Source organism: Tiliqua scincoides, chromosome 5 (genome assembly GCF_035046505.1).
Source record: "Tiliqua scincoides isolate rTilSci1 chromosome 5, rTilSci1.hap2, whole genome shotgun sequence".
Taxonomy (NCBI): domain Eukaryota; kingdom Metazoa; phylum Chordata; class Lepidosauria; order Squamata; family Scincidae; genus Tiliqua; species Tiliqua scincoides.
In genome coordinates, this window is record NC_089825.1 from 59,720,998 (window position 1) to 60,009,355 (window position 288,358).

Genomic DNA, 288,358 nt, shown 5'->3' on the forward strand with positions numbered 1-288,358 from the left:
GTAACTAAACATACTGCATGTGAGTGTACTTACAAACATGTATAATGTAATATGGAAACATTCCCAGAAACATATAAGCATGTATTTTTTGTAAATACAGCATAGGTGTTATGAAGGTTGACTCGTGTAGCTGTGATGTCGTGATGAGTGGATGTTGTTTATTGCCCCTAGATGACACAAAGAGAGAGAGAGATTAGAAGTTGGACAATGATTCCTCCTATGGGATCTGTGAACCAAATTTCTCCCATTAGCTTTACTGCAAGGCCAAATTTGCATGAATAACTTTCAAAGGAAGGCTTAAAAGTGTGAAGTGAATTATTTGCTTTAGCCAGTTTGAGGAAAGAACGGTTACAAAGGGCAGCAACCATTGATGTGAAGCAAGGGTGGGGGAAATGCATAACCATTCGACATCTGAAAATAAGGTTTTACAACACATGGTAAAGGAGGATGGGCAGGAGTTTTCATGCGGCTGCCATTTTTGATGGCAGCTCTTTGTTTAAGGTACCCTTAGTTCACCCTGATAGAAAAGAATGTTCCCATCTTAAGGAGTTTCTGTGCAAGAAACTTAAGGAGTTTCTGCAAGAATTGAAGGCTGACTGAATTCCTGGCCTCATTGGATACCCAGCTATAACTCCATCACTAAGAAGTGGTTTCTGTATGCCTGATGAAACCAGTTGGGCGCTCCAGTGGGCTGCCACTCCTTTTCCCTTCCCTGCAGAGCCTTGGGAATTGGAGGAGGAATAAGGTGCTGGCTGAGCACTAGATGAGCGAGAGAGGCACCCATAACCCCTCTGGGGCTATATATATTGCATATATGCAACAGGGATCAAATGTGTACACCTGTGGGCTGAGCAGAAATGGGTTAAAGCTTGGTCACTGGTGCATATTTTATACATTGCCTTTTTTCTTAGACCCTCAACTGGCACCAATGGGGAAGGAAAGATGTGTTCACCTTTTGTTCCCACCCTGTATGGGAGAAAACAACCTGCAGAACATTGTCATGTTTTGTTGTCATTGTCAGAGTAAGTCATGTAGTGCAAGTAGCAACATGATGAAAAGTTATGGCGTTATCCTTCCCTCACTTTCTAATCCTACTAAACTTTTACTGCTTCCTTCGCCCATGCATCCTTCAGTGCTTTTCATAGAACTTTTCAGCATATTAAGCCTACACACAAGATATATAAAAAAATGACCTGGAAAATCCATGCCACGCAAAGTTGTTAGTGATGTCTATATTAGTCACTTGACTTTCTAAAAGTTATATCGTGCCAGTTGTTTGCAGTAACACTGGGACGTGCTTCTGCTTACTATACTTTCTCCTTTATTAATCTTAGTCATGTCTTAGTCAGACCACCCTCAAATGAAAAAGCTCTGCCTCCAGCATTCTCATTTCTGTTTTATGCAACCTCCAGGGTAAGCAGGGTTAGTTTATCTACCTTACAGCTCTTCATTAGTCAGAATCTGCAGAGAAATGTTATCTTTACTTAATCCTGTAGAACAGCAGTAAACCTTAGAGCCCAGTCCTGTGCAGATTTACCTGATATTAAGTCCCTTGGGACTCCATGGGGTTTACCTCCAAGGACTGTGGCCTTGGAATTACAATAATTATGTACACGATGTAATTTTGATTACCAGAATATACAAAGGAAAAAAATACATTCTAAGATTCTTCATCTTGTGAGTCAGTTGTATTTCTCAGAAATGTCAGGATTCCCACAAATGTCAGGATTATTTGAGGATTCTTCTTAACTATAATCTGGGACAAAGATATCCAAGGGGTTACTTACCAGCTTCCATATGAATCTGCTCAATTGCTTTGTTGGAGGTCCTGTAGGTGTCCCCCCACTGGAGGCGAGGAGAGTGGTTCCCAAGAATAGTTCTTAATAATCATCTCAATCTCATCTGTGGAATTATCTTCCCATATCTGATTGACCCCAAAACTGGTGGCTTATAGCAGTGGTTTTCAAACTTTCCAGCCTCATGACCCACGTGGAACTTGGCAATCCAGAAATTTTGATGGTGACATCATGGCATCATCATGTCACTACTAACACTTCCTGGTTGCCAAGCTTTTGCCATTTTTTTTAAACGTGAAAAACTTGCTCCTGGAGCTTCTGTGCAGCAGTCTTCAGCCTAGTCAGGCCTTGTCTCATCGTGTTCTTGCTGAAAAGTGTGTTTTTGTCAGCAAGAACACAATGTGGCAGGGCCTGAAGCAGGCTGAAGATCACCATGAATGTAAAATAAGTGAAAGCTCAGCAACCCAGAAGTTTTGGTGGAATGGAGAGCAACGTTATGCAGCCCACCAAAAATCAGGTTGCAACCCACTTGTGGGTTGTGATCCACAGTTTGAGAAGCACTTGCTTATAGTCAACAGGAAAAGAACTGTTTTGTTTTTCTTGACTTTCAATGACCTATACTGTGCCTTTGATTATACAGCTATGCTTAACTCCACCTGGCTGTGACTGATTGTATTTGTTATTTTATAAAGTGGGCTAGATTAGATTATATATGTCCCAGATCTTTTCCTATCCATAATGGAGATTGAGAGTATGTCTTCTCTCCCTGCCTACCCACCATGTTGCCTATCAACCACACCCACCCACCTTCACCATTCTTGAATGCCCATTTGAGAGCATAAAGTTCAAGTTTGGACTATGCATGTCAAATTCAGTGCCCAAAGGCCCTGAATGCATGATTAGTTCCTGTACTGGGAGGGGAAATTGATTAAGAGAGTACATGTTGTCCCTTTTTGAACAATAAGTCCCTGTATAGATGTCTGGATGTTGGAGGTAAGGCAGACATGATGGGTACCTATATATTTTGTCTTGCAGAATAAATAGGAATGTACTGGGGAATTATTCAGACTGGAAAAATGACAAGGAGAAAAGTTAAGCCCCTCCCCCAGTACCGTAATTCCAATGTGAATCCCCCACCACCACCTGTATTTGCCTTTAAAAAAAGCCACGGGAGATATGTTCACTGAGTGATCTCCTGTCTTTTCTAATTGCACCGCAAGACTTTTTTCCCCTCTTGTTTTTTCTCTCTAAATATGTCTGCTTAACTTTTACAGCCCCATCTCTTTGCTAAAAAATGTAATGTTCCTTGATTTGTAACAAAGATTCTCCACTTAGATGAAAGTTCAGTGTTTTGTAAACCACACATTCTGTTTACACATTCTAATATTTCATTCTGCCTCTCCTACTCTTCCTTCTTGCGTATGTAGCCCTTAATTTGTGTTGTGCAACGAATAACTCATAATAATACATTGTTTTAATGAGAGCTGCTTATGAGTAGATATGGTTAGGGTTGGGTAGTTATTCTGGACTTCCCTTAAGAATATTATTAATGTAAGACAGCCGTAAGAGACAGCCATTTTGTAAACAAAAAGTACATTCCAGCCAGTATAGGCTTTCCACATGCAATATTATTGTGGAAAATTGATACAACAATTTAAGGTGGGAATTCTATATACATTTGCTGAGAAATATTACACTGAATAACCTACTTCCACATAAATGTGCTTAGGATTGGACTGTAAGTGTTACTTGTGAAAATGAATTCTATCATTGTTTTTGTGTGAGTGTGTGTTCCACTGGAGACAACTAGTTTATATTCCCTTATGACAAAAGTGGAAGCTCATTAATGAAAATGTCATCACAGCAAACATTTGTAATTCTTTCAAAACCACAGAGAGTAGCATTTTCAAAATTTACTGACAAGCTTCTTGCACACTTGAACCTTTCAGCTGAGACACAATCCCAGTTGCACTCAGCAGCGTTACTAATGCAATGTCTCTTTTTCTCACCACTCAATATGTTCAATTTGTAATGTTTTGCTTGAAATGTGACCATTCATAATGCTCCCCATATCCCTTCAAAGGGAAGAGAAACCCTCAGCTACATCACAATAACAGAAGGCAGGCTGTGAATGCTTCAGTGCCCCTCTCCTTCCAAAACACATTCTGTGCCAGAAAATTCAGCATTAGATTAAGAAATCCAATGCAAATGTATTCAACTGTGCAGAAATTAATATGCAAGCTGTAATCCAAACACACACCCTGACACAGCAAGAAAGATATGTGCATGTAAACTGTTTTTGGCATGCAGTGAAGATACAGATATAGTAGTAGAAGGGAACAAAGTTGGGTGACAGTGGGTCTATTTATTACATTTACAATCTATTCCACTTCCATAATGGAATTCAAAGCACCATAGATATGGTTCTCAAAGTCACCTATCCAGGCAGTGACCAGTCTCAGACCTGCTTAACCTCAGATGAGTGGAGATATCACTAAAAGGGATGAATAGGGTAAACAAAAAATGTATGGGTAGGACAGAGGTAGAGCATCTGAAACATAGTGATTGGGGTCTTGGAAATCCTTGCAGAAACTGATGCAAGGAAGAGATTCATGGAGAATATTAAATGATACACTATTGGTGTGAGAAATTGTTCATACATTTGCTTCGTTTGTGCATCCGCAACTTGTTTAGAATATAAAGATTTAATATTTGCTGAATACTTGCTTTAATATTTGCTAAATATTTGCTGAATAGTGTTCTTAATTAACAGCACAATACCCATACAGCTTAAAACTGTCATCATATTTTCTCACCAGGCAGAATAAATCCATCCTCAAGTGCCTTTACTTTCTGCCCAAGTCAACTTAAGAAGGAAATGTTTCTCTGGTGGTTTATGTGTGTTTGTTAATAGTAGCTGCTTGAAGCTTCTCAAGGGACTGGAATGTTAGAAAGAATGTCTAGGGATGTAGTGGAGTGTGCAGAGGTCAAATGAGGAACTGAAAGGAGCAAGCTAAATACAGTTTATCACAGAGTCCAGCAGTTCATCACATATATAGCTCCCACATGTGAATGGTGCTGGTACAATCAGTGGATAGGTCAGAGAAAAGAACCTTAGCATGATGCCTATTGGAAGGGAGAAACTGTATGTAGAAAACTACAAGAGTTATGCTTGAAAAATGGTTTTGTTACCTAAATTCAGTAATATTTACTGTAATAAAATAACCTTGTTGGGTTGTTAGAAGGAGAGTTTTCTGCAATTTTTGTGCTAGCCCAAAATGGGGGGTGGGTGGATATATTTGGGCATCATCACCCTTCCCCTCCAAGTTGGGCTACATAATCTGTTTCACGCTAGGAATGTGTGTGCCTCAAAGGCATCTAATTCACATGTATTGTACTGGATTTTTTTTTTCTTCTACTAGCACTTTGCTAGCAGGGAGCTATTGTGCTATAGGAGATTGAACATGGTGGGAGCTATTGTGCTATAGGAGACTGAACATGGGGGGTGGACCTTTTCGATTTATTATTGATTTGAAGTTTGAATATTTGAATAAACAAATATCTATTATTTGATTTGAAGTTTTTGATGGGTGGCCTTGAGAGCAAAACATTATTTCATAGCAATACAAGATCCTTGTGAGGATAAAAATATAAACCAAATCCACTGTGGCTTGCAGGTAGGAATTCAAATTGCGTAAACTATCTAGCTCTGGTTAAAGGAATTAGATGCCTTATCTGGTGTGCTCCCTGGGGCATTTGGTGGGCCGCTGTGAGATACAGGAAGCTGGACTAGATGGGCCCATGGCCTAATCCAGCGGGGCTGTTCTTATGTTCTAATGTTCTTATGAAGAAACTATGAGCAGACCACAAAAAAAAAATACTTAAACATTGTAGTCTAATGCAGATGAAGTGATATTTCTTGATCCTTATAAAGGATTCTGGCTCAGTCTTCATGGTTGGAGCAAGTCAGAGACTCTATTCTTGCAGCTGGCTGGTAACCAGCCCCACCAGACTCTCATTTCACCTCTGCATTGCCTCAGCTTGACAACAGATAGACCACCTCTAAAAGAGGTTGCATACAGTCAACATGACTTCTTGTAATCTGTGTTAGACCTTTCCTCTATAATATATCCCCTTTTAAAAGGCATCTAGGCCAGGTGCAATCACTATATCCTGTGGCAAGGAGTTCCATATATTAATTACATGCTATTAATTACATGCATTACATTTCTTTTGTCCAGCTTTCTTTTATGTGTCAGAACTCCCAGTAGTCAATTTTAGTGGATGACACCTGTTCTAGTGCAAGGAGGGAAAAAGAATTTCCCTCTATCAACCCCAGTCACACAAATATTCATCACTTGATAACAGTAACCTTTGCTAATAATCAGCATGTGTAAACCAACCATCAGAAACCAAGCACACTCTGAAGGGCTTTTGTATCACCTGAAACATAATATTTTTTGCACAATCCAGGGTGAACCACTAAGTGATAAGACAGTAATCTATTATTAACATGCTACACATGCATGCATGAATCATTCTTAAGTAGGTTGATATTTGTACTGGACAAATATTTGCAGTCTGGACTCTGGAGGTATTTCTCACCATAGAATACTAGCAACTTCTTTGGATGAAATCATAACAGCATTGGATTCTTTGTTGCCAGAAAGGCTTAAATGAAGGGAATGTCAAAATTAACAAAATGTTTACAGATTCTCATGCAGCACGCATTTCTAATTTATACACAATCTAGAATCATGATTTAGATACATTTTAGCTAAAGTTAAATTTGGACAGAGACCAGTGTGAATTCCATATCCAGATCAGACTTGGGGTGATTGCAATGCACCACACAACAGATACTGAGAACTAGGATTTGCTTGAAAGTAAACCCCTCTGTATTCCATGGAGCCTATTTCAGAGAAGTATACATAGGGTTTTAGCCCTAGTTCTCAGTATCTGTTGTGTAGTGTATTGTTGACAAATGGGTGTTGCTTAAGGCTTAACCCCTTTGTAATTAAAATCATAGACTCTAATCCAGCAGGTCCCATGTTGGGCTGGCAGGTGTGAATTCCGGTGTTTCAGTAAGATCACAAAAAAGCATAAGAAGTTAGGATGGTGACAGCTGGAGGCATAACTGAAAGTCAGGCAACAAGTCAAAATGGGCAATCTGGAGCAGGCTGAGGCTGGAATGGGTACAATAGATGGGAGGGATAGGCAAGGAAGTCCACAAATAGTTAATCAAGCACTCTCCCCAGAGAAAGAGGTTCTCTCAATATGTGGAGGTGCTCAGACTAAAACGCAGGAACCTGTTCAAAGAGCTCACGGTATCATTTGTTTCCAATGTTACTGCTGTAACATAGCCACTAAAGAGTTAAATCTTTAGGCCTCCGCCTTTTAGAATGGGATGGCACTAGCTACCACCTTTAGACTTTTCTTCCTTATTCCTTTTACTAGTTGTTTCTAGCTTAGTTGGGCTCTGCCCTACAACAAACAAGCATGCTTGTTTGATTGCAATAGGCAGTGACTGCAGCTGTGCCAATGGGGTGTGTTCTGCATGGGGGGGTGTCAATCATATATTTAACTGCATGCAGTCAGCTCAATTAACAATACAAGGCAATGGAATTGGTGTTTTTATAGTTTGAATGTATTTTCCTATTTGCAGGACATTAACAGTCATCATGGAACAGCTGTAATATTTGTACAATATCATCATTTCACTACCAGCTTGCAGGGAGGTCTGAATCTCTAAGATGAGGCATTTCTGAAAGGTAAAAAGCAAGTGATCCTTAGTGTCTTTACTTGTTCTGATTTATTTTACAGTTTGGAGCAGAAAATTCATGGTTGATTCCTGAATGCAAAAGCAGATTGATTGCAGAAATTGATACTGAAAGGCCTGGCGCCTTTCAAGCTGCACTTGCCTCTCTGTCAGATAAAAATCAGTTGCAAATTGATATCAATCTGATATCAGATTTATTGATCAGATATCAATCAATCATAACTACTGCCAAAGAGATAAACCATTTTTATTGTGAAAAAGCTCAGACTGCTTAATCCAAACCCAAGTAAGCAAGTTTGAAACTATTCAGCTTCATGTACTTCATAGTTTCCTTCATACTTTCCTTCAAGTGAAAAGATTCTTCAGGATATCAGACTGTAACTGAGTTGTTTTCTGTTGAGAAGCTGGATGCAGCTCAAAACATGTTGGGTTGTTGACAGTGCGGTCCTATGCATTTTTACTTAGAATAAATTATGCAGATTATTCCCAAGTAAGTGTGGACAGTGTCAATGTCATTTGTATACAGTAGGGTTGCAATCCTAGAAACATTTGCTCAGGAGGAAACCCCACTGGACATTTTAGGAGGTACTTATGAGTAGAGGTGTAATTTTTATTTTTTTGTAGATGTCAGGTTTTTTTTACATAAATGAGAAGTGCAGAAGTCCTGTGTTTTTGTTTCATTATCATTGAAAAATTACACCTTTGGTTACAAGTGAACATGCTTAGGAATACACTGTAAATCTGCTTTTATGTTCAGTTCCCATCTGATGAGTTTCTGCACTGTGTTGCTTTAAAGTGACTCTAGATGGGCTACCTCTTTCAAATGTGTGCATGCTGCCTGCTTAAAACCTCACCCTCTGCATATTTATTCAGATACCTTTGAAATACTGGAGAAATTTTTCTCCGCTGCTGTTGTCTTATTGCACTGTCAATCAACAGAGATTTTCTGGTTCTGTGAAATGTTGTAAAGATACCCTCAATAGTAATTTTGTCCCATTTATTAAGCATTTAAGGGTAGAGTCATTTGCAACCCCCTTGACTTGAATGCCACTAGTTCTGCTGTTAAGCGAGCCCTGGTGTTTAAGAGCCAAATCCTGTGCTCAGCGGCACAGCTCTGTGCTGCTGAGCACTGTCGCAGATGTGCTGTAAGGCACATTTCTGAGCCTCACCGCTGGGCTCCCGCCCGTGCTAGCCTAGTGCCAGCCGGTGCTGGGCTAGCGTGGGGGGGTTGCCTAGCTTCCGTGGCTCAGTGTTCTCCTGGACCGCTGAGCCACGACACGGTAGGTGGGGGTGGGGACGGGGGCGGGGAGAAGGCGTGATGTGAGGAGGGGGACGGGCTGGAGGTGTGCCGGGGGAGGGACGCGGATCCAAAGAGCTATGCTCCGCAGGATCCAAGGCGCTCGGGGAGGGCTTGGCGCCCTACACGAGCGCCTTTACTCTCCCGCAGACCTTTTGGTTGGCGGTAAAGTGAGTAGCCCCATTGTGGGGCTGCTTACCTTACCTGGGAGAAGGGGTGAAAGCCCTTCTCCTGAGGTGCCTCCTGTGGTAGCCCGGGGCACGCGGTATCCAGTGGCAGCCATTCTCGGTGCCGCCGACCCTGGGCGCCCCGGGCAGCTCAGGATTGGGCTGTAAGGCACCATATGGCCTATTATTATTGGATGATAATAATAGCATCTCCCTCTTAGATGTGTGGTAGGAGCCCCAGATTCCTGGGGTTTTCCACAAAATGGCAGGAATAACATAGGGTTAATGGTCATGGCGATGAGGTGAGGCTTCTGCCAGTGTATCAGCTATACCAGGCAGGTTAAAGATCAAAATAAGAGGTAAGCTTTTGGAAATGGAGTAGCAGGACATGGAGAGCCTAGGCACAGTTTGCATGCATATATAAGGCAATCTCACATATGAAGACAGATTTCCAGCCACAAATCATGGAATGTTCCGGATTTCGGATAAGTCAGGGGTAAAACTTAGGGAATGATGCTTGTGAGGAGGAGTTGCATTTGCCCTGGAGCCTGACTAAAAGGGGGAAAAGAATCTGAGCCATGCCATTGTTTTTGAAGACATTAAAAGGTTATGTAGTACTACGTGCCATTTCCCCCTTAAAGCAACAGAATTGAACACTGCATTGAATTGCTAAAAACAAAAATCCATGTTTGAAATGGTAGAAAAGCATTTGCAGTTTTAAAAACTATCCAGAATAAATGCTGCACCAGTAAACAGCAGCATAAACAGCACAACACCCTGCTTCAATGGCCGCCAGACAATTTATACTGATCACTGTCTGTTTAAGAGGCACTCCTGGGTTTGGAGTTAAGGAGCATACTCAGAAGACTCTACAATAGAGCTCTGATGAATGTAAACAAAGCTGTGTTCCTCAGACACTTCTCAGACCCACCACAGGCCCTTCTAAAGCTCCTCAGGGCTTCCCCTGGCTGCTGCAACATGCCTGAACAGCCCTGACCCCTGAGTGACCTGCAGATAAAATGAGGTGTCAATCTATGCATGATTATTGGTAGAAATTTCTTGCCTTATAGGCAAATATCTATGGTATACACAAATACGTTGCAAATTTCTAAAACTAGGACCTAATCTTACCCAACTTTCCAGTGCCCATGCAACCGTGCCAATAGGGCACATGCTGCATCTTGCAGGAGGGGTAGTCATGGAGGCCTCCTCAAGGGAAGGGAATGTTTATTCCCTTACCTCAGGGATGCATTTTGGCTGCATTGGTGCTGGAAAGTTGGATAGGACTGGGCTTCTTGTCCCTGCTCTTACTTACATCAAGTGGAGGCTTTTAATATGCCATAGCACCTCTTTCCCTGAAAGGTGGGCAAGGTCTCAACAGTGCACTCATTACTCGGCCAAAGTCACAATGAAGAACCAAGAGACCCTTAAACTTAATCTTATATGCCCTTTGTTGTATGTCACCATCCCACCCTACTGGTCAGGTCTCCCCCTGCCCCCACTCACCCTTATTTCAAAATAAAATGGCAGTAATTTCACTAGGCGCCCTTATCTGCCTTTAAACCCTGGGCAGGGGTAGCTAATTTAAGTGTGTGTCAACTCCAGTCGAGGGCCATATTAAACTGATTCCTTACATAAGAACATAAGAACAGCCCCACTGGATCAGGCCATAGGCCCATCTAGTCCAGCTTCCTGTATCTCACAGCGGGTGTATCTCACACCTTCTGAGATGAAAGTGCTTAATCCCTGAATAGGAGACCACGTGTTGGCCCCTAATGGTACCAATCCTAAAGTATTCATTGGCCTATTTTGAGAGAGATAATGGGGAAATCTGCACAAGGGGCTTAATAGCTCTAGGCATATAGTCAATTCTTATTCTCTAGATCAGGGGTGGGCAAACTTTCAACTTTAGGGATCTTGGACCTTTAACAATTGTGTAGGAGAGATAATTTCAGCAGATACAGCTTGCCATCTGTAACCTGACAAGCTGCGCTTGCTGAAAATCCCTCTTCTATACAATTGTAAAAGGTCCAGGATCCCTAAATTTGAAAGTTTGCCCACCCCTGCTCTAGTTCAGTGGTACTCAAACTGGTGGGTCATGACTCACCAGCCCATGTAACACTGTGCCTTTCTTTTTAAGGGATGGGGCAGGGGAAAGCAGCAATGTGATCTCCAGGATCACGCTGCTTCAGTGGAAAGGGAGCTATTTTTAAACATGTACTGCCAGGGTTTGGGGGTATGGGGAGCCCCGTGGACCTCTCTGCAGGGCTCCCCATGGCTTGTAAAAAGTGAAAGTTGCAACCGTGACCCACTTCTGATATTGTGGCGATCGCAACTTTCTCTTCTTGAAGCTGTGTGGAGCCCTGCAGAGCACTCTGCATGGCTCTCCCCCCACCATGTTGGCAGCATGTAAGTTAGGTTTAAAAATAGCAGCACAATCCCGGGGATCACATGGCTACCTTCCCCCCCTCCCCTGCAAAGATTTATCTCAGGAGATTAACTCCTGAAAAGTTTGAATACAAGCGCTCTAGATTTGTTTCAGTCTGGTTTCATCCCTGTTTTGACTTCAAAACAACATTGGATAGCGTAATGCAGCAATTTTCAATCTTTTTCATCTCATGACACACTGATAAGCTGCTAAAACTGTCAAAGCACACCATTATTTTTCTGACAATTGACAAGGCACACTGCACTATAGCCTGGGGGCTCACATCCCCCAATGGTCCTACAAAGAAATGACCCTCCCCGCAAATTCACATGGCACACCTGCAGACTGTTTGTGGCACACTAGTATGCCATGGCACACTGTTTGAAATTTGCTGTCCTATTGGATGACTTCTGCTGAGGGAATTTCATCTTGTCCTCCATGTTATTTAACACTGCATTAAACTGTCAAATGAGGCTATTAGGGAATCAGTATGCTTCCCCACTCTATTTCATCAGATTCAGACAAGGCTGTAAAAGTGCTAAAGTGATGCCTGCCCTGGTGTCAGTAATAGAATGGATGCTATGTAATAAACCGAAGCCCAATTTTGACTGATAAGAATGACGTTGGTGGAATATACTTAGTATGTTTTCTAAAGTTTCTTGTTAGACCCACAGTACAGTACATACTACATTATATTTTTTATATGGCATAAACTGTGAATACAAGAAAAAGGAGCTGACACTGAGGGAGGGGCTGAATTTATTCTATAAAGATTTGATTCTGAAAATGGAAAAATAAACTTGATGTGGAAAGTAAAAGGGATGCCTGTAGAGGGATATGAAGAGAGAACTTATGAAAACAACAAGATGCTTTTTACAGTGGAAGTTGAGAGGGAAAAGAATCTAAAATAGTGTTTCTAAAACTGTGGGTTGGGACCCACTAGGTGGGTTGCAAGCCCATTTCAGGTGGGTCCCCATTCATTTAAATCATTTATTTTTAATATATTAGACTTGATGCTACCATGATATGTGATTGCATTTGGGGACATGTTACAGGCCTGTACTTTTAACAAGTTAATATGTATATTCTTTTAATGATGATAGTCAATGGGACTTTATCCTGGGTAAGTATGGGTAGGACCGCACCTAGGATTGCTAAAAATTTTCATAAAAATTTTTGATGATGAAATTTTTTTGATTTCTGGTCATGACATCACTTCTGGTGGGTCCTGAGAGATTCTCATTCTAAAAAGTGGGTCCCAGTGCTAAATGGGTGAGAACTGCTGATCTAGAAAATTAGGTGAATTTTATTCCCAAATTTGCAGATAGGGGGCAGCAGCTGAGTTTGAAAAATGAGAGGGTTTGCCTAAGGCTACTCAAAAGTGCATAGCTGAGGTCTGAAAAAGGACTTTTCTAGCTCATAGTTTAGCTCAGTGGTTCTCAAACTCCCAGGAAGACTGAGGACTGTTGTAAGTGTGTGCGGGGGAGTGGGGAAGGCAGCAGGGCAGGGGGAAGGCAGTGATGTGATCCCCAGGATGGCAAACTGGAAGTGGGGCACGATTGCTCCACTTTCTAAAGCTCAGGGAGCCCTGTGAAGAGTCGCGCAGGGTTCCCTGTACCCCCATGAGGCTGCTGCAGGGACTAGTAAGTGCATGCCAGCCCCTGCGCACCCCTTAGCGATGCAGTCCTGCCTGCTCCTGCCCCTTAAGGGGGCAGAGTCCAGGGCCCTTAGTCTGGTGTGTCGCGATGCCCTAGTTTGAAAACCATGGTTTAGCTGCTGTACTTCACCAGCTGTCAGGGGAGGGTGGCTGTGAAAACTGAAAGTGCAGTCACCTGTCTTCAGCTATCAAACACTGTTGTAACCAAATGTGATACTCTGGAGCCTCAACCAGGGCCTAGGAAATGGTGGTAAAAGGGGTAATTTGTACCCAGGTCCAGGGTCAAAAAGAGGGCCCAGGAACCAAAGGAGGGGCCCAGAAATTTCCTGGGATCTTACAATTTCCTATCTACTCAGACTTGTTGCCCACACAGGATGCTGGGGACACTACCACAAGTGTGCGGCTGGAGCTACTGTATCTACTGGCAAGCCATATATGGGTTGAGGAATGCATACATGACACTCCTTAACAGTGTCAAATCTTGGAGGAAACTAGATTGCTACAGTAGCTCTTTGGCTTGTGAATCTGCTTACCATGAAGGAGTGCATAGGGGCTCAGGGACACAGCTGCAGGTCTACAGCTGCTGCAGAAGCAAGTTTTGGTATGCACGGGACACTTTCCATGCTAGTATGCACCTAGATATGATGGTGCTAATTTTCTGCATAATTTTCTATATTTAAAAGATTTTAGAGAGACTTAGGAATGTGTTTGTTTTCCCATATTACTGTATCTAGCTGCTGATGCCACATAGGTGGGTAGACCTGAGCTCCAAAGACTTTTCCAGCTGTTTCCACCCTTCCCCACTCTGTTTTGTTCCTCCCTGCCCCCATTGTGCATGCCTGTCACACCCTTCCACGCTCTGTTTCACCCCTCCCCCTTTGCAAAGGGGCCCAAAAGAAACTTTGCACCTGATAAAATTCCTCTCGGAGGCCTTGGCCTCAGCCCTATATCAACAGGCAAGCAGCCACTAAGTTGTAATGTGGTACAGCTTGTAAAGAAGTCCCTCAGAACAAATTACCTATGCAAGCACTGCGGTTTGAGATTAACCTCAGTAATTAACCTTGAGATTAATTGACAGGTATCAGTGGAGAGAGAGGATGGGAGAAGACTTGAAATGTATAATGGCCTTAAAAGCATAACTGTGTTTTTAAACACCTTGGTGATATGCACAGTTTGTAAAGTATTTGCTTCTACATGATAAACAAAGATAATATGCCAAAGAAATTCTGTTTTTACTTTAAGGTAGTGGTTCCCAAACTTCTTGAAAGTTTGGGAAACACTAAGTCTTTGCGGGGGTGGGGCAAAGGCAGTGACATGATTCCCAGGATTGTGTTGCTGCTGGGCACAGAGGGTTCTTTTTTGTAACTTACTGTGGGACCTACAAGCATGGGGAGCCTGTGGAACCCTCTGCAAGGCTCCCTGGGCCTCCAAACTGTTGAAAATACTGAAAAATAGCAACTTCAAGTTTTTGTTGCAGAACCGGAAGTGACTATTTTTCGGTATTTTTGGTTTGGAGGTGTGGGGAGACTTGCAGAGGGTTCTCCAGGCTCCCCAAACTCCCTGGAGGGCCTGCATGACCCACAATAAATTTTAAAAAAACAACCCCTTTTGTCCCTGGCAGTGGTGCAATTCTGGGGATCGTGTTGCTGCCTTCCCCGCTCCTAAAATGGAAAGGGAGAGTGCTTCCCAGGCTGGTGGGTCGCAACCCACCAGTTTGGGAACTACGGCTTTAAGGGATTACATCTCAGATCTCAGCAGGAAAATTAAAACAGAAAGCTAATTCTATACATATGTAATACACATGCATACTATGTAAATGCATGCAATGGAATCAAATTTTTTTTAAAAAACTCTCATTCCAAGCAAAAACAATGTCTGTAACAGTGTCTGGAGACAGACAAAAGAATTTTCAGAGAGCAGAATATAAAATGAGAAATTTTTCCCATGGTGTACATGCGTACTTGTTTACTCTCACTGTTGCCTCTTTTCAAAAAGGTTTTGCAGGTTTTGGTAGGTTTACAAACATAGGAAACCTGTTTTACTAGAGCAAAAGAAATGGATTTGCATTGTGCAGGTACACACACACAGAGCTTGTGTGCATATAGTGTCTGTGTACAGAATCTACTAAATGTGTGTAGGTCGGGGGAGGGGGCAGCAGTAGGCAAGAAAGTACCTGTTCACCTTTCCTGATTGATTTGATTGGAAAAGGTTATTGTTGCCTCTGCTCTAATGGATTCTGAACAGCAGAACCTAAGCAATTATACTTTTAAACCATTTTCAGCTCTCAAAACTGTTGTCAGTCTTTAGACTGCAATTGTTCACCATCCTGCCTTATCTCTTACCCTCTATCTCTTATCTCAAACTCTCTATCAATATTTAAACTGTAAGTTCATTGGGGCAGGAGCTTGCCTTTTTTGTTATCGTCATCATTAGCATCAACATACCATGTGCATGGCAATTTGTAAAGTAATATTATTATTATTTATTTTTCACATTTTTACACTGCCCTTCCCCCAAAGAGTTCAGGGTGGTTTACACAGCTGCTCCTCCCCTCCTTCTTGTCCTCACATAATAATATAAGCATATAATAACAATATACTTTTGTAAAGTAATATAAACAACATCAACAGGACAGTGCCCTGTTAGTGCCATCTCATTGACAGAAGGACATAGGACCATAGTTTTGTAGTCATGATTTGAACAGGTTGGCATCCTTTGAAACAATCAGCATAGAGCAGGGGAGAATGACTTTGGCCAAAATATTCCTACTGATCAGAGAACAGCTGCATTTTCTCAAGACCTGCACTGTTCTTGAGAACCGGAAAAGTCCTTCTGAGCCCTGGGCTGCTATATTGTACCATCTTTCGTGCAGCTGTAATTTTGACACGGAGAGCCAGCTTGAACTTCTGTAATCCTCAGCCCCAGACACCTCCAACGCCTGAGACTATGTGTTTTTTCCAAAGGTTTTTCAGCTGTCCTGTTGAGAAACTCCATTCAAAGGGGGGGGGGGTGGAGTGAAAAGGAAAAAAAGGAAAAACATCTGTCCAACTTGGTCCAGGCAATTGTTTCTATAGCTGTAACGCTTATAAGAACACAGATTTAGGTTATTTTTCCAAGATCGTCTCCTTGTACTGTTTTGCATTCCTTCTTCTGATAGACATTGTTTCCTGCCCTTCCCTTTTTATTAACCACAAGATAATTTTTACAGACATCAAAAAAAAGACACAATTTAATGAAGAAAATGGAAAGAAGACTACAAATTGCACAATGCTCTTAAGCGTTCCCAAGGAATGAGATTTTCAGAGGGAGCTGTTTTTATGAATGGGTATAACTGACACACGAAGCGCGTGGGATCTGTCTGAGTGCCTTGTCTGGGTCAGCTGGGACATCTGGCTGTTATGAGTTTGGCATAATGTGACTCATTAACACAAATAGCAATCCTTGATAGTATCCACTTATGATTCCTTGTAGGTCTTGTCACAATGTCAAATGCCAATGAATGGCCTTTGCACTGAACTGCCTGCAACTTTTCCAGACTGTGGGCTCTCCTGTGCACAAAAGGATCTTGTGTCATCCAGACTGGTGTGCTTCAACATGCAGTCATGCAAGGTATGACACAGGAATTGACTGCTTAAATATGATGTAAACTAAGAAGTTCTTTGCTTTGAAATGCCTATATTTGATGTATTAGAGTTCACAGCTCATTTTACTGTCTTTCATCATTTGCTTCTCTTCCCTATTCTGAGATATCCAACATAGCTATGGAGAATCTTTCCAGCTGAGTGTTTGATCTGAATATTTGTTGGATCTGAGTGTGAGATTTGAAGTGGAAGCTTTATTAGTTGTTTCTTCCCCTTTGGAATTTAGAGCGAATAAACAATTTCCCATTCTATTAACTTTGTTGAAATAGGCTCCGGAACAGAATCCAGACCTCTAAAAAGCTCCAGCTGCCTTCCTTGTCAAACCAAGGCAAAAGGGTCGTATGGAGGTAACGCTGGCTGTGACAGTGGGGTACCAAAAGGCCCTTTGGAGATGGTACTGAAGCTTGTTTTACCAAACTCCTATCTCTTCAACATGACATTGCTGCTCTCTCCCCCTCCCCCCCCCCCACACACATGGAATGAGCTGCTTGCCTGTATATTGCCTCTCTGTGTTCAGGAAATTTGGAGGTCTTTAGCATAAATGTTATTTAGACAATTCATTTCCCAGTTGTCTATTGGAATTTTCAAAATGGGGCACAAAATAAATGTTAAAGCACAATGTAAAATAATAAAATACAACAGAGAAAGGGATATTACAAACTGTAAGACAGTGGTTCCCAAACTTAGTGTGGTCATGGCAGCCTTCTTTCACAGTGGCCTCTTCTTCCTGGCTCTCCCAGGAGCTACCATCTTGGTTGGCAACCTTCAGTCTCGAAAGACTATGGTATAAGCCTACAGCACCCAGTATTCCCAGGCGGTCTCCCATCCAAGTACTAACCAGGCCTGACCCTGCTTAGCTTCCAAGATCAGATGAGATTGGGCATGTGCAGGATTGTGCAAGATTCAAGATGGCAGTGCTCAGATGAGCTGGAAAGATGGGTGTAGCCATATTGGATTATGCAAAATCTTGCATGATTCTAATGTGATTCAGGATGGTGGTGCTTGGGAAAGCCGGGAAGAAGAGGCCACTGGGGACATCCCATGGTGCCCCTGTGAGTTCAAGGCATCTGAGGGTGTCATGGTGCATAGTTTGGGAACCACCACAGTAAGAAATAGCATTATTCATAAAACAACCCCAAACAAAACTTTGTCCAAAAAGAACAGTGTTAATTTCTTGCCTAAAAGGGGACAAACACCTAAATCTGTTGTACTGCAGGAGGAAGCTGAATCAATTCTGATGTATGAGAATCAGAATCTTTGCAGATGAATGATCAGTGATTAATAAAATGCTCTTTGATTGGGGAGAGGGGTACTACTAACATTCAACAACTGCAGTGATGGAAGCCTAATTCTTCAAAAGTACAAATAATGTAGAAACTGAATATTATGTTACAGAAGAGTTTCACCTTTTTTTTTTTGTTTAATCCTATGCCATTTAAAACGCTTATTCACATTCTTTCAGTCTTTCTAGCATTTAGTCCTTCTAGCATAAACTTTGGAAAAATGTTGTCTTTGTTCCTGTCCCACTTTGTGACCATAGTCTTGGAACCAAAGTACACATTATATTTGTGATTCTTTTTCCTGAAGATGTTTTGTTATTAAAAAGCACTCCTTCAAGGTGGCATGGAGGATGGCCTGGAATGGGGAGGAAATACTCAATTTGCCAACCATTTATCCTCTCAAAATCATCTTCCCCACAGCTGCTAAGATATGAGGATTCAACAGTTAAGCTGCCTATAGCTTCTCTTCACAGATTGGCTTTAAGCACAACATTGAAACCAGAAGTTAATAGGTGTTTGCAGTGACATGCTGAAAGCCAGTCTATCTGAGCTCAACTCGTGTGGTTACAGTCGCATAACCCACCCACCCCCCATATGTGGAGCTCAGCACGATCTGAGTATATTTTTCAGTATACGATGGGCCTTGGGTATCCGTGGGGAATCAGTTCCCGGACCCCCGCAGATGCCAATTTCCATAGATAATCAAATCTGCCGGACCTTAAAAACCAGAAGTGCATGTCAGCAGGCTCCATCAAGCTTTCTCATGTGCGAGGAAGCTACATGTGACCTCCCTGTGCCTCAAAAGGCCTGCTGTAGTTGTCTAAAAGGCACTTCTGGTTTGGGAAAAAACCAAAAGTGCCTTTCAGAAGGCTCCATCAGGCTTTCTGAGGCCTGGGGAGGCTGTGAGCAGCCTGCCTGCACCTCAGAATACCTCCCAGACATGACCAGAAGGCACTTCAGTTGCATCTGGGAGGTCATGTGAGTCAGCACCTGCCCTGGGTTAAATCTGCAGGTGCTGAACCTGTGGATGAGGAGGGCTGAGTAACTCAGCCCAATCGCCCTTGCTTTTGGAATGAGCCAAGCATTAAATGTATGCATTAAATGTATTAAATGTATGCACCATCACTCAAAAGGTGGAAGGTTAAACTGAAATTGTCAAATGGCAGAGGGAGTCATAAAGTGCTTTTGGGATTCTTATATTATGCTCTTTTAAACCTTAGACTAGTTACCTACTTAGGACCCATCTAGATGCTATGACCATCATTAGCACTGATGGGCTTAATTTCTCTTTCAAAAATAATAGCCACATTTGGATTAGAAATATAGTAGAGGGAAAGGGAATTTAGCCTTTTGTCTCTACTGCAGTCCTGTCTGGATCCAGCCCCTATGGCTGCTGTTTTTGAAGAAAAAATCTATCTTCTCTTGGCACATTGAGCTAGAAAGGAAAACCTGTTTTGTTTGTGAGTGTGTGAGTTTTCTATAGCAGTGGTTCCCAGCATTTGCTGCTGGGACCCACTTTTTAAAATTACACCCTATTGGTACCCACCTAGCTTTACAAAACTTTAAAACAAACAAACCAGTTTCACCTTACCAGCTGCTCGAGCCTCTCCTTTTGGCCTTTTCAGTATGGTGGGTGGGTGGCCACCTTCTCAGGGTTTGTTGAGCTCCACATTCATTGGATCTGGTGGCCTTGTGTTCCCCTTTGCCTGGTTTTCAATAGGAGCCCAGGCACGTTCACCTACTCATGAGTAAGTGCACATGTGCGGCTCAGTTTCACTTTCCCTAGAAGTCAAAACATTTTCCTCCTCTGCTATCAGCTTGTCAGCTTCAGGACTCGCCAACAATTAGGTTGTGATAAACTGGTGGGTCCTGACCCATATTTGGGGAAGCACTGTTCTATAGTATTCTCTGTGGTTTTATGTTTTTGCTGGTGCTCGTCTTTGCAAGGGTGTTTTATATATTTTTGTATTTTGCTGAAATTTTTAAAAATGATTGTAAATTGATTGATTCATTACGGTATTTTATGGAATTTTATAAGCTGCTAAAAGCCTCTGGATGCAAAGGGAGGCATTAAAATAATTTAATAAATAAACTCGTTTTCTGGATTGTGCCCTTAGTCTCCTTGGACTTATCACCAGCTAAATAGCTGACACAGGCCTGAGGAGACCAACTGGATGCCAGGCAGGCTATGGGGTGACAGACAGCCCTAATCATAATGTAAGTCACTTGTGTTGATGCAGTGGTGACAGTGTAGCTTGCACTGCAACTTGCTGAGGAATTTGCATGCTGGATGTCTCCATGAGATAAGGGGTCATTTGTCCCCTTTTCCTAAAGAAGGTCCCACAGCTGCAATTGGGCAACTCAGATTTGCACCTGCTAAATTGTTGGTGCAAATCCGCATTGCCTTATATTGGCGAATTGGGCCTGGGAAGGGGGATAGGATACAGCGTGCACTACTGCTGCGGATCCTGTCCCCCTCCTAGACCCAGTTTGCTCTGGCACACCATCTTCTCCTTGTCCCGTTACAGTCCCCTCCATCTTTCCTAGCGTAGAACTTGCCCTCTGCTTGGCACAAAACTTGCCGTGTCCAGTGCACACTGTTTCCTGCAGTTACTAACTGGTATGCTGTTGCAATGTGCTTTATAGCACGTTTGTGACAGCCTGTGCAGGCATAGGCTGCTCCACCTGCACAGAGGCACCATAGGATTTGTGCAACAATTTTAGTACTTGCCTCTCCTGGGCCATATGGCCATTTCCCCCCCCCCCCCCAATAGCATGCAGCACACACTCCATCAGCAGTGCTGTGGGCTGGTGGTGGATAGGAATGTGCCCGAAGTTTTTTACTCATAAAAAATAACAAATCTGTTGTGGATTAAGCTCTCTTAGGCAAGAACACATGCGTCTGAGGTAGGCTCCTACTTCAAAGTCTCATGCCACATTAAAAATATGAGAGCCAATCCTAAGTGCTCCTTTGGCTGGTCCCTTGCACTGACCTGGGAGTGGCATGTTTGTGCCTCTTTGTGAGTTCAGATGACTTTGCTCAAAGACCCATGCTGGCCTCCCTGTGTCGGAGCAAGCCCTGGGACCAATAAGTTTGTGCCTGCTGAGTCAGGATCTGGGACTTAGACTGGGTCCTTCCCTACTCTCAGGCAACCTGGCACAGCACTGGGCTGCTCAGATCTGTGCCACATCTTTAGGTGGCACAGGTCCAAGTAGTCCCATTGGGGCTGCTGCCACATTGCCCAGGGTAAGGGGAATCCTCTGGGGAACCCTAAGGGCAATTGATTCCCATTGCACAGGGCTGAGCTGCAGCCACCCCCAACCCTTTTATGGTTACAGGGCAGGCCAACTGGCCTACTTGTTCCAGCACAGGTTAGGATTGGTCCCATTGAACTCTTTGTTGATTTCTTGTTTTAGTGAAATCCCAAAAGCAAATGCTGACAGATTACCATCTCTTTATTTGGCAACTGAGGTGTAGCATAATATTAAAGAGTAGTGAATGATATGTTTTAATATCAAAGGAAAATTCTATTTCAAAAGCAATTTAAAATCCATCTTCTCACACAAAAACGCTTTACACATCTGTGATGGAAAACTACTATAAAGCAGCTTCTGGAAAGCTTAATGTGATTGTGATGTTGCAGGTGCCTGTGCCTGTAGCCTTGTTACATCACTGCCACATATGCTTGGACCACTTTCCTCACTCAGATATGCCATATGGAGAAATCAGATTTTGCAGAACAGTCCAGAATGCAGGAGTGTTTGAATGACCTTGTGCCAAAGAAGATTCCCTATGTCTCGCCCTTTTATCCTCACACGGGAGCATTAAAGAGCTAAACATCTCTCATTTCAACTTCCTCCCAACCCAAAATTTTTGGCTCAGGGAATATATATTTTTTTCTAGCAGCTGTTTTTTCAGCTGACATTTAAACTCTGCTCACATCCTTGCAGTTGGTTTTCTAATGTTCCTCTGGAAAAAAAGAAAAGAAGCTATCCTCCACTATATTGAGTTTTGAGTTGAATCCCAACATCTTAAAGCATATTGATGTTACTGGTTTAGAAGCAGAGATGGAATTACCAGCTCATATTTACATTGATTAGCACTTTGTCTCTAGAGGTTCTGGTGACAAAATATATAGTTTTCCATGTTTAAGATGTTGGTTCAACTGCAACGTAAACCTGTAGCGGCCAAGCTTATTCCATAGAACAGGTGTCTAGACAAAACATTGGAAAGAAGGGAGTTGTGGTTAAAAAAAAAAAGGCATTGAACTAGACCTTAGGACTGATTGGTTCTGTTCCCAGTTCTACTTCAGAATTGTGTCATTTTTGGCAAAGAACTTGCAAATGGGGTAATAATACTTTACTACCTCCTTGGGATGTTTGGAGGATGAACTTGCTACTGTAGTGAGAATCTCAGATTCTCTGGTAACTGGCCCACACAAGTATCAATGTTCCAAATTCCTTCTTATCAGCACCATAAGCTGTTGGTAGCATTTAACTGCACGTTCTGTGATGCTGCCAAATACTATCCATTTGTATTTTGGGGGTATCGGACTTTGGGTGGCAGCGGAGGTCTCCTCTCTGTGTAGGACGTGGCTGCAGGGGTCCCCTGATTCCAGGTGAGTCTCTCTCAGAGGTGCTCTAGAGGCCTCGGACTGGCTCAGGGGGAGGGGGTTGTGTCACCAATGTCCTCTTCCCTGACTTTGCGGCCTCTAGGGGGTCACCAGTAGGGGTTGTTGATGGCACAACCTTTCACCTCACCAGTCACCTCATCATGGGCCTCCCTTATGAAGCGCTGGCCCAGCTCCACCCTGCCCCACCCCTTCCCCTGGGGTGAAGTTCAAAGGTGCCGCTAGTGGCACCCCCAGCCCTTCCACCTGGTGTCCTCCTGGGGGTGCTGCTGGGGCCTGTCTTGCCTGGCTGCTCTCCATGTGAGCTTACTCCTGCACCCCTCACTGGGCGAATGGGCATTAACCAGCAGCCTGGATCCGCCCCCCTCTTGCGGGGCCTGGTCCCCGCTCGGCAAAGGCAGAGTCGGGGGAGGCACGTGCCGCGACTGCCAGAGATCCCTGCCCCTCTGGGCATGCTTTCTGGGTATACTGTTCCTCCACTGTCTCTGCGCACCCATCAGCCGGTGGCAGGGCATGGAGCAGTGTCGCCTTAGCTGTTGTCATGAGGCTGCAGGCCCCTTACCTTGGGGCTGCATTGTGGCTGCATCAGCGCTTGTAAGTTGGATAGGGCTGGGCCCTTTATCAGTTTTTGCTCCTGGAATAGCTTAAAGCTATTGCTTCAACCTGAACCATCTCCCTTTAGAAAGCATGCTGATTTTAATAGTAGGGTTGTAGCTGAATTACAGAAAATCCTAGCATTGTGCTGTGAATTTTATTGTCTGGTTGGGTTGAACTTGCCGTGCAATTTTTGGAGGAGGGATTTGCAGCAGCCAGCTATGGATATGTCAGCATCTGGAATGGTCTCTCATCATGCCATCTGCTAGAGGTGGGATTTTTTTGGTGATAAAATAAAAACATATAACACTGCTTTCTGCACTTCTCATTTTTGTAAAAAAAACAACAAACCCAAATCTGTAAAAAAAAAAAAAATTCTCTAATGCCTCTACATGTATGTGGCTGCATCTGTTAACACTATACCACCTAGCTAGTACTCTTTAAAAGGAATTATAATTTATAAATATGTTCCCTTGGAATAAAAACACATAACTTGACTTTCTGCAGTTCTAACTTTGGAAAACACAGAAATCCTAAGAAAAATAAACCATTTTCACCCACCTCTACAGATTGCACTCGGTCAATCCAACTGTTTCCAGACCCTGATGCATTCTGATGACAGCATTGGGACACATGAAGTCTTTAAAGCTTCTAACAGCACAATCCTCTGCATGTCTACTTAGAAGCAACTTATACTCAAAGAGGCTTACTCCTAGGAAAGAGTAGACTTAAAGATTGCAGCCTACGGGCCCAATCCTATCCAATTTTCCAGTGCCGGTGCTGCTGTGGCAATGGTGTATACACTGCTTCCTGTATTGGGGAGGCAGTCACAAAGGCCTCCTCAAGGTATGGGAACATTTGTTCCCTTACCTCGGGGCTGCATTGCAGCTGCACCAGTGCTGGAAAATTGGATAGGATTGGGACCTACATTTATATCACCTGCACAGCTTAGATCTTCCAGCCAACCAACAGAGTGAATCTAGCCATGACCTGATCTGTGTTTTGCAGGCTGCCAAATATTGCATAAGGCACAGAAATAGACACACAACAATTAAATTTGCATCACCCCAAGTTCACAGTAACATGTGATTAGTATTGTTCTCATACTGAAAAAGTCTCAGCAGTCCTGGCTGAGACTCAACCAGGTATAGAGAATCAAGAGGTTATATACTGTAAAGACCAGATCTGATGTTTAGGCATGACCTCATATAAATGATAAAGTTCTGTGGCACCTTAAAGATTTATTTCAGCATGCATTTTTGTTGTCTTTGTTGCTTGTATGGCTACGGACTAACATAGGTACCCCTTTGGATGTTGTTAATGGTAATGGGTGAAGTGGTTTGATTGTTCTGATAAGCCACAGTTCAGTATGTGCATCCAAATTGGTCCAAAATATATGCATGTACAGCTGTGACTTTGCCAAACAATGAATCCATTCCATGCATTACCAGAAAGTCCATCCCTTAATTCTGGACTATTTACCACAATCCCGCAATTCTTTATGGCGAGCTTTATGAGAGCTTTAATCTTCTCTGCCTGCAAGAGATTCATGTTAATTTCAGTCAATGGCCTTATCCATGCAAATAAATTATGTGCATGTGGATTTTAATAGTTCTCTTTGGAGCACCTGGATTGCTGAATCAAAGCACAGAATTCATATCCAATGTAGGTATCTAGATCAGGTCCAATCTGACTTTGGGCCCAATCCTATTCAACTTTCCAGCACTGATGGAGCTGCAACACAGCCCCAAGATAAGCAAATAACTATTCCCTTACCTTGAGGAGGCTTCTGTGACTGCCCCCCGCCCACTGCAGAATGCAGTGTATGCCTCATTGGTATGGCTGCATCTGTGCTGGAAAGTTGGATAGGATGGGACCGTCAAACAGGTAAAATGTTGCTTAATTGGCAAATAAAAATATAGCAGCTTTCCCCTCTTGTTTTTAACTGTAAGAATACTCTCTTGAAATTCAAGTTACCTTACGGGTATGGTGGGAAGGAGCACTGTTATTATTCTGAGAGCCTGCACCCAGCAAAATCATTAAACAAGCAAAACTGCTTTGAATTGAGAGATTTTTGCCAATCCAGAGGTATCTGAGTCAAAGTAATTCTATTGTAATTACTGTACAGAATAGGGAAGGAGTAGTAAAGAAAATATAAACAAAAACAAAACCAACTTGCAAGTTCTTCCTCTTGGGTTTTGTCTTCTTCCTCTTGGGTTTGTCTTGGGTTTTGTCTTCTATACAAGTTTGACCATATGAGGCTTCATTAATAGTACCATCTTCTGTATATACATTCTTTTCTGGAGTAAATATGTTTATTACTTGGTGACTTATTACATAACAAAGGCACTGAAATCCCCAGTCTGTAGGATGTATTCCATGTGATTATGTCTTCATGCACATTTTCTATCTCTCTCTCTCTCTTCATTTTCATGCTCTGCACAGGTTGAGAGGCCTCACCCACTGACCCATTGATGACCTCAGTCTGAGGCCAAGCTGGGTGGGGGTAGGAAATCACACCACAGGCTGGCTCTTACGTTATTTATTTTGCTCTATAACTTAATGACTTTCCGGGTTCCGCTCACATCCAAAATATCAAGCATGATCTATGCCAAAGATATAGAAAATAAATGAGAGCCAAAAAGTCATCCAAGAAGCATTACTAGACATAACAAAAATTCACTGGCTCTTAAAGAGGCCATGGTAATGCAGGAAATATCTGTGTCCAGAAAGAAGGAAAACACAAAGGTATTCATGCTTCATCTGGTCCGTTTAGCATATTCACAGGTGGCACATTACATTTTAGACATTTTAACTTCCTATCTTTCTATAGGTTCAAAAAAGATAATTGTCCTATGGCTACGTTTTTGTGTTACGGAAACTGCAAAATATTATGTCCAAGGCATTTTATTTTAGTGTTCACTGCTAAGTGTGTTCTGCTAATGGTTTAGCAGCTACTACTGTATTTTCCATTTGTTTAGAAGTCAGGCAACCAAGTCAGTGTCACAAGCACATTTGATTGCTTACATTGTAATTAATTATGGAGATGAATGAAGCCAGAAATCGAGTTCCAGTTACTTGGCAAAGCAAGGGATGGGGCGGGATTGTTTGTTTTAATGCTTCAATTTGAAAAGTCTTCTTTAGTTTTGGAGTTGTCTACAAAATTTTGAAAAGTTGAAGTTGCATCACAACTATCTCTGTGTGTGTGTATAATTAGAAGTCCCACTGTGTTCACTGAGGCTTACAGTGTACCCTCGGTATCCATGGATCCGGCATTCGCAGATTTGACTCGGTGTGGATGCCATGGATACTAGGGAAAGTCACTTTGGTTTGCATGTCAAAGGTTTTGCTCTGGTTTTGCTTGTCAAACTGGAAGTTGCTTTCTGAGGCCTCGGGGAGATCTTCTGAGGCCTGCAGAGACTTCTGCAGGCCTTACAAAGCTACTTCCAGTTTTTTCATCAAAATGGAAGTGGCTGTGGATTTGTTTATCCACAGTGGGTCCTGGAACAGATCTCCCGTGGATAAAAAGGGCGGACTGTACTCTCAAGTATGTGTGCATAGGATTGCAGCCTTTATTTACTGTCTTTCTGCTTAAAAGCATTGAAAGCAACTTTATTTTTATCGTGATCACATCAGAAAGCAATAAATATTCAACAATGCTAAAACTTTAGATGTAAAACACACATTTCAGGAGCAAAAAAGTGTCTGGTAAAGTTCTGATTAACACTTATCATCTATATCAGGGGTGTCAAACATAAGGCCCGGGGGCTGAATGCGGCCCGCGGAAGCTTTTTATATGGCCCTCAGGCTTTCAGCTGCTGAGTAGTGCTGAGGTGTTACTGCTGAAAGGGCAGCAGCCCACATGAAAATTGGGCTCTCCCACAACTTAAAATATGATCAAGATTCTTATATTTTCTCTTTTGTTATTTGCAGCTAATGAGTTCCTAACTGAGAAAGAGTGTTTATTTTTGGTTATGACCTGTTTAATGACATCACTTCTTGCCTAATGACATCACATCCGGCCCTCAGCAGGCATCATGAATGCTATGTGGCCCTCTGTATGAAATGAGTTTTGACACTCCTGATCTATATCTATGGAAGACTTTCTGAAAGAAAAATAGCATTCCCTGCTGCCAGAAAATACCCAAAGTTAGAGCATGGTGAATTATTCCATAATATATACATTACCACTGAAAAACCCTGCCCCATGACCAAGCTGGTCTAACTTCTGTAAAAGTTCTGTTTTACTTCTGTAAAACAAGGAACATATATTAGAGTAGCAAATTAGTAAGTAAGCTAATTAAGTAAGCTTAAGTAAGTAAGCTAACTGGGTAAGAGGCAATTGGGTAAGAGGCTAATTGGGTAAGAGGCACTTTTTCAAGTGGGTAAGAGGCTAATTGGGTAAGAGGCACTTTTTCAAGTGGGTGCTCCTTTTTTTAGCAGGGGGAGAGTAACTGGCCCACCTTCCCCCAGCAGTGTCTGTTCTAGTGGCTGTCTGCTGGTATTCATTTGCATCTTTTTAGATTGTGAGCCCTTTTGGGACAGGGAGCCATTTAGTTATTTGATTTTTCTCTGTAAACCGTTTTGTGAACTTTTAGTTGAAAAGCGGTATATAAATACTGTTAATAATAATTAATAATAAGTAAGATCTTAGCAAATGAAAGGACACATAGAGAAGAAGATGCTCCCCAAGATATGCAGGACCAAAGATTGGTCTCAAATTTGCCTTCTGGAAAATGGTTCCTCCCATACATTAAGAATGTAAGAGACTGCATAGGTAGGATTTGCAGAAGTTGACTTTGATCTTTAAGCCCACTCAGAAAATACAGCAGAAATTACAATCAGCAAAAGATGCAACGGACCCCTCTCCTTGGCTTATAGAATCCTAAGTAGTTGTGGTCAAGTATACACAGGCCAAGAGAAAGAGCATGAACACCATGGTAAAAGAATAGGAGAATAGGCACTATCAGTTGCTACAGGTTGACAAATCAGTTGTGGCTGAACACGTGGCAAAGACAGGCCGTAGGATGGATTTCCAACATGCACAAGCATTGTCTACGACTACCCAATAGCAAACTTAAATTTACAGGGAAGTGATAGAAATACAAAAACACTGTAACAATATGAACAGAAAGGGGGAGACTTTGAGCCTCAGCAATGCTTCGCTACAAGCCTTTAGAAATGCTAGGATCCAGGAATTTGGAACAGGAAAAGAACTGGGTTGTGAAAAGTATGTACATAGTCTGTTAAGGAACAGATGGTGAACAAGATGAGTGGACAGGTATTGTCAGTTGTTTGGGGTTGAAACAAACCATCTGTGGTTCTCACCTCTAGTCCTTTGAAAATGCCCACCATAGTCGTGGGTGAAACATTAGGAAATTAAAAACTTTGTAGACCATGACCATATGAATGAACAGTTCATACTACAACACTAATAGCACCACCTATGAAAGCCTTATATAAATTATTAATAAAACAAGGGAGCCACCATATTCATGCATCCTGTATCCGCAGATTCACTTACTTGCAGATCAGGTCCATGGTCCCCCCCCATGTGCCCCGCTGTGCTCGCCCCTTTGGAGGCGAGGAGAACTCTGCTCCTCTCACCTCCCGAGGGTCCTCTGAGCCCAGCAGGCATTAAAAATGTCACTTCCGGTTCCATGGAGAGACCAGGCGTTGCATTTTTTAAAAACTGTTTGGCTTAGTATGAGTCCAGCACAGGCCGCAGACAGAGCTCCCCTTGCTTTCGTAGGGTGGGGGGAGCATTTGCCACTATCTGCAGTTTCAGTTAACCATGGGGTGTTCCAGGACAGAACCTCCATGGATGCCAGGTACGCCTGTAATATAATATGAATGACTGTCGCAAAATATGGCTCATACAGCATGAGCTGTACAGTGGTGCCTCGCATAACGAATGCCTCGCGCACTGAAAAACTCGCAAAACGAAAGCGTTTTGCGATTTTTGGTGACTCGCACAATGAATTTTTATGACCCGTGCTTCGCAAGATGAATTTTTTTTTTAATGCTTCATGCCAGTTTATGCTCACATTCACCCTAAGGAAGGCGGGGGAACTTCTTGCCAGTTTATGCTCACATTCACCCTAAGGAAGGCGGGGGATCTTCATGCCAGTTTATGCTCACATTCACCCTAAGGAAGGCGGGGGATCTTCATGCCAGTTTATGCTCACATTCACCCTAAGGAAGGTGGGGGATCTTCATGCCAGTTTATGATCACATTCACCTTAAGGAAGGCGGGGGATCTTCATGCCAGTTTATGATCACATTCACCTTAAGGAAGGCGGGGGATCTTCATGCCAGTTTATGCTCACATTCACCCTAAGGAGCAGGGGATCTTCATGCCAGTTTATGCTCACATTCACCTTAAGGAAGGCGGGGGATCTTCATGCCAGTTTATGCTCACATTCACCCTAAGGAGCAGGGGATCTTCATGCCAGTTTATGCTCACATTCACCCTAAGGAAGGCGGGGGATCTTCATGCCAGTTTATGCTCACATTCACCCTAAGGAAGGCGGGGGATCTTCATGCCAGTTTATGCTCACATTCACCCTAAGAAAGGCGGGGGATCTTCATGCCAGTTTATGCTCACATTCACCCTAAGGAAGGTGGGGGATCTTCATGACAGTTTATGATCACATTCACCCTAAGGAAGGCGGGGGATCTTCATGCCAGTTTATGCTCACATTCACCTTAACGAAGGCGGGGGATCCATGCCAGTTTATGCTCACATTCACCCTAAGGAAGGCGGGGGATCTTCATGCCAGTTTATGCTCACATTCATCCTAAGGAAGGTGGGGGATCTTCATGCCAGTTTATGCTCACATTCACCCTAAGGAGCGGGGGATCTTCATGCCAGTTTATGCTCACATTCACCCTAAGGAAGGTGGGGGATCTTCATGCCAGTTTATGATCACATTCACCTTAAGGAAGGCGGGGGATCTTCATGCCAGTTTATGCTCACATTCACCCTAAGGAGCGGGGGATCTTCATGCCAGTTTATGCTCACATTCATCCTAAGGAAGGCGGGGGATCTTCATGCCAGTTTATGATCACATTCACCTTAAGGAAGGCGGGGGATCTTCATGCCAGTTTATGCTCACATTCACCCTAAGGAGCGGGGGATCTTCATGCCAGTTTATGCTCACATTCACCCTAAGGAAGGCGGGGGATCTTCATGCCAGTTTATGCTCACATTCATCCTAAGGAAGGTGGGGGATCTTCATGCCAGTTTATGCTCACATTCACCCTAAGGAGCGGGGGATCTTCATGCCAGTTTATGCTCACATTCATCCTAAGAAAGGCGGGGGATCTTCATGCCAGTTTATGCTCACATTCACCCTAAGGAGCGGGGGATCTTCATGCCAGTTTATGCTCACATTCACCCTAAGGAGCGGGGGATCTTCATGCCAGTTTATGCTCACATTCACCCTAAGGAGCGGGGGATCTTCATGCCAGTTTATGCTCACATTCACCCTAAGGAGCGGGGGATCTTCATGCCAGTTTATGATCACATTCACCTTAAGGAAGGCGGGGGATCTTCATGCCAGTTTATGCTCACATTCACCCTAAGGAAGGTGGGGGATCTTCATGCCAGTTTATGCTCACATTCACCCTAAGGAAGGCGGGGGATCTTCATGCCGGTTTATGATCACATTCACCCTAAGGAAGGCGGGGGATCTTCATGCCAGTTTATGCTCACATTCACCCTAAGGAAGGCGGGGGATCTTCATGCCAGTTTATGCTCACATTCACCCTAAGGAAGGTGGGGGATCTTCATGCCAGTTTATGATCACATTCACCCTAAGGAAGGGGGAGGAAGACAGCGAAGAAAGTGATGTCAGTGATTGTGAGCAAATGAGCTTCATAAATTCTGACTCTAGAGATGATGAGTTCTTGGGGTTTCCAGAAAACTATAGTACTCAAATCTTTAAGTTAATGACCATTTGTCAATGACAGTGATAATGGTTCTTAATGCCACTGTTGACTGCTGTTCACTTTACAAGGAGCAAAAAATACGGTATGCCTTTAAAGAGCACTTAATAAACGCTTTGTAAACCAAATTTGACTTTGTTCTGAATTTTTTTGCCCATAGGAACGCATTAATTAAATTTCAATGCATTCCTATGGGAAAACGTGCTTCGCAAAACGAAAAACTCGCAAGACGAAAGGACTTGCGGAACGAGTTAATTTCGTTATGCGAGGCACCACTGTATTTGGCTCATATATCAAATTCTGTAAAAGGGGCTTTTGGTCACACTTGCCAGTTCTGAGTTCAGGAGTAAAGCATGATTAAAGATCGTTTCCAGTTGTACCAATAATATTTTAATATTAATATTATATACTTTCAAAAGGTTAATATCTTAAATATATCAAAGTATTAGGCATAACATTATTATTATAGGTATAAGCATATGCTTTTATGGTACCAGTACAGTGCATGTTGATTATGTTAAGTGCTGGCATTTGAAAGATTGCAAGAAGTGAGGAGAGAATGATTGAAAAGGGCATTTCCCAAGAGACTCTGATATAAATTTTTTTAAAGGGGAAAAAAATACAGTATTCCTACAACTACCAGTAGTTAATTTTCATTGAACACTAAGCATGTGTTAATTGCTATACCAGACACAGAAGTAATAGTTCCCATTATGAGAAGAGACCATTTGTGAGCGAATTCATACATGCATGTTTATCACTAAATGACTGAATATCAAGTAATGACTTGCCTATGTGAAATGGTCATCACAGATTTTAAAAATGGCATACAGTATTCCTTGTTGGCATCCTTCAGTCTCAGAAGACTATGGTATCGTGCTCTGAATAGTGGTTCTGGAACAGAGTGTCCTCTCCAGTGGGCGAAGCCTGGGTAAAGTAGATATGGAGGATAGACTGTTACCCATGCAGCAAATCCCCCCTCTCCACGTCGCTGAAATGGTCCGATGGAAAGGCAGAAGCCAATATGGTTGGTTCCAGTGGTGTCACAGGAATTGCCAGAACGTGACTGTGTTCAGCCATGAACTGTCTCAGGACACTGGCTCCAGATTTTGCCTCGAGGTTGACTCCTGAAGCCTTTTCCATAACTGGATGTAGCCACAAGGCAGTGGAGGTTTGGGATCAGAGTTTTCCTTCTCTCAGATGAGCTGCCTTCCCAGGCTAAGGAGTCCCATCTACCCGGTGGCTGTTTAGTTGCCTCTTACGACAAGTACAGCCAAACTGAGGGCCTATTCTTATCCCCAGCCCCCAGGGTTTATTGTCTGTTATTATTAATACAGCATTACTGTCAGGTTATATTAAGCACCCATGCTGTTGGGCTTTATTTACATTTCCATGGCTAAATTCCATAGTACTCTGGTAATGCCTGTACGCAGCAATTTAAACAGAATCGGGCAGTTATACGGTTGCACCCTATACAGTGGGCCCTCAGCATCTGTGGGGAATCTGTTCCCAGACTCCCCATGGATACCTAATTCCATGAATAACTGAATCTGCATGGGGGGGACACTGGCAACTGGAAGTGATTCTCCAAAGCATCTGGGAGGCCTTCTGAGGTGCAGGGAAGCAGCATGTGACCTCCCTGCACTTCAGAATGTCTCCTGGATACGACCGGAAGGCACTTGGGCTGGGCACCTGTGTTGAGCGAAATCCATGGGTGCCAAAACCCATGAACAAAGAGGGCCAACTGTAATTAAATTGCCAGTTCCTAGGGGTAGTACAGGTTGATTACTTCATATCCAGAATGCCAAAATCTGGAATGCTTTTTAATGTTTTGCGCACCAGTGGGAGCCAGCTGGCTTAGTGCAATGCATATGGAGGCACTATCCAAATGAAATCTGAATATTTTTGGTGGGTGAACCCTTTCTTCAAACTGCTCTCCTTCTGGCTGATTTCTCCAACTAAAGCAACTGCAGTGGCAGCACAGCCTAATTGCAGGGCTAAGTGCAGGGTGGGGAGAGAGATGCAGCAGCTGGCAAGGTCAGCAAAAGCAGGAGCCAGTAGGCATTAACCACAGTCTCAGTGCAGAGCAAGCTGGAGGAGAAGTAGAAACATAGGCAGCATCAGCATCTCTATGGCTTTCCTGGAGGTGTCTAAGCTGCTGCCTCTGAAGGCATGGTGCTATTATAGCATGTTGCCCGGCTGCTTCACTGCACTGAGCCTTTGTAAAATATATTTCAAAATCTGGAAACATTTGAAATCCATAGCACTTCTGGTCCAAAACGGTCCAGATAAGGAATACTCAACCTGTAGTTGTCAGTTCTTCTCACATGATTTCTTGTATATAGATGTTACTAGAATGGCATGGAATGGAATCACATAGAAATAGCAACCATGCTGCTTTTTTAATGTAAGAACACACCCAGGTCTTGAGTAAGTTTAGTAGTGAGAAAAATCCACTGAAGCTTCTGGAATGAACATGCTTGTTCAAGCCCATATCCTATAGGTACTGGAGCTCTTTTATTACAATTCCTAACAGGGCCACTGGAAGGGAGCTCAGGATTTGACAGACCTAAGATAAACATTGCCAGGCAGTTGGGCCTTGGCTAAACAAGAAAGCCAATTCCTAGTGTGCTGTCCTAGCCATTTTCAATCTTTTTCAGCTCACGGCACACTGACAAGGCACTAAAAATGTGAAGGCACACTACCAGTTTTTTTACTTACATTAAATCACTACATTACAATTAATTGTTAATATAATTAATACAATTATATTATTACATGACAAAGAAACTCACAAGAAGCTTGGACAGGAAAGGATATGTGATTGTGAAAAGGATGAAAAATGTTATTAAAGTGTTATGCGAGAAAGTGCTGGCAAAGAGAGGTCAGGCTGAGCACATAGGAGAGCTGTGGGGTGGGGGCAATGAAGAGGCATGAGTGAAACAACTACAGGATTCAGCTGGAGTGGGGGGAAGAGAGAACTTGAAGCAAGTGATTCTGAACCTTTGGAAGGTGTGGAGGAGTGAAGGGAGGGACAGTAAGAGAGGTGCTGACTGCAATTATGAGATTTGGGGGCAAGTGCCTGTGGGAGGGAGTGGGGTGGGGAGAAGTGCCAATTGCCTGCTCCTGTATTTAAGAAAAAAAAAAGTGCAACCAAAAGCCCAATCCTAGGCATGTCTACTCAGAAGTAAGCCTCATCATAGTCAATGGGGCTTACTCCCAGGTAAGTATGAAGAGGATTGGGGCCCAATGCCCTTTCCCTAAAAAGCAATGCAGGGAGGGTCGCTTTGGGGAGTTGCAGGCAAACTGTGGCAAGGAAAAGGGACTATCCAGGACCCTTTGAGCCAGCCAGTTCTTAGGCTGGTGGCCTCAGGAGACTCACTTGCTTCATACCTGCTTGCCTGCTCCTCCCTCGTTCTCACTCACTCCACCCACCGGGACCTCCTCCTAGCTTCTCTGGTCGCCTAATCAGCACGCAGAGGAGGCAAGGACCTAATACCCAATCCTAGGCGTGTCTGCTCAGAAGTAAGCCCCATAATAGTCAATGAGGCTTACTCCCAGGTAAATCAGGATCGGGTTGCAGCCTTCGTCTGGCTCAGGAGCAAGTGACAGCAGGAGGTGCAAAGCAGCTGCGACCAACCCCTTCGCTGGCTGCCTGCCTGCTCCTTTTCCTTCTGCTGCACATAAGGCTCAAAGCAGAGGCTTCCCTCACATTCGTGGCTGCTGCCTGTCTGCTCTGATCTCGTGGCACACCTGAGACAGTCTCGCAGCACACTAGTGTGATGCAGCACAGCGGTTGAAAAACGCTGACTTAGCTTAGGATTGTCAGGCCTTAAACAGCCCTGTAGCCTTGAATAAGAATGTAGTCACCTGTTGCTACCTCCAGCTGAAACAAACCAGATATTCCTGGTGCCACACAGCAGGAGGCAGTGAATGAGAGGTAGGACCATGGAAGGAGTGGAGTGGAAGAATCCAGGACTTCATCCTCCTTTGCAGTTGTGTTTAAATTAACAAGAGGATTCTCCAAGATGGTGTCTGACCATTTTTTTATGACAGTTTTTTTCTTAGCACTAGTGTTGCATTACCAGGGTATAAGCAGTTCATCTCAGGGCTAGACAATAGATGGGGCTTTTGCTCATAAGAAGTACTGAACAGTCGGGCAGGGTGGATGTACTTTTCAATGACTCGTATTGGTGTGATATGTGTAATCATTGGCCTTACCCTAAACGGATTTTAGTCAGCTCATATGTACCTCAGCAAAGTCTGAGTTAAATACGACTCAGACTTTGGAATATTTTATTATCGACATCTGACTGCATTTGTTAAACATTTAGTCAGACAAAGACTGATATGTCTTAGCATGACATCAGGTTTTCCTACAGTGGATACCTCACAAGGTTACCTAGTACAACTAGATCATCCCAACTGATTGCTCTTTCCTTTTGCTCTGAATATGATTCAATGCTTGGTGTTCTTTGGGCTTCATGTCTCACTCTGCCCAAATTTTTTCTGCCTCTGCTGATCATAATGCTGCTTTGATCCCAACTTTGAATTTTGAAAATATTGGCCTCCTTCCATAACACCAGGAAAGTAGAGTCACTGCAGAGCGAACTGGGAAGAAACAGGCTGAAAAGGACAGAGGAACCTGGCAAGTCAGGAACCAGTAGTGACACCAGAAAAATATATTACTGTAGTCAAAGGTAACAACAAACAACAACAGGTATTTATATACCGCCTTTCTTGGTCTTTATTCAAGACTTTATTCAAGGCGGTTTACATAGGCAGGCTTTATTAAATCCCTTACAATTTCAAAGAAGGTTCTTTCTTTCAAGAACGACTACATTCAAGGTGCTTCAATTCCGATCTGGCTTCACATTCTGGCCTCCATCCTCCCACGCTCAGAGCAGATGGAATTGCTCGGCTTCAGCTTGTCAGCTGCTCCAAGGTCGCACGGTGCTGGTGGCCTCGAACTGGCGACCTTGTGGATGTTATCTTCAGGCAGACGGAGACTCTACCCTCTAGACCAGACCTCCTGCCCTGGTACTACCTTTGTGATTTAGACAGCACAGATTGTGAGGGAGCAAGCACTGTTTTACATTTTAAACCTTCCCAAAGAGAAGCATCCCCATTTCATATTAAAGTTTCAGTTCTCCTTTGTCACTAGAAAAGTGAATCTTTGAATACCTTTGAATAATTCCAAAGGTAAATTATTCAAAGGAATTATTTACAAAAAAATAATGAATTAAAGATGTCACAGCAACAAAAAGAAAGTTTAAATCAGTTAGTGAGATTTCAGAAGCAATCGCTAAACACAAAAATCAGAAATTGCTGGGTAGCGATGGATTACCAGCTGAATTTTATAAATGTTTTGAAGAAGAGTTGATGTTACGATTTAAAAAATTGATAGAAGAAATACAGCAAAAGGATAAAATTCCTGATACTTGGAAGGAAGCAATTATTACAGTTATACATAAAGTAGGGCTTGACCAAGAAGAGATTCAAAATTATAGACCAATTTCACTACTTAATGTGGATTATAAAATTTTTGCAACAGTATTAGCTTCAAGATTAAAAAGAATTTTGATAAACATTATTCATCAAGACCAAGCAGGGTTCTTACCAAGAAGACAAACCAGAAATAATATGAGAAAGATATAGAACTTTTTAGAATATTATGAAATGCACCCTGATAAGCAAATGGCGATGTTTTTTATAGATTTTCAAAAAGCATTTGATAATGTGAACTGGAATTTGATGTTTTACAATTTGAAATGATGGATGCAGGAACTCCGTTTATTGCTATGATTAAAGCTATATATAAGACTCAAACTGCTAGAATTAGAATAAATGGAGAGCTTTCAGAGGAGATAAAAATTGAAAAAGGAACGAGACAGGGATGTCTACTTTCTCCATTATTATTTATAGTGATTATGGAAATACTTTTGAATCAAGTGAGAAAGACAGAAGAGATTAAAGGATTAAAAATAAGAGGTGAAGAATTTAAAATCCAGGCATTTGCGGATGACCTTATGGCGATTATAGAAGAACCATTAGAATCTGCCAAAAATTTGTTAGACATGTTCCGAGAATATACTGAAGTGACAGGACTGAAAATAAATGTCAAGAAAACGAAAATCTTTATGAAGAATATGCAAAAAAAGAAAATACAGGAATTGGTGGAATTAACAAATTGCAAAGAAGAAGAAAAAATTAAATATTTAGGGATTCAATTAATTAAGAAAGCAAGCACATTAGTGCAAGATAATTATTTGAAATTGATAGAAGAAATAAAAAGAGCTTTAACCAAATGGAAAGAATTGCAACTTTCGTTGATGGGAAGAGTTGCTGCAGTGAAAATGAATGCTTTGCCTAAAATAAACTTTTTTTTCCAAACAATCCCTGTAATTTTGAAGTAAGATATATTTAAAGAAATTAATCAAATTATCTCAAAATTCATCTGGCAGGGAAAGAAACCAAGAATTAAAATGAAGGCCTTGCAAGATGCGAAACTAAGAGGAGGCACGGGGCTTCCTGATTGGTTTTTATATTATAAGGCTGCAGCACTACTATGGATTAAAGAGTGGATTATATTAGAAGATCAAAGAATACTTAAACTGAAAGGACATGATCTTGAATGGGGATGGCATGCATTTGTTTGGTATGGAAAAACAAACGAATATAAGCGATTCAATAATAATATATTAAGGAAATCTTTATTATGGATCTGGGCTAAAATACAGACAGATGTACACCAAAATCCCCCGATGGGTGGCGCCGCTAGAAGCATGTACCCGGCTGAATTTATTAGAGACAACAAAAATGCTTAATATGAAAGTTTATTGAAGAAAGATGGACAATTAAAGACAAAAGAAGAACTGTTGACAGGGTGTGGAGCTGGATTAGTGGACTCGCTTGCAACTTTATTCAAAATTTGGGAAAAATAAACAAGAAGGATTCTATTCAGAACAGATGCCATTTGATAGAATATTCTTAGAAACAAAAAGAAAATATATCAAAAGAATGTATATGTTCCTATTGGATTTTGAGATGCATGAAGAAACAATAAAAGAATGTATGATAAAATGGGCGCAAAATATAGGCCATAATGTTACATTAGAACAATGGGAACAGATTTGGAAATATAATATAAAATTTACTAGAGCAACAAATTTTAAAGAAAATGTATATAAAATGTTTTACAGATGGTACATGACAGCAGTAAAACTGGTAAAAATGAATCAGAACATATCAAAAAATTGTTGGAAGTGTAAATGTGAAGAAGGGACGTTTTATCATATGTGATGGACATGTAAAAAAATGCAAGTATACTGGAAAATGGTAAGGAATCTAATACAAGAGATTGTTGGATTTACGATACCACTGAAACCAGTTATTTTTGCTTAATATCACCTTAGATATTATAAAGAAAATGATGTGTATTTAGTTATTATGATATTAACTGCTGCAAGAATTTATGTGCTAGATACTGGAAAGATATTAAAATTCCAACGAAAGATGAATTAATAGAGAAAATAATGAATGTGGTGGAAATGGATAGGCTTACAGAGATTTTGGATCAACAGCACAAACCGACACAGATAGAGCAATGGAGACCATTTTATGGTTGGTTGAAAATGAAGTTGTAGATGTATAAGATAGGGCATTTAGATAAATATATTCTATACATTATACGTATTATACAGGATATGATATGATAGATAAATGATATTAAGAGGTTAAACTAGAAGAGGAACAAGATTAGAAGATATGTATTGATTGTTTAGATACATTGATATATGATTGCCTGCACCCTCCAACGGGTGTGTGTGTGTGTGTGTGTGTGTGTTGTGTATTGAGTTTGTGTTTGTTATGTGTTTGTTTATATTTGTTTGTTTTTATTTTGGAAAATAAATTAAAAAATTAATAATAAAAAAAGAAAAATGATTTTGATCTTGTATTGCAGAGCACAATTTCTTTGCAAACCACCCCTTTCTTTTAACTGTCATGTGAAAAGCTGCTGAATGTCTTCTAAATTGCAGTACAATTACTTCTACGTTTTGGTGCAGCTATTTGGAATGTACATTGTGAATGGAAAGAGAAAGCAGGGATGGCTGTTAACTTCAGTTTCAGAGGCAGTATGGGTGCAGTCCTAACCAACTTTCCAGCACTGAGGTAAGGGAACAAAGATTCCTTTGCTTTGAGGAGGCCTCCATGACTGCCACCCAACTGCAGGAATGCAGCACATGCCCCGTTGACACAGCTATGTCAGTGCTAGAAAGTTGGTTAGGAGTTGGGCCTGAGTGTCTCAAGGCCAGTCTGTCCATGAAGCAACTTGAAACTATCACATGGAACAGCAGAGTTGGAGAGGTGGTGAACTGAGAAACCCTCAGCCCACCTGTCTGGTGCCCTCTTCAGTCTGTTACTCTAGTCAGTGCGCTCATTCTCTTCTGGCCCTCTGAGGATGTCAGAAGAGGATTGCAGCAGCAGCCACTTTTCTGCTAAAGCCACTCAATGATGCTAAAGAAGGAAGGGGGAGGGAGAAAATTTTTTTACAGCTTCAAGTCACCTCTCCTCACTCACCTGGAGTTCACAAAACACCAAGTGAGCAGGGACAGGTAATCTGGAACCAGACCTCCCTTCCCTTTTGTTCCCTTACCTGGAGTTCACCGCGCACCAGTTCTCCCCTGCACCCTTCTTGTTTTGAATGAATGAACAAAAGCAGAGTATGCTGGAAACCCAACATGCTCTGCTCCCTGTGCACTCAGTTCCTTTTCTTTAGAAACAAGAGCAACATGGAGGAGGGAGGGTGCACACCAAGCTGCAGGTAAGAAGAAGGAAGGGTGTCACACTCCCTTATCAACAGGGGGGTGTTTGTGTATTAACTTGCTCATCCACTTACCTCTTTATCTACCAATGGGCAGGCATGTATACGCTGTCCAAGGGCAGCAAAATTGGAAAGGGGGAATTGGGAAGTTAGGAAGCACAGGTTGCCCCAATGCATCTGATTACCAGTCATTGGGAAGTAACTGCAGGAGGGAGCTTTTTTTTTTTTTTTCCTTCATTTTCCCACTTCTGGGCTTCCAAGAGGCATCCGGTTGGGAAACAAGATGCTGGACTAGATGGTGTTATCTGTCAGGTCTCATATGTTTTTATTGTGACTAAGTGGGTAGGTATTGCTAGTTTTATGTACGCATCATGTCGTATTTTCTTTTCGTTAAAGTTTTGGGGACCACTTGAAAATGTACTGTAGACCACCAGTTGTTCATGATTCAGTCTAACAATTTTAACCTTGTGGCTACCAATGTTCTCCATAAAGGGTTTGCTGCTGTGCAGACCTCTTTGACTGCTGCACAATGGCTAGGTGTTTTCTGGCATTTGGCAATGACATAATAGATCCTTGCCAGTTTCTGATTCAGCTGAGCTCTGAGCTGTGTAGGGCTTAGTTTTGAACTGTGCAGCAGTATGGTGATGCAGCTTAGGGGGAAACAATGCTTATAACCTTATAAAGAACCTGTGGAGAAATGTATCCAGACTGAATCCCGTTTTGCAGTACTATTAGTTTGTGTTAATATTTAAAGGAATGTAAATAATATATACATCAAATAGACACTTTAAATAAACCTACCTTTGTGGTGCATCTGAGGCCATCAACTTGTTGATCTTAGCAGGAAGTTGAGCCACTACCCTATGCTTCATACGTCTGGTACTCAGAAGGATATGATGAAGCTGTAGTTGGCAGTGCTGGAAACTTCTAGGAGGACTCATGTTTTGTTTACTTTTCCCTATGATGATTAGAGAAGAAAAAACCCACTGGTTAACTTTTATCAGTCTGCTTCCTGTATACAGCAGTGAAGCATGATGCAGCAAAAGGGTAAATATAGAACATTTACTTTCTGTAAAACACCAGCAGACATGTTTCTGTCTTGTAGAAACATGAGAGTAAATTATTTATTTTAAAAAGTGGATGGCTTGGCTGCTTGCCACTTTGTGACATAGAATTCACTATAGTTATCAAACTATGGTGCCACACTGAGCTGTTAGGTAAGTCACCATGGCTAAAAGTTAACGTACATTTGTGATGTTTTTAAAACAAGTAAGCCCGCATTCCAGACACTGCAGGTAGACTATGGGAGTGAGTGAGTGAGTGAGTGAGTGAGTCAGACAGACAGACAGACAGAAGGCATTCTTTCAGAATAAATAGAAGGTTCAGTGTTTACAGCTTTGGTGTGCTACTTTGTTTGTAACTCTTTTCTGCGTGAGCAGCAGGCAAGGACAATGATCAGCTGCCTAAAGTCTTTCCATCCCCACCTTTGCCAGTGGGTGTCTATAGTTGCAGGAATTAGCCTTAAGCCTTTGATTACTAAGATTTAAAATCACATTCGGCTTAACAAAAACGCTGTGAAACCACAATAAAATGTGTTCCTTTAAGATAATAATAGTCATACAAGATCATACCGATAGGCCTTCAAGCCCATTAACTTCTCTTTGACAGTGGCAAGATTTAGCTGCTTCTGGAAATGTAAACATGACAGGAAAACAATAAATTCATTTATTTCTTGCCATTCCAGTCTCAGACTGTTTATTCGACTGGAGCATTTTCATACATGAATCTCCTAATTTTTTAGTTTGCTAAAATGCATGTATGCAATGTGCTGGGCAGACACCAAGCACTGAATGGTTTCCTACTACTGAAAAAACTGTAGGGCATAGATGCCTCATGCACTAAAGGAGTGATGTGATCGTTAAACCTAGTTTATGTGTTAGCGTAAGTGTTGTGGTAGCTGCCTAGCTCCCACATTATTCCAAGTCATACCTATAGATGTGCTCAGAGCATAGAGCATAATGATTCATTATCCATATCCATTATCACTCCCTATACCAGCACTTCCCAATCTTTGGTGTTCCACGATGCATCTGTGCTCTGCAAATGCAGTGTGCAGCTCCTGGAAGTGACTGGCAATGACATCATCACCAGGCACTTCTGGATTCAGGGACTGTGCAGGACACTGTAAGCGCTAGTAAGAGGCTCAGGGTAGGCGGGAGGACACTTTAGCACACGAAAACCACATGCTGGAGCTCAGCCGGCTAAGCTGAGCTTCTTACTGGCCCCTGCGGTGTCCCGTGCAGTCTCGCTGCCAGCTGGCCAGCAGCCCATGGCTCTCCAGGAATAAGGTTACTAGATAAAAAAGGATTGCCATACCATTAACAATTGTATAGAAGAGGGAATTTTGTCAGGTGCAGCTTTTTAAGCCCTTCCATATTGAGCTGCTCTTGCCAAAATTCCTTACTCTATACAAGTTAAAAGTTTAGGCACTCTGTCACCTTTGTATCTAGTAACCCTACCAGGGAATTCTGGGTAGGGTTACCCCAGAGCATCACGATGCACACTCCAGAGCATCCTGTGACACCCTGGAGCATCATGATGCACAGTTTGGAAACCGCTGTCCTAACCCATAGTGTAGAGGTAAAGCTATACTCCCCAGATTGCGTTGCTGCCTTCCCCCCCATCCCCATACACACTTACTGTGGCTTAAACTCTCCCAGAGAGTTTGAGAACTGTTGATCTAGCCCATAATCTAGCACATTCCCATAATCTAGCCATGCCCCTAACAAACATACACACACAAAAAAACTAATTTTACATTTTCTTTCTTCGCATGGGATTAGGGTATAGAGCAGGGGTGTCCAAAGTTTTTGGCAGGAGGGCCACATCAGCTCTCTGACACTATGATAAAAAGAATTAATTTACATTTAAAATTTGAATAAATTTACATAAGTTACATAAGTGAATATATTAAAGATGAATTTATATGAATGAATGAAGGTCTTGCAATACCTCAAGGCCTATACAAGGCCTTGCACAGAGCAAGACTGGCCTTTTCTTTGCTGCCACTACTGCATCACAGACATGAAAAAGCAAGCAGTGGAGGGAGCCCTCGTCCCACAGCTCACGGGAGAGGTCAGTCATCCTCATGCTGAGAGCAGTTGCATCAGGCCAGCATGGGCTCCAACAAATCTCCGGAGGGCCAAAGGCTCATTGGATATTGGGGGTTCCCTGAGGGCCGCATTGAGAGGCCTCGAGGGCTGCAAGCGGCCCCAGGGCCGGGGTTTGGGCACCCCTGGTATAGAGCGTCAAGTGGGTATCAGATATAAGTTTGCTACAAGACTCAAAATTTCCTTTGCACATTCATAAAAACAGGCAATATGTAAATTATTCATATATGAAATGTTCTAAGAAAGGAACAAAATTAAATAGCCACTGACAGCAGAATCCTATCCCCCCTCCCCCTGCACCATAGCATGCAGTCATGCCAACAGAACGCTCACTTCCTGCTATGGAGGGAGCAACCAGAAGGCCAATGAGACATTTTACTTATGAGTAATGAATACTTTTAAAACTTACTCCTCAGTAGGTTGTCTAGTCCCCTTTGGATCTCCTCAGACCCACCCCAACTATGTAACTGGCATAAGTCCAAGGAGAAGAAGGGGGTAAATGGGGCTGGAAAATCAGGGATAGAATCCCAGAGTAAGTTGTTGCCACTGGGATCCACACCTTCCAGGTTTCTGCCCTCTTGACCCCAAATGGCCCTCTCTGCTGCCTTACCTAGTTTGGTGCAGGCTGCGTCCATCGGTGGTGGGTGCACGGAACTGCTGACCATTCACATCTGCAGCTCTGATTCCCTTGGCAGCAGTGTACAATTTATGGCTGTTCCGCACCATTTATGATGCAGAATATGAGTTCTGCTATCGTAAATCAATGATAGGATAGGGCTGTAACTCATGTGACCATCCGAATATTTACCTTTCTTTACAAAAGGTTACAAAACTGCAGGCAGATCTTGCCAAATGGAGAATTAAGTCTGCAATACTACCGTGTTTCCCCGATAATAAGACACTGTCTTATTATTTTTTTTGGACAGAAAAACACCAGAAGGCTTATTTTCAGGGGAGGGCTTATTTTAATGAACATTGACAGCAATTTTAATAAACAGGTAAATGTGAACAAATCATGCCCCCTGAGTTCTTCTTTTATCCTCCATCATGCCCCCTGAGTGCTTATTTTATCCTCCATCATGCCCCCTGAGTTCTTCTTTTATCCTCCATCATGCCCCCTGAGTTCTTCTTTTATCCTCCATCATGCCCCCTGAGTGCTTATTTTATCCTCCATCATGCCTCCTGAGTTCTTCTTTTATCCTCCATCATGCCCCCTCACTCCCGCTTACATACCGGGTTTTTATGTTGTCCTGCCTCAGCTCTCCTCCGCGGCACTGCTCTCAATGGCGCCAGCAAGCAAATCACTGGGGAAGAACAGGATGACGCGCTCACTGCTGCAGCTCTGATTGGATGCAGCTCGGAGCGCAGCGTGCGTTTCACCCGGGGGGGACGACGGTGCATACAGAGGGTACCGTAATGTAGCGTGTAGCGCAGGGGATCACCTTCACTACAGTAGCAATCTCAATAGGGCTTATTTTCGGGGGAGGGCTTATTTTAGAGGAATCTTACACAGTAAGGGGAGGGCTTATTTTCGGGATAGGTCTTATTATCGGGGAAACACGGTATGTGCACTTACCGCATTGAGAAAACCCCATTGAAAATAATAAGATGTGCATGTCTGGAATTAGGAGGATGGATGTCCAGGTAAAAGGAGAAGACTTCCAGGGCCTAGGACTATTTTTTAGCTCTGAAGGCATGTACATTGTCTCACTGAGAGCGCAATCCTAATTTGTGCTGAAAACAGGCAGGCCAGCGGGCCTGCGTTGCATCCAGCACAAGTTTGAGGCCAAAAGTGGAGCAGCCGAAGGCAAGGGGAAACATTTCCCCTTACCCCATGTCATGCTGCAGTGGCCCCAATGGATCTACTTGGATCTGCACCAACTGACAAGGTGGCACAAATCTGAGCAGCCTGGGACTACCCTGGGCCTCCTGGGAACTGGGAATAGGGTCAGGATGCAGCATAACTGCTGGATCCTGGCCCTGCCTCCTGCTCCCCACCTACCTACCCATGGTGTGGCCCACCCACCTGTTCACACGCCCACCCACCTGCCCCTTGCCTCGAAACAAGCTCGGCCAACGCGACTCACCATTTCAAAGGGAGGCCGCCGCACATCTTGCACTGGCTTATCTCCACAACTGTTTATCTCCACAACACTCCCGGGTTGGCACAAGGGACTTCTGTCAGGCCAGGTGCCTTGTAGGATTTCACCCTGACTCACACACTATGCTAAATGTTTCTGCCAAACTGTATAGGGTAGACACCATGGCCTGGGACCACAGGTAGCTCTGTCCTGACCAGATACTTTCTGCGTTTGTAGGCATGGTTAACAGAGGAGGTAGGTTGTCTGGGTACAAGAATCTCTTCTTAAAAATATAAAAAACAGCAGTGGGAGATTTAGGCTGCAGTCTGAAATGCACTCTACTGGGATTAAGCCCTACTGAATATAGTAGAACATACTTTTGAGAAAACATGACTAAATTGCCCTGCACACAGCTGTTCTTCCCTTGTCCAGTCAGTATAATTTTCAGATAGTACTTAATTGTTGTATCCTTTGAAATTAATGGGCCTGAAATGTTTTTAATCTTGATTGGATCATGCCCATTTTTTTCTTTTCAACTGTCACAAGGGCTGGGCCAGGTCAAGTGAAGCTGCTGGTGAACTGAATTCATCTGGTGACTAGTAAATTGGCATGTTCTGCGAGAATTCCCTTCTCTTATGACATGCTGTTAAAACATGATCTCAAGCAAAGCAATGCCAAACTTTTTTTTCTTTTGTCCTGGATGCTACTGCTGCTTCTTCTGCTGCTATTGCCAGCATCTTACCTAGTTTTGAATGTAATCTGTGCTTCCTTGCTGTTGCTGAAGCACAGGCTATTTTCCAGATACTATGGACCACATCTAATCCCAGTGCATGTTAAGAAAGCTGCATCGTAGTTTGTGTTGCTTCATTCCAAGTTTTGAAAAAAAAATAAATCAAAAAAGCATTCTTCCCTTCCTTTGCCTTCTTTGGAGGTGGTGTGGTGATGGAGAGAAGTGGATTGGAACCAACATTTCCTCTGTGACCCTTTGCCCTCCTACATTTTTATTTAATGTTGGTATCACTCTCATCCAGTTTGTTCCCTCTGGAGCAGATTAATTATTATTATTATTATTATTATTATTATTATTATTATTATTATTATTATTAACATTAAGAAGAGGTCCTTTCTATTGCCCATCACTTTCCCCCTCCCAAGAATTTGGGGCTGATGCTTTGGGGCCACCCACTACATTCTGTCCCTAACCACATAGGTTAAGATATATGCATTACCTGGAATAGCATGGAGAAATGACAAAGGTGGCCCCAATCATGCCACTGAAGCCATGAAAAGAGGCCTGAGTGGAAACTGAAGTGGGAGAAAGGGTTACTATTTAAGTTATTTATAAATGATTGGCCAAATTAGATGCTACACAATGCATACTATCATCTGATGAATTTATTTAAAAGTAGTGGTTCCTTTTTGTGACACTTCTGGTAGTTAATTCAAGTTCACTGGGCTATATTACACATTTCACATCATAACATGCATTTTAACCCTTAGAGTCAGGTACATCTGGTTGGCCTGTGTTAGTAAGAGAACTAAGAACTAGATGGACGCTTGGTCTGATCCAATATTAAGGGAGATTGTGTATAGTTGAGGGCAGGAGTACATAAAATGGACAAGATTAGTAACAGGAGTAACAACTGAAATATGATCCATCACTGAAGTAACCAAGATCTAGAATTAAGGGTTGAATGTACTCTGGAGGTCTGTATAGGTCTCTTGAAGATAATAGCATTTAAGGCAGCATTTACCAAACTGTTTTTCTTTTACCACAAGGTGAAATTCTTTTAATCACTTAAGATTTTTTAATGGCTACTCTGGGTGTTATCTTGCCATGTTCTGAACAAGATGTGCAGGATTCCTGTTCCTGTGCAATAACATAATGTCTGAAATCTGACCTTTGCATGTCCTTGTCCAGGAAATGCACAAGCTGTCTCTGAATCAGGAGTTTGGGCCGCTTCCATGCTCAGGAGATGTATAATTGTACATTTCCTGTTGTGCAGAAATGTAATTGTTGTGAAGTTTTTCATTCTGTTCATAATAAGCTAACACAGTGATTTGCAACCTTTTTCATCTCATGGTACACTGGCAAGGCACTAAAATGGTCATGGCACACCATCAGTTTTTGGAGAATTGACAAGGCATGCTGTGCTGCCAGTGGGAGGCTCACATTCCCAATGGCCCTACTAATAAATTACCTTCTCCCAAATTTCTACGGCACACTTGGGGACCATTTGCAGCATACCAATGTACCACAGCACAGTGGTTGAAAATGGCTGAGCTACACATGCGGTCATCCTTATTGTAAAGGGTCCAACAATTTGCTTAATTTGGAGGCACATGCCAAGCCATAAATGTGAGATTTATCAGATGTATTGTAAAAGGTGAAGTCAATTGCGTATAGAACCCTTCATAACGTTGTTTCTCATGGGTCACACCATGACATTTTAGACAGCCCTCCTTCAATTTATGGAGAAAAACAGCTCTGTGAAGCACATACTGTGTGTCAAATTTTGGAATTGCTAACAATGTTTCTTTTCACTCTGTGTTATGGAAATAGCTTATAAATCTTAGGTCAATTGGTAATGCATGTTAGGATTGGTGATCCTAACAAATAGGATTCTACTTTTATGAAAAACTGGGCTTGTAGTGAGCTTTGAGTTGAGTATTTTGGGTTGCTGGGTCTGTATTCTGTAGACCACAAGCAGCCCAATCCTGAGTTGCCTGGAGGGCGGAGCTGCTGCAGCACCAAAAATGGCTGCCAGTATCCTGCATGCCCTGGGTAGCCACTGCCATCTCCTCAGGAGAAGGGGATTTTCGTCCCCTTCCCCTAAATAAAGGAAGTAGCCCCATAATGGGACTACTTGATTCTGCAGCAGCTCTTGAGCCGGTGCAGAATTGAAGAGTCTCGTGTTGGGCTGTGCGGCCCGACATGAGGTTTAAGATCCACTGGAGCTGAGCTCCACCAGTGCCACCCCCTTCTGCCCCACTCCCTCCCGCACCATGCCTCCTCTCTGCCCTCTGCCCACTCTCCTCCCCAAGGAGGGAGCAGTTCTACTGAGAGGGAGGAAATTCCAGAGTAGGTGCCACAACGGAGAAGGCCCTACTCCTTGCTACCACCCCTCCTAACTCCCTGGGTGGCGGCTCCTGTAAAAAAGTCCCTCTCCCATGATCGGATTATATGAAAGCCAGATTATATGGAAGGCGGCAAGTTCTCAGATATGCTGGTCCCAAGCCATATAGGGCTTTAAAGGTCAAAACCAGCACCTTGAATTGGGCCTGGAAATGAATGGGCTGCCAATGTGGGCCCCTGCATTCTGCACTAACTGCAGTTTTTGAACTGTTATCTGTTTTCCTTCTCACCAGTGACCAAATTATATAGGGCATGGGTGTCAAACATAAGTCCCATGGGTCAAATGTGGCCTGTGGAAGCTCTTTATCTGGCCCTTGGCCCTTTATCTCCCGGCACCACCATAAGCTGCTCTCAGCTGCTGAGATGTCACTGCTGGAAGGGCAGCCCTCACGCTAATTGGGCTTTCCCATATCTTGAAAATATGATCAAGATTTGCGTATTTTTTCTTCTTCACTTGTAGCTAATGAGTTCCTAAGTGAGAAAAAGATGCATATTTCTGGTCATGGCCTGCTTAATGACTTTACTTCCTGCTTAATGATGTCACTTCCTGCCCCCAATAGGTATCATGAATTCTGTTCAGTCCACTGTATGAAATGAGTTTGACGCCCCTGATACAGGGTGTAAAAACTTCAGCTACTTGAAGACTTTTGAGCTCCTATGTAAAACCATGACCACTTTTGATTACTTGCTGTGAAATAATAATAATAATAAACTTTATTTATATCCCGCCCTTCTCCCCGAAGGGACCCAGGGCGGCTTACAACATATCAAAAACAGATTAAAAACATAATTTAACCACAAATAAAAACATATTAAAACACATTAACAGATACCCATAAAAACAGTAGTCAGATAAAAGTCAGATAAAAAGAGCAAAACGCAGCAAATCATAGAGGAATCAGGCCTGTAAAAATACTAAAAGATATAGAAAAGATGTTTAAAAAGGCCATGAACTCAGAAGGCTTGTTTAAACAAAAAGGTCTTCAGGCCTCGCCGAAAAGTCTCAAGAGAGGGAGCCATTCTCAAATCAAGGGGAAGGGAGTTCCATAACATTGGTGCCACTACTGAGAAGGCCCTATTTCTAGCCGCCGCCCCACATACCTCCTTAGGTGGCGGCACTTGTAAAAAGGCCTTCTCTGATGACCTAAGAGGACAAGCCGGATTGTACGGAAGCAGGCGATCTCTGAGATACCCTGGCCCAGAGCAGTATAGGGCTTTAAAGGTCAAAACCAGCACCTTGAATTGGGCTCGGAAATGAATGGGCAGCCAGTGCAGCCCCTGGAGAAGCGGGCTGACAGAGTCAAACCACCTAGCTCCAGTGACCACACGGGCCGCCGCATTCTGCACTAATTGCAGTTTCTGAACCGTCTTCAGGGGCAGCCCCACATAAAGCGTGTTACAATAATCTAACCTCGATGTCACTGTGGCATGGATCACCGTGGCCAGGTCTGCACAATCCAAGTACGGCCACAGCTGACGCACTAGCCGAAGTTGAGTGAAGGCCCCCTTAGCCACAACCGCCACCTGGGAATCCAGGAGCAGCTGCGAATCCAGGTGGACCCCCAAGCTGTGTACCTGCTCCTTCAGAAGGAGTGCAACCCCATTCAGAGCAAGCCGATAGTCCAGTACCTGCATCGAGGATTTCTGAACCAGGAGAGCCTCTGTCTTATCTGGACTTAATTTCAGCTTGTTAGCCCCCATCCAGATCCTCACTGCTTCCAGACAGTGCTCTAGGCCCTCAACCACCACCCTGGAGTCTGGAGGAAAAGAGAGATAAAGCTGGGTGTCATCAGCATATTGATGACACCCCACTCCAAACCCCCAGATGACCTCTCCCAGAGGTTTCATGTAGATATTAAATAGCATGGGGGACAGAATTGAACCCTGTGGCACCCCGCACCTCAAAGGCCTGTGGCTTGTTTGCTTAATTGAAAAAGTCATCAAAGATGCTTTCCAACAATTTTTTTCTTATATGGTTATAATCTCACTTTAAGGGAAAATGTGCATACTGTCACTTTTGTAGTGTGGCAGTATTTTCTGACAGGGTTTCTTGCCTTTAAAACCAAGTTATCTCGAAACTACCTGCTTCTGTAGTTGTCAGTTGCGGACCTATCATAAGGTCCAATGGGGCAAAAGCCCCAGGTGTGAGGTGATAGGACCCCGTGGAAGTCTCTCTGAGGCTCCCGATGGGGGCAGAAACTGTGCTTCCAGTTTTCTGGCAGCACATTTTAAAGCATCAGGGAAACTCACGGAGTTTTCTCTAATGCAGGTTGAGGTCGTGCGATGCTCTGTGAGCCTCAGGTGAGTAGGGGGGCATATTTCTGCATGGGGGGTGGCAGTAGCCTGTGGGGGGCGCCATCGCGGACTTTTGCCCCAGGCACGGTGCTGGGGAGGTCCGCTGCTGGTAGTTGAAACTGTTAGAACAGTTAAAAATCAATTCCAGGTTAATAACCCATGTGAAAATAAAAGTGGCAACCTTCTTCCTGCCAGGTAACCAACTCCTTCTCAAGTGAACGGAGTCCTGTCTGGTAAAGCAACACAATAAAAGTAGTTTATTGAAATAATAAAATCATCTAAACTAAAGCGGGAAAGTTAAAAGGCAAAAATAAGTCACTTAAGGAATAGCAAACAAAGGTTTACATGGGTGGACAGGGGAAAGAATGACATGGAGGTTAAAAAACAAGCTGAAAATGAAACAAACCACTAACACATCAGAGTATTTTCGCTGCCCACCACTGGCCCAGGTCAAATGAGCATTTAGTGGAGCGTGACCTTGCTTTTTAGAACTTATGACCATTAACCTGATTTCTGCTATGAGATTGGATCCTGGAGGTGGGGGGATGGTCACCTGAGCTCATGGCTTTCCTACTCTTGGAAATCAGATGGGTCTCATGGTCCAACGAGTTGGTTCAAAACCAAATTCTTTGTTTACTAGTCTGAAGGTCAACAACAATGAGAAAACAACAGTGTCTGCATCAGAGTGACTCAGAAAACCCTGTAGGATGCTAATACATTTTAGGAGCCTCCCCCCCCCCGCCATGTGATAGGAAAGACCAAACCCTGTGAGAATATTCAGAAAAAAAAGGGAAAATCAGGTATTTTCACCACAAAAACAGCATTAAACTCTGGTTCCGTGTGATATGTGAGTCCAGCATATGACAACAAAACTGTACTTCCTTTCATTTTCTTTTATTATTTCAGTCAATACAAGTTGCAGGAAAAACTAACAGTCTAACTCAAAACTAGAACTCGGTTTCTATTCATAACAATATCAACAAGATACACAAATGGCAAATAAAACTTCATTTTTGGTTTGTTGGCAGAAGCAGTCGTATAAACACAATAGGAAAAAAATGCATTCTAGCTAAGGCTAGGAATGCATTCTCTAATGCTTCCAGGGAGGGTGACAGAATTCACTCCAGGCTGTTCATTTGATAAGTTCTAGAATGCTTAATAATGTGCCTTAAAGTCAAGATAATGTAAGTCTGGTTGTGAGAGTCCAAAGACATAGTAAATAATACATAATATCTACCCCCCTCTCTCTGAATATCCAGTTCAGATCAGGCACAGATTGCTGGGCCCCAAAAATGTCTGGCGCAATAGAATAATGACTGCTTGTCTTATGACAGCATTATTTTTTTTTAAATGCATCATAATAAATGAGACACAGAATGAAGTTATGATCTGTTCTGAGGCTAGAAAGGGCAAATGGTGCAAAAGTAGAACGTTTATTCTCGGGAGGACTCTCTAAACTCTGGCCCGTGGGCCTCATCCAGGGTTTGGAAAAAGACCTGCCCCTGCTGTGAGCAGCACTTACCATTTTGCATCCTTGTATCCAGATCAGCTTGAAAGAAACGTGAAGCAGAATGGTAAGCACCGCTCAGGACGGGGAGGGCTTTTTTGAGATACAGCAGTTTCCAGTTTCGAGACCTCTGAGTGAAACAAACAAGTAAAATAATTCAACTACCAACCACATTGGAATAGGCTCTTCGTGATACAGACTTTTCCTAGTTTGAGTCAGGAATAGCAGATATTTTTGCTTTCACTGAAATGAGCCAAACTGTACTGTACCTCAGAAATGTAGAGACCTTGAGGCTCTGGTGCATGCAGGGCTGGCAAAGGGTCTGTTTTGGCAGGAAACCATCAGTCCCCCTGAACTGTATAGAACAATCTAATACTTAAATGATATGATATTTGTACAATTCTCTGTTAATTTACCAGGGGTTACACAAGCATGCGTGAGGCATAGACTGGTTATCACCCATTTGGGGGCTGTGTGCACAAATGCTGTCTGTCACCCACCTTACATAACATAAGAACAGCCCCACTGGATCAGGTCATAGGCCCATCTAGTCCAGCTTCCTGTATCTCACAGCGGCCCACCAAATGCCCCAGGGAGCACACCAGATAACAAGATACCTCATCCTGGTGCCCTTCCTTGCATCTGGCATTCTGACATAGCCCATTTCTAAAATCAGGAGGTTGCACGTACACATCATGGCTTGTAACCTTTAATAGATTTTTCCTCCAGAAACTTGTCCAATCCCCTTTTAAAGGCATCCAGGCCAGATGCCATCACCACATCCTGTGGGAAGGAGTTCCACAGCCCAACCACACGCTGAGTAAAGAAATATTTTCTTTTGTCTGTTCTAACTCTCCCAGCACTCAATTTTAGTGGATGTCCCCTGGTTCTGGTGTTATATGAGAGTGTAAAGAGCATCTCTCTATCCACTCTGTCCATCCCCTGCATAATTTTGTATGTCTCAATCATGTCCCCCCGAAGCGCCTCTTTTCTAGGCTGAAGAGGCCCAAATGCCGTAGCCTTTCCTCATAAAGAAGGTGCCCCAGCCCCGTAATCATCTTAGTCGCTCTCTTTTGCACCTTTTCCATTTCCACTAAGTCTTTTTTGAGATGCGGCGACCAGAACTGGACACAATACTCCAGGTGTGGTCTTACCATTGATTTGTAGATCACTCCAGCTTGAAGAGCAATCCAGAAGGGATTATGGCAGCTGAACCACCTGTTGGCCAAGAATCAGCAAGAGCTTCCGCTGCTGCCATCCTTTCCTTAATTGCTCTCCAGGCTCTAGACAGTGATCCATAAGAAGGCAGGGAAGGGAAAGAACAGCTGAAGCTCTTGCCAGCTAAGAGCCAGCAGGAGCATCAACCACTGTTGCCATTTTCCCTTCTTTACCACTATTCAGGACCTGGAGCGTGCTCAAGGAACGGAGGGAACATCCCATTTTGTGACTAGGCAGGTAGTCAGATGAGAGAGTGGGTATAGGGCACCACAACATGAATTCTTCTAAGCCAGTATTTCTCAAACTGTGGGTTGGTGCTATCATGGTATGTGTCTGCATTTGGGCAAATATTACAGATGTGTACTTTTAACAGGTTCCTTACTATGTGTATGCTTTTAACATTGATAGTAAATGGGACTTACTCTTGGGTACACATAGTAAGGGTTACAGCCTAGGATTGTTATAATTATCCTGCTTGATGATGTCACTTCTGGTCATGTTATCACTTCCAGTGGCTCCTGACAGATTCTCATTCTGAACTGTGGGTCTTGGTGCTAAAAGTTTGAGAACCACTGCTCTAAAGTCTTGCAAATTTGATCGGTCTGTCTTGGCATAATCTCACTTGCAAGCACAAGTCTACCTGAATAATAAATTAAGGGCACAATCCTAACCTCCTGATAAGGCTGGCACAAGCTGTAAGGCACATTTGCACCGACTTTAGAGTCAGGGAGGCCAGTGCAACTCCTTGCACTGGCCTCCCTGTGCTGGATCTAGGCCAGGCAGGGTAAGTTTATGTTGGCCTGGGGTTTACGCAGGAATCTGGGGGAGGGTGAGGAGGGCAGTTATGCTAGATCCTGAGACCGTTCCCAGGTGGCACAGAGCAGCCTCTGGCTGTTCCATTTTGCTCAGATTTGATCTGAGTAGACCCGTTGGGGCCAGTGCAACATAACAAGGGGTAAGGAGAAAGTTTTCCCCTCGCCTCAGGTTGCACCAGATTCTGTTGGCCTGCCTGTTCCAGCACAAGTTAGGATTGGCCTTAAGCCTAACTACCCAGTGGCCCGGCCACCTGGGCAGCCTTTTCAGATTTCTTCTCCAGGTAGCCTCTCCCATCAACAACCTAAGCATGAATGAAACCCACACCCTGCCATACTTGTTGTCCTTCAGGAACCTCTCCAGTTGGGTTGCAATTCAACTTTTGTGCTGTCTGGGAATGTGCACTTTAACTCAATCAGGCTCAGAAAACTCTTAGCTACACACTCAAAAGATGATCCAGATACCAATGTTCACTAAAGAATGTCTTTGTTTTCTTTGTTCACATATCTTCTGCTCTGGAAGCTTAATTTTGGTCTTTTGTTCTCCACTGAAGGTGTCAATCTGTCCACTTTGACAGCCTCTCTTTCCATAGAGACTTCCATTCTGTCTTTTTTTTTTTTGAGGTCTTTCCTACTCAGAAAAGGCTCTTGCCTTGGTAACTGCCCTAATCTCTGGAGAGACACCTTTTTGGCAAAGTTTTTCATTTTTCTCTGGGATCCAAAGCCATGCAGCTTTGTCTCACTTTGCAGAAGAACACAGTATTCCAGTTTATCCAGCAGATTCAGGATAGGTACTTTCTCTTTAACAACTCCGTCTAAAATCCTTCATTCCTCTGTGCTCATTTTAAACCTCCTGCTAATTTTATCTTTTTCTCCCATTGGGTAATCGCTGATGAAGGAAACTAAGTTCAGCTGGCAGCCTGTCTCTCACATCCTTTCTTGCCTTCACTTAACCGGTCCTGTCCAAACAGAGCTATTTACCAATATTCTTCTACCTGTAACCACTTAAATCTCAGTGCAACTTATTTTTCAAGTAAGCATTGCCTTTTCCTTTTTCCTCTATATCTCTTAATAAAATTGACCATATATACTCAGTCAATCTTGTAGATAAGTCAGGGGCAAAATTTGGGCCAAAAATTATGAAATCTACTATGATTCATGGTTAAGACAAGTACAAAATGTAGGGATTTATGAAACTCTTTTGATTAGATAAATCTAATTTTGTCTGATTTTACCCAGCCATCTCCCCACCCAAAAGGAGCCCCATCCCCTTCTCCCATGCTCCTGTCATTCTCCCGCTTCCATCTGTCACTTGCTGCTGTTGCTGGTTCAATGGGGAGGTCCCCCAGACTGCACCATCTCAGTTGGCCCTGCAATGTGGTGAAAAGACTGGCTACAGCACAGTTGTGTTTGCAGTACAACCCTGTTACAGTATTTGCCTGACCTTTTGTATAAGTCAGGCAAATACTACTACTATTTAGTACTATGTTCACAGCAGCATTGATTCACCACATAAAATGGAAGCTAGCATACTGAATTCTAGCCTTTTTTCTCCCTTCCTGACAATTACCTCAGCATGGTTGCCTGTCAGGAAGAACTGTTTTAAGTCTCCTTCTGCCTAGGCAGGAAAGAGTGATAAAGTTCATTCACAGTGATTTCAGACAGAGAGCACCCAAAGCATTACTGGAGGAAATAATGGTGTTTGTCATGTATCAATTGATCCACTGTCAACTACCAGCTTATACAAAATTGGTCTATAGAGAGGATGTTTTGTTAATTTTGTAATTCAGAACATCATAGCTATAGTAACAGCAAGATTATGCCGAACTTGCATTACTCTGCAAGCAACCTATAAGAATAAGTGCCCCATATCACCCACAGTTTAATCTGGCTCCTGTTACTGATTTCTACAGTGCCCATTGGTAGCACACAATTGGCAGATGCACAATAAGATCCTGAACTTTGAAAGTACTGGAGTGTGGTGAGGCGACACAGAGCTTTAGAGATGTATCGGATGTGTTCCATTTGCTGGTGTCCAGAGTGCCACTCTATCACAAGTTTAGAGCTGACCATGTTAATGAAGAAACAATCTTGGACATGGTCTGTAGCACCCTGAGCAATTATTTTAGCCTGTGCCCCAGTAGACACAATTTGGTGAGCAATTGCTTTAGCTTTCAGGGAAGTCAGTTCTGATCCACACAGTAATTGTTCATGTAAGCAGAATCTCACTGTAGTCTTCATTCAACAGCTTCTCATAATCTTGGCAAGTACATCTCTGACCTGGCTTGAAACTATTTCATACCATATTTCACCTGTTTTCTTTGTACTGTGGGATAGTTGTTAATTATCAGTCCATGATTAGCTTAGCATATTTTATAGCTGAAGCAAACAGCAAAAAATTTGTATTTCAGAAACACATGAATCTAAAATATTTCGGTTTTCAGTGTGACAGATCTTAGATACTAGGGTCTAGAACAGTGGTTCCCAAACTTTTTAGCACTTTGATCTACTTTTAATAATGACAGTCTATTGGGACCACCTACCACCTAATACTGGAAATGATGTCATTAAACATCATTTAATGACAGGGCAGGAGGTCTGGTCTAGAGGGTAGAGCCTCCGTTTGCCTGAAGATAACATCCGCAGGTCACCAGTTCGAGGCCACCGGCACCGTGAATGGTGACACCTTGAAGCAGCTGACAAGCTGAGCGGAGTTATTCCACCTGCTCTTTGGTGTGAGCAAAGAAGCGTCTTGGTGGCGCTCCATGTGAGGGATGAAGGAGCTGCTTGTCAGCTTGCGTAGGAGGAAATTGGAGGCCAGAATGTGATACCAGATCCAAAAGATCCATCTGAAATGTTGTGGTTCTTGAAAGATAGAACCTTTCTTCAATTGTAAAAATCCCTATGGGGATTTAGAACAGCCTGCCCATGTAAACCACCTTGAATAAAGCCTGAGGAGAAATCTGACGACCAAGAAAGGTGGTATATAAATACATGTATTATTATTATTATTATTATTATTAATAAACATGAAGTGATGTCATGAGAGAGGAAGGGCATGGCATGCTGGAACAATGAAACAAGACACACAAAACTATTCAGGGCTAGGAGTAGTTAGGAATACCTGCCTGGATAAACTGAGGAGTAATAAAGGAATGTGGTCCCCCTCAATGGTTTGCACAGCAGCTCACAGCAGCAAAGCCTCCTGGAATAAAAAAGAGTGTGCAGTGGTCAGAATGCTCATTGTGGGGGGAGCCTGCCCAGTTGCTTTCTGCCTGTGCATTCTGAGCAGCCCCTCCACCTCTCACACACATGCACAGTCATTCATCCTGAGCTTCAAGAGCCCTGCCACATGCTTGAGCTGGCTTTGGGGATGACTGCCCCTCCCTCTAAGTGCAGCTTGTTCTGGCAAGAAGGGGGGCAAAAGTGGCAGGAAACAATGTGTGTTTTTAAAGGCTGGCTGCTTTCTGTCTGTGCATTCCAAACAGCCATGGGAGGAGGGGAGGTGGCCCCAGTGTGCCTTTTACAGGCAGCTCCTCTGGGTTTGTGACCCACCAGAAATTGACTCATTACACACCAGTGTGTCACAACCCGCAGTTTGGGAACTGCTGGTCTAGAGATCTTGCATACTAGTGCCGTAGATACTTGCCTGTAAGGCAGAAATTTCTGCCAATAAATCTAGCTTAGGTCATCTCCTCACCTTATCTGCAAGGTCATTCAGGGGTCAGGCCTGTTTCAGGCACATCACATAGCAGAGATAATGACAGGGCAATCAATCTCCATGGCAGCGGGGTGCTGCACAGCCAGAGGAGACAGATGCTGTGCAGGAGAAGATGTAGCTGCCCTGAGCCTTGCACAGCAGCCCAAGTTAAAGACACAGCCAGGATTGCATTGCATTTTGTAAAGCAGAACTTTAAGGGTTAAGGCCTGGGCATTCAGCAGAGGTGTGCTGCACAGCTGGAGCCACTTGAAGGCGATACAGACATAGAAGCACCTGATGAAGGGAGAGTTTGGTGTGGGTAGTACAAGGAGGAAAGCTTTAGGAAGGAGAGGGGGATTAATGAACTACTGATGGGTGAATGAATTTAGGAGACTGCTGGAGACACTGAGATTGGTGTTTGGCTGCCCTGCCCAAGACCTGCTGAGGACCAAGGTGCTGCTGTAGTGGTGGGAGGAGCTGCTGGCAGGAGAGAGGACCTCTGAAGGTTGAACAGGTGAGCTACCCTGGTGGTGGGGTCCAGCAGTGCTGAAGGAGAGAAATTGTTGGGGAAAGAAGAGGAGCTAATTGGCTTAAAGTAGGCATAATTCTCTAAGCAAAGCTTGGACTGGGAATCTGGCAAAACTGCTGTGCTACCAGAACTTGAATTCTAGCAATGTAGCCTGACTTGTGATGTTGCAAAATGTGATGTTCTACAGCATGCTGCCAGCAGTGGACTTCCTGGAGCCTCTGATGCCAGTAAGTCAGTGGCAGGGGTGGATCATGGGTGGGGAGGAGGAATGTGGTAGTTCTGTTGGAGGAATTAGGTTGTGGATCCAGTGACAATGGCATATTCTTGGACTGGTTGGAACTTAACACCCCACCTTCTTTTCCCTCTTAGGACATATGCCCCCAAAACATATAAATAAAAAATAATTTTCACTTACCTCCTATATGCCCTTGCATTCCCCCCACACACCATTGGAAGCAGTGTGTGCCCTTTTTTTGATGCAGCTGCATCAGTGCTGATAGCAGGGGATAAGATGGGCCTTTGTGTATTTTTTTAAAAATTGGAACAAGTTTCTAAATGTATTTAAACATGGGCCTGGTTTGTGTTCCCAAACAGGGTCCTTAATTTCACAGTGACTTGCTCTCTTTGGTAGTCCTGTTGAAAGACTTAGGGTCTCGCCAAAGTGCCTGGCTAGTAGCTGAGCTTTAGATGGGCTACCAGATAAATTGTCTTCATGGGTACATGCTGGTTGTTATAGTCTGTAAATGCATTCTTTTTTTATGTGGTGCAACAGCATCCTTTGACAACTCTGATATTTTGTTAGCAATTTCAAAAGAACAATGATTTTGAAGTCTAGCCCCCAAACTAAAGTGTGTTTAGTTAAGAGATGTATTGGATTTCATAACTACAGACCAGGAACACTGCAGAGGATCTAATTTGGAAAGTCTGTTTTTGCTTCAGGTTGATTCTGATGACACTGCAATGCTGCAAAAACAGTATTTTCATACTTGTTTTCTGGAGAGTGGACAGCTTTGGAAAGCATATGTGAATGCCAGCTATCTCCTTATGGTGCTCATGAACTGGACAGCAGATTAACTCAAAAATTCCTTCTTGCTGCCAGCTGCAGTTATAGCAGCAACTGTAACTCTCACCTGCCTGCCTCCTGATTGCTGGTTAGCTTTCCCAGCTGGGCACTTGATTGGGAGGCTTACCAGGAGGTGCCAGGAAGTGGGCAACAGCAGCAGGCCATCCTTTTTCTACTCTAGTTCTGTTTTGCAATTCCCAGATGCTCAGGACACAGCACCAGGAGACAGGGCATCTAGGAATTGTAAACTGGCACTGGGGGAAGGAGAACATGGTCTCTGCTGCTAGCCCAACACTGCCTGATAAGAGTCCACATAGGCCATGGCTTATCAGGTGGTAGTAGGGGGCAGATGCCTTGGAAGTTGGCTAGGCAACCACTCTAGGACAGTGGTTCCCAAATTTCTGCATGTCGTAACCTAGCTAACTCAACCCCTTCCTATGAAGAGCCTCCTGAATTGTTTTCTCCTTCTGCAGCCATTGACTCTGGGCATAGGTTTCTGATTGTTTGCATAACCCTCAAGAGAGTGTTCAGGATCAGAAAAGAAAGGTGTGTCCACTGGAGGCAGGGAGTGCTGAGTCCCAAATTCAGGAAAACCCATTGCTTAGGAGGTTCTTTAACAGAGGTTCCCAGAGTCTATGCTGAGGGAATTCTCTCCGTCATAGCTGTCTTCTCAGAATAATCTCATTCCCTCACTGGAGAGGTTCTGTTCCCCATCTTCTGTGCTTTTTTGAAGTGTCAGGGAGGCAGGAGGAGAAGGGTAGCAGTGGTAGCAACTGGCCAGTAGGCTAGCTGTTGTCCTTATCTGGAAGGGGATTTCTTCCTGATCAAAAATTCATCTGCCCACATTGTACCTGTAGTGCTGGAAAGTCCCACCTTGTGTTTTAGCCTCCCACACTGTGAGGTCATTATGTCAATGGTATTAGTCATGAAGGAGGCATGAAAAGGTACTCTTGAATTGTGATGCAGTGTCATGGGAAGCTTTCCAGACAGTAAAGGAAAATAGATTTTTTTTAGAGCTCTAAACTACTAGCTGAGAGTCAAAGCTAGTAGTCTAAGAGCACAATCATGCATGTCTAGACATACGTGTCTACTCAGATGTGAGCCCCATTGTGTTCAGTGGGGCTTACTCCCATGAAACAGTGCACTGAATTGTAGCCTAATACACTGTACAGTGTACCTCACTGCAGAGGCGATAGCTATGGTGCAGGAGGATTAGCTTTTCATTCTTGACGAAAAGGAATGCCTTGCAAGGACCAGCAAGGCAGGGAGGTAGCTAGCTGGCTGTGAAAGCCCCACCAATAGCTAGTTTTTGGTCATCAATTCATCTATGAACCAGTGATTGCAAAAAACTGAAACATAATATGGAAAGTGATCAATCACCCAGAATTTCTCAGCACACTTCTGGTGCAAAACAGTGCTAAGGCAGTTCTTCAAACAGATGAAAAGAGAAAATATGTTATGAATACATGAAGTCTGGGCTTTCATATGGAGAAGATGAAGGCTTGTATTAATTACAGACATTTTGCTAATATGAAGGGTACAATTTATGGAAATAGGCTGCCAAGGGATATGCAAGTGAAAAAGGTTGGGAACCACTGCAGGAGAACCATGAACCAAATTCACCTTTAAGGTGTCTGGCTCTACTTACATACAACGTACAACCCATAACACATAACTGAGAGTGTGCAATTCAATTCACAGTAAAGAGATGAAATACTTGCAAACCTTTTTACTCAGAAGTAGACCCACTGCTTTCCATGGGTGTTATTCTTAAGTAATGGTGCACTGAATTGTAGCCTGGGAAGGAGGATCCCATCCTGGTGTTTCAAAAAACAGACCTGCTTTGCAAAGCAGAACCAGAACCAGGCTGCTGCAGAAGGAAGGAGAATAAAAGGTTAACTTTGGCTGGCATGTCCCAGGAAAATCACTAGAGCAACTAAGGAGGTGCCTGCCTGAGCTTTGCTGAGCTGAGCAGAGAAAGGAAACTGTTCAGAGTTGAAAGGCTCTGCCCTCTGATTGACCCAGAGATAAGGCGAAATGATAATTGGAGCTTGATTACTTGGCAAAAATTTCATGTACTATACGTGAGTATTTAATTAATTAAATTTTTAATTAATTAAAAGACTATTTTAATAAAATAAATATTTAATAATAAATAAAATAAAATTGTAATAAAATAAAATAATAAAATTAATTAAAAGGTAATTAAAAAGAAATGGTGATGCTGAAATGTAGCTTTGTCTGGCTAAAAACATTAAGTTTCTGTTTCGACTTGTATTTTCAAGATGTATGGATCATAATTGCATCTTGGATGCCACCTTCTTCTCTAGCATGAACATGTGATCAGACACATGTTTATGCTTTCCATTCAGTGAGCACAGAAGGGTGTAGGGTGGCCACTTTCAACACAGTGCCATGGCACACTGGTGTACCGTGAATGGTCTGAAAGTGTACTGCAGGAGTTGGGGGGGGAGGGTCACTTATTAGTAGGGCCATTGGGGGATTTGAGCTCCCCACCAACAGCATGGTGTGCCTTGTCAATTGTCAAAAAACTGATGGTGTGCCTTGACAATTTTAGTACCCTGTCAGTGTGCCATGAGACGAAAAAGGTTGAAAATCACTGATGTAGGGTGATCCATAAAAGAAAAACCAAGGAATTTTTTTAGTTGCACCCATACACAATTGAAAAGTATTAAGATAAACATTCACCACCTTTTCCTTTTACATAAACTTTATTGACATTTATATCTTAATCTTCATTCTAACTTTTTATTTCTACAAACATATATCCTAGTAAATGTTTCATTAAATCCCAATCCTATCCAGGATTGGGGTGATGGGTAGAGGGGTTTACAACAGTGGAAGTGTCTTCCACTGTCATAAAATGGCTATTGATGACATGTGCTGCACTAAGTTGATGGCCGTTTTGTAAGCACTGCCAGAAGAGGCAGCTTCAATAATGGAACTTGCTGAGATAGCTGGACCTGGCAAGTCAGCTGTGGGGGTGGATTGTGTGGGGGGGGGGAGAGGAGGGAATGGATCCTGCAGCAATGGCACACATCAGATCCTACACCCTCCATTTTGAACCTCCTTACCCCTTCTCTCCTTGGACATATGCCACCAAAAGAGGCCATAGGTGGCCACAGGACTTTGGTGGAGCTAAGTATAAATGTTTTATGCTTTCCATTTGCATTTGGGTTGCTGCCCCCGCTGCTGGATACAGAGTGCACCTTTTAGACATGGCTGTATTGATACTGCTGGTAGGGGGAGAGAACTGGGTTGTTAGACTGAAGGGGAGAAAAAAGGAAGAAAAGAAAAGGTGTCTTCATTATTCAGGAAAATTCAAAGCAACTCCTTCAACTATATTTCACTAGGTGAAGATAAGGAAAATGTTTTTCAAACAATAAAAAAAGCTTGTTATGCATTAGACATGGCTGCTGAAGATATGGGTGGTGTTGATTGCTGAGCCATTTAGCTGATTGCCTAAATACAGCATTCCTGCCCAAGTGCCTGACTTGTGTCTCCAGTGATTGAAATCTAGTGTCTGATGAATTCATAAATCAGACCTGATTATTAAAATGTAATTGTTATAATTATAACCTAATTACAATGATGTAATAATAATAATTATCTCATATTATTCCATTACACCTTTGTGTTTTGATCACTCTATAAAACTTTCGCTTACATATCTACTCAGAACTGAGCCATACTGAATTCATTGGAGCTTACTTCCAGATAAGTGTGCAAAGGTTTCCAGTCTTAGGCTATAATCTTAAACAAACTTCCCTGTAAGTCTTGTTGAAATTAAAGTCCTATCCTACAGGCTACTAATGCTGGTTGAATGTGCATTCTGCCAGTACTGGCTGCTAAAAAGCAGCCATAAAATGTGCTGGGAAGGGGGCAGCAAGGGATGAAACTGGGGAGGAACAGTGTCAGGGAGGTTGCAGGAGTGGGTAGATCTGGCGGTGATGGTACACACTGGATCATATCTCCTCTGGCAGCAGCCTCCCTTCCCCCTTTCTCTCCTTGAACTTGCACCAGCAATTTTGCAGATGTAGGTGAGAGGAGACGCACTGTGGGCATCACAGTTTGTACATTGTGCTGGTGTTACCTGTGCTGTAACCTGTAATGTTTGAGATAGCTACTTATATTTATTGTACAATGAGATATCAAGGCTGGAAGGGGTGGGGCCAGCCCAACCGACTGCTGGGCTCATAAGGAACCTGGCAGCCAGAGGAAGAGGTCACTTCCTCTGACAGTGGTGGTGGACAGGTCGATGAAAGTGTCGACCCAATGTGCGGCGGCAGTGAAGAAGGCCAATTCTATGCTTGGGATCATTAGGAAGGGTATTGAGAACAAAATGGCTAGTATTATAATGCCGTTGTACAAATCAATGGTAAGGCCACACCTGGAGTATTGTGTCCAGTTCTGGTTGCCGCATCTCAAAAAAGACATAGTGGAAATGGAAAAGGTGCAAAAGAGAGCGACTAAGTGATTACGGGGCTGGGGCACCTTCCTTATGAGGAAAGGCTACGGCGTTTGGGCCTCTACAGCCTAGAAAAGAGACGCCTGAGGGGGGACATGATTGAGACATACAAAATTATGCAGGGGATAGACAGAGTGGATAGGGAGATGCTCTTTACACTCTCACATAATACCAGAACCAGGGGGCATCAACTAAAATTGAGTGTTGGGCGGGTTAGAACAGACAAAAGAAAATATTTCTTTACTCAGCGTGTGGTCGTTCTGTGGAACTCCTTGCCACAGGATGTGGTGCTGGCGTCTAGGCTAGACGCCTTTAAAAGGGGATTGGACAAGTTTCTGGAGGAAAAATCCATTATGGGGTACAAGCCATGATGTGTATGCGCAACCTCCTGTTTTTAGAAATGGGCTATGTCAGAATGCCAGATGCAAAGGAGGGCACCAGGATGCAGATCTCTTGTTATCTGGTGTGCTCCCTGGTGGGCATTTGGTGGGCCGCTGTGAGATACAGGAAGCTGGACTAGATGGGCCTATGGCCTGATCCAGTGGGGCTGTTCTTATGTTCTTATGTTCTTACTTCTCTCTTTGTTCTGCAGCACAGGGAGGGGGACTATATGAGATGGATACCTCACCTTTTCCCAGCCTGGAAGGACTCCTTGAGGCCCGGGCATTGGGAAGTGGACCTCGGAGCCCCCAGGGATGGAACCCCCCAGAGTTTAAGTCGGGCTGGAGCCTGCCCACTGGGGCAGGGAGCCTCACCTACCTGAGGCCAGCTCATATGCCCCATAGGCATCACAGGCCAGCACCCAGGTGGTAGGAACTCCCCTGGCGGCACCCCAGATCAGGCCACCAGCAAACTGCCTGGGGTTGCAAGCTCAGGCCCAAGAATTACCTCGAACCCTTGTGGGATTGTTCGGTCCCAGCCTGGGCCTCAATGCCTTGGACTCTCAGCGGTGGATGGGAGCAACCGGTTCCCTTGTGAGGAGGAACAGGAGGTGTTCATGTTAGGGGGCACCTTGTGATGTAATGCACCCTGTGAATGTAAAGGCACTGACCCGAGTAGACCATTTCTGCAAAGCTGTCCATCCACAGTCTCTTCTGTTCCCCTCCCAGACCATCTGATACTTGGGTAAGCACCCCCCAACCGGTAACCCCCCCAGGCGTAGGGGCCTCGTGCTGCACAGGATGTTACAGTCCATTACGTTAAGAACAGCCCCACTGGATCAGGCCATAGGCCCATCTACTCCAGCTTCTTGTATCTCACAGCGGCCCACCAAATGCCCCAGGGAGCACACCAGATAACAAGAGACCTCATCCTGGTGCCCTCCCTTGCATCTGGCATTATGACATAGCCCATTTCTAAAATCAGGAGGTTGCACATACACATCATGGCTTGTAACCCGTAATGGATTTTTGCTCCAGAAACTTGTCCAATCCCCTTTTAAAGGCATCCAGGCAAGATGCTGTCAGCACACCCTGTGGCAAGGGGTTCCACAGACCAACCACACGCTGAGTAAAAGAAATATTTTCTTTTGTCTGTCCTAAGTCTCCCAACACTCAATTTTAGTGGACGTCCCCTGGTTCTGGTGTTATGTATACATTGTAGCATGTGACAATCTGCATGACTGTGCAGATTAAAAAGATGGCACAGCCTCCTCCAAATCCTTAGTGGACTTATCTGGATGGTAGGGCAATGGCGCAGAGCAGTTAGCAGTGGCAGTACTGGCATCTGCCAACTTTTTTAACTGAATGTGCCCCTGAGTCAGAATTGTGCTGTAACACAACTGACACGTTGCATTGTTGTTAAAAAATTTGGTGGCCAAAAACACAACTGCCATCAACTGCTCAGGATAGCTACCAATGCCCCATCACCCAGGTAATCCCAGCTGGGGATTTACAGACACTCTTCCCAACCAAAAATGGACTTCCTTCAGCAGTCCCTGCATGATCTCAGGGACCTCTAGAAAAAGGCTATTTGTGGACATAATGGATGTCTGAAAGAAATGACAACAGAGCAAGTCACTCAATTGAGTGAGTCACTCTGTGGTTTGGCTCTTCCTGCCCTCTGCATCTGTGAATGTGGGACTTCCTCCAGAGGTCCCTATGATGATGCAGAGGTCTCTGAAGAAAACCAAATCATAAGGGCAGGGCAGGGCATTGACAGAGCAACTTAATTAGGTCATGCTGCTGCTACTACTGTGACTACTACACAAAGATGAGTCCTAGGGTTGCAGAGTTTAGTTTGGTGCAATCTCTGATGGGAATGGGTCTCGGGGCCAGTGTCTAATTTCACCAAACTCTTATGCCATCCCTAAACATAGATATGCAGCTATACACAGAATGGTATATAGACAGAATGAATAGAGAAATTCTTTCTCTTACCACTAGAAGTATTATTATCCAATGAAACTTAGTGGTACTAAGAAGCAACCAAAGAGATATTCACATTATGTGATTTTTAACAAGTGTTTTAGACAAATACATGTTGGATAGATCTTAGTTATAATTGCGGCTATTTCCATACTTCCATTTCCATACTTCTGATTACCAGATACTGAGCACATGGAAAAGAGTGACTATCAATTGATAACCTTCTCAAAAGCACTCTGTTACTGTTGAAGCCAGGACTAGTTGAAGTGTATATCTTATTCATTGGTTCAATTACAAGTGGGACTTCATATCCATGGGGCAGGGGTTCCATTCTGACCCCACCCCCATCACCTGCCGGAAACTGTGGATACAGGAGAACTTGGCCCCCTTCCTCCCCTGCATGACTATTACAAGTACCTTTGTTTTACTGTAGTAGTGCTTGCAGCATGAGTGCTTTTTGCTTAATATTTTTGCTGAAATGAAGAACCAAATATGCGGGCAACCAGCCTGCACACTATAAAGAACCAGAAGCAGAAAAATAATTTATATCCAGCATTTCCCAGGCTAGCACAATTTTTGGCATTCTTGTTTTTACTTCTTGACTATAGCGAGTATTTTGTAATTTGAATAATTTTTTGAGTCTTTAAACCTGTAGAAATGTTGAATGCACAATCTGTGATAACTCCACTTTCTGTTTGTATGCATGTTTGCACAGACATTTTTCAATTCCTGATCAAGTATTTGTGATTAATTATCCTTTCCATATTTAAATGTCAGAATTACATCAGAAGACAGGAATGGGAATGAATGCATAATAGTCTAGACTTCTTTGAGCTGAGTACTGGCACAGATAACACACAAGGTTAACCTGTACTCCAAAAAGCTATTCCGTGTAGTCAAAATAAATTTGATTACTATAGAGGACTGTGTTCATGTTTAGCTTTTATTCATGCTTAAATAAATATGTAGAGCAGCAGATCCCCGGTTTAATCTGATCATCCATATATTGGAACTTACCTATACACGTATATGATATCGGAGAAGTAGCCTGATTGTTTATGCCTAATAAAGGTTAACTTGAAACAAAGTAGCCTGGTTGAGCTCCTTGGATAGGGAATGCCCTAGTATAGACACTGCTTTAGAAAAGGCCATGTCCTACACCCCAATTTAACTTACCTTTGTGAAGGAGGGAAGACAGAGCATTGTTCCCCATCATTACTCAGTAAGCCAGGGCCTGTGGGGATGCATATCAGATTATAGGGGAGAAGCAGCAGCAGTGGACTGTTGTCTCCTTTCGCCAGTGCTATTTCACAGTTCCCAGCTATTCTGTCATCCTCCCCCCCCCCCCCCACACACACACAGTGTTGGATACCAACATACCTAGGACTTATGAATGGTGCTGGAGAAAGAATGATGATATACTGCTGCTCCCCACCATCGCCCAGATGGACAAAGCTCTCCTTCACTGCCAGTTGCGGACCAGGCCCTTGTGCCGCCCCAGAGCACAAGACCATAACATGCCACCCTTCCCCCCACAATACACAGGCCCTCAGGGGATACTTAGCATATCAAGTCTCATGCAATGTTCTTGGCACTCTGAAAGCTTTCTGAGGCCTCAGGAACTTTCAGAGCACCTGCGGACACAGTGCAGGGCTCTGGCTAAACAGGAACACAGAAACATGAACAAGGTGTTCTTCATGTTCACAGGAACATGAAGAAGCTAAACATGAACACAGTGTGGATGCATTACCCATGGAATGGCTCTGGAGGTTAGTGGCAGTGGCGGGGCAGTGGCAGCACCTGAGGCTTTTGCCCCATGATTCCCCGCCCTCAGGACTGCCACTCTTTACTGGTGCTGCTATAGTTACAGAAAGCAGCATGAAGAATAGGTTGGGTGCATCTGCTGTCCAATTCCTGGGCACCATGAACAGAATAGCCAGCATGTACTACTTAAAGCGTCTGCGATTGTGATATGGGGGGGGGGGGGGAGACTCACTTAGGGCTTTTGTCCTATGGCACCCAGTAGCTGAACATAAGAAGAGCTTCACTGAATGAAGCCAAAGACTCAACTAGTCCAGCATCTTGTTTCCTTTCTTTCACTCAGTTTTTTAGGCTCCTTTCCTGGAAAAGTCAATTCCAGTACAATTATCTACTCTACATGCTCTGCAGTGAAGATGCAGGCAAAGAAGTCATTCAGCTTAGAGAGAGAGAGATTTTGCAATTCATTCAGTCAGAACTGTCACCAGAATTGGCACCAGAACTGAGCCAGAATTGGCATAATACACTCTCATCTGTCTCTGCACAAGATGAAGCCTTCAAGACTCAACTAGTCCAGTATCCAATTTCCTGCAATGGTCTACTAATTGCTTCTTCATAATTCACAAGCAGGAGATGAAGGCATACCCCTCTTCCATCGTTGTTCCTCTGCAACTTGTTTTCAGAGGCACATTGCCTCCGACCCTAAAGGTAGCATGTGGACATCATGACTAGCCAGTGGCATAGCTAAAGGGGTGCAGGGGGTAGCAAATGCACCTGGCAGTAGGCTGGGGGGGGCAACAAGGTGCAGTAACACTCCCTTGCACGTGACTTCCATCAGGCTGTTGTAGCTCTGCCAGTACACAGGAGGCTGAAGCAACAGTTGCCCATGCGAAGCCTCCTGCCCACCCAGCCAAGCGTGCTGGTCCCAGAGAATGCGGGACAGTGAGTGCAGCTGCTGTGGCTGGGCCCTCCCTCTCCTCATCGGAGTGGCATTGCCATTGCGCCAATGCTCAGAGCCCTGCCAGCCAGCAACCAGCTGGGAGCCTCCCTCCACTTGCTTGCCCACCCCAGCTAGCTCAGCCAGGCCTCCTGCCCCGCATCCCCCGCCACTCAGGGCACAGCCTCTGGGAAGTCCAGCAGGCTCCTCCGTCGCCCCTCGCGCTGCAGCCCAGCGGGTCCATCAGCATTCCTTTCTCTCACATGCTCTGTCCCTTGTGCCTTGTACCAGAGCTCCTGCAGCAGCGGGTGGCTGGCAGTGGCGAAGCTGTGGCTGTCCAAATACTGCAGAGCACGCTTTCTCTCTCACATAGACACACATGCTGCCCCTTTCTCTCTCACACACAGACACATGACCTCTTCCCCCCCACATCCACATCCACACACAAATGCTCCCCCCTCGCTCAGACACACCCAGCCCAATCCTATCCACTTTCCTGAGAGTAAGCCCCATGAACTCAAATGGGACTTAATTCTGAATAGATGTGCATAGGATTGGGCTGACACACAGACACACGCTCCCCCTTTCTCTCTCACACACAGACTTATGCTCTCTTCCCCCTTCTCTCTCTCTCTCATACACACTGCCCCCTTTCTCACACACAGAAGAGACACACAGAAGAGACATGTGTTCTCTTCTTTCCCCTCACACTCACTCTCTCTCTCTTGTCCAGCAGCTGAATGTGTGTTGTCCCCCTCTACAGCTAGCAGCAACCTGCCATCACAAAGAGAAAACTGTCTCCTTTTTAGACTACTACTGTGTGTTTGCTTCTTGCACAAGCCCCAGGTAAGGCTCATTTCTCACTACAAATCCAGAGATTCAGTGAGTCTTGAAAATTAAAGTTGTGGTTGAACTTTCCATTTGTTCCTGCAGCAAATGGCTGCTTGGCTCCAGGGAGAGGAAGTGTGCAGGAAAGCAGAGGGATTCTTCTATAATTTATTTTTCCAATGGTCATCCCCTGACTTGCAGCAGAGAGATAATGTGATCCCCTATTTGTGTGCACCTTGCAAACTCTGTAAGACTGCAATACTATACAGTGGTGTTGCTAGGGGTGTGCGGGGGGTGCGGACTGCACCGGGTGACGCGCACGGGGGGGTGATGCGCACTGGGGGAGGTGACATGCTAAAATCCCGGTGGTTAGGAGTAATCCCATCATATTATATACTGTTGGGTGCAGAATTTCAAGCGAAATGCAATGCAAAAAACCAAAGTGAAATATCTCCTTGCTATCAAAAGTTATTGCCAAAAAACTGGAGAACAAAAATGCATGGATCCCTATGGAAAGTGAGCTGTATCGCGTGTTTACTCATGAGTAGGCAAACTTGCCTTAGTGCTTTGGAAAGTGCAGGCTGAGAGGAATCCAACGACACCTGAATGGTCCTGATCCAATGAATGCATCCCCCAAAAACACCTGCGAAGGAAGTCCCTCCAAGCAGATGAGTGTATTGCGCCCTATGAAAAGCGAAACTGAGCCTCACGGTTGCGTTTACTCGTGAGTAAGCAAACATGCCTTGGCTGATGTGGAAGATCAGGTGAAGGAAAGTGCAAGACTACCAGAATGGTCCTGATCCTATGCACCTGGAGTTAAACAAGTGCTCCAGAAGGCAGCCTCCCCCCCCCCCCACTAAAAAGGATCAAAACAGAGGCTTCAGCTGATAAGGTGAACCATTTTGAGACTTGTAAAGCCAGGTGGATCCTGACAGTGATATGGTTTAAACAGAAGTTGTTAAATTGAATTGGGCACTGGGTGGAACTGAAAACCTTACTGATTTTGGGGGGGGGGGATCTTATTGCAGGCAGGCTACAGAGGAAATTCACTAGGTGGAACAGAGCTGGCTTCTGCTTATTTAATTTTTTGTTTTACTTTAATTATTTATACTTATTTATTTTAATTTGCCTGCTGATGTTACTGCCACCATGATATCACTTCTGGTGGGTCTTGGACAGATTGTCATTCTAAAAAGTGGGTCCGAGTGCTAAAAGTTTGAGAACTGCTACAATAAGGTGTTAGTAAGTTGACACCCTTGGGAGGGGGTGACACCACTAGTGATCAAAATCACTAAAATCACAGTTTGGAGGAATAATACCAGCATGGATATACCAGCATGTATCAATCAATGCATAATTTCATGCAGCATGTGTTCTATTTTTGTTCTATCAAAAGGTACAGCCAAAAAACCAGTGGAGGCAGAGTGATGGTACATGACCATGCCCACCACCTGGGGTGTTGCCCCACCCACTGCATGGGGGGGTGACATGCTGGCATCCCGCTCCGGGTGACGCAAACACTAGTGACGCCACTGATACTATACACACTTTCCTGGAAGAAAGCCTCATTGAACACAATGGGACTTATTTCTGAGTAGTGAGTAGACATGAATAGGATTGCACTCTAAAAGTGCAATAAGTACTTTCAACAATGCCTGCTCTTTCACAATATTAACAAACATTTCTCACTCACTTTAACAAATAAAAAGCCCCAATTTAATTAAATGTGATGTCATTGCAGGGGAGGGGAGCTACAGAATCCGCTTTGCCCTGGGCAGCAACTGGTTTAGCTACGCCACTGTGACTAGCAACCATGGATAGACTTGTCCTCCCTGAATTTATCTAATCCCTTTTTAAAGCCATGCAAGATAGTGGGCATCACCACATCTTGTGGAAGTAAATTTCATAGATCAATTGTATGTTGTATGATGATGTAACTACTTTTATCTGTTTTAAATCCCCTTTAAAAATCTGTGCTACTTTGGATACTTTCCAATATATAGAGGCTGTTACAGAGGCTGACTTAAGAAGTTCAATATTTTTGTAAGATGTTTAGGAAATTCACATTTGTGTGGGTGATGTCTGAACCAGTGATTTTGTAATTTTTAATTTTTCATAAAGCCCTAGAACTTCAATTATTGTCACTACTGTTTGACCCGGGGCTCGATCCTAACTGAACCTTGGGCTGGCGCTAGTCCCTTGCACAAGCCTAGAGGTGTTGTGAAAGTGCCATAAGGCAGTTTCGTGCCACTGGGAGAGGAGGGAGACTGGTGTGTATCCGTATACTAGCCTCCAGAGGTGGACGCAGGTCCCATGGAGCTGGCACACCAGTAAGCTGTGCACCGGCTGTGCACCGGCTGAGTCAGGTTGGCGTGGGCGTGAGGCATTCCAGGGGCAGACTGGGGCCGAGTGGGGGGTGGGTCCAGGATCCAGTCCTTGTGCCAGATCCTAACCTAACTCCTAGGCGACTCAGAGCAGCACTGGGCTGCTCAGATCTGTGCCACCTCTTTAGGTGGTGCATATCTGGATAGACCCATTGGGGCTGCTGCTGCATTACCCAGGGTAAGGGGAATGAATGCCCATTGCCCTGCGCTGAGCCGCAGGCAGCCCCAACCTCACTCCGGATAGAAGGCAGATCAGCTGGCCTCCCTGTTTTAGTGCAGGTTAGGATTGGACTGTCAGTTTTTTAGGCTCCCTTCCTGAAAAGGTCAATTCAGGTACCAAGTATCCTACATCCTGTGCAGTGAAAATGCAGGCAAAGAACTCATTCAGCTTCTGGAGAGAGAGAGAGAGAGAGAGAGATTTTGCAATTCATTCCATTGGAACCATCACTGCCAGTGTAGATGAGCCAGAATTGGTATAACATAAGTCTCTTCTGTCTCTGCACAAGATGAAGTTTTCAAGGTGCCTTCAGGTGTAATCTCATGTAGAACATTTTGCAGTAAATGAAACAGGAGGTTACCAATAGAGGGAATCGGATGCAGCAGGCTATTGATTAGTTGGCTTACCAGTAGGATGTCTTGCCACCCCAAACTCCCCCTATAGTCTTCCAGCAAAGCAGAGTTCAGAAATGTTACAGCCCAATTGGGCCTCTCTGCCTGTATAGCACACGTTCCATTGGCAGCACAAAAAGTGCAGCTAAAGTGCTTTTCAAACAGTGTGCCAGATAGCATGCTGCCTAAGTGCTGGCAGGAAGACCAGAACCTTCCCACTTGTGTCAACGGACCCAAAAGGACTCACCAAGGCAGGATAGAAAGCGGGTGAGGGGCAGGTGAAGGGAGTACAGGGGTGGGGAGGGGCGATGCTGTGCAAGGAGGGGAACAAATAGGGCAGAGAGACTGTGGGAGGGGTGGATCAGGTGGCAGCAGCCTCCCCCACCCTCTTTCTCTCCTCAGATTTGCACCAGTATTTTTGCTGGTGCAGGTCCAAGGAGACCAACTGCGTGGTGGGAGGCTTAAGGAGAGGAAAGGGGATTTAAATCCCCTTTTCAAAGTCACCTGCTCTAGATACAGTGCATGCCTTTTCAGTGCAGCTGCATCAGTGTGGGGGGGGAGGGGAAAAGATAGGATTGGGTTGTCAGACTGCGAAACATGTTCCTTTAGAGAGAATGTGAATCTTACTGCATGACTCTCCTTTCTAGGTATATTAATCTAAGCAAATCAGAAGTGGGTCGCAATCACTTTTTTTTCTTTTCGAAGGCTTTTTGGAGGTTTGTGGAGCCCTGCAGATGGGTCCATGGGTCTTTGCGCACCACCAGGAGGCCAGTGCTGTCCTAGATAAGTCTAAAAAAAACTTTCTGGTCATAGCAGTGATGTGATTGTGACAATCGTGTTGCTGCCTTTGCCATAGGCCCCCCCCCCTTTAAGGGGGCAGAGACAGGCCTTCCCTGGCTGGGGCATCACAACCCCTAGTTGGGAACCTCTTCTGTAGGGAACGAAAGCACTTTCTTCTCTATGTATACAAAGGATGATTCTGATCTGAAACCAGTATCGGATTTATGTTTATTTTATGTAAATCAATGGAAAGTGAATTGTCACTGCCACAGTTGTACTGACTACTGTATTGCTTCATTTTGACATAAACAGGAAACTGCTTCTGATAATGTTCTGATGATTTCACTTGGGTGATTCTTGCTTCCTGTGTGACAGAAGAATTAATCATGGCATGATGCCATACTTTCACAGTTTCTGTACTCTTATTGTGGAGAAATGTCTAATCATTGCACTTCCTCATAATTCCCTCTTACCTATTTTTCCCCCGACCCCCGGCAAGTTGTTGTTTATAGCAAAAAAAAATAGAGGCAAGAATACCAAACAGAGAGATGGGATGTATGTCCATTTAAAACAAAAAACCAAAAATGCTTGAAAAAGACAAGACACATTTTTGTTCTGCAGCAGAAGACATAATTTCTTCAATTACAAATCAGAATTATCTGAGCAATTAAGTTGTGTGATGATTGAGAGGATTCTGATTAACGGTGTAGAGCAACTGCCAAAGATCCTATCAGGTATATTCAACATCTGTTATAATGTGTGTGCAGTATAGTTATTTTTGGAGCCAAAATGAGCTTGTAATTAATATAGAACTTGGAAAATTATGACTGGGGTTTGGTGTTAGCCATCTTAACCCATTCCAGCCCAGCCCACAGGTGTACACATTTGATCCCTGTTGTGTATATGCAACATTGGGCAAAAATTGCTTAATTTCACAGCCCCATTGAAAGATATTACATAGGCATAGGTTGCAGCACTTGCACACTTGCTTTATAGTAAATCCCACTGAACACAGTAGGACAGGGGTGCCATCAGGGATTGGCGAGATCATAAGAACATAAGAACAGCCCCACTGGATCAGGCCATAGGCCCATCTACTCCAGCTTCCTGTATCTCACACAGCGGCCCACCAAATGCCCCAGGGAGCACACCAGATAACAAGAGACCTCATTCTGGTGCCCTCCCTTGCATCTGACATAGCCCATTTCTAAAATCAGGAGGTTGCACATACACATCATGGCTTGTAACCCGTAATGGATTTTTCCTCCAGAAACTTGTCCAATCCCCTTTTAAAGGCGTCCAGGCCAGATGCCATCATCACATCCTGTGGCAAGGAGTTCCACAGACCAACTACATGCTGAGTAAAGAAATATTTTCTTTTGTCTGTTCTAACTCTCCCAACACTCAATTTTAGTGGATGTCCCCTGGTTCTGGTGTTATGTGAGAGTGTAAAGAGCATCTCTCTATCCACTCTGTGATCAGGGTCTGGCCACGGCCCATACCCATTAGAGATTCCACCCGGCTGACCAAAATTCTGAATACTCAGAACACAGTGCAACCTGGTATCTTCACTAAATGGAATTAAGGGCTCAATCCTAATAAGCTGCTGCACTGTTGAAACTTGCATTCCAGCAACACAGTAGTATATCAAAATTTAACAGATAGAAATGGTGAGCCGTGGTAACTATGTGACAGTGACCTTTGAAGATGCGCTGGTAAGTTGGCATAGGGGTGGAATGGGGTAGGGAGAAGTGGAATGGGGTAGGGAGGGGGAAGGAGAAGAATAGGGCAGGGATTGGTGTGGAGAACGGGCGGTTGAGAACCGCCCGATTGGTGGTGAACGGGCTGCAGCAGCTCCATGGATAACCTATGCCCCTTCCTTGCTTTGATCCACCTCCCCTGGTCCACTTAGGCCAGTCAAAGAGCTGGTGGAGGTCTGAGTAGACCTATCAAGGACACTATTACATCCAGATAAATTTGCATAACACTGCACTTCATTGGTTGGTCTTAGAAGATTTAGAGCCCAATCCTAAGGGTCTAGCACTGGTGGTACAAGTGTACCAAACACAAGCGCTGGGTGTTGCAAACATGCTATAAAGCATTCTACAGCATCCAGAGAGTAGGGAGTGCAGGTGCTGGGCCAGCGCCAGTCGGCACTTGGTCTCACCATGGGAGGAGGAGGAGGACCACAGGCTGCCAGCAGTAAGTAGCACCGCTGGGCAGTGGTGCAGCTTTTGGGGGCAGGGGGAGGTGTTCCAGAGTGGGGGAAGGGCAGGATGTGGAAGGGACCAACCTGGGAAGGGATGGGACCAGCGGACGCCTCCTCTAAATGCTGTCCCCTGCATCAGGCTCCAAAGGCTAAGATGGGGCTTCTCTTATCTGCGGCAGCAAAATAGCTGGCACAGACACGAATAGCCCCATTGTAGGGCCTGGGACTTTCCTTGGAGGAAGGGGATGAAAGTCCCCTTCCCTTGAGCAGACCTCCAGTGGCCTTCCTGGCCCAGCTGGGTGCTACAGTAGCTATTTTGGTACTGCTGCACCCAGCGGTGCCAGGGATTTTAGGACTGGGCTGTTAGTATCTGCATTGGAGTTCAGTAGAAGCTCCACGTAAGCTACCCTGAACATTCATAAAAGCGGAATGTCAGTAAATAAATAAATAAATAAATAAAATAAAGTTATTCATTTGGGATATGATTGTAATATCTGACAGCATATTTGAGAAGTCAAATAGTCATAATGTCATTCTTTTTAGAACAATCTTCAGGGCAAACAGCCCACACTGTTTGTCAGAATCAGGAGGATATTTCAGGAGGGATCATTTGTGGTATCCACAGAGAAAATAGAAATGTAAAGTAGATGAGAAGAGCTGTCAAATCATCACAAGCATTAAACTTCATTAGTTACTAGAGTAGGTGTCTTTCTTGGGATCTAACAATAGGAGAGAAATAAGGTGTAGGCTGTACATCATAACATCAAATATTATCAGATGAATCATTTGCAAGTCCCTGTGCCTGCAATGTTTTGAACTTCCTTTTGGTTTGACTTGGACAGATATTGAAGGCAAAATTAAACAATTAGTTAATTTTCATCACCCTAAGGAAATCCAGGGAATGCCATTCTATACCTGTGTCAATGTCAATCAAGCAATGACAAGGAAAATGGGTTTAGTAAGTAATGTCACTCATAGTGAGCAATGTTGCAAACTTTACCCTGAGCACCTTTCCCTACTCATTGATTATTACTCATGTTTTGTTTAAAATTGAAGCATTTTGAATAATAAAGAAATGTGGCACTTTGCTCAAACAAGGCATCTGTTCCAGCAAAATGTTATGTTTTGATCATTTAAAAATTATAATTTTTTTTAATGAAGCCATGTGGACGTGCGGATGAGTCAACAGTTGGAATGATTACTGTGTGCAAAGTTATTTTGAATTGTGCCAAAATTAAAAATATATTGCAATATTATCATGTACCTGAAATATATGTTACTATCTGCCTCAGTTTTATTTTAATCTTCAGTTGACATTTATCTGTAAAGGAAAACAGAAAGCCTTTGCTGCCTAAGAAAAATGGGGGATTCAGTATCATGGAATCATATACTTGAATGATTTCTGAATGGAGAGTAGACAGAAAATACGTTTTTTCATTCTTTGTAAAATTAATATATTAGCATTCCAATCTTAAATCTGTTTTCTCAGAAGTAAGCCCACTGAGCTGAATAGCACTTGTCTAGTATGTGTGCATAAGATTACAGACTTGTAAGCAGTTCCGACCTTAGCATTGTCGCATACTGGTTATAAATCAGAATGATACCGGTATGGGGATTTGAGGCATGTGAGATATGGGTGCTGGAAAGTGCCCTCCTCACTGGCTGTGCACATAATACCATTACTTCATAATAAGGGAAATTAAGACCTGAGTCAAGGAAAGAAAGACTGCCCTTTCTCTCCCATAAGAGGCAGAATTAAAATACCTTTGAAATATTCCGCCTTTTCATTTAAAATAGTATATATTTTTGAATTTAGTCATTAAATCACATATATAAAAATTTTTTGTTTTGTCACTGAGGAAATAATCTTTTAAATATTTCATTTGTTGCAGTGATATCTAATGTGTGCATAGAGCATTTCCAGTTTGTGTGATCGGTGTGTACAAATGACTCTCAGTGCAATGAAAATGGAAACCCACCTCCTTCTCTCAGTCTCAAGAAGTGGGCAGGGCTTAACATACCTGGCCTTGAACTGCCCCATTTGGATGTGAATTCAGGCAGCTAGGTGCAACTTGTTGAGTGCAAACATATATATTTAAAAATAAATGGAGGCAATTGTATAAAGAATGAGAACTGATGATCTGGGTCTCAGATGAACGCACCACTCTGCCCTTTAGCATTTTTCTTCCTGTTGGTTTTGCACCCTGGGCATATACTCCACTCACCCTACCCTAGCTACATTTCTGTTCATGATAATGTCAGTCAATCTGGTAATTTTTATGTCACAAAATGTGCACATTTAAACTAAAGAATGAGCCTCACTATTATCCTCTAAGAGTTCCATTTCAAGAGTGGATGTGTTCTTAACATACTGTATTTTGTCCAAAAACACTTAGTCAGCCCACACAGTGATGTAATGGAACCAACACGGCATCTACTGAATCCTGCAGGGGAGGTTTGGCCTCTAGAGGCCTCCTTACAGTGAGCAAAAGTTTTCTTCCTTGCCCCAGGTCTGGTGACAGAAACAGCGAGAGGGAGGAGGGTCACAAGCAGCAGCTGGGAGGCTTACCAGGACGACCCGAACGTTGGCAGCCCTACTCACAAGCAGGGCCTCAGAGGAATTTTATCAGGGGGTACAAAATTTCTTTTGAGCCCCTTTGCAAAGGGGGATGGGTGAAACAGAGTGGGGGAGGGCGGTGATGGTGAGCAGAATGGGGGCAGGGATGGGCAAAAGGGTGGGGGGAGGGTGGAGACAGCTGGAAAAGTCTTTGGTTTTCTGTATTATTGTACCTAGCTGCCGATGCCACATGGGTGGGTATACCTGAGCTCCAAACACACTCCCTAAGTCTCTCTAAAATCTTTTAAATATTGAAAATTATGCAGAAAATGAGCATCATCATATTTAGGCTCACACTAGAATGGAAAGTGTCCTGTGTGTACCAAAACTTGCTTCTGCAGCAGCTGTAGCCCTGCAACTGTATCCCTGAGCTCCTACACACTCCTTCATGGTAAGCAGATTCACAAGTCAAGGAGCTTCTGTAGCAGGCTGGTTTCCTCCTAGATTTGACACTTTGTCATGCATGCATTCCTTGGCCCAGCATATATGGGTTGCCAGTAGCTGCAGCTGCATGCTCCTGATAGTATACCCAGCATCCCATGCAGGCAACAAGTCTGAGTAGATAGGAAAATGGAAGATCCCAGGAAATTTCTGGGCCCCTCCTTTGGCTCCTGGGCCCCCTTTTTGACACTAGGCCCAGGTACAAATTACACCCTTTATCCCGCTCTCCTAGGCCCTGCTCACAAGTAGTCCCACTGTAGCCATTCATTCAATGAGGGTTGTTCCTCCTCCTGCCCTCCCTCAGCCAATAGAAATATGATAATGCCCATCCTTTGTTCAATGATCATCCGTTCTTTGCTTCCTATCAGAGACAGGAAAAGAAAGCCCCCTTCCCTGCTCCTGCTTGTATTAACTCTTTCCTGTCTCCTGCCTGGAACTCCCTACTGCTGGCCCCACAAGGTTTTCCACCTGGTGAAAACCATAAGCAAGCACCCCCAGACATAGGTAGATTTGAGTCAGCACATATGGGGATGAGTGCCAAGTTGGGGAGGGCTGACTCGAGTCTTTTTCAGAATCTTCCATGCGTGTGAAAAATGAGTCGCCAAGTCAGCAAAATCACACATTTTTGCAACTTGAGTCTGAGTCACTGACTTGAGTTCCCAGCACTGGCCGGAAACGTGCCACACCAAAATGCTCATTCTGCCAGCACAGCATGCTCTTAGGATTGGGCCCTGTGAAACATATCAAAATATTATAGTATCAGTTTTTGAAATTAAGAGTCAAGATGGTTCTGTGCAGAAAAGAAAATTTATATCTTTGTTCCACCTCATTGTACTAGGCATCTGAGCAGGTGCAATGAAGAAGCCATTAAAGTGAGATGGAACAAAGGTAGAATCTGTGTATTCTTGGCTTGTTCTGATGTGGTTCAATCTCAGTCAGATCTGCAGATTCATTCTTGGAATTCCACCAGTGTCAGAAATTGGCAGCATCTCTAATTAAGAATAAGGATATCCACAGATGTACATGCAGTTCTGAAGGATACAGCATCAATGGATCCAGCATATTTCCTGAAGTCGTCACTGAGTATTATTTGCAGAGATTGTCCATTCTTGTCTGGGCCAGAAAAGAGGCATTTGAGAAGTTATGATTTTACTTGTGGTGCTTGTGAGGTTTTTATGATTCTTTAGTATTTGGGATCGTTTGCATCTAGAAGACAAGGGAATGTGTGTAGAGCAATGAAAAAATACCAAGGCTTGGCAGAATTCAGTGTATAATTAATATCACTTTGACATCTGGTTGTCTGTATAGTGCTATAATTAAAGGTATTCCTTGTTAGCATGAATGCTTTGGCTTCTGTTAAATAACTTTCCAATAAGGTGAAAAGGAGGAAAATGTGCACATGTTGATCACAACTTTATTTGTGGAAATACTGTGATTCACCATATGATGGAACAAAGTTTCCTTTCTAAGTCATTTTTTCCCAAAAGAAGTCATTGCCTCTGTTCATTTGAATGGAATCTACAGGCAATGTACTGGTGTCAGTGATGGGAGCTCAAGTCAGGTGACTGGAGTCTGAGTTGTGAAAATCAGCGTTTTTCACAGACTCACAGAGACTCAAGTCATGTGTGTGGTTGACTCAGCAAAACACTCAAGTCAGGGTCTCTCCCTCATGAGTTGCCGTCGGCTTTGGCGACTCGAGCTGCCCGCCAATGGCTTGCACCTCTCCATTCACCCAAAAAAACCTCTTGCAGTAATCCAGAAGTCAGGTTTGCATACACAAGCACCAGTAGAAGTAGCAGGGTATGCAATGTACAGAGACGGGGGCTGGGGTTGGTGGAGCAAAATGGTTAACTTGTTTTGTTTGCATTTAAAAAAACTTGGAGGGTCTCGTGATGTAGAAGTATCCATTTTACATGGCTTAGTTGGCTCAATAATCCATGTGGGGGTCCTGCAGACAGAACTGGAGACAAGGAGGTGCCTCCTCTGGTCCCTGGAGCATCCATTGGATGGAGGATGTGTCTCTGGGAGAGGGATGGGACAGAAGCAGCTGTACTCTCCCTCCTTGCCAAGCTGGGATGCATCCTCCCTGCTGTGCCCCTGATGTGGAGGGGGCATGTTTTGCCACATCTGGGGTGGGAAGGGAATGAGTCGGCATGTTCCACACTGCCGCTTGACAGATGGGATGGGTGGGGATAGCAGGGGAGAGTTTAAAAGGAACTCTGAAACAAGCACACAACCTGGCCGAAGCCCTGTTTTATTCCATGGAGCCAAGGAGGCTTTTTCTCGCTCACTTGCACTGCCCCCCACGCCCTTCCATCTTGCCAAGCTGGGATGCATCCTCCCTCCCTGGTGCCCGTAAGGTGAGGGGGGGGGTTTCCTTCATCAAGGCTGGGGTGGGAAGGGAAATGATTGGCATTCTGCACTGCTGCCTGACAGGTGGGATGGGCGGGTACAGCAGGGGAGTGTTTAAAGGGAACTCTGAAACATGCACACAGCCCAGCAGCAGCCTGTTTTCTTCCATGGAGCCACAGCGGACTTTTAAAAGGGAACAACTCAAGACTTGAGTCTTTTTCAGTCATGAAAACGCTCCGGGCGACTGGGAAAGTGCCCCCCTTTAGAACTTGTTTTTGAGTCGAGTTGCAGGGGGCAGAAATTCATGACTCGACTTGAGTCAAGCCATGCCATACTTGTCTATCCCTGATTGATGGCATTCTCATTATAGAGGTCTACCTGATATAGGACCTGGACCGTGTGCTGGTGCATTTTAAAAACAAATTTAAAATAAGAAAGTTCAACAGAACTAGGAAGACTTTGACAATGTTTCCCCCCATTTTTATTCAATGCGATATAAATGCAGATCATACAGTTTAGGGAGGATTCCAGTGTTGGGGAAGGTAGGAACCTTAGCTCGTTAGAAATCACGCTTTGCATGCAGAAGATCCTTGGCATCTCCAGTGAAAAAGAATCTTGGATAGCAAGTCTGGGAAAAATGTCTACCTAAAACTTTGCAGGGCTTCTGTCAACCAGTGCAGACAATACTGATCTAGATGGACCAATGGTCAGACTTGGTATACAGCAGCTTCATTTAAACAGTTGTTCATGATAGCTAATATTTGTTCAATTGTTCACCTGTGCTTTGCTCTGCTTGATAGACATGTTACCCAAACAAGACAGAAAAAGAAATTTGGAGGAAGAATATAAATCTAATTAGCTTAACCTGAGTTTTCTATTTTCTTGCTGAAAGATTATTTGGACATTTTTCTTCAGTTGCTCGTTGCTCAGCTTCTTCTGTTGCAATCAAACTGCTGATATTGACTGTTGACTGCAGTGAATCATATAAGTGGTAACTGAATACTGTTGCTATAGGCTGGAAGTCAGCCATTGAGGCAGCAATCCTAACCACACTTTCCTGAGAGCAAGATCCATTGAACAAAATAGGACTTACTTCTGAGTAGACCTGGTTAGGATTGTGCCCTCAGTGTAAAAGAAATAGAGTATCTTTCTTGGGCAACGCCTCAACCTTTTTCTTACCAGGCCACAATAATTACATTGAAAAGCATGCCATTTAGCTAAAGAGGAAATACAAATATTTGGTACATCACCCACAAGTCTGTGGAGCTGTCCAGACACATTAGATATGCAGCATTTGGACTAGAAATGTCATGAGAACAGACTCCCTCTTGAGAAATTCCTGTTACTGGCCAAACCATAAATACACCTAATATGTCACTGTATTTAGCACACATTCTTTGGAGCTAGGTTGAACCAGGAAATCAGGAGGATACTTACACCAGAAGGCAGCACGTAAGGAAAAGTCTTAGGGACTTTCTTAACTTCTAGAAATGTTGGATACAGAAAAACGACTGGTGTAACGTATGTTGTTGTTAGTACCCCTAAATTAATATTTTTACTGTACTTGAGTTATTGAAAAACAGGAATGATTCATTACAAAAAATCTTCTTCTATATTCTTGGACTGTCAACATCCCCCTCCTCAAATATTAGTAAGGAAGTAGGTGTTTACTGGCATGTGGACAGAGACATGGGAATCTGTAAATTTGTGTGGGTTCATATTATATATCAAGTTAATATATGAACTGGGATATTCTTCTCAATCCTGCAAAGTATGCGTGCTGTTTTTATTCATTAGCACCTTCAAAGGACTAATTGCCATCAGGCATGTAGGTGGAATTTCTGGCAGAGAGCAAGAGATGGAATAGGTTTGATGACAACCAATGATCTGCCAAAGCCTTGTCAGAAGAACTCGATCTTGCTGTCACTCCCCCAGCCATTTAAATTCAGACGCAGATGCTTCCAGGGGGTGTGCATCATCCATCCAAGTTGACATTTGAAATATTACACACATTATGCTGTAAATACATGGTATTGCTGCTGCTGCTGCTAAATATCTGGAACAAAATGAAAGCCTGCAGTTACAGATGGAGCTAGCAGGGCACAATCCACGACAGACCTTGTTAAAACACTGACAACTTGGGAGACCCATTTGATCTACCGAGCATATGGCACTTTGTCAGTGGTTCTTCAGTGATGTCCCTCCACTATTTTTGAGTTGGCTGGAACTACAGCCAAGATGGCCCAAATATTTGTGTATAATGTGCAAAATTAGAACAAGTGTGGGTTGCCTGTGGACATGGAAATATATGTGAGCCATTGAGTTTTATAATTATTTTAAAAAATGGGAGGGGGAGACTGTGTGCTTACTGTCTACAGCAGGGGTCTCCAAACTTTTTGGCCAGAGGCCACATCAAATGTCTGGCACGGTTTTGAGGGCTGAAAAAAAATTTAAATATAAAATTTATATAAATAAATTAGAGATGGAACTTAAATGTGTGAATAAATGAATGCATAGGCTCATTCATTCAACCTCTCTGACCCTTAGAACACCCTCCAGATGCAACCAGAGCATAGTTCCAGTCATGTTTGGCAAAGTGGGCCAGGGGCTTTCAGGCCACGTCATATCTGGCCCCCGCGCTGGGGTTTGGAGACCCCTGGTCTACAGCAAAATTCTCTATGGCATATTGAGCATTTCATCATCATCATCATCATCATCATCATCATCATCAGTCTTCAAGGGCAGCTCTACATATACAGGTTAAGACTAATTATTCATGTGGGTTCCGTTCCAAGCACTCACGTGGATGGCAAAAAAACCGCACTATAGCAAATCAATTTGAAAAGTTTCTTTGCTCTGTTGATTTAAAAACCTGACCTTTACTATGTGAGATAAGAGTCATTAACAAGACAATCCATCAATTGATCCTCCTGCAAGTGCTTACAAAGAGCTGAGAGCTTACACTCAGCCCCTCCCTTCACCAATGCAAAGAGATCACCTTTCTTTCACAGGCTCAGGGGGAAGGGAGGGGTCGCCTGGAGAGAGAAGGATTGATGAATTTTCAGCCTGCTGCCCTCTCTCTCTGTCATTAAGGAGGCTATTGTTAAAGGACTGTTCAGTTTCTAAAACTGATTTTAAAGGGGTGCATTTTTCCCCTCATCTAGAGATCAGCACATTCCTTCTCATTTGCAGTGGCCATTCGTGTTGGGTCAAATCCATGTATAAAAATTCCGAGTATAAATAGTCTGGACCTGTAATGTATGATAGTAATCTAAACAGGAGGTTAGCAACCTAACTATCCAGGACAGGTCATAGATGGCAGAAAGTCCAAGTTGTGTGCTGCTGGTGCTTCCTAAATCTCCAGTGACAATTATAAATCTATGAGAACCTCTAAGCTGCAAATGCTTCTCTTCTGCTACATGTTATCTTTCAGAGAGGGTGCAATCCTCAGCTAGGATATGTTGAATAGCATCTCGCAAAACAGAAATCATCCACCCACAAAATCTCCACCTTGTTGGAAATGGGGATTCCAAGCAGTGGTTCAGCACTGTTACTGCCTCCCCTCTTTTAAAAAAAATAATGCAACACAAATGTTGAGATCTTAGGGTCCAATCCTATCCAACTTTCTTACACCAACGCAGCTGCAATGCATCCCTTAAGTAAGGGAACAAACATTCCCTTATTCCCTTACCTTCTAAAGGCTGCTGTGTTTGCCCCCGCCGCCCAAATACAGGATGCAGCACAAGCCCCTTTGGCATGGCTGCATCAGCACTGGAAAGTTGGAAAATTGGGCACTTCCTAAGATTCTTCTCATCTTCGTAAGATAAGATTATTTAATTATTATTTTGTTTAAAAAAAATTGTACCCTGCATGTCTGCCTTGGCAACTCAAGATGGCTTACAATTAATTAGAAAAACAGAAATGCACCATAAAGCAGAACAATGACAAAGCAAAGAAACTCACAAACAAGCAATTTAACAATCCCAGTCCCCAAACAAAACACAGAAATATTGCCCAGCTGCCACTACCCACAGCTGCCCCCCCTTCCTTCTGCAAAAGCATAATAAAAAACCAGGTTTTTACACAATGTCTAAAGGAGGACAAAATGGGGCTAATCGGGCCTCTGGTGGGAGGGCATTATAATCCTGGAACATCAGTGATATTTGGAGACATTGCAGATTTGGTCAGTTTAATATGTAGTATAGGTTTTTCTGCCTTGTTCCGGCATACTGAATTTCATTACATGATTAAAATAAGTGCATGGTTCTTATTATTTGTTGTTCCGCTAGTAAATGGTTGTAGCTGCTGTGGGGATGGTATGTCGTAGAAATGAAGGGTGAGGGAAGATGAATGGGAGAGGAGGTGGTTCATGATAATTTATCTGTATTAAGCTATGGCATGTGCTATAAAAAAACTAAGGCCCTCTGATTTATAGAATTGGTATAAGATAACCGCATCTGCATTTACACTAGCTAGGATTAAGTTACAAATTCTATTAATCTTCATGCCTCAGGGCATAAGCTGATTACCAGCTGGGGTCAGGAAGAACTTTTTCCCTATTGCACAATCTGTCACAATTAGGTACATTATGAGAGTTTTATGCCTTCCTCTGAAGAACACAGTTCTTTCTTTCTCTGAAATTATTCAGTGAAATTCAGTGATGAAGGGAGGCTACCATATTGGATAGTTCTCTGATGTGTTGTGGTATGACAGTTCCTCTACTTCTGCAACTGTATCTTTATTGGTCTAACCTCTACCAGACATCTCCCTCAACCAATTTTTCTTGGAAACTTCTAGGTACCTACATGGCTATTCACCTTAAACATTTGATGCTATTAACTAGGAATTGGAAATGATTTTTACAGCCCTAGTTATTGCTACTGAATTTTGTCTGTGAAATTTTGATGTCAATGTGGGGTTTCCTGCTTGAGAAAAACTTATGGGAAATTTGGAAGAGAGGAAAAAGAAGTTTCAATAAGACAAGAAATATTTCTGAGGAAGGTGTTCCTCACAATCCTACTTGAGACTTCCATATTTGGGGTGTGTCGGAGAGGTAAATTCCCCCCTTCTGTTACAACCTCTTAGAGGGATGAGTGGGGAAATGTGGGAAGAAGAATGTTGTGGATGCTGTGCTTTGAAGAGAGTTGCCTTTTTTTTAAGATCGAGGTTGTATTGAAGTGAAAATTTCCTTCCTGTAAGTGTGAGGGAAGTGTGAAATTGTTTGAGGCAGATGGATCAGTCAGGGAGCTGCCCAGCCAGAGGAATGAACTGACGGTTTAGACATTGGTGTAAAAGTTACTGCCCTGAGAACCAGAAGGGAGTAACCTGCTAGGTGGCCTGTTATGTGATGAGCATGGTGCTGCAAGGACAGAGACCAGGTGGTGTCAATATGGAGTTATCATACACCTGAGAATTAGAAGCTACGTGGAGTAGCAATGGAGAGGCAGATCATGATAGAATTAGGGCTGTTGGATTGGACTGGACCAAGAAGGGGTTTAGCTCTATAAGGGGTCATTTGTGATTGGAGTGCCCCAGGATTCTTTTGCCTGCTTGAATACTGACCTTGCATGGTGGGACTGTGAGAATTAACAGTGCAATCCTAAACAGCCTAGCACCAGCAGAATGAGTGAATGTACTGTTGCAAACATGCTGGAAAGCATGTTGTAACAGTGCATATTCTCCTGATGCTGGCATTAAGGCCAGTGCTGCCAGATACAAGTGGTGTGCCTGATGGAGTAGGTAAGCTCTCAGCCGGTGTCTTGGGGAGTGGGGAAGGGAATAGAAGAGGGTGTAACAGGGCATGTGGAGGAGGGCGGATCAATCCATCAATTAATTGTAATGGAAGGGGGGCTGGAATAGTGGCAGAGGCTACTACTGTATCCCATCCTTCTTCCCAAGCCTGATTTCCTAGCATGGGGCTGCTCAGACTTCAGAATTTTGCTGCTGGGGCTTACCTGCTTACCTTGTCTAAACTGTCAGTTCACTCCTCAGACTGGGCAGATCTCTGACTTACCCATCTACCTCAAACAATGTTCCCTTACCTTGCAGAGTCCTCCAGCAGCCTCTGTTCTGCTGAATACAGTGGAGACTGTTTTGGCATAGTGCAGAAAGTTATTTATCTGTCATATTTGTCATAATATAGTTACTCTGTTGTTTTCTGCTGCCTTTATAAAGTATGTATCTCACTTACTGATTGGAACCCTCCCTTCAGAGCCCTAGTCTGTGTGGTGCAGGGATTTCCTCTTGCTTACCAACATGAAAATGCTCTAATACACTTTTAAAGTAAATTGCTGAAGTGCATGTTCATTGGTTGACCAGAGGGAATTGGGCTACCCTTGAAGGAACCCTTGGAAGGTTTGGGTAAATTACCTAAAAACCTTGGGGATTCCCCTCCTACCTGTGGTCAGAGCCTTGGGCTGGAGAGGTACAGAAAGGCTGAGGGAGATGGGTGTAAGTTGGCAATTTTGCTGGGAGGATGACATTGTAAGGAGATGGGGGTTCAAATGCATAAGCTTGGTAACCGTGCAAACTACAGTCCCTATTGCTCAGGGAAATCTTGGGTGTCCTTGGGGCAACACTGTTGCAAGGTGCATACAAAATTCTTATTTGGGCCTTCCCCTAAGCATGATAGAATTTTACCAGTTCCCATGTAGTTCTGTACTTGAGCGGGCCACTAACTGTTTTATTCAATAGAAGAAAAATAAAGTTTTATACTCTTCTGGTAAGCTTGAGGAGTTGCAATGTGTAGGCAAATGAAAACTGTGCAGTCCATGTTGCTGAAACAAAACAATTAATTTCAAATCCGAACCTTTCTCTAGATTACAATGTAATAAAGTATGACATCTGAAAATTCCAAATGTTCATTCATATTCATGTGTTGCTATAGAAAATCCTACTTCTGAAGTCCTTCTTAAATTAATCTTTGTGCGGTGTTCTTGCTGTTAATACTAGATGTTGCTTAAGTGGGGTGTTGAATATATTCTGCCCCACACTCCCACTCAAGTCAATACATTGCAAAGCAGAGGGACCACTTGACAACACAGCAGGCTAAACTACTGAAAAATAATTTGTCCTTTACCAGAAACATACGAATGTAGGAAAATGTTGTTTTTTCACCACAGAGAAGTCTGTGTTGTCAGTACTTGCAGCAAAAGCAAATGGATGTCTTTATAGTAGACCAGATCAAATCTAAAATGACTGCTGTCCTGAAGCTTTGAGATCAGAATAAAGCCCCTTTCAGGCAGTGGTTGCAAATACCTACTGTGGTTGTTATAATTATTGTGTCCTGACTGTAATCCCATTGAGGTGTGTATACATTCCACTTTCAGATCCACATATATAGAACAACAAATCCACACCTCACCTTTCTGTTTTCTCTTGCTCATTTTGTAGTATTATTATTAACTTGGAATCTCTGCTCACTCCTTCACTTGGGTGTAGGAACTGTTTAGATTAACACAATGCCCTTGTGTTTTGAAATGCAGTTCATTTTCCATCAGTGTGGCTTCATCATGACATAACAAAAGGGTGGCCTTAAAAGAATGTTCAAAAGGCAAACTACTGGAGAAAATGTCAGCATTCAGGCCTGACAGATAGTTGCCTCATGGCTAAAAGAGACCTGATTTGACATTTTTCCAGGACATAAAGAGACAACAGAGAATACCTTTCTCAAAACATGGTATTACATTCCTAAAGTAATGAAAATGGCCATCATCTCTGTTTTGGTAAAATCAGCACCTATGTTTTAATAAGGGTTGGCAGTTTCCAATATCAGGCAATTTTTGCTGCTCCAAATGAAACATCCAGGTTTGAGGGAGGGAGGGAGGGAAAGAGTGACAGTGTGGATAAGCAAATCCACAGTTTTCAGCCCCTTCAACCCACCAAAGGGAACCAGACATCTGGAGGGCCCACAACATCTGCAAGCTTCAGCATCGCTGAAAAGGCAAAAAAAAAAAAAAAAAAAAAAAAAGGCTACTTCCAGTTTCAGGAGGGAAACCCTATGGGACTTCCCCTGGCCTCACAATGCCTTATAAGGCATTAAAAACGTCACCTCCGGTTTCCCTCCAGAAGCTGGAAGTACCTTTATTTTTTGCTTTTTTGGCCACTCTGAAGCCTGCAGAAGCTGTGTGCGGACATGCACAGCTTCTGTGAGCTTCAGAAAGCCCTTTAGAGGGTTGAGGTTCAGCCAGATCTGCAGATATAAAATCTGCAGATAAACAGGCTCCACCTGTATATCTGATATCCATCTCAATGCTTACTAATCAGAGATGGACTGCATGCTGTATGCAAACACAATGAGGGAAATAGGGGGAAATGGAAGCAAAAGCTGATTTTACAAAAAAGGAGGAGGAACTCCAAAGAGTACAGATAACATAAAATGTCCTGCAAAAATAATCTATATTTAAATTCAGTCTGTATGGGTTGAAATACAGGTCATGTTCTGAATAAGTGTTATATTGATAACACACTTTGGAATTTGTCTTCCTCTTTTTTCTTTATGTGTTATATGCATCTTCAGATTGGCACCCCAGTAGTAACTTTTCCATTCTCTGAGTGTATTATTAGAAAGTATTGCTTGAGTGGGGACCATCATTTTGTGAGCTTCCCAACCCATAATCCACAGCATTGGCACTACCAGTTATGTTAGGAAAGTTCAAAATGGGATTATCCCAGCTAACACAGTGAGTTCTTGCTGTCAGTACAGACAGGGAAGCGGGAATTGCCATTGATGATAAATATAATGTGTAGATCGATCATTATTTCTTTTCCAGTGAGAGGAGTGGCTAGTGTCTGCCAGGTTTTAGATGAATAGTTTTCTGTCTGTAGAAGCAAACCACATATATATGTCCACAGATTCCTTGCATAGTGTGCCATAACAGAAATTATATGGTTGTCCATGTTAGGAGATCATTAAATTAATTCACAGGAAGATCTCATAGGGCCTACTTTAGGGTTGGTCCCTATCTTTCTTTTTGTACTCAGGTGTGATATCCAAATACAAAATGCACAAATGCATCAAATATGAATACATGTGAAGCTCCATGTATTGCTGTCTCTGAATCCTAAGGCTTAAGCATTTGGTGGTCGGGTGAGAGGCGATATTGAGTGTCTTCTATGTGTTTTTTTAATGTATGTTTTAATATATGTAGACATGGTTTGCTTGATGAGTGACTTGGATATTTGATGCCCAGATAGTCATACCCAAATGCAAAATTTCTTATAGCAGTGGTACTCAAACTGGTGGGTCATGACCCACCAGCTCATGCAATGATGCCCTGTTCCCTTTAAGGGGCAGGGGCATTGAGAAAGCAGTGAAGCGATCCCCAGGATCGCACCCTGTGGGGGAAGGGGGGCTATTTTTAAACAAAACATACGTGCTCTCAGGGTCCAGTGAGAGGTGTGGGGAGCCCCACGGAGCACTTGCAGAGCTCCCTGCAGCTTCTAAATAGTGAAAGTTGCAAGTATGATTAAACCAGAAGTGGAATTTCACTGTTTAGAAGCCTCAGGGAGCCCTGCAAGTGCTCTGCAAGGCTCCCCACACACCCTTGGACCCTGAGAGCATGTATGTTTAGTTTAAAAATTGCCTCCCCTTCCCCTGCAGGGCATGATCCTGGGGATCACTTCACTGCCCTTGCCCCCACCCCTGCAAAGACTTACCCTGGGAGAAACGTCCCAGGAAATTTGAGAACCACTGCCTTATAGGAACTAGAACTGCTAAGGCCCATATTGGCCTTATTCAAACAGTGGTGCAGACAGAAGTCTTCTAAAACAAGAGCAATACCTATAGACAGTGGTGGGTTTTTCTCTCTCTCCAAACTTACAAAGAATCAAAGTGGGTAGAGACAGACAGACATTCATCAGGGAAACATAAAGGTAAGAATTCAGTGTTTAAACAGGAAAAGAAGAGAACAGGTTTTAGAAATTCCCTTACATCATGTCCACTAGAAAACAGTTCTTTAATTGTATTTTACCTCACCCACCTCCATTGTTTCTATTAATCATTTAGCAGCACAAAACAGAATATTGAGAGAGAATGAATATTACTCAGCTCCAGTTCTGACAAAGGTAACTAAGGGGGTAGGCAGGTGGAGGCAGGTACATTAGAGACTTAGGTGCATTTTCAGCATATCTTTCTAGACTGAATGTGGTTTTCCTTCCTCAGCCCAGCAGCAGATTGATTATGCACAGACTGAGTGGGAATCATTATCCAGACATTTACCACATGACTCAAACAAACTTCCAACCACAGTAGACATCCAGCTTCATACAAGGCACTCCACATTCCTGTGAGATGAGTCACATAGATGGGATCTTAAGCGCTTGGGGTGTTGTTTTTTTTTTTTACTTTATAAAAAATCTGCAAGTAAAATTAACCAGTGTTTATGTGACAACACAGAAAAATGAAGTGAAACTTTTGCTTCTGTTTCATTGAAAATCAAGGCATTATTGGATGTCTTGTGCAAACAATGGTATAATCTCCTCTTATCAGGTCCTGGCCCTTTCTGAACTGATAACACAGACCTACAAAATTGAGGGTCAGAAAAGTTTTTCCCCAAACTTTATGGTGGTTTGATATGAATTTGGGGTGCCGATTCAAAAAATGGCATCCGTTTTGCCCTGTCACGTCTAGTTTTGGAGATATAGTATAGCCTCTTAGTGAATGGTTCAAGTAGCTTCCTCATGAGGAAGCCATAGTGTAGGCTTCCTCACGAGGAAGCTGCTTGAACCATTCACTAAAGAGGCTATGCCTTGTCTCCAAAACTAGACATGATAGGGCAAAACGGATGCCATTTTTGGAATTGGCACCCCAAACATACCCAGGAATTGGTGTAATGTTTAAGGAAGCAAAATGTGTGTTGGCCTGTGTAATCAAACTAGAGAGGATGTTTTCCACCAGTGATTGGAATGAACCCAGATTGTCTAATTTTAACTTCTGAACAGTTGTAAATTTATAGTCCCATATTAGACATATCTGTCACCCACATTTATGGAGCCCTTATTTTTAATTATAAGGAAATTTTTTGCAAACTGTAAAAGTAGATAAGGGCTGCAGTCAATACATGTATGAGTCCAGTGAAATTTTCATCATACCAATTATTTTATACCAATAAACACAGATCAAACATCTGAACTGGATTGTAGTATTCTACTGGTATTGGCGGAAAGCAGAAAGGAGATGGCCAGCAAGCTTTGATTATTAATAATACAACAATAAAGATAAATATTTGTAGAGAATGTATTTATACAAGGTGCCCATTGTTATGTATGAACATCTATCATTGTGCAGTTAAATCAAAACGGTAATAGTTGCAGGATCAGCCTTTGGTGGTTCTGAGAGCAAAGAATCTGCCTCTTGTATCAGAAGTGACCTGTTTGGAGTTTTGCACATCTACCTGCCTTTTCAGCTTGCTATTTCAAAACTAAGTTGGAAGATCAACTGAGCTGTCACACTTTCTGTCTTCTTTCCCAACCTCAGCCTTTTAACTAAACATATTATTTGAAGTTTCAAATTTCTACCAAACTTCAGTAGGATGTTGAGTTTCATCTTGAATGAAGGTGAAGGTAGTTTTGCAGAATTTTCAAAACTATTCCATACATTTAATGTTGATCATAGCAGCTTTTAAATTACTAATTATGGTATTAAATCAAAATGGTGCCTTTTCTGTATGTGAGTGGCTGTGTGGCTAACATACAGACACACACACTTTCATGAAGCATTTCAAAATTTTAAAAACATTGTTTATTAATTTTTAAAGGTAGAATATAATGCAGTTAGTCCCTTATTTTCTCCTCAATACATAAACTTAAATGTTATTCTAAGTTGAGAATGTATTATAAATAATTAAAACAGTCAACACAAGGAAATTGGGCAGAAGAGCAGGGAATGAAGGTTTTTATTTTAAAAAAAGGAATATGGTAAAAGAGAAAAGCTCAGAAAATGGGTAAAGGAAGGAAAGGAATGTGGAGATGGACTTGGGGCATGTCAGTTGAAGAAATGGTGACCCATGCATGCCTTGATTTTTGGATGTGTTCATACCAAGGGGTTGATGATCTATCCATTTATGGAGTTGGAAAGCTAATGGTAATATTCATATTTGTCTATTGTTAGAGATTGAACAGCTCAAAACTTGAAGGCATGCTTCAGAGAAGATTGATATACTGGTTTATCTGATTTGTGGAAATGTTTGGAAGGTTTGGAGAAAAAGTTTGACAGAATTGTTCTAGTTGTTGCCAAAGAAAAATTGTTCACATTTTTCTTTTCATTATTCAGCCAGACCAACTAGCTTGTAAAGAGGCTTGGAGGAAATGTGTTATATAAAAGTAAAGTATAATTTATTAGTTTGTCTAGTCATCAAAACATAGTTTGAAAAACCATTTGGAGGCCATATGGTACAGCTGAAGTACAGAATACTTATGGTTGAGCAATTCATGTCTATGGTCCAAAATTTCTCAGGTCTTCCAGCAGGGGCTATTTCTCAGGTCTTCCAGCAGTTGGCAGAAGTTAGTCTATGTTGGACTGGCAGTAAATTGAATTACTACACTATATCTTCCAACTTCAAACACACTATTTCAGAGTTCATACAGTTTTATACCATAAATATGTTTTAACAATAAAATAAGTTCCTTGTCTTTATATGATACGTTATATTTTATGAAGTTAAAATGTAAAGAATTCTCTTTGCTTTGTTATAGACTGAAGGTAAGCTTAAACTGCCATACAATACTTCTACAATTTCCCCCTTTTCACATTATCTCCTGTATTCTATCTCCCACAGCAAACACTAGAATAATTTAATTACAGCTGCACTTTTAACAGTTTGAAAGATCTCAAAGCTCTCCCCCCACCCCCCACCCCTGCCTCAAATATACTCACCACTGGCCAGTGCTGGAGGAGTGCCAGCCGTCCACACAGTGCTGAGGCTCAGTGCCAGCAGTCTCTCCCCCTGATGCCCTAAGCATGCCTTATGGCACATGTCCAATAGTTAGAGCTGGTGGTACATGCTTCAGGATTGGGCCCTGAGTCCTCCAAAGTAGCAGTAAATATTTATAGAATGTACCTGCCAAGCCAGTTTCTAACAAGCAGGTCACAGAAGTACTGTTAGTGACACAGGTTTTCTGTTTTGGGCTGAATTATGTAGAAATCAGCACAGGCAAGGTTTCTGTGGTTTTCAAGGTTTCTGTGGAACATGCCTGAATTTTGTATCCTTTTGGCTAATTCCTATGTTACATTATCCTAATGTAAATTGAGATAAAATGGTCAAAGACATTAGATTGTAATATCAAAAGACTCATAAGTTAAAACCAATATATGCAAGTATTCATTGAAGAAGTGACTCCATAAGCCTTGTATTAGACTTCACTACTTCAACTTATAAAATCTTGAATTTTTACAGTGCAGTCCTAGGCATATGTACTCATAAGTAAATGCACAGAGTTATTCTCAGATAAATGTATATAGGACTGCAGCATTAGTCATTTCTTTCCTGGCCTCCTACACTCATCTTAAAGCAAAAAAGGAAAAGTAACATCAGTTAGAGACCTTATTCAGCCAAGTGAGGAATGGCATGGGTGGCCAATAGCTACTCAGAAATAAGTCCCATTGTGTTCAGAGGAGTTTACCCCCAGGTAAGTGTGTATAAGGCTGCAGCCTGTCTCCCTCTGTACTACAACACTGCCTACAACACTGTACTATGTTCAAAGTTACCACTGCAGCCTCAATACACTTTATAAATATTGGTTTTTAAGCACTACTGTTATTAACTGGTATTAACAATGTATGCCATATACATATAATGTTATTTTACTTACAAACACTTTTATACATGGTACAGTGTTGGCTACATTTCCTTAGCCCAATCTAATGCAAGATTGTGTGCTAATTCTATGGCATGAAGAACTCCACATGTGATCAAGCTGCTTGTTCTTTAACTAGAATGCAGAAGACTTTTAAGAACTGTTGCAAATTAAATACAAATCTTTATCAAGCCCTACTGCTTTTTCTGTTAGGAATGTTGTTATTGGTTAGTATTGAGGGTTGAGCTTTTTCATAACATTATTAAGGTAATGTCCCCATTTTCAAAGTTGATCACAGGATTGACAGAGATGAATGTTCTGTCCTAATGCTTTGATAAAAGCAAGAGCTGCCAATTATAGCCCACCTCTTCCTGCATACTCATAAAATGAGCTGTTGTAACATGAAATTTCAGGCTTTCTTTTTTTCCGCCCTAACAAAATCTCTATGAGCTGTCCTATCATACTCATCCTAACTGTGGCATGTTTTACTCTGTCTACACACCTCAGAAAGGAACCACACAGGGAAAGTTTCAGCTAAGTTTTACAGCATCATGTTAAGCTGTGACTTCATCATAGGCCTGGACTTCTTAAATCCATGAAAAATTTATTATTGTTATCTCTGTACTAGCAAAGTGCTCATCAATATAACAGATGATCCAGTGGGGAGGGCTTATATATTACATAATGGAAGGTGCTGTGCACCTCTGTGCATTTTGTGTATAAAGTAGTATTGCACACACCCCTTGAGATTTCTCTCAGTAAGGTTGGGTCACATAACAGAGCTACTTCCTAAACAATGCTACTTCCATGGAATGTAGCCCATCTGGGAGGGGTGCCATTTTGATGTTGCTTCAGGTATAAACATGGATAAGATCAGCATTACCCTTGGGGTAGGGGTGATGGCTAAATTCAAGCTGCCTCTCAAATTTCAGCCTGTGAGAACTTGCTTTGCTATCGTTGGTGAGATATGAGATGATGCGAGACTAACAGCCCAATCCTAACCCCCACCACCACTGGTAGAGCACATGTTCCACTGGCAGAAAGTGGCACATCACTTCTGCTAAGTTCAGTGAGGCTTCCAGTGCTCCTGTGAGATGAATGGTGGTGGGAGTGGTTTGGCACCAGCAAAAAAAGCTTTCCCTGAGGCAAGGGAAGAAAGGTTCCATTTGCAACTGCCCCCTAACCTAGGATCCAGCATGCACTCCATTGATGTGTCTGCATCTGGTGGGTGGGATTTAGGTAGGTTTGAGCTGTAAGTTAAATCTTTTTAGACAATAGGCTAAAGTTCTATATGTGGAGACGTTCAGAACTGTAGTTGGCTATATATGTCTGGAATTTTCAAAAGGAGACATTTTTTTCAGCCCACCATCTTGGAATTCTTAACGTATAGCACCTTTTTACCACACCACTTGTATATTTTTTGTTATTAACTTGGTAACTTCTCTATCATGCATGTTCTACAACACTAAACCTTCTGGTAGCAGCAGTCTTACCCACCGGTTTGTTTAATTGACAGTTTGTCTGATTCTAATTTCTCTTAATGGGTGTTCTACCCTAAAAGGTTAAACATCTTTAGTAGAACTTTAAGAGTAGCTTAGAAAATGAAAAGTACCAGTGTGGATCAGTAGATATCATGCTGGACCTGGCCTCGGAAGAACTGAGAGTCACTTCATCACCCAAGTTGTATAGGAAGACTATATCACCTCAAGCAGTGAACATGAAACAATCTAATTTAAGATTCCTGCTCAGGCATAGCTTTCTTCTTATTTCACACATGGACATACATCACTTGATATCCGTCAGAGGCCTGTTAGTTGATAATCTTGATAATCTGCAGTGAACTGCCTGCACTGAAAATTACTGTGTGTCACTTAGAATGAAAGTTCTGTCTTGATACCTGTTTCACACCTGCAAGCTTTTAACTTGGTCTTCATGTACATATAAGAAACCGACTCCCAAAAAGGGAATTCATTTTTTCTTTGCCTCCACTTCCCAACTGTAATGTGGGCATGGTGATAATCTGGTTTACACAGTAATTTTTGGAATAAATTAAGATGAGTTTTCACATATGCATTCATTGACTAATTCCATAGGGAATGCAAAATGTTTATCACTCTGCGGGGACAAGGCTACCTATTTGTAATGCTGGACTGGTCATATTGTGTTTGCGTGTGACATATAGGATATAGCTATTGGGCCAGAGATTCCATACCACTTGATATCACCTGAAATATGTCACTTTTTAGCACAGCCAGTGCATATGCCAGCTGAAAAACACTGAGTGGAATCAGCTCTAAACAAAAGATTACAAACATTCTTTTTCAATGAATTCTGATTTCCAAGACTATAAGAATGGGGTTTAGGCAGGCACATATGATTTTCAATTTGCTTTAACTTGGAAAAATACTTCATAGGGTATTAAAGAAAAACCAGTAGTATTTCTGTGTGGGAATGAATAAGAATATCTTGCTCATTTGGCTTGTTTTCATCAGCAGATACACAATATTTGCCCTAATTACTGGGGCACGAAAAAGAAACATGAATGCTTGGAGATTTCATAAAAAAGACAGAGGAGATGGTTTCCTCTTCTTTAATTCTCTTTGATGTTTCCTGAATTCCATGGGGGCTTGCCATGTTTTGGGTCAGGAAAAAATCCACAGCCAATCTATTATTATTATTCTTTTTAATGAAGTTTTCCCAGTATATATTCGCTTTGCAGGCCACTGATTCGGGGCTGGTGAATTATGTTCTAGTTAAGGAAATGTGGATAAGAAGACAAAGCTGCTAAAATATTTTGGATATGGACTGTGTTTTTGTTTTGGGTTCTACTGGAAACACTAGATTAACCTTGCCTCAGGACATTAATTAAGCCGGTCATTAATTGTTGGTAGCAGCAGATTTGTTAGGGGTCATTAAACTGCCTGGATTTTTAGGGAGACATGCTTCGAAGATAATGCTGCTCTGTCAGATCCTTTTCTCTCTTTCTAGAGAAGAAACAACCTTAGCATAAATGAATGAAAAGGAGCTCAGTCCTCTTAATAATCTTGGACTTGGGAGGTTCCAAAACATCAAAGGATTCCTTGCATCAAAGAAACAGCTACTGATGCATTGCTGTAGTTTTTTTTGTTTGTTTTTTTAAAATCTTTTTTCTAACATGCCTGTGACTGGAAAAGCACCTCACTAAAAATAAGCTCTGAGAAAGAATGATTTCATTCCTGAAGTTTCAAATTGTTGTGGCTTTGTATAGATCGGCTTCTTATTCATAAGCAGTGGAATGGAGACATGAATGTGCAATCTGGTGAAGCCCGATATGGCCAGCCCAGTGTAGAACACATGGGGAGAACGCTGTTGGAAATAGAACTGGAATCCCAGATTCTAGAAATAAAATCTTTGTTTGACTTGAAATTTAACATTCCGAATAGATCATCAGACTTCCCTGGAGCTAGTTAAGCAGGAGGTATAAAAATTGAGTACACATCAGGGTTGTTAAATACTTTCAATGGCGTGTGTAATGTGCTAACTGAGGGTGAGGGGGACCCCATGCCCTCGCTGAAAGGTATTGCAGAGCAGCAAAAGAGGCATGGAGGCTTCTAGCTGAAACACTGCACAGATTCACAGCTGCTGAGCAGTTATGCCATTCACATGCTGGGCCCTGCCTGATATGCAACTTGTGTAGTGTTAAACTAACACCCCCATGCCTATGCTGCAACTTTGTTATACACTATGGTAAGGACATTGTGTCCCCCTTCCTCTCATTTACAGCTCAGCAGCAACTGTTACCCTGCACATGCCTGATCTTGTCTGATCTCGGAAGCTAAGCAGGGTCAGGCCTGGTGGATGGGAGACCGCTTGGGAATACCAGGTGCTGTAGGCTTATACCATAGTCTTTCGAGACTGAAGGTTGCCAACCAGTAGGAGCCATTTCACCTCCAGTGAATTGTTTCATTGGCTGCTGCTGCCACCACAGATACATTTAAGGTCATCAACTCTTACTTCAAATGCCAAGTGTCACTGGGAGAATTGTCAGCTGTGGTTCAACAACAACATTTCTTGCCCATTCCTGCTGTGGTTCATCAACAATGTATCCAACCCATTCCTGCCTTAGTTCTGTTGTTTGCCCTCTTCCTTTACCTGCTGTGGTGAGCAATCTCCTGATATACTGTGCTGCAAATGAGGGAAGGGGACAGGTGACAGGCTTTGGGAAGGAACAGATAGGAGCACCTGGAGCTACCTTTACTCACATGTCAGCTGGCGACTAACATGGAGGGCAGTGACAAGAATGTAAGATGATAGGTAGGTAGCAGTCAGTGTGGAGTAGTGAATAGAACAGGATTGGGGAAACCTGTTGAGTAGACCAAGAGCAGCAGATGTGAAGGGAAATATCTTCTGAATTCTGCCTCTGGCTAGAGGATTACAGGCCCCTGGGAGATTCTACAGCCTAGAAAAGAGGTGCCTGAGGGGGGAAATGATTGAGATATACAAAATTATGCAGGGGATGGACAGAGTGATAGAGAGATGCTCTTTACACTCTCACCAGAACCAGGGGACATCCACTAAAATTGAGTGTTGGGAGAGTTAGAACAGACAAAAGAAAATGTTTCTTTACTCAGTGTGTGGTTGGTCTGTGGAACCCCTTGCCACAGGATGTGGTGATGGCGTCTGGCCTGGACGCCTTTAAAAGGGGATTGGACAAGTTTCTGGAGGAAAAATCCATTACGGGTTACAAGCCATGATGTGTATGTGCAACCTCCTGATTTTAGAAATGGGCTATGTCAGAATGCAAGATGCAAGGGAGGGCACCAGAATGAGGTCTCTTGTTATCTGGTGTGCTCCCTGGGGCATTTGGTGGGCCTCTGTGAGATACAGGAAGCTGGACTAGATGGGCCTATGGCCTGATCCAGTGTGGGTTGTTCGTATGAGATTGTCCCTGTGCCTCCTAGGAATAATATCCTGTGAAGGGGAGGACCAATCTCATCCTAGCCATTAACCAGAATAGGAGTAATAGTAACAATAGGGATCACCCTTCCTTTCTTCTGGATAGAATTGTGCTTTGCTCCAACTATCAGACTCAAACTATGTTTGTCACATGATAATATGATATGCCAGGGCTTGTCAAACTGGGGTGATATGAAGCCTCAGCCAGAGAGCCCTGGCCACTTTCCCCTTTAGGGGCTGGGGCAGGGGGGAGGCAGTGACACAAATCCCAGGATCACATCACTAAGAGGGCTGCAGGGACTGGGTTGCACTCCCCAGTCCCTGCAGCAGCCTGTTGGGGGTGTGGGGAGCCCTGTGCGAATGTCTGCAGGGCTTCCCAGACTTCTAAAAGTGAAAGTGCAGCAATCACGCTCCACTTCCAGCTTTGCAGAAGTGTTCTATCACTCAGTGTTCTAACAGCTCCACAGTTCTATCTAGCAGGAAGGAAGGGAGATCCGATCCCTATTGTTACTATTACTCCTATTCTGGTTAATGGCATGGGGTCCCCCTCACCCTCAGTTACCACATTACACATGGCATTGAAAGTATTTAACAACCCTGATGTGTACTCAGTTTTTATACCACCTGCTTAACTAGCTCCAGGGAAGTCTGATGATCTATTGGGAATGTTAAATTTCAGCTTTGCGGAAGTGGAGCTTGATCACTCCACTGTGGAGTGATCTAGCTCCACTTCCACTTTTCAAGCTACAATTTACCTACATATCATTTCCCTTTCAAACTTGTGCACCTAAAGCAACTACAGGTTGAGTTTCATTATTTGCTAGGGTTCCATTCCAAGAATTCATGTGGACGGCAAAAAACCTAACTAAAGTAAATCTATTTAAAAAACAATGTCCCTTTGCTCCCTGATTGAAAAACAGCCTTGCTGACCTTTGTGATGTTAAGACAGAGTCATTAAGCAGACAATCCTTCAATCAGTCTCTCTCAGGGTGCTTAGAAAGGCCATCTGAGTGAGCCCCTCCCTTCCCCTAGAGCAAAGAGATTATCTTTCTTTCAGGTGCTCAGGGGGAAGGGAGAGGTCATTTCTTTGAGTGCCTGGAGAGAGGATGATTGATGAATTGTCAGCCAGCTGCCCTCTCTCACATTAAGGAGGCTATTGTTAAAGAACTGTTTTCCTTTAATTTAAAGGTTCCTTCTCATTGTCTTGAGATAGAAAAATTTGTGGATTTTTCCACAGGTGAAAAATACCTGCAATTGCTTGCATGGCTGTCTCTCTATAACAGTAAAAAACAGTTTTTTTAAACTGTGATTTTAAAAGGATGCATTTTTCCCCTTCTCCATGGATCAGCACATTCCTTCTCATTTGCAGGGGTCATTTGTGTTGAGTCAAATCTGTGTATAAAAAATCTGTGTATAACAAGGTTGGACTTGTATTGAAAATGCTGTTTGCTGCAATGGAATTTTAAGGGTGTGATTGTTACTTTGCATGCACAATTTTTGATGGTAAAATAGTACAGAGGTGAAGGATTATCTCCTAACCCAATGCCATGGCCCTCATCTAAGTTGTGGGGAGCCAAGTTCCCCTCACCTCCAGAGGTGAGGTAAAATCTTAACACTATATCAATGGTAAAACACTTGCATAGAATCCACTGCTTTTATTTTTACTTCTTCTGGACCACTGTTGTATTTAGACTTATTTGTGCTTTTTAGCTATTTTAATATCATTGGGAATTAGACAGCATGTTATATCTGCAAAAAGAAGCAGCATATAATATTAAGAACATAAGAACATAAGAACAGCCATATTTCCCATGGCTTTGTATATTAATTTTTGGTTACATAACAAAGTATCTAAACTTTAAAATGAATAATTTGCAATCTGAACAGGATGTGTGGTGATACAAATGCTAACTGTATTCTAGATTTCCCATCAGAGTGTTTGCAGGTTGTTGCTTTCAGCCAAAGTGAAGACTATGATGGCATTTTTAAAATCAGGTTTTGTCACAATATATATTAGCACAGTGTTTCCCAAACTGTGGGTTGGGACCCACCAGTGGATTGCAACCCAATTTTGGTGGGTCTCAAAACTGACAAGCTGATAACTGACCAGAAAAACGTATTGGACCTATGGAAAATGAAACAGCAGCACTTGTGTGATGATTAGGCAAATTTGCCTCAGTCCACAAGGCCGAGGGAAATGTAATTCCACCAGAATAGTCCTCATCCAATGAACACAGGCCCCCAAAAACTCTCGAGAAGGAAGCCCCTCTGAAACGGACAAGGAAAATGTATTGAGCCTTATGGAAAGTTATTGAGCTACATGTTTATGTTTACTCACAAGTAGGTGAACATGCCTCAGCTCTTATAGAAAACCAGATGAAGGAAAACTCAAAGCCACAAGAATAGTCCTGATCCTATGAACATGGAGCTCAACAAACACTCCAGAAGGCAGCTCTCCCACTGACACAGAAAAGGCAAAACAGTAAAGTATAGGCCTCTGTCTGAAGCCATGTTAACTGCCTGGATCCATGTTATCCAGATGCAGCTGTGAGAAAGTTGCTCATTAGAGCTATTCCAAAGGAGCTAGCTTCTTGGAGAGATGTGGGAGCAGCTGGTCCTCATTTCTGGAGATAGCAGCTCCCAGAATGGCTGATTGGCCAAGGACACCTTGATTATGAATCTGTTCCAGTTGCAGGTTTTCAGATTGGGAGTGGTGACCCTTCATGTGAGAGTGGCCTATCTGCACATCTGCCTCTAGAACAGAGGTTCTCAAACTGGTGGGTCACGACCTACCAGTTTGTGTAACGCTTCCCCCGTCCCCAGGATTGTGTTGCTAAGGGGGTCCTTTGGACTTACTTTAAGAATTCAGGGCTGCAGTAGGCTGCAGGAGGTGCGGGGAGTCTAGCGCAGCGCTCCCTGAGGCTTGGAACTTTTCACTAAAAGCAGGCACAAAAGCACCTCCTGCAAAACGGTAGTGCTTTGCGCCAGCTTTTAGTGAATGTACCAAGCCTCAGGGAGCACTGCGCTAGACTCCCCGCACTTCCTGCAGCCTGCTGCAACCCTGCCTTCTTGAAGTAAGTGCAAAGCACCCCCTCCTTGCCCCCCCTTAGTGATGCGATCCTGGGGATCATGTTGCTCTCCTAGCCCCTCCCCCGCAAGAACTTACTGAGGGAGTAAATCTCCATCAAAGTTTGAGAAACGCTGCTCTAGAACATTCGACCGGTTTGGATTTCTAATTGGTTGTTGAGCTCAAGTAAGTTATAAGAATCACCTGTTAGGAATATGTCTTAGTTCTTCTCTGGCCTGTGGGGCCTGAGCTTTGCCCACTCTGTTCCAAGATGGACGGACCCTGACCACGGCAGGGCCAGCTGATGGACAGAGATTTATTGATGTGAGACTTTTGGTGAGTCATAGTGTTAGGAGTTAGTTTTTAGTTTGTTGTGTATCGTTTGCTCTCTTTAAATTCCTAAGGGTGCAATCCAAACTGCACCTTGGGCTGGCACAAGTCCTGTAAGGCACATTTGTGTCTCCTTGAGAGTCGACTGGGCCAGCATAGGGACGCGTGCTGGCCTGTGGAGGCGGAATTCAGTCTCTGAGCTGACTTGGCAGGGGAGGCTTGCGTAGGTCAAGCTTGGCCAACACAAGGGTCTGGGGAGGGTGGGGAGGAGGTGTTTGGGGCGGGGAGAGGGCAGGCGGAGGGTGGGTGGGGAGCTGGAGGCAGGGCTGGTACTTGGCAGACATGCCAGATCCTAGCCCCTGTTCCTGAGTGGCACAGAGCTGCCACAAGCTGCTCTGTTCTCCTTGGACTTATACCACCTCCTGAGATGGCACAAGTCCAAGGAGATCCAATGGGGCTGTGGTAGCTTACCCGGGGGCAAGGTGAAGAACTTCCTCTTACTTCCAGCTGAGCCACTTTGGGCCCCTATCTTGGGCTGGATACAGCACAGGCAATAGGATTGCGCTGTAAATCTATGCCTAGGTAAAGTGCCTGTCTAATGTTATGTCTTTTTTTAAAATTATTTTATTATTACAGACACAGGTGAGGAAAATGGGTTAGACATAGGGCTGGAACTACACAGGTTACACATAAGGTATTGGCCATAGATTACAACATACATTGTTCCCCCCCCCCCCCAAAAAGCAATCTGAAATGACTAAAAAGAAAAATAGTCAAAAGCCATCATATTTATCAATATAAAAATTTGGATTTATCTAAACAATTAATATTGTTTAGCTAAAATTATCTATCCAGTCATAAAAAGGCTCCCAATATCTTCTTACTCTACCTAAATCTGTCTTTCATTCTTTCTATTAAAACTTCCTTCTATTAAATTTTCTCTAGTTGGAACGTCTATAGATTTCCACTTTTGCGCATACAATATTCTTGCTGCTGTGGCGATATGTACAATAAGGTAATTCTTATATTGGTCTTTGATTTCAGATGTCACATTTAGGAGGAATATTTCCAGTTTGAATGATAATACACAATTCAATACCTCTTGCAACAATTTATGTATCGTTTTCCAGTTTTGTTTGCTTTTTCACATGTCCACCAGATATGATAAAAAGTTCCTTCAACATCTTTACATTTCCAACATTTGTTTGATGACCCAGAATACATTTTTGCTAATTTCTCTGGAGTGTTGTTTCTATCCTGTAATAAATCTTATCTATTTACAACTGTGTGAATTATTGGAGCCACAAAAGGGGGGAACTGGTGGTAGATATGACTGGTTTCCAGTGACTTGGTCTTATGCTACCCTGATGTCTATTAAGTAGGCCTGGCTCTTTGTTACAAGCCAAGTGGGGACAAGTAAAGGCTCTTGAGGGCAATTGCAAATTGACCTTTTTGTATGGTCTGCAAACTCCTGGGGTTAAGAGAGCAATTGGCAGCAATCAAAAGCTGGTCAGGCTAAATTAGAGGGCTGATGGATTTATAGCCCTGCTAATTACCTGGCTTGTGAGGGGCTTCTAATGCTTCCAAGTCACACCCACCATAGTAAAAAGGATAAAAACAGAGGCTTGAGTGGCTGGTGAAGTGAAACTTTTTTAAAAATTTAGTCTCTTAAAGTTAGGTGGGTCCTGATAGAGTGGTGGTGATGCTGAGGATTAATCTTTGCCTTGCTGGCTTTTCTTTTTTCTTCTCTTCCTCCTCACAGGGAAGCTGATGTTTCTTTGTGAGTGGGAAGGACCAGCTTTCACCTGACTATGATAGGTGAGAAGGGATTTAAGAGTCTCCATTCTTAACCAACCCTGTGCATCCTCCTCATTTCTGTGCTCATTGTGTTGCTGAATTGAAGTGAGATACCAGACCTCTTAGCTAGAATACATTCATAAGGTTGAAACCAGTGATTCTTAACATGTGAGGTGGACCCTTCTTACGAATGTTTCAATTGCCCTGAAGGCCCAAGCTTCCACTTGTCCCCTCCCAGAATGTTCCTTAACTGGAGCAGAGATAAGAGTACTAACTTCTCTGTTGACCCAGCAGTCTATTTTCCCTCTCTGAGCTTCTTTTCTCTGGCTCATTAATTCATATTATAAAAAGCTCAGGTGTTACTGTTCCTTCCTTTTTACCTGCTTACTCCTGAGCTAAAAACAAACACTGTAAATTGAACCCTCATTGTATTTTTCTTACTTTGGGGGAAAGCTTGGACAGAGGGTCCAGTATAGTAAAATTTTGGAATCTCTGATTTAAACAGTGCTGAACGGTAAACAATTTCCTCCTTAGATAGCAAAGCAACCAGCTATCTGAAAACAGATAAGGGACCTCACATCATCTCCTGAAATAACAATTATCTCTCTTGGGTAAGGAGCTCTGACGCCCTATTGACAGGCAAATCCACAAGAACAGCAACAGATGGTGAGAACTACTGTCTTTGCAAGGGTAATAAGGGTCGTTTAATATTAGCTTAAAATCTTGACAAGCAAAAGGTGTGTCAGTAAGGTATTCCACATAATTCAAACATAGTGCACATTACAGAATCTCTGCATAGTATAACTGATATTAGAATCTGCATTCTAGTCATATAGCGTAGCAGTCTCCAAACCGCAGACCGATGCACCTGCAAAAACCCATTTTGAGCGGCATTTACCATCTTATCTTGCTCTTATCTTACCATCCAGTAAGCACCATGTCTTACCTTGCCATCCAATCTGTACAGAATGTTGTTCCGGACAGCTACTTCTGCCAACTATTGACCCAGCAGGCTTTGCACCCATTTTTCTGGGCAGACGCGACTGCCCGGAGCTACTTTCTGTACGGATTAGATGGCAAGATGAGATGCACTGCGTGGAATGATAAATGTAACTCACAGAAGGGATGGGTATTTGCAGGTGCTGGATCTAGCCCACAGGCTGGGGTTTGGTGCCTAAGGATATGGACCATATGACAGGATTTACACTGCAATCCTATGTGTGATTACTTACTGTGTTCAGAGTGATTTAGAGCCCAAACCTATGCAAGTCTTCTTGGAAATAAGTTCCATTATAGTCAATGGGACTTACTCCAGGTAAGAATGGATAGGATTACTGCATTGTTCTCAGGTTAGTGTGTTTTGCCTGATCCAATATGGTTTTTCCTATATTTCTATGTTAACACCAAAGCCATGGAAGTATCATAGATACTCATCTATGTTGAGAAATTTTAGTCTTAAAATTAATTCTGAAAACCTGGGTTAACTTATCAATGGGGGCAGTGTCCAGGGCCGGACTTACCAGGGGCATGGGAGATCCCCCCAACTTTGACCAGGTCAAAGCTTTCAGGTTCAACTTGGCACAAAGGCTACCACTGAGCAAGGGCTGGAACAGGCTGGTCGGCCACAGACTGTGCATAGGGCATGCTGGAGCACTTTCTCCCCAATCTGTCCGTTGGTATGGCAGGGTGAAGCAAGACACAATGCATCTGGCCCCTGGAATGCTGCTGGAATAAGTGGTAGGAGGGGGTGGGATGCAGGAATGGAGGCAGGGTAGTGAAAGGAGGGTGCTGCAACCCTTCCCGGGCTGTGGGCTTGCTTCCTCCCCTCCAACCACAAGTCAGTCCACCCAGGCCCTTGTTCACCAGCTTCCTTCTCTCAGGGCCACAGGAGCCTGTGAGGTTATACTTAGGACAAAGGATACTTGGCTTATTCAAAGGTCATAGCAATAGGTTATGGAATTTTGTGATTTTTGGTTCAAAACGCTCTCGACTTATCTACAAGATCAACTAATAGACTAGTATCTACAGTAATGTAAGAGATCTGTGTGTAGATAACTTGCCATCATGAGAAGACTCTCCTTGAGTCTGATTCCCTAGTGGCCGCTGGTGATGTGTGAAAATTTTTTGCAGGAAATCCAACCTTAGCCTAACAAGATATTGTAAACAATATTGCTGAGGCTTTGATAATTCACCATGGAGCAGTGGTACTCACTCATTAGCTCCGGGACCCACTTTTTAGAATGAGAATCTGTCAGGACCCACCAGAAGTGATGTCATGACTGGAAGTGGTATCATCAAGCAGGAATTATTTTATAATCCTAGGCTACAATCCTACCCACAGTTACCCAAGAGTAAGTCCCATTTACTATCATTGTTAAAAGCATCTTTACAGTAGCCTGTCAAAAGTACAGATCTGTGACATTTCCCCAAATGCAGTCACATACCATCAAGTCTAATATATTAAAAATAAAATAATGAAATGAATGGGGACCCACCTGAAATTGCCTCACAACCCACCTAGTGGGTCCAGACCCACAGTTTGAGAAACACTGCCATGGAGACATAGTTTTTGTAAGTGATCCTGTGACAGTGATAACATGGGATCCATCTCATATTTTTCCATTGTGATATTGTACATGATGTGAACATTATAGGTTTGAATCAAGTCTCAACATGATCCATGTGAAAGTGTGTTATTGGAATGTTCTAATCACAGGCAAAGGCAATTATAATTTACTGACTGTTTTCAAAGTATCTTTGGTCAAATGAAAAAGAGTACTCCCTAGACTGCTATATATATGCTCTTAGATTAAAATAATGAAGGTAATCGTAGGGATTGTGAAAATGCTTTCAAATTAAGGGAAGCACTTCTTCTGTGGAATGAGTTAGTACCATATTGATAAACGGGGGTATTAGGAGGAATGGCTGGAAAATTGCAAGATAACATTCCTCATGTCAGTCTGTGCTGTTATTCTTCTTATCATTAACCAGCCATTAAAATGTTGTCATCAGGACCACCGGATTGCCATCCCAGTGGGTGGGAGTCTATTTATAGAGGTCAGCTTTAATGAACGAGTGCAGCAAACTTTGATTCCCAGACATTTTAGTGAAGGAAAAATGGGATTGAGTTACAATAAAAAGGAACTACTTGGTTGAACTAGAAAAGAAATATTATTTACAGCAAAGAATAAGTATCAAAATCGAATTAAAAGATATCTAATTCATTTTTATTCCACACGACATTGGCCTACACGGGCCTTTTTAAAACAGCATTCTATCTGATTGTACGAACATGCTTCTGTTTACTTTATTGTACCTGGCACTACAAACTGAAGGAGAGACGTTTCTTATTTATTTGGCTAGTAATTAAGAGCCCAATCCTATCCAGCACAGGAGCAGCAGTGCCGGAGAGCTCTTGCCATATCCTGTGCTGGATTTGAGCAGACTGGAACACACACTGGAGAAAGGGGACATTCGTCCCCTTACCCTGCGTAAATTTCCATCCTGCTCAATAGGGCTTCTCAGAGCTGTGTTGGGCTTTCGGGCTTGGGAGGGGGGATAGGAGGAGGCCTCCACTGGACTCACCCACCTTCCAGGCCTGTGCCACTCTCCCCCTGCCCACAAACACGTTCCCAATGCCTTCCCACCACACTCCCCACATTCACATGCTGCTCGGTGCTTATGTGATCTCAGTGCAGTGACCGTGATTCCTACTACAGTGTTGATGGGGTGGCACAGACCTCCCTGTCAGCACTGCCTGGGTGGCACAAACGTGCCTTATTGCATGTTTATGGCACCCAGTGGTAGTGCTGGGGCTGCAGCACCAGAGATCAAGCAGCATAGGACTGGGATGCCCAAAACACTGCTAACCAGAGTGAAACAAAATAAAGGTCCAACCTTGTTATGCACAGATTTTTTATACACGGATTTGACTCAACACGAATGAATACTGCAAATGAGAAGGAACGTGCTGATCCCTGGAGAAGGGGATCCCTTTAAAATCACAGTTTAAAAAACAGCTTTTCTTACTGTTGTAGACAGTCATGCAAGCAATCATTCCATTCTTCAGCTGAGCCAGACAAAGGTAGGGGGGTCCTATGCATTTCTAATTGCTGACTTGCTCTCTACAACATTAAAAAAAAAAGCTGTTTTTAAACCACAGTTGTAAAGGGACACACTTTTAAATTTTTTAAAACTGCTTGCCAGAGGGAAAGCGGGTTTTCTGAAGCCTGCAGAGGCGCACGCATCTGCCTGTGGCCTCTGCAGGCTTTAGAATGGCCATTTCGTAAAAAAAAAAGAAAAAGCAACATCCAGAGGGAAACCAGAAGTGACTTTTTTTGCCCTTATGAGGCATTCTGAGGTCCAGGAAAGTGAAGCTCCTGTTGCTTTCAGAAGGCTTAAAGGGCCAAAACCACAGATTTAATTATCCCAGGTTTTCAGAATCTGCAGGGCTTCCGAGAATGAATCCCCTGCAGATACCAAGGCACCACAGTAGTTCAGCTCTAGGCTGGATTATTTTATTTATTTACAAGAGTTATATCCCACTTTTCTCAAAAAGATCAAAGTAGCTTACAATATTAAGATACATACAATGTAACATAAAACTTATATAAAACATATTAAAATACATAAGAACAAGGTCAATAAATAAGTACGTAGTTAAAGCAGTAGCCAGCACTAGAATCAAATAAATGAATAAATAATTGCAGAATACACACTTTAAAAACCCAGCACAGTAGAGAGAAGTCAGTCATCACAAACATTCTATCATGGGGTGTTCAATGGACTTTGCTTCACATTCACTATAGAAGCAGCACTATACATATGCTTTGGTTCTTTTTCCTAATGGGAAATTATTTGGGGTAGACTTTTCTTTTCTTTTCATTTTGCTATGTGCATGTTTCAAAGTAAGTATGATTGCTGATGCTAAATCAGGGCATTTCATAGGAATGAATAATATCCTAAAAATTTAACTTGTAAGCATAATCAGTGAGTGAAGGAACATCTGAAAAATAAATAAGAAAGCCATTTTGTTTAAAAATGTATTTGAAACATGTGCGGTGTAATAAATAACTGACCATGCTTTCTTTCTTTTTTTCTTTTTGCTATAGCTGGTTAACTTTACATGTGGTCATGATTTAAATATGAATCTAAGCTTTTAAGAAAAAACTCAAAAGATGATACAAGTAAGAAGAGTATAGCATACCCATTGTTGTTTTATTTTAATTTTAAAAAGTGCACCTATGCCAAATAAATAGCTGATTCATCAGACCTTCTTGGTAGTTCTTGCTGTTGAGATCTAAATTATGATGATTCATCCAGGCACTTATGGATTTAGGACACTGGCCCCAATCCTATCCTTGGCCAGCCTGCAGGGTGCAGCAGCACTGGTGGCCTATGTTGCATCCTGTGGGCTAGCCAGGAGAGGTCTCTATGTTACCCTACCACTGGAAATGGCTCTGATAGCAAGGGGGAGCGGCAGCTTACATGGTGCATTGAGGCACCCTGCAAAACTTAGTGCTGTGCCTCCGGCCAGGAATGCCACTGGCCATGCACACAGTGCTACCCACCATTTGTGGCAATGGCCTGGCAGCACACAACAATGGCCTGATTTTTGCACTGCCAGAACACACCTGGAGCATGGATAGGATTGGGAAGTTTGGTGCAATGAAAGAAAGATTCTGCATCACAGAGCTTGCAATCAAAAACCTTTGATCTTTGTATGACAACTCTTAAATATTTGCTTATACTGACTATGTATTACGCACAAAACAGCTAATATTGCACATAGGGCCCTGAATAGAGAGGCTCCAGGGCTTGAACTAGGAATGTTATAGTTGGAGACAAACAGTATAGAACTATGAATGAATATGAATATCAGGCCTGAATGCTGATCCCTAGAATGTGGATCCCATGCTTCTAAGACTGGGATTGAGGGTTGTTTGGCCATTCCATGAATGCAAGGTTCCTCCCCTGTGGGAGGACTGGGTGCAATCTGGAGTGTGGATGGGGATTAGAAACTTAAACAGCCCGCAACCAGGTGTTCTCCCTCTTGCATGCTTGCTTCTCATGCAAATACTGACACCCGCCTGCCCGCCCTTTGAACACTCTGGGTTTAGCTTTTTGGGGTCAGGTAGGAATTTTTCTGTTCACCTGATTTGCTGTTAGTGGGCAGTTTTTTCACCTACCCCAGACTGAGGCTGGGTCCTTTCTCTTTGTCTTACTTAACCTATTGGTCACTTTAATTTTGCAGGTAGCGTGGGTTTGAAGGAATGAGCATTGCCATTAGTGTGCACCTTGAGGTCAGCAAAGGCAGGGCTGAACCCACTTCCACTCCTCAGAGGCTCAGCGATGTGAGGGGATGAACTGGTTTTTCCTGGCCTTGATGGTAGAGACTGCCTTAAAGGCCCAGTGGCGTGGGGTGGCCCTGCATGGTCTGGCTGCCTCAACCCCCTTGAGGTGAGGAGACAACCCTCCAAATTTTTAAGATGGCTTGCAGCTAGAGGTAGGATAGAATTATTCTACATTTGTAATGTTTAAGTTGCAACGATAATTCTTTTTGATGTGTAAACCCTCCATATGGTGAGTGATTTGAATGTGGTGATACTTTCAAGTGAGTGGTCACGTGCTCATTTTGAAGTGGCTAACTTAGGTAACAGGATTAAACTATTTGAACACATGCAAGTTCAAATTGGCTTACAGATAGGTTCAACAGCAAAAACACTAGTGCACATCAAGATCCTATCCCTGTTTTCCCATCCTGACACTCCCCCTCCCCCGGCTCCTTGGTCTTATGCCAACCAAATAGCTGGTGTAAGTCCAAGGGGACTTATTGATGGCTAGTCGGCACTCAGAGAGGTAAGTAAAAAGTACCTCTCCCAGGCCATCTGGTTTCCCTCCCCCCCCCCCACAGCATGCAGTGCACTCTTCAGCAGCATGGCCTCATAGTGTAAACCAGTGGGGGATAGAATTTGGCCATGAATTCTTATAAATTGATAGTAGGAATTAGCATCTGTACAAAATTAAGAGTGTAATCCAAAAGAAGTGCTTGACCAGCACAAGTCCCTTGCGCTGACCTGGGAGTGTCACAAATATACTTTAAAGCACGTTCATGACTACTCTGGAGTCGAGGAGGCTGCATAAGGATGTGTGCCAGCTTCCCTGCAACCATATCCCTGCCATGCAGGGATAAATTGGCCACAGGGGATTGGGGAGGGCATTTAGGGGTGAGGGAGGGTGGGCGGGCGACAAGTGGGCTTACTCTGAGTTGCGCTCCTTTCACCTCCTAACCTGCATTGGATATGGTTCGGGCCACTTGGCCTGCCTTTCCAGCACAGATTAGGATTGGGCTGTAAGAGTACTTACATGTTTAATAACCATGAGACACATACAATTAAATTAAAAGCAGGTGTGTATGCATCCTTAACACAGCCTAATCTGTGTTCCTAATTTCTTGAAAAGGGAGACATGAAACAATTATTTATTTTCCTTAATGATTTCTGAATCTTAAATTTAGTATACAATCAGTCATTATGATGATGTCAAGATGACTATATTCAGTTTTTGAGTTCCTTTTTTTAAAAAGATATTTTCTTGCTTTTCTTTTTCTATTATTTTCCAGTTGGAGATATTACTATATTTATACATAGGAACAAGCTTCTAAAGAAACTTGCTAAATATAGCCAGAAGTATAACAGATTTTCCTCATAACAGTGTTGTCAGTATTGGCAGTAACCATTTTCTTACACAAAACAGGAGGTTGAAGAAAGACTGGTGATTTCTTTTTTTATAGTTTAATTACTGTACTAGGGGTTGTGAGACATTTTTAGAATGAAAAAGCCAATTTGTTTTATTAAAAAAAATACTTTGTCCTTAATCATGATCATTTCAGAAAGTTGCATACACCAAGCTGTGGTCGTGGGTCTGTCATTGCACCAGTGAATTGTTAGGCAGAGATGAGGGGCAAAGTGCCACTGAGACTCCCACCATCACCTGCCTAGCAACACCATATCGACTCAATGAAAAGCTTTTGTTAGCATCTTCTGTTGTAGGGAAGAAGGAGTGTATCTGGGTACCCCAGATGCTCTACTTGATGTGCACGATGGGTTGCTTAGATGTCCAACAACCAAAGTGTGGTTTGCAGAATATTGAATCTTAAAAGTCTGAGGTTGCAATCCTTTGCTTTTTTCCCTGGGAGTAAGTCCCACTGATCACATTGCAATTTACTTCAGTGTAAATATGTAGGATTGCACTATAAACATGCTGTTGGTCTCGGAAATTTCAGTAGGCATTGCACTACTAGGTAGCAATCAACCAGGGAACTTCCAAGGATTGGAAGGAATGTCTCAGATACAGGAACACTCTGTTAATAGGTGTTCATAGTAAATTGATATTTACTATAAATTGATATATTGAAAACAAAACACTATATATTCAGACTGTATATTGCCATGAGATCTACAATATGAATCAGCCTTCTTCAGCTCCACTCATCCCAACAAAAGTGAGTATGAAGTAGTCTCTTTGTGGTTATAAAGAAGACTTTGTGGCTAAGAGAAAGGAGAACCCAGAGAACCCACTGTTCTAATAATGGAAGGGATCTGATTTGTATGTGACCTCGTCCAACCAGCCTGACATCTCTCTGCCATCATGCACTCAACTTAGATGACCGGGAAAGAAGCCAAGCTTCAGCAAAGATCAAGTACTGTCAAATTTGGAACTGAGCAATTCTGAATAAGCCAAGGACAAGAAAGCCAGCTGAATTATCATGCTATGACATAATGGCTGTGTGACTGTAGTGTCAGCCAAATGGTATAATCAGCAGACTTACTGTTGGATTGTACTATGTCACACTACAGTTGGATGCTCCCTGCAGATAAAAACACCTCTCTGTACATATAAAGTAGCAGGTCAAAGAGAGAGGTTGTAGGCTGAGTGCAGGGTATTTGCATGAATCAGTATACAAACATTCATTTCTTCTACCAGCAGTCTGAAATTATACAGTTCAGTAACAGATTCATCATGCTGAGCTGTATGTTCTGTCTTTCAGAGATAGGTATGAAACACAGGAATCCACCTACCTGGTGTAACTATCAATATTTTATTCATTAAAAAATGAATATTTGAAAATCTGTGGCTAAAAATAATTAAAATGCAGTACAAATATTTTAAAAAACTACATCATAATCTGAAGAGTGACATGCCACAGCAATCCACCTGAACATCCAAAAAGCTGTTAACAGCAGCAACTAAATGCAAATCCTCACCAAGCCTCTCATACAGTTCCAAACAGATGAAATACCACTAGTTTATCCAGCTTCATAAATAACAATAGGGAGGAAGCAACACACACATCCAGGGAGGGTATTCCACAATGTTGACACCACTGTTTAGAAGTGCCTTATCAACATAGTTACACACCATATCTCGGACAGCGCAAGCAATTGTTTCTAATAAAATTCAGATATGCATCACTTAACAATGGGGATGTGTTCCCACACCTCCATCAATAAGTGATGCCAGATGTTAAATGACGTCATCTGTTTTAAACCTTCGAAGCTGAGGGAAGCTGTGCTCCGCTCGCCTCTGGAGGCTTTTCTGAGCCCTGCAGAAGTAGTGTGTGTCCACTCAGAATGGCCTTTTTGGCCAAAAAAATCACAACTTCCGGTTTCCTTGGGAAATTGGAAGGGACATTTTTCGCCTTATAAGGCATTCTGAGGCCCTGGGGAAGCCCTCCAAAGCTATCCTTCACTCTGTGATGTCACCATGTTAAGTGGGCCCCCTCCTACATTTTGCAACTTGGTGTGGTGCAAGTTTTCTTTCCTTTTTCCATGGGGCATTAAAGAAAACAGAGCCAAGGGCTGACCAAAAATATTTTGGTGCCTGAGGTAAAAATGAAAAATGAAGATGGCACTTCTCTCCTATGTATTAACATGGAGCACTATTCTCCAGAATGCTCCCTAATGCGAGCCTCATTAAAACTAATAAATATAGGCTTGTATAGGAGAAGATCCTGAACCAGAAGATCCTGGCCAGATGGGTCAGGTAAACCTATCTTCCACTCTGTCATCTTCTGTTTTGTCCAGAATCTGCCTCCTGAAATAACTGTCCCATTTTGCCTTATTTTAAGACAGCTCCCACCGGAGCTTCTCCTACTGCAGAGCCTAGCAACTCTTGCCATAGAAAATGTTGCCCTTTTATCCATTGCAAAGATTATTATAATGAGCATCTTGGACTGTTTATGGTAGAGACTTATTACTACTCATTTAATGTCACAAACAATCCCAAAATTGTATTCTTTTGTTTTATTATAACACAGCCTGATGTATGCATCTCAGCAGTCAGTCCTGCTGAGATCATTGGAACTTACTCTCAAGTAAGTGTTGATAGGAGTGCAGCCTTTGCTTGCTTTAATACATAATGCCAAGAATGCCTTTGGTCTCTAAGGGCGCAGTTTAAACCCACTTTCCAGCACCAACATAGGAGCAATGCATTCAACTTGAGAATAAACATTTCCTTACCTTTAGGAGGCCTCAGTGACTGCCCCCAACTGCAGGGTGCAGCACATGCCCCATTGGTACTGCTGTGTCAGTGCTGGAAAGTTGATTAGAATTTGAGCCTAAGTTACACTTTTATTTTTAAATTTGTGAATGTAGTTAAGGCATAGTGTAACTACTGTCTTTAATGTGAATTGTGGTAGAAATGGGGCTATGCATGATCAGATGGACAGATATTTTTTTGTGAACAGATGCGACCTTAACAGTAATTTGTTGATCACCAGTGTCTTAATCTTAGCTACCCCCCAGAGTGCGTGGCCTTTTCTGTACAATAAAGTGTGTATGTGTGTTTAAAGGCTTTGCACAGAACGCTGTTTCTGCAAAGCAGCAGGAATGCTTTCCCTGGTCTGTTACAGTACCCAGAGTCCTGATCACATTCCCTTACCTTGAGGAGGCCTCAGTGACTGCCCTCAACTGCAGGATGCAGCACATGCCCCATTGGCACTGCTATGTCTGTACTGGAAAGTTTATGATAGTTTGATAACCATACAAATGTTACGAAGGAGAGAGGGAGCCTTGCCACAGTGGAAAATATATTATCTACTTACTGTAAAATAAAGGATATTAAAGGTAATTACATTTTCTTGAAATGATGGAGCATTGTTATGAGTGGGCAGTAAGTGGGCAGGCTTGCACTTTTTTTCCTTTTTGAAATGCTGTTGAGGGCATAGATGGAAAAATGGCTTAACATTCATCCTTTCATACACTATAACAAAATATAAAAAACAAGTTGTTTTAAAAAACAACTTTAAAAATATTTCCAAACAACTTTCTGCATGGTGGTGGGAAGTATATTCCTTGCAATAAACATTACCCAGTAGGTGCTCACAATAGCCAGACCCAAATGTAAGTATGTTTATTGAAGTAATGGTTGTCAGTTGCTCAAAGTCCTTGTGGTACATTTGCAAGTGTATGCATATGTATGTGTGCACTCAGATGTTTGCTAGTAAAGATGAGAAATCCAGGAAGTCTAGCTGCTGTGCAGTATAAGGGAGGGGAAAGATAGACAACAAGCTTACTTAGCATAAGAACCATGAGACACTTCCAGTCACCCTAATGAACATATCTGGATCTATGCAATCAGTGGTGGTTGCAGAGGTAGAGACTTGTGGAGCATATGCAGTGGGCACCCTGCAGGGGCCCACGCCTATGTCCAGCCAACCCCTGAGAGAGTGAGGGTTAGCTACTGCTGCTATTCCCCACCTCCACCTGGTATGCAAAGGCTGATATGGATGCTTATCAGTCAATGGTGAAGAAAGGGCAGCAGCAACTATTGTCTTCACCCAGTGTTGTTTTGGAATTCCTGAATATCCTGTCCCCCAACTCACCTTCAGGTCTGGGGAACCTAAGAGCTGAAGGGTATATATACAAAGGAAGACTTTTGTCTATTTCCTGCCTGGTTAGCTTTCAGGGTCCTCCTTCACTACAACCACTGTAGCTGCAGATGGCAGCACGAAGGAGGACTCATATCTGTCTGCTGCCCGGTTCCCTGGCGCCATGGGAAGCAAAAGCCCAGAGAGCATACTCCTGAGGACCCCCCACAAAGCTTTGTCTCAGGGCCCCTCAAAAGCAAGAACTGCCCCTACATGATGTGGATGTATGGGGTGAAGGGGGCTGGGCAAAATGGCAGTCATCCTGGGGAATGAACTAGATCTTAGGTGAAATGACCCCTCCCCAAACATCACTGCCTCATTCACATGTGGCCAAGTCAGGGGTTATTTTAACTAGTTTTGGGAGATAGAAGAGCAAACTGGCAGTGAAATGGGGGCTTGCCTGTAGCAGTCGGCAAAACTCTTCAGTGCCAGGTGATGGCTGCTGTTTTTCTCCAGAAGATCCCTCAGAACAACTCTCCACAACATCATTCTGGGAGTGAATTCAAGGGTGGTGTATGGTAGCAGGAGCTCTAATGCTGTGAAGCAGTAGGAACACAAAATAAAGGCTGTAGTCAGATTGCACCCTTTTCCACCTTAGCCTCACAAATTCAAGCCAAGAAGTCTTAATTGAAAACATTTTCCTCATTTGGGTTTCAAGTCCATTTCAGGTGGGTCCCCATTCATTTCAATGTGTATTTTATTTTTAATATACATTAGACTTGAGGGTACCATGGTATGTGACTGCATTTGGGGAAATGTAACAGTTCTGTACTTTTAACATGCTATTATGTATATGCTTTTAACAGTGATAGTCAATGGGGCTTACTCCCAGGTAAGTATAGATAGGATTGCAGCCATTGGGATGTTTGGGGAATTTTTAAAAAACAGATCAGCATCTTCTTGCAAAGGTTAGGAGCGTTCTTTATTTTAAATAAATTTTTAAGCTTATACTTATTGTAAACTTTTACTTTACTTAAGTTTTGTTTTATCATATGGGAAGGGTATTAAAAATTTCCCTGCTTGATGATGTCACTTCAGTCCATGACATCACTTTCAGGTTAATGACATCACTTCTGGTGGATCTTGCAGCCTGACACTTACGGATGGATGGAAACTAAGGCAGCTGTTCTCAATTCCATCCCCTCCACACTCAGCCCCCTGTTGCCAGCTATCCTGCTTCTTTCACAGTTGGAATGGTGAGCTTGCTAGGGAAGCCTCATCCTCTGTGTCCCAGGCAGCCTCCCAACAGCGCTGCAAGTTCTCCTTCTCCTCTTTGCTGCTGCCGCTCCTGCAACCCTCCCTGGCCACCATCATGGAAGCTCCTCTGCCCAGGATCATTCTGGAACTTGAGAGGATAGTAAGCTATATCTCATGCTTTGCTTTTTTTTAAAGCAATCCCCTCTGTTGCTACCACACTTGCCCCTATGTGAGTGTGTGAGTGAGCTAGCTAGCTAGCTCCACCTTGCTGCACGTGTTCTGGTTACACAGGGTTTTCTGCCCCCCTCTTCAGCCTCTTTGCTGGCCCAGGGGCTCCAAGAATGTTACTGTTTCTTCAAAAGGGGAACCTCTTCCATGGCTCCAGGGCTATTCCCTGTCTGGGCAAGGCAGAGCTTTTTTGCAGTGTTTTGAGTTGCTTGGAAACAGAGTGAGAGGCCATTGCAGGGCAAAGGTGTGTGTGACTTTCAGTACCCCCACCCCAATTATGTTGAGACAAATCCGCAGATAAAAATCTGTGGATAAATAGGCTGCACCTGTAATTTCTGAAAACTGAATATTTTGTTCTTAAGGAGCCAGTTAATAATAATAATACAGGTATTTATATACTGCATTTCTTGGTCATCAGATTTCTCCTCAGACTTTAATTCAAGACTTTAACTCAAATACATAGGCAGGCTATACTAAATCCCAATAGGGATTTTTACAATTGAAGAAGGTTCTGTCTTTCAAGAACCACAACATTTCAGATGGATCTTTTATGATCTGGTATCACATTCTGGCCTCCATTTTCCTCCCACACGGGCTGACAGCTGCCAAAGAGCAGGTGGAATAATTCGGCTAGGCTTGTCAGCTGCTTCAAGGTCTCACCATTCACAGTGCCGGTGGCCTCAAACTGGCGACCTTTGGATGTTATCTTCAGATTTCAGAAATGATTCATTTTGAAATCATTCTGAAAATGATTTTCTGAAAATTTTCTGATTTCATTTTCAGAAATGATTTCAGATTCACAGGTTTAATACATGCTAGTTTCAATGAACTTTTTAGAAGAATAAGGAGGGTGAATCTGTATTGAAATCATGGAAGATCTGGTGAGGAGGTAGATGTGGTATCAGCAGTGGCCCCTTTAAGGGTAAGGCCTGGGCATCCAGCAGAGTGTGCTGCACAGCTGCAGCCACTTGAAGACAATAGCGCCCTCAGGCATAAAAGCACCTGATGAAGGGAGAGTTTGGTGTGGGAAGCAGGAGGAAAGGTTGAGGCAGGACAGACTGGATTAATGGACTGAGGAATTGTTGGCTGATGTGTGAATGGTCTTTGAAAGCTGCTGGAGCAGAAACTACTGCAGACACTAAGACTGGTGTTTGGCTGCTGTGCCCAAGACCTGCTGAGGAACAAGGGGCTACTGTAGTGGCGGGAGGCTGCTGGCAGGAAGGAGGACCTCTGTAGGTTAAAACAGAGGAGCTACCCTGGTGGTGGGGTCCAGCAGTACTGCAGGGCAAAACCAGGGTCATTTTTTGAGGAAAGAAGGGGAGCTAATTAGCTAAAAGTGAGCATAATTCTCCAGGTGGAGCTTGGACTGGGAAACTGGCAGAACAGAAGCTGATCTGCTTATGAAATATACTCTGCTTTTTTGTCTTATATGTATTTACTTTTGTTGAAAAGTGATATATGAGTACTATTATTATTAATAATAATTAATTTAAGCTGCCACCTTTTTCTCCTTTGGATCTTGCTTGGTCAGGATCTATTCAATAGGTTTTAAAAACAATTCATTTCACTACTTCAAGTTTTTATCCCAACTTTTCACCAAGGAGCTGTGAGGTTGAGGTAGTTTAGGCTGAAATAATGTTTGCTCCAGATTACATCAGTGAGCTCAGCAGATGAACTATTGCTCTGTTGCTGTAGATATTTTTTGGTCCCTGGTGTTTATTATATGGGTTTCTTATTTTTATCTGTTTTATACTTAGATTATGAGCTGCCTTAAGCAGTTCAGGTGAAATAGGATATAAAATTATAAATACACTTATAAATAAGCAGGTATTGACAATCCAAGTCCAATATTTTGTCACTAGGCCACATTGTCTTTTTCATGTAATTACACATTACATTAATACATGTTTGGCCCTGCCATGCTTTATTTTTATTATCTAAATTTCAGCAATGGGGAAACCAAGCTGGATTGGGACCATGATGTGGCAGAATAATAATTATTATTATTAACAGTATTTATATACTGCTTTTCAACAAAAAGTTCACAAAGTGGTTTACAGAGAAAAATCAAATAACTAATGGCTCCCTGTCCCAATAGGGCTCATAATCTAAAAAGATGCAAAGGAACACTAGCAGACAGCCACTAGAAAAGACACTGCTGGGGTGAGGAGGGCCAGTTACTCTTCCCCTGCTAAAAAAAAAAAGGTTTAGCACCCACTTGAAAAAGTGCCTCTTACTCAGTTAGCAGAGGTTAAAGGAAAAGCAGAGGAGAAAAGGAATGTATTTTTCTGTCTTCTGCCAGGGTATGTCTATGCAATTTCCAAGGGAGAAAAATATAGCGAAAAAGTGCTCCTTTGAGCTAGAAAGGTAGCTCTTGTGGGGGGGGGGGAGTGAGAGCAGCTTCCAGAGCAAGAGGTCCAACAAGAGGCTTCCTGACAGCATTGCAAAGCAGAAAATGTTGAGGCTTTCGGCAAGGAAGAAAGCACCACCAAAATGGAGGGGGATTTCCATGGGAAAAAGAAAACCAAAATGCACAGCAGGATGGGCACCTTGGCAAATGGCAAGATGAAGAAAATGCTCAGCAGCACAGACACTTCCCCAAGAAAAGTGTAAATAAATGTTCTGCTACTTGATCAAAAGAAGATATAGAATTTTGCTCAAAACAAAAGCATTTCTGGGTGGACAAAGAAGTTTGGCGCTTCTATTTGGGTATACAGCATTGGACGTGGACTTGGCTGGGTTTGAGTGTGTCCTTCCAGGACCACACAAAGGCTTGATTGCACCCCAATCAGAGAAGTTCCTGATGGACAGAAGGCATGGCTGGGTGGGTGCTGGACCAGACGAGAAGCTTTTTGGCACAGGAATCTGAAAAGATTGTCTGGCAGTCTGGCTAGTGGGCAATTTGAAGCTTAATTTATTATGCAGCAGAACTTGTACTTGCAGCAATATACTATCAAGATGGAGCACCTAAATCTGCAATGCCTTGAAGAAAAAGAGACACACAGATGCCCCACAGACTACAGCTTTCCTTCCTCTTAATGGCTCTTAATTCGTGGGACCTCTCCTAATAATTCAGAAGTATGACATTGCCCTCTTGCAGAGCAAGGTCCTGCCTAGCTCTCAGAAATGCCAGCCAAAAATCAAAATGGTTAGATTAGGCTGCACACTTGTTGGGAGAACACATCTAACACTGTGGCTCTGCTTTATAGAAATCCAGAAGAATCTGGGTTGGGTTGTGCTACTATCACATCTGTTTGCACCCCAAGAGTACCATTTGTCAGAGTTCCATTGTATGAACTGATGTCACATTCTTTTACTAAGCGTGAATGGCATCACCACACTCAAATTTGGCCTGGCTCCTGAAGAGCTCTCAACTTGCTTTCATTGTCAGTGAAGCTGCAATGAGGCAATGATTTGAAACCACAATGGGGTGGGTTGTGTTCCTGTTCACTGTTGAAAAATACCAAGAAAATATTGTGAAAATCCTGAATTCCTCATGCCTGCAGTGCTTGGCAGAAAGGGTCTACAAAGAACTGCTCCCTCCATGTTTTTCCCTCTGTTTGTTAAAAACACTTGAGCCTCTATATGTAATATAGGAACAAATGGTTGGCTTGAGAGAAATTACGCAAAGCGTGACATCCTCCTGGACTCCATTCTGTTTCTATCATGATTTGGTGAAAGAGCTGCAGTTTGTCTGTTCAGTGTGCACTCAAGTAGTATATTTAACAAAGACCTCTCCTTCACTGTTATTGCGATCCATGGCAGTTTAAGACTAAGCTATGGAACTGAACTTTCCTTGACAACAGCAGATGAAAAACAATGAATAGCTTAGTCAGCAACCACAGTTGCCTGTTCCACAAAGAAGAGCCGTGTACAATTCAAGCGAACAAACCGCAGTCTTGGACACCTGATCATATGGGTCCGGGAAATGTAAAAATCAATGTTCCAAAACAGAAGAATCAAGCTGGGATCAATGGAGCAGTGTTTAAGCCTTGGCTCACAGTTCCGCAAAGAAGCCTATCTTAAAAACATTTCCCCTCAGCTTTGACGTTAAGCAACTTGAATATATATTCTCGATGGTCCAAATGCAATTTTTTTGTTTCCTTCTCTGAAATATGGGTAACACCCTTAGGGAGAACTTGATCTGCAACTAGTTTGTGAAGTGTCAGAGTGGAGATTTCTTATAGAGGGTCTCTCATTTCTAAATTGTAGTTAGATTATAAAATATCGCTAGTATAATCTCAAGAATGTTATTTTTTCATTGTTTAGAATGAGTTTTGTGATCTCAAGACTATAGATAATTATTGTCATGCCTTTCTGGTTGAGTGTCTTAGAATTCAGACCAGTACACATGTACTAGGACTCAGATCTGATTTATGTTGTTCCACTTAAGGCTTGTCTTTAAACAAAACATGAACTACACCTGTAGCTTCCATATTGTATACTGGGGAGCTGGGGTGTATGTGTCCTTTGATGCTTATTAAGGATTCCTCAGTGAGATGAGTAATTGATAAGCTTTCCTGAAAGACAGTGTACCCATTACCCAGTGGAGGCTTTTCTGTAGGGGCAAATGGCACCTGATCACTCTAACAAAAAAGAAAAGGAAAAAAAATTCATTGATTGCACAATCTTAACCAGGTCTACTTAGAAAGAAGTCCTCTTTTGTTCAATGTGGCTTACTCTCAGGAAAGTGTGGTTAGGTTTGCAGCCGTAAAGACTTAATTGCATTAATATAATTAAAGATTTCATTATAACCTAGGGTAAGTCATTGACTAATGAATCCTGGTTTTCTTCTGGTTGTTCAATCCTATTGCTTCTCTCATGACTGCAACTCTAGGTTCAAGCTGGCTTTTCATTCATTTCTCTTTAAGACTCTCGGGGCAAGTGGAAAGGCCTGCAGACTAGAGACACATGACAAGCCTCCTATACAACAGTCTTTTCAGAGCAGGAAGGGTCAATTTACTTGTTCCAATTGTTTTGGCCCTTTTCAGCAGCCTGAAAGTTTTGATAATTTCTTTTTCTGAAAACATCTAGCCAATTGCTGCTGAGGCTGCCAGTATTTGTGAGACAATTGTCAGCCAATTGCACACACCCAGTGAGCCTGTCATTGAAATACAAAGAACCTTGGGTGGGGCCAACTCTATTCAAGATACCTCTTGGATACAACCAATTGGCTGACTCTATATAGGAAACAATTGTCATATTAGGAAAAAAAGATGCAATTCTAAAGGGATATTTCCCCCCTCCCTTTGCAACAGCTTTTGTTCCAAGTCTGATAGACACAGTTGGTGTAGAAAGGTAGGCCTGGCGAGTAGGCTCTTATGTTTAAATTTGTCCTCTCCCTCCCACCAAGGAATTAACCCATTTTTGCCTGGCCCACAAGTGTACACATTTGGTCCCTGTTGCGTGAATGCAACATTGGGCAGAAATGGCCTAAGTTCAAATTTGAGACCTTCCCTCCAAGAAGCTTTAAGTTCCAGACATGACATTACCTTTTACTCACTCAAAAACCCTGTGGTTAAGCCAGGGGTCTCCAAACTTTTTGGCCAGAGGGCCGCATCAAATATCTGGCGTGGTGTGGAGGGTTGGAAAAAAAATTTAAATATAAAATTTAAATAAGAGATGGAACTTAGATGAGTGAATAAATGGGCTCATTCATTCAACCTCTCTGGCCCTCAGAACACCTTCCAGACACAATCGGAGCACAGTTCTGGTTATGTTCAGTTGAGTGGGCCAGAGGCTTTCAGGGGACAAGAGGTTGGCTGCGGGCCGGAAAGAGGCTTGCTTCGGGCCGCATCTGGCCGCCGGGCTGGGGTTTGGAGACCCCTGGGTTAAGCTGTGAGAAGGGCTGGCCTACATGATCTAGCTACAGCTGAAGTGTTCAACAATTATTTCTGAATACTATGTATAAAAACCCATGAATGTTTGCAAAGTCTAAATTTGTGCAGTTAAGTCCTAAGGACGCCACCCCTCCAATTCTGTCTCAGAAATAAGCAGGAGATTACTGAAAGCAATCCTAAACAATTTGGTATGGTGTAAAAAATATTTGGGGAATAGGGAAGGACTTCTCTAAGAATAACTTCAGAGTTGGGTATCCTGTTCTGTACTGAGGTCCTGGGAGAGTTGTGTTTTGTGTTGTATTTGTATTGTTGCTTCACACATGCCCCAATATGGAGATAGTTTAATGTATAGTGCTCATACTGAACTTTGAATATGAATAAAGGCTACAAAAAAAAGTCCACTTTTGGGGATATGTGAAGCTACACAAAGAAACACTCCTCTCCATGATGTTGCTTCTATGATTAAGTGAGCGTAGTAACATAGATTGAAAATTTTTGTGATTTCTTTAGTAGAGGAGCCATGAATACTATGCATCAACTGCAGTTAAATCCATTTTCAAGACAGACATGCTCAGTACATTGGCAGTAGATGGTTCCTCCACTGGTGTGTGTATGACATCCAGCCATGTGTGCTGGTGGCCTCATCGCACGTTTGTTGTCATAGCAGCACTTCATCAGTGAAACTCGTGTACTGCTTGTGGACCACTTAGGTAGGATTGGATCCTTAATTTACAAAAATGTAAATACACAAAGGATACTTATCAGACCTAGTGTGATAATGCAGGAAGTCACTGTCAATTATCATTTACTAGAATGGCAGGTTAATCCTTTTGAAAAATACATTACAGTGACAAATTACAAATTACAGTGACAAATATATTACAGTGAAAAATACATGGGAAGTGTCAGTGAAGGACTTTTGTTTGGCAGAAGTGGTTATTCAAAATTTTACATATACATGAGAAAACTGTATATGTGTACTGTACCCATGAACCACTAGACCTGTTGTAGTTATGTTTCACATTTTCTAAAGTGCACTCTTAGTAGATATGAGGCATTGGTGCCCTGTATACAACCCTGGAACATGACTCAGGGTAAAGGGAAATGTTTGAGGGCTCATTGCTAAAAGGTCAATGTGGAAAGTGTGCCCTGAGGGAAGAACCATGTGGGTAATAGAGCATTTCTACAAATTCACTGATACTGAGAGTGCTGCACCTGTTCTTCGATCTGAGAACTAGATGTAGCAAATCTGTTTGCATTGAAGCATAAAATACATAGGGATGCCATGAGGAAGTTAATGACTCACAAGAGGACCATAATCTCCTACAATAATGGGTAAGCAAGGATGAGCTTGCCATAGAACAGACAAGCCAAAGCAACATGCAGTGGGTAGTTTAACACACAGCAGCATGTATAATTATGGTTAGCCCTCTTCATCCTTAATATCCATGTCTAGAGTCTTGAGACTATTAGGCAGTGTTGAAAGTGGGCAGGAACAGACAGGTAGGGAGTGATGGAAAAACATTTCAGTCCTAGAACAAACATTTCATCTGCATTAATCACTGAGTTAAGTATACTAGGTCTGGCAAAACATAATCACTGTTGTAAATATTATGGGCACAAACTAATCAATGTTAAGCTGTTTTATATTTCTATTGATTCCAGTTATGCTCCTTAGCAGTATTTACTTCCCAGAAAGTGCACTTAGGACTAGTTGATAACTCATTTGGAAACAGCTCATTTGGGGCTGTAGTTTGAATTGAGCAAAGGCTGAAGAACCATCAGCAAGATTGACTCTGGCAACTCTGGTTCCTGGGCATGTGCAGTTGAGAGATTATAAGGGAGGAAGCCTAAGGGGGTAGGGGATAAAGCTTGAGAGGATATAAGGGGGAAAGAGCTGTGGTTGTTTCTTAAATATGGGGAAGAATTTAAAAAGCTAATGGTGGACCAAACAACGCAATGAGCGCAGGCTCATGTCTGCCTTCCCCATTCCATTAGTAGAAGCATGGTTGTTGGCATCTTTCAGTCTCGGAAGACTATGGTGTCACGCTCTGAATGGTGGTTCTGGAACAGAGTGTCCTCTCCAGTGCGCGAAGCCTGGGTAAAGTAGGTATGGAGGATAGGCTGTTACCCATGCAGCAAATCCCCCCTCTCCACGTCGCTGAAATGGTCCAGTGGAAAGGCAGAGGCCAATACGGTTGGTTCCAGCGGCATCGCAGGAGTTGCCAGAACGTGACTGTGTTCAGCCATGAACTGCCTCAGGGACTCCGGAGAACACAGGTAATGTACCATTACCTCCGGACTCCGGCTCCGGAGAACACAGGTAATGTACCATTCAGAAAAGAGTGGGACTATCTTGTGCTGCCCCAAGGCATTTTGTGTTCTGCCAGATCTGATGCGGAGGGTTAATTTTTTTTTACATCATCACATTGTTGAAAACTGGTTGATTCAGAGTGGTTGCTAGGTCTCTGTGGAATATCCAAAAGATCCTGAGAGAAAGTGACAGAGAGACACTGACTCAGGCCCTGCTGTGCCCAGCAGTTCTTGTTTTGTTTCCACAGTATTTCTCCTCTTTTTTCCACTTGAAATGAGAGAAAATGACTTTCTCTGTTGTTGCCAACAGCCATTTGTTTTACATTCTGTTATTCACTCTATAACTAGTTCAAGCCATTGACTCCTGTGACGCTGCTGTTTTTTCTGACTTTTACACAGGTTATTAGAGGTTAGACAGATTTTTAAAAAGGATATAATGATTTGCTTTAAAGTAGTGACTTTTAATATGAACCACAAATACATGTATAATAAGCAAAATTATTGTTGGGTGGTAAGCATCAATACCAAATGAAAGGGGAAAAAAGGGAGTTGTTTCCAAAACCAATTGATGGCATTGATTTTCTTGGGCTTTGATTCAGACCCACAGAAGAGAAGAATTGAGTTCTTTTGATTTTTTTTTTTTAAAGAACAAGAACAAACGTTCTATTTGTTTGCAGAAAAAAATTGCACAATGGGTACATTCTTGGGTAGCCCAATCCTACCTAAACTTCCCTATGCTGATGCAGTGGTGCTGCCACAGGCTATGCGGTATACCACAGGGAGGTTTAGCAGGTGAAAAGTCTCCTCAGGTTAAAGGGCTCTGGGATAAGCCCCAGCCTGTGTAATGGGTCAACTGGTGCAAGTGATATTACTGGTGCAAGCCTGAGTTGATCCATGTTGGTGGATCAGGCCTGGATACAGTGCGCACCAATGCTGCCCATCCCGATCTTCTCCTGGGCCTGATCCACCTGCCCCTGTCACCACCCTCCTTGCCCCATTACATCCCTTCCCTGCCCTCCCTCCATGCCTGCATTTCTCAGTACAACTCTTAACTACTCTGGCAGGTAGTGTTCCTTGTGCTGGTGCCAGTGGGAAGACTCTGGCCTTCCCACTGGTGCTGCAAAGGTGTACTGTTGCAATGTGCTTTACAGCATGTTTACATCTGCATTGTCTGCGCTGAGGAGCACGTGCTCTGCCGGTGTAGAGGCCAGCTAGGATTATGCCATAATCTGTTATTGAGATAGTGCCTCTGAAGTGTTTATAACATTTGAAATTGATGATGATGATTTTATTGTTTTGAAATACGACATTTCCATGAAACAAGATGATCAGAGGATGATTACTTCTGACCTACAGAGGATGGACTTTATTGTCACATTGAATTGCTGGTGGCTTTTGTCTGTGTTTCTGAGCTGTGCACCTAGCATCTTCTAACCGACATGTGGTACAATAAGTTAAACCCTATTCTTCTTTTGCCGACGATGCAGCTGTCACTACCCACTCTGCCAAAGATCTCCAGCAGCTCATGGATCGTTTTAGCAAGGCCTGCCAAGATTTTGGACTGACAATCAGCCTGAAGAAAACACAGGTCATGGTTCAGGATGTGGACTCACCTCCCTGCATTACAATCTCTGAGCATGAACTGGAGGTTGTCCATGACTTTGTGTACCTTGGCTCAACGATCTCCGACACTCATTCTCTCGATACCGAGCTAAACAAGCGCATCGGTAAAGCAGCTACCACGTTTTCCAGACTCACAAAGAGAGTCTGGTCCAACAAGAAGCTGACGGAACATACCAAGATCCAGGTCTACAGAGCTTGCGTCCTGAGTACACTTCTGTACTGCAGCGAGTCATGGACTCTTCGCTCACAACAGGAGAGGAAACTGAGCGCTTTCCACATGCGCTGCCTCCGACGCATCCTCGGCATCACCTGGCAGGACAAAGTTCCAAACAACACAGTCCTGGAACGTGCTGGAATCCCTAGCATGTATTCACTGCTGAAACAGAGACGCCTGCGTTGGCTCGGTCATGTTGTGAGAATGGATGATGGCCGGATCCCAAAGGATCTCCTCTATGGAGAACTCGTGCAAGGAAAGCGACCTACAGGTAGACCACAGCTGCGATACAAGGACATCTGCAAGAGGGATCTGAAGGCCTTAGGGATGGACCTCAACAAGTGGGAAACCCTGGCTTCTGAGCGGCCCGCTTGGAGGCAGGCTGTGCAGCATGGCCTTTCCCAGTTTGAAGAGACACTTTGCCAACAGTCTGAGGCTAAGAGGCAAAGAAGGAAGGCCCATAGCCAGGGAGACAGACCAGGGACAGACTGCACTTGCTCCCGGTGTGGAAGGGATTGTCACTCCCGGATTGGCCTTTTCAGCCACACTAGACGCTGTGCCAGAACCACCTTTCAGAGCGCGATACCATAGTCTTTCGAGACTGAAGGTTGCCAATACTTATTCTGTGAAAAACTCAATTGTGATAAATAGAAGTTTTACAGCAGCAATGCTTGGCGGATGTGTCTGCAATGATGGAAGGAAGCAACATACCTGAACTCTGCTTTGCTCAGCATTCTATTCATTGCGAATAACAAGGTTCTGGTTGTTTCTCTGGACAGCACTGAACCTGAAGAGTTCCTCAAAATCCAGCCGTTCTATTAAGCTGATCTTTTATACATGGACTAGGCAGTACAAGGAGATGTCACCCAGAGGTTAAAGCTGACGTGTCACTAATATGCTGATGATCCCCAATTCTTGCTGCCACCAATTAATCCCAGGGAGAAAGTAGATACCTTGAACCAGTGACTGAAGGATGTCCTGATATGGATGAGGATGAGCAAGCTATACTAGATGGATTTGTTCTGGATGCCTGCTGAGCCTAGTAGTGATCTGCAATCTGTTTTAGGTGGAGTTGCCATCCTCCTAAAGCCAGGGACTCAGGCTCATTTCATAAAGTGTGCCAAATAGTATGGCACAAATGAGGGCTGGAAGTGATGTTATTAACCCATTTTTGCCCACCCACAAGTGTATACATTTGATTCCTATTGTGTATATACAATAGTGGGCAAAAATGTTTAAGCTGGTGGTGACCAGAAAGAAGCACATTTTTCTCACTTAGGAATTCACTAGATGCAAATGACAGAAAAAAATATGCAAATCTTGATCGTACTTTCAAGGTATAGGAAAGCCTAATTATCACACTGACTGCCCTTTCAGCAGCACTGCTTCTGCTGAGGCATCACTTTGAAGATCAGCAGCTGAGAGGTAGTCTATGAAGTGACACCTTGGCTAAAGCAGCACTGCTGAAAGGGCAGCCCACACGATAAATGGGTTCTCCCAGTACCTCCACAGCTTCTCCCTTTCTCACCCCTCTTGGCCTACCTGGCCCCCTCAATACCATTCCTCACTTTGAGGCCTCTCCCTCCCAGCTGTAATGTACTCTATGTGCATTGGCAACTATTACGAAACTTCAGTTGGTTCACAATATGGTTACTCAGATGCTCACAAAGACCTAATAGCATGGAAGGGGCAGAAGGTGCGGTCTGATGGTTGAGTAGCTGAACTGCCTGACGAGCTAAGGAGGAACAACCTTGGTCTTTGAATGAGAGACAGATGCCAGGCTGATAGGCTGGTGTTAACCATTGTGGTAGGATAGAGTTGCTGCTGAGTTGGTGATCCATCACAGTGAGAAAGCGAGGGAGTATATACGAATGTTGGATGGCAAAGAACAGAGAACAGTCTTGAGGACCTGCCTGGATTTGATATATGGCTGCCTCTGAAGTTTGATGGCACTTTGAAGGCAACTTCTGGTGACTGACAGTTCTGTGAGTCTTTCCACAGAACATACTGTGAAAACCCCTTGAAAAATGGTGGTTTAGATCAGGGGTCTCCAAACTTTTTGGCCAGAGGGCTGCATCAAATATCTGGTGTGGAATGGAGGGCCAGAAAAAAATTTAAATATAAAATTTTTTTTAAAAAAATTAGAGATGGAACTTAGATGAGTGAATAAATGCACGAATGGGCTCATTCATTCAATCTCTCTGGTCCTCAGAACACCGTCCAGACACAATCAGAGCACAGTTCTGGTTATGTTCAGTTGAGTGGGCCAGAAGCTTTCAGGGGACAAGAGGTTGACTGCGGGCCGGAAAAATAAAAAAATAAAAAAATAAAGAGGCTTGCTACGAGCCGCATCTTGCCCCCGGGCCAGGGTTTGGAGACCCCTGGTTTAAATTATCCTGCCTATGTAAACTGCCTTGAATTCTATTTATAAAAACAGAAAAAGGCGATATATTAATACCTATGTATAGTATAGTTCTTTTTCCCTGCACATGCCCAATCTTGTCTGATCTTGGAAGCTAAGCAGGGTCAGGCCTGGTTAGTACTTGGATGGGAGACCGCTTGGGAATACCAGGTGCTGTAGGCTTATACCATAGTCTTTCGAGACTGAAGGTTGCCAACCATTTTAATTTTTCAGGCCTATCTCAAGGTGCTGATTTTTTACTTTTAAAGTCCTACGTGGTCAGAGACCAGGTTATGGGTCCCTTTCACCCATATGAACTTAACCAGGTCTTACAATCTGTTTTGCAAGCTCTGCTCTCTGACCTGGCAATGACACTGATCTGACTGGCAGGAACTAGAGACAGGGCTTTTTCTGTGGCAGTGTTGTAACTTAGGAATTCACTCCCTGGGGAATTGAGTCAGATGCCTACTCTTCCTGATTTTAAATGGATCCTTAAGTCATATCTTTTCTGCCAGGCTTGATTAATGTGTATACAGATTTATTACTGTGACTTTAAGGGTAGATCTTCTGCCAAATTTTTATTGTGATCTCTACTCAATTTTAACCTTATTTTATGCTGCTGTGCCTTTAGTGTTCCTTTGCTACTTTTATGTTTTGATTATTTTTTTTACTGTTTTATTGTTTCTCTTATATTGTCATCTTCCGAGATTTTTAACTTCCAAGGTGGTATAGAAATGATTTAAGTAAATACAGTGATGCCTCGCAAGATGAAATTCGTTCCGTGAATCGTTTCGTATTGCGAAAATTTCGTCTTGCGAAGCGCGATTTAAAACAAACCAAAACAAAAAAAAATGCAAAAAAATTTGTCTTGCGAAGCACGGCCATAGAAAAATTTGTCTTGCGAGTCACCAAAAAAATCGCAAAACGCTTTCGTCTTGCGAGTTTTTCGTTGCGCGAGACATTCGTCTTGTGAGGCATCACTGTACAAATGTATTGTACAGTGCAATCCCTGTTGGTCCTGCTGGACCTCTCAGCGGCTTTCGATACCATCGACCATGGTATCCTTCTGGGCCGATTGGCCGAGTTGGGAGTTGGAGGCACTGTTTTGCGGTGGTTCCACTCCTACTTGGAAGGTCGGTCCCAGATGGTGGTGCTGGGGGATGCCTGTTCGACACCCTGGCCATTGAGGTGCGGGGTGCCACAGGGCTCAATTCTGTCCCCCATGCTATTTAATATCTACATGAAACCGCTGGGAGAGGTCATCCGGGGGTTTGGAGTGGGGTGTCATCAATATGCTGATGACACCCAGCTTTATCTCTCCTTTCCTCCAGACTCCAGGGTGGCGGTTGAGGGCCTGGAGCGCTGTCTGGAAGCAGTGAGGATCTGGATGGGGGCTAACAAGCTGAAATTAAATCCGGATAAGACAGAGGCTCTCCTGGTTCGGAAATCCTCGATGCAGGTGCTGGATTATCAGCTTGCTCTGAATGGGGTTGCACTCCCTCTGAAGGAGCAGGTCCGCAGCTTGGGGGTCCACCTGGACTCGCAGCTGCTCCTGGATTCCCAGGTGGCGGCTGTGGCTAGGGGGGCCTTTGCTCAGCTTCGGCTGGTGCGCCAGCTGCGTCCGTACTTGGATCGTGCAGACCTGGCCACGGTGATCCATGCTACGGTGACATCGAGGTTAGATTATTGTAACGCGCTTTATGTGGGGCTGCCCCTGAAGACGGTTCGGAAACTGCAATTAGTGCAGAATGCGGCGGCCCGTGTGGTCACTGGAGCTAGGCGGTTTGACTCTGTCAGCCCGCTTCTCCGGGGGCTACATTGGCTGCCCATTCGTTTCCGGGCCCAATTCAAGGTGCTGGTTTTGACCTTTAAAGCCCTATACTGCTCTGGGCCAGGTTATCTTAGAGATCGCCTACTCCCATACAATCCGGCTCGTCCTCTCAGGTCATCAGAGAAGGCCTTTCTACAAGTGCCGCCGCCTAAGGAGGTACGTGGGGCGGCGGCAAGAAATAGGGCCTTCTCAGTAGTGGCACCAACGTTGTGGAACTCCCTTCCCCTTGACTTGAGAATGGCTCCCTCTCTTGAGTCCTTTCGGCGAGGCCTGAAGACCTTGTTGTTTAACCAAGCCTTCTGACGTTATGGCCTTTTTAACATCTTTTATATATCTTTTAGTTGCTTTTTTACAGGCCCGATTCCTCTAAGAACTGCTGTTTTATGCTCTTTTATTCTGACTCTTCTGACTACTGTTTTTATGGGTTCTGCTAATGTGTTTTTTAATATGTTTTTATCTGTGAAATTATGTTTTAATTTGTTTTATATGTTGTTAGCCGCCCTGGGTCCCTTTTTGGGAGAAGGGCGGGATAAAAATAAAGTTTTATTATTATTATTATTATGAAACCTTCGCATGTCATGGCATATGTTTAGAGGCATATGAAGGCAGAAAAGCATATTAACCCTTTTCACCCTGTAGATGACATTTCCAAAATTAAGGGCCCAATCCTATTCAGTTTTCCAGCACTGTTGCAATTGTACCAATGGGGCATGTGGTGCATCCTGCAGTGAAGGGCAGTCACGGAGGCCTCTTCAAGGTATGGAAACATGTGTTCCTTTACCTTCGGGCTGCATTGCGGCTGCTCTGGTGCATAGCTCCACTCACCTCCAGAAGCTTCAGGTTGGGTCAAAGACCTGTGTTGAGCCAGATCCTCAGATCCAAAATCCATGGACAAGTAGGCTCAACCTGTAGTTATTTGCTAAACTTCTACCCCACTTTATCTCCCCAAAGAGCATTCAAAGTGACTTGAATGCAAGTAATGTCCCCCACCCCTCCAGGCCATAGGCAACATAGAGAATTGGCATGGTGGGAAGTATTCATTACCTATGAATGGGGCCTATAGGAAATACCACAAACAAATAGGCAAGCAATGGAGCAAGCACAAGAGACAGGTTTGACAGAATCTAGGCTGTTTCCCCAACAAAGGCAAAGCCTGATCTGCAAGTTTTTATACTTTTACCATGTCATGGGAAACCAAGGGGTTGTCTGGATGGGTAGAGTCACTCCTGAGCCTAGGAGAGCATCACAGCCAGGGAACATTCAGCGTGCAGCTCTGATTGGCTCTACAAGGGACAGCAGAGGATTGCCCTGAAGAGTCTCTGTTCTAGCCCTGGTGGCTTCTGACAAGCTCAGTATAAATTGCCTCCATATCTTTTAAAAAAAAACCATGAGTGCCTGGTATCTAAGTTAGCATGGGGAAACCCAGCAGCAAAAATTTACAGCAAACAGTTTTCCATTCTCAGTAAATCTAATATCGGTTAGATTTTTTTTTTTAAATGCCATTAGTGTGTAGTATAGAGGTTTTCTTCTCTTGTCTACTGTCCATTAACAATCTAAAAGAGTAAACACTGTCTAACTCAATTATTTGTGATCTGGGTCTGTTTTAATTCAATTCTACAGTGGCAGGGAACCAACTGTTAGAAACCAATGAACCATTTATCCACACTGAGAGAATAACCCTTGTGCAGTTATTAGTTAAGGATGGACAGGGGCCTGATTTATCTTCCTTTGGCAAATGGTGTTTCATGAATTTGATCTGGCTTCTTTAGATCACTGGATCTTGCAAACTAAACTGCTGCCCAAAGAGATTAAAATATATAGGCTCAATCGTACAATTGTTTAAGCATACTAGATTTAACTGATACACTAGCATTAAAAAAAAATCATCTGTAGAACATCTTGATGCAAAGGACATTCCCACAAATAGATGGTGGATATGTGATATTCCATTTATGAATAATGATTCACTACCAAATGTGAATGGAATTACATTAGAAGAACTCCACCATGTCAACAGTAATAAAACCACAATTTATTCCAACAGGATCTCTTATTTGAATTGAGAGTGGCATGGGGAAAGTGCAGTGAAATAGGCCAGCTACTAAAATGCATCTGAATATTTCGCCATTTTTCAAACTTGTCAAATTCGAAGAAAATTATCCAGGGGAGTTAAAAAAAAAAAAAATCAAAGTCTTTTTTTTCAATTGAAGTAAATGGGGGGAGGGAGAGAAAGTATCTCGTAGATAGGTTGCATGCTGGAAAACTCAATCAATGGTGATTTGAACTATTAGCTTTTTCTATGGCAGTGCTTCCCAAACTCTTAAAAGGAGTTGTTGCGGAGAGGGGGGAAAGCAGCAATGTGATCCCCAGGATACTGCTGCTGCTGGAGACAGGTTTTTTTTTTTACCTACTGCAGCCCTGGGGGTTAGGGAGGTGCAGAGAGCCCTCTGCAAGGCTCCCCATGCCTGCATTAATGTTTAAAAGAGGAGGATAAAGGGTACCTCTGGTTTTTGTGATGAAACCTGAGGTGCCCATTTTTTCCCCTTTTTTTTACACTTTTGCAGGCACAGAGAGCCTGTGGAGGGCTCCCCGCACCTCCTGAATCCACAGGACTGCAGCACTAGGTGCAGGTAGGTTAAAAAAACACTCCTGTCCCTGCCAGCAACACCATTCTAGGGATCACATTGCTGTCTTCCCCCCTCCCTGCCCCTTAAAGGGGCAGGGACAAGTGCGTCCCTGGCTGGTGGGTTGCAACCCACCAGTTTGAGAACAACTGTTCTATGGGAAACTATCGTTTTTAAAGGAGACTGGGATGACAAAAATGTTTAGGCTAACTGGGTGAGTGGAGTGCAACTGTTATGTGAGACAATTTTGGAGGGCTGTTGGAGAGGGCCTTTTATCCAACTGTGTATTGGGCTCAGGAAACCAAGTCCAGTACTGAAATGGGGAATCCCTATCATGCTCCCAGTAACAATACCGGGACTGTGACAGGAGCTGAATGGCGTTCCCACTCTTATGAGCCTCATGTCCAAATTCTTTCTCATGACCATTCATGCCCTGAGTCTCACCCTGGATAGGGGGATCTGTTGGATTGGAAGAACCAGCCCTGAATCCAGTCCCATGCCTTGTCGCCAATGTGGAGTTTGGACATGGGCCTGTGTGGAAACCCTAGAGCAGTAGTTCCCAACCTTTTAGCACCAGGATCCTCTTTTTAAAATGACACTCTATACCAGGGGTGCCCAAACCCCAGCCCTGGGGCCACGGCCCTTGAGGACTCCCAGTGCGGCCCTCAGGGAGCCCTGAGTCTCCAATGAGCCTCTGGCCCTCCAGAGACTTGCTGGAGCCCGTAGTGGCCTGACACAACTACTTTCAGTGTGAAGGCGACTGTTTGACCTCTCACGTGAGCTGTGGAATGAGGGCTCCCTACACTGCTTGCTGTTTCATGTCTGTGATGCAGTAGCAGCAGCAAAGGAAAGGTCAGCCTTGCTTTTTGCAAGGCCTTTTATAGACCTTGAGGTATTGCAAGACCTTAATTCATTGTAAATGTAAATTAATTCTTTTTTTCCCCGGCCCCCAACAGTGTCAGAGAGATTATGTGGCCCTCCTGCCAAAAACTTTGGGCGCCCCTGCTCTATACCAGCACACCAACAATCAGGTTGTGACCCACAGTTTGGAAAACACTGCTCTTTAAGGTCTCATATTTCCTCTTGTTCTTATTGAAGAGCTCATGTGGAATACTCCAGGTTCTGCAGCCCCATCTTGCCTCATCTCACTGGCTCCTGCTTGAACAACAGGGTACTCTTTGCATTTGAATCCCTAATTGACCCGGCCCCACTGTCCAAACCATACCTGACAAAGCAGCAGCAACTATGAGGTCTACATTAATCTCTGGCAGCTGTGAGACTGAAATAACATCATCCCTGGTGCAAGAAAATGCGGGAAATGTAGTGTTACAGGGCATCTGAGTAGGGATATCAAGTGCCCTGGAAATGACATGTCCCATCATTCCTTGAAACTGGGATGCTGTCATAATCATAGGTTGCATTCCTTTTTTAGATAGAGGAATTGGTGGAAGTGATGTTTCTAGCATGCTACTAGCATGCTTCCAACATGGTTACTTTAAAAACAACAAAATGACATCCCCTCGTTGAAATTAATTGCACAGAGGTTGCTGTGTGGTAACCATACTCTGCACCCCTATGGAGGCTGCCATGTTCCTGACGGGTTTCTCCATTCGTTTTAGATAGAAAATAAGCAGAAGTGTTGTCAAGCATGGTGGTGGCCATCTTTTTCTAGTTCTGATCTTGCTAGGAGAAATTCTAGTGTGCCTAGCATGCTAGAACCTATAAAAAAAATATAGCCTGAGCATGCTGGAAGCTCAAAAACAAACAAGCCAGCTTTCTAGCTCTTCTAGCTATTTTTTTTAATGGGTAGAAGCTAAAAAAAAAATACAAACATGCAGGCCAATCCTATCCACACTTTCCTGGGAGTAAGCCCCATTGACACTAATGGGACTTACTTCTGAGTAGACATGCATAGCATTGGACTGATAGTCAGCAATATCTCTAGAACAAGGGATCATCGGGATTCAGGACTACTGAATTGCCACTGTGTTTTCAGACATCTTACATAATTACATTTTCCAGGGCCTCTGGCACTTGGAATGTGGCATTTTCAATGTCCCATGTACCAAGGATGAATGAAAGCTTCGTGAGATACTACTGTTATTCATGTCATAGGACACCTTGATGAGCCTGGCATACTCAAAATGTTGGTTTATTACCAAAACTTCTTGGGGACATGGAACAGTCAAGCATTAAGAGCTGGAGAAGTTCACATACTGAGCCAGATAAATACAATCTTCGGTGATATCATTAAATTGTAGAATGAGTTGTGCAGTTCTTTGGATTGTGGCCAATGTCATTGTTTAATCCTTGAGTAACTAACAATGCAATCCTTTTCATGTGTACTCAGAAGTAAGCTCCACTAAGTTCAATAACACATAGTACCAAGTGAGCTGGCATAGGACAGGGCCAACCCAGCCATGAGACTGAGTGATGTGGACACTTCAAGCTGCAGGCTGGAAGGGAGTGGCAAAGAAGCAAAGGGTGCCCTGTACCTTGTGTCTGCCTGCCGCTATCCCTCAGCCGAGAGTGAGCAAGAAGATTGGGGTAGTCTTCAGCACCGCTGTGGTCCTGTTGATCCTGTTCTGATCATTCTCTTCCACAATTGATCAGAACAGGATCATTCTGCCTCTTTCTCCTTCTTGTCTACTCAGCAAAAATGCCTTTCTCTTACCTTGGGTAAGCCTCTTCCTGCTTGCTCTCTGTCCAATGCTGTTGAAACAGACAGACTGGTTGGAACATGGTGGGAGCGCTGTTTTTATTTTTTCAGCAGGGCCTACATAAGAACATAAGAACAGCCCCACTGGATCAGGCCATAGGCCCATCTAGTCCAGCTTCCTGTATCTCACAGCGGCCTACCAAATGCCCCAGGGAGCACACCAGATAACAAGAGACCTCATCCTGGTGCCCTCCCTTGCATCTGGCATTCTGACATAACCCATTTCTAAAATCAGGAGGTTGCGCATACACATCATGGCTTGTACCCCATAATGGATTTTTCCTCCAGAAACTCGTCCAATCCCCTTTTAAAGGCGTCTAGGCTAGACGCCAGCACCACATCCTGTGGCAAGGAGTTCCACAGACCGACCACACGCTGAGTAAAGAAATATTTTCTTTTGTCTGTCCTAACCCGCCCAACACTCAATTTTAGTGGATGTCCCCTGGTTCTGGTATTATGTGAGAGTGTAAAGAGCATCTCCCTATCCACTCTGTCCATCCCCTGCATAATTTTGTATGTCTCAATCATGTCCCCCCTCAAGCGTCTCTTTTCTAGGCTGAAGAGGCCCAAACGCCGTAGCCTTTCCTCATAAGGAAGGTGCCCCAGCCCCGTAATCATCTTAGTCGCTCTCTTTTGCACCTTTTCCATTTCCACTATGTCTTTTTTGAGATGTGGCGACCAGAACTGGACACAATACTCCAGGTGTGGCCTTACCATAGATTTGTACAACGGCATTATAATACTAGCCGTTTTGTTCTCAATACCCTTCCTAATGATCCCAAGCATAGAATTGGCCTTCTTCACTGCCGCCGCACATTGGGTCGACACTTTCATCGACCTGTCCACCACCACCCCAAGATCTCTCTCCTGATCTGTCACAGACAGCTCAGAACCCATCAGCCTATATCTAAAGTTTTGATTTTTTGCCCCAATGTGCATGACTTTACACTTACTGACATTGAAGCGCATCTGCCATTTTGCTGCCCATTCTGCCAGTCTGGAGAGATCCTTCTGGAGCTCCTCACAATCACTTCTGGTCTTTACCACTCGGAAAAGTTTGGTGTCGTCTGCAAACTTAGCCACTTCACTGCTCAACCCTGTCTCCAGGTCATTTATGAAGAGGTTGAAAAGCACCGGTCCCAGGACAGATCCTTGGGGCACACCGCTTTTCACCTCTCTCCATTGTGAAAATTGCCCATTGACACCCACTCTCTGCTTCCTGGCCTCCAACCAGTTCTCAATCCACGAGAGGACCTGTCCTCTAATTCCCTGACTGTGGAGTTTTTTCAGTAGCCTTTGGTGAGGGACCGTGTCAAACGCCTTCTGAAAGTCCAGATATATAATGTCCACGGGTTCTCCCAAATCCACATGCCTGTTGACCTTTTCAAAGAATTCTATAAGGTTTGTGAGGCAAGACTTACCCTTACGGAAGCCATGCTGACTCTTCCTCAGCAAAGCCTGTTCGTCTATGTGTTTTGAGATCCTATCTTTGATGAGGCATTCCACCATCTTACCCGGTATGGATGTTAGGCTGACCGGCCTATAGTTTCCCGGGTCCCCCCTTTTTCCCTTTTTAAAAATAGGCGTGACATTTGCGATCCTCCAATCTTCTGGCACCATGGCCGTTTTGAGGGACAAATTGCATACCTTAGTCAAGAGATCTGCAATTTCATTCTTTAATTCCTTAATAACTCTTGGGTGGATGCCATCAGGGCCCGGTGACTTATTGATCTTTAATTTATCAATGAGGTCTGAAACATCTTCTCTTTTAACCTCTATCTGACTTAACTCCTCGGTTAGGAGGGCCGTTCAGGCAGCGGTATCTGCCCGAGGTCTTCTGCCGTGAAGACAGATGCAAAGAACTCATTTAATTTCTCTGCCATCTCTAAGTCTCCTTTTATCTCCCCTTTCCCTCCCTCACCATCCAGAGGGCCAACCGCTTCTCTGGCGGGTTTCCTGCTTCTAACATATTTGAAGAAGCTTTTATTATTCCCCTTAATGTTGCTGGCCATGCGTTCCTCATAGTCTCGCTTGGCCTCCAGTATCACCTTCTTACATTTCTTTTGCCACAGTTTATGTTCCTTTTTATTCTCCTCATTAGGGCAAGACTTCCATTTACGGAAGGAAGCTTCCTTGCCCTTCACAGCCTCTCTAACTTGGCTGGTTAGCCATGCTGGCACCCTCCTGGATTTAGTGGAACCCTTCTTTCTTTGCGGTATACACCTCTGCTGGGCCTCTATTACTGTTGTTTTAAGCAGCCTCCATGCACTCTGGAGAGATTGGACTCTTTTTACCCTCCCTTTCAACCTCCTTCTAACCAGCCTCCTCATTTGAGGGAAGTCCTCCCGTCGGAAGTCAAGGGTTTTTGTTAGAGATTTGCCTGGTATTCTTCCCCCAACGTGGGAGCCTGTGGGAATATTCGGTGGCAGACCTCAAGAAGAGGATGAAGTGGGCAGGTCTGCTACTCGGTCTTCCTGCCTCTGCTCTTGCCCACCTGGCTGCTTAGAATAGCAGAAGTGTCACCAGTGGTGGAGCCACATGTGCATGAACACCTGCAAGTTTTTTTTAGGAAAAAAGAGGGTGCACTTTGGCAGGGGCAGATCCACTGCCCCAAAGGAGTCCATATTAAGGAGGCAGATCTGCTTTAATTGCTCCAGTACAGGATTGCAGCCTAAGGTTGCAACCCTTAATTCTTAAATACTGAAACAGAATTATATCTATACAACTGTATGAGGCAGTGCTCACCCTAAGTACATTCTGGACTCCTAAAGATTTCTTAGGTCATTCTGTTGCTTGGTTATCAGAATTTTCAGTGCTGTTTCTTCTGATGGATGACAGACTGCAACAGGGGACCTGTAACCCTGTTGAAAGATAAATCAACTGTTACTGGTAGCTCCTGCTAAAATATTTGTTTAATTTCTGAATATTCACACTAGAACAACCTCTAGAATGAAAAAGGAAGGATTGGAAATTTTAGAATAGGTAACCCAACTCCACTGAGTTGGACACTGAGTGAGTTAGTGATTTTGTGGTTTGACCTTCATATGGTACATCAATCATGGCAAAGTTCTTTCTCTTTCTGTCCAAGGAAAACCACTACTTCCCACACAACATGTCATTACCATCACAATAGGATCTGCTCAGTAATAGCATTTGGAATAGATCTTCAACTTTAAAGCACTGTTTGAAATCAAAGTTTCCTTCCTGTTGCAACTTAACTTTAAAACAGACGTGTGTGTCTTTGGCACATATTCTCACCTTTTATTTCTCTGCACTTCTGTTTTTAGTTACTGTGCTTTAGAATCCAGTATTGTCGTTCTAATTTTAATGTGTTAACTGATAAGGAAACAGATTCTCCAATAATCTGTCTTAATTCTAAATTACAAATTTATACTAGAAAGGTTTATTCCAAATTGAGTGATTTATTTTCAACCCTGTTATTCACCCACATTAATTAAAATCATCCCATAAACTTCCTTGTATTTTTTAGCCAGACATCAATGTCAAATTCACATTGACTGAAGCAAACTGAGCTAAATTGTGATGAAAACCCATCAAAAGCAAAGAAAAAAATAAACTCAAGTCTCTATATAAAAACATAGTTAAGGAATATTCCTAGCATTTCAGTGACAAAAATTATTTCATGTTTTCCAAAACAAAAAAAAGCATTTTTAAGCATTTTAATATATCTGTATTGATGACCACACCCTGCCCCTGTTCTTTGAGATCTTTTGATGGGACTTTGCTTCTAGTACCTTGTTGCTTGATCAAACACATTAATCAAACATGGTTTGGGCAAAATTTTCTCTGTGGTCTTTCTATGCTTCTCTGCTATAGATAGAAAATTCTTCCTAGGGAAGTCAGCTGCATCATCTCATTGCTTAATTACAGGACTGATATCAAGGCTCTTACAGCCAAACTAGATGTGACTTGAGAATTCTGTAGTAAGAACACAGAACATCTTTTTCTTTGTCAAAGTGCTGTTCTCTCTCTCTCTCTCTCTCTCTCTCTCTCTCTCTCTGTGTGTGTGTGTGTGTGTGTGTGTGTGTGTGTGTGTGTGTGTTGAATTAATGCATGGGGAGCAAGTCTAATATTTCCCCATGCCTGGGCCTAGTCCAAGTCACTGTCTGAAGCTGTGGAGGGAAAAACTTTCATACACAATTCATTCCTACAAGTTTTTTTGCTCTATGGTTAGTAGCAGCTTCTAGTTGATAATCTGTATTATCAGGTGTTCCCAGGGGCAGGCGGACAAGGAGCAGGAGCTGAAGCCGGATCCTGACCTCGTTCCTGGGTGGCACGGAGCAGCTTTTGGCTGCTCAGTTCTACTTGGATTTGCGCCTCCTGAGGTGGTGCAGATCCAAGTAGACCCATTGGGGCCAGTGCAGCACAACACGGGGTAAGGGGAAAGTTTTCCCCTTGCCTTGGTTCGTGCCGATTCTGGCCCCAAACTTGCGCTGGATGCAGTGTAGGGTTACTGGCCTGCTTGCTTCCGCGCAAGTTCGAATTGCGTGCCCAGTTGTACATATTAAAGAACAGCTGCAAATCAAACTCCTTCAGTTTGATATCTGGATAGTGATTCGGGGTGGGGAGAGAAGGGAAACAGCACACTTGCATTTTGGATCCAAACATCTTCCTCCTTTCAAAGACACTTCTAGAGTCCTGAGGAAATATCTGAAACCTGAATAACTAGTGCATATGTGTTCACACTAACAAATTACAATAAAATGTTCTCAGTATCTCTTCAAAAGACAAATTGTATCAGATCTTCTCTCTTTCACAACAAATGTCCTGCCTGACTCATCAGTGCCCAGCCCAAACCCCTGGACCTAGAAACATGAAATTTGGGAAGTATTTTCCTTCCATGATGTAAGGACCCATTAAGAAGGGAATTTTATAAATTTGACCCCTAAGGGGGTGAAAAGGGGCAAAATGTGTTTTCACGGATTGCTCAATGTCTTAGACCCGATGAGATATTGTCTTGATTTCTGCTTACAAAGGTTACCCATACAAATGCTTAAAAATAAAATTCAGGATTTTGCCCTAATCAACCCCTAAATGGGCAAAATTAAATTCAGGGGTGAATTATAGAACTTATTACTTAGGCCTGGCTGGCTTTTTCCCCTGTGCTACTGCCTGAGAGAGGCCTGTGGCCTACATGGCAACTGAGGTCAGGCTGGCCCTTTTAAATTAACCCTTTTAAAGTCAGTATGGCGAGGATAATAACAGAAAAATAACTATTTTAGTGTTTACTCTGAACTGTTAAATGAAGTGTGTTTATGGCTCAGTGTGAAGTTCTGCTACCCCAAGATTTTGACAAGCCTTTCTTCTGAGAACTTGTGCTATTGCCAACCCTTGCTCTGCTTATCCCTGTGTTCCAGTGAGAGGAGAGTTAGGGAGGGACACTGGCTTTTTGGAGAGTTTGGGAGTCAGGAGTCGGTGTTCATACCACTCATGTCATCAGAATATTCATTTGAATTCAAGAGGCTGCTGTTCCCCCTCAAGGTCTGCTTTGCTAATACCATTGACTAGTCCTGGGTCAGTCACTGAAGGTGGCAGGGATTGACTTAAGGAAGGACTGCTTCTCACATGGGCACGCTATGTGGCCTGCTCCAGAATGAGCTCACCCAGCAGCCTGGTGATCCTAGCACCTGAGGGGAGAACCACCAATGTGGTTGACAAAGAGGTCCTTAAGTAGAGAACCAAAGGTCATAGATATTTTTCATGATTTTTTTCACTACAATCTTCTCTTTGTTATTTCATCAATTGTTATAGTTTGAATTTCACTTCATCATTTTTCTGCATCAATATGCTTTGCTTTATTCAAATTACATATAATTTTTCTTAATTTGTTTTCCTTTTATTTTGCGAATACCTTGCAAAGCATGGGTATTATGGTATTATAGCACAAAACCAGTTCAAAATACAAAATAACAATTTATAAAACAAAAAAATTCGATTGAGCCATGACTTTCAATAATTACAGGGTGTTGCCTGACATGCGGTAGTTGTACTAAATTTCAGTTGTTCACTGCAATCAAAGGAAAGTTTATTGGAGCCAAAATGGATTTAAAGTAGTTAAATACCATATCAAAGCATGGGTATCATACTGGTTCATGATAAAAAGGTGAGGTTGGAGTGTATACTGCATTTGCATGACCCAAGGCCCAATCCTATCCAAATTTCCAGCACCAGTGCAGCAGTAATGCGGCCCTGAGGTAAGGGAACAAATGTTCCCATACCTTGAGGAGGCCTCAGTGACTATGTCCCCACCACACAATGCAGTGCATGCCCCATTGGCATGGCTGCATCAGCACTGGAAAATTGGATAGAACTGAACCCCCTGTTGATTGATTATTACTTGTATATGTTCCAATATGGCCAATCAAAGCAGTCAAAGGATGAACTACTATCATTGGGCATAGGTCAGAGCTGTCATTTATATGTAGTCTTATAGAACATATTTTTCAGTATTTGTAATGTGTTTGTGTTTTATGAAAGATACAGCAGCCTGGGTGTGTCAGTATTTTCAAAAACTGTAAGGAAGGGTTCCTGCTAACCTTGTTGCTTGCTCAAGACCTTGTAACAGCTGGAAGCATATCCTGCAATTGTACCAAACCTAGTTTGGGGAAAATTGTAGAATGCTCTTGCTTTGTAACTAAGGTCTAAAATACAGAATTTTGTGCTCTCGAATGATGCGAGTCTTAGCTGAAAACAACTTACAGTCGTTAGACAAGAGCTGCCTTCATTAATGTCTTCCTTGCAGTGAACTGATGCATATCTGATACAGACAGACACAAGAAAATGGATGATAGTGTAAATGTGTTTTAAATTATAGTGAGAGTTTGAGTTGGCTTTGAGTTTGAATGATATCCCGTATAAATGATGAGAGGTTAAGGCATAGCCTGGAGCTGAACTCTCTGTTAAAGGATGGAAAATCTGATATAGTTCATACAGTACAGTCAGATGGATTCATTCATAGTAAGCATTTACCAAAGCCCTCAGTATTGTAGGACCTGATCCTACATCTATTAGAGATCAAATACCTACTACCATAGACATATGTCTAGCTCTTTGCCTATACATGAGAGAGAGAGAGAGAGAGAGAGAGAGAGAGAGAGAGAATGTGCCTATAATTTGATAGATATTAGAACTGTTTTCCAAATAAGGTCTGTCAGGTAATAAGATTTAAATGTAATAATTAAATAAAGAATTAAATAAATTTCCATTAATTTGCTTACTACTAAAACAATTAATAGCATATGTTTTGAAGTACAAAAAATAATATATAATAAAGTGCCTGGCATGTTGTATAGCAGTGGGCCAGGATGGAAGGCCCCAATAGCCCTGGGAAAAATATATTTCCCAAGGGCCATCAGGGCAGATGTGTCCTGATATGCTACTAACATATATATCAGGTAGTAGATAAGGAAGGGGAAAGACCTCTCTCTGCCACTGCCAAAGCAGTCATGCTGCTGCCATGAACACAACTGGTATGTGCAATTCTTAAAGGAAAGGTGGAAAGAGTTTGGGATTGGGTGAGGACAAGTTGGGAATTCTTCTTTGGTTTGAATTTTATTCAAACTGGGAAAAATTCAGTGGGCTTCTAATTATTTTCTTTGAGGTGAGCACTGTAAGCCCACAAAGCTCATATCTCACCCAAGCCCAGCGTGTTTTGCTGGCATCTCTGCTGTCAAAGTAGAAAATACTAGGCTAGATGAATCAAGGCACCTTCATATGCTCATTAAATATTTCAGTAACCCTATAGTTAAACAAAAAACATTCACTATTGTATGCTATTGGTGGGAAGGACAGTATGCAGCTATTCTGAGAAGCAAATCAAGAGCCAGGTTTTGTCATTCTGGAATGAAAATGAACTACCATAGATACTCATATACATACAGTATGTGAAATTTTTGCCAAGTAATCAAGCTCCAATTATCACTTCGCCTTATCTCCGGGTCAATCAGAGGGCAGAGCCTTTCAACTCTGAACAGTTTCTCTGCTAAGCTTAGGCAGGAAGCTGGTTAGTTGCTATAGTTACTTTTCTGGGACGTTCCAGCCAAAGTTAACCTTTTATTCCCCTCCATTCCCTTTTGCTGCTGCAACCTGCTTCCCTTTTGCAGAGGTCTTTTTTTTTCAACACCAGGATTGGATCCCCTTTCCATCTGAAGCAACAATTCCCAGGCTACAATTCAATGGAGCCTACTTAAGAATAACACCCATGGAAAGCAGTGGGTCTACTTCTGAGTAAAAAGGGTTGCAAATCTATGCAGCTGCATCTCTCTGCTGTGAATTGAATTGCACACTCCCAGTTATGTGTTATGGGTTGTATGTTGTACTTAGAGCTTCTGGCTTAACACACAAGACACCTTAAAGGTGGATTTGATTCATGGATCTCCTGCAGTGGTTGCCAACCTTTTTCACTTGCATATCCCTTGGCAGCCCATTTCCATAAATTGTACCCTTCATATTAGCAAAATTTTGTAATTAATAATACAAGCCCTCATCTCCTCTCAGACTTCATGTATTCATCACATATTTTTTTCTTTTCATCTGTTTGAAGAACAGAAGACTCTGCCTTTGCACTGTTTTGCACCAGAAGTGTGCTGAGAAATTCTGGGTGATTGATCACTTTCCATATTATGTTTCAGCTTTTTTACTGTGCTGGTTTTCAATCACTGGTTCATGGATGAATTGATGACCAAAAACTAGCTACTGGTGGGGCTTTCACAGCCAACTAGCTACCTCCCTTCCTGCCTTGCTGGTCCTTGCAAGGCATTCCTGTCTTGCAAGGCATTCTGGAGCAGGACCTTCCTTTTTCTGCCATTATTCCATTCTTTTTCAAGTACCCCTAAAGGTCCTGTTGAGTGTCCCTGGGAGTACATGAATACCAGGTTGGGAACCACTGATTTACTGGTACGTTGTTTACAGTGCACTTACTCTGATAGTGTTTACAAAAAGGTGGTGAAGACTAGAATTTAAAAAGAATAAAAATGTATCTTATGATCTTTTACAATGTTTTTAATAAATTAGAGGCTACAGTTCTTAGGTAACAATTAGTGGTAGGTTATTTTTCAGGATCTGGCCTGGGGTAAAATCAGAAAAAACTATAGTCAGACACCCCCCTAAGTTTAACCCCCAACTTATCCGAGGGTCGTAGAAAATTCCATGACTGTTGGCTCAAAATCTGCCCACGACTTAGCTGTGGGGTCGACTTATAGGCAGGTGTCTGCGGCGGATATATTCTCATCTGTACTTTTTAAAAGTAAAATGGAAAAAAAATTGCAAACTTTTTTTTTTAAATACAGCAATACTTCAGATAGCATTCAGGATATATTAATTCAGGATACTCCACCCCCCATCCTCCACCCCAAAGTGTGGGCACCTACCCTGAAGCAGGCAGCTAATCTGCCAAGACCCCTTAGGCAAAACCCTCCTGTTCCAAACCCAGGATTTCCTCTTGGTGACCCAAACTTTTTCACTGCTTTTTCACCCCAGAAAGGGGAATGGAAGCCAAATTGTTCTACTCACCAGACATTCTTTAACATAGTTATCAGAATTCAAGTCTGAGGAATTGGTCGACCTTCTGAGACTAGTTCTGGTTTTCCCTCTGATTCTCTCTTGCCTAAGGGTAGACACCGGATTCCTACTCCTAATCGATGGCCCATACTATACCTGCCAGCTTTGGCTATCCTGGCTAAAACCAGCTTAAGAACAGTCCAGGACAGTTGAAAAAACTTCATACCCACTAGTCAAAGAGGAGTGAAACCAAAAATTCCTACCTGGCCCCTCAAGGTGATCTGCTAATCTCACATTATTCCCATGGGTAGATGGGTTGGGTCACATGCTTCTCCAACAAGAAATGTTTATGGAGGTGGTTAGATGCCCAGCATGCAGTCTCTTGCATCCTTCTGGCCCCTCCCTCATATCCAGTAGTTTTTTTAGAACATGTGGAATTTGGGCTTCCTGATGCGAGGGAATTCAAAGAGATGAATTATTCTTTAATTATAGTTTAGTATTGAGGACAGTGCTGGCAATTCATGTAATAAATGCTCAATGTATAGGGAAAGTCAAGCTGCTATGTAGCTATGCCATCACCTTGAGCAAACCTCCTTGCCTCCAGAACCAGGGTAACAGAAATAATGACATAGGTGAGATTAGTGGGAATATCAGCTGAATCCCACCAGCTGAATTAGTGGGAATATCAGCTGAATCCCACCAGCTGAATTAGTGGGATATCAACCATGTCTAATCAAAGATTGACTTTTCCACATTCTTTAAACTAGTGTTTCTCAAACTGTGGTTTGGGAACGAGTAGATGGGTCATGAGCCAATTTCAGGAGAGTCCCCATTCATTTCAATATTTTATTTTTAATATTTTAGACTTGATGCTACCATGGTATGTGACTGCATTTGGGAAATGTTACAGATCTGTATTTTTAACAGACTACTATGTATATCAGGGGTGCTCAACACGTCGATTGCGATCGACCGGTCGATTGTGAGGCAAAATGAGTCGATTGCGGAGCCCTTAGTCTAGTCTATAGAGTCTATAGACTAGTCTAGTCTAGCGTCTCTAGAGTCTAGACTTTTCCCCACTCTACAGTTTCAGGGCAGAGCTACCAGGTGGAATGGGGCGGGGCGTGTGAGCCCAAGTCGGCGGCAGCGGCGGGGGGGAGGAGGAGCAGAGTATGGTGGCCAGGAAAGGCCAGAATTGGTGGAAGAAGTGGTGGCGGCAGCAGGAGCGGCCGGCTGAACCGGCCTGGCTCTCTCCTTCCCACCCTCCCATTTGGCGCCTGGCTGGTGCGTTGGCCATGTCACTGTTCCAGTTGGCGCTGGACTTCCTGTCCAGACCAGGCTCCCTGGGGGCTGCCAGCCGGGACCAGAATGACTTCGTGGGGCAGGTGGTGAAGATGGGAGAGATGGAGCTGCGCATCAAGAAGGTCATCATCGAAGGTGGGGGGGGAGAGAGGGAAGCCCCCCCTGGGATGAGTGGGTCATGGAAGGGCCCCCCACGAACCTCTTGGCCCCCCCACCTTCTCTGTTGGGGTCCTTAGTTGGGGTCAAGGAGCCTTATAGGGTGAGGTTGTGGTGGGGGCTCAGCTGCACTGGGGAGGGCTTCCCAGCGCTGGCCTTGGGAGCTTTGGACCCCCCTGTTGCCAGGGAGGTGGGGTGGGTGGGGAGGCAGGTGAGGCAGAGCCTCCCCACAGGGGTCCTTCGAAGAGCGCTGCCGCCGTGTGAAGCGCCCAAGCTCTGCGCATGGGTGCTTGGGTGGGTGTTTGTAAAAAAAACTCTGGTAGATCTCCGGGCCTTGCTGGTTTCAAAGTAGCTCTCAAGCCAAAAAAGTGTGAGCACCCCTGATGTATATGCTTTAACATTGATAGTAAATGGAACTTACTCCTGGGTAAGTGTGGGTAGGATTGCAGCCTAGGATTCTCAAAACTCTTCCTGCTTAATGATGTCACTTTCGGTTATGACATCACTTCCAGTGGGTCCTGACAGATTCTCATTCTAAAAAGTGGGTCCCAGTGCTATAGGTTTAAGAACCACTGCTTTAAACCTTTGTAAAACCATTGCAATGGGCTTAAAGAATAAAAGAACAGAAGTTATGTCCTCACATGTAAACATCATAATTTGAAACAGCAAGATTGGTGGCACAATCTTATGCATGTCTACACAGAAGTAACTCTCGTATTCAATGGAGCTTACTCACAGGAAAGTGTACATTCAGATTGCAGCCTTAGCGAAGAATCAGTAGAAGAGAGTGATGCCACAGGTTCCATTTTTCAACAGACCAATGCAATTGTTATTAATTTGTGAGAAAAGGAAGGCTGTCTTAGAAGGCTATGGGAGAAACATAATTCTCATGTCATCTATACTGTGTCATCATATAGTGTCATTCCAAGGGGAACTGTGGGAGAAAAATTATGTGCCTGGGGGGAAAATGACTACTGGCAGATTACATGAGAGTGTAATCCCTGCCATCATCAGGATGATTGAACAGTGACCGTGAAAAAGATGAGTGGGAAGGTGGTTTTATGAAAACTTTCATCCTTCTGGGGTGCACAATTTCCCTGAAATGTTTTGCCCTAGAATTACACTGTGCTTCAATCCAAGAAGCATTGTTATTAATGTATTTTGCCTGCTACAGAAAGTGGAAGGTAGAATTGCTAATACAAATGGCTAGTTGCTTATGTTAACAGTATATGTACTCCCTGACCACAATCCAACACAGAGTTAGGCATAACCCATTGATTTCATTCTTAAAAAGTAATCAGGACTACAAATAGGTTCTGTAGTGTGCATGCATAGTATAAATGGAATACCTTCTTAAGTCCATGTTAAGTCTTTTCATGCTCATAAAAACCTTAGCTGAAATTTTGGCATTATACAATATCATAATGAGTGACTATTTTCTATGACTGGTTACCATAATTTATTATTCCTTTGAAAATGGACGCATATACCATGCATTGTTATCCATTTTGTGAGTCTTGTCCAATGACATTCCCATCTCTTTCAGCAATTCACTTCTGAATGATCATCAGAGAGCTAACTTAATTGACCCTAAAACTGTTACAGAAGACCCAGACATGGTAAAAACCATCCATAAGTATTTACTAATCAAGAGAGAAAATTGCACATGAATGGTCTCAGACAAGGAACTTTAATGCATTGCATGCATGTTCTATGGTACACAATATGGGTAGGTGGCCTTGGTGGAGTGTATGAACAGTAATTCAGAGCTCATGAAACTCAGTCTAAGGACACCAAGTTAATCTGCCATGGAACTACCTCCTATGGTTCTGTTTCATGACCCACTTAAAAAGCTGGTACTTTTTAAATCAAAAGATGGCAACCATAGCAATGTGCCCTTTACAACTGCATTGTAGGCAGAAATGTAATAGGTACAACTTTTCCCAATATTGGGATGCAATGGTAAGGAAAGCTACATAGTTGAATGATTTCTCCTGCCAGGCAGTTGTTAAAGGCATACTTGCATCTGTTAAAGGAAAAAAAGGCAAATCTGTTGCTATGATTGAACCACGATGGTACTTCAACCTGTCGCAATTCAATACTGAACCCTGATATTATTTGAACAATAAGTAATTTGCTGTTAGAGGTGGAAAGTTGTATTTTCTGTCCTGATCATGGTTTACTGTACAAGGCAACAATACCTTCAACCTCATCTACTCTCACTGCTACAAGCCAAAACTGACTAATTTTCATTTAGCCACCTGACTACTTTTCCCTGCCCAACTATAAAATGCTTACCCTGTTTTTTTTTAAATTGTATGCTATTGCTGGAGTGCTGATTTACTGATGTCATTAAAAGCATTAAATCTGAGGTGGAAATCTCTATTTAAAATATAACATTAGACATGAAATTATAGTTACTCACTGGTTTTAGGCCAGCTATTCATCAATCTTAGCTTCTGTAATTATGAAACTGACCTTCCTTGCATGGTTGATGTAAGGACAACTGAGATAATGAATGTTTATGCCAATAAAGGTTTTTTATTTTATTTGAGATAATTAATGTATTGTAAAATGTTTTAACCAATTCATTCTTCCAGCTTCCATTGGCTTATTTTTCCTGGTACAGTGACACAGTGTCTTCATTTTATTGGCTTTCATTTATAGTGAGATCACAGAAAGGAACACTAAGGAACGTTCTGCTTTTGGCACTGTTCTGTTCCTCAAATAACAAGAGAGTCAACCGATTATAATGATAAGAGGGTACTACTGGAAAGCTGACTGGGTAAGTGATGAAGTTGAGTAATAATTGTATTTTCCCCCACTGTTTTCCAGTATGATGCTAGATAATAGCTTATTTGAATCATATGTTTTCTCATTGTTTCCTTTCCCACTGTATGCAACATGCAAGCTTTTCCAACATGCATAGGTTTTCTCTTTTTCCTTTTCACCCAAAGCAGAAAGCACGCAGAGGTGAAGACCGGTATATGGTGAAATTCTCCATCCTTTGTCTCATAACAAATGGTATATGTTGGATAAACCAGGTATAACCAGAACATTCAAGTATGAAGGTATAACCAGAACATTCAAGTTAGTTATTGAACCACTTAAGCTGCTGATAGATATTCCCTTCTAGATGCACTTTATTCTCAGTATTAAGGAGTGCACATTTGAAAGCATGGAAGACATGAGTATTTCCATGTACTTGTGGAAGTACACGGGAAAATTCAAGCATGGAATACACCATAGTTAACGCACCATTCTATTCAAAAGGCTATAGAAATCTTTCTGATGCCTTCTGCCAGGTCTAAGATAACTGTTGCAGAATATGGGGCAACCAAATAGCTCTTTTGACATCTGATCTTCACACTTTGCTATAACAAATTCTCACTGCATCTGCTTAAAGTTGTCTGTTGTCCTTGGCATGCTAGAATTGGTCTGAAATCTTCAGGAGAACTTCTATTAACTAAGGCCTCAGAAGCAGATTTCTAATAGAAGATTCGGACCAGGGACATGAATTTTCCCCCCATTGTTACTTAACATGTGCATGTTGCCCACTGAATTATTGTGGACACATGCATTCTCAAAATGGCATTGCAGCAAGAATATTTTTGCAGCAAGAATGAAACATTTTGTTCAAACAAAACCATTTTGTTCAGAAACATTTCCTATAAAGACATGTATATAGCATAAGAATACTGGTGAGATGATTGGCACAAAGATGATGTAGCAGTGCATAGTTTGGCTACAGCACTGATAATGGTTCTTTGGCGTTCAAGAGGAAATACAGATGATGAAACAGCATGTCAGGCAGAAAGGTGACATATCAATCATCTGAATGAACAAGAATATGTAGTCACTTTCTAAATCTTGGCAGGTTAGATGCATTAGATTTAAGAGTTCACAGTAAGCAAAGAGCAGCAAGCTAGTTATGAGACCATGTTATGGAAATTTCAGGAAGATTGCACCCCTAAAGCAAACAGAACCTTTTGAGAGATATCAGTTTCACGTGAGAACACAGCAGGGGGCAATCTGGCAGTTGGAGAAGTCAAACGATTTATTTCCTTCTAGTAATTAAGAACAGAAGATGAACCCTGCTGGATCTGACCAAGGGTCTATCTAGTTCAGTATCCTGTTTCCAACAGTGGCCAGCAGATGTCTCTGGAAAGCTCACAACCAGGGCATGATACTGATGAACTTCCCTTATTTGGACCTTTGCTATCAGGGTTTATCTTTTACTATACTGAAATTTGGATTGAGAGAGTTGCTAGCACAGGCCTGTTTATTTCTCAATCACACACACAAACACACACAATTTCAAGGTGGAAGCATACAAACCTTAAATATTGCTTCATAGCCACTGTAGCATGTGCAATACTTGACACAGGTTTTGCTTCCTGACATTTATGGCATTGATCCAAAATTACTAAACTATAAACACAAAATTTCAGATTACAATGCGTCTAAGTGAAAGAATAAATAGTTATGTTTGAGTATGTTTGGTATCTAATGAAGATAATTACCCCTTGTATTTTGTAAGTTGTGGCTTTTTTGGCTAAATAATACCTGCAACAATCTTTGACATTTTTGCAAAAGATATCATGCACAAGCTCATAACTAGGACAAAGTAATTACAAGAATCTTTTGACAGAAATTGTATAGATTTAAGTGTGATGTCTCTTTCAAAATATACCTTGCATTTCTTCTGTCTTTCTGATAACAAGCAGTTTAAAAGTAAGACCTGGGCATTAAAATTATAAAACAGGTTTGTGGAAATGTGTTGGACCATGATTGGTGTTGCATGCTAGTTGAAACTTTGAGGATCACTAAAATTGAGCGGTTGAACAGAATTTTGGATTTCTCTGGTAGGGCAGAGGTTCAGAAGGGCCCCTTTCCTTGAGTGTGTTTCAGTGGGTTTTAGGGGAAGCACTCTATAGAAACCTCAGAGGGCTGAGTACAACTGAGGAAGAAGCACCCTCCTTCGTGTGAGACACACTGACTGTTGGGTAGTGCATCCCCATGCTTTCAAAGCATGTGTATTACACGCTCCCTATTATATGTTTTTGTGCTGCGTTTGTGCAAATTATTTTGAATACGAGTTCTAAAGAACAGAAGAAGATAACAAAATTCATGAGAAAAGTAGAGGAAAAAGATGACATATAAGAGAGTTGCTCATAGTTTGCAACTTGAGGTTGCAACTCAATGAGAGCTTGAGGTGATGCAAGATCATCTGAAGCATTTTCCTTGCTTCCTTCAGTGGTTTAATTGATGCTGTATAATGTTATTGTTATTTGCTCTATATTATCATGCTACACAGCTTTTTCCTTATGGTGTTAGACATTTCGGGTGATTTTTGGGAGAACTTGGAATGGTTCTGGAACTACAGTAGTTATTGTACTCATCCAGATTTTCACTATAAGGACCATTTTCAGGAATGTATAAGGTATGGATAACAAAGGAAGAGTGTGCATTTAAAATCAGTTTGCCTCAAAATTCAAAGGTTAGTTCTTATTATATATTGAAAAACTGATACATAAATCTACCTGGGAGTTTTGAATCAGAAATAATCACAATCTGGGGCTGACAAAGAGAAGTAATCTTGGCTGATAAAAAGGCTGATGAAGAGTTTTAGGATAATGAACAGTTTTAATCTTAATATGCTTATATCAGATGAATATTTTTCCTGCTCATCTGCTCCCTTCCTTTGATTTAAGAGCACAGCAAGCACAGTAGTGTATTTTTAAATGAAAAAAGGGAATGGGCAGATCAAGTATTTCTTATCATGATAGCTGTCTGCCACCACCAGATCCAGCAGCAAAATGCCTCTGAATACCAGTTACAGTGGTGGTAGAGAAGTATAGCTTCTCTCCTGTTTCTGAATTTGGCTTCCTATAGAGGCAGCTGGTGGACAACTGTGTAAAACGGAATGCTGAACTAGATGGGCCTGCTCAAGCAAGGCTTTTCTTATGTTCTATGTTCTCCTTATCAAAGTTTGCATTTTATTCAAACGATATCAAGCAAACAGAGTATAGAAAGGAAGACTTTGAATGGACCCCTGAAAGCTTCCTTTTATTTATGCAATCATACCAATCATACAAGGAAGAATGGTTCAGTCCCCAAAAGGGTCTAGATCAGTGATGGTGAATCTTTTGTGTTTGGTGTATGAAAAATTCAGAAAATGCCTAACTTGACTGTTGCTGGCATGTCACCCCCCAGCAAAGGAGATATATATATAGACACACACACAGGTTCAGCCTATTTATACACGGATTTTTTTATACATGGATTTTACTCAACATGAATGGCTACTAGAAATGAGAAGGAATGTGCTGATCCCTGGAGAAGGGAAAAAATGCATCCCTTTAAAATCAGTTTAAAAAACTGAACAGTCCTTTAACAATAGCCTTGTTAATAAGAGAGAGAGAGGGCAGCTGGCTGACAATCCATCAATCCTTCTCTCTCCAGGTGACCTTCCCTTCCTCCTGAGCACAAGAAAGGTGATCACTTTGCACTGGTGAAGGGAGGGGCTGAGTGAAGGTTGGAGGATGACTGATTGATGGATTGTCTTCTTAATGACTCTTATCTTACATCACAAAGGTCAGCAAGTCTGTTTTTAAATCACTGGAGCAAGAAACTTTGTTTTTTAAATTGATTTGGTATAGTGTTGTTGTTTTTTTGCCATCCACATGAGTGCTTGGAATGGAACCCACGTGAATAATGAGGCTCAACCTGTAGTCCAATTGTGTGTGGTGCTATGTATTATATAAAGAAATGTGAAATAATTACAGAAATGAAATACAAGTAAAACAAACTCACAGCACAATCCTATCTTGCACTAGAGCAGGCAGGCCAGGAGGCCTGCATTGTATCCAGCGCAAGATAGGGCCCCGAAGTGGATCAGCCAGAGGTAAGGGGAAATTCTTCTCGCCACTGCAGCCCCAATGGGTCTCCTTGGACTTGCGCCACCTCCTGAGGTGGCATAAGTTCAAGCAGAGTAGAGTGGCTTGAAGCCGCTCCACACTGCTCAGGAATGGGGGTTGGGCATAAGAGCCAGGTCCCAGACCTGCCTTCCGCTCCCCCCTTGCCCACCCCGGGACTGCCCTCCCCACCCAGTAACACATTCCTCCCACCTCCACCCCACCTTCCCCAGAGCCTTGTGCCGGCCCAGCTCGGCCAACGCAAGGGTCCCCAGCAGAGTCAGTTTGGAGGCTGGATTCAGCCTTTGCAGGCTGGTGCATGTCTTTGCACTGGCCAAGCCGACTCATGAGGAGGTGCAAACGTGCTTTACGGCCCGTTTGTGTCCCTCCTGGGCTAGCGCAAGTCAGCCCAAGGGTGCCACAGGATTGCGCCCTCAGTTACACAGCTCTATAAAATTGAGGGTCAGAAAAGTTTTTCCCAAACTTTATGGTGGATTGATTTGAATTTGGGGTGCTGATTCCAAAAATGGCATCCGTTTTGCCCTATCACATCTAGTTTTGGAGGTATAGTATAGCCTCATTAGTGAATGGTTCAAGCAGCTTCCTCATGAGGAAGCCATGGTGTAGTCTTCCTCATGAGGAAGCGGCTTGAACCATTCACTAAAGAGGCTATGCCGTGACTCCAAAACTAAACGTGATAGGGCAAAAAAGATGACATTTTTGGAATCGGCACCCCAAATATACCCAGGAGTTGGTGTAACATTTAAGGAAGCAAAGTATGTGTTGGCCTGTGTTATTGTTGGGTGTGGGCGAATGCTGGTGTGTCACCCAAAACGTCTTGGCATGTCACCTTTGACACACATGTCATAGGTTTGCCATCACTGGTCAAACCAATCAGGGGACTGTGTTCTGCTGTCATAAACCTCTCTGAAGAATTAAGGCAGTGAACATGGTTCTCCCCTCACCATTTTATCCTCACAACAACCTTGTGGAATAAGTTAGAGTTAGACTAAGAAATATGGCCAGTCCAAAGGCACCCTGGAAGCATTGTGACCAAGTTTAGACTTTTTAACAATTACATTTTGAAATATACAAAAATTATATATATTATGTCAGAAACGGAACAAACAACCAGAATTTACAAAGCTTTGAACAATCATATACAGCAACAGCAAAATGGCAAGGCATAATTTATCTAGACAGAGTGATTCCTTCTATACCAGTGGTTCTTGCCCTTTTTAGCCCAGGATCCACTTCTGAGAATGACAATCTGTCTGGGGCCCACCGGAAGTGATGTCAGAAACCTGGAAGTGAGGTCATAGCCAGAAATGACATCATCAAACAGGAAGTGACATCACTGATGTCAGAGCTGGAAGTGATGTCATCAAGCAGGAAGTTCTTGCCTAGAAACTCAAACTGTAAATGACAAGCGACAGTATTCCAGCTCAGAAACTTCTTCCAATTCTCCCTGCCCTCACTACTATTGCTATCAAGCAAAAAGTAAAACATCTGGAACAAAATATTTGTGTATTTATTTACTACTGTTTTTATTTCTGTCTTTATTTACAAAATCTCAAGCTACTTCTTGTATTTCGCTTGAAACTAACAGACGTTGATGTGGCTATTGATACTGTGCTCAGCATTAGCCAGAAACAAGTGCACCCTACTCATGCACCTCAATACAACAAGTAGCTTGAGCTTTTGTAAATAAAGGAAATAAAAACAGTAGTATCCCCCTCAGAAGGAAGATAAGCCTTCTCCCCCAAGCCTAAGCATGTCTACTCAGAATTGACTCCCGTTATTGGCAATGGGGCTTACTCCCAGGTAAGAGTAGACAGAATTGCAGCCTAAGAGAGAAATAAGAAGAGGGGAATGGTGCACATCAGAAAAGTGGCTGGAGAAGCAGCACTCTCCCTGGGTGTTCCCCCTCACATGCCAGGCTTGCTCTCCCCCCCCGGCTACTCTCTTGGCAGCCAGGCAACCAGGGATCCCCCTTCACCCCTGCAAAGATATAAAGAGAGGACATGCCAGTCAGGGCAGGAAAGGATTGCGGCTTCCAGGCGATTTCAGAGAAGAAGAGAGGTCATGATGCAGAGGACAAGAACAGCAATGGAGTGGCGGCGGCGGTGATGCTGCTTTCAAGGCAGGCTCACAAGAGGGGAGATCATGTGGATTTGCCTCTACTTACCCAAGCCCTGTGTTCAGGTCTCAGTAAGAATAGTATATAATTAAATATTTTGATACTCCCTAGTCTTTTGGCACTCTTTTAACTTTGCTTTCAAACTGATACCAAATCAGTCAATTAATACTATTTGTTATTGATCAAAATAATCAGTGTATTTAACAATAGTCACCTTTTTATCATTTATAATTCATATAGATAGTAGCAATGTAACGGAGTTCACATTAAATGGAGCCAATTCTTCAAATATGAGTTTAAATTATTAGCTCATCATCTGTCTAGCAGCACAAGAAAAACGTGTGCCTCCCCAACAGAAGTGAGGGTGCTGAAACAAGTATGTAGTAGGGCCTTCTCAACGGTGGCACCACAGTTATGGAAGTCCCTCCCTTGTGAGTTATGAATTGCCCCTTTTTTAAAAAATGTTATGGCGGGGACTAAAAATATTTTTATTTTGGTTGGCATTTGTGTAGTGATGGGGGAGCAAAGGGAATTTTTGTATTGTGTTTGTTTGATCTGAGGGCTGTGCCCTGAAGGCCTTTCCCCCACAGGTGTTCTGAGGCCAGGGAAGCCACGCACAGCCTCCCTGTCCCTCTGAACGCTTTGTAAAGCCCTCAGAGGCCCGTAAAACACTTCTGGTTTCATGAAGGAAATGGGAAATGCTGTTTTTATGCCTTCAGAAGTCCTTCTAAGGGCTGAGGAAGCTCTGGAAGGGAGGCAGGGGGTGGGACTGGTGGGGAGGGGGCTGGTAGCCCAGCCGGAAGAAGGGGGGGGCAGTAGCTTGTGGTCATGGCCCCAGGCTGCACCGGGCCTACGATTGCCACTGCTTACAGCAGTTTTTTCTATAAGCGCAGAGCAGTGTCTAGTATGATTTGTCACCTCATAGTTTAGATAAGACAAGGCCTGCCTGTGTAAGCAAGACTTTATAACTTTTTCTGTTCGAGTCTAAGGTTCTAGAAGTTACCTTGAGAGTATGTATACATGGCTCAAATCCTATACTCACTTACCTGGGAGTAAGTGCCATTTAACTCAGTGAGATTTACCTCTGAGTAGACAAGCCTAGAATCATGCCCTAGAGCTCAAAAATGCCAACACCCTTTGGATTTCACTGATGGACGAGGAACTGAGCAGGTGTGTCCCAGAATCTTATCCTGTTAGAATCTGTCTTGACTTGTGTCTTTTTGCTTTATTCTTCCAACTTATTTCACTGTTGTCTTTCCCACTCCTGGATAATCTTTACATCAGTGTGGTTCAACATGTGGTGTCTGCGCTGCATGCAGCATGCAAGGCTCTTTTTGGCACACCCTGAAAGTCCTGCCGCAGCCCTCCCACCGCCTCCTCCCATTTGAGTGCCTCTTCATTCTTCCTGCCACACTGTTCTTGCTTCTCCTTTGGAGCAGGAGAACCAGAGCAGTGTAGCAAGGAGATTGAAGAGCCCCACCACACCTTCTGCCACTTCCACCTCCTTTCAACTAAGCTTGCTGAGTTACTTCAGCAGCGCAGAACCTGGAAGTAATTGGTGGTGACATTACATCACCATCAATTACTTCTGTGTCTGCACAGGCGTGGGGGGGGGGAATCACACCAGGGTCTTGCAGCCCCTTGGATGCCAGAAGTTGGACCACCCTGTTTACATTGCTCAGCATATAGGGCATAATCCAGGGTTTCCCGTATGCAGAAACTTCTTATGTCTCTGAATGAATACATGGGCTTATTGACTTCTAGTAATTTGATGTGATTTGATTTCATGCATGGACTCATTGATTTTCCATGATTTCTAGTGAATTTTCATACAGTGGTGTAGAATTATTATTATTATTTTATTCACATCAAAATGACAACACAGCTGATAATGATCTATACACACAAAAAACACAACAATTATCAGCTGGTAAATCCTCATCCACACGGACATCTGCCTGACATCTAGGTGATTATTATTATTATTATTATTATTATTATTATTATTATTATTATTATTATTATTATTATCTGTTAATTCTCACCAATAGTATGAATTTTGTTTTTCATTTGTACGTAAAAAAACCTCCTCGCCTTTTGAAATTCCAAAAATGCCTGACTGATTATTGTAATGTCACATGTGCTGAAGTTATTTTAGGATAATGAGTCATTTTAATCTTACTTAATAAAAGCTTTACATGGGGCATTTTAGGGAATCTTCATGTAAGTGGTTTTACTAAATCAATTTTTCTCCTTTGGCATTTTTTCAAGGTATGCAAGTCATACAAACTAGCAGCTGAATATGAAAGTCAAAACTGTCAGCTATGGACTTAATTAACTGGAAACTTTTTCAAAATTCTGATTAAGAGGAAATAAAATGGTATTCTTTGACTCTTTTGAGCTGATTTGAAACAGGGCTAAGGATGAGTGTGTTGAATTCATCATAGGTTTACAGGCCTTGGGCAGAGGCTTGCTTTCGTTTGTCTGTGACATTTTGGAACCGTTTGAGTTATTGCACTCTATATAACAACAAAAGCAGTTTGGCATAATATATTATTTTAATTTGTTTGGTGTTCTTAAAAGCAAAGAGGAGTTGGCAACTGTTAGCAAAAGCAAACTTTAAAGCAAATAAAATACTGGGCATCCTAACAAATTGGCTGTAAAGTACAGAAAGAGCAGTGCAGTTATCAAGTAACCTCGTCTGTTCCATTCAGACTTCTGGATATATTTCCATTTCATTCTGTGGGGGAAGGAACAATTAATCACAATGGAAGTGGACCTGGACAAGCAGATATTGTATCGAAGTCAGTCAGAGCTTGATCAGAAGGTGGTTGCAATAGAATATTGGAAGACATGTGTTTGTATTACGCATTCTTACTCTCATCAGCACCTTCTATTTCGGGCGTGTCTGAATTAAGGTTGTCTGAGTTCCTGTACAGGAAGAAGGATCAATTCTATTTCCTTTATTATGCCATTAATTTATCAAATGTCTCACCAAGTATCTTGGAATCTTTGTTAGTCACTGTCCACAATCTGAAGCATTAGTGTTTCCCATTCAGGCTTGCAATTACTTCTCTGAAATGGTCGTGTTAATAGTTTCTCTCATTCTTTGTATTTGGTTACGGGTTGGTTGGTTGGTTGTTATTTTTCCTCCTCAGCTCACTTGCTCTATTGTTGTTCCTTTTCTTAAGGCAGTGACTTTTTTTATTGTGTTGATACCCGGTCTAGATAGAAATGCTATGCTAGTTCCTATGACAATAACAAATCCCTAATCTATTCTTCTAAATTCCATTCTATTTCATGGTCTGGAAACTCTTAGGTTACTTTAATGTCTCACAACCCAATCCTGAGCTGCCTGGCATGCGGGGCTGCAGTGGTGCCAAATATGGCTGCCGCCACATCCTAAGTGCTCCGGGTAGCCACAGGTGGCTCCTCGGGAGAAGTGGACTTTCATCCCCTTCCCCTGGGTAAAGCGAGTAGCCCCGCAATGGGGCTACTCAATTCATTGCAACCTCTGTTGGGTGGTGAGCCCGACGAGGAGGCTCTGGATCTGGTGGAACTTCACTCCACTGGTCCTGCCTCGCTCCCTCGTCCTCTCCCTGCCTCCCCCTCCCCATAACACCTCCTCCCCACTGTCTCCCCGCCCTCTGTCTGCCTCCCCCCTCCCCGGAACACCTCCCTCCCACCTGACCCCCACACCTCCCCCCCACACCCTCACTTACCTCTCCACTGCTTGGTGATCTGTGTGACTGCCAAGTGGCTGAGCTCTGGTGGTCACCCAGCAGTAGCCCAGCGCCAGCCAGTGCTGGGCTACCACAGGCACTTGCCTGGCGGTAGGGCCCGCAAACATGGTAGGGCCTGCAAATGTGCTGTAACAATGCATGCTAGTGGTAAGCCAGCATGCACAGTTCAGGATTGGGTCCTCAGTCACTTAACAGTTTCATTATTTTTCTTGTAACCTATTCAACAACCTGAAGCTCTCTGCCATTTTCTTTCTCTTGATATTTACTTAATATAAGCTGATATATTCATTACCTGATTTTAATATGGTGCTATAAGAAAGTTTTCACCCCCTCCCCCATTTTCTAGCATAAAATGTAAAGCAATATTCCTATATATACACAATATTCCAGTTTGTGAATTGTATTAGTTGGGAGAGGATTGCTGGTTGAAAGTCTAAGGATGCAATCCTAACCCCTGGGTTAGGTCAAAACAGGTCACTTGTGCCAACTTGGGCATGTCGTAAATGTGCCATACTTTATAGTTGGGGAGGCCAGCACAAGTAGTTGCACTGCCTCCCCGCACCTGATCCAGGGGGATAAGTTTGCGTCAGGGTAAGTTTGCATTGGCCGAGCTTGGCTGATGCAGGGGTCTGGGGGGGCGGGCTCAGGGAGGGTGGGGAGGCGGCATTCCAGGGGGGAGAGTGGGTGGCGGGTGTTCCTGGGGGCAGGCGGGTGGGGAGCAGGAGGTGGGGCAAGGATCTGGCGGTTACACTGGATCCTGATCCCATTCCTGGGTGGCACAGAGTGGCTTCTATCTTGAATTTCTGCTCCTGAGGTGGCGCAGTTCCGAGTAGACCCATTGGGGTCAGTGCAGCACAACAGAGGGTGAGGGGGAAAGTTTTCTCCTTGTGCCAACTCTGGCCTCAAACTTGCACTGGATACAGCTCTGACCCGCTCACCTACCTGTTTCAGCGCAAGTTAAGATTGGGCTGTAAGAGTGTTTACACACTTTGGGGTTGGATCTCTTGCTAAAGAAATGGATGTGTGCTCCCTGCTGCACAAACAGGGTAACGTATAATGTGGCAATAATAACATCTAATGACTGGAGAGTGTATATTTTATATCAATTCTGGAGAACTGTCATCAGTCATCATGGCCACACAGAGGAGCCAACAGTTGCAAACTCCATAGTTTTCCACAGGAATCTATTGCCTTGGAATGCTTATCTATGTAGTGTTTTAGGGCCTACCTCCAATTGTGTCCCATAGCTACTGAGATTTATATATTTTGAGATGTTTATATTGTTAAACTGATCCTGCAGATCTCGACCTGTTTTTATATTGGGTGCTTTAAGTTCTTTATATATTGGATGTTTCCATGTTATATGTTAATATATTTTATGTTTGTTATAAATAGGGTTACCAGATACAAAGGGGGACAGAGTGCCTATTCCTTTAACCACTGTATAGAAGAGGGAATTTTGGCAAGTGCAGCTCAACATGGAAGGGTTTAAAAAGCTGCATCTGCCAAAATTCCCTATTCTATACAGTGGTTAAAGGAATAAGCACTCTGTCCCCCTTTGTATCTGGGTAACCCTAGTTATAAACATTTTGTAAACCACCTTGGGCATTTGCCTTGGCAAGAGAAAGATGGGGTAAACATTTTTTAAAAATAAAACGTCTATGATACTGGATATTGTTAATAAGTACCTGCTGCATGTCACTATCCCTGTACAGATCAGCTGGGAGGTAAAGACTGTTATTGGAAATGCCTGATTTCTGGAGCTTTATATGTGATGGTAACACTCCAGTCTCCTTGGGAAAAGGACAGGCAAGACATTACATCACTACTGGCTCTTAGTGTGAGAAATGACACTAATTATATACTCAAAACTCCAGATTGATCTTGAGAAAGAACTAACCCTGTTAGATGTGCATATGTGGGCAACATGATGAAAGTGTAATTATTTGTTGACAGATACAAAATAATCCATATTGATGAGAATCATTAGAACTTCTCAGAACATCTTTGTGGCACAATGGCACTGCTTTCACACAGTGTAGAATTGGCATGTGGAAGTCATTGTAGCATTGTTCAGTGAGTTTCAAAATGTGCTAGACATTAACATGGGAATTGATTATCAGCTTATAACATACAATATTGGGGGGGGGGAAATAGCACTATCTCTTGAAGGGTTATAATCCCATTGCTTAATCTCCTGCTGTTTGGAAAGCATATTTTCCTGATTATTTGAATCCTGACCTATGAGTAGAGTTACTTTGTAAATTCTATTACATTTTTAAGGGGCAGATGGAGGGGAAAAATGGACGGCTCAAAAAGGGGTTGAGAGTAAGGGTACGGGTTGGATAAACAACAAAGGGCTCAATCCCATCCAACTTTCCATCACTGATGCAGCCATGCTAACTGGGCATGCGCTGCATCCTGTGGTGGTGGTGGGCTGTTACAAAGGCCTCCTCAAGGTAAGGGAATGTTTGCTCCCCTGCCTTGGGACTACATTGATGCTACAAATTTGTTTAGGATTGGGCCCAAAATCAATTTATATATTTAGATTATAATCCTGCTCCGCTCCACTCCAAATTCCTACCCTAAGTTCCCCACATGCTTCTTGGTTTCTGCTCTAAAAGTATCCATGAAGGGAAACTCTCCTCCTCCTATTTCTTTTTTTTTCATCACACCTGCAGAGAGAGGAGGCTAAGAAAATCAATGTCTCCAAGTATGTCACACAATGTGTAACACCACATTCTGCACTCAAAACATCCAGGCTGTGGAACCCAGGCATACATCTTGGTATTCCGTCACTTTCCCTGCGACTTAAAGAGAACTTGACATCACTTCCTGTTTTTATGGTCTCTTCTACTGTTACATGTCTCTTCTCATGGGATTGAAGTCATGTCTTTTTCATCATTCAGGAAAAGGAGAAAGAGCAGTATGTGACCTGTTTTTTCAAAGTAGATTAGATAAAGAAGGCAAAGCATCTCAAGCTTTCTTAAATGCCCACAACACAGCCCTGTTTTTCTTATGTTTCCTTCTTAACTATTCCTCATTTCTTTTATTTCTTAAAAAAAGAAGAAGAAACACTTTACTAGTAATACACTGTAGTTCCCTATAGAATTTCAACAGAATTCCAAACACAGACTGGACGCACCCCATGTAAATCAGGTACAGCTGTTTCCTAAATTTGGTCTTCCTTTCATTTTTAATATTTTCCAGTAATTAGCTTGTCTTCAAGAAATACCATATTTCCCTGTAGCACTCCTCTGTATAGTAAGAGAGTGATTGCCTGCTCATGATCTATGAATTTTTACATCTTCCTTACGTCCTAGGTAATTACTCTAGAAGCTCTATTCACCTTTTCCAAGATAATTAATACTACCACAGTTTGAAAGGAAGCCTTGAATATCCTGGCCAGAGGTTCTCCAGTCTCTCTTGTAGTCTTTCTGAATTCAGAAAGAGATCTGCTTAGGACTCTGGAGTCCTGTCAGTTCTAATCTGAAACTCCGTAATTTCTTGATCACCTGTTTTGTGGTGATCATAATTTCTTTATGTCAGGTCCTTCCTCTCTTGAGAAATGTATGTCTGTTTCTGTCATCTATTGTGGACTTTCCTTTTCCCTCTTTTCTAAACGCTGAGGGAAAGCATTAAAATAATGTGTTAAGCACTATCTCTCCCCCTCATGCAATAAATTGCCCCATCTCCGTTGACTCCACACCACACACACATTATGCAAAGAAACTCTGTTTTACAATTGTTTTATAATAAAGTACTTAGCATTTGGATACTTCACATTTGCCCTGCTAATTGGGAGTTACCTTTTAAAGTAATGCAACTTTGTTATGTAGCAGAGAGAGAGAGAGAGAGAGAGAGAGCGCAACTGTCCCTATTCACTCCTGTGTGGCATCTTCTTCCATGGCTGTTTGTAGGTGTCTCTTCTGCATTTTTTTGTTGTTGAGATTGTGAATTCCTTGAGACAGGGAACCATCATTTCATCTATACTGCTTTGTAAACTCCTTTTTGTTGACAAGCAGTGTATAAATAATGTCCAGAGTGCTCCAGATACAATTTGCTGTATTAGTTACAACAACTCTGTAAAGTAGGTCCTTTTATAATTGCCTATTTGGGGGGCAGAGGCTGAGACTCGTCAAGAGCACCTGGTGAGTTCGTGGAAGATACGTAGAAGTGAGATTTAAACCAGAGTGGTTCGGACCAAGAGCCCAATCCTGAGCTGCCCAGGCATGCGGCAGTGGCGGCACTGAATATGGCTGTCACTGCATCCTGCACACCCAAGGCAGCTGCGGGCAGCACCTTGGGAGAAGGGAACTTTTGTCCCCTTCCCTTGGGTAAAGAGAATAGCCCCACAGTGGGGCTACTCGGGTGGTGAGGAAAAAGCCTCCGTTTCAGGCGCTGAGCCTGACACGGACGTTCATGATCTGGTGGAGCGTCACTCCACTGGTCCTGCCTCCCCCCCGGCATGCCTCCCCCCACCCTCTCCCCACCTCCCCGTCCCACCTCCTCCCTGCCCTCCACCTGCCTCCCCCCCGGAAAGGCTCCTCCCTGCCTCCCCCCCATGCCTCCGCTTTCCTCTCCGCTGCTCGGCGGTCTGTGTGATCGCCAACTGGCAGAGGCTGGGCGCCTGCTAGCACAGCTAGCATGGGCACTTGCCCAGTATTAGTGCTCGAAAACTTGCCTTATGGCGGTAAGCCAATGCACCACGCTCAGAACTGTGCTCAAAGTGTCCATCTGTTCCAACATTATGTTTCCAACAGTAGCCAGTGGAGAGATATCATGGTAGAGGTATCACATAAGCAGCAACCCCACCCGAAGCATATAGGAAGCAAACCACACCTTCTCCAGCAAGCCACATCGTTGAGAGATATTATTATTACTTCTGCTGTTACTACTACTGCTTCATCACAGCCTATGCTGGGCTGGTTATAGTCTACAATTTGGAATCTAGCCAAGATATTGGAAATTGCAGATATTTCTTAGTAGGATTCTTGCTGTTCCAAGCAATGTTGGAGGAGGGAAACCTGCCCCATTCCTAGGCCCTATCTGCCCTCTCCTCTGCTTCATCTCTGTTTTGCCCACCTCGCCCTGTTCTACCCCCCACATCCCTCCTCACCCCTGCACTGCCTGTCCTGCTCCAAGGGAGAATCTGGCATCTGTCTTCACCGCTCACCACTTGCGGTGGCCAGGCCACATGCACTGGTAATGTCACACTTGTGTGCACTGGCAACGTTGTGTTTGCAACAGCTGTAAAGCTGTTTACACCAGCAGAACAAGTATTCCGCCAGCATAAATGGCCAGTAGGATTGAGGTGTTAGGTGTAGTAGCTGAGGTATTGGAGTAGTGTCTGGGCCATATCCTCAGAAAAGGTTGGTTCTGATGATGGATTTAAAGAAAGTAAGAGAAGGGGCATCTCAAGTGATCAGGGAGGGCATTCCAGGCATAAGGGGAAGGAAGAAAGAAGAGGCAGAACTGTTTCAGGAAGCAGGAGACCTTTGGTTTGCTGAAGTGGTCGAGGCAGAGGAATGAATGTCACAGGCAGAAGTGTACTGGGATATGAGAGCAGAGAGGTAAGGAGGGGTAAGGCTACAGAAGGTTTAAAAGGGAAGGATCAGGAATTTGTGCTGGCTCTTGGAGCAGACAGGAAGCCAGTGAAGGGATTTAAGGTGGGATGAGAGAGAATCAGAGTAATTATAGTGGCAGCAGAATGCTAGATGGAGTCTAAGATCAGCCAGCAATAGACCAGAGAGAAGAAGGTTGTAGAAGTCAACATGATGAGAGATAAGAGTATAAGAGAGACTCCGCTGGATCAGGTCAAAGATCCCATTCTGTCCAGCATCCTGTTTCCCTTAATGGCCCACCAACTGCCTTTTGGAGATGACCAGGGTTTGAGCTAATGTTTTTGCTGAGGTGACAGACAGGAAGGGAAATGTTTTGCAATGTTGTAGAGCAGTGGCATGAATTAGTGACACACTGGATATGGGGATTGAAAAAGAGAAAGAGGAGTTTGTGATAAAGCCATTGCTTCTAACCTGCTCAACAGTTGGATGGTGACTGTGGAGACGGAGAGAGTACAAGGAGGGGAGGACTTGCCAGATGTGTGTGTGAGTGAGATGAGACACTCTGTCTTAGATATACTGAGTTTGAGATGACAGTGAACTATCCAAGATGTGAATCTCTGTATTGTTACCATTCTCAATCAGTGAATTTTCATTACAATGTAATTTGTGGCATTTATTCTGGTATACTTGGAACAAAGAACATATTATACACATTCTTATAAACTGATTTGTTTATTCTTATAATTTTTATAAGAGAGCAATTGGTGGCCCTGTTAATTCTTAAGATGCAGCAGATCCTGCATACTGAAAAACCTCCTGCCTCTGTGTGTGTGTGTGTGATTTTCCAGTTGCAGGGAATATACAGTACCATTTAAACTTGAAAAAAGAAAGCCCACCCTAAGTACAACTGCTTGATTTAGAGTGTTCTTGGTTACACTTCATGGAAAAACTTAAATAGTAAATACAAATTTTATGATGGCCCAAGTGATTTCAGTGTGGTTTGGCTCCAGTCTTAGAATAGGAATAGAATAAAGTGAGCCAAACTATCTAAAAATCACTTTTAATGCTTGAGTTGCCATTCCCTCCTGGCAGATTATTTTCCCCCCTCTGTGTCGTGGTAAGCAAATTCCCAAGGGGAACTAGGTTTAGAACTAGAGCACAGTCTAAAACTTGGCTAATCACCCTTCCCCAGACTGTAGCAAGCTGGCTCACAATACCATTTGGTATTTCCCTCAAGGTGAGCCAGAAGCTGATGTTACATGTGCATTTTTTTTTTATGTCTGGCCAGTTTTTCTGCTTCTGTATCACAGCAGAGACCACATTTTTCCTGGCATTCTAGTCCTAAATGCATTTACCTAGAAGGAAGTCCAGCTAATTTAAGTGGAACTCACCTCATTTGGTAAGAAACAGCCTTCTGGCATGATCAGGGCAATATACTTGAATGTCAATATCCATAGAATTGCTTGTGCAGACGTATGTTCAGCAATATCCTATGGTTGGCAAAGTGAGCAAGTCAACGCACTATTTTGCCAGTCAAACTGCATAAATATTATTCCCAAATGGGAATGCAATTGTGTTTGTTTGTTTATGGGTGACTGTGGTTCAGTTGCTATTTCTTAGGAGCATGTCAGATTTTCTAGGAGTCAGCTAGAAGAAACAGAGCTGCATAACTAAGAGCGCAATCCAACCCACTTTCCAGCACCGACATTAGGGCAATGCAGCTCTGAGATAATGGAACAAACATTCCCTAATTTTGTGGGCTTGTGAGAGTCACCCACCTGCAGAATGCAGCTCACATCTCATTGGCTGGAAAGTTGGTTAGGATTTGGGCCTAGATCAGTGAAAGCCAGTGTGGTATAATGGATACGCTACTAGATTTTAGTCCCAACTTTGTGGGTGCTTCTGCTGACAGAACTGTTCAATAAACAGGAAGCCCTTTCTGTTAGTGCTGTAAATGCAGCAATGATACATACAATAGGACCACTGTGACTGCTCGTACACACCACACCAGAGTGCCCAGCCATTGCCAAAGGATGTACGTATGTTGGCAGTGGGGTTGGACAGTGGGTAGAAAGGGGGAATAATTGGGCATTTAAGGGGAGGAACCGGGGGCATAGAAGGGTGGATCTGGCGGCAGTTGTGCATGCTGGATCTTGTCCCTCATTTTTTTGGCCCTCCACATTCCCTGGCTCTCCTTGGACCTATACCAGCTATAAAGCTGGCATAGGTCTGAGGAGGCCCATAGTCCATCAGGGAGCCTATGCAGAGGTAAGGAAAAAAATTTTTTTTTCTTACCTCTCTGGTTGACCTGATCATTGCTACCATAATATGCAGTGCATGCCTTCATGGCATGGTGCATACTTCAGGATGGCAGGGATTGGGCATGGATGACTGTGGGCTGGTTGCTATTTCTCAACCTGACCTATCTCACACAGTTGTTGTGGGATAAAAGCAGGGGAGAGCGTTCGCCCAAGAACTCTAACTGGAATTCTTGGGTAAAATATTATTAATTATTATTATTAACAGTATTTATATACCGCTTTTCAACTAAAAGTTCACAAAGCGGTTTACAGAGAAAAATCAAATAACTAAATGTGAAATGTGATTTAATGTGATTTAAAATGTGATTTAATGTGATTTAATGATTTAATGTGATTTAACTAAATGTGAAATGTGATTTAATGTGATTTAAAATGTGATTTAATATTGGTATATAACAGGTGTGATTTAGGAAATATGTGATTGGATATCTGACTTTCTTCACATAAAAACAGCAGCATGGGACTGGAACAAGCAGCACTTATTCCTTTGGACTGAGAGGCTTATACCATCTTTGTGGAGTGATTTATGGTGTGGAAAGAAAAGAGTTAACCCCATCTGCTTTTAAGTGTGTGGTCTCAGAAGTGGGATCTACCACCTCATATGTGTTTAATGCTAGTGGAAGGATCCTATTCTCTCTAGTTCATTTTAATTCATCATTCTTTAGTCCCTTTTCATTGAAAGGACCCAGAGCTCAAACCTCATAGGACTTAACTGAGGAGACCTTTTTCTGAAGAATGGCAGATGTTTGTGATTGCTTAATAATGTGGATAAGGCACACTGTGTGTGCTCATAGCAATTCTTAAAAGTACTTTATGTCTTCCAGAGCTGAGCTGTAGCATTTAAACAGGTTCTAGAGCAGGGGTGTCCAAACTTTTTGGCAGGAGGGCCACATCATCACTCTGACACTGTCAGAAATAATTTACATTTCAAATTTGAATAAATTTACATAAGTTTACTTAAATGAATATATTAGAGATGGAACTTATATGAATGTTTGAAGGCCTGGCAATAGCTCAGGGCCTATAAAAGACCTTGCACAAAGCAAGGCCAGCCTTTCCTTCACTGCTGCTGCTGCATCACAGATGTGAAACAGCAAGCAGTGGAGGGAGTTTTCGTCCCACAGCTCACATGAGAGGTAGAACATTTGCCCTCTTGCTGAGAGCAGTTGAGTCGGGCCAGCCCGGGCTCCAGCAAGTCTCTGGAGGGCCAGAGGCTCATTGGAGACTGGGGGCTCCCTGTGGGCCGAATTGGAGTCCCCAAGGGCTGCAAGTGGCCCCTGGGCCGGAGTTTGGGCACCCCTGTTCTAGAGCAAGTGACTTAGGAAGCCCTGCTTCAAGGGGTGACTGGGATGTATAGATAAAAAGAGGGAAAGAAGAAAATGGAATCCACTCAACATGTGGGAGAAATGAATTCTTTTAAATCTTGAAAATACAATATTTATTGTATTTTCCCCCATAAGGGAAAACAGCAGGGTAGGTAATAGCAGCAGAATTCCCAAGTCCTTAAAGGTTTCTTTACTTTTGCTTATGCCCTCCTCTCTCACTGTTCCTTGTTCCTTTTCCTACAGAAAAACTCTATACTCCCAGTGTGGCAGGGGTCTGTAAGGTACCAAAGTGCTTAGCCTATCTCCCACTTCAGGAGCAGGGAGGGATCGCTCTGGGCAAGGTCCACCCAGTTGGAGTGGGTTGGGGGGCACCTGTATGGAAACTGCTTTGTGAACTATTATTGTTGAAAAGTGGTATATAAATATTCATCATCATCCTAGTAAGTTATATAGTCTGCCACTGAACTCAGAATACCATCGCTCAAGATGTTGCTCTCCCATGTCTCATCTTCAACACACTTTTCAAAATCATTAGTTTCTCATACTTTTTCAGTTGAATATTGAAGGCCAGGAAACAACATGAAAACATGGTTCTATCTTTTCTGCACACCTTTGTACCCTTAGCTTTTTCCCACAAACTGGCAAGAAGAAGCTGTTTTATTGCTGTAAATGGTTCTGGGTCCTCACTGGGGAATAGTACCTGGAAAGACTCTCATTTAGAGCCACTTCCACATTGAATCAAAACCAGCTGTTGCCTTCATTTAGCAAAATTATTTAAAGGTGGTTAGGGGAATACATTTAACACAACTTCACAATTTTTTTTCAAAAGATGTTGGAGTTCTACTGTGCAGTTAAACTGGATAGATGGGATAGAGTTTTCAGCATTTGTACAACATATTCTACATATTTTATAACCATGTTGTGGTTTAGAAAATGCAGTCCCACAGGTTTTGCTCATGGAAGCTATTTTAAACACCGTTACTGAGAAACAATGTAGAATTCAAAAAGATCAGTGTTTTCAAAGTCAGTCATTATTGTCTGGTAGTCCATTACTTGCAAGGCAAAGGTCATTTCCCTTTTATAGAAGCTGTAGCTCCTGGGATACCAGCAAATAAATATTAAACAAAGAAAATACGAAATACTATTGCTGTAATCTGGTAATTTGACTGTGAATGTGACCAATAGGTATGTGAAATGGTGATAACACTGACCAGCTGTCCAAAGGTTGCAAAATAAGCAAAATAAAATTCTCATCATACCTAAATTGGGCATCATACCTATTAAAAAAACAAACAAAGAAACAAAGCAAACAAGTGTCCTTGTGGGCGCTCTAGTGAATCAGGTGATGGAGCAGGAAAATGGATGACCTTCCTTAAAGAAACTGGTAGTTGGTAGATAGGGCATGAGTTTTCTCCCCAACACAAAGCATTAAATGTATAGATTATGCCTTGTCTAGGATAAGCAGGAGAGTGCCAGTTGCCCTGTCACTTCCTAAATCACTCCAGTGAAGAAAACTTTGGCCAGTGGTGTCACTAGGGAGTGTGGACTACACTGTGTGATACCCTCAGGTGGGGGGGGGGGAGATGACATTACTACTGGCCAAAATTGTGAAAATCTTGGTATTTTCAAATAATACCATCACAATATATATTCAATAGGTAATTTAATACAGAGTGCAATGAAACAAGCAATGTTGAAATGTATGTATTCTATCGAACATTATAGCCAAATAACCAAAAAAGAAAAGCGCAACTACCCTGTGTTACAAAAAGTGGATTTCTTTAACTCAGACTTTCCAATGAGAGTGATTGTTAAGACATCCTATGAGTGTTGTTATGACACAGCAGGGAACCAATAAGGTGTTAGTATGAGTCAGCTCTCATTTCCATGTATCATAGCTAATACTAGAACTCTTATTCAGTTGTGTGAGCGTCATCAGGTTAGCCACTGGTTTTTTTGTGGGTTACAGATTTGTTGGGTAACCAGTACTGTTATATATTATAATAAAATAAATAAAGTTGATGGGGGTTATACCAACCCTAGTCATGCCCTTGCATTTAGGCTGTGCATATCATGTTGTAATTTATTCTGTCTGGTCTGGTCTGGGAGGAGGTCCATCACAGGGGTGATGCAATTAGTGCTTGTACTGGGTGACACAAATCTTTTTTGGAGAGAAGCAAAAGCCACTGCACTTTACCTCCATCAACCTTGAAAAGGCATTCGATCGTGTTGCGCACAGCATCATCTGGTAAGTGCTGCGTAGCCAAGAAGTGCCAGAAGAACTTGTTAGATGGGTGAAGCTCTTGTACAAGAATCTGAAGAGTCATATGCAGGCCGTTGCTGGAATGTCAAAAGAATTCCACATTACCATTGGCATCCACCAAGGCTTGGCGCTCTCTCTGCTGCTGTTCATCATGGTGATGGACGTCATCACCTGCAATCTGCGAAAGCCGGTGCCGTGGACACTTCTCTATGCAGATGACATTCTTCTCACATTTGACAACCAGGTGGACCTTGAGCAGCAAATACAAGCTTGGAGTGACTGTCTTGCATTGTTTGGCCTCCCCCTCAACGTCAAGAAGACAGAGTACATAATGACGGACCCTGATGAACTTGAGACAATCAGCGTAAACAACATTGACCTGCTACATGCTGAGACATTCCGATAGCTTGGCTCAATGATCGCGGCTGATGGCAGCCTGAGTCACAAGACCATTGTGCGAGTAAATGCAGCCTGGACAAAGTGGTGTCCTTTTCGACAAGATCAGTGACTGTCTCAAGTCGAAGATCGACTAGACGGTCATCTGGCTGCTTGCAATCTACAGAGCTGAATGCTGGCTGGCGCGAAGAGAAGCCGAACGTCGCCTTGGCGTCATGGAAACAAAGATGCTGTGTTGGATCAGTGGTATCACTTGTTTTGACCATGTCCACAACAACAACATTCGGCAGCAATAAGGTGTCGCTCCAATCGCCAACAAGTTGAGAACCCCGGCTTCAATGGTATGGCCATGTTCTGTGTGCCAACAGCGAAATGCTGGCGCAGAAGGGTCTTCAGTTGGAGGTCAATGGCAAATGAGGGGCTGACTGAAACAGCATTGGCTTGACACGCTGCACAGTGACATGAAAATCACCCGCCTACACCTGGACCAAGCCCGCAACTGACTAGAAATGGCAATTCCGATCCAAAATAGCGGACCCTGCCACCACATGGGACAAACGCTAAAGAAGAAGACTGGGTGACGCAAACCCTAGTGATACCTGACTTTGGTCAACCTTTTGTGTTAACTGTTTATGCAATTCACCTACATCAGATGAGGGTGGCAACTTATCTACTGCTATGTAGGCTCTTGCTTTGTCTTCCAATATAAGGGGTGTTGATTTTCTATTTTATATAGAAGGTATATCTATCTTTCATCTTATTTATATACATGTGAGTTAGTATTATCTATCAGTAATGGCCCAACACGTTTTGATGTCTAAAGCAGAAGCCCAAATCCCATCCCTGATCCCTTCCATACATGCATATGCACATACACATTCCCTGCTCCTGTCCTTGGCTTTTCAGCTCAGATGGGCAACTGCAGGGCTTGAAGGGTAGCCAAGTGAGGGATGGTAGCAAACCGGTGTTGCTTCTACTGCACTATCTCTGCTATTACCCCCCAGGAGGGCAACAGGTGCAGAGTCCTACACCCAACCACAGTAGCTATGGGTAGTTCTTGCAGTTGTCTGGTGGTGGTGTAGTGACAGTGTCAGGGACAATTGCCTGCTGTGTTGCATCTCCGTATAATTCAGCTTGACTCAGCTTTGAATAGATAGTAGGAAGTAGACAAAGAGAAAGAGGGAGGCATGGAAAGGAGGAGGGAGTGCCACTCATAGAGTTGGGACAATGAAGGCGGGAGAAAATGGACAGCAGGTGCCAAGACGGAATATCTCAAAATCTCCTGTTGCCGCATATCCACCACTGAAGTAGCTCACTTCATCCTGTTTTGTGGTAGGGCTGGCCCTGCTATCCTTGGAGCACAGTTCACTGAGGAGCCTTCAGAAATCTACCTTAATGACTTTTATCATCCCCTTCCCCCTTCGTGGCCTGAACCACCCCATCCTGCCCTCCCCTGCCCTGAAACACCTCCCCTAACCCCTGCTACCCAGCAGAGAGCCTACCTGCTTCGGTGGGCACTGGCCTTATGGCATGTTTGCGATAGTGTATGTCCATTCTGCCAGCGCTAGCTGGCATACGATTGGGCCATTATGTTGTTTTATTGCCAGAGCAACCTTGTGAGATAGATTGGAATGGGAGACAATGATCAAGGGTAACTTTGGCCACCCTATAAGTTCCATGGCCGAGCAGTGATTTGACTCTTGCTTTCCTTGGTCCAAATGTGACACTCTACACTGGCTGTCATATAAAGTCTAAAATCCCTATTATTAGTACCTTGATAACATGACACTTATCCACAGATACAACAAAGAAAGGATGAAATATTTAGAGATCCATCACCAAATAAAAAACTGTGCCTGGCATATTTGTGTATTTCTCAGGACAACATGTCACCAACCTACGCCAGAGTCACTACATATCACGGTGCCTGGAAAGAGATCAAGTATTCTAGTTATAGATCACGAATAAAAACGTTCCAGATTGATTCATGTGCATTTCCAAAATGTGGACCTGTGTTGTGTCACTTGTAATGATAAAAATGCCAACTGTATTTGGTTTCTGTGGGTTGCCAGGCTCTGAGTCATGCCATGTTTTGTATTCTGTATTTTGAGTTCCAAGATCTTCATTCTGCATTTGTTGTTCCAAGTCGTGAATTTGTGCATGCACAATCAAATCTTCAGTATATCCTTCTAGTTTTGTTTAAGTCTCATCTAAAGTACCAGGTAATTTTTCATGAAACTGTATCCAGGACAGCAAGAATAACAAGATAATGTGCTGTATCTTACTAGTCTTACTGATGAAGGACCAGTTCATGCAAGAAAAGATGTTTTCTATATACACAGCATTTCTGCCTTTCTTAGACATGATGTCACATAATATGTTATGGCATAAACCACATAAACTGGCATAAACAGGGATACATCAAGGACCGCCTTCCCCCGTATATTCCTGTGCATCCCCTGCAGTCATCAGAGCAGGCCCTTCTCAGGATACCACCACCATCTGAAGCCAGGGGTATGGTGGCAAGTTACAGGGCCTTCTCAGCTGTGGCACCACGCCTCTGCAATCAGCTGCCAGAAGAGTTGAGAACATATACATTACATATACATTAGCATTTTACCCCTGCTAATTGGGTAAGAGGCACTTTTTCAAGTGGGTGCTCCTTTTTTTAGCAGGGGGAGAGTAACTGGCCCACCTCACCCCAGCACTGTCTGTTCTAGTGGCTGTCTGCTGGTATTCCTTTGCATCTTTTTAGATTGTGAGCCCTTTTGGGACAGGGAGCCGTTTAGGTATTTGATTTTAATCTGTAAACCGCTTTGTGAACTTTTAGTTGAAAAGCGGTATAATAACAATAATAATTATAATTATAATAATTAATATACAGGGTGAACCAAAAGTAGGTGGACAGTAGGTGGAATAAATGTTATCATTTACTGTCCACCTACTTTTGGTTCACCCTGTATATGGTTTGCAGCGGTGTTAGAAGGCCCATCTGTTTTGCCTTTGGGGAGGGAGGTGCTCCGTAGGGTCTCCTTAACTTTTACACTGCTGTACATAATTTTGTCTGCTTTCTGCTCTTTTATTGTAATTTTTAAAATTGTTTTTATGATTTTTATTTTAATATTTTATTCTGATGTATTTGTTTTGTTGTGTACTGCTTTAGGTTTTTTTTTTTTTTTTAAAGCTGTATATAAACCCTTTAAACAAATAAAACCTCTGGCAAAATGGGAGCTCTACAGTTTTTTGGAACCTTCAAATTATGGAAAATGAGCTTCCTCTTGTCCTTGGCTCCTTTAAAATTCCCTGAGACCTAGCACATGAGAACCATTATCTTCATGTGACAGGAACTTGTGAACACAGCAATAGTGGAAAGCTGACATTGCAGGAGCTTCTCAGTACAGGTCTTCAAATTGCAAACAGTCCTATAACTCCTCCTGCCATGTTCCTTACTATGCAACATTTACAAGTAATAACTCTTACAACATAATATTACTTAAACAAATGCAGTTGTTGGTTAGTGCACATCAGAGGAGCCTTATAGGACAGGCTGGGGCTTTACCCAGCATTAAGGAGGAAAACTTAGGACCCAATCCTATCCAACTTTGCAGCACCAATGCAGCTGCAAAGTAGCCCTGAGGTACAGGAACAAACCTTCCCTTACCTTGAGGAGGCTTCCTTGCACCCACCATCACAGGAGGCAGCGCATGCCCTGTTAGCGCGGCTGCATCAGCACTGGAACGTTGGATAGGATTGAGCCCTTACTTATTCAATTCAGTGAAAGTATTTTTGAACACCTCTGCTAGGTTTAGTACGTATAATCTTTGCAGTCATAGAGCAAACTAATAGCTATTCTGATTTTTGAAACTCATGGCCCACTCCTAACCTGTGCAGGTGAAGTCAGGCCATATGGCCTGCACTGTATCTAGCACAAATTAGGAGGAGGCTGGAGGTCTACTCAAAGTAAGAGGATATTTTCTAACCTATTGTGTTCTACAGTAGATGTCATCTCTACTATGCCAGATTTTCCCTCTGGGAAATATGGGAAGACATATTCATAAGCAATTAGACTATCTAAAAATCTAACTGGAATGTGTTGGAAACATAATGATGGATTAGATTTCCGTGGTTTGATCTCACAATGTAACTATGTTCTTATTTATCTCATAGACACACTACATTGCAAAGTGGTGTGGAACTGATCAAAGTATCCTGAAACAGGGTTTAAACCTTCTTCCAATTATAACTTTTTTTCCAGAATTATTTTTCATGCAGATTTTATTTTGTATGCCAGAATTATACAAATAGAGTTATTTAAGACAGAGACAGGGAGAAACCACAATGCCATATTCGTATAACTAAAACTCTTTCTCATCTACCAAGTGGCAGAGCAGACAAAAGACCTTTGATCACTTTCAGTCTCTTTTAACCAGAAGACTTGTTTTAATTATAGAATACCTCAGCTATTACTACACATTTGCCTGGCACAGTTGGCATATGACATCATTGCACAAAAGCTTGGTTTTTTCTTTAGAGCATTCCAGTAGGCTGTTCTTCTTAGAACTAAAGAAGCAGCGTTATTCCCAGCCAAATGAAGAAGGTGTCTTTAAATTAGAGCCAATAAAAATAAGATAGTAATCCGGAACCATTCCCAAGCAATGACCACAAAGGCAACAGCCACCTAATGAAGACGTGTTCCCATTCACTGCTCTGCACACTGATTTCCGGCAAACTCTGAACAATGCTTCAGATTTCCCCACTGCCTCTTAGAAATAAGAGGAGGGTTGAATTTCCAGTAATCCCAAGGCCAACATTAATTTTACAAACTCGTATTCTTCTCCACAATAAATAGTTTGGGAATGTTTTTCTTTCTGAGCCACTGTGACATGCTGTATAGCAAATACACTACATATTAAATACCAGATGAGATCAGTGTAACTTGAAAGGGAGTCTGTTAGAATCTCATAATTGTGACTTTAAGTGTCATAGAGCTGCAATATGATACACTATAAAACAGTGCCTAGGACTGTATTAGTAATTACACTGAGTGATTTCTGTCAGCTTCTTTAATTTCATGAAAGAAAGATCCTTGTACATGCATGTTAGATGGAAGATTATCCTGGTATAATACAGGAGGCCTTATTAATTGCACTATAAAAATATACCTCAATCTTTCCTTTTTAAAACACTTCTATCCGATAAAATCTTTTTTACACCATCAGTGGTAGAAACAAAAGAAAGTATTACATTTTTCATATAACCAATGATATTCAAGAACTTTATAATACATAATTTGGTCAAATAATGAGAATAATTTATCTGTGTCGTATGAAGTATGTTTACATGCACTAAAGTTCCCTTGCTGTGGAGAGGGCAAATTGAATAAAAGCAAAATTAATATTTTCAAAATGCATCCTTTCCAATAATGCCTGTGATTTGATTATTTTACTAGCAAAAAATGATCTAATTGAAGCCAAAATAATGATACAGGTATGCCTCTGTATCAGCTAGGGATCATTTCTCAGATCCCCCGCACATACAGAAAACCGCAGATAATGAAATCCACTGTTTTGGCACCTGTAAACCCTCTGAAGTCAACCGGAGTTGTGCTCCAGTCACCTTGGGGGCATTCTGAAACCTGCAGAAGTCATGAGCATCTGCCTGCTGTGGGCTTCAGTATCTAGCCCGGGGGGGGGGGGGGAAAGTAACTTCCGGTTTCCCTCTGGAAACTGGTAGTGATATTTTAATGCCTTTTATGGCATTCTGAGTCCCAGGGAGGGCTTCCTAGTGGGCCGATAGCATTCAGCACATATTTCATTTGTGCTGCATGTTCTGCGCTGGTCCTGGATGGGAATGTTTTAGGCATACATGTGCATATACAGGTTGAGCCTGTTTATCCATGGATTTTATATTCGCAGATCGGGCTCAGTGTGGGAAACCAGAAGCTCCCCCAGAAGGCAGACGCACCTTCTGGAAGGCAGACTCACACAGCTTCTGCAGGCTTCAGAAAGCCCTCTGGAGGCAACCAGAGCACAGTTCTGGTTGCCTTTGGAGGGTTCAGGTTGAGCCAAGTCTGGTTCAACGTAGGTCCAGATAAACCCGCTCAGTCTGTTATATGCATGTACGTCGAAAGCAATCCTATCCAGGGCCAGCCTAGAACATGCAGCATTGTTAATGGAGCATGCGCTGAGTGCTATGGACTGGCCAGGAACTGGGCAGCCTAGAAGAGTTAAGTCAAGAAATTTTTTTACTTACCTCTTTGTAGGCTGCTTGGTGCCCAGTGGACCTTCACAGACCTCACCCGTGGCTGGAGTAAGTCCTTCTAGGGGCAGATCTGGGGCTGAAAGGGACGAATAAAATGCAGCATGTGTGGCTGCCATCGAGGTCCACACCCCAAAGTGCCTGTGAACTTCTTGATCTCTACTTTACCTCCTCTGGAGAAGGTTCTGTGGCCTGCTGCTGCTAGCTCAAGGCATATTGGCTTCTGCACCGTCCCTAGCAGACCACAGAATGACAGAGTAGTTGTGGCTCCAGCAGTCCTGACTTTCCACTGGTGGACTGCAAGATCTGCCAGAATGACCCAGATAGAATTGGGCCTTTAGACAACCTGCCTATAATTTAAGGCAGAGATGTTGGCAAGGTTTGATCATGAGAGCTTGATAAAGCAAAAAAAAAAAACCCCCCCAAAAACCTGTATGAATATCTGCAAGCAGAATCAAGACAAACATATGCCTGTTCTAGAAGGCCTGTGCTTTTGTGAGCAGTCAAACCATGTGCAAAATGTTAAATGCAAAGCAAATGCAAACACTGCTACTCCCCAATTCTTTTTCTCTAAGCCATGTGCTTGCCTTGGGGGTGGGGGAGGCTACTGCAGTGGGCAGTTCCAAGACCATGCTGGAATCTTGTCCTGGTAGGAACCCAGAATTGATGCTATTTCCATAGCTTTCCCTTTCCTGAGGTGAAAGGTCCTCACAACCCCTTTTAGTGGGTGGAAATGATTGAAACATGATTCATTTCCCAGTGGGCATTCTTGGACTGGGACTACCAGTGTCTTCTGGTAAACAATGCTGTTGTATGGTCCTGGAAGCACACACCGTTTCTGTTCCCCACTCCCCAAAATAAGCACTTTATTCTGAGAGAAAACAAGCTCTAAGCTAAGGGAGCAAATATTCCCTTACTTTGAGGAGGCCTCCGTGAGTGACACCCAACTGCAAGATGCAGCACATGTCCCATTGGCACCCCTATGCCAGTGCTGGAAAGCACGGACATAAGGGGTTAGGATTGCACCCTTAACTTTCATTGTGAGATTGAGAATCAGTGCTGTATTATATTGCAATATTCCAGAATTTCACAATCCATATGAATTTGTCTTGAGTTGTCAGTTATAATTTATAGGAGATTTTCTGATACATCACATCACATTCTTAGACTTTCCAGTTGTACCCAGGGCATTAGGTCTGGAATTAGGAGTTCATAACTTATTAACTTTGGTAAGATTGGCTGCAATATGATATCATTTTAAATATGAGACTTTTAGCCTTCTATTTTCACAAGGCTGGAGGGAAGCTTGTTTCCTTAAGCTATGGATTTGCATGCCTCCAAGGTAATCATTCCGTTTTAGTAAATATATTCCTTTGCTTGATACATCTGCCAAGCAAAGTGAAACTGCAGAGTTTTCCAGTCATCTTTATCATGCTCATTTACTTTTCAGAGATTTATAGAATCTATTCCTTCCAGTATATTTGATTCAACTAGTTCAAACAAGCATAAGAAAGAGCCATAATTTTCTGATAACCTTAATAATGAGCAGTGAACATGGCTATTATGTGGCTATATGTTATTTTTATTCAGCTTGTTTCTGCAAAATATTTCTGTTAGCCATTCAAAATGTTAGTCAAAATGCTAGCCATTCCCTTCCTAGGAGTGATTTTAGGTCTCAAGCAGAGCTTTCTCAAGCAGAGATTTTAGGTCTCAAGCAGAGCTACCAGTAGCTCTGGAGTAACTTTATGCCTTTGCTCTGCTTTGCGTATAGGAAAAGAGAGCATTATCATTTAAATAGGGAGAAGGTGCAAACTGTGGCAAAGTACCATTGCAGGAGCCAAAGCTCCTTTTCCTCCAGCAGCAGTGGCTCCTGCAGTTCCTTCCTCAAAGATGCAGAGTGAAACTTGCAGCTGGTCCTATAGCCCTATGAACCTATAGCCCTTGCAGACTTCAACCCAGAAACTTTTTTTTTCTGGCAGCAGGGACCAATCTAAACAGAGGGTCAACATCACACCATTATCCTAACCTCTAGTTACATGGAAAATGGTCCCATTTTGGAATCCCAGTCAAAAGCAAATCAAAAAGAGGGCAGAGATTTATCAGGAGAAAGAATAATGTTTCAGTGGGAACTAGTGAACATAGGGTTACCAACCCCTACTGAAGCTATTCCTGGAGATCTTTTTCCGACATGATGTAATATTGGAAATTCCGGGAGACCCTGTTAAAATCTCTAGGATGGCTTTAAGTAATGACTTGGAAACTGGTGTTGATTTGTTTATGCTCTGGGTTAGTCCCAGAAGGCTGGCAACCCTAAGTGAAGCATATTATACTTTATATTATATCTTTAAATTTATTTAAAAAGTGGACTGTACTTCAGTTCAATTCAAAGGGCAGACTAAGAGGAACGCAACACCACCAGAATGGTCCTGATCCAATGAATGCAGGCTTCAAAAAACACTTGAGAAGGAAGTCAGCCCCCCAAGCTGACAAGGAAAATTTATTGAGCCCCTTTGAAACCGAAATGGAACAGCATATGTGAATTTACTTATGAGTAGGCAAACTTGCCTTGGTTCCTATCAAAGACCAGATGAAGAAGAACACAAGGTCATCAGAATGGTCCTAATCTGATGAACATAGAGTTCAACAAATGCTTCAGAAGTTGGACCTCCCCACCATAAAAAAGGATAAAAACAGAGATTTGAGCACTTGATAAGGTGAAACTTTTTTTAAAGTCTCATAAAATTAGGTGAGTCCCGACAGAATGTCATTTTAAAAAGTGGGTCCCAGTGCTAAAATGTTTGGGAACCACTGACTTGAGGTGTCTTAATTGATGTTTCATAATAATTAACTATTACAGCTCTTCCATTTCAGGTAGTTGTTACCAAAAGATTCAGAAAAGGTGTTAGGCCTACACGAGGCCAATCTTTCACCACAGTTTTGAGCAGTAAATATATGGAGAATGCAGTTGGCAGACTGGGTAAAAAGACCTTGAAAGACAGTTTACACAAATTGTCCCCTACATCAGTTCACATTATGGACAGATTCTCTGCTGTTGTCTTCTGGAACTATGGTTCCATGTGCCACCCTTAGATGATTTGTTTGGCTACACTGGGTAGATTGTGGACCTTAATACAACCTAATCATTTCCTTTAGAGAAGTGATCTTCGACCTTTATCACGCCATGACCTCAATCAATCAATCATGAGACTGGGGACCCACCATCAATCCTGCCCCCTTCCCAGTACCCAATGCACCCTCTCCCACCCATCCCATTTCCCCTACCTCTTGTATCTTCACAAGAACCCTGTGAGGTAGCAGTCTGAGCAGGGCTGGCAAGACTTGTGGGGCAAGACAGCAAGAAGAAGCAGTGCAGGATTATATCAAGAACTCAGTTTGGATAAGACAGTACCGTTATTGGATTAGGTCCTAGCCCTATCTTGCCCAGGCTTTGAAAGGTTTCAAACCTTTCATGCACAACTCCAGAACCAACCAGGGAAGCATTCCCCAGGGTCTTAAACTGCACTTCCAGAAAACCAGAAGTGCAGTTTTCAACCACATCAGGCTTCCCATGTGGTCCTAGAGACGTGTGGACCTGGCACATGGGGCATTTGCCCCATTCACAAAGCGCTAGGTTCGCTGCTGTAAACATCCCAAAGTAAGGTCCTCTTTCTCACAAACTGAGAATGTCAAATCCTGTACCATGAAATTTCATTCTTCTTGTGATGTGAGTGCAGTTTACCCCATCTGAGTTTTGTGATGAGACAGAGGGGGTAATTGTTGGGATGATGATGATTTAGAAGTATTTAGGCTGCAGTCCTAACCAACTTTCCAGCACTGACATAAAGGCAACTCCGAGGTAAGGGAACAAACATTGCCTTACCTTGAGGAGGCCTCTGTGACTGCCCCACAAGGATGCAGCACATGCCCCAGTGGTACAGCTATGCCAGTGCTGGAAAGTTGTTTAGGATTGCGCCCTTAATTATATAAAACTATCAGAATAACATAAGGAGCAGCATAAGCAAAAAAGAAAGGTTCTTGCCCTGAGTAGCACAGTCTAAGTTTTGGAAGTGTGGAGAAATAGAGAGGAGGATGGTAGGAAGATGGAAAAGTTTTTGAAAAGGGAACTCATGGGAGCTACAAAGGTAACAGAGATGTGTGGATTTGTTTGATTGATACAATAAAACATTAATGGTCTCAGTATATATTGTGTCTTCCTCAGTATCTTCAAATCAGCTGCTATCATGTTTTCTGCATTTTTGGCAACATCTATCCTATTTTACAAGTTAATTGTCCAAAAGTAAGTGAAGTACATTCTGTGTATTTGGTGAACTTTATTGCTTTTACATAACACGCTGAAAACATTAATGGCCAGATTGTGAAATCCTTAGTCATGCTTGTCAGTAACTTACTTCATGAGCAGTCTCATTTCCATCACTAGCAGTTCGTGCAGTGTTCTTTCTGTTCAGTGTGAGGGAGTCACATTCTGGCCTTAACCAACCATGGACATCCTCCTCCTTTAACCTACCTCTTTGCACATTTCAGTTGTGTCATGATTCCAAATGTGAAACAGAAGTTTGCAATTAACAAGAGGCTTAGATTGGAACTCAGTCTTCAGACTGAGCTTATTTCAAAGGCTCCAGTTCAAATTAAACTGACATCAGCTTGGTAAAAATGTCCAGAGGAATTATGACTGACTGCTAAGTAAAGATGGGTAAATGTTGTCAGTTTTAGTTTGGAAATAATCTGATGGCGCACAAAAGACTGGCTGTAGCAGGTCAGTTATCTCATGTAATAAGTCCATGTCAGTGTGCCAGGCCTTACCCTTGGCAAGGCCTAGTGGGGAGACTCTCTGGATCCTTTCCAGAGCCCAGTTATTCCCCTTCCAGGTATTCCCTCAAATCAGTGAGTCAGCCTCAAGAATCTATTACCAATTTTCAGGTGTTCCTTTAACTACAAGCTGTAAAGCTTTCCACAACATCTGTCATGTAACTCTCAGTGCAATCCTAACCCCCAAGTTAGGTCGGCACAAATCACTTGTGCTGACCTGGTGGTGTTGCAAACATGCCATAAGGCATGTTTGTGTCGACTCAGGTGTTGGGGAGGCCAGCGCAAGGATTCCAGGCCCTGATGCAGGCCCAGCAGTGTAAGTTTGCATTGGTTGAGCTCGGCTGACGCAGGGGTCTGGGTGGACATGGGGAGGGTGGGGAGGAGGCAGGGAAAGGCATTTCAGGGCAGGGGGAGGGCGGGAGGTGGGCGTTCCCAGGACGGACGGGCTGGGAGTGGGAGGCAGGGCCAGGATCTGGCAGTTATGCTGGATCATGACCCTGTTCCTGAGTGGTGCAGAGGCTGCTCTGGTCTAGTTGGCCTTGCGCCACCTCCTGAGGTGGCGCAGATCCAAATAGACCGATTGGGGCCAGTGCAGCATGACATGGGGTAAGGAGTTTTTCCCCCTGTATCGGGTTGTGCCGATTCTGGCCCCAAATATGCGCTGGATGCAGCACAGGCCCGCTGGCCTGCCTGTTCCAGAGCAAGGTAGGATTGTGCCGTCTGTCACATTTTTTAAATCACAACTTATACTGTTCTCCACTAGATTCCTGGTTAGCATGACAAGCCTAGTCATGAAACAGACTGAAGTCCCTGCTGTGGTCAACAAATCTGAGATACAGATGCCCTGCATCTTTAGTGCATGCCATGTTCCTAAGTAAACTGGTTCTACCAGTAGCTAGCAGCAATGGTATGGGGGGTGGGAAACTTTCAAGATAATGCTGAATTTGCACATTGCATCCAAGATTTTTGAATGTATTTTTAGAGTCCTTGCTTTTGGGCATGCTATCCTGAAAGCTCTTTTCTTCTGGCTGAGATAGGCAAGGAGGTGCACATATGCAGGAGAGGGAGTTGCCAGAATCATTGTTTGACCAAGGGAAGTGAGAGGCTATGGTAGGTAGATTTGCCAAGAGAACTTCTGATTCCTGAGTAGATGTTCAGAACAGACTGCTTTAGCCAATAAAGTGATGGATATGGTGATAAGTTTATTCTAATAAACACCTCCCTGCCTTGCAGCTAACAATACATAAAAGATAAACTTCAAGAACAGGCATTGGTATTGGCAGCTAGACTGGTATTTGTAGATCTCTTGATTACCACCTGTATTCTTGTTGAAGTTATTTCCCTCCAAAGGCATTTGTGGATATTCCTGTATGTAGAAATAAACAGTTTGTTAATTGGGGGAAAGTCTTACTTCTTTACATTTTGAATTAAGCAAAACTTTTTGCCAATCAGCATAAAAATAGCTAATTCACACCTATATTGAATCAGATTAGTTACAAATACAAAGCCTTTCATAGCCTAACTCAGTGTTCCTCAAACTGTGCGTTGGGACCCACTAGGTGGGTCGTGAGCCAATTTCAGGTGGGTCCCCATTCATTTCAATATTTTATTTTTAGCATATTAGACTTGATGCTCCCATGTTATGTGACTGCATTTGGGGAAATGTTACAGACCTATACTTTTAACAAGCTATTCTGTATAGTCTTTTAACAATGATAGTAAATGGAACTTGCTCCTGGGAAGGTGTGGGTAGGAGTGCAGCTTAGGATTGTTAACAATTTTCCTGCTTGATGATGTCACTTCCAGTCATGACATCACTTCCGGTGGGTTCTGACAGATTCTCCTTCTAAAAAGTGGATCCTGATGCTAAGAGTTTGCAAACCACTGGCCTAATTCTCACTTCCATATGAAAATTCATATATATATATATATATATATATATATATATATATATATATATATATATATATATATATATATATTGTGTGTGTGTGTATAATTTGGCTGCAATCCTATGCACACTTACCTAGGAGGAAGCCCCAATAAACATACTTCCAAGTTAATTCATAAGATTGCGTGTTATAAATTTTGTACAAGCGTGCCCCGGTAACTGTGGATCCCGTATCTGCATTTCACTTATCAATGGGAACCCTGTGTCCCTGCATGATTTAAACTTACCAGGGTCTGGAGCGAAAATCTTGCTTAAAATAGGTTGCTATGAGCATAGGAGTTCATAGTGATTTCTAGGCTGCAGCCTGGCTGCTTGCAAATGACTAGGTGGAGCTTAACAGGAAGCAGAACTTAAGAGATCTTAAAGCAGATCTTAACAGGAAGTAGATCTTAACAGGAAGCAGACCTTCTGCTTCAAAAGGGACCTTTTCACTAGGGTAAGTTCTCTTTAAAGCAGAAGATCGTAGTGATCTTCTGCTTCAGAAGGGACCTTATGGCTGAGATTGTCCTGAAATGGGAGTCAAGAGCCCCCGCTCCCCCCTCATGAGCCCATTAGGTCATTTAAAAACATAGCCCAGTCAAAAGATGGCCTGGGTAAGTTCCTTTAAAGCTGAAGATCCTCTGCTTTAAAAAGTTTTTTGGGCTTGTGGGTGTGTGGGTGTGTGGAGACCCCACTCCCACCCATGAGCCCATTAGCTTGCTTAAGATCTTATCAGAGTCAAAAAGTTCCTTAAAGTAGAAGGCTACCCCCTGGCAGCCTGGCCCTTTGAGAAAAAAATTTAAAAAAACTACTCAGAGATTAACAGGAAGCAGTTAAGGTCCACTTCCTGTTAAATTCCATCTAGTCATTTGCAAACCAGGAGGCATCCTGGAGGTTACTATAATCTCCAATGCTAACAGTGACCTAATTTAAACAAGATTTTCACCCCTTAACCTGGTAAGTTTAAATCCTAAGGGGGGAGATGGGATGTCTGGCATCTGCAGTCTCTGCGATTTCAAGTATCGGGGGGGGGGGGAACCCTGTGGATACCAGGCATGCCTGTATTAGCCATGTATTTATTATCATTCTTTTAAAAATTTATATCCTGTGTTTTTCTAAAGAAATGAAGGCGACTAACAACAGTTTTTAAAATACTTGCATAAAATTAAAATAACAGAAAATTTAAGCAACAGCGAATAAAACAACATGTAAGGGAAAGGTAGATTACAGCTTAAAACGTGGCATACAACATCATGTTAGTCTAACTGCATTGCAGCAACATCAGTCTAACCCAGTGATTTTCAACCTTTTTTGTCTCATGGCACATTGATAAGGTGCTAAAATGGTCAAGGCACATCATCATTCTTTTGCCAACTGACAAGGCACACCATGCTGTTGGTGGGGACTCACATCTCCCAATGTCCCTACTAATAAATGACCTTCCCTCCCTCCCTCAAACTCCCATGGCACACCTGCAGACCAGTCATGGCACACCAGTGTGCCACGGCACAGTGGTTGAAAATGGCTGGTCTAACCATTGAAAAATGTTTTCACCCCTGCCAAAATCCCAGTAATGTGGAAGACGTCCTGTGCTAAAGGGAGAGATGTCCTATGTGCATGAGGGAGAGGGTTTCAGATAAGTGGTGCCACAATGAAAATTCTCAGCTATAATGCAGGGTGCATGAAACCCAAGCACCTGGGTGTGCACAGCAGTGGCTCCAAGAGTCTCTAGTGGCTATTCTCAGCTATTATCCTCCTCACTTACTCAATGAATGTTTTGTTTGAAGATTCAAGTACCTTGTCTAAAAGGCTTGCTGGGATGCCACAAATGCTATCTGGTCTATTTATGCCTGAAGAGTAATTACAATGGAATTTAAAGACCAGGTTTATGGACAAGCAATAGATGTTCTGTGTACACTAAAAAGATGAATCCTTTCCAGACCACTTCTCATTTGGCTGGAGAGAAATTTGATGAAGGTTTTTCTAGAGCAGGGCCCTGGGGCCACTTGCGGCTCTCGAGGACTCCCAAAGTGGCCCTCAGGGAGCTCCCAGTCTCCAATGAGCCTCTGACCCTCCGGAGATTTGCTAGAGCCCACACTGGCCCGATGCAACTGCTCTCAGTGTGAGGGCAACTGTTTGACCTCTTGCATGAGCTGTGGGATGAGGGCTCCCTCCACTGCTTGCTGTTTCACATCTGTGATGCAGTAGCGGCAGCAAAAGACAGGCCAGCCTTGCTTTGTGCAAGTAGCAATTGCAAGACCTTCATTCATTCATATAAGTTCATCTTTCATATCTACATTTATGTAAATGTATGTAAATTTATTCAAATTTTAAATGTAAATCAATTCTTCCCCCCGGCCCCTGACACAGTGTCAGAGAGATGATGTGACCCTGCTGCCAAAAACTTTGGACACCTCTGTTCTACAGTCAGCTGAAAGCTTTTACAGCAAGTCTTGGTGTAATTCATGGTGCTGATATCCTTTTTTTTAAAATGACATTATTTTAGCCTTTCCTTGGCTTTTGTTGTTTATAGGTTTATGAACAAGTTATGAATTAACACACAAGTATTTAAAAATAAAAAGTAAGGTAATATAATAGAGAAGAGCCAGCTATATTGGTGCTGAAGAACAAATTAATTTTTATGGATGTTCTGTGCTACCTATTTAGTTTATTTTGGCCCAAATCCTAACCAACTTTCCAGCACTGGCATAGCTGTGCAAGTGGGGCATGTGCTGCATCCTGCAGTTGGGTGACACTCATGGAGGCCTCCTCAAAGGAAGGAAATGTTTGTTCCCTTGTTGCAAGGTACCCAAGATGTTGCAGGGTAATCCCAGATGTTGCTAGAGATCCCAAGGTTCCAAAGCAAACTCAGTAGGCAAAGGTGATCAAATCCAAGCGTTTATTGTAAATCCAAAGGTTGAGAGTCAGAAGTGAGAGAGAGAGAAAATCACCACCGAGCGCTCTCCCCAGCTCGCTTTTATTACAATCTGAGGTTCCCTCCTTGAAACACATACTTTTCTTATTGGAGACATTTCATTGGTCGGTTACAAATCACCCGTTCTTCAGTTTAGGCGATTCCATACATACATCATAGAAATTTGAGCAGGCAGTAGATGGGTACTGCACTAGCAATTTCGCTCAAAATGACCTCATCTCATAATGACTTACTTTGGCCTTCGTTGTAGCTCATGAAATGCAACATACTTGCCGCTGGATGCCAGCTCCTACTCAGAAATGATGATCTGCATTCTGTTCTTGGGCAGGAAATGGATTTCTTGCAGCATCTCCCTGTTCAATTTCTTGCAACACTTCTGGCTATTCCAAGTTTAAAAGCAGCATTGCTGCTGTTAGATCAACTCTTAGATGAGAACCTGATATGTATCTTCAATGTAGTATCAAGCATTGCCCATGTGTAGCTGCCCAGAATACACATGCTGCTAGATAAAAAGCTATATGGAATTGTACTCTTTGGTTTCAGTGACTGTGTACAAGCTTACAAGGCTGCTGAAAAAGTATTGGGAGAATTTTCCCTGCATATACTTGCAAAATCATCCAGTTCACTCAAATGAGAGGTCAGGCACTTCCTGCACTGTAGCACTTTGGCCTGTAAGTGGGGGGTTGCTTAACTGAGTGCTCCTTCAGTTTGAAAAAAATTCCCTAGACCAGTGGCTCTCATACTGTAGGTTGCAACCCAGTTGGTGGGTTGCAACCCGATTTTGGGTGGGTCGCAAAAAGTTGGGCAGCGCCATCTTGGATACTGGTAAAATGAGCTGGGTGGCAACATCTTATAATCTGGCAGTGGCTACCGCCATTTCCCAAGCTTGCATCAGTCCTGTGTGAGAACAGCTTCTCTCCCTCTGGGTCTAAAAGAGCGGCAGGCGCAAAAGAGCGAGGCAGCACCTCTTTCATTTCTTCAGTGAGCTTGGCTGTATTTGCATGGATGAGAGAGCATGTATCACATTTCAGGTGGGAGTTTGATGCTGCCCCTTGCCTCAGATGGACTCCTTTGGAAAGATTCTTGCAACTTTGGGCAGGGAGGATTTAGGGCTAAGAAAAAGATCTTCCTTCCCAGTTCACGAACGAAGAATTCACTTCTTGAAAGTTTTGATGTGCAGCAAAATGTAGAAAAGTACATTTCTTCCTATATAGAAACTGAAGCACTGAGCACACCCAAGAGAGGGAGGGGGAGGGAGAGAGATTACTCATATAGCCTATCCCTGATATGCTTGTTTTCTGTTTGAAGGGAGGTAACCATCCTTATTGCCAGAGCTCAGTCCTGCCTATAGAATGTGTAGTTAATAATGATCAATAATGAGGAGGAATGATATCCAGGGGTGTTATTCTGGGCATGCACAAAGTGTCTTTCCCAGGGTTAGCTAAGGAAGGGCAGTCAACTTTGTAGCTAGAACAGAAGCAACACTTTCAAGTCTGGACACATTTGCAAACAGGTTTTCTGAGGGGCTGAAGATCTTTGTAAGAATGTGACAGTAGATTTACTGACGGGAATAAAATACTGATTTGGGTGTTAGTGATCTGCAGGGGTATGTGAGATGGGGTGGAATAACTGGGATGAGTGGATTGAGCATGTTAGTGATCTGCAGGGGTATGTGAGATGGAAGACTCCCACCTTACAGGTGTGCAGACAAGTCTGGTTTTCTGGATCTGCAGGGGGCTTCAGGGTACTTAGTTTGCAAGGTGCCATGAACACTGATGGGCATATCCAAAATATATCAATACCATGCTCAACACTAACCAGAAGCAAGCACAACCTTCACACACCTCATTACAAAAGTATGTTGAATTTTTTTGTAAATAAATAAAAATAGTAATTGTAATAAATGCACAAACATATTTCTTTCCAAATCTCAGTTTATTTTTATTTTTGTGTCACTGTGATTGCAGACAGGCGGAATGCTTGGTAGCAATGGTAGCATGGGACAGCATATTGGAAAAAGCTTATGTGCTGGAATGTTTTTTCTTGTCATTTGAAGTTCGTGAGTTCTTAGGTGAATCCCGGTCTAAAATGCTTGAGAACCACTGCCCGAGATGCAGAAAATTAGTTTATAGGGATGAAGGTTTTAAGCAAATATCTCCATGACCTTGATAATAATACATTTAAAATGCACAAGAAATCATTTGAATGAGGAAAATATTCAACAATATAATGTTCCACCTGCAAGCTGAAGTATTACAGTTCACAGTTACCATCTCATTTGTGAGAACCATTTTCCTAACCCTTTCTGACTGGGCAAAGAGGCACCTTTTAAAGTGGTGGTCATATTTTGCAGGGGGAGACTCCTCGTTACCCAGGGAGACTCATGCTGTCAGCCCTTTGCCATTGTGATCCCAGCAATGCAGTGTTTTCAAGACTTGAAAAAGAGGATAGGTAACCTTGGTCCACAGTTCAGCCTTGTCGAGGACCCACCATGTCCTCACTATTTTCCTTGTCTTGTTTTGTGCAAAGTCAGATTGACTGTACCTTTAGGACACAATCCTAACCCACTATCCAACACCGACATAAGGACAATGCAGTTCTGAGGTAAGGAAACAAAGATTCCCTTACTTTGAGGGGGATTCTGTGAGTGCCACTCAACTGCAGGATGCAGCACATGTCCCATTGGCACTGCTATTCCAGTGCTGGAAAGTTGGTTAGGATTTGGGCTTTAGTGTCTGTTACATTTCTTCTGTTTATGAGTGCTGTGTGGTTGTGTGAGTGTTCTAAGCTTTTTGTTAGGATTACACAGAAAAACTTTTTTTTGTTGTTGGAGGCCTATGTTTCAGGCCCCCTTTGGCCCAAGAGACTCACTTGACCCACACAGCCAATCTTCCAGAGGCTGTGGTATATGAGTGCTTGTTCATTGGGAAGACTAGCTCTCCCACCATGAGTGGCTGAGGTGCTTTCACAGCCAGGTGACCCGATGACATAATTGCAAAAGAGGACAAAGCACCCCAAAATGCAGGACATCCATGAAGAATGTAGGACATTACAAAAAAAAGTTAAAAACACTTGTATATTTTATTTTATGTGGTTAATTTAAACAATATATTACTTATTGCAGCGTTTCTCAAACTTTGAGGAAGATTTACTCCCTCAGTAAGTTCTTGTGGGGGAGGGGCTAGGGCAACGATGCGATCCCCAAGATCGCGCTGCTAAGGGGGGGCGAGGGGGGTGCTTGTGACTTACTTGGAAAGATGCAGGGCTGCAGCAGGCTGCAGGAGGTGCAAGGAACCCTGCACAGCCCTCCACAGCACTCCCTGACTCTTGGAATCTACAACAGAAGTGGGTGCAAAGCACTTCCGTTTTGCAAGAGGTGCTTTGTGCCTAATTCTGTTGAAGTTTCCAAGAGTCAGGGGGTGTTGCAGAGGGCTGCACAGGGCTCCCTGCACCTCCTGTAGCCTGCCTTCCCTTGAAGGGACGGGGGAAATGTTACACGAACTGGTGGATCGCGAGCCACCAGTTTGAGAACCACTGACTTATTATTAAGTTTAAATTATATTACATATAATTTATTAATTACAAGAAGGCTATGCGCTGCCTGCAGGGGCCCAGTCACAGGGAAAAGGTGGGCATTTCAATTCTTTTCCAGGACATGAGTCTAAAAAAGAGAACATTCTGGTCGCTTTGTTCACAGCCCGTTTCTAGACTGTAGTCCTCACCTATAGTCCTTTGTTCAGGCCATCTGCAACCTTTTCCTATGGTATGAACTGCCTGTACCCCTCTCCTTTTATTATTCTCCCCAACTTCCCCCTTTATCTTCCTTCCTTGCACCCCAAAACCTTTCCTTTCTTCTCCCAGATTCCTCTAGGAAATCCAGCTAATCTACCTATGTCATTTCTTTCACGCTTCCCTCTTTCGCTCTGCCCCTTTTCCATCTAAGGAGTTGTCCTCTCCTTCTGTCTTTTTTTAGGGTTCTATTGCATGCAAGAGTTAGTGGTAGATTCCCCATGTGTAGTTTAAAAGTGAATGAAATAATGTAGTTAGTCCCAGTTTAAATCCACTGTTTTTAGTGTTTTCTTTTTTAGTAAACTGTTGTGTTCCTTCAACCTTGTCTTTGTTTTTCTTCACCACTGAATTACATAGACCTGCCATTGTGCACTGATGTTACATGTGTTTTTAAAAGTACAGCTGGTAACAAGGCCCATCCCAGCAGACCATTCCTTTCAGTAGTTATTTTTTAAATCTTTTAAATAAATAAATATTTTCTGACATCTCCTTTTTTTGAGCCTCTTTGAGATAGGAACCATCTCTTCATTCATTTACTATGTAAACCACTTTGAAAACTTTTTTTAAAAAAGGGATTATAAATATTCTTTACAACAATTACAGATAATGGTGCAATATGTGGCTGGATATGAGCAAATAGTCATTTTCTCTTTCCAGCTTCTTATACACTCACTCTCATCTTAATGATGGACATACAGTTAGTAAATTAAATAACCAGCCATTATTTGTTCTTCAGTAGTAAATGCAAATCTGCTGCCTGAGGTGAAAGATATCCTGCAGAACGGTAGGCCTGAATAAAGAAAGGAATCTCTGCACTTCAGGGATTTAAAAAATCCATTCCATTGGTTTAAATCAGCGGTCTCCAAACTGTACCACTGCACGTTGAAAAACTTGTCCCCGTTGCAAACAGAGCTTCCCATTTCACTTGGCAGCCTTGGATCTGTTCCTCCAACCTCCCCTGAACCTCACATTGAGCAGCCACATCTGCCCAGAAATCCAGATGCCTGCTGGGGCAACAGGCAGTGAAAGTGGTTGCCCAAATGTGAGGTTCTGGGGAGATTGGAGGAACAGATACGAGGCTGCGGAGCGGAACAGTAAGCTCCATTCATGCGGGTAAGGCTTTTCTTGGGTGCCAGATCTGACCCATGGGGCCAGGGTTTGGTGCCTGCTTCTCTAAATAAATGAGTAGGCATTGTCCCTATATAAAGCAAGAGGAGGCCTGGTTTTGGAATGACAGATATGATAGTGAACTTATGGTAAGGCATTTATGTCAAAAAGCAAGGTAAATTGAACAAAGCTTTCCTCCTTGGTACTTTTTTCAAAGAGGTCTTGTGAGCTAGATTGGGCGTTGAGTGAAAAGGCCATCTGTTGCAGAGGTTTATACCACGATTACACAGAGAATTCAGTTTTTGTGCCAAAAGTGACAGACTTTCAATTATTTTTTTTCCTCCTGAAGATACAGTTTAGCTATGGTCAAATACAAACACACATGTTGGCAAACAGAAGCGACTCTATCAGGAAGCAAAGTAATCAGAAGAACGTCATCAAAGTGTTGTATCTTTTTCATTCTAGGAATACCCATGTCTCAGACTTGGTACCTTCTGACCTTGTTTCTTTGTTTTCCTTCCATCACTCAAAACTCAGCAATCTAGCTCCGGATAACTTTACTGTGACTTCATAAATATTATTACATGTGTGCTGACAGGAGCTAGAAATGGCATTTGGGGTCAAAGGTTGCTTGTTAAACAAATAGTTATGCCCTCCCCACTCCAGTGTATTTAGCTTTCTTGTTGCGAGGCAAATACAGAATTGTTCAGAATCAGAAAACCCTATTCATAAAAGTCATTTAGCTGGGCAGGAAACAGAACCAACAGATATAAAACCAGTCATGACTAAAACACTTCAGTATCTTTGTGCAATGTGTATGTTTTTAAATAGACAAATCAAGAATCTGCCTCATCTGGTGCTTGTTCTTTGGTTATAAATAGCGGGCCTTCTCCAATTGGTTGTGGTCCCTTATTATGATTTTATTTATTGTTTTTATATATTGTATATTTTATAATCTGAAATGTAAGCCTCCTTGAGCATTTGCTTCAGCATAGGAAAGGTGGGAAGTAAACTTTTTAAATAAATAAATAAATTGTTCACACAGTTTTGCGCCAATGGAGTTGAAAAGGGTTAGAACTGTAATGATATATTGAGGTTTTTACAACTGTAAGCCAATTTGGGCCACAGTATATGGGAAAAGTGGAATGAAAAGTTTTAGAGTTAAAGCAGCATGGGCTAAACCTTGGCCCGTGGGCTAGATACGGCATCTGGAAAATGCCTTCCCCATCCTACACAGTGCTCACCATTCAGCGCTGCTGCCGCTTTTCTTTCCAGCCAATGTTGTCTGAAAGTTGCATTTCCATTGGCTGTCGCCTCAGCAAGCTCTGCGCCCCGATTTCAGGATGGAAGCAGCTGCCTGGAGCAATTTTCTAACAAGAACAGCTGGAAAGATAAGAGGCAGCAGCATGGAAAGGTAGCGCTGTGCAGGATGGGGAAGGCTTTTTCGCTATGCAGTGGTCCATGGTTTTGAGACTGCTGAATTAAAGCAAAAACAAAAACAAAACTGCAGGTGTTCTGCAATAATTTATTTTATTGACTATTTGAAGTCTCCTGTGAGTCCCAAGTACCTACAAAGGAGCTTGTTCACTGCTATCTCTGCATGATTCACCACTTGATCAGTTACATGTACACTGTCACATGTAGAATTTGGTAGAGGGTATCTTCTGAGGGCAATATTAAATCCAACACCTTATATAAATCATAATACAATTAGTCAAAAAATAAGAGAAAATCTCACATGCAATTCTTATTGCCAAAAAGAGATTACAGGTTGAGACTAATTATTCGCCTGGGTTCTGTTCCAAGCACTCATGTGGATAAAAAAAACGCACTATAGCAAATCAATTTAAAAAAAAACAGAGTTTCTTTGCTCCAGTGATTGAAAAACAGCCTAGCTGACCTTTAGACCTGTAAGATAAGAGTCATTAAGAGGACAATCCATCAGCACTTCACTCAGCCCCTCCCTTCACCAATGCAAAATGATCACCTTTCTTTCACATGCTGGGGGAAGGGAGGGGTCCGTAGGAGAGAGAAGGATTGATGGATTGTTAGCCTCCTGCCCCCTCTCTCTCTCTCTCATTAAGGAGGCTATTGTTAAAGGACTGTTCAGTTTTTTAAACTGATTTTAAAGGGGTGCATTTTCCCCTTCTCCAGGGATCAGCACATTCCTTCTCATTTGCAGGGGCCATTCGTGTTGAGTCAAATCCGTGTATAAAAAATCCATGTATAAATAGGCTGGACCTGTATATGTAACTTTAAGAGTTAAGTATACATTTTATTTATTTATAGTTTTGTTTAAGAAAAAAGTGTGCCTCAACCATTAAAAGAACCATTTGAAAAAGAAGGTGGTGCAAAGTATCCATGACTAAAACAGTAGGCAGGCATTACAGTACATTGCCATACTGGGTCTGTCTACTCTAGTCCAACACTCTGCCCCGAGAATGGTCAGTCAGAAACCCCAGTAAGTCACAGTCTACAGCAAGGGTGTCAAACTCATTTCATACTGTGCGCTGAATAGCATTCATGGTGCCTGCCAGTTGCATAGCTGAAGGGGGGCAGGAGTATGCTTTGCTCCCAGGCAGCACTAATGGTACTTTGTGAGGGGGGGCAGTGCCGCCCTGCAGCGACCAACAGCGCCACAAACAGCCTGCATAGTTGATGCACATTTGAAGCCCTCTTGACAGTTGCATAGCTGAGGAGAGGCATCCACTCTTGGAATGATGCTTAGAGCAATTACCCAATTTTTCTGCTTTTTGTTTTTGTTTTTTAAACTCAGACCTTCACTAGTGATATGGATCTGGGCCTTGGGATGCGGTCATGGAAGGGGGCTAGGATTCAGTGGCCACTGCCGCTGCCAAACCTGCCCACTTCCTGGATGCAATCTGCCTTTCCCCCACCCCATTGGTCTGCCTTTCCCCCACCCCATCATCATCTCATTTCCCCACCCTATCACTGTCTCATTCAGCCCTCGCCATCTCCATTTTGCCCTCCCGCAATGTCCTACGTGCCTTAGCAGGTCCTGAGCGATCCACCAATGGGTGCGAGAAGGCTTTGGCATTCCTGTTGGCACTCCGACAGTATGCGATTCTGTGTGCTATCAGAGTAATTGTTACAACTGCCACGTTGCTGTATTAGGTGAAAATTAATGTTGTTATCCCTCTCAAGTCTCTCTTGTATGGTGGTTGGTTAGGTAGGCAGGCAGGGAGCCATTTAATTATTTGATTTTATACGTAAAACACTTTGTGAACTTATTTGTTGAAAAGCAGTACCTAAGCAGTGTTGTTGTTGCTGTTCATCATCATCATCATCATCATCATCATCACCACTTTTCCAAAATGCCCCTATTCCTACATGCCCCTATTCCAATCAAGTTTGTTGTCTTAAGATTCAGGAGTAATGAAGAGTATTGTCATTTCCCTTCAGTGTTTTTCAGAATAACTTAACACCTTTAAAATTTTGATCCTCCCCAGAACCACTTACCGGTTGGTCTGATATGCAGGTCCTCTTCATCCTGCCTCTACTTGCTTCCTGTCTGACCATAAGGAGGTAAGAAAGACAGAAGGAGAAACCAGAGCTGGACTAGGTCATTCCTGGATGATTTGGGGCTCATGCAGACCATCAGCAATTCAGGAATCTGCATGCAAGTTCAGGCACTATCTCTGATTACCTGTGCTCTCTTCCCAGCATTGCCAATGCCAAACATGAGTTGAGGGGCTTGGTACCACTTATGTTCTTGATTTCCTAGAGCATGATGGGTTGTAACTCTTTAGGATCATGTATTGATATCAAAGTGTAACCTAATTGCCCTACTGGGCATGCCCAAGCTTTTGGGCATGTCTAAACTAGATGTTTGGGTCCTGGCACATTGAATACTTGAAAAATGCTGTATCAATACTAAGTTTTACTACATGCTGCCATGTGCACCAAATGCTTTCTAATGCAAACTGAATTTTGATGTGTTATTGCTTTTGGATGACTGGCTGTTAAAAAAAGAAATGTACAACTGTAAGCCAGGTTTATAGACTTATAAGGGTTAAGAAACCTGGAAAAGAAAAAGCACAATGAAATGTTGTTTCAGTCTGATGAAGATTACCAGACCACCACAGAAAAGCCCCAAAGCATCCTCCAAACTTGAGGGGGAAAATATACTAAAAAAGTTACCATGGGAACAACCAATTAAATGATCCAATAAAAAAGACAACTATCTACACCTCAACCAGCAACACAAACAAACAATAAAACCAAACCATAAATCAGATAAATCCCAAAATTCATCAGGAAGTGGAAAAACTAAAAAAAAAAAACACCCTAAAAAAAAGAAAAAGAAATCCTTGATTCTGTAGAAACCTTAGAGAAATAAAGCAAAAACATAAACATTAAAGAAGACATTTATTGAAAACAAAAATATTACAGATTGCTCAATAATTGCAAACATCTTGGAAAATGTACCATATAAAACAAAAATGTTTAAATTAGCCAGTAGGTTTTCTCATTACATAATACAGAATGGCAACAATTATCTAAAGCCCTGGGTTAAATCTGTCACCTGATTGTGGGCAGGATTGGGACTGATGGATCGCTACTTGTGCAGGTCTTAGAATAATATTGTCATTCCGTGACAAGAAAGCCTACTGGATAATTAGCTATGGCATACTTTCCAAGGTCTATTTTTAAATGCATCTTTTGCTGCCTCTATAAACTTCTATGCTGCTTCTAAAAATCTGTGTATTCTGGCCAGTCATGTGCTTGACAACATACCTGTTCTTCAGTCCTAAACAAGTGGCAAAAGTAGGCTGTTTGAGAACTAAGTGGGTTTCCATATAAGGCTGGTAGGCTGTATTCTGTCTCTAGAGTGCAGGTTTGTGTCATATCAGTGTTCTCAATGCTATAATTTATATCACATGGGGTGTCAGGTCTTTTTCTAAGATGCACAGCTCATTCTCACAACATAGAGGAGGAGGCCTATTTCCAGTATTTTCGGAAAAATGCTAATTTCCGTTTGGGCTTAAGTAGGAAAATAGTGCTTATGGGCAGGAGAAGTGCAGGTCGCTTTCCCACTGAAACCAATGGGCAGGAAAAATTGATGGATCGGCAAACAAAAATGGGCAACTTTCATAACATCATTTCCATGAATGCACATATACACAAGAAAGATCATTACACAATACACAATAATTGAGATGCAGAAGATTCAGTGCACATCCTTACTATCATTGCCTGCTAGCCATGATAGCTAAGTGAAACTTGCACGTTCAGAGGAAGTGTGCCTTTGAATACCAGTTGCTGGAGAACAAACAGTAGGGCAGAGTGTTGCCTTTGTGCCCTGCCTGTGGGCTTCCCAAAAGCATCTGTCTGGCTGCTGATGGAAACAGAATGCTGTACTAGATTGACCCTTAATGCAATCCAGCAGGGCTCTTATGTTCCTTTGTTTTGTCATTCTCTTATACTTTAGTAGCTGCGAATGATATGACACACAGAGATTTTTTTTCCTATATTTGACTTAACATTAGTCTAACAAATATTGATATAACATTAATTGTTGAATGACTTGCAATTTGAAAGTGCAAGCCATTTCAAATAATTTTCAGTAACTTGGTGGGAAGACATCTCACATTTCTTAGTCAAAATAATTCTGTAAGGTCTGGAACATCTTTATTCATTTGTTTACAGCTGTGGGATTCTGAAATGCTGCTAATAAAAGTTATATAGTTAATAATGGATGGCAGCTGCTGATGAAATGAGAAAAAAAGAGAGAAGGGGACTGTTTATAGTCATCTTCTCATTGCACATCACTGCAAAACTGGTAGATCTGGCTAACTGTATACAAAATCAGAATCCATTGCGGAAACCCTCAATGGCAGGATTTTAGGACAGATATATTGTTACTTTATTTCATCCCTAGTAATGGAATTATTTGATTCAGCGGTGCTTGGACCCTTACACTGTCTGTGGAACCAGTTGCTACCTGTCCAAGAACCCTATTTCTTTGGCTCCAAAGATAGATGGCATGAACAAAGAAGGGAGTCATATGCACATTTTTAACCAGAAGAACATTTCCAAGATCAAAGATGGATTAAGATCAAAGATGGCCATGGAATCAAGTAAGAATGGATAGGTAGTTCTGCTGCTATATCTCAGTCCATTGTGTACTGAAGACCCGTAATGTCAGTACTACAGCCATGTTATCACACCTATTCCCTCAGCTGCACAAACTGCAGCAATGCTTATCTTCTCCGCCTACCAATGGCCGAGAGGTTCTGTGCTGGACACACAGCACCATAGGGACTTCTGTATTAGGACGGCTGTCAGGAATTGACACAGCTCAAAGAGAGGCCATAACTGGAGGTCAAATTTCTGTGGCAAGCAGGCAAAGGTTAAGGGGGCCTAGTGGCAGATGACATGGCTAAGGTAGGTTGGGGTCAGGCTCTAGAGCAGGCAGACAAGGATAAAAAGGGCCAGAAGTGGAGGCTGTGGTCAAGGATGGGCTAGCGCTTGGGTACTGCTTCAAGCAGAAAACTGCTTTGAATGCCCATTAGGGAGATAAAGCAGGATATAAATTTGTAAATAAAATAAATAATTTTTAAAAAGGACAGAGATGCAAGGCATGATTGAGTTGGGTTGAGATGGAGATATTGGATAGGCAAGGCAGCCTGTATTGCTGCTTATCAGGATGAGTTCCTCGGGTTGGGGAACCATTCCAGGAACAACAGTTATGCAAATTCTGTGTATTGGTCCCTCTGGTCATCTGGTCCAGCTGGGTTCATGGGCAGCAGTATACTGGCCAGGCCAATATAGGGGTTTTTCTGCAGTATAAGAAAGATCAGGCCAGTAACTCTTTCAGCTGCGTGGCAGTACAGGGAATGAAGTTCCTGAGTCCTACAGTTGGAGTCCATGTCTCCTTATGGTAGGTAGGTGCCTTAGCTTAGGTATGGAGTGTCCTATTCAGGATGGCAGTAAGTTCGGATACTCCCATCTAATGCACAGAGTTTTCTTGTCCAGGTAGAGAGGGAAGGAGGTTAACCTTCATCCATGTCCTGCTCCCATACAGGTGGCGTCCCTGGCCTGTCCAGGCTGCAGGAGATTCCCCAGAGACCTCAGCCTCTTTCCTACCCTCATCACAGGCTCTTACAGAGCTTTTAAATTCCTGTCCTGCTCCCATACAGGTAGAGTGCTCATCATCTGCCTCCAGGCAGCCTGGTTTAAGCATCTCTACTGCTATATCAATGAAGCCACTAATCAGTGTGCTTTTGTGCTACCCAGGTTGACCTTCAGCAGTACCCATATCCTGCTGCTCGCCTGGCTAAAAAAAAAAAAAAATAGTGGGAGAGTGTCCCATACTGGCTATCCAGGCTGGGTTGACTTGGGTCAGAGACAAACCCAGACAGGTTGCCAAGCCCCTCTAACTGCCATTAGTATCATTATTTTGTTAGGAAATAATTTTAGTTCACTGTAGACATGAGACAGTCTTTCTAATCAAGTGTTACCATGATGTATTGGCACAGCGATGTCACGTTCTCAAACTTAGGCTAAGAACTAAGCCTAGAAACAGACAATAGTTTATTCTGCAAACTGAAGGTAGAATTTATGGAAATTAATAGAATAAAAGAAGCAAAGATATCAGATACTGAAAGCTAAGAAATTCATTTCAAAGACTGACATAGCACTGTACAAACAGGGTGCCAAAGGGTCAGCTCTTCTGAGTGCAGATATTCAATTGATCTAAGTGAATTCTGGAATATGTTGTTTGACCAGGACTGCACAGATAATGTACCTATGCCCATTGTGAATTTGTTGGAGATATAGCACGTGTCTCAGAGGTATATATTTCGAATAGTGGTAAGCAAACATTGAAGGAGTCCATACAATATGTTCTCTAGTCGTTGATCATAATGTTGTCCAGATCTTCTTTCTTCTCTGCTTAGCCTCATGTTAGGATATCATATTCTGTGCTATCGGGAGTCCTGTATTTTGTCTGTCTCTGTATCACGTTAGTGTTTCTATTTTGGTACATTCTTATAACAACCCAAACTTCAGATCCAGAGTTTGTTATAGAGCGATTGTGTCATGAAGCAGGTTCCTACTTATGGGAAAACACACAGATCCCCTCACCACCTATTCTTACTCGCATAATATCACAGTGAGAGTTTGAATTACGTGGAAAATTTAACTTAAGAAACAAAACGGTTTCTTAATGGTTGCATTTTAGTGCGATATGCTTTAACTCTTCAATTTATCCAAGGAGGAAGAGCGAACAGAAGGGCACAGCCAGATTTATTGTTAGCTTTGATATTGTCATGCTCAGGATTAGGTTCTATCATCACTGTGATTTTCAGAAATAAAATCAAGTAGGCTCATTTTCAGTGCCTAGAATATTACAATAAGTTACAGTTGTGCCTCAGCATTTGCAGGGCTTTGGTTCTGGGACTCAATGCTGATACCAAAAAACACATCAAATAAAAGCAGTTAAAAAATTTTTTTAAGCAACCCTTTGCAATCATGGTTTGAAAATAACTTTTCCTACTGTTGTAGAGATACAGTCAATTGGAGATGCAAGCAGCCCCCTGCCTTTGCCTGGCTCTCTTAAGAATGGAATATGGCAGTGTTTAGTTACTTCTACATTCCATTCTTCAGGGCGCAAGGAGAGAAGTCACTTGCATTTCTCTACAACCATAAGAAAAGCAGTTTATTACTGTGATTTTAACAGGATGGTTTTCCCCCTCTTCTTCAGAGATTGGCATGTTTCCTCTCATTTGCAGTGGCCATTTGTGTTTGTGTTAAATATGTGCATTAAAAACTGGGAATAACAAGATTGGATCAGAATAGAAAAAGTGACTTGTTTAGCGTTACTTGCAACCCAATCCTACCCCCCTGCCACTGGAATTAGTGGCGGAGTGGGTGGAATGGGGCAGTGACGGGGGCAGGGAGGAGGGCAGATAAGGTTTGGGAAGGAGGCAGGTTACGTGGCAGTGGTGGCTGCCGAATCCAAATCCCCTTCCTGGACCCGATCCCACATCCTGGGTCCATGTGGACTTGTACCACCAATTTTGCTGACACAAGTTCAAGTAGACTCCTATGTGTCCGAGAGGCTACTTTACCCTGAGGAGACCTCTGGGACTTCCCTCCACCCCTGCAGGATGCAGCACAAACCATTGTGGTGCAGCTGCAATTGGTGGGCTGTTTATTCTGTCTGTGTATATGGTGGATAGCAGTGGGGAGAACTGAGAAAGGAGCAGGCAGGTGGAACCCAAGACCAGCTGTATGTCTGAACAGGCCCTCAGCTAATTGCACCCCAGTGGGCTCCCTCCTACATCAGTGGATCCTTGATGGGCTCAGTGGTGATAGGGCAGTTTGCAGTTGTCATTTTTATTTCCCACAATGCCTTTGAGGATACTATGTAGGGGAAATTAAGGTGTCACCTACCAGCTGAGAAAAGCACTGGGGCTTTTTTAAAAGAATGGGTCCAGGAGCACCAGGGATATATTTTTTTAAACGGAGGTCAGCAAAAGTATTAGCAATAGGCCATGCCATGTATTTGAGCAGCTGTGTGCTGATGCTGGGCCTTCTGGAGCCACTCTTTTCCTCCGTTTGGACAGCTTCTAGCAGGAGGTCTGAACCACCATTCCTCCATGCAAAGCAAGATGGGATAGTGGTTGAGTTGATGATGGTAGGGAAAACTTAAAAATAAAATGTTTTAGACAAATATAGTTATCTATAATAACTCTATCCACTAAGAAATCTACTTTTCTATGACAAAATTGAAGTGCAGGATTACATTAATCCTATTCCTAATCTTCCTTAGATTATTAGATTTTAGATTATTAGATTAGATTTGTTCCAAATATCCTCCCTGGATCTGCGCAAATTTCCTAGGCCCCTTTATCTTAATTAGTCACAGTGCTATTCTTGTGGCAAATGTTCAGAGTTTTCATGAGCACACCCTATATCTTCTAGCTTTTCTTGTAGAGCAGTGGCATATTGTTAGTGCCAATACTTCGGTTTCTCAGGAACATAGTTTTATCTTGTGTCATAGGCTTATATAAGAGATGGGCAACCCAATCCTTTGCTGCCCGGAGAGTGGGGCTGCAGCAGCTCCAAAAATGGCTGCCACCACATCCTGAGCGCTAACCGGGCAGCACCTGTGGCTCCTTGGGAGGAGGAGACTTTTGTGCCCTTCCCCCAAGTAAGGCAAGTAGCCCCACAATGGGGCTACTCAATTCTACAGCGACCCAAGGGTCAGCGTAGAATCAAGAGCCCCATGTCGGGTTGCTCACCCAACACAGAGGCTCAGGATCTGGTGGAGCAAAGCTTTGCTATGCTTTGCTATGCTATCTCATAACTAACAGGGCTGCAGGGACTGGGATGCACTCACCAGTCCCTGCAGCAGCCTTCCTGGGGTGCGGGGAGCCCTGTGCGAGTGTCTGCAGGGCTCCCCAGCCTGCAGAAAGTGAAAGTAGAGGGATCGCGCTCCACTTCCGGTTTTGCCAGGTTTCCCCAGGAAGGCTGCTGCAGGGACTGGTGAGTGCATCCCAGTCCCTGCAGTCCCCCTGAGCGACACGATCCTGGGAATCGCATCGCTGCCTTCCCCATGCCCCCGCTGCCTCCCTCCCCTCCCTTGCAAAGACTTACTGCAGTTTTCAAACACCCTGAGAGTTTGGACACTGCAGAACTAAGGCAAGTTCACCTACTCGCAAGTGTACACGCAGCATGGCTAAGTTTCACTTTCCATAGGGCTCCACGAATTTTTTGTTTTTTGACAATAACTTTTGATAGAAAGGAGATATTTCACTCTGTTTTTTTCCATTGCATTCTGCTGGAAATTCCACATCCAACAGTACAGCAATTTTCAACCTTTTTCATCTCATAGTATACGCCAGTTTAGTGTTTTAGTGTCAGACGCCATCAGGTTTTTGATAATTGCCAAGGCACACCATGCTGCCAGTGGGGGCCTCACATCCCTATTGGCCCTACTAATAAATGACCTTCCCTCAAATTCCTGTGGCACACCTGTGGACTACTCGCGGCACACCAGTGTGCCGCAGCACAGTGGTTGAAAATGGCTGCAACAGTATATAACATGACAGTACTATTTCTAAACACCACACTTTTAGCATGTCACCCCCCAGTGCACGTCACCTCCCCGTGCGTGTCACCCGGTATGGCCTGCACTACTTGCACCCCCTAGTGACGCCACTGCCTCATTCCCCTTCTTTCTCCACCAGTCTCAGCCCAAGGGGAACTGATACTGAACAGCTCTCAAATAGCCTGCCCAGAGACTGAGAGGCTCAGCTCTGAGTGCCTTAGTTAGCTCTAACTTCCCTTACTTGGTTCTCTCCTCACCATCCCTAACCCTGCTTTTCCTGGCCCTGCCCTTTGGTCAAAGCAGCAGCACTGCCCCAGTGTAGAAAAGCCTTCATCCGGTGAGGAGCACCCAAGAAAGGAGTTTTTACCTTCCTCCTCCTTGCATGGCAAAGATGTGCACAGGTCCCTCTGCCACTGTGTCTGTCACCAGCCTACTGTCTTCTGGTGGTGTGGCATCTTCCCTGAGACTTGGCCTGTCCTTGTAAGGATTTGCAGGAGTCTAAGGGTTGTCCCTGAGCTGCTGCCCTGGTGGCTTGGGGATAACAGGAGAACCAGACATGAATCTTTTCTTTGGCTGTGCAGCACCCAATTGCTGCTACCCCCCTGGGCTTTTGATGTGCATCTGACATCCCCGAAGGGGTGGAGAGAATCCAGAACTGGACAAAGTGTTTAAGAAACAAACAACCCAGCTTTGATTTTATTTTAAAAAATCACCCTAAATAATTATATATAGAGTAATCTTTTGCTAGAAATCAACAACTTCCAAATGACACAACTGTGCAGGATGATTATTCATTTTACACGCATAGGTGACAGAGATATTTCTTTCAACAAAAGCAAGTTTGGTAGTATAACATAAAGTCTAAGGCCCAAAGACGTGCTTTTTTAAAGCTATGCAATTAAACATGTATACCTTTGATAATGAAAAACATGTTTCGATTTGCTTTTGGCTTGTGTAAAATCTGCAGCTTTCTTAACTTTTAATTTCTTTTTGGGGGAGGGGGTTGGGTTTTGTAAATAATGATGCAGTCAACAGACCTGTTCTTACCTCTTGGCAAACACAACTAGATTTTTTTTTCTTTTAAGCAACATTATTTCAGCATAAATTTGTTACCTGGCTTCTATGACAACCTGAAAGAAATTTGTATTTGCTCATACTTCTGACATTTCTGCTACGACTGTGAATATAATTTCTATGACAATTTATTTTAGCATGCACATATCTCATTCTCTATTACAAAAGCTCTGGGAGACAGGAACCCTATCACTTCCATTTTAGAAACTGAGGCCGATTTATCCAAGGAGCATTTCAACCAAATTTTTTCAAATTCTACAGATTTTTGCTAGGAGATGCCTAAAGATCCTGTGCTATATTTTTAAATTAAAAAGTAACTTACAGAAATGAATTAATAAAGTATTACCATATATGTTATTTTGTATATGTGATGGTTTTTGTACATTTGTTCATTTTGCAGCTGTCACCGCCCACTTTGCCAAAGATCTCCAGCAGCTCTTGAACTGTTTTAGCAAGGCCTGCCAAGACTTTGGACTGACAATCAGCCTGAAGAAAACACAGGTCATGGTTCAGGATGTGGACTCACCTCCCTGCACTACAATCTCTGCACACGAACTGGAGGTTGTCCATGACTTTGTGTACCTTGGCTCAATGACCTCTGACACTCTTTCTCTCGATACCGAGCTAAACAGACGCATCGGCAGAGCAGCTACCACGTTTTCCAGACTCGCAAAGAGAGTCTGGTCCAACAAGAAGCTGACAGAACATACCAAGATCCAGGTCTACATAGCTTGTGTCTTGAGTACGCTTCTGTACTGCAGCGAGTCTTGGACTCTACGCACACAACAGGAGAAGTTGAATGCTTTCCACATGTGCTGCCTCCAACGCAACCTTGGTATCACCTGGAAGGACAAAGTTCCAAACAACACAGTCCTGGAATGAGCTGGAATCCTCAGCGTGTATACATTGCTGAAAGAGACGCCTGCATTGACTTGTCATGTCGTGAGAATGGGTGATGGTCGGATCCCAAAGGATCTCCTCTATGGAGAACTTGTGCAGGGAAAGCGCACTCTGGGTAGACCACAGCTGCGCTACAAGGATATCTGCAAGAGGGATCTGAAAGCCTTAGGTATGAACCTCAACAGATGGGAAACCTTGGCCTCTGAGTGGCCTGCTTGGAGGCAGGCTGTGCAGCATGGCCTTTCCCAGTTTGAAGAGACACTTTGCCAACAGACTGAGGCAAAGAGGCAAAGAAGGAAGGCCCACAGCCAGGGAGACAGACCAGGGACACACTACACTTGCTCCCAGTGTGGAGGGGATTGTCACTCCCAAATTGGCCTTTTCAGCCACACTAGACACTGTGCCAGAACCGCCATTCAGAGCATGATACCATAGTCTTTCGAGACTGAAGGTTGCCAACAGTATCTTTTTGTACATATGATTTTTTATGTATGATGGTTGAAAGTTGCTGACCCTAGTCCATTTAAAATTAATTGTTCTTAAGTCCCATTGAAATCAGTAAATTATCTGTGATTAATGTCAGGGCCGTTGTTTCCAGTGGGATTTAAGCTAAGTTTAATTGGCTAAGGGCACAATCCTATCCTGTGCTGGAACAGGCAAGCCAGGAGGCTTGCGCTGCATCTGGCGCAGGATAGGGGCCATAAGTGGCTTAGTTAGAGGTAACGGGAAACTTTTCCCCTTACCCCTGGGTAAGGGCTGCTGGCCCCAATGGGTCTCCTTGGACTTGTGCCACCTCTGGACATAGCACAAGTTCAAGGAGAGTGGAGCGGCTTGAAGCAGCTCCCCAGGAATAACGGTTGGGATCCGGCATAACTGCAGGATCCCAGCCCCGCCTCCGTCTCCCCACCCACCCACTTGCCCAAGGAATGCCCACCACCCACCCTCCACCTGCCCAGGAACGCCTCCCTCCCTCCCTCCTCCCCGCCTCCCCCACGCCTACCTCATCTGAGCCGACACAAGGTGCTGGGAGGAAGCCGGCGTGGAGGCTTCTGTCAGCTTCCTCAGGCCAGCACTTCTGGAAGTGCCGGCCTGGCTTCCTCCTGAGAAGGTGCAAACATGCTTTACGGCACATTTGCAACCCTCCCAGGCCGGCCCAAGGGACTTGGGTCAGCCTAATTCAATGTTAGGATTGCGCCCTAAGAGTTGCTAGGTCTAAAACAAAATCAACAAAAGGAATGTTTTGTGTGTTGCACAACAGTGTGTATTTATTTATTCAGTACCTTTATAAATCACACAAGGCTCCCAGAGTAGCATATGTTAAACCAATAAAACAAATATAATAAAATTCAATTAAAAGTAGCAGAGAGCAGTGCCCATGCAATTTGTAAAATCAAACAGATTTTAAACAACAATAAAACAACAATTAAAGATGCACAATGTGCGCCATATAATAAGTTCATCCAGTACAAAAAGGAAGAGGAAAAAAGAGCTCAGGGAACTCCACATTGGTGTAGCTCACCCAGTAACTCCACAAGTATCCACTGAACTCTCACACAGCCTACCAATTACTACATGTGGCCTGATGGCCTGACGTTGGCGCCAAATGCAAAAAGCCAATTGCTGCAACCTACCCAGCCCCAATGCTAGTGGCCAGAGAAGTATCACAAAACAAGTAAACAAAACAAGAAGTGGTAGCAGTTGCAGACCCAATAAATGGCAATCACCAGGATGATGTCCACCTGACATCCCACAAGGCAGCCCCCCAGCAGTGGCTGTAATACAGCAACAACGACTGCTTTCTGCCACACACTTACACAGCACGCACATGCATGCACTCTCTCTCTCTCCCCCCCCCCTCTGCTTCTCCAATTCCCTTCGCATACCTGAAGTTGTTCTCAGCATGCTTTTTCTTCCCTTCTCTTTATTCACTGTTGTGGGCGGGGGAGGGAGGGGCCACATGCAGGGGCACCAAAATTGGGATGATTTGGGCACCAAAGAGGCATGGACAAACCCTATGAGGGAGAGTGGTGCTATCGGGATGCATGTGCAGCAGTCCCCTGAGCTGTTTCATGTGGATGTTTAAAATAAAATCCTTCAGGGCCCCTTGTAACTGCCAACCCTGTCCCCCACCACATTATAGCATCCAGCTCTGCCAGTGGAGGCTGCACTACATACTATGGTGGGGCGAGTGTGTGATCAGACAGCAAGCAAGACGTACATACAATATATATATTTTACTTACCCCTCTGTAGGCTGTCCAATCATCTACGGGTCACCTTGGATCTACTCCAGCTGTTTTGCTCCTGTACGTCTGAGGACAGCCTGGGGCATTGTGGGGATAGGATCCAGATACAAATTGCTGCCACGAGATCCACCCCTCCCTGGCATGCCCCCTGGCTCCTCTCTCAACTTGCCCCATTGCTTCCCCTACTTGCTCATGGCTCACTCCTACCAACAATTTACCAGCATCAACAGAGCCTGTTTGAGTTCCTGCCACACGTACTGCACACATACTGCAGTGGCCCATCAGTGCTCAACAGTGGCCCAGCTTTCACTCTTCTGTAAAGTACCTTGAGGTTCAGGAACACTTGATGGGATTGGGGTATCAATAATTGACACTATAATCAATGCCACTACAAGGTCCTGGATAATTATGTTTGTTGTTTAATTGGTGTTGGATTCATACATTTTGGTCAATAATTTCAAATTATGAGATTTCAGATTATTCGGTACACTGCTTTGGCTACTGTTTTATTTAGCAGATAATGCATCTTTAATGCACATTTAAACAATCCAATATGTAGTTATAATTAAATAAAATGTTGAGGAGTGGATGAATTTGAACAAGATTAACCGAAACACGAAATTTCAAATATATAAATCTGCAAATTTGTTTTTGCATTTTTGTTTGTTCTTATGACTCTAGTTAATAACATACATATGGCATTATCACTTTTGCTCACTCCCCCTCTCTCCCCCCCCAATATAATCTGATGTACATAAACATTGGGCCAGTATCAATAAAATAATGATTTGAAACTTCATATCTGCTTAGACATTTCATTTAATGGACCAATCTCTTGTAAAATATAGTGTATCATGATCTCCTCTCAAATCGTTGTGGCAGAGAAACTAAAGGAGACACAACAGTGACATAAGAATGATAAATTATTATGTAATGTGGTGGAGTTTTATCAGTGACAATGGTTTTGTGGCTCACATTCAGATTCCCTTAATGTAAACAAAAGCTTATTTAATCTCTGGCATTTTATGATCAATCTCTTGTGTGATTGTTTATTATTCTCAAACCTTGTTGTGTCTAGTGTATTTTGATGCACGGCCATGATGATGAACTTCGGTATAAAAGAAAAACTCATGTCAAGAGAGCAACTGAACATGAGTTGTCACCGTTGTCAGTGTGCACTGTGAAAAGCAGACCTTAGGGTGTAGAGTGCCTCCTTGATGGCAGTCAGGGCTTTTTCCTTCTCAATCCTGCTTATTTAGTCTAGTAGAAAGTAAGAGCACATGCACAGACAAACTGGCGTCCCATTGCATTCCTCCAGGGTAAATAGTTTATCAGGACTGAAGCTGATTAAGTGTAAATGAGAGGAATGTCAGAAGTCCAGGTAACACACTGGCGCGTGCTGCCTTTTCACCTCTAAAAGCTGTGGGTCACATGTCAGTCTTCAGGCTTCCTTTTAGAGGATACTTAATGGGCTTACTTGTTTGGCAACACAGATCTTTTTAGGGGTAAAAAATAGAGTCCTTCTATCTACTATATCACAGTACAGAGAGTTTCAGCTTGTGCACTCATTAGGAGATAATTACACTGACTGAAAGCTCAACAGACAGTTGAGATCATTTAGTCTGTGAGAACAAGATTATGAATAAAGGTGTATCCCCTGCATGTTTACACAAATGCTGATATGTACCCAACCTCAGAGGCCTGCACCATGCCATATGTCTGCTTCACAGTATCTGTATGTCAGTGGTCCCTCAGTCATAAGTTCTAGTCTTCATGACTGTTATGTGATGGCTAAACTGGTACCTGCATTGGATAATGATCCAGTGTTAGGATTAAGTCATCTAATGACCCACCATGCTAGATTATAACGTTATAGCGTTTCAGCCCACTTTTATCAGGTCAGAGCTGCTGCAGGCAGAAAGGAATCCTGATTGCCCAATTGAAAGGTGATCCGAGTTTGTTTCGCCTGGCCTGGGACACGAGAGTCTCCTCCCAATGGGGAGGGGAAGGGGCTGGGGCTGACAGCTACGGTGGGTCTTTTAAAAGGCGCAAGACCCAGCCCTCTTCCTCCTTTGCACGTGGGCACCATGGGAGTGGGCACTCTGCATCTGTTGTGTGCCTTTCCTCAATAATCTACAACTGTGGTCACCTCCAAAGTAGAGCAGGAGAGGAAACAGAGGGGTCATTGGATGCACTCAGTCAAGGAATCCTTGGCTAATTCAGCCAACACACCCCCCCCCCATACTTCTCTTGCTTGGAGGGAAGAAGGGAGTTTGGCTGTTTAACATGCTATGCTGGGGTGTCCAGTTATTTCTATTTGTGTTTTGTATTGTTGGGTCATGATGATCAAACCATCCAGGGTGCCTTGGCCATGTGTGGTGATAGCGACCTCTTCCTCATGGTTCCCCTTTCTGCTCTGATGCAGGAAGGGAAACTGCAGGGCTTGGGGGAGGTGGGCCAGGGCAGTAGTGAACCTCCCCTTGGGGCAAAGGTCCACGATGGCACTCCCCTGCACGAAGCCAGCCCTCCCACTTACCTGGAGCGCATGGAGCCTCGCGCACCTCCAAGACACACAGGAGAAGCCTACTGAAGCTTCCCCCAGCTCTTAAACTGTGCTTCTGGCACAGTTTCTGACTGCATCAGGAGCCTCAGTGATGCTTCTGACATGGTCCTAAAGGTGCACAGACTCCACCTCTGGGACATTTGTCCTTTTGAATCAATGGAAAGTCCACTGCTGGGCCAGGGTGCCTCCGTTACAGGGCTGCCAACGTTAATTCACCACACCTTCCAAATGACACCAGCTCAACTGAGCATTAATAGTGGCAACTGGAATTGTGGGCACTCGCAAAATTCCAAATATGCAAGCAATTAAAATTTCATTTAAATTCCCCTCACTTGCCCTCACGTACATCGTCATACAAACAAATCTTATTGGTATCGGTAAAGCAGCTATCACGTTTTCCAGACTCACAAAGAGAGTCTGGTCCAACAAGAAGCTGACGGAACATACCAAGATCCAGGTCTACAGAGCTTGCGTCCTGAGTACACTTCTGTACTGCAGCGAGTCATGGACTCTTCGCTCACAACAGGAGAGGAAACTGAATGCTTTCCACATGTGCTGCCTCCGATGCATTCTCGGCATCACCTGGCAGGACAAAGTTCCAAACAACACAGTCCTGGAAAGTGCTGGAATCCCTAGCATGTATGCACTGCTGAAACAGAGACGCCTGCGTTGGCTCGGTCATGTCGTGAGAATGGATGATGGCCAGATCCCAAAGGATCTCCTCTATGGACAGCTCATGCAAGGAAAGCGCCCTACAGGTACTACAGGAAAGCGACCACAGCTGCGATACAAGGACATCTGCAAGAGGGATCTGAAGGCCTTAGGAGTGGACCTCAACAGATGGGAAACCCTGGCCTCTGAGCGGCCCGCTTGGAGGCAGGCTGTGCAGCATGGCCTTTCCCAGTTTGAAGAGACACTTGGCCAACAGTCTGAGGCAAAGAGGCAAAGAAGGAAGGCCCATAGCCAGGGAGACAGACCAGGGACAGACTGCACTTGCTCCCAGTGTGGAAGGGATTGTCACTCCCGAATTGGCCTTTTCAGCCACACTAGTCGCTGTTCCAGAACCACCTTTCAGAGCGCGATACCATAGTCTTTCGACACTGAAGGTTGCCAACGTGGATATTGGTATCACAGCCATCTTAATGCCATTCCATTCCTTACATGATTGTTGACTGGATGTTCACCTTCCTTCTTTACTTAGCAGACTAACCGTCCAATTCTGAGCTGCCCGGTGTGTGGGGCTGCTGCGGCACCAAAAATGTGTGCATTGGGCAGCTGCTGGCATTCGTCTCCTTCCCCTGAGTAAGACAAGTGACCCTGCAATGGGGCTGTTCAATTCTGTGGTGGCTCTTTAGCCAGCCCATCGCAGGGCTCTGGATCTGGCGGAGCTGAGCTCTACCGGTCCCAGCCCCTCCTGCCCAGCTCCCTCCTCCGCCACACTTCCCCCTGCCCTCTGTCCACCCTGGAATGCCTTCTCCCTGCCTCCCCCCACACCCTGACTTACCTATGTAAACAATTCGCCAAGCACATATAGTTGAATTCATATTGCATACAGATTAAGTAGGTATATAGGTACATGCAATTGTTTGTGTGCTGATACAGGTTCATGCTTTATAAGGTGTTGATATGAGTCACAATATAAGGTGAATTGGGTGATTTCCTTTTAGTAGTTTGCATTTTGGAGCATTCCACAAGGTTTAGTTGCCAGGGCAGAAAAGGGAATCCTTAGGCTTTTTTATTCTTTGTTATTGTCTATTTATTGACTGATTGACTGCAGGATATTTGTCCCACCTTTGCATTCAGAAGAGTGCCCAAGGCAGCTAACAGGTGTAAAACCGCAATGTAATAAAAACAAGATCAAGAAAAGAATCAATTAATAATAAAGCAACCAATAAATCAAAGCAATATCAAATCAAGCAGTGGAAGAACCAAAATTAAACAAACTAAAAGGTTTTTGTGAGTCACTGAAAAACAGAAAGTCAGGGGCCAAGTCGATCCTCCAAGACTGGGAGTTTCATGCTTGACCTGCTGCAGTAAGAAAGGCCCTCTCATATATTCCTGCAAACCAAACTTTAACTTGGTTTTACCTGTGCCAGTGGGCATGGTGGGATCTGGTGCTCTTTTTCTGCTCTGCCAGCAGTGTGTGGAAAATGGCCACTGGCATCGTACTGAATGTGACCCTGTCAGCCTGTGGAAAGCAGTTCTACAGCAATGGACAGCCTTTCCACTGTGGTAAATGACTTTGCGCTTTGGCCCAATCTTAGTTACAGGCCTAATTAAAGCCCAATAGTCCTTTAGACCTAAACTGTTTCAGACTTTAAAGGTAATGTTCAGCCTTTGAATAGTGCTCAGAAATAGACTGTAAAACTAACTGGTTTATGAATGGTCCTCAAACCATTTTGCTATCGTAAATGTTGCCATACCTTTGTTTATCATGTTCCTTGTTTAAGTGCTAATCCACCTCACTATTACAGGTTGAGTCTTGTTATTTGGGAGGGTTCCGCTCCCAGAACTCACTTGGATGGCAAAAGTCACATAAAGCAAATCCATTTTAAAAAACAATGTCCTTTTGCTCAGCAATTTAAAAACAGCCTTGCTGACCTTTTGTAATGCACACAGAGGCAATCAGTCTCTCTCCAGGTGCTTAGAAAGGCTTCATTCCAAGAGAGATTGTTTGATGGATTGTCAACAGGCTGCCCTCTCTCACATTAACAAGGCTATTGTTAAACAATCCTGGATGACCTCGCCTGTGGCAGACTTCAGAGGGGCAATTTTCTTCTGTGTTGGACCTAGGGCCTGCTTGATACCATCATACATCCCCTTGATGTTGCCCGTGTCAGCTGCTATCTGTATCTCGGAACAGAGCTGGAGCCAGTAGTCGTTAGCACACCTCCTGGCAGTCTGTTGGACTTTGCTGCGAGCAGTTCGGAGGACCTGCAGGTTGCACTCACTGGGACAGGCCTTGTATGCTGCTTGAGCTCTCCTCTTTTCCTCAATGACTGGTGTCAACTCCTCAGAGTGAGCTTCAAACCAGTCTGCCGCCTTGTTGGTCTTCTTGCCGAATATGGACAAGGCGGTGTTGTAAACGGTATTCTTGAAATGTTCCCATCTGTTGGATGCGTTTGTGTCGGCCGGGCCTGGAAGAGATTCCTCAAGCGCTTGTGCAAATTCCTCCACTTTTCTCTGATCCCGGGTCTTGCTGGTATCAATGCGAGGTCTTCCTTCCTTTTTCGTGTGATACAGTCGCTTTGTTTGCAGTTTCACTCTGCTGCACACCAGGGAGTGGTCAGTGTCGCAGGCAGCACCATGATAACTGCGTGTGATCTTGATGCTGGGAAGGCTGGAGCGTCTGGTGAGGATCAGGTCGAGCTGGTGCCAGTGCTTTGATCTTGGATGTCTCCAAGAGACTCTATGTTGGGGCTTTGTGTTGAAGAACGTGTTGCTGACACAGAGACCGTGATGACAGCAAAACTCTAGCAGGCGTTGGCCATTTTTGTTCATCCTCCCAGTGCCAAACTGACCTAAGAAAGTGGGCCATGAACTGTTATCAGCACCAACTCTAGCATTGAAATCGCCGAGGATGAACAATGGCTCTTTTACAGGGATTTTCTTGACAGTGGTGGCCAGGTCATCATAGAATTTGTCTTTGGCTTCTGCTGGAGACGACAGAGTCGGTGCATAAGCACTGATGAGAGTGATAGGTCCTGCTGATGACTGGAGCTGCAGGGACAAAATTCTTTCACTTCCCACAGTAGGTGGGATGATGGATTTCAGCAGGGTATTTCTGACCGCAAAGCCAACGCCATGTTCCCTGGTTTCGTTTGGTGGTTTTCCCTGCCAGAAAAATGAGAAATTTCTCTCCTTGACAGATCCAGAATCTGGCAGCCTAGTCTCTTGAAGGGCGACGATGTCCATCTGCAGTCTGCTCAGCTCCATGTCGATGACAGCTGTTTTGCGTGCGTCGTCTATTTCTTGCAGGTCATCAGAGAAGCCAGGTGTCATTGTCCTAACGTTCCAGGTGCCCAGCTTTAGGGCAGTAGTTTTCTGTTTTCTGTTGCATGGTGCAGAGTTGTCAATCCGCTTGTCGGTTTTCACCCTAAACCCCACGCACCCCATGAGGTTAACGGACCGTGGCGAGGCAACACCTTACTGGCTGGGGACTGCCCAGCTTAAGGTGGGCGGTAGCTGCCCAATGAGATGCAATGATCTCTCCCACCGTCGGAAGCAGCCCCTGGCGTCATGCTCTACGCCAATCGAGCAAAGACTTATAACCGGTAAACTGCTGCTTCCCGTGTTGTGCCGACGCCGTATGGCGAAGTTGGAGTGTCCTCTCCAGTGCGCGAAGCCTGGGTAAAGAAGGTATGGAGGATAGGCTGTTACCCATGCAGCAAATCCCCCCTCTCCACGTCGCTGGAATGGCCCAATGGAAAGGCAGAAGCCAATACGGTTGGTTCCAGCGGCGTCGCAGGAGTTGCCAGAACGTGACTGTGTTCAGCCATGAACTGCCTAAGGGACTCCGGCTCCTGATTTTGCCTCGAGGTTGACTCCTGAAGCCTTTTCCAGAACTGGATGTAGCCACAAGGCAGTGGAGGTTTGAGGTCAGAGTTTCCTTCTCTTAGATGAGCTGCCTTCCTAGGCTGACGAGTCCCATCTACCCGGTGGCTGTTTAGTCGCCTCTTACGACAAGTACAGCCAAACTGAGGGCCTATTCTTAGCCCCAGCCCCCAGGGGACACAGTCTGCCCCAGTCTGCCACAGGCGAGGTCATCCAGGATCGGGCGCAGCAGATGGAACGCTGGGTGCAGCACTACTCTGAGCTATATTCCAGAGAAAATGTGGTCACCGAAGAAGCGCTGAACAACATTGAGTGCCTGCCTGTGCTGGAGGAGCTTGACAGTGAACCAACCCTAGAAGAACTTCACGTGGCCCTGGACTCCCTTGCCTTTGGCAAGGCACCTGGAAAAGACAGCATCCCTGCTGAAGTCCTAAAATGCTGCAAAGAGATCATCGTCACTGAGCTGCATGAAATCCTCTGTCTCTGCTGGAGAGAAGGTGGAGTACCTCAAGACATGAGGGATGCAAACATCATCACGCTGTACAAGAACAAAGGTGACAGGGGTGACTGCAACAACTACCGCGGCATCTCTCTCCTTAGCGTTGTAGGAAAGCTGTTTGCCCGAGTTGTACTAAAGAGGCTCCAGGTACTTGCAGAGAGCGTCTATCCAGAATCGCAGTGTGGATTCCGAGCCAACAGGTCCACCACTGATATGGTATTCTCCCTTAGACAACTGCAGGAGAAATGCAGGGAACAACGACAGCCACTCTTTATAGCCTTCATAGATCTCACAAAGGCTTTCGACCTGGTCAGCAGAGACGGCCTCTTCAAGATTCTCCCCAAGATTGGATGTCCACCCAGGCTCCTCAGCATCATCAGATCTTTCCACAAGGACACGAAGGGCACTGTTGTCTTCGATGGCTCCACATCAGACCCTTTTGACATCCGAAGCGGAGTGAAGCAGGGCTGTGTTCTTGCACCAACCTTGTTTGGGATTTTCTTCGCTGTCCTGCTGAAGCAGGCCTTTGGAACTGCAACAGAAGGCATCTATCTCCGGACCAGATCAGACGGAAAGCTCTTCAACCTCTCCAGACTGAGAGCAAAATCCAAAGTCCAGCTGAAATGTCTGCGTGACTTCCTCTTTGCCGACGATGCAGCTGTCACTACCCACTCTGCCAAAGATCTCCAGCAGCTCATGGATCGTTTTAGCAAGGCCTGCCAAGATTTTGGACTGACAATCAGCCTGAAGAAAACACAGGTCATGGTTCAGGATGTGGACTCACCTCCCTGCATTACAATCTCTGAGCATGAACTGGAGGTTGTCCATGACTTTGTGTACCTTGGCTCAATGATCTCCAACACTCATTCTCTCGATACCGAGCTAAACAAGCGCATTGGTAAAGCAGCTACCACGTTTTCCAGACTCACAAAGAGAGTCTGGTCCAACAAGAAGCTGACGGAACATACCAAGATCCAGGTCTACAGAGCTTGCGTCCTGAGTACACTTCTGTACTGCAGCGAGTCATGGACTCTTCGCTCACAACAGGAGAGGAAACTGAGCGCGTTCCACATGCGCTGCCTCCGACGCATCCTCGGCATCACCTGGCAGGACAAAGTTCCAAACAACACAGTCCTGGAAAGTGCTGGAATCCCTAGCATGTATTCACTGCTGAAACAGAGACGCCTGTGTTGGCTTGGTCATGTCGTGAGAATGGATGATGGCCGGATCCCAAAGGATCTCCTCTATGGAGAACTCGTGCAAGGAAAGCGCCCTACAGGTAGACCACAGCTGCGATACAAGGACATCTGCAAGAGGGATCTGAAGGCCTTAGGGATGGACCTCAACAAGTGGGAAACCCTGGCCTCTGAGCGGCCCGCTTGGAGGCAGGCTGTGCACCATGGCCTTTCCCAGTTTGAAGAGACACTTTGCCAACAGTCTGAGGCTAAGAGGCAAAGAAGGAAGGCCCATAGCCAGGGAGACAGACCAGGGACAGACTGCACTTGCTCCCGGTGTGGAAGGGATTGTCACTCCCGGATTGGCCTTTTCAGCCACACTAGACGCTGTGCCAGAACCACCTTTCAGAGCGTGATACCATAGTCTTTCGAGACTGAAGGTTGCCAATACAAAATGTTAAACAACTTTTTTCCTTTAATTTAAAGGGCCCTTCTCATCACATTGAGATAAAACCACAGGTGAAAATCGGAATAATAACAACAACAGTATTTATATACCGCTTTTCAACAAAAAGTTCACAAAGCGGTTAGGTTTGTGAATTAAATAATATAGCATAATTAGGTTATGCTATATTTACCATTATTTCCCATTACTGAATTCCAATAGGTTCTCTTTGTCAGAGTGCTCTGACCAGTTTATTATTGCACATAGTTCAAAAAAATGAATGTATTGCAAATCTCTTCCTATTCCATGGCATTTCTTAACTGCTCAATATCTTTTGCACTTAATCTCCGTACAGATTTGGAATACATGTCCAGATATATATTGCTTGTTCAGGAAACTTTCCTGTAAATATGAGATTTTTGCTTTAGAAATAGAAAATCATAAATATTAATTGCATTTGTAGCAGGCGCTGATGAGAAACCACAAGGAGAAAAAAAATGTTACATGTGTTTAGGTGAGTGGAAAAAGAAAAGAATAAAACAAACGATGTATCTTGTCAATTTTGAAATGAAATGTGCAAAACACCTGATTTGGGTTTGCACATGTCTGACCTATCTGTTCATAGTCTGTAGACATCAAGTATTGTTTTGTGTGGTGGGCTACTTAAAATATTATTGTGTCTGGAAGTCAATAAAAATTTTAACCACTGTGTTGCTTATAAAAGATATTAATTCAAGCTGTTCTGCTAAGATGGAGCATTGTCCAAAATGCAGCATAAAAATAGATCCAAGGCCTACTTCATCATGCTGGAATCTGTCTTAAATGGCCGCATGCTGCATCTGTTTATTCCTTTGTGTGATATGCAGTGATGACAGGTCCAACACAACACAGGGAGTGGTTTTATCGAGGAAGCTGAGCATCAGAACTGTTATGAAGTCTGGTGCTTGAGTAAGCTTAACTATGGCAGGCTACTCTGACATACCATTATGAATGAAAAAACTAGCTATTGGTTGGTTCTTGTATCAGGATGTGAAAAACCACAGGAAGTCTTCCATTACTACTTTGATTTCCTGGTCTCAAACAACTTATTCCCATGAAGTTATTTTGAAATTTAGCCAGTTCCTATTTCTGTGCTGCTTTTCAATTCTCTGCCATAATTCAAAGGGCGAAGGATCTTTATGTACTTTGCAGCATTGATGTCCCTTTGCAGCACTGATTCTTTTGGTATTAAACTACCAAAGTTTTTGTATGTGGTACTTGCACCTGCATGATTGGAACATTGAGTATAAGAACCACTTCATACATTACTCAGTGGCAGTCTAAAGTGGATTATCAGACTTGGGGCCCTATCGTAAACAGTGCGCACCAGCTTACCACTGGCGCATACTGTTGTAAACATGCTGTAAAGCACATTTGTGAGCCCTTAGCGCCAGCGGAGCACTGAAGCTAACCCAGAACCGCTGGGCTGTGGAGCGATAGGTGGGGGTGTGGGGGGAGGTGGGGAAGAGACATTCCGGGGCAGGGGGAGTTGGAAGGAAGGACGGAGAGGAGCAGTGGCATAGCTAATGGGGTGAAGGGGGTAGCAGTTGCACTGGGCATCAAACTTTAGGGGGCAACAAGCTGAGCTTGACATTAGTGACCAAAATTGTGAAAATCTTAGTATGTATGAATAATGCCATCATGTTATACATCATTGGAAAGGTAATTTAATGCAGAGTGCAATGAAACAAACTGCACAGGAATATCTGTATTCTATCAAAAGTTATGGCCAATTAACCAGAAAATGAAAACACAACTGTCTTGTGGAACAAAAAGTGGGTTTGCTTAACTCCAAACTGACCTATGAGACTGATTGTTCTGAGTACCAATGAGATGATATTATGATACAGCATGGAACCAATAACTTTTTATTTATTTACTTAATTTAATTTGATTTTATCATGTGGGAGGGAGGGCTATAAAATCTTCTTTGATCCCAAGTAGCAGATAGATGCCTTAGCTATGCCACTGACTGGGGGGAGGCAGCAGAGCAAGTGAGTGGTGAGCTGCTGGGGGAAGGAGGTGGTTTCCTCCCAATTTTCACTTCTTAAAAAGCCTGGGTGTGATGTCACTTCCGGTTGTGTCATCACTTCTGGGGCAACATTTTGAGCTTGGCACCGGGCTACACGATCATTAGCTACACCACTGGAGAGGAGGCATGCCGGGGGTGGGGTGGGATGGGAGATAGGTGGGATGGTGAAGCTCAGCTCCACCAGATCCTGAGCAACGTGTCAGGCTGCATAGCCCAACTTGGAGGGTTTTGATTTTATGGCAATACAAGGGCTGCTGTAGAATTGGGTAGCCTTATTGTGGCGCTACTTCCCTTCCCCCAAGGAGCTGCCACCGGCAGCCCTGTTGCACACAGGATGCCGCAGCAGCTGTTTCGGTGCCACAGCAGTCCCAGCGGAATGGGCAGCTCAGGATTGGACTGTTGTTCATTTGCTGAGCCCACTTTGGAGTATGAACTAGAAACTGGTGCGTCTCCCTGCACAACATTAAACACAATAAAAAAAAGCTGAATAATAAAAAGAATTTCCTCACTTAATAGAAGAACCAAGTCACAAAATCTTATGGCTCAATCCTGTCTCCCACCATTTTATGCTTTGCAACTGTGCTGACAGAGTGCAACCTCTGCATTGTATCCAGATTGCCTGGGAGTAGTAAGCCTTTTTTTTAAAATTTACCTCTCAGTAGGCCACCTGGCAGTCACTAGGTCTCCTTGGACTTATTCCTACTATTTTGCAGGCAAACATCCAGGCAGGGATGGAGTTTGTCAGACCAGGAAAATGGGGATAGGCTGCAGTATGGGGTGATGCTGCCAAGATCCACCCTATCCCAATCCCCTGCTCTCCTCAATCCCTGCCTGTTCCTCCCTCAAACCTCCCCTGGACCAACCACATCCCACCCCCACCAGCACCCTACTTGCTCTGACAATGGCTGGGTCCATCTCTGGTGAGCATTCAGAACCTTTGGCCATTTGCGCTGGCAGCACCAACAGACACAACAGTGGTGTGACATTTATGATGCCTTAAGCGAATTTAAGGCAGTGGATCAGGAGATCTGCTATCGTAGGCCCTCTGTAAGATTGGGCTGTCCGTCTGAACCGAAACGCAATTTTCTGCAAGGGTAGGGTCTTTGGATCGTATTTATTCATTATACACATGCTTTCCACATTATGGACATCCGCGTTAAGGGCAGGTGTGTTGGTGCTTTCACCTAGGTGCAGCACATCTTTTCCTAGTGTTTTTGCACAGGCGAAATAGTGCTGGGCTGGCAAAAATGGGCTGTTCTGACTTAGCTCAGTTTCATGAACCCCTCCAGAAGCAAATCTGTTGGTAGGGGAGTTACAGCCCAACGTGGCATCTGCTGCATCCTGCAGGGGAGTTTTGGCCTCTGGAGTCTTCCTCATTTGTTCAGAACATTTGTTCCCTTGCCCTGGGGAAGGCTCCTGCTAGCCTGGTAAGTCTACTCAACAATATCACCGGCAGAAGTCCACGTGGACCCGTGAAGGTGGGTTGGCCCAGGAAGGGGGTTAGGATTCGGTCGACACCGCTGTCATTGAAATTGCCCCCTTCCAGGGCCTGATCCACCCTCCTCCCCAAACAGTCGCTTACCCATTCCACACACACCCCTTATCACCCCCTGCACCCACTTACCAGCTCCAACATGTGCCTCCGGCCTGCTGGCATGCAGACCTGGCTGTTTGAAGCTTGCTTGAAGCATGTCATGTTTGTGACAGCTGGAAAGTGCATTATGCCACCAGAACACATGTTCCAATGGCATAATGATGCTATAGGATTGGGCTGTTAGTGTAACCATTTCCTTGCACAGATAAGGGTTGGATCTCGGTTTTCCTCAAATGCCAGTTGGTTATGCTCTAATTTTAATCCAGGCACATTGTTATTTATGCTGCAAATGATCTATCCTATTGTAATACTATCTAATGCTAAATTAAGACATAGGAGGAAAAAATAAGTCTGTTACTAAATAAACTCAAGGAGCTTTGGCAGGGAGAGAAATCCATAGTTTGCACCCTAAGAGAATGTTCACAGTTATCCTCAGTTAAGTTTATAGGAGCATTACATGTTACTTATGACTTACACAAGAGGAAGGGGGAAAACCTGGAACAAGTTTCTTTCTGGTGACATGTATCAAAAAATGGCATTATATATGAACTCAAAAGGGAATGTGAAACCCAATTGGAAATAATACAAAGAAATGCCAAAGGCTGCACACTAGTCAGTTGTCTTTGGAAACATCTTAGCAGGATTAAATCAGAGACTGTGTGGGGTATGCAAACCATCATGAGCAACAGCTTTTTGGAGTGCTTCTCTGTCTAGACAAGGCCATGCCATTTACTAGGGGCAGTTTTAAATGGATATGGTATATTTTAAACATCCTTCCTTAACCTTTTCTGTGTTACACATTGTTGACACTCTGGCTTTGACCTGATTGTAAATCACCACAGCAGCTTGAAGGAGCTGGCCTCAACTACACTAATGTCTGCCTCACTTCACTATGATTCACTGAAGTGATTATTTAAATAATTTTTAAAAGGTTACCAGTCATGTGTGCAGCTGCAAGGTTTGAAAATTACTGATTTTGTGCTACAAAAACTAGGACTGAGCCAAAACAGACCATCCTCAACTGAAACCCTTTCCCCTCTGAAGCCTCCTGATCCCCAACACACATACCCCCACTAGATACAGCATGCTCCTTTTCAGGGCTGCTGCACCAGTGGGGGGCAGGGATAGGACTGGGCTCAAATTACACAGCGTTACATAGTCATGTAGCAGCTAGTCAGTAATAATCATAGTCCAAAATCACAGTGAAATAAGCAGTTTTTAATAGTCTTCTAAAGATGTGAGAAATGGAACTTCCTACATCACATTTTGAAAGGTCCCATTATAATTTTTTTAAAAAAATAGTCTTACTGTGATAACATTTTTAGAGTATTAAATAGTAGGCTAACAAGTTAGAACAGATGTAGGCAACTTCTCTTCATTGGTCCTCCCCTGTAGTCAATGGTGGTCTACCCTTATATGATGCCCCACCAATTTCAGAGGTAACCTCTACCCGTATCACATGATACAATCTGTTAAGCCACTGTGGCCCCTATCCAACTGTTGTCACAGACTAGGGCAAGAAGTCACACCTGGCTCACCAATTCTACCAAGTCACACCAATTCCACCTCCTGCCGGATACAGCACGCTCCTTTTCAGCACAGCTGCACCAACCACAGGAGGAGGATAGGACTGGATTACAAGAGATTTGAAATGAGACTCACAATGTGGATGGATATGTGTGTGTAGATGTGCAGCCACATTGACAATGCATGCGTCACTGCTTACATGTGTAAATTTCTCCAGCATTTGTTTGTGTTCTTTGCCCCACCTGCAAGAGAACACGTCAACTATGAGTGTAAGAACTCAGTTGAGAAATTGCTGTTCCATAATAAGGCTGCAGATGTCCTTCCCCAAAAGGAACTGAATGTCCATTTGTGTTTTGGATCGCAAAAGTCTAAGTAGAAACTTATTACAGGAGCTTCTATTGCTAAATATGGCGAGATGATTGTGAAACTTCTATTCTAGCATCAAGACAATTGAGAGTTATATTTCTGGATCTGAAAAAAAGAAAGATGATCTCTCAGGGGTGAAATAACTTCCGTTTGGATTTTCATAACATCTGCATTTGTTATCATCTTCAGCTCATTCTCACCATATGTAGGAAGGCTTATAGTAAACAGAAGTGACAACCAGAGGGAGGGCAAATAAGATATTTTGAAACCTGGCGTAAGTGTTCTTGGCTTCTTGAGTTTGCTGATGACATAACAGCTGTCACCACACTCTGTCCTGCTAGGGGGAGTTAGAAGAGTGCTGGAAAAGAGACAAACCTTTCAGTGATTGGATAAAAGAATTATTTAACAGTCCTTCTGAGCATTCATATAGGCCTGCCATATAGTATGTACTGTATAGCCTCCCAATAAAATATGACAAAACATGACAAAGCACAGGCTCCTCTGAACACATTAGCAACTACATTCAAAACAATGGAGCTATAGTCTTTCTGTTACTGTTCAAGACCTTAGTGTCACTTTCTGGTTGTTAAATTATTCACGGAGAAAGGTGTAATGGTATTGTTAGAGTTCAGAACTGTCTTCAGAATTATCAGATTGTACCAAAGCCTTTGTCAGTTACTAATATCTCAAAATGCATTGTGTAAATGTATTGTAGTATATCTAATAGATCTTATAAGCCATATTACTGTCTTGAGGCAGGATATGCCACACTTACACCAAAAATTCATCTAAACATTCCGAGCTTATTTGAAGTGAAATGTCTGAAGACTTTTGAGGAAAACTAAAAGCCGCCTTGAGTCCCTTCGGGGAGAAAGGCGGGGTAGAAATAAAGTTAATAATGATAATAAAAGACTTCAAGAAGACTACTGAAGTGACCCAAGGTGTTCTAAAGTCCTTGGGTTCTTACCAGATTCCACTTAAAGCTAAACTAGAAGCAAATGTGGAAATTCCTCTTCAGCCTTTGTGGAGATTCCTCTTCAACTTCTGAGGGACCAATCCTATCCAGTGTTCCAACACTGATGCAGCCTTACCAATGGGGCATGTGCTGCATCCTGTAGTGTGCGGGGTGGGGGGCATCACAAGGTCTCCTTAAGGTACATTGGTGCTGCAGTGTGGTTGCATCAATGCCGGGAAGTGGGACACAACTGGACCCTCTAAGAGTCTAAGGGCGCAATCCTAACCCCTAATGTCAGTGTTTTCCAGCACTGGCATAGTGGTGCCAATGGGATGTGTGCTGCATCCTGCAGTTGGGTGTCACTCACGGAGGCCTCCTCAAAGTGAGGGAATGTTTGTTCCCTTACCTCAGAGCTGCACTGCCCTTATGTCAGTGCTGGAAAGCACTGACATAAGGGGTTAGGATTGCGCCCTAAAGGGTTTAGGGCCCAAGCCTATTCAACTTTCCAGCATTGATGCAGCTGCAATGCAGCCCCAAGGTAAATGAACAAACAAACCCTTACCTTGAGGAGGCCTCTGTGACTCCCCCACCACTACAGGACACAGCGCATACCCTTTTGACATGGCTGCATCTGTGCTGGAAAGTTGTGTAGGATTGGGCCCTAGGTCAGATGAACAACATTTCTCATGTGAATACTGTACATCCCTAACATACTTACAAGCTTATGTTCAACATTGTTTGAAAATCATCAGTTATAAAGCTTTCTAGATTCTCTTAGGCTACAGTCCTATACACCCATACTTGGGAGAAAGCCTCAACGACTATAGATGGAAACTCAATTTCTGAGTAAATATGCACCTAATTGCATTGTTAGCTTCTTTTGTTCACAATTCCAGCAAAATATTTTCATTCCCCACCCAATTTCCCATGCCCAAGCTCAGTTGGTGGCTATACGTGTCTTCTTTGCTGGAATGGACAGCTTCCCTAGTGTTTAAAAACACACACAGAAGGATCTTGCTTTCCTTGTACAGCAAGAATATTCTGTCCTCTGTTTACAGGGAAGAAAGGGGGCTGCTGCTGGCAGTGCATGGGTAAGGCACCTCTCCTTCTTCTAACCACTACATAATATGCAGAAGTTCAGCAGGTGTAGTTTCCATGTTTCCATGTCAAGAAATTCTGCACCTGCTGAATTTTTGTCTGTCAAGTCACATTTAAAGGTACAGAAGCCAGGTGACAACTTTAACTGTGAATTATAAGAAAATTGTTACTTACTTTAAAAAACTGAAAGCAACATTATGTTCTTTATGTAATCATTACCAAATCCTTACCTTAACTAGAAATTGAATATTCATAACCATATTCCTGTACATTAGATTAGAATACCACATACTTCAGTGTGAAAAGTGGTGGATCTCCCCAGTTCTGTGCCCTGGAGCAAAGGTCTGTGATGGCACCCTCCTTGCAGGATATCGCCACCCCCCATGTGCAAATCCACCCCCCCCCACACACTTACCTGAAGCTTACAGAGTCTCACATGACTGTAGACTGTGTTATGGAAGCTTCCTGAAGCTTCTCTGAGGTTTTAAACTGTACTTCTGGAAAACCCATTGTCGGGGCCCCTCCCAGATGCCCTGACGCCCAACTTACCCTGGAGCAGGCACCCCAGGCCCAGGGTGGGGAAGCTTCCCTGCCCCTGAAGGGGGCAAGGAAGGTTGGCTCACCCCAACCAGCCAGAGGGGACTGGCAGGGCAAACAAGGCAGGAAACAAGCTAGGACCAGGAAAGTCCTTTTCTGCCCCACCTGGAGGAAGGGGAGGGGCCAAAGGGGGCAGGCTTGCTCCATAAAACAGGGAGGCCAGTGATGAGAGGTGGTCAGTGTGAAGCAGGGAGCTGTGAGGTAAACAGCTCCTAGGCCAGGTTTGGTAGCTTAGCTAGGGAGGAGGACAAGGGTGCTGGAACTCCCTCTAGCCAATCTGAGGCCTCCCTGGAGGGTGGAACAAGCCTGCTCCAGGCCCCTCCAGAGCAGAGACCCTACACCCGTTGGGAGCCTCAGTGAGGCTTCTGTGGGGTCCTAAAGGCATGTAAGGCTCTGCGCCTGGGGCATTTGCCCCATCGCCTATAATGAGAGTCTGCCACTGAGTCAAAGTTCCATTGCTACTGGGAGGGCTATTGCTAGTTTGAATTATCATTGTAAGATAGTAGTTTGTCAAGGAAAGGAAAGGGTAGTTCTAGAAGTGCTTTTTAATGCTTCTCTGTATAGAATAAAATACACTACTGTTAGAAGTCTAGTTCAAGAGATGAAACAGACCTGCTATGAATGATCATAATTTATAAGTCTGGATTCTGTGTCCAGGCTTGTAAATAGTGCAAGATCTTATTTCAGCTCCTGTTTTCAGGTTTTAGCCTTGCAGCAACTTTCTGGACTGGTACACAACTTAATCAGCTATTAACATAGCAAGAGGATGTAACAGAACATGACCCAGCTATTCCTTGAAGGCTTAGAATCCTAAATAGCTGCTTTTTGCATACTTAGAAATCTACAACACAAGTAGGGACCTGCTATAAGTGGTGACATTTGACAAAATATTGCAGTGTATCTCCAGCCCCTAATAGGACAGGGCTTCTTCAGGGCTTTAGCCATCCTGGAACAGGATCCTTGTTTCACTGTCCAGGTGTCCCTCTTCATTTTCCCATCTAGAAACTTCCTTGAATGGCAAGGAAGTATTTCCCTCACCAACTGTGACCTGCCCTCCAATTTTCTATAACAGTGGTTCTCAACCTGGTGGTTCATGACCTACCAGGAGAACCAGAAGATGGCCATTACCCCTTAAGAAAGTACTGAGGCGATGCACAGTAGTGTTTGTGGTGCTGCCATGAACAAGGGACTTTCAAATGTACCTGTGGGATAGTGCTGGCCATTGGGAGGCTGCAGGCGGCTTGTAGCCCTCTCTGCAGGCCTCCATGCTGTGTAGAAAGGCTGTTATTTTCAGTTGCAACGCATTTCCAGGTTTGCGATTGCAACTCAGAAGTGGGTTGCAATTGGAGATAGCAGCCTTCCTACGCAGTGAGTAGGCCCACAGAGGGGGCAGAGAGCTCCTGCACTCTCCTGATGGCCAGCACTACCCCCCAGGTACTTTAGAAGTCCCTCTTTTGTGGTGGCACCGTGATCTCTGCGGTGGCATTGCTGCTCCCCACCCCACCCCACCCCTGCAAAGACTTACCTGGTTCTCAAGTCCTACTCAGACTTTAAGAACCACTATTCTATAAGTTTTTAGGAGCTCAGTCAGGCCAAATTCTTGCATTTTATCAATCTCTTCCTTTTTCAGCTGACACCCTTAACAGGTCCTGAGTAATGTGGAGGCTTTTATCATATATGAAAAGGTTCATTATAATACGTTGTATTATGTTGCAATCTTAGGTCCAGTTGAACTCAATAGGACTTACTTCTGATGTCTATACATGCATAGGATTATGTTGTTAGTGTTTTAAGGATTATCTATTAGTATATTTCTGCTTGTGTGAGCCTAGCAGATTCTGTTGGCTGTAGGCCAGAGTGTCACATAGTTCCTTCCTCCTTTCTTGCTCTCTCATATTTCAAAACATAAAGGGACTGTTCTCACAACCATCTCCAACATGTCAATTTCTGCTTATTCTGAGTTTCAGCTATGGGCACCAAGCAAGGAAGCAGCTGAGTGAAGGGGTACCCAGAGTACATGCAGAACTTTATGTACATTGAATTTTAGTATGCTGAAAATGTGGTTATTGAACATAACTCACAAACTCTGAGCTGAAAAGAACCCTTCAGTAATTAAATCATTTTAATATGACCCAAAGGTACTGGGTTTTCACTAAGTAAATTTATGCCTCAGCTGCAACATAGAAACGGTTTTATTTTCCATAAACAATAATTCAAATCTCCTTTTTCCTTTTTTGCAATAAGATTGTCAGAATAATATATGTGCTTTCCTTGACCTGACCTAACTAAGAAGCATCATGTTTTAAAATGATAAGGTGGTGAACTATTTCTGTATCTGGAATACTGATGGTGAACACTTGCATAATATTTAACCTCCATGGACAAGATTTATAATTCATAAATTAACTAATACAAAGACAACAGAGATGCACGATACCAAATGTCAAAAGCAAGAAAAATTATATCCACAGGTACAGACAGTGCGAGCCTCATGGCTGATGCTGTTTTTGAAAAGATCATTTGCAGTTGTAGGTAATGTGCCACAAGCACCTTATTGTTGCTATATACTTTTCAACTTGTGGACACCAAGGTTGTGGATGAATTCATAGAGTGTATGAATTCTTCCTTGTCCCCTAGCTGATAACAGCTGCTAGAAGGAGGGCCAACCTGGGGTATGAAGGAGACTGTAAATGTTCTCAAGGACAGGATGTTCTCTGTTTTGAACGAGGCAATGGTGAAGCCCTCCCTGGATTCCTCCATCCTTGGCAACTACCAGGCAGTTTCTAATCTTCCCTTTTTGGCCAGTTGGTTATGGTGATGAGCACGTGGTGACAACTCCAGATGGAATTGGATGAACCTGATTTTCTTGACCCACTTCAGTCTGGGTTTGGAACTGAAACTACCCTTGTCACCCTGGTCGATGACTTATGCCAGAAACTAGAGAGGGGGCATTCATCCTTGAAGATTCTGCTTGATCTCCCAGCAGCATTCAATACTATTAAGAACATAAGAACATAAGAACAGCCCCACTGGATCAGGCCATAGGCCCATCTAGTCCAGCTTCCTGTATCTCACAGCGGCCCACCAAATGCCCCAGGGAGCACACCAGATAACAAGAGACCTCATCCTGGTGCTCTCCCCTACATCTGGCATTCTGACTTAACCCATTCCTAAAATCAGGAGGTTGCGCATACACATCATGGCTTGTACCCCATAATGGATTTTTCCTCCAGAAACTCGTCCAATCCCCTTTTAAAGGCGTCTAGGCTAGACGCCAGCACCACATCCTGTGGCAAGGAGTTCCACAGACCGACCACGCGCTGAGTAAAGAAATATTTTCTTTTGTCTGTCCTAACCCGCCCAACACTCAATTTTAGTGGATGTCCCCTGGTTCTGGTATTATGTGAGAGTGTAAAGAGCATCTCCCTATCCACTCTGTCCATCCCCTGCATAATTTTGTATGTCTCAATCATGTCCCCCCTCAAGCGTCTCTTTTCTAGGCTGAAGAGGCCCAAACGCCGTAGCCTTTCCTCATAAGGAAGGTGCCCCAGTCCCGTAATCATCTTAGTCGCTCTCTTTTGCACCTTTTCCATTTCCACTATGTCTTTTTTGAGATGCGGCGACCAGAACTGGACACAATACTCCAGGTGTGGCCTTACTATCGATTTGTACAACGGCATTATAATACTAACCGTTTTGTTCTCAATACCCTTCCTAATGATCCCAAGCATAGAATTGGCCTTCTTCACTGCCACCGCACATTGGGTCGACACTTTCATCGACCTGTCCACCACCACCCCAAGATCTCTCTCCTGATCTGTCACAGACAGCTCAGAACCCATCAGCCTATATCTAAAGTTTTGATTTTTTGCCCCAATGTGCATGACTTTACACTTACTGACATTGAAGCGCATCTGCCATTTTGCTGCCCATTCTGCCAGTTCTGGAGCTCCTCACAATCACTTCTGGTCTTTACCACTCAGAAAAGTTTGGTGTCATCTGCAAACTTAGCCACTTCACTGCTCAACCCTGTCTCCAGGTCATTTATGAAGAGGTTGAAAAGCACCGGTCCCAGGACAGATCCTTGGGGCACAGCGCTTTTCACCTCTCTCCATTGTGAAAATTGCCCATTGACACCCACTCTCTGCTTCCTGGCCTCCAACCAGTTCTCAATCCACGAGAGGACCTGTCCTCTAATTCCCTGACTGTGGAGTTTTTTCAGTAGCTTTTGGTGAGGGACCGTGTCAAACGCCTTCTGAAAGTCCAGATATATAATGTCCACGGGTTCTCCCAAATCCACATGCCTGTTGACCTTTTCAAAGAATTCTATAAGTTTTGTGAGGCAAGACTTACCCTTACAGAAGCCATGCTGACTCTCCCTCAGCAAGGCCTGTTCGTCTATGTGTTTTGAGATCCTATCTTTGATGAGGCATTCCACCATCTTAGCCGGTATGGATGTTAGGCTGACCGGCCTATAGTTTCCCGGGTCCCCCCTCTTTCCCTTTTTAAAAATAGGCGTGACATTTGCTATCCTCCAATCTTCTGGCACTGTGGCTGTTTTGAGGGACAAGTTGCATACCTTAGTCAAGAGATCTGCAACTTCATTCTTCAATTCCTTAATAACCCTTGGGTGTATGCCATCAGGGCCCGGTGACTTATTGATCTTTAATTTATCAATGAGGTCTGAAACATCTTCTCTTTTAACCTCTATCTGACTTAACTCCTCGGTTAGGAGGGGCCGTTCGGGCAGCGGTATCTGCCCGAGGTCTTCTGCCGTGAAGACAGATGCAAAGAACTCATTTAATTTCTCTGCCATCTCTAAGTCTCCTTTTATCTCCCCTTTCCCTCCCTCACCATCCAGAGGGCCAACTGCTTCTCTGGCGGGTTTCCTGCTTCTAACATATTTGAAGAAGCTTTTATTATTCCCCTTAATGTTGTTGGCCATGCATTCCTCATAGTCTCGCTTGGCCTCCCCTATCACCTTCTTACATTTCTTTTGCCACAGTTTATGTTCCTTTTTATTCTCTTCATTAGGGCAAGACTTCCATTTACGGAAGGAAGCTTCCTTGCCCTTCACAGCCTCTCTAACTTGGCTGGTTAGCCATGCGGGCACTCTCCTGGATTTAGTGGAACCCTTCTTTCTTTGCGGTATACACCTCTGCTGGGCCTCTATTACTGTTGTTTTAAGCAGCCTCCATGCACTCTGGAGAGACTGGACTCTTTTTACCCTCCCTTTCAACCTCCTTCTAACCAGCCTCCTCATTTGAGGGAAGTCCGCCCATCGGAAGTCAAGGGTTTTTGTTAGAGATTTGCCTGGTATTCTTCCCCCAACGTGCACGTCAAAACGAATCGCAGCATGATCACTGTTCCCCAATGGCTCAGTAACGTTTACATCTCTAACCAGGTCTAACCATCTCTATCTCTATTGACCATGGTCTTTCTGGACTACTTGTCAGGTTTGGACCTAAGGGCATGATGTTGTGCTGATCCCTTCATACCTGAAGAAGAGGTGAAGAAGATGTTGGTAAGCTACTATTGTTTAGTCCCTGACTCATGAGCTTTGGAGTCCCACAGGGTTCCATTTTCTCCCCTGTACTGTGTAACATCTGAAACTCCTGGTAACTGCTGAAAGTTGCGGGTGCCTTGGGCTGATGTGTCACCAGTATGTGGTTGACCCAACTCTACCTCGCCATGTCATTTGATCCCAGGCAGTCAATCAGTGGGGTAGCTCCGTAGAGCTGCATGGTACCACATGTTACTGGGTGGCACTTTGGGTCTCCCCTGGGGGGGCAGCAGATCCTGCCTGCCTGCCAGCCCTCCCAGTAATTCGGCCCATGGATACTCTGGCCACAGGCTACCAAAGTAGTAGCAATAGGACCTGTCCACCACCTCCACAGCAGTCAATTTCTTAGAGTTACGCTGCCCGCTTCTGACAAAGCAGGCAGCATTGCTCCAAGGTGTGTGATCGCCCTGAGACTGGCTGCGGCCTCCTCCTCCACTGCAGCCAGTGGCAGCGCTGTCGCCCTCGGAGCAATGCTGCTTGTTACAGAAGAAGCAGGTGACATTGTTCCGAGGCACGGTTGCTGGGAGCGAAGGTGGCTGCTTCTTCGCCCCCAGTGAGCACACAGAGGCAACTGGCTCATGGAGGTGGCAGGCAGGTGACAGGCAGGTTGTCCTGCCTACCGCTCCTGCCTGGAGGAAAGCCAGCTGCTTTGGAAGAAGCAGCTGGCCTTGCCCCAAGTGTTCCGGAAGTGCTTGCAGTGATGTCATCACATCACCACAATTACTGCAGGGGGCAGCTGGGTGGGGGAAAGCATCTGGAGGTGTGATTTGGAATGGGGCAAGCCCCAGCTACATTGCTGCAGTTAATGGATGTCTTGAACCAGTGTTTGGAGGTGGTGATGTGATGGATATAGACCAGCAGTTTCCAAATTTTCTGGGTCTTTGGGAACTGCTGTAAGTTCCTGCGGGGGAGGGGCAGAGGCAGCAACATGATCCTGCAGTCACACTGCTGATGGGGATTAAAGGGGTTTTTTTAACCTTACCTGAGGCAGTGCTGGCCTCCTGGAGGTCTGAGAGCCTGCGGACCCCTCTGCAGGGTTCCCTGCGCCTCCAAACTTCTGAAAATAATAAAAAATGGGCGCTTCCTATTTTCATTGTGCAATTACATCATATACTTTTGCATCATTTTTTTTTTGCCCTGAAGTTGTAAAAAAGGGCTTGTAAATGCCATTAATGCATCTGGTATTGGCATGGGATAGCTGCAGACATGCCCTGCAAACTTCCCCATGAAACAAATGTATCCACAGGAGAAAGCACAACTTCTATATTGAAGGACAAAAGACACTGTATTTCATTCTGTGTGTCTGCAGGATTGCTGCTTGTGCAAAGTTAATAAATCCCATTTTTGTCTTTCTCCTACTGGTCTGTTCCTTGTCTCTGTAACCAAAAAGAACATAAGAACAGCCCCACTGGATCAGGCCATAGGCCCATCTAGTCCAGCTTCCTGTATCTCACAGCAGCCCACCAAATGCCCCAGGGAGCACACCAGATAACAAGAGACCTCATCCTGGTGCCCTCCCCTACATCTGGCATTCTGACTTAACCTTTGCCCTTCTGGCAATGCAGGCTCTACATCACCTTCTGGGATAATATCTCTTGTTCTTTGGAAGATTTTGATTTGCCACTTTTACATGATGGTGAAATAAGATTCATGAATTTGCAGCATGAATTTGCAAAGTTCGGAATACTTAGACATAATAGTAAATATGCAGTTTTTCCACTGAGAGTGGAAAACCATGGATATCCGGAGCAATATCATTCACAAAAGCTCCCCTGTAACTCTGGGGGAAATGATTCAATTGACATAATTTGCTGCCTTTGGTATATACTTGCACTCCTACTCTGTTTGATGAGAGATGTGCTGGTATTACCTAACATAAAGACTTTACCCTTAAGCATTCTTGTATTTGTCTGAATGTTATTTAATTTATTTTGGACATTGTAATTGAATATAATGAACTGAAGAAATTACATCTGGTAGATGTAAGCTACATATTTCATGTTATGATTTGTAGAAGAAAGATGTATGTGACAAGGATTTTTCACTTTTGATATACTGTCCTAGTAATTTCTTAGTAATGAGACAGATAGGATATCATCACCATGAAATACAGGGCCCTCAGGCAGCATTTAACTTCACGTGAAATGTGAGACATTATTGCAGGTTGACAGCAGTGTTTGTCTTCAAGTCTAACCTCTATATAGGAAGATAGCAAGGATTCAAAATGAAGTGTACTTCAAGGTTCCCCATCAAATCACAACTCAAGAGTTCGGACATCTTAGGCCAAACTACACATAACACTAAAAACATAAATGTGCAGTTACAAACTTAGGTTTACCCATGTGTAGAAGCCTCCACAATGTTAGGTGAAGAATCACCCCTAGCATCACCTACTGGAACTTCATGGGAGAGCTTTTTCAGGAGGGGATGAACTGCCCCCTTTTTTAAGGCCCTTGGGATCACCCTGTCCTCAAGAGGTGTCTTCACTATCTTCTCCACCCACTTTTCCCCCTGGAAGACCTTATAAGTCAAGCTGGGCAAGGATCAAGTGGGCAGGTAGACAGCTTCACTCTCCAGAGGGCTCTGTCCACATTGTTAGGCAAATGCAGGCTGAAAAGAATCCATAACAACAGGAACTGATGACTGGGGAACATCCATAGACATTATCAATGAGGAGTGTAAAGTGTAGGCAGATGCAAGTAATTTTATCTACAAAGTTTTGCAATTTGTCATAGCAAGCAACAGTAGATTCCTCTTGCAACTCAGAAGGGGCCAAATTGAGCAGGCTGCATACCACACAGAAAAGCTCAGCTGGATGGCTGTCCAAAGACATGATGGTGAAGAGAAAATAGCCTTTTTCCGCTGTCATCACCACCACAGTGTAGGCTCTAATATGAGCTCCTACTCATGTTTGGTCGGCCTCATCACAAGTTTCCCTCCACTGTTGCTCAAAACATCTGCCAAGTTGTTTCATTGCCCAGTGCTCTTCAGTAAACCCAAGAAGCCTCCCTTGCTCTACAACATGAGCAAGTCTGGAGCTATCTCATCCACCGCCCATGCCATTATTATTCTCTTCTTCATTATGCTCTGTTTGAAATGCAGCATTCGGAAATTTGAATTTGCATTAGTGGCTCCATCTGAGAACAGTATTATGCCAGAGTCAAGCAAAGCAAGGCTTTGGAGGGCTCTGAAACATTTCTTGAAAGACTTCAATAAAATCTTCATTTCTTGAGCAAGTTTGCTTCTGTTCACAGACCTGATTGGCTGCGTCTTCAGTGCTATTTTTAAAAAAATAATTATTCCCAAAAACAGTGACATTGTCATCTAGCCAGTCTAGTTTGGCTAACTGATGAAGACAAACTGAAGGTGAACAAAGCAAAGCTAACTGAGAACAAGAGTCTAACAGTCCAGTCCTAATCTGCACTGGTGCAGCCAGGCCACACGGCCTATGCTGTATCCAGCGCAGGTAAAGAGCAAACTGGAAGTCTCCTCCGGGCAAGGGGATATTTTTCCCTTTACCCCAAGTGCCACTTCAACCAGCCCAATAGGGCTACTTGAATCTGCACCTGTTAAATCTCTGGTGCAAGTCCAAGCAGCCCCATGTCGGGCATTCGGGCCCAGAAGGGAGGATTCATGTTGGCAGATCTGGCCCGGGAAGGGGGATAGGATATGGCTCATGCCAGTGCTGCTGAACCTGACCCCCTTTCAGGCTTCATCCGCCCACCCCCACCCCTGGCTTTAGCTGGTGCAAGTCCAAGTATGCAAAGGGGGCATCTTGGCTGGCTCCAGAGAGGGTGCCATCCCCTCTCTGACATGTCCCTGGCCTTCATCCCATTCCACCCCACTCGTCCATCTTGCTGAATTAATGTCAGGGGAGCTCCTCTTCACTGCTACTGTGCATGGGATCTTCTCTGACATCTGCAGCATTAGCTTGGAAGTGTGCTGCTCTGCTTGCTTCCAGAAGGTCTTTTACAATGCAATGAAGCATCAACCACTGCTGGAACTAGCATTCTGGCTATTGGGTAAGGCTATTGGGCTAGTGTAAGACTATTGGGACATAGGTTTCATTAGTTTATCCCTGTTAACTTTCAGTTCTCCACTCCAGCTATTTTCTAATTTGAGGACAGAATCACAGAAGGCAGGAGCATAGAAGGTGTCAAGCATGGAAGATTAGTCAGTTGTATCAAATGCAACAATAAAATGCAAGAAGGATAAAGATGGTGTAGCCCCTTTTGTTTTGGCAGTGAGGAGACCATTGGTGATTCTTTTGAGGGCAGTTTCAGCGGGTGTGTGTGTTTGGACAGATTGGAAGTGATCCAGAGTCAGTTTGAAGAAAAGAACATTGAGGCAATGGGAGTGTGATGACCAGGATGCCAACCGGTCTGACTGATTGATCTTCTACTACCAGTCCATAGCTTGCCTCGCTCTCCATGAGGCCTTGAGGGATCAGGGACACTCCTTTCCAATTACCTGGTGCTTCAACATAACTGAAGGCAAGATTGTAGTAAAGACAATGCAGCTGTTCAAACAAAACTGGATTTATTTACAAGGGGCACTTTGGTAGCAGTCTTGCTCTCAAATAGTTCAGCAATACCGTTTACAGCACAATCCTATCTTGTGCTGGAATAGGCAGGCCAGGAGGCCTGCACTGTATCCAGTGCAGGATAGGGCCCCGAAATGGCTCAGCCAGAGGTAAGGGGAAGCTCTTCCGATTACCCACCGGGAAAGCCACAGCAGCCCCAATGGGTCACCTTGGACTTGCGCCCGCCTCCTGAGATGGCATAAGTTCGAGGAAAGCAGAGCGGCTTGAAGCCACTCTGTGCTGCTCGGGAATGGAGGTTGGGATTCGGCAAAAGAACCGGTCCCAGCCTTGCCTTCCGTCCCCTGCCCGCCTGCCCTCTGTCCCCCTCCCCCCAGCCCGGAACACCTCCCTCCTGCCTCCTCCCTGCCTCCTCCCCACCCACCCTAGAGCCTTGCATCAGCCGAGCTTGGTCAACACAAGGCTCCCCAGCAGGGTCGGTGCAGAGGTTGAATACACGAGGAGGCGCAAATGTGCTTTACGGCATGTTTGCGACCCTCCTTGTCTGGCACAAGGGACTTGTGCCGGCCCAAGGGTACTTCAGGATTGCGCCCTTAGTCACTGTATACAATTCAGTGACTTTAGCTCTGTGATACAGTTCAGTATTTCAACTCCAATTTCAACTTCCCACACTGAATGGCTAGGAGCTTGCCCCGATGTACACTTTAGGGCTGCATAGCTCCTTCCTTCAGTTGGCCATGTGGGACAGAATTCAAACCAAACCGTCCTTTAACTTTAATGGTTTCGGATAAAATAAAATGCTTGCAAGCTCCTGAAGCCCTGCTCCCATAAGTACTGCGTTTTGTCTACAACAACAACAAAAAAAAATACTATATCCAGGGAGAGCTTCTTCCTGTGATCTGGAATGCTGAATGCCCAGGGTTCCAGACCATGAGGTGGATCTCTCCCTGGGTACAGTATTTGCTGCTGCAAACAAACTCAGTACAAAGTCAGAAGGACAGGGCTTTGAGACCATGGAGACAACACCTCCACCCTCGTGCACACAAAAAATACAATTAAATTTGTAATAGAGAAGATTTATTTAAGATTTATTATTTATAGGTAGTGGTTCTCAAACTCTCTGGGAGAGTTTAAGAGCCAGTAAGTCTTTGCAGAGGTGGGGGGAGGAGGCAGCGGGGGCGGGGGGAAGACAGCTGCACGATCCCCAGGATCCTGCGCTCAGGGGGCTGCAGGGGCTTGGGTGCACTTACCCAAGCCTCCTGCAGCCTCCCCAGGGTGCGGGGAGCCCGGCGCAACTTTTGGCAGGGCTCCCTGCAGCAGGGAAAGTGGATGTGGAGTGATCGCGCTCCACTTCTGCTTTAGCAGGGGCATTAGCTGTGGCTCCAGATGGTCCATGGGGAAGTGTTTCCTGAGTGAGGCTCCCCCACGGACTACCAGAAGAGGTGGAGAATGGACTGTCCACAGCCACGCTTCAGTGACGGCTTCAAGCTGTCTGCTGTCTCTGGGGGCGGGGGGAGTACTCTCTTGGCAAGATGGTGCAAGTGACAGGAGATCTTTTTTCTCTCTCTCTTGAGACCTCGTGGACCATTTCTCAGGTGCTCATGAACCACCCGTGGTCCATGTACCATGGGTTGGGAACCAGTGTGTTAAACGAAGGACAGGGAAAAACAGACGACCTAGCAGCACTGACATGGTGGGCTAGATATAGAAGCAGGCTGTAGTATTATCCCAGTGCCCAGTTCTGTGTGCTGCTGTGCTGGCTAAGCAGCTCATAAAGTCAGGCCATGTGAACTCTTGCATTACAACAGAGTTTTTCTAATAATAGTAGCTCAACTGGAATTGTTTACACAGTTGTGCAAACTTCTCTGAATATCCATATACAAATTCATAAATTTTCAGCATTTTTGCAGAGTTTGAATGCTTTGTGTCATGTCATCTTCACAATTTTCTATAGAATGCATAGTTACTGTAAAGATATTCAGAGCAGTTAATCTGTCAGATGCAGCTTTGCTATTTCTGCTGCTGTATAATATCACCCTTATCAAGTCCTTGGCCCATAAAGATTTATATGGTTATCAATAATGACTGGTTTCTATTGTGTGCAGCCATCAGGTCCAATCAAATTGGTCCGTTACATGTTCTGCAAGTTCAGCTCTCCAATCAAAAGAGGACTGCCAGCTGAGAGGATTTACGTTAGGAAGTTCCCATGTTTGGAATAGCATGCTTGGACACATAGGAGAATGTGGGGAAGATGTGAAGGGTAGCTTGATTGTGCCCATTGTACTTTTGCATGGGATAGATATTTCAAAATGTATGGAGTTAACTAGAGTAGAATGGAAATCTATTCCCAAAATATTCAGCAAATATATGCTATAAAATAGGGATGGGCAAACCCCACTCGCAAGCCATATGCGGCCCTTGGGGACCCCCAATCTGGCCTGCAGGGAGCCCCCAGTCGCCAATGAGTCTCTGGCCCATTGGAGACTGTTGGAGCCCACATTGGCCCATGACTACCAATCACAACTGGTAGACGCAAGCTGCAGGCCTAATGAGAGCAAGGCCTTTTATAGTCTTCATGTGTTTTCTTCTTTTCTCTGGGCATTATTTTATTCTCTCCCCCCCCCCCCATTGCTTCTGAACAACTTATGTCTCCATGTGTTTCTGGCCTGGTCTGTATGTTTTCTCTGTGCAAGAGGTGTGTGGCAAACAGTTCATAGTTTTCATGTGGTTCTACTTGCCTGTATTATAATTCTCAGATGTATTATAAATAAGCTCAGTAAAATTCATTTATTCTTATAAGTTCCATCTCTAATGTATTCATTTATGTAAATTTATTCAAATTTGAAATGTAAATTAACTTTTTTCCTGGCCCCTGACACAGTGTCAGAGAGATGATGTGCCTGCCAAGATGTTTACCCATCCCACTATAAAGTATTGTCACTTGTACATTATTATTATGCAGTCTAGAAAATGGAGCAGTAATTCCATCTCTGGTCCTTACCTGGGATTTGCCTTGTGCCAAATTATTATCATTAAGTATTGTTATTATCTTCCAATTTCTTCTATAATCCCATTCCCTATACTTTTCTTTGTTTTATTTTTTTGCTTTTACCACCATTGTTTCTTTGAAGCTTCGGATTCACAGCGTTATCATATCTCAGGGTCTTATGAGATCAAACTCTGTGGAGGAATGCTTGGCTTGATGCTTGGCTACAGAGATTTTTGCAATGAGACAAGGCCAGCCAAAAGCCCTGAAAGACAAAAGCGTCGTTGAAGATGCAAAAGAATTCAAGAAGATAAATTCTTAAGCCCTGTTCTTTTTACTTTGCTAGCTACTTTACTGAGGCAAGATGCCTGGGTTCTTCTTTCACTAAATGTGCAAGCAAAGCTAGCCTGACCTTTGTAGGCTATCTTAAATTTTAGGCTGCTGGGGACCTTAGCAGGGCAATGAACTCAGAGACAAAGAGAGTGAAATTGCAAATTTTGGCCTTAGAAGGGAGCATTTATTCCTCTTACAATAGCCCTTTGTCTCCCTCCTGAATTTGGGTAGGGTATCCAGTTTACTGTTTGGATACATTAGCCACTAACACCTGACTTTCTCAAGGACAAAATTATATGAGGCCCAAAGGTATATCTTAAACTTGGGTGCCATGAAACAGAAATTGCCATGATTGCCACTGTTACCAAAATCAGTGAAATCTATAGACTAAACCATGAGTTAATCAAGATTCATCTCACTTTATCTTCCCTCTCAATCCCATTGAAATAAGAATACTCTATATACTGTACTCTACCTTGATAATATACAGTAGTATGCAAGGCTGAATTCCAAGAACAAATGTATGAAAAGGAGCATTGTCTTTCAGAAGAAGGGGGTATAATGTTTGTGCTGACATTCTGCAGTAATTGAAGGAGAGAGGAAGAGTGTTTGCGCATTCATATAAAGAGTGATCTTATTTTGCTGTTGCCTTTTAATATTATTAAATAAGTAACTGTGAATCAGTACAGATGAAAAATTAACATGCCTCCTCTTTTCTAAAAATCATGGCAGGCTGTGCATATAGGGTCCCTCTCCTCTCAAATTAAACATATATCTGCACAGGTCCCAAATTTTCTTCCTAAGAAGACCACCTGAGTACTGGGGGCAGGGGATGTGTTAATCATTTGAGGATAATGATTGTGTTCTTTTTAATCTGCATATGAAAAGTAAGAGAGGGCACATGAACTTAAGAAAGGAGGATGGAGAAACAAAACCAGTCTTATGTTTTAAAATATTGCAATTAAGGAATTCTTCCATAATGCCCTTAGTAGTCTTACTATGCCTGGATCTGCTTTCCACCAATACTGTTCTTCCCAGCTGTGCTATCTGGTTGCCTGTGGCAATGATTTAGCTGAGGGACAATTTATACTTAGTGCTGGTGCAAAGAAAACATTTACCTGTGCCAGGGCTCAAGCAGGCTTGGTATAGTCATTAAAAGGTTCAAAGCCCTTACATAAGTCCCTTTGTGTGTAGTGTTTGCTTATAAGACATATATGGTTCAATGGGAAAGTTACACTAACATGTGAATCTGAACATTGGTGATATTTGCAGCATCCCAGATACAAGAACCTTGGGGTATCCATTATCCACTGATAGTGCTCATGGGGATAGAGATTTCCCTCTAGGAATCCAGAGGCAGTAGAAAACAAGGCTCATGTACCTTTTCAGAATCTGATGCAAGTACTGTATATCTACTTTACAGGGTTGTATGGCTGGTTGAAGAAGAATATAGTTTCATTTGAAGGAAGTAGTGATTGGATGCACTTGCTAATCACATGACACTATGAGAAACTGCAGAGTGGGGGCCCGATATTGAATGATTCACGCTGGCTCAGCACTGGAACACAAATGCCATAAGACACGCCTGCAACCGTCTTTGCTGGTTCAGTGCTGGAACGGGCTCACTGCAAGCCTGCACTGAGCCACTGCTGGCTGGCGGACAGAGGACTACCGCCTGGAGCTCCAGGTGAGCACCGGGTGGCAGAGAGGTGAGGGGTGTGGGGGGAGGCATTCTGAAGTGGGGAGAGGGTGGGGAGAAAGTGCGGCAGGGGGACGGATTGGGAGGGAGAGCCCAGCCACATTCATAACCCCACATCAGGCCTTCCAACCCAACACAGAGCTGCTTTGCTCTTCACTGGCTTAATAGTATAAATTGAGTAGCCCCAATGCAGTGCCGCTTCCCTTACTTGGGGGGAGGGGACAAATGTTGGGAGATGTCAGGAGCTGCTGGCGGCTGCCCAGCACACTTATGATGCAGTGGCAGTCATTTTGTTATCACTGCAGCTCTGGGTGCCTGGCAGCCCAGGTTTGGGCTGTGGATCCTTTCACAAGTTTTGCTGACTATAAATTTTAGATTATAGAGACACGTGCCCTCCCCCAGTGAATTTAGATGTGCTTCTCAATAGAGAACATGATGAGGGAACATAAAACATGGCTTTAAGCCAGGTTTAGATCACGTCCCCTAGTGAGAAAGCCAGCTTCAAGTACAGGTGCTGGTATTTGGTTCCTAGATATTCACAATACATTCTTAGTGAGTTTACAGCCATTGTAGATTATAATGCCTACCAAATCTGTAGAACCTTGGTTTTATTTACAGCCCATTCCTATGGGCCTTTTATGGCAGTGGACTAGTATTCTGCTCGCATAAAAAGCCCCTGAGGTGGTGCAAAGATTGTGCCATTGCTGGGCCATTTGAGGCCACTGCCACAAGGTGGCCACAGTGGCAGATTCTTGCTGCTGCAAACCCTGGATAGCACCAGGGCAGGTTGACTGGCATGGCGGGGGGGGGGGGAGTTTGTGGAATGGCAAAGGGAGGGGGAGAAACTGTTGGCATGTTGAAGGCAGGAGCAGGTGAATCTATCAACTGCGACATTTGCCAGATCCTATTCCCCCATTTTGCAATCCTACATGTCACCTGACTTTCTTCAGATGTGCACCAGCAAAATGTTTGGTTTAGGTCTGAGGATACCCATAAACGATCTGGCAGCCTACCAGGAGGTAAATTCAAAAATATTTTTCCTTACCTCCTGCATGCTGTCCAATTACCCTCCTCACCATAGCATGCAGCATGTGCTCCATTGGTGCCACTGCATTCTAAAACGTGGCAGGGGATAGGACTGGGTTGTTAATTATATTTACATAAGAACAGCCCCACTGGATCAGGCCATAGGCCAATCTAGTCCAGCTTCCTGTATCTCACAGCGGCCCACCAAATGCCCCAGGGAGCACACCAGATAACAAGAGACCTGCATCCTGGTGCCCTCCCTTGCATCTGGCATTCTGACACAACCCATTTCTAAAATCAGGAGGTTGCATATACACATCATGGCTTGTAACCCGTAATGGATTTTTCCTCCAGAAACTTGTCCAATCCCCTTTTAAAGGCATCCAGGCCAGATGCTGTCACCACATCCTGTGGCAAGGAGTTCCACAGACCAACCACACGCCAAGTAAAGAAATATTTTCTTGTCTGTCCTAACTCTCCCAACACACAATTTTAGTGGATGTCCCCTGGTTCTGGTGTTATGTGAGAGTGTAAAGAGCATCTCTCTATTCACTTTATCCTTCCCGTGCATAATTTTGTATGTCTCAATCATGTCCCCCCTCAGGCACCTCTTTTCTAGGCTGAAGAGGCCCAAACGCCGTATCCTTTCCTCATAAGGAAGGTGCCCCAGCCTAGTAATAATCTTAGTCACTCTCTTTTGTACCTTTTCCATTTCCACTATGTCTTTTTTGAGATGCGGCAACCAGAACTGGACACAGTACTCCAGGTGTGGCCTTGCCGTCAATTTGTACAACGGCATTATAATATTAGCTGTTTTGTTCTCAATACCTTTCCTAATGATCCCAAGCATAAAATTGACCTTCTTTACTGCCGTCACACATTGGGTCAACACTTTCATCGACCTGTCCACCACCACCTCAAGATCTCTCTCCTGATCTGTCACAGACAGCTCAGAATCCATTAGCCTATATGTGAAGTTTTGATTTTTTGCCCCAAGGTGCATGACTTTACACTTATTTACATTGAAACGCATTTGCGATTTTGCGGCCCATTCTGCCAGTCTGGAGAGATCCTTCTAGAGCTCTTCACAATCACTTCTGGTCTTCACCACTCGGAAAAGTTTGGTGTCTTCTGCAAACTTAGCCACCTCACTGCTCAACCCTGTCTCCAGGTCATTTATGAAGAGGTCACTTCCATGATAGGACTTGGTGTGGCACACATGGAGTTCTCAGTCAGTCTCCCCTCCAAGTAACCAACAAAAACCAGTGGCCAACTTGATGACACACAATTGAATAAGAGTTCTAGTATTAGCACTGATATATGGAAATGAGAGCTGTGGGTCGGGACAAGTCATATTGACAGTCGCAAGTCAATTTCAGGTGGGTCCCTATTCATTTCAATATTTTATTTCTAATATATTAGACTTGATGTTCTCATGGTATGTGACGGCATCTTTCAGAAGGCGTTTGACACGGTCCCTCACCAAAGGCTACTGAAAAAACTCCACAGTCAGGGAATTAGAGGACAGGTCCTCTCGTGGATTGAGAACTGGTTGGAGGCCAGGAAGCAGAGAGTGGGTGTCAGTGGGCAATTTTCACAATGGAGAGAGGTGAAAAGCGGTGTGCCCCAAGGATCTGTCCTGGGACCGGTGCTTTTCAACCTCTTCATAAATGACCTGGAGACAGGGTTGAGCAGTGAAGTGGCTAAGTTTGCAGACGACACCAAACTTTTCCGAGTGGTAAAGACCAGAAGTGATTGTGAGGAGCTCCAGAAGGATCTCTCCAGACTGGCAGAATGGGCAGCAAAATGGCAGATGCGCTTCAATGTCAGTAAGTGTAAAGTCATGCACATTGGGGCAAAAAATCAAAACTTTAGATATAGGCTGATGGGTTCTGAGCTGTCTGTGACAGATCAGGAGAGAGATCTTGGGGTGGTGGTGGACAGGTCGATGAAAGTGTCGACCCAATGTGCGGTGGCAGTGAAGAAGGCCAATTCTATGCTTGGGATCATTAGGAAGGGTATTGAGAACAAAACGGTTAGTATTATAATGCCGTTGTACAAATTGATGGTAAGGCCACACCTGGAGTATTGTGTCCAGTTCTGGTCGCCGCATCTCAAAAAAGACATAGTAGAAATGGAAAAGGTGCAAAAGAGAGCGACTAAGATGATTACGGGGCTGGGGCACCTTCCTTATGAGGAAAGGCTACGGCGTTTGGGCCTCTTCAGCCTAGAAAAGAGACGCTTGAGAGGGGACATGATTGAGACATACAAAATTATGCAGGGGATGGACAGAGTGGATAGGGAGATGCTCTTTACACTCTCACATAATACCAGAACCAGGGGACATCCACTAAAATTGAGTGTTGGGTGGGTTAGGACAGACAAAAGAAAATATTTCTTTACTCAGCGTGTGGTCGGTCTGTGGAACTCCTTGCCACAGGATGTGGTACTGGCGTCTAGCCTAGACGCCTTTAAAAGGGGATTGGACGAGTTTCTGGAGGAAAAATCCATTATGGGGTACAAGCCATGATGTGTATGCGCAACCTCCTGATTTTAGGAATGGGTTAAGTCAGAATGCCAGATGTAGGGGAGAGCACCAGGATGAGGTCTCTTGTTATCTGGTGTGCTCCCTGGGGCATTTGGTGGGCCGCTGTGAGATACAGGAAGCTGGACTAGATGGGCCTATGGCCTGATCCAGTGGGGCTGTTCTTATGTTCTTATGTTCTTATGTTCATCTGGGGAAATTTTACAGCTCTGTACTTTTAATAGGCTACTATGTATATGCTTTTACTAATGGAACTTACTCCTGGGTACGTGTGGGTAAGATTGCAGCTTAGAATTGTCAAAACCCTTCCTGCTTAATGATGTCACTTCTGGTCATGACATCACTTCCTGACAGATTCTCATTCTAAAAAGTGGGTCCTGGTGCTAAAAGTTTGGGAACCATATACCATGATTGTATTATTCATAAATACAAATTTTCCAAAATTTGGCCAGTAGTGGTGTCACCATCACCCTGAGGGTGTCAGCTGGTGTAGTCCTCACACCCCACATACCATAGTGATGCCTCTCAATCCAGTTCATACATATCAGAGGTGTGCTTACATTCTTCACATCCCACACTGAGGTCCTATATTGTAGTGGGTAAAATCTGGAACTGTTGGTAACATGTGGCTAGTTTTCATGATAGTGATGTTTGCCTACAGCAGGGGTCTCCAAACTTTTTGGACAGAGGGCCACATCAAATATCTAGTGTGGTGTTGAGGGCTGGAAAAAAAAATTTAAATATAAAATTTAAATAAATAAACTAGAGATGGTACTTAGATGAGTGAATAAATGAATGAATGGGTTCATTCATTCAACTTCTCTGGCTCTCAGAACACCCTCCAGACACAACCAGAGCACAGCTCTGGTCATATTCAGTTGAGTGGGCCAGAGGCTTTCAGGGGACAAGAGGCTGGCTGTGGGCCGGATAGAGGCTTGCTGCGGACCGCATCTGGCTCCCGGGCCGGGGTTTGGAGACCCCTGGCCTACAGGAAAGGATAATGTTGCTGTCATCTCCGAGATCTAACTGTGATGCTCTCTACAGTGCATATCTGTACCATCTGTTTCTGCTAATTTGCTTAAAATAGTATATTATCAAAGGCCAACCATGTACCACAATGTGGCCATGGCACATTTAGATCAGATTTAGCATTCGAAAATACATAACCATTTCATAAGAAGAATTCCAGAAAGAAGTAGATTATCTATGTCTCACTGTTCTTTCTAAATAACAATTTATCTCAGTGAATGATATATGAGAGAAGATTATTATTATATCAATATGTTAATTGCAAAATAAATCCTATACTATTGTTAGTTTAAAAATAGTAATATAAACATCATCACTGTATTTAATTGCAAAATTTATAGAAAAGGAAGTTAATAGTGAAAAATCAGTCGAATTACTACTATCTTTTCAGCAACGATTTAAATTTTCTATAAATAGCATTACATTAATTTTAGAAAGACAACACCCTGCAACCCAATTTATTCTCTTCAGTTTACATTTTTGTATTCTCATAAGGCTTTTTAGGAGGTAAAATTAGTTGAATAACTTTGACATACAGCAGGAAAACATGTAGTGAGACCCTTCCCCTCCCTGTCCCCTCTTCCAGTTTTGTTTCTTCAAAACTGCCATCCTATGAAATTTCCATTACATCAATATGGCTGTTGTTACAGCAAATCACACATCATTCAGCCACTTCACAGGATTTGTTTGCACCAGGTTTTGAAAAAATAAGCAAGCCTACATGGAAAGAGTGAACATATACCCAGGAAATAGTTTGCTGATAACATAGGAGCCTTCAAGTCTGCTGGGTGTTGCTTGGAGTTTCCCTAACAAAGAAGTAAGTGTTGGTTCTCCAAATAAAAATTACTTTTTAGACTCACATAACAGAGTCTGAGAGTTTCCAATACTAAAATGCTTGGCTTTTGGTTTGTATTTATATGTATTTTTAAAGAAGTATATAATTGGAATGGGATCTCCTTGACCATACCCCCCACATTTGGTCTCCCTACTTTCTAAGGATTATGGAACCATTGGAACTCTTTAACTCTGTGAATGCAGGAAGACAGAGTGGCTCTGCATTAGGAACTGAGCAGAGATTAATCTACTGACAGCCTTGAAATGGCTCTTTTTCAACATCCATTCCCATAAGGTTATTCACATAGAGTTGCTATTTAGTACAGGGTCAGTGTCATGAAATGTATTTGTTGAGTCTCTTTGGTGCCAAAGTTTTTGCCAGCAATCTGATTTCCTTGATAGTAGTACTATTTCAAATATATCCAAATCGGGAGAAGACATGCCAGCATCTGTGGAGTCTTGGTTTACACCCTGAGAGCAAGGGCAAGGAGAAGCCCCCTCCCATTCACCCCTGCCTTTATGACTGCTTAGGTCAGCTTGCCTTCATCCAAGTTCTAGAAAATGTTGTTTTTCATTTGTTCCTGCAGCCCAATGCACAGAGTTTGTGTTTCAGCAGTGATGGACTGACTCATTTGAATATATGGTTCTTTGCACTTCGCGGATAAAATTACGTATTTGACCACAACTTAGACTCCACACTAACTGTGTTGATTGATGTCTCCATGGCACTGGTTAGGCCTGTTATTTGGAATTTTTTTCAGCTTGTGCAGCCTAAGGATGTGAACAAGATCCTCAAGAGTGTGAGTCAATCTACTTGCCTGCTTGACACTTGCACAACTTGGCTTAACGGATCTGCCCGGGAAGGCTGGCAGAGTGGATGGGAAGGGTTGCTAATGCATTTTAGATGGCATCTGTTTGGCATCTTTGCCTTTGGAGTACAGGTTGAGCCTACTTATCTGTGGATTTTTGATCCACGGATTTGGCTCAATGCAGGTCCTCCAGAACCCTTGTTGAGCCAGATTTGGTCCTCCAGAGGTAACAGGAGCTGTGCTCTGGTGACCTCCGAAGGCTCTTCTGAGGCCCGTGGAGGCTGTGCACAACCTCCGTGGTCCTAGAAGGGCACTTCCAGTTTTTGGCTGAAAGCACTTTATGGCGCTTTTTCTGTGTTCTGCCAGTGCTCAGCCCACATACATTTGGGCTGTCAATCAAGCAGACCTCACAATAGTGATCCGTTCCTTGGTGACATTGAAACTTGGCTACAGCAACACACAATTCAGAGGCCTGTGTAGTCTTGAGAGCCAGGCAATTTGACTCAGCCCATCTGCTGCTCCTGCAGCTGCACTGGCTGCCAGTCTGTGCAAGCCGCATTATTAACAGTATTTATTAACAGTATTTATATACCGCTTTTCAACTAACTAGCACAAGTCCATGTTGCCCCACATTAGTGGATCAGGCCTGGGAAGGGGGATAGGGTATGGCACACGCCACTGCCGCTGATCTTTTCCATGGCCCAATCCACCCACCCCTCACCCCATTGCTGCCCTCCCCCCAGCCATTGCACTCCCCAACCCTGTGCCCCGTCCTGCTTCTAAACTGCTCAGTGTGAAACTTACTCTCTGCGGTTACATGCTGCTCTTTATGCTGGTGCATGTGGGCCGGCACTAGCCTACATCTCTATCTGTCGTAAAATGCTTTATGGCATTTTTATGATAGCAAGCACCGGTGCAGCACATCCGTTCCGGCACACACGCTGCTAAGGAATGTGCCGTAATATTGTAACTAACAAAAGGTAACAAATGCCTAACATTAACAAAAGGTGACAAATGATGGTACTCCAATTTCTAGTTCTATTTATTTATTTTTTAAACTTGAACAGGGCTCAGAATTCTCAGTGATAAGACAATGGGCATGGCACATCCAGTTACTATATAACACACAGGAGAAAAAAGCACACACTTGAAATATGCAATAATACGTCATTGTCGAATCAAGCAATGAAGACAAAAATCATGATATGGTTGCTTGATTCTATCTTGTTTCTTTTTTAACTTGTACTCTTCCATTATTATTCCATTTTCTGTGTTCTGTTACAGAACTATTCTGTACAGAACTACTATTATTGTTTCTTGCTCTAGGTACCTGTTTCCCAATACTTCTGAACTGGTTTTCCCACCCTGCCTAGGCTAAGCATCATTTTGTCATTCTAGCATAGGCATTGTCTGTGTGTCCTCTGTCTGCTCCTGCTCCTCTCTTGAGCAATAGTGCTTTAAAAATAGGCAGAATGAGATCACATGCCCTTAATTCTAACAAAGAAATGGAAAAGCATAATAAAATAATTGAAGAATGTCAGGACTGCAGACCTCCCTCAAGGGCTCACCAATTAGGGTCAAAGAACTATACAATAATAACTAAATACACAAAGTCTATTAATATCACCCAGCAACAACCAGCCTCTCTGAAAAATAATCACATTAAAAATGGTTTCACAGTTAGGGAAACCCTATAATTCATCATCATGATCATAAATAGATTTCTTTAGAATCATAACCACTATAATTAATCAGTCTCATAATAAATAGATCACTTCTTTTTTCTATTTATACTGTGAGTCACTGGAAATTCTGGTGGCTATGTATTCTGGTTTACTTCATATGACCAAGCATTCTAAGAAATAACTGGTTCTATAGAGTGAATCAGTGACTAGTCCCTTTTGCAGTCTTCACTTGCAGAGAGAAGGGGGGCTGTCTTGTTTTTAGAGCACATAAAAAGAAACAAAGATAATTTTATTTTTGTATGGCACATAATTGACTCTGGCTAGTAAGGTCTGAAGACAGGAACACATTGTTCAAAAATGCTTTGTTCTGCACAGGACAACCATAATTTTTTTTTTTAAAAAAAACCATTCTAATAACCCATTCCTATTTGGACACTGCACTGACATCAAACATGCTGGTGTGATGCCTGTCATATCCTAAGCCCATACTGACAATGCCACATCAATAGCACACTGACAGCAGTTTCAAAAAGGTGAATGCCAAGTGTGCTCTGTCCCTTTTCCCAGCTTCCCTGGAAACACTGACAAAGGGCGCAATCCTATCCCACACTGGAACAGGCAAGCCAAGAGGCAAGCCACAAACATTTCCCCTTACCCCTAGATAAGGGCCGCTGGCGCCTATTGATCTCCTCAGACTTGCACCACTTCTTGAGATAGCGCAAGTCTGAGGAGAGTGGAGCGACTTGAAGCTGCTCCATTCTCCCTGGGAACGGGGATTGGGATCCGGCATAACTGCCAGATCCCAGCCCCGCCTACTCCCGCCCTCCCCCCACCCAGGAACACTTCCCTCCCGCCTCCACCCCGCCTTCCCCACCTACCTTTCGTCCTTGCATCTGCATTACATCAGAGTATCTTCACTATGACATCTGTGGCACATCATCCATGTGTCAACCGTGTGAAGTTGGCATGTCAGCATATGACTTTCTTGTGCCATTGGTATAATGTCCAAAGACCAATCACTACATGCCATGAACTCCAACACTGTCAGCCAGAGAAGTGCTGCCAGACAGGACTGAACAGAAGATGGGGGAGATGCAGGGCCAGTGAGTGACCAATGCTGGGGAGACACTCTCCCTCCCCACCACTAGGAATGAATAACACAGCCACAGGCACCATCTCAATCATGGAAAGATGCTCTAAGGTCACTACACACACACAACATGACACAAATATATCACAGCACTCCTCCAGCCCACGGAAGTCACAGTGACATCAGCAAAAAAGGGGCAAAAGCAAACTGCTAAGAAATGACTTCCCCTGGAAGACAGCAGCCATGTGAAACAAATACATAAGCTGCTCCATAGCAAGGATTTGAGTCCCCATTGGGGCATGTGCCAGTTGGAAGGAACTCTTTTGCTGGTGGAAGGACTGGGACAAGTCACAATGGGAGACTTAATAGCACACAGGCAAAGCAGGTTGCTGGCGGCTTGGCTGGGAGCCTCGCAAGACAGGTTGGAGCCCAGCCAAGGGATTTGCCCTCATCAGCAAAGCACTCACTTCTTGCATGACTGAGCAGAAAACCTACTGCAAGGTCCAAAGAGAGGAAATTGGGTCTAGAACCCCCCACTGGCTACTCCACAAAGCTGCTTGCTAACTACCTAGCCACAGCAGGAGACGGGCAAAGAGCACCCCATCTGGCATTTAAAATCATGCATCACCACAAACAGGAACACCTGACTGGGATGATTTAGCACGTGAACCTATCAGAAGGAACCCTGCATGAACCTATCATTGGGCTGGCAGGTGACACAGGGTGGCTACTGCAGAGGCCCACCCAGCCAGCCAGACCAACACACATGACCCATGTCCTTTGCTGCATCTCTGGTACCTGCTGTTGTGGCTGTGGGTATGCTGCCCCGCTATCCCCTGGCCACTACCTAACATATACTAAGGCAGTGGAGAACAAGGGGCTCATGATCAGAGGTGGATCCCCCCTGGAGTGTCTCAGTACACAGGCGTATGTGGGGGGCATATCTTGAGGATAACTTTGGACTTTAAGCTACATCTTCAATAGTTAGAAGTACACAGAGCTGAGCAGAAAGTTCTTAAAGTAACTTTTCTGTCTCAAATTTTTGTCGCAAAATGTGGGCAAAATTTTCTGAAATGGCACTACTATTTACTCATCTTTCTCATTGCGGTTGGCTGTTCACTTTATTCTGGTAGTGGCAACAAAGTCCAGCATTCTTTTTTCCTGAACTTGCTTTTACTCCCTTGTTTCCTTTCTGCCTTCACTCTGTTATCATCCTGAAGCAAAATCAGATGCATTTTCTGCCTCCCCCTCCCCCCATCTATTCTTAACTCTTTGTGTGCTCTCTCTGTAGTGGTGTGCACTTGGTTATAGAGTTAATGGCACAGTTCAGTAAAAGTCATTTTGTGTGAAAGATTCCAAGAGAAAGATAAAATCTACAAGTGAAATAGTAACATATCCAGAAATAATAACATATTAAGAGTAGCTCCTACAATGCAGCTCATATCCTCTACGCAATATACTAATCCATAATTTGGCTATATACCTTAGCATTCAGCAAATCACTAGTCAGACAGCAAGCTTTGGATGCCATTTCAGAGTCTGCAAATTTAAAGATAAATCAAGGTCACTATAAGTGAGAACATAAATCATGAAATCAGTTTTAGAATAATTTGGCTTTCATGGTAATTAGAATATCCTTTTTATAATGTGTAATGAAAGCCTCATACCACATCAAAGACTGCCATATGTAAACCTTTCTGTTGAGCAGTGAGCACTTTGTTGTTGATGTTGTTGTAGCACATTTTAGTTTTCACAGATTGGTCTACTGGCGAATGGCAGGGCTGGTCATTCCTTGTCATGCCTTGTAGCAGGGAACTGGATAACTCTGATTGCAAAACATAATTTAATATGTTGCTCGAGTCTTTGAGTCACGGATTGAAACACATTATCGCATCTAGTCCAAATATTCCACTTTCAACTGTGGAAAGCATCTCTAGGGGTTGTAAAGCATTTGTATCCTCTTATCTATCAGTTGGCTACTGCAGTGGTTTTCAAACTAGGGCGTCGCGACACCCCAGCCTGAGAGCCCTGGGCAATTCTCCCTGAAGGGTCGGGGAGGAGGGGAAGACAGATATGTGATGCCCAGTACTACCGCTCACCACTGCCTGCAGGAGCCTCCCGGGGGTTGGGGGAGGCCGGTGCCAGCCTCAGCAGGGCTCCCCACGGAGCGCAGAGCCCTTCAGAAGGCGATCACGACCACTTCATGCTTCACAATCGCAAAACAGGAAGTGGTCGTGATCGTCTTCTGGAGGGCTCTGAGCTGCATGGGGAGCCCTGCTGAGGCTGGCGCAGGGCTCCCCCAACCCCTGGGAGGTTCCTGCAGGTGGCGGTGAGTGGCAGCATGCCCCAATCAGAGGCGCGATGCTGGGCATCACGTCTCCGCCTTCCCCCCCACTCCTGCAGCAAAGACTTTGTGGCTCTCAAAGTCTCCCTGAGAGTTTGAAAACCACTGGGCTACTGGCTTAACTGCCGGCTCCTGCATGAATTTTTAAAGGCATGCCTAGTCTGTTCATCATCACCACAATTTCTTATATGGGTTTCTCCTCAGAGTTTTTTATTCTAATATATTGGAGTGCTGGAAGTCATGCATTACTTGTACTGAGAGTCTCCTCTTCTTTTTTCATATTGTTTTTATGTTTTTGAAACAGTTGAAACGTTGGGTCTAGATCCTATAATGTTGTAATGCTCTGGATACATGTGCATATTCTCCAAGTAAATATTAAGGTTCCAAGATACATCTAGGTCTGGTGATTAAGGTGTTGATTAGTCCTCTTTTTTGCCCAGGATGATGGTTCTATGAACAGTGAACTCTGTGATTCTGTGAACAATGAAATTCAACACAGTTCTTCAGAGACATGCCAAAAGGGCAGTGATTTCATTTGTTAGCAGATATCACTGTAACTCATTTATCTCAAACTGGAAAAAGGAGAAAATATACAATCCACAGGGAATGCTGTCACCATTTCAGCTGGATGAAAACCATTTGATTCATTGTATTTCCGGATTCAGAATATGAGAGAGAAGAGAACCCAGGAACAGGTGGCATCACTGACAATGCAAAGTTCTTTCCATTTAGAGTTGGAACCTAGCAAATGACAGATAGTTTCTTGAGTTGAAATTCACGTCAGCTATGGGGAAAAATTAACCATACACAAAAAAGTGCAGCTGTCTGTTGATAATTGATCATTTCATGTCTACATTTTCAACATACTTAACTGGGGTTGGCACTTGTTGGGGTTGGCCAAAAACAAGACACAGAGCAAACCAGGTTGCTAAATGCATTAATATGCTTTGTTCTGGTTTAGTGTGCTGCTGTTATTATTGTTAGTATGTAGTTGTGAACAACATATATCACCAAAGTACTTGGTTTGGATGCTGGCATTAAAAAAAAAGAAAAAAAAAGAACTACTACTACTTGGACAGGGCTTCTTTTTCAAAACCCATTTTGCTCCAGGAATTCTTCCTCATAAAGACTGGCTAGACAAATAAGACTCAAGCACCAGCCAAATGTTCAGCATGGCATTCCATTCCCAGTTCTTCAGACATCCCCTCCAGCTCCATCAATCATGCTATTGTTGATCTTGGGCTGTGAGGGTAAAACAATTGCTTAGGGATGCTGCAAGACACCATGGCTGGAATTAAGCAAAGCTTGCAAATGTATTGCATCAATGATCATTTTAAAATGATTTGAATTACTATACTAATGGCACAATCCTATGCCTGTCTACTCTGAAGTCAGTCCCATTGTGTTCAATATGGCTTACTCCCACGAAAGTATGCATAGGATTACAGCCTAAGTATGCCAAGTATCAATTAGGAAAACTAGATGATTCTTGTTCTTTTATAAAGGGTACTACACCAGCATTGGCTTTCATTTATTTGTATCCCACCCTTCCCCCCCAAGGTATTCAGAGTATGTGAATAGTATAATAATCTTTAATATGTGTATAATGCTTGGTGGTTCAATCCTATGCATCTTTACTTAGAAATTAACTGACTTTGGGTGCAATTCTAACCCACTTTCTAGCACCGATGTAAGGGCAATGCCGCTCCAGGGTAAGGGAACAAACATTCCCTTACTTTGAAGAGGCTTCCATGAGTGCCACACAACTGCAGGATGCAGCACACATCCCATTGGCACTGCTGTGCCAGTGCTGGAAAATTGATTAGGATTTGGGCCTTCAGTGAGGCTCACTTCTAAATAAGCATGTTTAGGAGTACTCAGGGCCCAATACTATCCAATTTTCCTGTGCCGGTGCAACTGTGCCAATGGGGCATGCACTGCATCCTGTGGTGGAGAGGCAGTCACAGAGGCCTCCTCAAGGTATGGGAACATTTGTTGCCTTACCTCGGGGCTGCATTGCGACTGCACTGGTGCTGGAAAGTTGGACAGAATTGGGTCCTTAGTCTTAGAGTGTTCAGAGCGCATTACAGTAATCTTTGCAACAATCCTGTAAAGCAGCCCAGTATATTTATTCTCATATTGCAGATTCAGGGCAGACATTGAGAAATAGTGGGTTGGCTGAGGCAAACTTTGAGTTTTCAAGTTGCAGTTTAATCTCCTAGCAAGCTATTAGATTTTCCCCCAAAGCTAGGCTTCCCTCAGATAATCCTAGGATTTTTAGTTCAGTGAGGGTGCTGAAAATAGACATTATCAAACCCGTTGCAGAACCACTGTTTTCATGATTTCCTGGGTAAAGAGTAAATTTAGCCATTTTTGCCTAACGTTACGTATATCCAACAGGGACCAAATGTGTACTCCTGTGGGCCAGGCAAAAATGGGTTAAACTGGTTTAGTCTGTAGTAGAATACACTACAAGTATTCTACAAGTAGAATACACTACTAGTAGAAGCAGATGGGACTTCGGTATCTGCAGGGGGATCGGTTCTCAGATTGTTTTGCCAAATCGTTTTGCCAAATCTAAACTTGGCCTAGAGAACTTGCCCACTTTAGGCTAATTAGTTCCCTTCACTCGAAATAGCCCTAATTCTGCAGAAAGCACTACTGGATACTGCCCCACCAGGTTAGCTCGCCTGTTCAACCTGCAGAGGTCTTCCTTCCTCCCCACTCCTGCCAGCAGCTTCTCCAGCCACTGCAGCTGGAGTAGAAGCCACCTTGGTTCTCAGCAGATCTTAGGCATGACAGCCACACACCAGTCTCCAGCATTTCCAGCAGTCGCTGTTCCGGCAATCCTCAGTAGTCTGTTCGCCATTCATCCACCAATCAGTTAGTTAATCCGTTGGTCAGTCAGCAGGTCTGGTAGCCCATCAGCCTGTCCCTCAGTCCATTATCGGTCAGCTAGTCCATCAGTCAGTCCTTTCTCCTCCAAGCTCCTTCCTACTGCTCTCTCAGTCTCTTCAAGCGCCTTCCTTCTACACCCACCCACTCTTCCTTCTTCAGGTGCTGCTTTTATCGAAGACCTTGTTGCCTTTAGTGGCTGCAGCGGTGCAGCATGCCCACTGCTAAAAGCCTAGGTTTTAACCCCATGCTTCCCAGACCTGTCAGAGCAAGGGGCCATTGTTGACACCACATAACACCCTGTCTCCTGGAAGGATCTTGCGCATTTCCATTACATGGACCCCCTACAAATATTTAAAAAATCACAGATAAGTGAATTCACAATTTTTGGCCCCTTATGCCCTCTGAAGGGGACCGGAGCTATGCTCCAGTCCCTCCAGAGGGCTTTCTGAACCCTGCAGTGGCACTGTGCATCTGCCTACTGCCTCTGAGGGCTTCAGAATGACCCATAGAGGCAAAAAAAAGCAATTCCCAGTTTCCCAAGGGAAGCCCCTAGAAGACTTCTCTGGGCCTCAGAATTCCTTAAAAGGCATAAAAACACACTTCCGATTTTCCTCAGGAAACTGGGCTTTTTTTTGCCTTTGTGGGCCATTTTGAAGCCCACGGAAGCAGCGGGTAGATGCGGGCTTTAGAAAAGCTCTGAAAAGCTGCTTTCTGGTCCCCGTCAGAGGGTCCAGGTGAGGCCTGACTCTGGCTCAACGCAAGCCCGGGGAACCCACGTTGAACTAGATCCCCGGATACAGGATCCACAGACACAGAGGCCCCGCTGTATTTCTAGGTAGAAAGTAGAAAGCTTTATCACTAGAGAGAAATAGTTGGTTTATTGAAAGGCAGATGGAAAGTCTAGGAATATTTTTGAAGAAGGCAAAGGAAAGAAATGAAGGAGAAACAGAGAAACAAAAAGAGGTAAGCTTGTAAAAAATAGCACACCCTCCCCTTGAGGTTGTTGAGTCTTGAGACCAGCACGGGCCTACTCATTCATCTGTTGGGCCTGTGTGGGTGGTTAGGGGAAGAAGGCCTGGGCTTGAATGCAAAGTACTGAAATTGTTAACAGGAAAAAAATGTTCAGCTACTACACAATGTGAGAATAAGATATAAACCAAAAAAGGAGGAGCAATAGCAGTGCCAAACTTTAAAACAGACTCCCTAAACAACAACTTTATTGGTGTCAAGAATAGAATGAGAAAATGCATAAAGTATATTGGACAATCACATAGTGGATCAAAACATGAGTTAGTAGGCTAGAAAGATATTCAGTATGTCTAGTCTTAGAACTTACGTTCTAGTCTAAGAACTGCCATTCAGGAAGCATCATGATTTAGTCATTCAAAGCACTTGTTCAAGTAGCATATTTATGGTTGGAAACTCAGATGTCACCTTTCACTGCCCTATTCAGATGGTATCTCTGGTTATTCTGGAGCCTCAGTTGCGAATCATTAGAGTCATGCAGATGTTCCCCAAAGATCCTAGAACTTTGGCATCCCCAGTTTGGAGACACAGGGACCAGACTACTGTAATACTGTAAGAGATTATCTTGCATTCCAATATACTTTCTTCAAAAAGAAATGTGCTAGATGAGTGTTTTATCCAACTCCAGATCCAATTATCATATTTAGACTAAAGTGGGCTTTTCCATATTTTATGAAGTACTGTGCAAGTTGATCCTGGGCATACTTACATAGCAGTGGGATCCACTCAGTTTAACAGTATTCCCTCCCAACTCAGTTTTCATATGATTAGAAACTTGGTTGAATTATTTGGAAATACCTGTTTGTCAGGAACTTTGGGGATCCACTCTTTTCAGTTCTGGAGAGGACAAGAATTTATCAGGTTGGTGATTCTGCATTTGGGGAAGGGTTTTCTCTCCAATCCAACTTGATTGCCCTTTTATTCTTCTCATTCTAAGATTCAAGCTGGAGTTGTTGTTAATAATGTCAACCAAAGAAGGGAATGCATATTAATCCCCACATTATCATAGTCTGATCGTAGGGTACATGATTCTCAAAAGCATAACTTGCAATGCCATGCTTCATCCAACTGTGTTTGCCCAACCCTCTGCACAGTGATGAGGTCATCAGTGAGTGCCTAAGATGCTATCAGCAACACAGATAGCGCTGTTCTTAGGAAAGGGTGGGGCTTGGGAGTGGGAGAATTCAAAAGGGAGGGAAAAGGGACAGAAGGGCTTAGTTCCATTTTGCCCAACTCTCTTCCAACCTTCCATGTTTTCTTGGGTCTTCACTCCTTGCCCATCTTTGCTTTCTTCCTCCATCTCCTGGTCCACCTCCTTCTGGTTTCATCTTTCTGCCTTCAGAAGCAGGTGGGCAAAAGGACCAGGATGTGGAAGAGGAAAGCAAGACAGGGTGAGTTGCAGAGGCATAGCTAGGTCATTTGACAAGCTGGGCACATACATTTTTGACACCCACCCAAATGACAAAATTTCAGTAATAGTTATGGCATGAAATTAATAATAATAATAATAATAATAATAATAATAATAATAATAATAATAATAATAATAATGGGCAGAAAACACAGTGAACATTTCCCCACAATCAGGTATGAAAGTTAGTGCCCTTCCCTGCTGTTGCTCCCGTGCATGTAGTACTCAGTGACATACTGTCACTGCATCTGGAAGTTCAGTGTAGCCATCACGGTTAATAGCTACTGTATTGTCCACCATGAATGTTTAGAATCCACTTATAGTCCATCATGAATGTTTCAAATCCACTTTAAAAGTTATTTAAGCTAGTGACCAACAACACCCAAACTTCCTAGTTACTATATAACCTAGTTTATATAAGATGGTGATACTACAGTATTCAGAAACCCAAAAACCACAATTTTGGCCACTAGTTGTGTCACCACTGCCAAGAGGGTGTTACCCAGTACAGTCCGCCCCTACCCCTCTCTAGCAATGTCACTGGCAAGGAGTTTAGATGTGAGAGGAAACTGAACATTGGGAGAGGTGGGCAACGTGGAGCCAAGCTGGCAGTAGAGAGAATGAAGTAGAGAGGGGTGGAAGGAGAATGGTACAGGAAGAAAGAAAAACTAGAGAAGACAACTAGAGAAGGGAACTGAGGAAAGAGAGGAGGAATGTTTGTTTGTTTTTGTTTGTTTGTTTGTTTGTTTAAGGAATTTATATCCTGCCTTTTCACCCTACTTAGGGGTCCTCAAGGTGGCTTACAAAATATTTCAATACAATAGATAACACAATACTAAAACATTAATAAAAACAACTGAAACCATAAAAACAGTAAGAAACAGTTGGATTAGTTTAAAAGATGTTTCATAGAAAGCACCAGCTCCCCAATGTCAGCATTTAAAAGCTTCCCTAAATAAAAAAAAGTCTTGAGCCCCCAAAAGTCAAAAGGACACCAAAGAGGGAGCTGTTCTCAGTTCCAGGACAGAATTGAGATACTATCTTCTCAATAAAGGGCAGAAGAGAAGCAAGAGGATTGAAGGCTGGGGAAAGCCCTACAGAAAGCAGGCCATTTTCTCAGCAAACTGCAGGGGCGGCCTTAGAGGGAGAAATAACACTCAGGGGACAGGACAAGGGGTATAGAGCAACCTTCACTAAGGAGAGACTAGCCCTATGGGCATGGGGCCTCAATCGGAAGGTGACGAACCCCACCTGCATAGGGATTCATGTGACAGGTGAGGAGGGGATTCTCAGGATGGACTCATAAAGGGTGAAGCACTCATTAGCCAGAGTAACCATCTTGTTCCCTTTTCTGGATACCCTCTGTCTACGGCAATAAATCCCCATGCTAGCAGCAGCATAATATCTCTGAATGTTATTCAATGGCCTAGATGTCCTTCCCCATGCCCTATCATATAGACGTGCCCCCTGGAAAGAGGCACAGAGGTATGGGGGTCACTGAAAGGCAGATAGCTGGATTAATAAACCACCCTTATTATTATTGGGTCCTTTTGGGGAGAAAGGTGGGGTAGAAATAAAGTTAATAATAATAAAAATAAAAATAAAAATAAAAATAAAAATAAAAATAAAAATAAAAATAAAAATAAAAATAATAATAATAATAAAAGCATCTAGAAACCCCTTTAATGTTTCAAAATTAAATTTAAAGAACTTTTATACTTCAAATGTGGAAGCTTTGCTTTAGAAACATTCTCCTTTGGACCTCCTACAAGTAAAGGTTTTTATTGTGATTATTTTGATTTTGTTTGATGTCATGATTGTAAATTTAAGGATTTTTAATGTCAAGATTTTGTCATTTGGCCTTAGTCTGAGCCTGTGAAGAAAATTAAAATGATTTTATATGTGTTCTGCCAAAGCACATAAAAATATTGGTCAGGCATTGAAATGTAGTTATGAACAAAAAATAATCTGTATGAAATGATGGCTTCATAGCTAGCTGAAAAGCAGAATTGGGTTGAAATCTGGGGTTCAGATTACTTGCAGCAGTAATACTCTAAAACACCTGCCTGACCCACCAGAACCCACAATTTCCAACAATTCTCATAACGTGTGCTCACACTCATGCTGTACTGTGGGAAATGTTCAGATGGCATGTGATTGGGTATGAAATGCACATGCATGCATGTATCCAGAGCCTTTGTGCAAGCTCTGCACAATGAGGAAGGCTCATTCTGAACCATGTAGGATACAGTCTTTGTGACAACCCAGGATATTATGTATGATAAGCTGTTTGTGAAGAGTCATTCTGATATAGGCCTTAATGAAAAAAATGTGTAATTCACAGCCCAATCCTGAGTTGCCTGAAGCACGGGGCTGCTGCAGCACCAAAATGGCTGCCATGGCATCCAACATGCCCTGGGCAGCCACTGCCATCTCAGGAGAAGGGGACTTTCTCTTCTCTTGAGTAAGCCATCTCTTCTCTTGAGTAAGGGAAGTAGCCCCTCAATGGGGTGACTTGATTCTGAGATGGCTCTTGAGGCGACTAAGAATTGGAGAGTCCCATGTTGGTCTGAGCGGCCCGACATGGGGCTCAGGATCTGGTGGAGCCAAGATCCACTGGTCCTGCCTTCCTCCCTCCATGCTCCCTCCCCTGCCATGCCTCCCTTCCTGCTCTCCCCCTACCCTAGAACACTTCTTTACTGCTTCCCCCCATACGTTCATTCAACTCTCCGCTGCTTGGCAGTCTGGGCGACCACCAGGTGGTAGAACATTGGCCCAGTGCCGTAGCTGGCCCAGTGGTGGGCTCATGCTGGGCTAGCTTCGGAGCTGGCGCCACGGTAAGAGCACTTTTGCGACAGTGCGCACCAGCGCTAAGCCAGTGCACACTGTTCAGGATCGGGCCCTCAGTTCTTTTCATATCTGTTAGCCCAAATACAAGGTAAGAAAGCCTAAACTGCAAAATATCTTTGGCATTATAGATAAAAATGGTGCTTTCATTTGTTCATGTTGGATAGCCCAATTGTACCTAACTCCCTGTGCGGTGACACCAGCACGGCTTCTGCTGCATCCTGTGAGAGTTTTGGCTGCTGGAGGTCTCCTTTGGGTAAAAGAACATTTGCAGCTGCTACGGTTTAACTTGGACCTGCACCAGTGATTGGTCTTGCACAAGTCTGTGTTGATCCATGAAGGTGGATTAGGCCTGGGAAGGGGGCTGGGATTTAGCGAGTGCCACCACCGATCCCACCTTTCCCTGATTTGCCCTCCTCTCTGTCCCCATCGCTGTCCCATCCTATCCACCTCCACTCTTTTAATCCTCTTGCTACCTCTCTCCAACACCCTGCAGCAGCTCACCTCTTCAGGCATTTTGTGTCCATTGGCGCAGAGCTGGTCACCTGCTGCTTGCAGCCCAGTTGCACTGGTGTGCTCTGCTGGTGTAATCCTTCAATAGGATTGAACTGTCAAACTGAGAACCTGTCAACTCAGCAGAGGTGAACAGGGGATAATCAGCATTTTGCTTTTCAACTGACTGTTTTGAAAATCACTGAGGTAAAATAACATGATTCCCTTCTTTCCCCAGCTAAATGAAATGTTTACAGTGACTTTTTCAAAGAACTGAGCCCATTAATTATTTATCCTATTTTTGGAACACTGTGAGTCTTCAAGTGTAAGGTGAGACTGTGAAATTTGTAAAATTGGCATAGGACAGACTCCCTTTTGTTCCAGTTTGGTTATGGAATAGTCAGTGGTTTACCCAACAATTATTCAGCTTAGAAATATTGCCTATCACTACCTTGCAGATGCATGATCTTGGAAGCTAAGCAGGGTCAGGCCTGGTTAGTACTTGGATGGGAGACCACCTGGGAATACCAGGGGCTGTAGGCTTATACCATAGTCTTTCGAGACTGAAGGTTGCCAACCATATTCAGCTTGGATAAGTGAGGGGAAAGGAAACAAAAATGACATCCAAACTTTGAAATGTTGGGGGAAAGATGAATTCCCACACAAACGCCTCTACACTGTTAGAGCTGGGTAACACATGGAAAGCAGCCCAGCTATACCAGTTGAAAACCTGGTAGGCTTTCTCACTACAAGCAAAGAAAGCTGAGAAGATGGAAGGGCTGGCTCACAGCTAAATTGCCTTCCTTCTTCCTCTCCCAATTGATAGTGAAGATTAAATGAAATAACGCAGAAAGGAAAAGGCCAGTATGGCTCACCTAAGGGCATTTTCTTCCCAGGAAATACAGGGCCAAGATCAAAGGAGCTTCAAGCTCCTCAAGCATTCTTTGCCTGTGGAGAGGGAGTCTTCAGTGTTCTAAACAGGAAGAGCTGAGCTGCTTTCCCCGTGGGAAATGTAATGTGCAACCAGTCTCTCAAGTGATAGTGAAAGACAGGTCCACATGAGATTTACGGTGTAGGAAATCAGAGTGTCTGGGCCCTATGTGAATGTAATTTACTGGTAGTCAGTGTTAAAAGGTTTAGCAATCAAGTGCATCGATAGCAGGGATAATCAGATTCCTAATTCCAATGTTATTGTTCCAATAAGAGGCACTTTTTCAAGTGGGTGCTCCTCTTTTTTTAGCAGGGAGAGAGTAACTGGCCCTCCTCACCCCAGCAGTGTCTTTTCTAGTAGCTGTCTGCTGGTGTTTTGCATCTTTTTAGATTGTGAGCCCTTTTGGGACAGGGAGCCGTTAGTTGTTTGATTTTTCTCTGTAAACCGCTTTGTGAACTTTTTGTTGAAAAGCGGTATATAAATGATTTAAATGATATAAATAATTAATAATAATAATAATAATAACATTCCAGTTTCCCTTGGGTACTACTTCATTTGAATGTTGGTAGGACTTCTAGATTTTGAAATGCCTGTAACAGATTTCACAAAATCCCTTATGATTCGTACTCCTATAGATATGGGGCGAGAGGATTTTTTTTTAAAAACCACTATTGTGGAATTTTACAAGTATTTTTTTTAAGCTGCACGAAGAAAAATGTTAAAATTCAATTTTGAGTGCCTTGGAGAGGTTTTCATTTTTTAATTTACTTTTGATGTGTTTCTGACTAAATAAAGCACAGACAGTGGAGCAAGAGCTGTGCCAATCTCATTATATTCCAGAAACATATCTTCAGAAGAAGTCAAATTCTACATTGAGTTTCCAATTCTACATTTCCACACTTGGAAAACTGGAAAACCAGTCTCCGTCCCAACTTAAGATTTCTGTTCTGCCTCTGCATGACTCTTATTCCAAGTAGATCTGGGCCCCAGATGCTCTGGGCAGTTGTTTCTTTTTGTTTGTGGAACAAGAAGTGGGAATAACAATGGTGTCCTAGAAGGCTGTGCAATGGGCCCTCAGGCAGATGTGACTGCCCAGAGCAGTCACAGTTCAATCTTATCAAGCTATTATGCTGGCAGAACACGTGTTCCTTTGTGACATGTTGCTTTATGGAAATGCAACTTTGCTGGCGTGTGTGGCCTAGCCACCGCCACAAGTGGCAAGCAGCCGTGTCCATGCTCCAATGGATCAGGGACACCCACTGGAGCAGGTAAGGACACAGAGGGGGTGGAATGGGGCAAGGTGAGGGCAGGGGGTGGGTGGAATGGGGAAGCAATGGTAGTGGGGATGAGGGCGGATTGGGCCTAGGAGGGGTGAGCTAAGTGGCAGCAATGCCTGCTGAATACTAACCCCATTCCTGGGCTCAATCCACCTGCATAGTCTTGCACCAAGGAGAACGTCAGAGAACATAACTCCTCTGTGGGATAGAACGGTATCTGTTTTGGCACAGCTGTATTGTCACACAGGGAGTTAGGATTAGGCTGTTAGACTTTCCTCCATCATGACTTTATTTCTCCCTAGATAGGACAGTGATGATCATATTAATGTTCCCTAGTATTAAATGTTGCTGGTTTACCAATTATAATTATTTTGTATGTGGAACAAGAAGTGGGAATAACAACCAAAGTTGATTCATATAATGGGCTTTCATCTACATGGCTTTAGGAATTATTTCTCTTCAGTTTCCATGTGTTCTTTCCTACAGTATTTCATTTGCACTTGTTCTGTGTTCTTCCTGTGATGGAAATCCCAATGGAAAGTACTATGTCATGTAAATAATATACACATGACAGTCTATTATTTTGTACGGTTATTAATCCCTGTGGAAATCAGAGCTTTCTGCTTTGCCTTAATGCAAAATCCATAAGAAAGTTTCCTCACTGAAAAAGAAAATGAAGTGTTCTTTTCAGCCCAGACATGTGTTTTATAAAGGCTGTACAAGAACACCCATGAGTTATGTTCCATTTTAGCTGCTGGATCCAGATTTCCTGAAAGGTCTTTATTTCTCTGTTGGGTAGAATTTAAGTTAAAGCCTTTGCATGTAAGTTTGTTGATAACAGTTATATAATTTGACCTTAGCAAATGGACTGTTCTGTATTTGAGAAAATGAGAATGGAGTCTTGTGATATAGGGTTGTGTTTACTCATCTTGTTCTATAGTTCAAGTATTATTAAATAATTTAGGGCGCAATTCTAACTGCGCCCTAGGCTGGCGCAAGTCCCATTTACAAGCACGTTTGTGCCTCCTTGGGAGTCAGCTGGGCTGGTGCAGGGAAGTGTGCCAGCCCACAGAGGCTGCATCCAGCCTCCGCGCTGACTTGGGCAGAGAGGGTTGTGATGCCAAGTTCAGCCAACACAAGGGTCTGGGGAGGGTGGGAAGGAGGCAGGAGGGAGGCGTTCTGGGATGGGGGAGGGCGGACAGTGGGTGGTCCCGGGGGCTGGCAGGTAGGAAGCGGAAGGCAGGGCTGGGACCCAGCAGTTATGCCGGATCCCAACCCCGTTCCCCGAGCAGTGTGGAGCAGCTTGAAGCCGTTTTGTTCTCCTCAGACTTGTGCCACCTCCTGAGGAGATCCATTGGGGTAATGATGGCTTACCTGGGGGGTAAGAGGAAGAGTTTCCCCTTGCCTCTGGCTGAGCCACTTCTGGCCCCAAACCTATGCTGGATACAGTGCAGGTCTCCTGGCCTGCCTGTTACAGTACAAGATAGGATTGCACTGTTATTTAGTTTTCCATGCAAGTCCATAGCTTTCATTCCATTGAATTGTACAGAAAAGAGAGGAAATATTGGCGATGAGTAGAATCACAGACAGTGCAATCCTAATACCTCCCCATTGTGAACGTTGTAAAGCATGTTCACAACGACTCAGGAGGAGGCTAGGCCAGCGCATAGACATGTGCTGGCCTCACTGAGCCAGTCTTGTGCCTGGAGGAGGTAGGTTTGTGCCATCTCAGGCAGGCTGACACAGGGGGTGGGAGAGGGCAGTGAGAGGGAGGAACGGAGGCAGGAGGGGACAATTCTGGGTGGGGGGATGGCAGCCCGGAGGGCAGATTGGGTCCAGGAGGGGGTGGGACCAGCTGCAGCGGCACAGGCCAAATCCCAATCCCTGTCTCCAGCCCAAGTGGCATGACTTGAGTTGCTCGAATTTGCACCCATGAAATAGGTGTAGATCTGAAAAACCCCATAGGGCTGCCTGGGGCATTGCTCGGGGTAAGGGGCCCATCTTTAAAAAGGGAAAGAGGGAAAATATAGGCCGGTCAACCTAACATCTATACTGGATAAGATGGTGGAATGCCTCATCAAAGATAGAATCTCAAAACACATAGATGAACAAGTCTTGCTGAGAGAGAATCAGCATGGCTTCTGTAAGGGTTAGTCTTGCCTCACAAACCTTTTAGAATTCTTTGAAAAGATCAACAGGCATGTGGATGCGGGAGAACCCGTGGACATTATATATCTGGACTTTCAGAAGGCGTTCGACACGGTCCCTCACCAAAGGCTACTGAAAAAACTCCACAGTCAGGGAATTAGAAGGCAGGTGCTCTCCTGGATTGAGACCTGGTTGAAGACCAGGAGACAGAGTGGGTGTCAATGGGCAATTTTCACAATGGAGAGAGGTGAAAAGCCATGTGCCCCAAGGATCTGTCCTGGGACCAGTGCTCTTCAACCTCTTCATAAATAACCTGGAGACAGGGGTGAGGTTGCAAAGTTTGCAGACGACACCAAACTTTTCTGAGTGGTGAAGACCAGAAGTGATTGTGAAGAGCTCTAGAACAATCTCTCCAAACTGGCAGAATGGGCAGCAAAATGGCAGATGCATTTCAATGTAAGTAAGTGTAAAGTCATGCACATTGGGGCAAAAAATCAAAACTTCACATATAGGCTAATGGATTCTGAGCTGTCTGTGACAGATCAGGAGAGAGATCTTGGGGTGGTGGTGGACAGGTCGATGAAAGTGTCGACCCAATGTGCGGTGGCAGTAAAGAAGGCCAATTCTATGCTTGGGATCATTAGGAAAGGCATTGAGAACAAAACAGCTAATATTATAATGCCGTTGTACAAATCAATGGAAAGGCCACACCTGGAGTATTGTGTCCAGTTCTGGTCGCCGCATCTCAAAAAGGATATAGTGAAAATGGAAAAGGTGCAAAAGAGGGTAACTAAGATGATTACAGGGCTGGGGCACCTTCCTTATGAGGAAAGGCTATGGCGTTAGGGCCTCTTCAGCATAGAAAAGAGATGCCTGAGGGCGGGCATGATTGAGACATACAAAATTATGCATGGGAAGGATAAAGTGGATAGAGAGATGCTCTTTACACTCTCACATAACACCAGAACCAGGGGACATCCACTAAAATGGAGTGTTGGGAGAGTTAGAACAGACAAAAAAAAATATTTCTTTACGCAGCATGTGGTTGGTCTGTGGAACTCCTTGCCACAGGATGTGGTGACGGCATCTGGCCTGGATGCCTTTAAAAGGGAATTAGAGGAATTTTTCTGGAGGAAAAATCCACTACGGGTTACAAGCCATGATGTTCATGTGCAACCTCCTGATTTTAGAAATGAACTATGTCAGATGCAAGGGAGGGCACCAGGATGCAGGTCTCTTGTTATCAGGTGTGCTCCCTGGGGCATTTGGTGGGGCCGCTGTGAGATACAGGAAGCTGGACTAGATGGGCCTATGGCCTGATCCAGTGGGGATGTTCTTAAGGGAAAGGAAATCCTCTTACTCTGAGTTGTCCCCCAACCTGTACCAAACCTACGCTGAATACAGCGCAGTCCAGTCATGCTGCCTGTTCCAGCTCAAGTTAGAATTGTGCCCTGATTTGTTGTAAAAGTTCTACTTGTGACCAACATTTATATCTAGAATTATTAGTGTTAACAGTATTTATATACCGCTTTTCAACAAAAAGTTCACAAAGAGGGAATAACTAATGGCTCCCTGTCCCAAAAAAACATGGCTCCCATCTAAAAAGATGCAACACCAGAGACACCCACTAGAAAAGACACTGCTGGGGTGAGGTGGGTCAGTTACTCTCCCCTTGCTAAATAAAAGAGGAGCACCCACTTGAAAAAGTGCCTCTTAACCAGTTAGCAGGGAGATATGATAGAACATGAGGTAGAATATGAGATCAAAATTATTTTCCCTGCTAGTTTTCCCCCAGTGAACAAATAATTATACCCAAGACACTCTATGGGTGCTGAATCCTGTTTCCTTTATGGCATTGTGCTGTTTGAACTGGAGAACTCCTAAACTCAAGACACTCCTGTTTTGCAAAGGAGTAAGAATCTTTCTGTCTCAACCCCAGTCTCTCTGTTTTGCCATGTTATGTGTTTCTTGAGATACATGAATTATATCAAAAATTTTGAAATATAGCACACCTCTTCAGATCTGTAGCTCCTTGTAGGGAACTGCAGTAAGATATTTTGCCTTGGAAGATCATTACTATTGCTGCTTTACATTTATTTGCTTGGCAGGCGGAGAATGGGTGTTCCAAAAATGTGTCTTTTTGCAGCAGAATTAACAGTTTTTGGTTAGAGTTGCCTAGTGCTTCTTCCACTACTTAGAAGTTTACATGTGCATGTGATTTTGTACCCAAATAGCCAGTTACACACAGAGAAGAAATGCATTAGTACTTGTATATTAGTACTTCCCCTGGAATCCTGTAATTCTCTTCTTAGCAACAAAAAAGATCCAGAGGATTACTTCTTTGGGGAATTGTTTTTCCAATCCTCCCTCCCTCTCCCCAATCCACTTTCCTTCACTTTTGCCACCATCTGGTAAATGAGATTTTGTTTCTTTTGTCCGGCCACGCCTGCCTTAGTGTCTTTTTCATTCCCTCACTTTCTCATTCCATCTTCCAAACAACCTCATGCTCAGTGCTCTCCAGTGATCTTCCATGCAAGCTGGAATTTTCTTTTCTTTTTCTTATGTTTTTAATTGGCTTGGTGAGCACACCACAGAGGATGTTTACTTCGGAAGGAAAACCTGACGTGCATCTAATAGGAGCATGGAGGACTGGTCCCAAACTTTTAAGAGAGCCTAGAGGGGCTTCTATGCCAGAATTTCATCTCTGGTGAACAGCCTGCAGTGTTCAAATTGATTCCTGCACATTGTCTTCTACTGATGAAAGGGATGCATCCCAAAGAAACTCAATTATCAGAAGAAGCCATACATATAAATGCACAAACGGCCTTGAAATGACTTCAGCGAAACACAGATAATGCCTCTGTTCCATATAGATCTCCAGTTAACTGTTTTACCAGACACCATCTCTTATAATAATCATAACATCGGTCAGCTACACCCTGATTAATATTCCTTTTCCTCAGATTTTACCAGCCTTTAAGTTAAAACAATAGGTGACCAGAAAAAAAGTAGAATCCATTATCTTTCTTGAAATATTTTTTGGATCTTCACATTTAAGTTTTGTCAAAATGAAATGTACAATGTTATGTTTATTAGGCCCCAATCCAACTTTGAGGCTGCATTGTGAGAGCTGGAGTAGCCTAGTAGCCACTACACCAAGCTGTGCATCTGGACTTCACTGGCTCAAATCTCACCTTTACCATGAACTCACTGGCTGTCCAATCCTAACCAGGTGACCCACGGTGCAATACAGCAGCACCAAAATGTCTGCCACGGTATCTTGTACAGGCAGAGAGGCAGTCAGATGTCTCCTCGGAGTAAGGGAACATTTGTTCCCTTATCCCGTGTTGAGACCCAGCAGCCTCTATGGGTCTGTTCAGAGCCATGGCTGCTCAATTACAGGCACAGAACCAAGTAGTCCCAGGTAGGGCCTTCAGGCCTAGGATGGGGATTAGGATGCAGCAGAGACCTCCTTGGCAGTTCTCACCCTCCTTCTGGGCCTTAACCACTGTCCTCCCCACTTTTCCTACCTTGGAACACCCTTCCCTCCTGGTTCTGATCTAGCTAAAGTTTGTTGTGACTAAGGCTGCAATCCTATCCACACTTACCTGGGACTAAGCCCCATTAACTATAATGGAACTTATTTCTGAGTAGATTTGCATAGGATTGAGCTCGCAGGCTACGATCCTGTCCACCTTTTCCTGGGAATAAGACCCATTGATTATAATGGGACTTACTCCTGTGTAGACATATGTAGGTTTGGGCCCTAATGCTGAAATTCCCAAAACACATGAGAATCATGTTGGCAACCTTCAGTCTCGAAAGACTATGGTATCGCGCTCTGAATGGTGGTTCTGGCACAGCATCTAGTGTGGCTGCAAAGGCCGATTTGGGAGTGACAATCCCTTCCACACTGGGAGCAAGTGCAGTCTGTCCCTGGTCTGTCTCCCTGGCTATGGGCCTTCCCTCTTTGCCTCTTTGCCTCAGACTGTTGGCCAAGTGTCTCTTCAAACTGGGAAAGGCCATGCTGCACAGCCTGCCTCCAAGCAGGCCGCTCAGAGGCCAAGAGAATGAGAATAATAACATGACATGTTAATAATTATATAAATTAATAAAATACTAATAAATAATAAATAAAATAATAATAATAATAAAATAATAGTTAATAAAATAATAATAACATGAGAATGAGACCCATTGAATTCAACAGGACTTACCTCTGAGAAGACATGCATAGTATTGCTCTGCTAGTCCCACTGAAACCAGTGGATTACAGGTGGGGCCTTGGTATCCATGGGGGAATCTGTTTTCAGACCCCCCCCACCCCTCCCCCCAAATCCAAAAACCTACTAAAAACATCAGATAATGAAATCTATGGTTTTGGCCGCTTTAGGACATCCGAAGGCAACTGGAGCTGTGTTTTAGTCACCCCTGGAGGGCTTGCGGAAGCCCTCAGAGGCCTCACATGTCTACTTGTGGCCTCTGCGGGCTTCAGAATGGCTGTTTTGGTTTAACACACACACACACACACACACACACACACACACACACACACACACACACACACACAGAGCTTCCAGTTTCTGCCCTACCTTTTTTTTTTTTTTACCCTACCTTATAAGGGCAAAAACCATTTCTTCCGGTTTCTCTTCAGAAACTATAATTTGTTTTTTGTTTTGCTGAAACAGCCATTCTGAAGCCTGCAGAGGCTGTGAATGGACACTTGAGGCCTCTGTGGGCTTCAGAAAGCCCTCTGGAGGCATCCAGAGTGCGGCTCCATTTGCCTCTGGAGGGTTTAAGGGGGCCGAAACCAAGTATTTCATTAGCCGTGGTTTTCCGAAACCACAAGGGGTCCAAGAACAGATCCTCCGTGGATACCAAGGACCCAAGCATTCCATTGGTTTCAGTGGGACTAGCAGAGAATCTTATGCATGTCTACTTAGAAGTAAGACCTGTTGAATTCAATGGGTCTTATTCCCAGGTAAGTATTTCGGGGATTCCAGCTTTAGAGCCCAAACCTATGCATGTCTACTCAGAAGTAAGTCCTATTATAATAATGGGTCTTACTCCCAGGTAAGTGTGGATAGGATTGTACCCTTAGGGTGCTATCAAGTCCTTTGCACTGGCCCAAAAGTATCACAAAAGTGCTGTAAGACAATTTTGCACCACTTTCCAGGGAGATAGGCCGGCGCACAGATGTGTTCTGGCCTCCCTGCACTGACACAGCCTCTGGAGGAGAGATGAGTCACATCAGCCAAGCTTGGCCGATGCAGGTGTTTGGAGGGGGCATGGGGAGGGTGGGGAGGAGGCAGTAGAGAGGTGTGGGAGGGTGGGCAGCTTGTGTTCCTGGGGTGGGCGGGCGGACAGGGAGTGGGCAACAGGGCCAGAATCTGGCGGTTATGCCGGATCCTGACCTTTTCCTGGGTTGCCCAGGGCAGTCCTGGGCTGCTCAGATTTTTGCCACTTTGGCTCAGATCTGAGTAGACCCATTGGGGCCACTGCAGCATGACACAGGGTAAGGGGAAAGGCTTCCCTCTGTCTCGGGCTGCACTGCTTTTGCCCCAAACCTTAGCTAGATCTGGACCATTGATTAGGTTAGAAGCACATGTTCTTAAGAATGTGAAATGTTCTTTCCTTGCATTTGTGCCTTTAAAGTTTCTTCACAACATTTGCCCAGGAAAAAAAAATAAAAATCTTAAATGTAGTTAATCATCTTCATTTCTGTTTGGGCACTCTACAAGCTGTGGTCAGTATAATCATCATTATAGTATGTCTGAGCCATGTCATAAATTCTGGTTTTCAGTTTTGTAAAAATAATAACCATGAGACTAGACCACTTCAGAGAGTATCTTCTCTGCCAATCAAAATATCAAGCTGTTCCATCAAAGATCCCCCCCACCCCACATATACGCATTTTCTTCCCCTTCAGATTTCTTCATTTACTGAATCACTTTCCTAAGAGATTTCTATCATAAGTCAGGTAATTTACTGATCTACTCTGGGTCATCAGTTTGAATATGTAATTTCAAAGTCTGTGGTGTTAGGATTTATGTTACGTTTGAATTTTGCAAGGCCTAAAAGAAGACACACTGACTTTTTGCTACGTAAAAGCAGTGAATTAAAAAATCATTTTACATTGAAGTCCTTCTTATGGGATAACTAGAGAGTAAAACCCTGCACCAATCACTATATTATGCAGAAATCAATGCTCTTGGTAGAAAAGATTGAGTATTCATCTGTACATATTCAGTTGTTACTTGCTGCAACTGCAAACAAGGCAAGGAGATAACAGCAACTAATTTAATGGTAAAAATATCTATCCAGTAAAAGCTAACTTGATCCTGCTGTCATGTCACAGAGGCTGTTAAACCTTTATCAGATTACAATGCAAAATCACTACATGTCAAACTAGATAATATCCCTCTTGTGTAATTGGGGGCTGTCTGCTTGATTTTCTTAACTAAACCGTATGTGCAGAGTCTAATCCAGATTAGAACTGTGGCAAGTGAAGGAGAACGGCAACGCTTTTACTTTCTCTGCATTTCTAATCTGGATCATTCCCCCCACCACCATCACACACACAACCACTCCAGAAGAAAATAGCACCTGTGGTGTATGTGTAATTCAGATTGGAACCCGGGTAGGGGATGCCTGAAGATAAAAGATTTGAGTAATAATGCTCTAAATAAGCAAGAACCACTCTTATCAATCTGTCATCCTTCAACTTTGGACAACCTAGAGTTCATTCTTATTTGTCATGGCACACAGGAATAACTATTGGCACCTCCCTGCAGCAAAAAAAGGTTTGATTAAACAGTGATAGTGACCTGATTTTCTTTGGTTGATCAGTGTAATCTTAATCTCTTCAAGAGTGTATTGTAAATCAGCATTCAAAGAAGATTAATGTACAGGAACCATGCCTGAAATTCAGAAAGTTCAAAACATCTGTCCCAGAGAAATTCTGTTTGCCAGAACACCTCTGCTCTGAAAACTCATCACACCATTATTTATACTGAAAACATAGCTCATTAATTTCTCTTTTCCTTACAATAACATAATAGCATTTATGTGGCTTGTCTAGAGATCAAAGGGCGCAATACTGACCGGCCCTTGGGCCAGTTCAAGTCCCTTGCGCCAGCTCAGGAGGGTCGCAAACTTGCCATAAGGCATGTTTGCACCTCCTCATGAGTCCGCAAGGCAGGCACGTGGAGGCACGCCAACCTGCAGAGGCTGATGCAAGTCTCCGTGCCAACGGAGGCACTGAGTCTTGCATCGGCCAAGCTCAGCCAACGGAAGTTTCTGGGATGGGTAGGGAGGAGGTAGGAGGAAGGTGGGAGGGAGGTGTTCTGGAGCGGGGGAAGGCAGGCTGTGGGAGGCCCTGGGGTGGATGAGTGGGGAGCGGGAGGTGGGGCTGGGACCCAGCAGTTATGCTGAATCCCAACCCCCATTCCCGGGGAGTTCAGAGCGGCTTCAAGCCACTCCGCTCTCCTCGGACCACTTCAGGAGGTGGTGCAAGGCTGAGGAGACCCATAGGAGCCAGGGTGTCTTACCCAGAGGTAAGGAGAAAAGTTTCCCTTTGCCCCTGGCTGAGCCGCTTTGGGCCCATACCCTGTACTGGATACAGTGCAAGCCTCTTGTCTTGCCTGTTCCAGCACAAGATAGAATTGCGCCCAAAGCGTTTCACAAATTTTGTTGTAATCCTTACTGTCCTGTAAAGAAGCTTATATGATTCCGCCCCCTCCCCATTATTGCAGATAGAGGGATGAAGCTGAAAGAAAGTAGTGTGTGTATGGCCAACTTGTGAGCTTATAATAGAAATGAGATCTGACCCAGGGACTTTTTGAGTCACAGTTCAGTCTATTAGCTAGTACATTTAGGGCCCAATCCTAAGATCCCTTGCACCGGCCTGAGAGGGTCTTAAATGTGCTGTAAAGCATATTTGCGCCTCTTCAGAAGTCAGCTGTGCTGGCGCATGTAGGTGCGCTGGCCCATGGAGACCAGATCCAGCATCTGCGGCAGCAGAGGAAGATGAGTCCATGCCAGTCAAACTTGGCCGGTGTGGGGTCTGGGAGGGCAGGGAGGAGGCATTCCGGGGTGGGGGGAGAGCAGACGGCAGGCAGGTCTGCGGGTCGGTAAAAGGTAAGCAGGGGGTGGAGCCAGAACCCAGCAGTTATGCCAGATCCTGTTGTCAGGCAGCCTGGGCCAGCTCCGGGCTGCTCGAATCTGTGCCACCTCTTTAGGTGGCACAGAACCAAGTAACCCCATTAGGACTGCAGCGACTCCCCCCCGGGGTAAGAGGAAGCAATTCCCCTTGCCCCAGGCTAAGCCACTTTCAGCCTAAAACTTGTGCTAGATACGGAGCAGGCATGCTGTTTTTCCCATTCCAGCTCAAGTTAGGATTGGGCTGTTTTTGTTTATGCAGGCAAGGAATTAAGCTGAGGCTGAAATAAAATCCTTCCTACCTTGATTTGTTTGTTTGTCCTTACATTCCTCTGAACTGACCTCAGAAGTTTGTACGGACTGCCCTACCCACCTCCGGTCCTGAGGACTCTTTGCACTGCGTGCTCTACCTACTGCCGTGCTCCACCTCTGGTCTCCAGGAGGTACAATGGCAAGGCCAAAGCTGTCAGTGGGTTCCAGCTGAGTTGGAACAAGGTTGTGCAAGCACCTCCAGTTGCAGACCTGGAAGTCATGCGGCTCCATCTCTCTTAGCTGTGGAGTCTTCCTGTGGTTCTGCTGCAAGGCCGGAAGGAGCTGTGTTGCTCTTGATGGCTCCATCCAAGCTGCTTGGGACAAGAGGTAGTCTCAGCTTGTATCCCCGGGGAGCGGCACAGTCTCATACTGCTTCATTGGAGGCCTAGATCAGCTGCCTCATTGCAGGAGTTGGCCAGTGGCAATTATGGGGCCTAACAACCATACTGGAGGAATTTGTACCTGAGAGGTCAAAATACAGTGTATGGTTTTTTTTGGGATCAGTGATTGGATAGCAGAGCAAATGACCTCAAAATATCTCCAATTAGGCTAATGGTAACAATGAGACAAATTTTTTCTAAATAACATAACATTTATTTAGAGAAACAAGGAAAAGGCAATGTTTACTTGTAAGATTAGTTGCATAAATATTTAACAGAAGAATATAGTAAGAGCCCTGCTGGATCAGGCCAAAGGCCCATTTAGTTCAGCTTCCTGTATCTCACAGTGATCCACCAGATGTCTCAGGAAGCACGCAAGACAACAAGATACCTGCATCCTGTTGCCATTCCCTTGCACCTGGCATTCTGAGTTAGCCTATTTTTTAAACAGAAACAAACTAATTTATAACGACTGAATTGGTTTATAACTCCCGTTCCTTCTTAGAACTAGTTTGGTCATGATCCAGAGTCAGTATCTGCTTCCCCCACATTGGCCCAAATTAAGCAAGACCTCAAGCAGCCAAGCAAGGACTTCTCTGCTACTTTGGGATCTCAGCCCTGATCCAGCACTGCCTCTGTTCTTGGGCTACAAAGTATGATAAAGGGGAACGTGGAACAGATTCAGATGGGGGAGCTGGATTCCCAGGGCCTCGGGTTTCTCTTTGGAGGAGGTGGGTTACAGTGGTTTTTCAAAGGCTAGATTGTATCTGAGGACAGCATCCCACTCCATCAACAGAAGCTTCTTCCAAGAACTGGTCTAACCAGGATCTAATATTACCACACGTACCACCCATATATATATGGCCACTGACACCTTGCCCCATGAAATCCCAATGGTACTGCGACAAATTAGTTTTGGTTGGCAACCTTCAGTCTCGAAAGACTATGGTATAAGCCTACAGCATCCGGTATTCCCAGGCGGTCTCCCATCCAAGTACTAACCAGGCCTGACCCTGCTTAGCTTCCGAGATCAGACGAGATCGGGCATGTGCAGGGTAACAGTTGCCTTATTATTAATCCATAATAATTATTAAATAATTAATCTAGAAGTGTGCATGGATGGCTATTTTGACATATAGATGGAATCAAAATATATTCAGATACAATCCTAATCCGTTTATTACTTTAAGATAAATGATGATAATTGCTTATTACATAAAGCATCCGGGTCCCATTTCAGAATATATTCACCCTGAAAATTGAATTTCACTTTTCATCTGATAAGCAGAGATAAATCAGAATGAAAATATAGGTCAGTATGTCCTGTCCCAGATCAAGGCATAAGTACCTGATAAAAATCTGATGTTTGTGAGAAACTGCAAACAAAGGTTTTCAGTGTAAGTTTTGGAGCTTGCTTTATATATGTTTGAAAAACAGACAACTAATGACCCTTTGTCAAGTTAATGATAAAGACTGTTGTGCAATTTTCTGTAAGTAAAAGAAGACAGTATAGGCAATTTCCTGTACATAGGCCATCTTCAATTTTGCAGACTTCCATCAATGTAGCAGAATGCTGCTTTCTTGTGTAATACAACTGTATAGTGTTTATTCAACCCTTGTGTACTCACATGAGTTTGACACTAATCAGCAGTAATGGCACAATTACAGATCCATGCTGGAAAATAATGTTCATTGACTTAGGAAATGTGCTCCTTGGTTTCAGCCTTCATTCTTGGAGACCTTAGCCTTTGACAATACCATTGAATTTTGGCAAATTCCCAAAATATATTAGTCATGAACTCATTAAAGATACAACAGGCAACACAGTACACAAAACACCATGCTTCCCTCAGCACTCCTAAATAATACCTTCCGGAATGCTTATCTTAAATTCTGTCTCATTAGTTATTTTAACATATTTGCATAAATGAACTCATCAACAAATAAGCAGCAGCTACAGGAAAAGTTTCATTCAGGTTATGTCATTGCATTCTAAATTTTGTTTTCCATATGTATAAGAAAAATGTTCGTAGAGAAATAAGTCCGTCCCCCCCCAAATCCACTTTGTGGGGGATAGATGTATACAGTGTGTGTGTGTGTGTGTGTGTGTGTGTGTGTGTGTGTCTGTCTGTCTGTCTGGTAAGGGCAGTTCCACAGTGGAACAAATTACCAAGGGAGATGGTGGAGTCTCCCTCACTGGAGGCTCAATGGGCACCTACTGGAGATGCTCTAGAAGCATTTACTGCTACAGGCAGGGGTTTCGACTAGATGACTTTGTGGATACCTTCCAACTGTGTGATTCTATGATATACCAGTTTATATCTTGGTCACCCAGGACTACTGGTTTGTTGTGTCCTCCTCTCCCTGTCGGCTCTGAAGTACAAATCCAGTGGGAGGCAAGAACCTTATAGGAGGAGGATGTGATTTTTGTCTGTGCATGAAGATTTGCCTCCTTTTTCCCCTTGGTTCCATGAGTGACGATGGATGGAGAAGATGTGTTCGATTCACTAGGACTCATTGCTGGCAACTTTTTTCTTGCTCTGCAACTCTTCTCTGTACTTCATTTTTTTTTTTAATCTGCCTAATGGTAAGGGTAATATTGGAGCAGGGGAAGAAATAGGGACAGCAGCCAGCCTCCTTCATGTGAAGGGAGGAGAAAACAAGAGGCTTGCGCTGTATCCAGCGCAAGATAGGGACCCAAAGCAGCTCAGCCAGAGGCAAGGGGAAACTTTTTCCCTTACCTCCGGGTAAGGCACTTTTGCCCCTATGGGTCTCCTCGGACTTGAACCACCTCCTGAGATGGCACAAGTCCGAGGAGGGCAGAGCGGCTTGAAGCCACTCCAAACTCTCTGGGAACGGGGGTTGCGATCCAGCATAAGGTGGATTGAAGGTGGTGTTGGAGATGACAGTCATTGCTAAGGTCGGGAGTCAAAATGCTTTTTTCGTGGATGAGCATGAGCCCAAGAACTGTTTGGATACTACCCCGCGGCAAATCCCCCATCCCCCCATCCAAAGCATTGGTTTTAAGTGGCACTTGCCTGATGGCTAAAAGGGCCCCCCCACTACTCTTCTTACTCCTACTAACTAGCTGCCCCTATCCACAGGGGATAGGAAACAATTACTTGTCTCTTCAAATGACTGTTGTGGAGGATTATCAAAAAACTGTAGGCTTGGGATGACTCATTTGATGGGGAAGAGAGGAGGGAAACTCCTCTGGATTGACAGGAATGAGGCTCAATACCACTTCTTTCTCGCCATCCACTGCTTCTCCCATGTCCCTCAGTGCTGCAGTGCATTTCTTCTGCTGCATCATCCCTGAGCCACTCAGGCAGGATATCATAACTCCATGATCAATGCAGTGGAATTAGTCTAGGACTACAAAGCATTGCACAGTTGTTCTGGAGTTTCCAGAGTGACTATTGCCCTCCTTGACCTGCTTGTACTTCCTCTGAAATAGCTTTGGTTTGCTCCTGAATGCCACTAAGCCCCTCTGGTAACCCTTGTCCTCCGGTTTCTCTGCTTCAGCTTCTCTGAATTGTAACTGAACAGACCCAAATTTCCATTTTTTTTTTTGGCAAGACCTGCCTGCACCACATCTTCCCAAAACTCTTCCTTGCTCCACAGAGGATTCCTCAGATAGCAAAGAAGTCCCCCTCTGCTGAGAGGAGAAACGAACTGTGGGAATATTACTTTTCTCCACCATGAGCCAAAGCAAGGTAAAGATGCTTAGAGCCACTTTTCAAACATTCAAACACACAACACTTTTGCGTCTTTTTCTCAGGCAGCCCAATCCTGAGTTCCCGTGGCACGCAGCTTCGGTGCCACCAAAAACAGCTGCCGCCGGATCCTGTGTGCCACAGGCTGCTGCAGGCGGCACCTCGGGAAAAAGGGACTTTTGTCCCCTTCTCCCAGGTAAGGGAAGTAGCCCCGCAATGGGGCTACTCAATTTACTACTCAAGGTAAAAGTGTTTGTGTAGAGTACTGAGCCCCACTCAAATGGACAGGATCCGGTGGAGCAGAGCTCCACTGGACTCGCCTCTCTCTCTCCCTCCCCGCTCCCTCCCCCTGGCATGCCTGCCTCCCGCCTGCCCTCTCCCCGCCTCCCACCTCCCCATCACACCTCTTCCTTGCCCTCTCTCCGACCTCTGCCTGCCTCCCCCTCCCCGAAACGCCTCCTCCCCACCTACCCCCGACCGCCAGAGGCCGGGCATTCACCCGGATCTAGCCCAGCACCGGCTAACACTGGGCTAGCATAAGCGTTCACCCGGCAGTAAGGCTCGCAAACATGCTTTACGGCATGTTTACGACAGTGCAGGCCGGCGGTAAGCTGGCACGTTGAGCCCAGAATTGGGCTCTTACTCACCACAAATGAGGTGGCTGTCCTTCAAAACTGAAAACAAGCTTAGAAGGAACTGAGGTCAAGAATGGTTGTCTAGGATGCTGTATCATCTACCAAACTCATGGATATTGAGAATCATATGGGTTTTGAAACCATACGTCATCTAGTTTTGTATGGGGTTGCATTCCTCTTGAATAGCAGATTTGCAGTTTGGAAATGTTCCTGGACTCAGTCTTGCACTGGGATGCTGAGATGTCAGCTGTGAACTGGGATGCTTTTGCCAGTTTAGGTGAACCAGCTGTGTCCTTTTCTGAGTCAGTCAGGTTGTCTGGTCAGTGATTATATGATAGTGGAGTATCACAAGGCATTCTGCATAGGGCTAACTTTGAAGAACACCCAAAAATGTCAACTAGTGCAGAATGCTGCTGCATGATGGTTTGCTAGCATAAAGTCTCTACTTTATCATCTGCACTGGATGCCATTTTCTGGGTGCAATTCAAGGTGCTAAGTGATTTTGACTTTTTTAAACTAAACAGACACACAACCCATTCAACCACCCCTCTGCAAGCCTGGCTCCAGCTGGTGGATTTTTCTTCAGATGCTGCAATTTGAACTAGGGGGCAATCCTTTAAGGAAATGAGGGATTTGGCATTCTTCCTGCCCTCAAGGCACATGGTGTACATGGGATCTCAAGAGTGGGACAGAATACTCAACAAAGCTCTGGAAGTTTTTGAGGTTGATACTACACATGCTCAGAACTCCACTGTATAGGCCTGCATAGTTGAGCACTCAAAGAAGAATAGTTACATGTAGTCCACCTGTCCTTTCACTGGTTGGATATTTAATTATAGAAGATGGAAACTCTGTATTTATTTGAAGAAATCAGGAAGTTCCTTTCCCATGATCCTTCAGTTCTTTTTGGCACTGTAGTTATGGGCCAGAATCTGTAAAATGCTGTCCCTGAAAGCCCTTTTGAAAATGTTGTGAATAATGGAGATTCTATAGTGACAAATAGTCTGGAGACTAGGAGATTAAGATGAATCATCAATAACTATCCGTGCCTCTCTAAATGCTTACTAACTGATGATGGCTGCATGATAGGCAAAGAGAGCCATGAGTAACCCATGCCACTCATCATCAGATCTTTGAGAGCTCTCTGGAGATACCCACGTTGATGCTGAATACATCTTGTTTCTGGGGTGTGTGTTAATTTAAATGCTGTATGATTCACTGACTCCTGCTGTTTCTTTGCAAATGTGGGCACGATACACTTATATTTTCAAGCAGTATTTTTTAAAAATTGCTTCAGCTAGTGCCCACCCTCTGTTTTTATCAACATGTAAGCCTAATACTCCATGTAAAATGACCAATGCTTTCAAATTAATGTCGGTTCTTTATCCAGTTGTAATACTGTATTTTCAATTGACTAGGTGCTTTTTTATCTGTTATCTATTATGATTGATATTGTTATCATCATCCATAGTATCTCTAAATTTTGTAATGGGCAGCAAAATATCTAAGGGATAAAGGATCTAAAATAGCCTTTGCTGGATGAGAGCAACTATCTATCCAATCCAACCCTGTTCCAACAGTATCCTGGCCTCAAATAAAGCTGATATCAAATAGTCAGAAGTATACCTTTTCTGGATGTAATAAATTCATATATTTTTATTAAAATCCTCATAGGTGTTTTATTTTGAGGGAGTTTCAATATTTTGCAAAACTTATGTGTTTTCAAGTACACCCCTGAGTTGCTACTGGGAATTCTGAAGGCCTCTTTCATAACTTGTCAGTCCATGGTAGCTCTCTCATCTATTTACCGGATGTTTGTTGTTAGAGAATTTGATGGGGTATAGCAGCGGTTCTTAAACTCTCTAGGAGAGTTTGAGCTGCAGTAAGTCCTTGTGGGGGGGGAGCGCTTTAAAGTCGAACACATATTTCCTGAAAATAAATACCTCAAAATACCTCAAAAATCACTTTGACTGCATATAAAAAGTTTCATCTGTCTTTTCTCTTTGTGAATTTTCCCAAAAAGATAATACAGCAGGAAAGGGAGAGAACTGAACTGTGAGACACAGCCCTGTGGCACTCTGTCAGACTTCAATAATACAGTGACATGGTACAATACAAGCCACTAGGGCCCCAATCCTAACTAAGAGGTGCGCTTGCAGAACAGGTGTTCTGCCAGCTCTTCAGGCCTTTGCGCTGTTGAAAACACGCTGGAAAGTGCTTTGCAAAAGCCATGTACACCAGTGGGAAGGCCAGAGCCTTCCCATGCACACACTGGTAGGGAAAACATCTACTAGAACATGTAGGACTAATGCAGGGGCAAGGGGTGGGTGGAATGGCCTGGGATGGAGGTGAGATTGGTGGTGCTGGTCCCCTCCTTAACCTATCCCCCTTCCTGCTGACACTGATCAACGCAGTCTTATGCCAGTGATATCACAGGTCTGAGTTGACCTTTTTATGGTTGCTGGGGCCTACCCTGGGGCAAGAGGACAAATGTGTCTCACCCCAAGGAGAACTCTAGCAGATGAAATTCCCCTGCAGGATGCAATGTAGCCCGCACTGGGGCTGCTGCATCAGCATGGGTGAATTAGTTCGGCTTCGGCTTTATTACTAGGAATACAGGTAGGGCCTCAGTATCCACAAGGGAAATGTTTTTGGATGCCTACAGATAACTAAAACTGTAGATAACAAAATCCATAGTTTTGGCCCATTTAAGGACTCAGAGCTCCGGTCACCTACAGAAGGCTTTCTAAGAACATAAGAAGTTCACTTAGTGTGTTAGGTGGGGCAGAGTCATGTGGTCACTACGGCAATAAGACTATATACCAACTACTATACTGTTACGTACAACTAGAACCTGGTCAGAAACTCTTCTGCTGAATTTCTGACTGCCTGCCAAAGGCACAGGACCTGTTTCAGAGATCACCTGAAGGTGGTTATCCCAATGGGGATGAGGAGGAGGAGCAGTTGGGATCAAGAACATAAGTAGAGCCCTGATGGATCAGGACAAAGGCCCATCTAGTCCAGCTTCCTGTGTCTCACAGTGGCCCACCAGATACCTCAGGGAGCATACAAGACAACAAGTAATTTGTCCAATCCCTTTTAAAGGCATCCAGGTCAGATGCCATCACCAGAACCTGTGGCAAGGAGTTCCACAGACTAATTAAACTCTGAGTAAATAAATATTTTCTTTTGTCCTAATTCTCCCAACACTCAATTTTAGTGGATGTCCCCTGGCTCTGGTTCTGTGTGAGAGGCAAAAGAACATCCCCCTATCCACTTTATCCATCCCCTGTGTAATTTTGTATGGCTCAGTCATGTCCCCCATCAGACACATTTTTTCTAGACCAAAGAGCCCCAAACACTGTAGCCTTTCGTCTTAAGGGAGGTGCCCTAGCCCAGTAATCATTTTGGTCACTCTCTTCTGCACCTTTTCCATTCCCACTATATCCTTTTTGAGATATGGTGACCAGAATTGGACACAATACTCCAGATGTGTCCTTACCATCAATTTGTACAATGGTATTATAATAGTAGCCATTTTATTCTCAATACCTTTTCTGATTATCCCAAACATGGAATTAGCCTTCTTCACCGCTGCCGCACATTGGGTCGACAGGTTTATTGAGCTGTCCACCACAACCTCAAGCTCTCTCTCCTGATCTGTCACAAACAGTTCAGAACCCATTAGCCTATTTGTGAAATTTTGATTTTTTTTTGTCCCAATGTGCATTACTTTACACTTTTCTGCTTGCAGCTCCTGTGGGCTTCAAAATGCTTCCTAGAAGCAAAATATCCATGACTTCTGGGTTTTAGACAAAAATCAGAAGTGATGTTTTTATGTGCTTAAAAGGCGTTCTGAGGGTGGGGAAAGCCCTCTGGCCCCCTCCTTGTACAGAATTTCTCCTTATACAGAACTTCTTTGCCACACTTGCTGATTTATTTTTTAAATATAAAGCTGCTTATGGTACTCTGTACCTGATTCCCACTACAGTGAGAAACTCACTGTTATGTCATTCTATCACAAGTGCACTAGACCCTAACAATTCTTGTTATTCTGATGTATTATTTTCAGTATTATCAGAATGAATGGGTACAATCAGAACACAAATATTTACGGACCTCAGACATGAGCTTCAACTTATCACTTACTGAATTCTGTATAGTATACGTCAGAGCCCCAAAATAGACTTGTTCTTCTGAGCTCTTCCCAGTGAAAACACGTTTCTCACAATTGTGCATTGCCTCTGTCTGAGAGACTTTGGCAATAACAGGATGTGGACAATAGTAACAGCCCAGTCCTATGCAGAATTGGGCTGTCTGGTGTAGTGATTCTTGTGCTGGACTAAGGGCCCAATCCTATCCAACTTTCCAGCACTAGTTCAGTCTTGCCAATGGGGCATGTGCTGCATCCTGTGGTGTTCAGGGCAGTCATGGACACCTCCTCATTTGTTACCTCAGGGCTGCATTGCAGCTGCATCAGTGCTGGAAAGTTGGATAGGATTGGGTCCTTAGACTTGGAAGATTCTCATTCAAATCCTCGCTCAGCCTTGAAGCTTCCTGGTTGACCTTATTTTTATTTATTTATTTGATTTGGAATCCACCTTTCTCCCTGGAGGGCACCCAAGGCGGCTAACCGCGTTTAAAAATAATAAAATACATCAAAAAATACATAAAAAGAACAATAAAATAGATTAAAAGTAACCAGCAGCAATAAAATCAGCAGTAAAAACAATTAAAAGCAGCCATCAGGCATCAAAGGCTTGCTGAAATAAAAACATCTTCAGGCCTCGCCAGAAGGTTAACAGTGAAGGAGCTATTCTCAGCTCAAAGGGGCCAGTCACTATCTCTCTGCCTAAGCTACCTCACAGGTTAGTTGTGAAGACAGAGGGAAGGAAAGAGCTATCTATACACCCTGAGCTCCTTGGGAAAAGGCAGGCAGGCAGGTTGGGGCTGTCAATGTCAATGGCCATTCTGTGAGCCTTGCCACAAGAGCTGGCAGCACCACAGCTTCGCCGCTGGACCCACTGTGCCCTCCAGACCAGGTGTCACAGGTGGGGGTGAGAGAGGGTGAAGGAGTGGGAAGATTGAGGTTATAACTGGGTGGGGAGGGGGGAGGAAGCAGGGGCAGGGAGGAGGTGGGAGGGGCTGGGTCTGGTGGCAGTGGCACACACTGGATCTTATTGCCTCCATTTTGAACCTCCCTGCTCCTTTTCTCTATCCAGACATATTCCACAGAAAGATGTGGCATTTATCCCTAGAAACTCATAGGTGGCACTAGGGCTGAAGCTGGGGTCAGTCTAGATGTTTTATACTTACATCCTGTTTGCCCTCAGGTTGTCCCTCCACCCCTGGATGCAGTGTGCATCTTTTTGGCACTGCTGTATTGGTACAGCTGGCAAGGGATAGGATTGGGGCCTAAGTCATTTTTATCTACCTTGCAATGGCAATGTGGCGATTATTCAGATGTTACATTTTTGTAAGACTTCATAGCAGCACAAGTTACTCATGTATTTACATGTGTAGGGAAAGTGTAATGGTGTGTGATGCAAGCAGCAAACTGTGGGCGTCACTTGCAAATAGGTCTGTCCTTTCTATAATCTATTTTATAATTCTGAGATCTAGGAATATCTTATAGAGCAGCGATTTTCAACCACTGTGTCACAGCACATTGGTGTGCTACAAATAGTCCTTAGATGTGTCGCAGGAGTTTGGAGGAGGGTCATAGATTAGTAGGGCCATTGGGGACATGAACCCCTGGCCAACAGTGTAGAGTGTCTTATTAATTGTCAAAAAAATTATGATGCACCCTGAAAACTTCAGGGCCTGTGCTGTGAGATGAAAAAGGTTAAAAATCACTGTTCTAGAGAGATCCATTAGTGCTTTTTTATATGTATATGTAAACTGCAGGACTGATTTCTCTGCCTGCAGAATCCATCAGGTAGAATAGTAAATCAACTCTCAGGTGCTATGGATACTACATACCCTTTAGTTGTCTTGGTAGAGAGTGTAAAATTCATGTCTGAACTATTTTTCAGATAATATTCATGGAAAAAAGGCATACACTAGGCCTGTGCCATTTCTCCAGGTTGTTAGTTTCTTTTAAATCGAAACAAGCCATTCTGGTGGTGTAAAACTTTTCTCCTATGGATTGTGCATATATTTATCTTTTTGAAAATCCTCTTTGGTGCCATTGTTTTTTCTTTCTGGAACTTCTTTAGCACCATTCCCTACCCTCTTTTGACTGCTGCGCCTGCTTCCTCCTTTCTAAATGAGTCACAACTTCTAGTGCAATTAAGATTGCATATCAAATGGAATGGGTGACATCCTGGTAGTATATCTGATGTGTGATGCTAGTGGTCATCAAAAAGTAAAATCACAACTGACTAGAACTAGTGTTACATACACCTTCTTTCCCAAACATGTGTGCAGTTCAAACAGAGTTCATCTTGGTTTCAGTGCTGGGCAGGTGTTTTGCCAGATTCCCAATCCAAGCCTCACTTAGAGAATCTATGCCCACTTTTCAACTAATTAGCTCCCATTCTTTCCCCCTCCCAAATGACCCTACCTCTGCCTTACAGCACTGCTGGACCCCACCACCAGGGAAGCTCACCTGTTTAACCTACAGCTCTTCCCACCACTACAATAGCACATTGGTGCTCCAAAGTTTGGGCATGGCAGCCAAACTCAGTGTCTCCAGCAGTCTGTTCCAGCAGTCTCCAAAGTCCATTCACCAATCAATCCAGCCACAGTTCCTCGGTCCAGTCTCCCCTTCATCAAGCTTTCATCCTTCTGCTTCCCACAGCCAACTCTCCCTTCATCAGGTGCTTTTATGCCTGAGGGCCCTATTACCTTCAAGTGCCTACAGCTGTGCAGCACACTCCTTGCTGAATGCCCAGGCCTTAACCCTTAAAGGGGCCACTGCTGACACCACATCCTACCTCCCCCCCCACCGCCCTGCGAAAGGGGAGATGGGTTGTGCTGGCTCCTCTGTGGTTTATTAAATTTGAGTGCTTAAGTTCTAACAAAAGGATAGCCAGCAAGAACAAAGTTTTGCTTGAATATTAAATTAAATTACAATTGCCCAACTGGGTAGTTCTTTTCAGACTCTGGGCCAATAAATCTCCCAACCTGAGCCTGAGGTGACACACCCTGCCATGTGTTTCAGTGGGAACTTCCCTGGATAGACCATCATGCTCTTTTTGTGTTCTCCTGGAAGAACCCAATCAGGCCTCGGTAGCTCAGGATGCATAACTAAAGAAGCTCTCTGAACTCCTTTGTCCTACCAAAAATTTCTTTGTTTCCTTTGTAAAAGGTCCTATAACTTTCACTGCTCTGAAAGCAGAATTTTGTCATTCCTAGACCCTCCAAAGAGTGTCCTCTTCATGCTATGCTTGGAAGTTTTCTTTCTGCAGTAAGAAAGCCTCCTTTTTGGGTACTTTTCTCCTCTGGAACCTGGAGTTTTATAGCCCTGCCTTGCTGCTCAGGAAGAACTTCACACTCAAGCTTTGCAGCAGACTAGGACAGGTCATCTCCCCCCTTTGATCTTCCTAGCAGTTCTCTCTCTCTCTCTCTCTCTGTCTTTCTCTCACTCCCCTAAAGCTTACTCTCTCCATCTAACTCAGGGGTGGGCAAACGTTTTGGTAGGAGAGACACATCATCTATCTGACACTGTGTGGAGGGCGGAGGAAAAAATGAATTAATTGACATTCAAATTTGAGTAAATTTATATAAATTTACATAAATGAATGCTGTACATTAAAGATGGAACTTATATGAATGAATAAATTTTACTGAGCTTATTTATAATGCACATGAGAACTATATTACAGGCATGTAGAATCCCTGAGAACTCTGTTTTGCCACGCACCTCATGCACAGTGAAAACATACAGGCCAAGCTAGAAACACAGAGACATAAGTTGTTGAGAGGCAATTTGGTGGTTTAAAATAATGCCCAGGGAAAAGCAGGAAACACATGGAGACTATAAAAGTCCTTGCTCTAACTAAGCCCACAGTTCATGTCTGGTGGTCATGACCAGCAGTTGCAGGCCAGCGTGTGCTCCAACAGTATCTGACAGGCCAAAGGCTCATTGGAGACTGGAGGCTCCCTGCAGGTCAGATTGGGGGTCCCCAGGGCCACAAATGGCCTGCAGGCCGGGGTTTGCCAACCCCTGACCTTAGTCCTAATTTCCAAACACAGCTATTTGCAAGTATCTCTCTCTTACCATTTTTGAGCTCTGT

At 43.6% G+C, this 288,358-nt stretch overlaps 1 long non-coding RNA gene and 3 pseudogenes across 1 annotated transcript; 2 read left to right on the forward strand and 2 right to left on the reverse strand.

Annotated features, from left to right (window-relative positions):
- Nucleotides 1-16,650: 16,650 nt before the first annotated feature.
- Nucleotides 16,651-210,781, forward strand: LOC136651884 (uncharacterized). The gene is made up of 3 exons (XR_010794549.1): nucleotides 16,651-16,733; nucleotides 151,812-151,929; nucleotides 207,214-210,781. It is a non-coding gene; the product is annotated as an uncharacterized lncRNA (long non-coding RNA).
- LOC136654525 (5S ribosomal RNA) lies at nucleotides 17,555-17,667 on the reverse strand (annotated as a pseudogene).
- LOC136654820 (5S ribosomal RNA) lies at nucleotides 131,058-131,176 on the forward strand (annotated as a pseudogene).
- Nucleotides 210,782-276,720: 65,939 nt separating the features above from the next.
- On the reverse strand, nucleotides 276,721-276,834 carry LOC136655134 (5S ribosomal RNA; annotated as a pseudogene).
- Between the last annotated feature and the right edge of the window lie 11,524 nt (nucleotides 276,835-288,358).